At 45.9% G+C, this 288,358-nt stretch overlaps 1 protein-coding gene across 1 annotated transcript; it reads left to right on the top strand.

Annotated features, from left to right (window-relative positions):
* The first annotated feature begins 102,059 nt into the window (after nt 1–102,059).
* Nucleotides 102,060–287,544, top strand: LOC127572145 (high mobility group protein HMGI-C-like). The gene is made up of 6 exons (XM_052019099.1): nt 102,060–102,171; nt 144,371–144,663; nt 153,334–153,417; nt 161,923–161,973; nt 226,868–226,906; nt 285,008–287,544. The coding sequence occupies exons 2-6, from the start codon at nt 144,547–144,549 to the stop codon at nt 285,059–285,061; spliced, it is 345 nt and encodes a 114-aa protein (XP_051875059.1). The 5' UTR covers nt 102,060–102,171; nt 144,371–144,546; the 3' UTR covers nt 285,062–287,544.
* Nucleotides 287,545–288,358: the final 814 nt, after the last annotated feature.

Below are 288,358 nucleotides of genomic sequence, written 5' to 3'. Positions count from 1 at the left end.
TGAAGTAAGATTAAGAGGGGATGAACAGCCTGCCTTCTCTTCCTGTTGTCTGCCATGTTAATCCCCTGTCCCACTCCAATCAGTCTGTGGCCTCCTGCTCTGTTTTTACAAGGGCTGATGTCAGTTTGAGGAACAACACCTCATCTTCTGTCTGGCACATTGCAGTCTTCTAGACTCTGTCCAATTCTGCAACATCAGCTTAGAGAAAGTTTGTGTCAGAAACTGGCCAGTTCTGCTGTGATATCAGCACAGTTTTTCTCTTTTCACCAGCACGGTCTGACCTGCTGAGCGTTCCCTGCAGCTCCGCATTTTGCAGCTTTTATGTTCCTGTGTTTTCTCTCTCTCTCTAACTTCCCTCATTAACCTGTCAACCAGGTGAACATAGAACAGTACAGCTCAGAACAGGCCCTTCGGCCAACAATGTTGTGCTGACATAGCTATTCCCTCCTACCGACAGATTGCTCATATCCCTCCCATTCATGTGCCCATCCAAGCCCCTCTTAAAAAGCCCCCAATGAATTTGCCTCCACCACCCTATCAGGCAATGCATTGCAGGCATCCACCACTCTCTCAGTAAAAAAACGTACCCCTCACGTCTGTTCTGAACCTACCCCCTCTCACCTTAAATGCATGCCCTCTGGTATTGGATCTCTCAATAATGGGAAAAAGATATTGCTCGTCCACCCTATCTATACCCCTCATAGATAACTATAGATGACCTCAGCAACAGCTTATCCCAACTGCAACCTTAGCATAAACATGCTAAGAATTTTATGCTCACCTTAACATAAACATGTCCCCTCTATCCCTCCCCCACCCTCCCTGCCCTGCAACTGAAACCTACTTGTTTTATCTTCAGTTTCTGATGAACATAGAACACTACAGCACAGTACAGGCCCTTCGGCCCACAATGTTGTGCTGACATTTTATCCTGCTCTAAGATCTATCTAACCCTTCCCTCCCACATAGCCCTCCATTTCTCTATCATGCATGTGTCTATCTAAGAGTCTCTTAAATGTCCCTAATGTATCTGCCCCCACCACCTCTGCTGGCAGTGCGTTCCACGCACCCACCACTGTGTAAAAAAAAAACTTACCCCTGACATCCCCCTTATACCTTCCTCCAATCACCTTAAAATTATGTCCTCTCGTGTTAGCCATTGTCGCCCTGGGAAAAAGTCTGACTGTCCACTTGATCTATGCCTCTTATCATCTTGTACACCTCTATCAAGATTCTTCAACCTGAAACATGAACTGTTTCTCTTCCCACCAACACTCCCCAACCTGCTGAGTGTTTCTTACGCTTTCTATTTTCACTCCTGCTCCTAATTTCTTATCTTCTTCTAATCGATATCCATAGATTCTATAGATGGACATTCTATAGTACAGTGTATTCTATAGTACAGTGTCTATGGTAGTGGAGAACATTCTGACTGGTTGCATCACTGCCTGGTATGGAGGCTGTAATGCACAGGATTGAAAGAGGCTGCAGAGGGTTGTAGACTCAGCCAGCTCTATCACGGGCACAACCCTCCCCGCCATCGAGGACATCTTCAAGAGGCGGTGCCTCAAGAAGGCAGCATCCATCACTAAGGACCCTCACCATCCGGGACATGCCCTCTTCTCGTTACTACCATCAAGGTGGTGGTACAGGAGCCTGAAGACCCAAACTTAACAAGTCAGGAACAGCTTCTTCCACTCCACCATCAGATTTCTGAACGGTCTGTGAACCCATGAACACTTCTTTATTCCTCTTTTGCACTATTTATTTTTGTAACTTATAGTAATTTTATGTGTTTGCACTGTACTGCTGCTGCAAAACAACAGCCAAAGATAATAAATCTGATTCTATAAGAAGAAAGACCTTCATGTATTTTGCCAGCTACCCGGGTTCAATTCCGGTCACTGTCTGTAAGAAGTTTGTACGTTCTCCGTGTCTGCGTGGGTTTCCTCCGGGTGCTCCGGTTTCCTCCCACATTCCAAAGACGTACGGGTTAGGAAGTTGTGGCCATGCTACGTTGGCGCCGGAAGCGTGGCGACACTTGTGGGCTGCCCCCCAGAACACTACGCAAAAGATGCATTTCACTGTGTGTTTTGATATACATGTGAGAAGATATCTTATCTTATCAAGGACATATCAAAGTCTAATTTACATTTGAAGTATAGCCATTATTGTAATGCAAGAAATACTGCAATTAATTTACTATAGCAAGATCCCATCAGTAACCCATGACCACCAACAGAGTGAGTGAGAGACATATCTTGACCAGGACACAGGAACAACTTCTCTGCACTGTTTTGGAATAATACTTTATGCTCTTTAGGCTGGGACATTTTTTGCTGGAGTGAAGGAGACAGAGGGGTGATCTTATAGAGGTGTATAAAATCATGAGGAGCACAGATAGGGTGAATGGTCACATTCTTTTCCCCCCAGGGCAGGGGAGTCTAAAACTAGAGGGCATGGGTTTAAGGTGAGGGGAAAGATTTAAGGGGCAAATTTTTCCAGAGGGTGGTGGGTATAGGGAACAAGCTGCCAGAGGATAAGATAAGATTTCTTTATTAGTCACATGTACGTTGAAACACACAATTAAATGCACCTTTTTGCATAGTGTTCTGGGGAGGCAGCCTGCAAGTGTCGCCACACTTCTGGCACCAACATAGCATGCCCACAACTTCCTAACCTGTATGTCTTTGGAATGTGGGGGAAACCAGAGCACCCAGAGAAAACCCACGCAGACACAGGGAAGAATGTACAAACTCCTTACAGACAGCAGCAGGAATTGAACCCGGGTCGCTGGCGCTGTAAAACGTTATGCTAACCGCTACACTACCGTGCCTGCCCGGAGGTGGTAGAGGTGGGTACAATTGCAATGTTTAAAAGAGATTTGGGCAGGTCAAAAAGGTTTGGGTGGAAATGAGCCAAACACAGGCAAACGAGACTAGCTCAAGGAGGTAACTTGGTCAGCATAGATGAGTTGGGCCAAAGGGCCAGTTACATGCTGTATAACTCTGACCTGCCGATGGAGCCAGCACCATTGTTTCACGTTTCAGTTCCTTCGCAGTGTCGGGCGAGTGTTTTGTGCTCATGTTCCTGAGGTGGGACTTGAAGCCACAATCTCCTGCTGGGAAGTAAAGAAGCCTCACTCTGAACTGAGAGGGAGGCAGCATAGTGTAACTGTCCCCAGTCCCATCCCTACCACCCACTGCAGTCACAAAAACACGTCAACATTTACCTCTGCTTGCTGCCTCTATAGCAACTATAGCTCTGACTTGCCAGTCTCCCTTGGATCTCGTGGGCTTCCACTTCAATGACCAACCTGCAACGTGGCATGCTGTCAAAGGACCTTGCTGAGATCTAGGTACATGACATCTAACACCCTACCCTCATCAACCTTCTTAAGCCAGACACATCCTCCCCACTTATGCAGAAAGGAGGCAGAGTTTTTCTCTCAAGGAGTTTTGAGTCTTTGGAACTCCCCTCCTCGAAAGGCAGCCAATAGTTTTAAGGCAGAGGTCGATAGATTCTTGAAAAGAATGGAGGTGAAAGGTTACCACAGTTAGCCGGGAATGTGGAGTTGAGGCTGGCGTCACATCTGCCGTGGTCTTATTGAATGCCAGAGCAGGTTCCAGGGGCTGAGTGGGCAACTCCTGCTCCTAAAGCTTGTAGCCCAGCTGATAAGAGTTCTAGGACTAGCCAGCTCCCATGCAATTCAGTGCAAGAGGTATCGTGTTAGGTCAGAGCATTGGCCAATGGTGCAGGATAAAGCCTGGTTGATAACTGTACACCTCTAGCCACTTCTATAGCCTTCAATTCTACCAGCATAGAGTCATACATCACAGAAAAAGGCCCTTCAGCCCAACTGGTCTATGCTGACCAGAATTCCCATCTAAGCTAGTCGCATTTGCCTCCATTTCCCCATATCCCTCTATCCTTTCCTATCCATGTACCTGTTCAAGTGCCTTTTAAATGTTGTTAATGTACCTGCCTCAACCACTTCCTCTGGCAGCTCGTTCCATACACGGGCCACCGTCCAGGTGAAAAAGTTGCCCCTCAGGTTCCTATTAAATCTCTCACCTTAAACCTATACCCTCTAGTTCTTAATTCTCCAACCCTGGGAAAAGACTGCACATTCACCTTATGCACCTCCTGATTTTATACATCTCTATAAGATCACTCCTCATTCCCCTACACTCCAATAAGTCCCAGCCTGCTCAATGTCTCTCTGGAAAGTCAACAGTCCCTCGAATCCCAGCAACATCCTTGTAAACCTTTTCTGCATTCTTTCCAGCTTAATGGTACCTCTCCTATAGTTAGGTGATCCTCATGAAATCATGTTCAAGTCTGTATTCCAGGGATAAACCAGCATTTCTCAGCTAATAGGAGGTGAGCTAAATACTTGTAGCAAGAGTAGAATAATGGGTGGGAATTCACCTTAAAAAAGATCAAGTCCACACTCAACATTTCAGGAACAGCTTCTTCCCCCTCCGCCACCAGATTTCTGAACAGTCCATGAATATTACCTCGTTATTCCTCTTTTGCACTATTTAATTTTGTAACTTATTAATTTTTACATCTTGCACTGTACTGCTGCCGCAAAACAACAAATTTCACGACGTGTCAGTGATAATAAACCTGATTCCAGTTTAAGTCCAGGGTGACAGACCAAGTACTGACAACTGGGATTAGTGTAGATGGATGTTTGATGGTCAGCATTAACATGGTGGGCTGAAGGGCCTCTTTCCCTGCTCTCTGACCTATAACTGAGACCAGCACGTGGTTGTGAAGGCTTCCCGTAGATCACTTCTTGTTGATCAGATATAATTTCATCCTTTCAAATCTTAATCTAGCTCAGCTTTCTGAATCACTTTCCTGTGATCTCAGTTGGTTTTGACCAATGCTTCAAATGTGTTGCAATTTGGAAACCCTCAAGTAAGTCTGTGACTAATGCCTTGTCTCAGGGGATGTTATGCACACTCATTTCGTTTTGTCTTAGATCTGAAAGGACTTCTAGTGAAAAAGGCTCAGTTCAGACTGGGCAGATCTGGGCAACAATTTCACCCAAGGTCAGCTTCTGAAAACCCCAAAGCCCCACAAAAAGCTCATGGAAAACTAAAGCAACATTAAAACAAAAACAAGTCCAATTCTGTTTACCATCAGCAACACTGGTATCATCATAAGCCAACAAAATAATGTGTTTCCCACTTAAACTACTCAGTTGATCCTGATTGGACATCAATGTTAAAAATAGGTCCTGGATCAAAAAAGTGTGGTAACCCAGGATCCAGGTCGAGACTCTCAGTGCAGTAATGAGAGATTGCAGGACTGCCAAAGGTGGCATTTTTTTTTTAAGAATATTAAGTCAAGATTTGTTTGTTTTAATGAGATGTGATCTTATAGGAGTGTATAAAATCCCATGACACTATTTCAGTGTGGAACAGCAGATTCATCCTGGGCAAAGGTTATTCCTGAAATCATGTCACAAAGATCTTTAGTTTTGCATTTTGTGCAAGTTGCAACATCTCATCACACAAACATTGAGGGTTTTTTTTTTAAAAAGTGCAATAAAAATGTAAGCTTCCCCCCCCCCCAACCCCTTTTTGAAAAAATTTTTCTTCTGAAATAGGGTGCAAACTCACTACTGCCCATTAATAACTGAAAACTGAGCTTGCTCCAGTTTAAGTTTACTGTCATGGGCATAAATGCCATGAAAATCAGCTTTTGCAGCAGCAACACATTACATTACAAATTACATGAACTTGTTATTTGCAACTTACACAAAATAAACAAATAACATAACAACAACATTAGTACAAGTTGAAAGAAACATAGTCCAAGGTAGAATTAGGGTTTTTCAGGTCAATTCATAACCTGATGGCAGTTGGGAAGAAGCTGTTGTTGAACCTTGAGGTGTGGGGTCTTCAGGCTCCTGTACCTCCTGCTTGATGGCAGCAGTGAGAAGAGGGCAGGGCCTGGATGGTGGGGGCCTTTAATGATGGATGTTGCCTTCCTGAGATATCACCTCTTGTAGATGTCCTTGGTGGGGAGAGCTGTTCCTGTGATGGAACTGGCAGTGTCCACCACTCTGCAGCCTCTTGCATCCCTGTGCGTGGGAGTTTCCATCCCAGGCCATGATGGAACCAGTAAGAACATTGTGACTATCTGGGTCAGGCAGGCAAGGGTTAACTTGAATTATTGACTCAGAACTGTTACACTACAGGAGGCTTTTCACCCCATTTAGTTCATGCTAGCTCCTCACTCTTATCCAGCTATTCCCATTCACCCACTGTTTTCCCCATGATTCTGCAAACTAATTCCTTCTCTGGTGACTCCAAATCCCTTGGAAAGCCCTGACTAATTGTTTCCAGCACCTCTCTGTATAGTGAATGCAAAGCATAAAAAAAATCTCACAGCTCCCCAAAAGTACTTGGGTGTTTGTAGATTATCCAAAGATGTGGTGGAGCAGAAGGCAGATCACATGCTTGCCTTCACAGGCTGGGACACAGAATACAAGATATTTGTTAGTCACATGTACATCAAAACACAGTGGAATGCATGTTCTGCGTAGAGTGTTCTGGGAGCAGCCCGCAAGTGTCACCACTCTTCTGGCGCCAACATAGCATGCCCACAACTTCCTAACCAGTACATCTTTGGAATGTGGGAGGAAACCGGAGCACCCAGAGGAAACCCACGCAGACACGGAGAACGTACAAATTCCTTACAGAAAGCAGCAGGGATTGAACCCAGGTCACTAGCACTGTAAAGCATTACACACTGCAACTGTACAAAACACTGGTTAGACCGCACTGGCAGTATTGTGTGCAGTTCTGGTCACCACACTGTGGGAAGAAGGTGATTGCACTGGACTGAGTGCAGAGGAGATTCATCAGGATGTTTCCTGGATTGGAGGACTTCAGTTATGGACAGAAGTTGGAAAGGCTGGACTTACTTTCCCTGGAGCAAAGGAGACTGAGGAATGACCTGACAGATCTCCTGATTGAGATGTATAAAGTTATACAAGTCATAGATCGCATAGACAGTCAAAATCTTTTTACCCATGCTCAAGGTATCACGAACAAGAGGGTGTAGGTTTAAGGAAAGAAGATGTAGTTTTTAACAAGATAGCTCAGAGGAAGTTTTATTTTTAAAAACACAGTAGTTGATATCTGGAACAAGCTGACAGAGGAGGTGGAAACAGATACAATTACTCAGTTTAAGAGGCATTTAGATAGATACATAAATAGACAAGGCATGGAAGGATATGGTCCTAATGCAGGCAAGTGGTATTAGTATAGCTGGGCAGAAAGGTCAGCAACATGGGCTGAAGGGCCTGTTTCTGTGTTTGAGACTGACTTTTTCCACTAACATTATCTAAACCAGTCTCCAGTACACCAGTAGAGGTCAGTGTTGGTCACAGAATGCTTTCACTGTGGTGAAAGGTTGGGTTCGATTTAAGCGAGTTTTTGAATGGATTATCATAATTCTAAAGAAAAAAGGACTGACAAAAGTCTTTCTTAGGAAAAAGAGTTCACTCTCAAACCCTGCCTTCATTGGATGAAAACAAATGATACTTATTCCAACAACTCAAGTGGATGATCATGGATGTCTTGCTGTCTTTAATGTAGGGAAACCCTCTGACTCTCTCCCCAGCAACATCCCAGTCAATCTGTTCTGCTCTTTGTCGTCGGGGACACTTCACTCAAGTGGTGAATCAGTGTTTCTGGATGCTCAGTCTCCTCTGTATAGGCAGATGGTTAGAGAAAAGATCACGGAGTGACGAGGAGGGAATGGGACTCATTGACATCCTGCATAAGTGAGTGGATGGGAAGGAGCAAGTCACATTGGTATTACAATAAGATGGACCCTTGACCTCAATATGACCTTGCACCTTGTTGTCTACCTGCACTGCACTCTCTAACTAACACTTTATTCTGCATACTGTTATTGTTTAACCTTATACTACCTCAATGCACTGAGTAATAAAGTGATCTGTATGGATGGCATGCAAAACAAAGATTTTCACTGTACCTCAGTACATGTGACAATAATAAACCAATTCCCATACATTAGGAGTGAATGGTAAGGAACAAGTTCCATTGGGATTCTATACAATGAGGGTGAATGGGAAGGAGTGAGGTCCAATTGGATTCCAATTAATTGCACCTGATCATGGAACCTAGACTAAACTTTGCGTGCAATACTGAGGCAGTCCACATCATCTTTCAGGTAAACCTTCAAGTCAAGAGAGCAGCTATCCATTCCAGTGAATTACTGATTCATGGCCTGTATTTGTAAAACCATTGGGACTTTGTCCTTTAAAACAGTTTAACTGGTCAGTCATCATGTTTGCTGTTTGTGGAATTGTGCTGTGTATGGATTGGCCATCCTGTTTACCAAGATGACAACAGTGCTCGCACCTCTAAAGTGACCCACTGGCTGTGAAATGTGCTGTCATTTGGTTATTAGAATATAATGAACATTAACCATGGATGTTGGGCACAACTCTGCTGCCTGTTGCCTGAGCCACACTGAGTCAAAGTCGAGCTTATCATATGCACAAGTACATATCGGCACAGGTGCAATGAAAAACTTACTTGCAGCAGCATCACATATCATAAGGAACATTCACAAGAAAAATACATATTAGACAAATTATACACAAGAAAGAGAACAAGAAATAGGAACAGGAGGCAGCCATCTGGCCCGTCAAGCCTGCTCCACCATTCAATAAGCTCACGGCCGATCTGGCCGTGGACAGATCCACCTACCTGCCTTTTCCCCATAACCCTTAATTCCCCTACTATGCAAAAATCTATTTAGCTGTGACTTAAATATATTTAATGAGGTAGCCTCTACTGCTTCCCTGGGAAGAGAATTCCAGATTCACTACTCTGGGAAAAGCAGTTTCTCCTCATCTCCGTCCTAAATCTATTCCCCTGAATCTTGAGGCTATGTCCACTAGTTCTAGTCTCATCTACCAATGGAAACAACCTTCCTGCCTCTATCTTATCTATCCCTTTCATAATTTTATATGTTTCTATAAGATCCCCTCTCATTCTTCTGAATTCCAGCTAGTATAGTCCCAGGAGACTCAATCTCTCCTCATAAGCTAACCCCCTCATCTCCAGAATCAACCTGGTGAACCTCCTCTGCACCACCTCCAAAGCCAGTATATCTTTCCTCAAGTAAGGAGACCAGAACTGCACGTAGTACTCCAGGTACAGCCTCACCAGTATCCTGTATAGTTGCAACATAACCTCCCTGCTCTTAAATTCAATCCCTCCAGCAATGAAGACCAACATTCCATTTGCCTTCTTGATAACCTGTTTCACCTGCAAACCAACCTTTTGCAATTCATGCACAAGCACTACCAAATCCCACTGCACAACAGCATGCTGCAATCTTTCACCATTTAAATAATCATCTGATCTTTTTTCTTTCCAAAGTGGATGCCTCGCATTTGCCAACATTGTACTCCATCTGCCAGACCCTTGCCCACTCACTTATTTCTCTCTGCAGACTCTCCACACAATTTGCTTTTTCACTCAATTTAGCATCATCAGCAAACTTAGATACACTAACTATTTGGAAGAGTACAGCGTATATCGTTAACAGTTGCAGGCCCAGCACTGACCCCTGCAGCACCCCACTCACCACTGAATGCCAACCAGAGAAACACCCATTTATCCCAACTCTCTGCCTTCTATTGGTTAACTAATCCTCTATTCACATTAATAGATTTCCCCCCCAACTCCATGCATCCTTATCTTATGGATAAGTCTTTTATGTGGCACCTTATCAAATGCCTTCTGGAAATCCAAATATACAACATCCACCTGTTCCCCTCCATCCACTGTGCTCGTTATATCCTCAAAGAACTCCAGTAAGTTTGTCAAACAGGACCTGCCCTTCCTGTATCCACACCGTGTCTGCCTGATGGAACCACTTCTATCCAGACGTCTCACTATTTCTTCCTTAATGAAAGCTTCAAGCATTTTCCTGACTACAGACATTAAGCTAACTGGCCTGTAGTTACCTGCCTTTTGCCTACATCCTTTTTCAAAGTGGTGTGACATTTGCTGTCTTCTAATACACCGGCACCTGCCCGGAGTCCAGAGAATTTTGGTAAATTATCACAAACACCTTTACTATAACTTCTGCCATTTCCTTCAGTACCCTGGGATGCATCCCATCAGGACCAGGGGACTTGTCTACCTTTAAGCCCACTAGTTTGCTCATCACTCCCTCTTTAGTGACAGCAATTGTATCAAGGTCTTCACCTCCCATCGCATCCATAACATCTTTGGCATGTTAGACACGTCCTCCACTGTGAAGACCAACAAAAATAGTTGTTCAAGGCCTCAGCCATTTCCACATTACCCAATATTAATTCCCCCTTCTCACCTTCCAAGGGACCTACATTCACTTTAGCCACCCTTTTCCACTTCATATCTTATAATAATACTTTAAAATATAATAACTTCATGATATGTTTTGTGCTAGTTTACTTTCATAATCTATCTTCCCTTATTGCTTGGTGGTTCTTTCTTGCTTTTTAAAGTTTCCACAGTCTTCCAGTTTCCCACTACTCCTGGTGACTTTGTATGCTTGAGCTTTTAGCTTCATGCCTTCTTTTATTTCCTTAGTTATCCAAGGCTGGCTCTCCCCACCCTTACTGTCCTTGCTTTTAACCAGAATATATTTTTGTTGAGCACTGAAAAGTCTGAAAATCTTCCACTGTTCCTCAACTGTCCCACCATATAACCTATGTTTCCAGTCTACACTAGCCAAATCCTCCATCATGCCATTGTAGTCTCCCTTGTTTAAGCATAATGCACTGCTTTTAGATCAAACTATTGCACCCTCCATTTTAATGAGAAATTCAATCATACTGTAATCACTCTTTCCAAGAGGATCCTTAATTCCACCTCCCCCAGAACTGGTTCCAATGCCCCAGGAATCTGAAACCCTCCCTCCTGCACCACTGCTCAAGCCACACATTCATCCTAACTATGCTGCTATTGCTACTCTGACCAGCACATGGTACAGGTAGTAATCCTGAGATTATATCCTTTGAGGTCATACTTTTTAAATCTATCTCCTAGTTCCCTAAATTCAGTTTGTAGGACCTAATCCCACTTCTTTTCCTATATCATTGGTACCTACATGCACCATGACAACTGGCTGTTCACCCTCCCCTTCCAGAATGCCCTGCAGCCGTTCTGAGACATCCCCAACCCTTGCACCAGGGAGGCAACACACCAACTGGGAGTCCCGTCTGAGGCCACAGAAGCTCCTGTCTATTCCCCTCACCATGGAATCCCCTACCACTATAACTCTGCCACTCTTTTTCCTGCCCTCCTGTGCAGCAGAGTCACTCACAGTGCTATGATCCCAGCTACTGCTGCCTTCCCCTGATGAGCCATCTCCCCCAACAGCATCCAAAGCAGTTTATCTGTTTTGGAGGGAGATGACCACAGAGGACTCCTGCACTACCTTCCTGTTAGTCACCTGTTCCCTATCTTCCCCTAGGCCTTTAAACTACAGTGTGAGCAACTCACTAAACATGCTATCCACAACATTCTCAGCATCAAGATGCTCCAAAGTGAATCCATGCACAGCTCCATTGTCATCATGCATTCTGTCAGGAGCAGCATCTCAACACACTTCCTGCACACGTGATCCTCAGGGATACTGGCAGCCTCCCTGAGTTCCCTCATTGTGCGGGAGGAGCATGACACAGGTCAGAGCTCACCTGCCATGACTGAAAAGGGAAAATAAAGACAGAAAAAGTGAAAAAAAATTACTCACCCTTCTCACTGAAGCCTGGTGTTCACTCTCAAAATGGCCACACCACTTGATCCTAACTTCTTATTAGCTGCTGATAATCAGCTAATTAGCCAATCACCTATTGACTAACAATGAGCTGACTTACCTCTTAAATTCCTGCAAGTGAAACTCACAAGCAAGCAAGGAGACTCTCTTCTTTTCAATTCTCCCACTCTGTCACCAACTCCCCAGCCCCCCACCCCACCCCACCCCACTCTAACACTGGCACACTACCACAATGGCCACCACAAAATGGCCACTCCACTTGACCCTTACATCTTTTTATTGGCTGCTGTTAACTAGCCATTGAGCCAATCAACTATTAACAACTTGTAAATGTGCCTTTTTTAGACTCCTGCAAGGTGAAACTCCCAAGCACAAGCACAGAACCTCACCTCTTTTCAAATCTTGCTCCAAGTCCCGACTCCTGCAAGGTGAAACTCCTAAGCATAAACACAGAAACTCTTGTCTCAGAGACAAGCACAAGAACGCAATTAGAACAAAACAAAAAGTCCATTTTAGTGCAAAGTGATCAAAGTGGTCATAGCGTTGCTGTACTGAGGTAGTGATTACAGTTGTGCAGGTTGGTTCAAGAACTGAATGGTTGGAGGGAAGTAGCTTTTCTTGAACCTGGTGGTGTGGGACTTCAGGCTTCTGTACCTCCTGCCTGATGGTAGCTGTGAGAAGGTGGCATAGCCCAGATGGTCGGGATCTTTGATGATGGATGTTGCCTTCTTGACACAGCGCCTCGTGTAGATACTACCGATGGTGGGGAGGGATGTGCCCGTGATGTATTGGGCTGAGTCCACCACTCTCTGCAGCTTCTTACGTTCCTGCGCATTCGAATTGCCGTACCAGACCATGATGCAACCAGTCAGGATACTTTCAACAGGGAGTGCTTGGTGACAAGCCAAGCCTCCATAACCTCCTAAGAAAGTAACAAAAGTAAAGTTCTATTCCCCAACTTCTCGCTTACTCACACCATCTCTTGTTGCAACACCACCTCAGTTTTAGAGTCCTCACCCTTGTTTTCGAACCCCTCCATGTCTTTGTGGGTCCTTACCTCTAACCCAGTGAGAGCACTACACTCTTCTAGTTTGGTCCTCGTGCATTTCCCAACTTTAATTCCTCGGCCATTGGCAGCCATGCCTCCAACAGTCCGATTCTGGATCTCGCTTTCTCAACCCTTCTGTCCTCTTCACCTTCCTTTAAGGTGATTTTTAAATCCTCCCTCCATGGGCAAGATTTTGGTCATCTGTTACTAAAATCTCTTTATGTGGCTACATTAGAACATGGAACACTACAGCACAGTACAGGCCCTTTGGCCCACAATGTTGTTGCAACATTTTCTCCTGCTCTAAGAACTATTTAACCCTTCCACATAGCCCTCCATTTCTCTATCATTTATGTCTATCTAAGAGTCTCTTAAATGTCCCCAATGTATCTGCCTCCACAACCTCTGCAGGCAGTGAGTTCCACACACCCACCACTCTCTGTGTAAAAAAACGTACCTCTTATTACCTTCCTCCAATCACCTTGAAATTATGCCCCCTCATGTTAGCCATTGTTGCCCTGGGAAAAAGTCTCTGACTGTCCACTTGATCTATGCCTCTTATCATCTGGTACACCATTTTAAAATCTTATTTGATAACACCACTGTGGAACTCCTTGAGATGTTTTACGTTAAAGGTTCTATCCAAAAGCACTGTTGTTATTGCAGTAAATTCCACCCTCCAAACCTACTTCCCTGTATAACACATGCTCAATAAATAACTACTGAAAGGAAAGTTGTGTAAAACAGCTCTCCTTCACTGCTTTTTTCTTTCCAAAATTTCTGAGCCAAATCAAAACTGAACTCAAAGTTGTGACCTGCTGTAACCATTTTAGAGATGAGCAGCTGAAGCCAACTGCACTGAATCAGCGTCTATTGAGTGTATTTTTGTATTTAGTTTCAGCAACATCTTCCGAAGCCAACAAGCAACTCCCTTTGTCCATGAAGATGTTGGGCACTGGGGGTCTGCAGTGACAACTTGCAGTAAAGCTAAATAGGAGTAGAAGAGGGTTAAAGGGCAGGATGTGCTGATGGAGTGGGAAGGTGAATTGAAGATGGCATATTAGGAATGTTAACAGGACCATGGGACTTCTGGGTCATTTTACATGTCGGTTAACTTCCTACAGGGGAGTACAAATGTGGTGTGGTAACTGTAATGTATATACCCTGTCAGTTCCTATCTGTAGCAAAGTAATATGTAGAGTGTACAGATTAATACACAGGAAACACAGATGACACTAGAAGGTATATTCAAAGCTTTTATACGTGCTGACACTGATTCATACATGAACAGTGAGTCATACTGTGATTTCACTCTTTTTAAAATATCTGCATTGTACATCTTGTTTAAGAAAGAGTGAGACACCACCCTATCGGAGATAGTTCCTTTGTCTGATCCTCCATCCCTCTGCATCTTGAAACTAGATACTTTCCTCTCTTTCCCAATTCTGACAAAGGGTCTTCTTCCCACAGATGCTGCCTGACTATCATAGAGAGGTACAGCACAAGGACAGGCCAATTGGGCCACTGACTCCATGTCAACCACCAACCACCCATTTACACTCATAGAGTCAAAGATAGAGTAATACAACATGGAAACAGAGCCTTCGGCCCAACTCGTCCATGCCAGTGCCCACCAAGCTAGTCCCATTTGCCCGCGTTTGGCCCATATCCCTCTAAACCTTTCCTATCCATGTACTTATCCGAATGTCTTTCAAATGTTGTTATTGTACCGGCCTCAACTACTTTCTCTGGCAGCTCGTTCCATATATGCACCACCCTCTGCGTGAAGAAGTTGCCCCTCAGGTCCCTTTTAAATCTTTTCCCTCTCACCTTAAACCTATGCCGTCTTGTTTTTCGTTCCCCTTCTCTGGGAAAAAGACTGTGTGCGTTCACCCTATCTTTACAGCTCATGATTTTATACACCTCTATAAGGTCACTCCTTAATCTCCCACATTACAAGAAAGAAGGACCTAGCCTGCCCAACCTCTCCCTATAACTCAGGCCCTCGAGTCCTGGCAGCATCCTTGCAAATCTTCTCCGCACTCACTCCAGTTTAATGATGTCTCATCCTATCTTACAACTATTTTTTATTCTCCCCACATTCTCATCGACTCCCACCAGATTCTACCATCATCTATGCACTTGGAGCAATTTATCATGGCCAATTAATATCTTTGGGATGCTGGAGGAAACCACAGCACCTGGATGAAACCCATGTGGCCACAGTCTGCTTTGGACATCACTGTAATGGGTGTCAGATGATCACTCTATGAAATTTGCAGTTTCCCGTGTCGTTAGAGTTTGTTCGATTCCTCCTTCAATGCACATGTTTCAATTCGAGGTCTGCAGTGAGTTGCCTTGACATTTGGCTTAATGTACGTGGGGCATTGTGTCTCTTAACACTGGTACGAATCCTCGAATACACCCACGCATTGTCCTAGAGCTTATCCAGATGTGGTTGTGCAGTGCTCTCACTTCTTATGTTCTCCCAAACCACTTTTAATCCCTTGAGCCAACCTTTTCCTCCCAGGGTTGTACAGTCAGTGACTATGTTTTGTCCATTATGATAAACTACACATTGCATATGACTGGGGTTTTCATGGTTTAACTGAATATTTCTTCAGATCCAGCAGGCTCTTTGCTAATGCCACTTCTTAAAGAACATCTGGCAGCCCATAATTTTGAGTAGTCAACATCTGCACTAATGTTTATAGAGATTACATGAACACTAATCTTCTATTCAATTTTAAAATTTGCTGCATTTTTCTATATTGCTTTTGGTGATTGAAGTGTTCATCTAGGTACTTCTTAAATGTTCCTGAGTGTGAATGCAGCCAGCATAATCAAGGACCCCTCACACCCCTGACATTCTCTCTTCTCCATTCCTCCATCTGGCAGAAGATACAAAAGCCTGAGAACACGTATCACCAGGCTCAAGGGCAGCTTCTATCCTACTGTTATCAGTCTCTTGAACTGACCTTTCATACACTAAAAGGTAAACTCTTGATCTCCCAATCTACCTCATTGTGGCCCTTGCACTTTATTGTCTACCTGCACTGTACTTCCTCTGTAACTGCAACACTATATTCTGCATTCTGTTTCCTATCTCGATGTACTTATGTATGGAATGATCTGCCTGGATGGCATGCAAACAAAGTTTTTCACTGTATCTTGGTACATGTGACAATAATAAACCAATAACAATCCCAAAATTCTTCTTCAGGTCCTCTCTAAACCACCTGCCCCTTTGACTCCATCTATTTTTTGGGCAACTCTGTCATGGGGAATAGTTTCTTATTATCTACCCATCTTTTTATGTACCCATGCTATTCACCTCACAATTTTGCACACCACCTCAGGTCCCCACTCAACCTCCTCTGGTCCAGGGAAACAGCTTCACAGCTTGTAGCACCACTGCCTCACAGCGCCAGAGACCCGGGTTCAACCCTGTAGAGTTTGCACGTTCTCCCCGTGACTGTATGGATTTCCCCTGGGTGCTCTGGTATCTTTCCAATCCCAGTGACGTGTGGGTTGGTGAGTTAATTTGCCACTGTAAATTGCCCCTAGTGTATAACAGGTGAGTGGTAGAACCTGGAAGGGAGTGGGACTTGATGGGAACGTGGGGAAAATGTAAAAAATAGGATTAATGTAGGACTAATGTAAATAGGTGCTTGATGGTCAGCATGGACTTGATGGGTCAAAGGGCCTGTTTTCCACCTCTCTGTGAAACACATTGATGCAATCACAAAGAAAGCATGCCAGCGGCTCTACTTCATTAGGAGTTTGAGGAGATTTGGTGTGTCATCACAGACTCTTGCAAATTCCTACAGATGCATGGTGGAGAGCTCCAATCTATATCCATAGATTCTACAGATATATATTCTACAGATGTGCGGTGGAGAGCATTCTAACTGGTTGTATCACTGCCTGGTATGGAGGCTCCAATGTGCAGGATTGAAAGGGGCTGCAGACAGTTGTAGATTCAACCAGATCCATCACAGGCACAACCTTCCCCGCCAATGAGGACATCTTCAAGAGGCGGTGCCTCAAGAAGGCGGCATCCATCATTAAGGACCCTCACCACCTGGGACATGCCCTCTTCACGTTACTACCATCGGGGAGGAGGTACAGGACCCTGAAGACCCACACTCACAGTTTCTGGGACAGCTTCTTCCCCTCCACCATCAGATTTCTGAACGGTCCATGAACCCATGAACACTTCTTCTTTATTCCTCTTTTGCACTATTTATTTATTTTTGTAACTTATAGTAATTTTTATGTCTTCATGTCTTACACTGTACTGCTGCCACAAAACAACAAATTTCACAGCATAAGTCAGTGATAATAAACATAGAAAGAACATAGAAACATAGAAAAACTACAGCACAATTCAGGCCCTTCAGCTCACAAAGCTGTGCCGAACATGTCCCTACCCTAGAAATTACTAGGCTTACCCATAACCCTCTATTTTACTCAGCTCCATGTACCTATCTAACAGTCTCTTGAAAGACCCTATCGTATCCGCCTCCACCACCGTTGCCGGCAGCCCATTCCACGCACTCACCACTCTCTGAGTAAAAAACTTACCCCTGACATCTCCTCGATATCTACTGCCCAGCACCTTAAACCTATGTCCTCTTGTGGCCACCAATTCAGCCCTGGGGAAAAGCCTCTGACTATCTACCCTATCAATGCCTCTCATCATCTTATACACCTCTATCAGGTCCCCCCTCATCCTCCGTCTCTCCAAGGAGAAAAGGCCGAGTTCCCTCAACCTGCTTTCATAAGGCATGCTCCGCATTCCAGGCAGCATCCTTGTAAATCTCCTCTGCACCCTCTCTATGGCTTCCACATCTTTCCCGTAGTGAGGCAACCAGAACTGAGCACAAGGAGTATTGTGGGGTCTGACCAGGGTCCTATATAGCTGCAACAATACCTCCCGGCTCCTAAATTCAATTCCCCGATTGATGAAGGACAATACACCATATACACCATAAACCTGATTCTCATTCTGAATCTACGAAAAGAAATCCAGCCTATTCCATCTCTCCTCATAACTGAAATGTTCTATCCCAGGCAACATCCTGGTGAATCTCCTCTGCACCTTCTCTGCAGGGAGCCGGGGAGAAAGAGGAGGGCAGGGAGCAGGAAAGCCACAAAGAAGACCAAGCAATGGGGTGGAAAGAAGAGAGAAATAAAACAACATTATAGATTATAAACAACATTATAGCCATACAGGTCCCTGGTGAGGTACTGTTGCAGCTATATAGGTCCCTGGTCAGACCCCGCTTGGAGTACTGTGCTCAGTTCTGGTCGCCTCACTACAGGAAGGATGTGGAAGCCATAGAGAGGGTGCAGAGGAGATCTACAAGGATGCTGCCTGGAATGCCGAGCATGCTTTATGAAAGCAGGTTGAGGGAACTTGGCCTTTTCTCCTTGGAGAGACAGGGGATGAGGGGGACCTGATTGAGGTGTATAAGATGATGAGAGGCATTGATAGGGTAGATAGTCAGAGGCTTTTCCCCAGGGCTGAATCGGTGGCCACAAGAGGACATAGGTTTAAGGTGCTGGGGAGTAGATATAGAGGAGATGTCAGGGGTTAAGTTTTTTACTCAGAGAGTGGTGAGTGCGTGGAATGGGCTGCCGGAAACGGTGGTGGAGGCGGATACGATAGGGTCTTTCCAGAGACTGTTAGATCGGTATATGGAGCTGAGTAAAATAGAGGGCTATGGGTAAGCCTAGTAATTTCTAGGGTAGGGACATGTTTGGCACAGCTTTGTGGGCCGAAGGGCCTGAATTGTGCTGTAATTGTTCTATGTTCTATGACAGCACAAGGCAAAATGGGTTGAAATGAGGAAGGTAAGGAGACAAAAGATGTATCCAGGGTGGGGAGGATTGCTTTGAAACCAGCACTTATTATCTATTCTTTCTTCAACTGTCCCACTGTGTGGAGGAAGATATCAAGAATGGAGGCCAATGTGTTGGAAAGGACACAGACACTTAAAACAAAACCGAGCAAATATGCAATACGGGATTTGTTTAAGAGCTTTAGCAATTCAGTTCTTATGCAGAATAGTAAGCTTGGATATAAAGGTGATGGAGAGGAGGTGTTCAAAAATCCGGGGAAGCTAACAGCACAAAGGATTCTTCTTGCTATTAATTTTAATGTGGCATTTACTTTGTTCAAGTATGCGAGACAGGCAGGCTGCAGTTCAAATTAACTTTCCTTCAGAAATAATCCAGAGTCTGCAAGTTCTCGCAGGGCTACTAATAAATAACCACTGTGCTGTTTTAAAGCAAAATATTGAACAAGTTAAAATGACCAAGCTGTGAAAGGCAGGGTCGCACTGGAGACCTTCTACCCCCTAGTGTTCGAGCTGGCTGTTCCTCTGCATAAATTACCTTGCAATAGGCAGGGGCCTGGGAAAGTCCTTTAAGGAGAAAAATGGTTCTAATTTTTACCGCAAGAATTCCTTGAATTTGCAAGTTGTTTAACTGCTGTCTAAAAGCAACAAATGAGAGTGAATGGCGGGGAGGAGGCAAAGCGAGGGGGAGGGGGAGGGGGAGGACAGACGGCTGGTGTTAATAATACTGTCAACTGCACTGTGATAGGGCAATCGAGGCATTATTCCAGGTTTCAGTCGAGTTTCAATACCAGCTGGGCAATACAGGAGAAGTGACGGTCTGTCAAGTGGGACCTGTTTGCACGACCACTGTGATTCATGGCTTTCCATTGAAATTGGATTCTGAGTTAGTTCATTGATCTGAAGACTACTGCGTGACAGAGTGTGCCGTATTGATCAACAATTATTGCTACCCTCCCACTCTGGGTTTCCAGGGGTTGTAGGGACTCCATGTCCATGGCATTTTTCATGACTTCAGGTGATCCCAATGCCCCTTTTTGTAGAGCTTGATGGAAATTAGGGCAGAGAAGGAGGCCATTCAGCTCATGATGTCTGGTGGAGCCTGTAGAGAGAGATAAGCTCTGCCCCAGTCCATCACAGGCTTGTCACTTCCTTCCATCCAGTCCACCTTCACAGTGCGTTGCTTCAGGAAGGCTGACAGTGTCGTCACGGATGCCTGCCACCCTGGCCGTTCCAGAAGATAAAGGAGCTGGATGACCAGACTCACGGATAACTTCTTCCCCACTGCCGTCAGACTCCTGAACCAATCACCTCTGTCACATCCCCTTCCTGGTGGCGCTGCCACGTTCTTGGACTCTTAATTCTACCTCTTCTGTTATTGTCACTTCAGCATTTCTTTTTGCACTACCTCAGTTTGCACTGCAGTCTTTGAACCGTTCTGCTGTTTTGCACTCGTTGTCCTATTTATTGTTGTATTCATTATTGCCACGCATACTGTTCACTCTGTGAGCCTCACACAAGCAAGGAATTTCATTGCACCATGGTGTATATGACAAAAAACTAATCTGAATCTGAATTTGCTGGTCAAAATTGGACCTGCTTAATTCCACTTCCCAGTTTAAGGTCCAGAGCCCTGTGGATTACCTGCTCATCCAGGTATTTCTCCTATGTGGTGAGGGTTTCTGTCTCCACCATCCGTTCAGGTGGTGAGTTCCAGACCCCCATCACTTGTTGAGTGAAATAGTTACGTCTCAACTGCCCTCTAATCTTTCTAGTTGTCAACCTATACTCTGTAGTTATCAACTTCTTTGATGATCTGTCAAGGTCTCTCATAATTTTATGCACTCTGGTGTAATATAGGAAATGAGGCGAGCAGTTTACATACATCACTGTACAATGGGTCAGAACTACAAGCTCCCATCCAGAGGTGATGTCAGGAAGCCCTCCTGCCCTTAAGGGAAGTGGACTTCAGGAAGGCGAAGTCAGGTGAACACACACCAGTCCTCATTGAGGGGGCAGGGATGGAAAGGGTGAGCAGCTTCAAGTTCCTGGGCGTCAACATCTTGGAGGATCTATCCTGGGCCCAACGCATTGATGCAATCATGAAGAAGGCACGCCAGCGGCTCTACTTCGTTAGGAGTTTGAGGAGATTTGGTCTGTCACCAAAGACTCCTACAAATTTCTACAGATGTACGGTGGAGAGCATTCTGACTGGTTGCATCACAGCCTGGTGTGGAGGCTCCAGTGCACAGGCTCGTAAGAGGCTGCAGAGGGTTGTAGACTCAGCCAGCTCCATCACATGCACAACCCTCCCCACCATCGAGGACATCTTAAAGACACAGTGCCTCAAGAAGGTGGCGTCCATCACTAAGGACCCTCACCACCTGGGACATGCCCTCTTCATGTTACTACCATCAGGGAGGAGGTACAGGAGCCTGAAGACCCACACTCAACGATTCAGGAACAGCTTCTTCCCCTCCGCCATCAGATTTCTGAACGGTCCATGAACTCACGAACACTACCTCATTATTCCTTGTTTTGCACTATTTATTTATGTTTGTAATTTACAGTAATTTTATGTCTTTGTGCTGTAATGCTGCTGAAGAACAACAAATTTCATGTCACCTAAGTCAGTGACAATAAATTTGATTCGGAATCCAAATCTCCTCACCTTCAGTCCCCACACACAAGTAGCTACTGTGGGCATGTTTAATAGTTCAGCATTAAGTTTAGCTGGTTAACCATGTAAAGAAATACAGAATCAAGGTGGGCTAATGGAATTAAGACATAAATCATTCAAATCAAATGATAAATGGGCTCAAGTTGTTAAATGGTGGTCTTCTGTTCCTATATTCCTGAATGTACAATGGTTTGCTCTTACAGTTGGGCATCATAAGATAATATAAGAGATCTTTATTAGTCACATGTGCATCGAAACACACAGTGAAATGCATCTTTCGCATAAAGTGTTCTGGGGGCAGCCCGCAAATGTCGCCACACTTCCGGCGCCAACATAGCATGCCCACAACTTCCTAACCCGTACGTCTTTGGAATGTGGGAGGAAACCGGAGCACCCGGAGGAAACCCACGCAGACACAGGGAGAACGTACAAGCTCCTTACAGGCATGCTGATATAATAAAAGGATTCCAGTCCATGCATCTAAAACCAAAACGTTGCGATGCAAGTGACTCTTCATGAAATATTTATGAACGTTAGTGAAATTAATGAACTAATAGAACAGTCCAGATGAAGGGTCTCAACCTAAAACATCGACTGTCCATTCCCCTCCACAGATGTTGCCTGACCCACTGAGTTCCTCCAGCAGTTTGTTTTTTGAAATAAATAGTATGCTTTTTTAAAGTTTTATATAATCTCATAGTCTGTACTGACTGATGAGACATAATGCAATATACAAATTAAGAAGTTAAGAATGGAAGAAAATATCAAAAAATGTGAAGTTATCCACTTCTGGACACAAAATAGAAAAGCAGAGTACTTTTCCAATGGTGAACAATTGGGTAATGTTCAGAAAGACCTAAATGTCCTTATACAGAGGATATACAGAAAACCAACATCCAGGTACAGCAAGTGATTCGAAAGGCAAATGGTACATTAGCCTTTATTACAAGAGGATTTGAATACAGGAGTAAGGATTTCTTACTGTAGTTATACAGGCTCTTAGTGAGACAAACCTGGAATATTGTGCACAGATTTGGTCTCCTTCCCATATTTACTGATGATGTAGAAGGAGGCCATTTGGCTGATCGTCCATGCCGAGTCCCAGAGTAATTCCATCAGTCCCATTTTCCCACTCACCAGGCTCAAGGACAGCTTCTATTCCGCTGTTATCAGACTCTTGAACAGACCTCTTGTACCAATGACCTCTCAATCTACCTCATCATGGCCCTTGCACCTTATTGTCTACCTGCACTGCACTTTCTCTGTAACTGTAACACTATATTCTGCATTCTGTTATTGCTTTTCCCTTTGTACTACCTCAATGTACTTATGTTTTGAAATGATCTGAATGGATGGCTTGCAAAACTAAGTTTTTCACTGTATCTCGGTACACGTGACAGTAATAAACCAATTTCCCTAATCTCTCACACATCAGAATGAGCTATAGAGGTGTATAAATGGTTATGAAGGTATATAAAATCATGAGGGGCATAGACAGGGTCAATGCTTACAATCTTTTTCCCAAGGTTGGGGAATGAAGAACTAGAGGGCATAGGTTTAAGGTGAGAGGGGAGAGAATTAATAGGAACCTTAGGGGCAACTTTTTTACCCAGAGGGTGGGCCATATATGGAATCAGCTGCCAGAGGAAGTGGTTGAGGCAGGTATATTTAAAAGGGACTTGGACAGGTACATTGAAAGGAAAGGCTTAGAAGGATATGGGCAAAAGCAGGCAAATGGCACTAGCTCAGATGGACATCTTGGTTGGCATAGACCAGTTGGGCTGAAGAGCCTGTTTCCGTGCTGTATGACTCTATGACTCCATTAGCGTGGCCATTAACACCACTCTGATTCCCCGACCACCCACCCACCATACACACAGTGGCCAATTAACCTAACCACCAGCACATTTTTGGGATATGGAAGGAAACCCAAACAATCACTGGGGAAATGTAAAAATTCGAAATTGTGTCTTGATTCCCTTTAATCTTTCTACCAGTTGATCTGAGCTCCTTAGCTATCGACTTCTTTGATGATCTGTCAAGGTCTCTCATAATTTTACACACTCTGGTATAATAGAGGAAATGAGGCAAGCAGCTTACACCTAGCACCAGAGGTCAGAATCGAACCGGGTCATGTCTTGTCTTGTCAAGAGTTAAGAAGCTTAAGAAGAGGATGATCCACAAGGCTGAAGAGGCTGGAACATGGGGAAGAGTCTAAGAATAAGGGGTTGTCCATTTTGAACCAAGATAAGGAGAAATTTCTTCACTCAGAAGGTGGTGAACCTTTGGAATTCTCTACCCTGGAGGACTGTGGAAGCTCAGTCATTGCATTTCTTCAAAACAGAGGTCAATAGTGACGACGCAGGTAGATAGGGGGGTGAAGAAGGCGTTTGGCAGACTTGCCTTCATCAGTCAGGGCAGTGAGTACTGGAGTTGGGACATGATGTTGCAACTGTACAAGTGGTTGGTGAGACCACACTTGGAGTATTGTGAGGAGTTCTGGTTGCCCAGCTATAGGAAGGATGTCATTAAGCTAGAAAGTGCAGAGAAAAGACTCGTGAGGATGTTACCAGAACCAGAGGGCTTGAATTATAAGCAGAGGCTGGATAGGCTGGGACTTTTTCCCTGGAGCGTAGGAGGCTGAAGGGTGACCTTATAAGGGTATATCAAATCATGAGGGGCATAGATAAGGTGGATGCTCAGTCTTTTTCCCAGGGTAAAATCAGAGGACATAAGGTGAGAGGGGAAAGATTTAATGGGGACCTGAGAGACATGTTTTTCACACAGAGGGTGGTGGGTATATGGAATGAGCTGCCAGAGGAAGCTGCAGAGGAAGGTACATTTGAAATGTTTAGAAGACATCTGGACAGGTACATGGATAGGAAAGGTTTAGAGGGATAGGGGCCAAATGCAGGCAAATGGGACCAGCTTGGATATATATCTTGGTCACCATGGACAAGTAGAACCGAAGGTTCCAAATCTATGATAGATGACTCTAAGTGACTCTACGATAGATTTCTGGACATTAAGGGAATCAATGGCCAGGGGATAGAGCAGGAGAATTGTGCTGAGGTGGACGATCAACCGTGATCTTGATGAATCAAAGGGCTGAATGAGGAACTGCTCCTACTTCTTATGCCCGACCGAAATTATCCATAATCTGAAAACTGCCTGGTCCCATGTCATTTGGACCGGATCCCATTGTCACTTTCCTCTCCCTGAGATGGGGTCTGGATGTGAAGTGGGGGTAGGGCATCAGGGAGCTCTTGTTTTGCTGTTATAACCCAACATGTGCACCATGTGAATGATCGTCAGAGACTGAGTTAGGGTTTGTCAGTGCTCTGTGATGAAAAGTGGTGGTATCACTTGTCCCTCTTCCAGCACCACTGGGTCAAAGTTCTCAAAGCTCCAAACTGAGCGCTCTGTCAACCCATTCTCTGCACTGACTGCAGTGGTTAAGGAAGGTGGCGCCTCCTCAAGGGCAACAAAGGAACAGCCAATAATTGTTGGCCACACCGTTGGCAAGTGCTGAAACAGGCCCTTCAGTCTGTGTTCACTCTTAGGCTCCCATTTACACTAATCCTGTTCTTCCCAGATTCCCCTCAACTCTTTCCTAGATTCTTCCATTCGTCTACACACTGGGGTCAATTTACAGTGGCCAACTAACCTACGCGCCTGCACTTTTTGGGGGTACAGGAGGAAACGTGCAAACTCCACACAGGCAGCACCGGAAGTCAGGATTGAACTCTTGTCCTGTGAGGCAGCAGCTCTACCAGCACAACAACTCTGCGTGGTGTCCTGAGTCATCCCTAAGCTTGTGGTAAAGTATTATGTGAATGCAAACCCTTCTCGTAGTTACTAATGGATTTTCCTCATGCTTCAGATGCAACTACCAATGAACAACTTTGAAGACCACTTGCAAAGCTACGTAGCAGAGACCTTGAGTCTATTTCTCTTCACATTATTCTCAATGGTGCCACAAAAAAGTTATGTGGACCTGTATAAATCTTTCAGTGCGATACGTCTGTGCACACACATGCACGCATTTGCACATATACACTGGGACAGTTGATAATGTCCTTCAGCTGTTTGTGTTGAGTGTAACACAGTGGTTAACACCCATGCCTCTGTCTTCAGGAGTCAGGTGCACCGCAGAGACTTGAGCACATCACCTAGACACTCCAGTGTAGGAGTGCTGCACTGCCAGAGGTGCCATTGACTGTAGCGTAGAATACCTACGGAGTTTAGACTCCCCTACCCTAGGAAAAAGATTGTGTCCTCTGTAACGTCACCCCTCAGCTTCCTTCACTCCAGGGAAAAAAAGCCACAGCCTATCCTTATAACTCAAGCCCTTCATTCCCAGTAATGTCCTTAGGAATCTTTTCTGCACCCTTTCCAGCTTAATGACATCCTTTCTTTAGCCGACGACCAGAACTGCACACAGTACTCAACTTGGTCTCACCAACGTCTTATACACTTGTAACACGACGTCCCAACTCGTGTACTCAGTGCCCTGCCAGATGAAGGCAAGTGTGCCAAACGCCGCCTTCACCACCCGATCTCCCTGTGTCACCACTGAATATTAACTGAATATCCACTTATCACTGAGGTGGAGAACTCCAAAGGTTCGCAATCCTGTGTGCCAAGAAATTTCCCTTCCCTCAGTGAGAAATGACCAACTCTTTATTCTTTTCCATAAGCCCTGGTTATAGCTTGTGACGATCTAAAAGCTCCAGTCCAATGAGTCCATGATGGGACATCCACCTCCTGCAGTGTGCCGGCTACAGAATTTTGGATCATTACTTGCTCAAGATTCCACTAATCCTCCCGGCTACATGGTGGGTGGGATTTCTTGACAGTGGGCCTTTTGCCCATCCCCGTGAGAGCACCAAAAGTGATGTAAATCTCCCTCGTAACTGAAATAACTTCACTGGACTGATAGCTTGAGAAACGGTGGCCGGAACAGTGAAGGAATTGGCTCAAATATCTCCATGTGTTTGCTTCCCAGCCTTGTGTTTTTTCGCACAGCCAGGCTATCAGTCTGAGAAAGAAAAAAAAATCTGCAAGCTGCGCATTCCAGTGAGAATCGGGAGCCAGTATTCAAACTCAGTCCCTATTTCTGCCTCAGCGCTCAAGCAATTTCCCCTCTTTCCAAATTCCTCCAAATTTATGTGACAGTTTAACAGAAAGTGGTGATTACCTTACAATAATACAGTGACGGGGCAGACTAGAATTCTGGAGAGTGGGACTTTCCTTGGCAAGAATGCTTTTATCCTTTGTTCAACACCTTCAGCAGTATGAATAAGCTCGAAATAGTTCAGCACTTCATTTAATCCATTATTCACCGGAGCGCCAAGGACAGGCTGCTGAGCAAGCTTGTGCAATCTGATTGCTGCCCAGGCCCCTTCCAACACCACCTCCCTCCCCCCACCCAAATAAAGAACTCCAAGGGCATGATGCTGTATTGAAGACATTATCGGCACGGCCCCGTTAGAAACCCCGCAGAGAAGAGCTAAGTTAATGCCCTTTGACGGGGTATAAAGGCCACCCAAAAGTTAGAATGTATGTTGTAGGAGCAGCACCCAGGACATTCAACCCTCGATTCTGTTCCACCATTCAATGGCTGCTCTGATTGTAATCTCCGCTCTGCAGTCCCAACTTCCCCGGGAAGCTCGTCAAGTTAGCAGGAATCTGTTACCCCTGCCTTAAAAATATTCAGGCTCAGCTTCTGTTGCCCCATAAGGAGAGAGTTCCAAAGGACGTTCTCTCCCCCCCCCCCCCCCCCCCCCCCCGGAGAGTAGGAGGCTGAGAGGTGACTTTATAGAAGTCCATCAAATCATAAGGAGCATGGATAAGGTGAAGAGCCACAATCTTTTACCCCAGCGTAGGAGAGTCCAGAACTAGAGGGCATAGGTTTAGTGTGAGAGGTTAAAGGTTTAAAAAGGATCTGAGGGGCAACTTTTCACACAGAGGGTGGTGCACGTATGGTGGAGAAACAAAGGACTACAGATGCTGAGATCTAGATGAAAAACACTATGGTGCTGGAGGAAGTCAGCAGATCCAGGCAACATCCGTGGAGAAAAGCAAGCGGTCAACGTTTCTGGTCAGGACCCTTCTTCAGGACTTGCTTTTCGCCACGGATGCTGCCTGGCCTGCTGAGTTCCTCCAGCAACATCGTGTTTTTCATCTAGATTCCAGCATCTGCAGTCCTTTGTCTCTCTAGTATGACTGCTCCGCTGTGAAGTCTCTTCAAGGATGCCCACTTTGAAGAAGTTTTCTTCCTCTCTTCGATGAGAGCTTTGTGAGTCCCTCTCTCACTGCTCCCTCTCTGTGATCTCCTCTGCTCTCCAGCTCCTCGACAGAGTCCTGAAGAAGGGTCCTGACCCAAAACGTTGACCGCCTGCTTTTCTCCGCGGATGCTGCCTGGCCTGCTGAGTTCCTCCAGTATCATCGTGTTTTTCATGGTGCATATACGGAATGGACTGCCAGAGGAAGTGGCAGAAGTGCGTACAATTACGACATTTAAAAGATATTTGGACAGGTACATGGATAGGAAAAGTTTAGAGGGATATGGGCCAAACGTGGTCAGATGGGATGAGCTCAGATAGGTAACGAGGTCGGCATGGATGAGTTGGGCCGAAGGGCCTGTTTCCGTGCTGTATAACTCTATGACTCTGTGACTCATAGAGAGATACAGCGCTGGAAAAGTCCATTCAGCCCACAAAGTCTGTGCTCACCACTGGGTGACTATACCCATGATCCTCTTGGGAATAGAGTCAACATGGAATCACAGACACTTTACAGTGAAGGAGGCTACTTGGCCCATTGTGCCTGTACTAACCTAACTTGAGCTGCCTGAGCTCCCAACACTAGGACCATCGCCCTGTAGATCATGGCTCTTCAAGTACACATTGAAGGACAGATTAAATGAGATGAGCGGTTTCTGCATCTAACAGGCAAAGAATTCCAGATATTTATATGCAAAATTGTTACTTCATCTCCACTATAATTCCTTTACTAATTACTTTAACCTATGCTCCTTGGCTTTTGACCCTTCTGCCACGAAAACATTTCCACCCTGTTTTCTCAACCTGTGACCCTCATACTTTGGTGTGTCTCAATTAAGTCTCTCCTCAGCTCCCTCTGCTTCAAAGGGGCAGGCACGGTGGTGTAGCAGTTAGCATAACGCTACTACAGTGCCAGCGACCCGGGTTCAATTCCGGCCACTGTCTGTAAGGAGTTTGTACATTCTCCCCGTGTCTGCATGGGTTTCCTCCGGGTGCTCCGGTTTCCTCCCACATTCCAAAGATGTACGGGTTAGGAAGTTGTGGGCGTGCTGTGTTGGTGCCAGAAGCGTGGTGACACTTGCAGGCTGCCCCAGAACACTCTACACAAAAGATGCATTTCACTGTGTGTGCCTATGTACCTGTGACTAATAAAGAAATCTGATCTTATAAACAACTCCAGCCTATTAATCTGTTCTCATATCCACAATTTTCCAGACCTGGTGACATCCTTGTAAATCTCTGCAGTCTCTCCAGTACAATCACATCCTTCCTGCAGAACTTTTTCACACAGAGGGTGGTGAGTATTTGGGACGAGCTGCCAGAGGAAGTGGTTGAGACGGGTACAATAGTATCATGTAAGAAGCATTTGGAAAGTTTAGAGGGATATGGGCCCAACGCAGGAAATTGGGACTAGCTGGGTGGGCACTGTGGTCGCATAGACTCATTGAGCCGAAGGGCCTGTATCCGTGCTGTATTGCTCTATGACTCTATAACTGTACACAGTGCCCAACCTTGTGCAAGCAACGCCCGTGTTATGGTAGAGAGAAGTTGCGTTCCTGGAAAATGGTCCATATTGCAATATTCCAGAACACAAAGCTGCCTCATCTGTGTCTGCGTCAAGGAACACGAGTTGAAAAACAAAATGCTGTGTTTATTTATTTATACTTTTTTTACATAAGTTCCATGAGAGCAAATTTTATTCCATACCTTAAATTTTTGGGCAGTGATTTGTGATTCTGTAAGGGCTAATTTCCATTACCCAAACAGCCACAACACAGTGGGCACCTGTACACAGTTCTGGAGTATCTGGCTTGCTCTAATATTCAATGCCTCAGCTAATTAAGGAAAGCTTTCCACATTACTTTTATTATTACTATGTCCTGCCACCTTTAAAGAACTATGCACATGCAATCTAAAATCCAATACTCAATACCCTGCCACATCCATTCAATGCTCTTGGGACATCCATGGGATTGTCTAAGTCCATCTGACAGATTGGATGAGGCCTTGGTTTAGGGTTTCATTTGAAAGCCATCACTTCTGACAGAGCAGCGCTCCCTCGGTCCTTCACCAGCAATCTCACGCTGTACCACATACTCAAAATCTTTCCAATGGGCTTGTCCCAGCAACACTAAATGACAGTGAGTCAAGTCAAGGCGAGTTTATTGTCATGTGCGCAAGTACGGTGAGGTACAGATTCAATGAAAAACTTGCTAACAGCAGCATCACAGGCACGTAGGTACAGATGACACACAGAATATGAATTATACATAAATTATACAAGACAGTCAAGAGAGAACGAAAATAAAGACTGTGCAAAAATATTAGTGCAAAAAAAAGGCACAATCATAGACAAGTCCATGGAAGTGAAAGAAGTGGTCTGTAATGTTCCATTGCTGAGGTAGGGTTAGGTTTGTGCGGGTCACTTCAAGAACCTGATGACTGTGGGAATGTAGCTGTTCCTGAACCTCATGGTGTGGGACTTCAGGCTTCTGTACCTCCTGCCCGATGGTAGCAGCAAGAAGAGGACACGACCCGGATGGTGGGGGTCCTCGATGAGGAAGTCCCAATAACCAGTCATCCTATTGTCCTTGCTCTTAGAGACCTGGGAAATCATAAGTGCTTCTCCAGCTATATCCGGGAGCTGGAACTATTTATGCCTCTGAATTCTCAGAGAAACAGAGGGCATATTGAAAGTAATCACCACACGTGGTACAACTAAACACCCCAGTGGCCATGACAATTTGCTCAGGTCAGCTGCTTTGAAAAAAAATCCTTAGCCATCTGCATGAAAGCATTCAAACAACCCTACTAATCTGGTCTGGAGTTTCCTACCAAAGGAAGTGGCTTTGTTGTATCTACCCACTTGCCCCTTTATCATTTTGATTAGGTCACCATCGTCTAAGATCACTGTTGCCACGATGTTTAACCCTTCTGCGCTGCAACTCTTCCAAAGGCCGACGTCCCTTTCCAAAGGTTCAGCTCCCAGAACTGAACGCTGTACTCCAGATGGAGCCCGACCATGCACAAAACCACAGGCAGGCCATGGACAAGAGGCTACTTTGTGCTGTTTTCCTCAGACTGCCAAACTAATCCAGCTAAGCAACTGCCAGGTCATTAATCCAGTATTACTTTAGTTTGTGCACCTCCCACATGATGTTTCTATAATTCCTTACCATAACACTCCCTGGAGAATTTGCTGATTTGTGTCTCTACTTATTGCTGTATGGGTATTGGTATTGGTTTATTATTGTCACTTGTACCGAGATACAGTGAAAAACTTGTCTTGCATGCCGATCGTACAGATTAATTCATTAATGACACAGTGCAGTTACATTGAGTTAGTACAGAATGCATTGATGTAGTACAGGTAAAAACAATAACAGTACAGAATAAAGTGTCACAGCTACAGAGAAAGTGCAGTGCAATAAGGTGCAAGGTCACAACAAGGTAGATCGTGAGATCATAGTCCATCTCATTGTATAAACGAACCGTTCAAAAGTCTTATCACAGTGGGGTAGAAGCTGTCCTTAAGTCTGGTGGTACGTGCCCTCAAGACTTCATCCCTTGTATTAACGGAGGCCTTGAAATTACCTGAGGTTACCTGGGGTTACTACAAGTTTGTGGAGAATGAGCGAGAAGTACCTTTCATTTCTATGGGATCTTTCATGATCTCAGGGAGCTTTAGACCACTTTTTGGACAACAAAGTACTTTTTGGAGTTTCTCACTACCAAATTGTAAGAGCGCAGGAGCCAATTTAGTACTTGGCAAGGCCCATGAATAACAACGTGATAATTGACTAGATAATGGGTTTCCCCCAAGTCTTGGCTGAGGAATAAACATTAGTCAGGAGAATGCCTCAGATCTTTTTCAAGTAACACCATGAACCTTATCTAACCTCCAGTGGGGGAGTGGGTGGGAAACAGGAGATTGGTTTAACATCCCATCCAAAAGCAGCCAGTACCGCAGCTAAGAGTGCTAAGAGTGAAGAATCAGGCTAGCATCATATGCTCGTTTATAGTGGGGAACGGCAGCCATATCATTCTGACTGAGAGCTGAGAATCTCTCCCTCTGCGTCCCAATGAACTAGGTGTGCTAGTTGAAGTGCCCCCACTCCAGGGTCTGAGGTGTTACCACCGGGCCGCCATTCCCTGCTGGTGCAGTGGTGTGAATGATCCCATGGCGGAATTCCATGACCTCCATTCACCCTTCCTCCAACACCGATGGAGAACGGTTAATTCATAATTCATCTCCTTGTGGCTTGAGGTGCCTTTGCTGGTGATAAACAGCCGCTGGGTTCCATCATTTAACCCAAGGAGCTCTATGTTAATACAATTCCCTGCATGTTAAGTATAAGAGACTTGTGATAAGGTGAAAATCAAAAAGGCTGCAGACGCTGGAAATCTGAGACAAAAACAGAAACTGCTGGAAGAACTCAGCAGGTCGGGCAGCATCTGCGGAAAGAGAAACGGTCGATGTTTCAGGTCTGTGATCCTTCATCAGAACTGGGAAAGAGAGAGATGCAAGTTAGGAGAGAGGGATGCGTAGAATAAAGGGAACGTCTGTGATAGGATGAGTTAAAATGGCTTAATGGGGACCGTTATCAGCACGTTAAGCTGCTAGGTCTGTGGAATGGGTTGTTAATGGTAAATTGGGACTTGCTCAGCCAGCGAGACACGCATGGAGGAGAAGAACAAAACAAAAAAAAGGAAAATGCTGGAAGAGATAAGTAGGTCAAGCAGTGTCTGTGGGGAAGGAGAAACAGGTAATGTTTCTGATGAGGGACATTTCATCAGACCTGGGAAAGAAAGAGATAAGCTGGTCTGGGCAGCAGCGATAAATTATCCCTTGTGGTGAGGAATCACAAGAGACTGCAGATGCTGGAATCTGGAGCAACAAACAGGAGGCTGGAGGAACTCAGCAGGTCGAGCAGCATCTGTGGAGGGAAAGGCATTGTCGACATATCGCTTGCAATAAGATGTTCTGTAAGAACAAGGGAGTTATCCCCAATGTTTATGTCAATGTTCATGCCTCAGTCAACACCACTAACACAGACTATCTGGTCATTATTACTTTGCTGTTAATGGGATCTTGCTAAGTACAAATAGGCTGGTATATTTCCTCATTTCCAACAGTAATGGTACTTGCTGCTTATATGATGCTATGTGCCTGTGATGTTGCTGCGTAAGATTTTCATTGCACCGGTGCATACGTGTGCATGACAATAAACACGACTTTGACTTTGACATCATTGGTTGTAAAGGGCTTGGGGATGCTATAAATCTAATCCTAACCCTAATCCCCCATTGGTGTAACAGAAATGTGTGTTTCTACCTCCAAGTCCTTCAGATATTTCCCCTGACTGGGGAGTTCAGAACCAAGGGTCAGAGTCTCAATGTGAGGGGCCACTCATTCAGGACAGAGACACTAAGAAATCTCTTCATCCAGAGGGCAGTGAATCTTTGGAATTCCCTACCCAAGAGAATTGTGAAAGCTCAGTCGCTGAGTATATTCAAGGTACAGAATAAATTATTTGATATTAAGGGAATCCAGGGATATGGTGTTAGTTCAGGAAAATGGTGCTGAGGTTGACGATCAGCCGTGATCTTATTGAATGGCAGAACAGACATGAAGGGCTGATTGGCCTACTCCCCTTCCTATTTCTTATGCTTTTTATGTTCTTTCTTTTTCAGATCGTTCATCAAATCAGTTGGAAGATTGCACTGAATCTGCCATTTAATGAAATAATAGCTGATCTGATTGAATCCTCAGTAATCCCACCCGCCCACTGAGAGCTTTCAACTGCTTACATATCAAGAGTCTATCTACCTCTGCCTTGAAGACAATCAAAGACTCTGCTTCCTCCACCCTTTGAGGAAGAGAGCTCCAAAGACACTCAACCCTCTGAGAGAAAAAAAAATCATCTCACCTCTGTCTTAAATGAGCAATTTCTTATTTTTAAACGGAGATCACTGGTTCTAGATTCTCCCACAAGAGGAAATATCCTCCCCACATCCATCCTGTCAAGACCCCTCAGAATCTCAGATATTTCAATCAACTCCTCCCTCAATCCTCTCAACTCATTGGGCAGCTCAACCTGGAAAGTGGGCCAAGGAATGGCAGATGGAATTTAACTCGGACAAGTGAAGTGTTGCATTTTTGGTAAGACAAACACAGGATATACACAGGAAATGCCAGGGCACTGGGGAGTGTTGTAGAACAGAGGGACCTAGGGGTACAAGTACATGGTTCCCTGAAAATAATGATATAGATATAGGTAGGGTGGTAGAGAAGATGTTTCGTCATCAGTTAGGGTTTTGAGTACAGGAATTAGGACATCATGTTATAACTGTACAAGACATTGGTCAGAAACAGAATCAGGTTTATTATCATTGCCATATGTCATGAAATTTGTTGTTTTGCGGCAGCCATACAGTGCAAGACATAAAGATGTAAAAATTACTATAAATTATAAAAATAAATCAATAGTGCAAAAGAGGAATAATGAGGTAATGTTCATAGGTTCATGGACCATTCAGGAATCTGATGACAGAGGGGAAGAAACTGTTCCTGAATCATTGGGTGTGGGTCTTCAGTCACCTGTACCTCCTCCCTGATGGTAGTAACGTAAAGAGGGCATGACCCGGGTGGTGACGGTCCTTAATGATGGATGCTACCTTCTTGAGGCAGAACCTCTTGAAGATCTCCTCGATGGTGAGACCACACTTGGAATATTGTGTGCAGTTCCGGTTGTCTAGCTATTGGAAAGATGTAATTAAGCTGGAAAAGATGCAGAAAAGATCCATAAGGATGTTACCAGAACTGGAGGGCTTGAGTTATAAGGAGATATTGGATAGACTGGGACTGTTTTCCCTGGAGTGAAGGAGGCTGAGGGGTGACTTTATAGATGTTTATAAAATCAAGAGTGGCATAGATAAGGTGAATGGCTTCAGTCTAGTTCCCAGGGTAGGGGTATCTAAAACTAGAGGGCAGAAATTTAAGGTGAGAGGGGAAAAATTTAAAGGGGACCTGAGGGGCAAGTTTTTCCACACAGTGGGTGGTGGGTACATGGAACAAGCTGCCAGAGGAAGAGGCGGGCAAAATTATAAGGTTTAAAAGGCATTTAGACAGGTACATGGATAGGAAAGATTTAGAGGGAAATAAGCCACTGCCTTACAGCTCCAGTGACTCTGGCTCAATTCTGACCACAGTTCAATTCAGCACATCTGTGTGGAGTTTGCATGTTCTCCCTGTGACCGTGTGGGTTTCCCCCAGGGGCTGCATTTTCCTCCCGCATCCCAAAGACATACGGATTGGTAGGTTAATTGATCCCTGTAAATTGCCCCTAAATTAATGATATCATTGTAAGAATACGTAGGTCAGGTGCTGTCAGGATATTTCCACGTGGGAGAATCTAGAAGCAAGGATGTAGCTTCAGAACAAGAGTCGCCCATTTAAGATGGCGGCTGTGAGTCTCTGGAATTTTCCACCCCATTGACCTCTGGAGATGGAGTCCTTGAATACATTCGAGGTTGAGGTAGATTTTTGGTTAACAGGGGAGTCAAAGGTTCTGAAGAACAGGCAGGAGAGGGGAGCTGAGGCCAAAATTAGATTGGTCATGATCTTATTGAATGGCGGAACAGGCTTTAGGGGCCAGGTGGAAACTCCTGCCCCTATTTTATAACTTTTGTAAGATCTTGTACTCACGATAGGGAAACAGTTGAGAGTAATCTGGGAAAGGGGACTAATGGAATAGGTAAGTTTGAAATGTAAAGACAGAAAGGATAAAGCAGCCAAATCATGGAACCTTATATTCCGCCTGGGCAGTCTCCATCCCGACAACATGAACATCGAATTCTTAAGCTTCAGGTAACTGCTCCCCCTCTGTCCCTTTTGCCCTATTTTTCTCTTCACTGTCCTTCTGACCCAACTGGCCCCCATCACCCTCTCTAATCTTTCCCCTCCCCCACCCTCGCCATCTGCCCATCACCCACACACTCCTCCCACTGGTTCCCCTCCCCCCACCGTCCGCTCCAATCAGATTCCATCATTTTCAGTCACTTCCACCTATTACCTGCCAGCTTCTGACGTCATTCCCCCCTCACCTGGATCCACCTATTGCCCGCCAGCTCTTGTTCTACCCCTTCCCTCCACCTCTTTATACCAGCTATCTCCCCTCTTTCTTTCCAGTCGAGATAAAGGGTCTCAACCCGAAATGTCGACTGTCCAGTTCCCTCCATAGATGCTGCCTGACCCGCTGAGTTCCTCCAATAGTTTTTTGTGTTGCTCCAGGTTCCAGCATCTGCAATCTCTTGTGTGTCCAAATCATGGAATCATCGTGTTAAGGCAGAGGAAGGCCATTCAGTCTATTGAGTCAATACCAGCTCCTAGCAGAGGGCAGATTGTGGGATAATGTCAGTTCCACAGTAACCCAACAGGTAAATACTAATAACCATTTGGCATTGGACTGAATTATCGACCTCAGAATATTTTTTGACCCCCCCACCCCCCCAACTCCCCAGACTACCTCAAAGGACCAGCTTCGACAGTACAGAAGCAATCATTGATACTTCAAAGCAACCCAATTTGGGGAACACATTTTCACCCAGGGGAGAGAGGGGAAGCAGACTAGGAGATGGTGAAAGGTGCTACCAGACTTTTTATGACGACTCCTCCAAGTCATCCTGACCACAGCAATTGCAGAATCACAGAATCACACATACATTGACCTTATAGAGGTATATAAAATCAGGAGGGGTGCAGATAAGGTCCTTTTCCCGGGGTAGGGGAGTCTAAAACTAGAGGGCACAGGTTTAAGATGAGAGGGGAAAGATTTAAAGGGGACCTGAGGGGCAAGTTTTCCACACAGAGGGAGGTGGGTATGTGGAACGAGCTGCCAGAGGAAGTGGTTGAGGTGGGTACAATTACAATGTTTAAAAGACATTTGGACAGGTCCATGGATAGGAAAGGTTTAGAGGGATACGGGCCAAACGCAGGCAATGGGACTAGCTCAGGTAGGTACCTTGGTCGGCATAGACGAGTTGGGCTGAAGGGCCTGTTTCTGTGCTGCATAAATCTATGTCTCAATGACATTTGCATCAAAGGCCAGCAACAACTGACCTTTGATGCAGTAGATACAATAGAAATGTTTAAGAAGCATTTAGACAGACACAGGGAATAGAGGAATAAAGACTACAAGCAGGCAGATATGCAGTTTAAATTGGCATCATGGTTGGCACAGACATCGTGGGCCAAAGGGCCTGTTCCTGTGCTATACTGTTCTATGTTCTATGTCCTTTAATTGTTACAGCACTGAAGGAATACATTCAGTCCATCTATTCTGTACTAGCTCCTATTGGATAAATCCCCTAAATCCCTTTCATGTTAATCTCCATTTAACTTGCATTTAGCAAGGAACAGGATCCTCTCATTTATAACCGAACCTTCAGGATACCAGAAACAAGTTTAGGAGAATCTGAAACCCATTCTCAATTTTTGCACTCCTGTTGTATTACCCTCCTTTGGTGTGAACATTGAGATGGACTGGGTCAGTGAGGGTGGATGGAGAGAGGCTGTCCCCAGCAATAGAAGATTCAAGCACCTGGGGACACAGATTTAAAATGTTGGACCTAAGGGAGAAGAGAGATGTGATGAAATTACTTGGGGGAGCACACTGGCGCAGCTAGTAGAGCCACTGCCTCACAGCTCCAGAGACCTGAGTTCAACCCCGACCTCGGGCGCTGTCCATGTGGAGTTTGCACGTTCTCCCTGTGACTGTGTGGAGACATTTCTTCATGCAAAGGGTGTGAAATTCTCCACCACAGAAGGCTGTGGAAGCTCAGTAACTGTGTTCATTTAAAGCAGAGATCGATAGATTTGTGGACTTTATGGGATTTGGGGATAGTGCAGGAAAATGCTGCTGGAATGCATCATCTGTTAGGATCTTAATGAATGGCAGAGCACGTGGCCTTGTCCTGATTCTACTTCATTCATTCTTATAAGCATCTTACTCTGGGATAAACATAATCCCTATTAACGCACAGCTGTCTCTTTTGGGATGTGAGCGAAATACTTCTTTAACCTCTTAAGGGGACAGTACAGTGATAGAACTTTTGCCTCACAGTGCTAGAGACCCGGGTTCAATCCTGACCTTGGGTGTTGACTGTGCGGAGTTTGCATGCTCGCCCTGCGATCACATCCCTTTCCTCCCACATCCCAAAGATGTGCGGGTTGGTAGGTTAATTGGCCACCGCAAAATTGTGTCCAGTGGACAAAACGAGTGGTAGAGTCTGGGGGGAGTTGATGGGAGTATGGGGAGAATTTAAAAAATGGGATTAATGTAGGATTAGTGTCAATGGGCGGTTGATGGTGAGCAGAGATTTAGTGGGCAGGAGGGCCTGTTTCCCATGCTGTATCTCTCTATGACTCTGTGGCGCCGTACCTCTTCCCTGGCACTTGCTCATCCAAGAACCAAGAACCTCTGCCCTGATGATGGTTATTGAACTGAACTGAATTGGTTTATTATGATCACATGTAGAACAATATGAACAATATAGAACAATACGGCACAATACAGGCCCTGCGGCCCACCATGTTGTGCCGCCCTTCAAACCACACCTAAGACTATCTAATCCCTTCCTCCCACATATCCCTCTAACTTAAATTCCTCCATATGCTTATCTAACAATCTCTTGAACTTGTCCAATGTATCAGCCTCCACCACCACCCCAGGCAGCACATTCTATGCACCAACCACTCTCTGGGTGAAAAACCTCCCTCTGACATCACCCTTGAACTTCCCACCCATTACCTTAAAGCCATGTCCTCTTGTTTTGAGCACAGGCGCCCTGGGAAAGAGGCGCTGGCTGTCCACTCTATCTATTCCTCTCAATATCTTGTATACATCTAGCATGTCTCCACTCATCCTCCTTCTCTCCAATGAGAACAGCCCCAGCTCCTTTAGTCTCTCCTCATAATCCATACTCTCTAACCCAGGCAGCATCCTGGTAAATCTCCTCTGCACCCTTTCCAACGCCTCCACATCCTTCCTATAATGAGGCGACCAGAACTGGACAGAGTACTCTAAGTGTGGCCTAACCAGAGCTTTGTAAAGCTGCATCATCACTTCACGGCTCTTAAACTCGATCCCCCGACTTATGAAAGCTAACATCCCATAAGCTTTCTTAACAACTCTATCCACCTGCGAGGCAACTTTCAGTGATCTGTGGATATGATCCCCCAGATCCCTCTGCTCCTCTACACTGCACAGAATCCTGCCATTTACCACGTACTCTGCCTTGGAGTTTGTCTTTCCAAAGTGTACTACCTCACACTTCTCTGGATTGAACGCCATACTACCGAGGTGCAGTGAAAAACTTCGTTTTGCATGCCATCCACACAGATCCTTTCATTACAACAGTGCATTGAGGTAGTACAAGGGAAAACAATAACAGAATGCAAATAAAGAGTTACAGTTACAGAGAAAGTGCAGATCAGGCAGACAATAAGGTGCAAGGCCATGATGAGGTAGATTATGAGGTCAAGATTCCAGTTTATTGTACTAGGGGAGTGAGTTGAGTTGGTTTCAAGATATTAAATATATTGAATATTTAATATATTAAATATTGAATATTGAATGTTTAATATATTAAATATATTGAATATTTAATATATTGAATATATTATTGAATATTTAACAACCAATATAGTTACAACTGAAGCTACACAGCCCATGGGAGATAGTTCTACCAATGACTCTCAGCTAAATGTAACCAGAGCAGTGCACTCAGATGTACTGATGTGATAATGTAATCACATGCTAGTTGAACCGTGTTAGGTGTGAAAATATTTCAAAACCGTGCCCGGGTCAATCAGTAGCCAATGAATTGTAATCATGACAGCAGAGCTCTGAGAATCCTTTCTGACTCAGTCGGTTAAAGGGAAATACAATTAAGTGGAAATATAATTACAAAGTAGAGGAAGAGCTTTAAAGGGAATGTATTTATCCTTTGGGTGTGCCGCACAGCATCAGGTTTCAGTCAAGATCATCACTTTGATCCTAAGTTCGGTCAGTTGGCTGGCTCTCAAGGTGTGGAGTACTTCTGAGCAAGTGGTGCGGAGTTCAAGTAAGCCCACAGCGGCGGGCTTTGTGATTTTAAAGCAGAGAAGGGATGAGGAGAATTCTTTAAATGTGAAAGAAAATAGGACAAGGTACAATGGCACAGCTGGTAGAGCCGCTGCCTTACAACTCCAGAGACCCGGGTTCAATCCTGACCTCCGGCACTGTGTGGAGTTTGTACATTCTCCCTGTGGCCACGTGGGTTTCCTCTGGTTGCTTCGGTTTCTTCCTATATCCCAAAGCCACGTGGGTTGGTTGGTTCACTAACCATTGTAAATTGACCCTCGTGTGTGAGTAAGGGGTAGAATCTGGCGGGACTTGATGGGAAAGTGGGGAAAATAAAATGGGATCAGCATAGGATCTTGATAGTTGGCGTGGACTCGATGGGCTGAAGGGCCTGTTTCTGCGCTGTATGACTTTCTGACTATGACTTCCAATTCCAAAATCCAGCTGATAACATCCAAAAGCAGTTCACAATCAATGAAATGCTTTGAATCTTGTCTGTTTTAATGTAGGAATCACAGTAGCTAATTATCCCAAAGACTCAAGAGATTCTGCAGATGCTGGAATCTGGATCAACACACGCAAAATGCTGGAGGAACTCAGCAGGTCAAGCAGCATCTATGGGGGGAAATAAACAGTCGACATTTCAGGTCGAGATCCTTCATCAGGACTTGACCCGAAACGTCAACTGTTTATTTGCCTCCATAGATGCTGCCTGACCTGCTGAGTTCCTCCAGCATTTTGTGTGTGTAGCTAATTAACTGCCATAAATAACAACATGATACTGATCAGAAGATCTGCTGTTTAAGGATGTTGAGTAGGGAATAAATATCAGCTCGGACACCACATAGAACTCGCTCACTCCCCTTCAGAGTATCGCTTACATGAAGACATGGGATCTCATGTGAAAGACAGAACCTCAAATCTCACCAAACAGGCCATTCAGTCCATCGTCATACTATCTCCCAGGACACATCCATCACTGCCACTTATCTCCCTGAAATCTATTTTCTCTCACGTAAGGTAAGAGGGCAGAAATGTAAAGTGCACCTGAGCGACAAGCTTTTCACACAGAAGGTGGTGGTTATGTGGAACGAGCTGCCAGATGAGGCGACAGAGGGAGATATAATTACAACGCCAAAAAGGCACTTAGATAGAGACTTAGAGTCATAGAGCACTACAGGACAGAACAGGCCCTTCAGCGCAACTGGTCCATGCCAACCAATGTTCCCATCCAAGCTAGTCTATTTGCCCATGTTTGGCCCATATCCCTTCAAACCTTTCCTATCCGCGTATCTGTACAAGTACTTTTTAAATGTTGTTATTGTACCTGCCTCAACTTCTTCTCCTGGCAGCTCATTCCATATATGAACCAGCTTCTGGTTGAAAAAGTTGCCCCTCAGGTTCCTATTAAATCTCTCCCCTCTCACCCTAAACACGGTAGTGTAGTGGTTAGCATAACACTTTACAGCGCCAGTGACCTGGGTTCAATTCCCACTGCTGTCTGTAAGGAGTTTGTACGTTCTCCCTGAGTCTGTGTGGGTTTCCTCCGGGTGCTCCGGTTTCCTCCTACATTCCAAAGACATACAGGTTAGGAAGTTGTGGGCATGCTATGTTGGCGTCGGAAGCGTAGCGACACTTGCGGGCTGACCCCAGAACACTCTACACAAAAAAAGATGTATTTCACTGTGTGTTTCAATGTACATGTGTCTAATAAAGATATCTTATCGTATAAACCTATGACCTCTATGACCTCTGGGAAAAAGACTATGTGCATTCACCCAATCTATGCCCCTCATGATTTTATATACCTCTATGATATCGCCCCTCATTCTCCTATGTTCCAATGAACAAAGTCCCAGCCTGCTCAACCGCTCTCCATTACTCAGTCCGTCAAGTCCGGGCAACATCCTCGTAAATCTCCTCTGCACTCTTTCCAGGTTAATGGCATCTCTCCTGAAGCAGAGTGACTAAAACTGAACACAATATTCCAAATGCGGCCTCACCAACGTCTTGTACAACAAGGTACTTGGATGGGAAAGGAATAGAGGGATACAGGCTGAATGCAAGCAAATGAGGTTAGCATGGATTGGGCATCATGGCCAGCATGGACAAGTTGGGCTGAAGGGCCCATTTCTATGCTGTACAGCTCTATGACTCTGTACCACTCAACTGCCCCCTATTCTCCTACCATCTGCCTCCACCAGGGGCAGTTTAAAGTCACCAACTACCAGGATATCCTTGGGATGTGGGAAGAAACCAGAGCACTGAAGAGGCAAAATTCCAGACACAGGGAGAACACAGTCAGCACCCAAAGTTATGATTGATCACAGGAACTGTACAGTGTAAAGGCAGCTCAGATATTTGTACCCAAGTTCTTGGAGTGTGATTTGAAGCAAAAACCTTCTGCCTGAGAGGTGAGAGTCCTGCCCTGCTTTGATCTGGAACATGCTTCTGGAGGGTGAAGTAGATTCAATAGTAACTGGTTGCATACTTGTTAAGAATAAGATGAAAGAGCAGTCAAGACTGCAACATTGATACTTCCCTGATGACTCTCACTAATTTTTACAGATGCACCATAGAAAGCATCCTATCCATATGCATCACAGCTTGGTATGACAACTACTCTGTCCAAGACCACAAGTAATTGCAGAGACTTATGGACACAGCCCCATCCATCACGCAAACCAGCGTCCCCCACCCATTGACTCCATCTACACTTCCCGTTGCTTCAGGAAAGCAGCCAACATAAACAAGGACCCCTCCCACCCCAGTCATTCTCTCTTCTCCCCTCTCCCACTGGGCAGAAGATACAAAAGCTTGAGAACACATACCACCAGGCTTAAGGACAGCTCCTATCCCGCTGTTATCAGACTCTTGAACAGACCTCTCATTTGCTAAAAGATGAACTCATGATCTCTACCTCGTCATGGCCCTTGCACTTTGTGTCTACCTGCACTGCACTGTCTCTGTAACTATAACCTTATATTCTATATTCTGTTTTTCCTTTTTGTACTACCTCGACATACTTATGTATGGAATGATCTGTCAGGATGGCATGCAGACAAAACTTTTTCACTGTATCTCGGCACATGTGACAATAATAAACCAATTACCAATTCAGAGAGCAGACACGGGCATTTTGAACCAAATGCCATCTGATTCTATGACTAGATTTCAGCACTCCTTCACCCGGCATGAGTGGTCTGACCTGTTAGTCTTCCACAAGGGACAGAGAGACAGAGAGACCTATAAAGAGACAGTACACTGTGAACTGGTATTGATATTGATATATTATTGTGACTTGTACCGAGGTACAGTGAAAAACTTGTCTTGCATACCTGATCGTACAGGTCAATTCATTACACAGTGCAGTTACATCGAGTTAGTACAGAATGCATTGAGGTAGTACAGGTAAAAACAACAACAGTATAGAGTAAAGTGTCACAGCTACAGAGAAAGTGCAGTGCAATAAGGTGCAAGGTCACAACAAGGTAGATCGTGAGGTCAGAGTCCATCTCATCGTATAAGGGAACCGTTCAATAGTCTTATCACAGTGGGATAGAAGCTGTCCTTAAGCTTGGTGATACGTGCCCTGAGGCTCCTGTATCTTCTACCTGATGGAAGAGGAGAGAAGAGAGAATGACCCAGGTGGGTGGGGTCTTTGATTATGCTGGCTGCTTCACCCAGGCGGCGAGAAGGAAAGACAAAGTCCATGGAGGGGAGGCTGGTTTCCGTGATGTGCTGGGCTGTGTCCACAACTCTCCGCAGTTTCTTGCGGTCCTGGGCAGAGCAGTTGCCGTACCAAGCCGTGATGTATCCAGATAGGATGCTTTCTACGGTGCATCGATTAAAGTTGGTGAGTGTCAAAGGGGACATACCGAATTTCTTTAGCCTCCTGAGGAAGTAGAGGTGCTCCACGACCTTCCTCAGCCTTAATATTCTTCTTCAGTCACCTCAGCACTTGCCTTTGCAGGCACATTTGGACGAGAGCTCTGCTCTAAGTGTAAAAGATCCTGTGACATTATCATCAAAGTAGAACTAGGACACTATCCCCCAGTGTCCTGGTTAGTATCAATCCTTGTTCCAACACCCTTTAAGCAGATTGACCAACTACCTACTGGATCAGTAGCCATACTCTAGCATTCACTGCCTGTGGGATCAATCAGTGCAGAGATTGGATGAGGCGGAATAATTTGCAGGGGAAAGAGCAGGGAAATGTGACTAATGAGATTCTTCTGCTAGGAGCTGGCATAGACTCAAAGGGCTGAATGTCCACCTCCGGTGCTCTAACAATTCTATGGTATCTCTCACTGTGTCCAGACTAGAATTCAAGACATGCTTCATTGGCCATGATATCCTTTGATGAAGTGAAGGACAATCTATAAAAGCAGTTTCCCTTTACCTACAACAATAGATAAAGGACAACTGGTAGACATTGTGTATTTGCACTTCTAGAAAGCAACAAATAAGGTGCCACAAGATAAGAAATGTGATAAGAATGAATAGAGAAAGTAGCCAACTGACAGGAAACAGAGAGTCTGGATAAATGAGTCATTATCAGGTTAGCGAGCTGTAATGAGTGAGGTGCTGCAGGGATCAATGCCGGGGCCTCAAACATTTATAAGCTACAACAATAATAAGTGTACTGTAACCAGATTTACTAATGGCACAAAGATAGGTCGTGTTAGCCATTGTCGCCCTGGGAAAAAGTCTCTGACTGTCCACTCGATCTACGCCTCAATTCATCTTGTACACCTCTATCAAGTCACCTCTTATCCTCCTTCTCTCCAAGGAGAAACGCCCTAGCTCACAGCCTATCCAGCTGCAGCCACAGCCAATCCTGTGGCCCCATCCTGGTGTGAAGGGTTACCCAGACCCAGTGTGACCATCGAGGTCTGTGTATAGTCAGTGACCAAGGATGTCGCAACACTCCCTCAGCACTGCACCTCCAGGATACAGAGCTACCTCAGCACCTCTGTCCCTCATGGAACAGAGCTTCCTCGGCGCCTCCCTCCCTCAAGGTACAGAGCTCCCCCAGTGCCTCCCTCCCTTCGAGGGACAGCTCCCTCAGTTCCTCCCTCCCCTCGAGGGACAGCTCCCTCAGTTCCTCCCTCCCTTTGAGGGACAGCTCCCTTAGTACCTCCCTCCCCTCGAGGGACAGCTCCCTCAGTTCCTCCCTCCCCTCGAGGGACAGCTCCCTCAGTTCCTCCCTCCCTTTGAGGGACAGCTCCCTTAGTACCTCCCTCCCTTCGAGGGACAGCTCCCTCTGAATGTGGCCAGTTATTGTGGTCAGGGTGCCTGGCTGTCTCCAGTGCTCACTCTGATTCCAGGTCTGAGCTGTAACATTCACACAGGATCAAACCCCAACAGGGAAGTCACTGATCGTACACAAGGGAGCTGTTGCTGGACTAGAGCAGAATCAAGGGTTATGGGAATCAGGCGGAAAAGTGGTGCTGAGGCCAATGCCAGTGGAGCAGCTCTAGATGCTGTCTGTCCTTTTCTTGTCTGTGTCCCAGCAGCCTTCACAAAATCACATTCACACCAAAAAGCTCGGAACTTCAGAAAGTCAGGCAAAAAAAACTGATATACAGAAGTGGCCATAAGAAGAATGAATACATGGAACATCGAACAGTACAGCACAGGAACAGGCCCTTCGGCCCACCATGTTGTGCTGAACCAATTAAACTAGTAATTAAATGCCTAACTAAACTAATCCCTCTGCCTACACAATATCCATATCCCTCCATTCTCCGCATGTTCATGTGCCTGTCTAAGAGCCTTTTAAACACTTCTATCATATCTGCCTCCACCACCACCCCTGGCAGTGAATTCCAGGCACCCACCACTCTCTGTGTAAAAAGTTTGCCCAGCACATCTCCTTTGAAGTTACCGCCCTCTCACCTTAAATGCATGCCCTCTGGTATTAGACATTTTGGCCCTGGGGAAAAAGACACCAGCTGTCTACTCTACCTATGCCTCTCATAATCTTATAAACATTTATCTCAACCTCCGCCAGTCCATTTCACTGCACTTCCTGTGTAGCTGTGACACTTTGTACTGTTATTGTTTTTACCTGTACGACATCAATGCACTCTGTACTAACTCAATGTAACTACACTGTGTAATGAATTGACCTGTACGATCGGTATGCAAGACAAGTTTTTCACTGTACCTCGGTACAAGTGACAATAATAAACCAATACCAATACCAATACCAACCTCTCCTTATAGCTCATACCCTCTAATCCAGGCAGCATCCTGGTAAACCTCTTCTGCACCCTCTCCAAAGCCTCCACATCCTTCCTATAATGGGGTGACCAGAACTGAATGCTATAGTCCAATATTAAAGTAACTAAATCTCTCATCTCATCCCACTGAAAACAATTCCAGGGAGACCAGAACCTGCAATAAAAGCTTCTCATTTTTCCATTTAATAAGTAGGCGGGGGGATGTGTCGACAGAAATAAGTAAATATGTAAGCTCAAAACTCAATGAGTGACGCAGTGGCTGAAAAACTCTTTTGATTAAAACCTGCCAGATCAAGAAAATAACTTTGAAGGTTTTGGGAAGCAAGGTGGAGGGTGAATCAGCCTGGAGGTTGTGTGGTCGGGGTGGAGTATCTCGTGATCTCAGCGAAAAATGTCTGAAGCAACACACAGGCAAGGTTTACTTGCCTCTGAGAACCAATCCAATGTGAGTCAAGGGAGGACGTCCACTTAAGTTGAATAATGTGGTCACTTTCCTTTCGTGTATAATTTATTTGGTTGATTTTCTTTCTACTCGAAGCAGTCATTATGTTGGGTTAATAAGACGAGTGCACTCAGTGGTGCACTAAAACTGTCTTTCCCTGTTACCACCTAGTTCATTTCTGTCAGCAGCACTCTCTCACACCAAAGGGCTCTGCCCCAGTCCTACCTCCTGCAAAACTAAATGTGAGAGGATTTATCGGACTTCCAGAGTTCCGAAAAAATACCCAGCCCTCCATCCCGGAAGGGAGAATCTCCATCAAACCAGGGGACTGTAGCGGGTGCTGGCTCCATGCTATGTCAGCTCTCCCAGTGCATCCGGCTGGTCTCCCAGCACAGTGGCGCAGTTGGTTGAGCCGCTGTCTCACAGTGTCAGAGAACTGGATTCGATCCTGGCCTCAGGCGGTGTCTGTGTGGAGGAACTGCAGGAACTCAGTGGGTCGAGCTGTTTCTGCCGTGAGGGAGGGGAGGAATTGTCGCCGTTTCCAGTCGGAATCCTGCATCGGGACTATCTTCGACCAAGCTGTCTGTGTGGAGTTTGGTCACACGTTCGCTCCGTGACCACGTGGCTTTCCTCTGGTTGCTCCGGTTTCCTCCCACATCTCAAAGACATGTGGGTTGGAAGGTTAATTGGCTGCTGTAAATTGCCCCCAGTGTGGGTGGTAGAAGATGGGGCATAACTGGAGAATAAAATGGGATTAGTGCAGGATTCGTGTAAATAGGTTCCTGATTCTGGATGTAGACTCAGTGGGCCAAAGGGCCTGTTTCCGTGCTGTATGACTTCATGACTACACAGCAGGATCCCAGTAGGAGAGGATTTCCATGCCATTCACCATTTGGAAGAACAAGGATTGAAGGTACATCAACAACCCGTAAACCAAAGGCCACCCTGACCTAGAGATACATCACACTACTGTGTGGAGATCCTGGATCTTACCTGACCTGTGGGAGGACCTTCACACAGACTGCAGTGTTTCACCGTCCCTGCCACCACCTCCTCGAGGGTAACTGAGGATGATCAGTAAACAGTCAGCTTGTCAGCAACCTCGTGGGCCTAAGGTTCAGCTTTACTAAAATAAGCCCAGTCGTGGCTCCCATCTTCTCATTTGGCTGTACTCACGCACATGCACATACGTACCACACACGCACATGCACACACACGGGTGCTGAAACATGCACTCACACACACACACACACACACACACACACACACACACATGCACACACAAGTGCCTACACACACACACACGTGTATACACACATGTGCATACACACACAGGGGCACACACACATGTATGTGTGCACACACACACAAGGTGCACACACACACATGCATATACATATACACACACAGGTACACACAGACAGGTGCACACACACAGGTACACACACATACACACAGGTACACACAGGTACACACACACACACACACACACACACACACACACACACACAAACAATGCCAAACTTAAGCACAAATCTATAAACATAACCCTCCATACATACAGTGCACACAGACCTGGATGAGAAGGTTGTGAGTTCAAGTCCCACTCCAGAGATTGAAAACAAAGTGAGGACCAACCCTCTAGTCCAATAAAAATCCATTCCCAGTCAGTGACACTCAATGTACTGCATAGTTGCTTTGATGTGTAGGATCCTGTCTCTGAGATTGATTCCATTAACTTTAATGGAGGCAGCATGTGACACAGCAAGGTGACCATACAGCTCACTCTGCGGATGTATTTTCAAAGTCAAGAGGTCGAGTTTATTGTCATATGGACAAGTACATGTGTGCATAGGTGCAGTGAAAAACTTACTTGCAGCAGCATCACAGGCACATAGCAGCAGATAAGCAGCATTCACAAGAAACACATAAATTAAACATAAATTATACACAATTTTGACAAGAAAGAACATAATTAGAATAAAAAATACAACTCCATTTTAGTGCAAAATAATCAAAGTGGTCACAGTGTTGCTAAACTGCAGTGATTAGGGTTGTGCAGGTTGGTTCAAGAACCGAATGGTTGAAGGGAAGTAGCTGTTCCTGAACCTGGTGGTGTGGGACATCAGGCTTCTGTACCTCCTGCTCAACAGTAGCTATGAGAAGAGGGCGTGGCCCGGATAGTGGGGATCTTTGATGATGGATGTTGCCTTCTTGAGGTAGCATCTCATGTAGGTACTACCGGTGGTGGGGAGTGATGTGCCCGTGACGTATTGGGCTGAGTCCACTACTCTCTGTTGCAATTGTCCTGTAGATGTGTGCATGTGTTCGTGTGTTTTTTCAGTCATTCATTTCAGGGTCTTGGCATCACTGGCAATGCCAGCATTTATTGCCAATCCCTCATTGCCCTTGAGAAGGAGGCAGTGAACCATCTTCTTGAACCACTGTCAGCCTTCTGGTGAAGGTGCTCCCACACTTCTGTGGTGGAGGGAGTTCCAAGATTTCAACCCAGTGACACTGAAGGAACGGTGATATATTTCCAAGACAGTATGGTGTTATCCAAGTTTAGTGCCAAGGCCAATGTCCTGACTATAATGTTTCTGCTTTAATGTAGCACTCATGATGTATCTGAACAGGTTGCAGGCCATTTCAGAGGGTTTTTTAAGTGTGGTGGGTCATATATAGACCAGTCCAGGTAACAATAGATCTCCTCCCCGATAGGGCATCAGTGAACCAGATGGGTTTTACAACAACCCAGTCATCTGTGGTCACCAAGACTGAGCTGAGCTATTGTTTAGTTTGCTATTCCACAGCTGCAAGGGTGAGATTTGAACTCACTTCTCTGAATTGTTAGTCCATCCTCTGGGTTATTAGACTGGTGACATATTCACTGTGACACCACTGTATCCACGTGTGTTTGCACATGTGTGTTTGTGTGTGCTTATGTTTGTGTACACAGTGTGTGTGGGGAGGGGTGTTTGTGGATGTGTGATTAAATTTGGCATTGTCTTTGCCAAAATTTAAGTGTGTGTGTGTGTGTGTGTGTGTGTGTGTGTGTGTACATGCATGTGTGTGTGCACAAGTGGCATGACTGTACATGTGTGTGTGTGCACATACATTTGTATGTCAGTCATATAAGCAGCTTTCACAAGAAAAAACATAAATTAAACATAAATTAGACACAATTTTTACAAGAAAGAACACAATTAGAACAAAAAAGAGTCTATTTTAGTGCAAAGTGATCAAAGGGGTGGTGCATATGTGTGTACAGCTGAGAATCACAAAGACTTTGCAAATCATACACCCCTAGAATGTAGCACTTGGGTCAGGAGGAGAGTGTGTCAGGATTTTGGAGAGGTGTCAGTTTCTCTCTACCCCATGTGTTGAGTGTACACAGAAGTTTCAGTGTTTGATTCAGCCACTCATCTTCAGTGAACAGCCCAGTAAACACAAGACAACAAGAGCAGGAAGTCTTAAACATTTCTGTCAATTTTACAATAAAGTGTTTACATCGGGAAGCCTCTGTGCCAAAATCCAGGCTGGACAGTTAATGAACTTCACCCTGTGATAATATGTTTAGTCAATCTCATTGTGTGAAAGGATTTCTCTGATTTCCACCCAGCACTGAATTGACTGCCTGATCGTGGGAAACTGGCTTCACAATGTAGTTCAGTTTCTTTTCTGCCCTTGTTCGTCTGCAATTGACCTTACCTCATGTCGTGTGGCGGGGTAGATCAAAAGGTGAGGCCAACTCCTGGAGGTCTGAGGGACCCCTTGTGAGTGTGCAGAAAAAAAACTTAAACAGCTTCCAGAAAGGTAGGCAGCCACTGAGAGCCAGTGAGAGGGTGAGGGCAGGCAAAGAAGGAACAGAGAGAGGGAAAGAGGGAGAGTAGATGGAGAGAGCAAAGGGGAGAGAGAATTGGAGAGAGAGAGAGAGGGAGAGAAGAGTTAGCAGTCAGAGACAGAGAAATGGGAGGACTTGGTGGGACAGTTACAGAGTTGGTGGGGTAAGAGGGGTATGAGAAAGGGAAGAAAGATAGGGTTAGAAATGCTTTTTTCAAATTCCTTGCCCCCAGAAAGCTGTGGAAGTTGAATCCTTGAACTATTCAAAGCTGAGAAAGAGAGATATTTAATCAGAAAGGGAATCAAGGATGATGGGGAGTGGGCGGGAAAGTGGACAAAGTCAAAGTCAAAGTCTAGTTTCTTGTCATTTGCACAAGTACATGTATGCACAGGTGCAGTGAAAATCTCACTCACAGCAAGCATCATGGGCACATAGCATCAGGTAAGCAGCATTCACACGAAAAGTATAAATTAAACATAAATTACGCACAATTTTTACAAAAAGGAACACAATTAGAGCAAAGCATTTTAGTGCAAAGTGGTCACAGTGTTGCTAAACTGCAGTGATTAGGGATGTGCAGATTGGTTCAAGGACCGAATGGTTGAAGGGAAGTAGCTGTTCTTGAACCTGGTGGTGTGGGACTTCAGGCTTCTGTAGCCCCTGCCCGATGGTAGCCATGAGAAGATGGCATGGCCCAGATGGTGGGGATCTTTGATGATGGATGTTGCCTCCTGGATAAGATAAGATATTTATTTATTAGTCACATGTACATAGAAACACACGGTGAAATGCATCTTTTTGCTTTACAGAGAACGTGGTGGGGGCAGCCCGCAAGTGTCGCCACTCTTCGGAGGAAACACGCAGACACGGGGGGGCGGCTCCTGTAGATACAACCGATGGTAGGGAGGGATGTACTTGTGGTGTATTGGGCTGATGATTTGGAAAAGCAGAGTTGGATCAGCCATGATCTTATGGAATGCTGGAGAAGGCTTGAGGGGCTGAAGAGCCGGCTCCTGTCCCTGTTCTTTGTGGTTTTATGGAAAATAGAAATGATGAAAGGGAAGGGAATGAGCTGGGAATGGTAGAAGAAAAAAGCAGGTGGGTTGCAGAATGAGAAATGGAGGGAAGAGGTGAATGAGAAGTGAACAAGAGAAGAAGAAAGAGCAGGGAGGAGGTGAAGGAAGCTGATGGGAGAGAGAGGAAAACAAGAGAAAGGAGGAAGTGATGGTGAGAGTGGGGAGAGTGTAAAAACATCAGAGGCTGAAGGAGGTTGGAGTAGAAAGGAAGAGGAGAGAGAAGGGAAGGGAATGGAGGAAATGAGAGAGGGTGAAGAGAGAGGGAAGGAGGGAGGAGAGGGAACGAGGAGAGAGGGAGGGAGGAGAAGGAAGGAGGAGAGAGGGAGGGAGGAGAGGGAGGGAGGGAGGAGAGAGGGAGGGAGGAGAGAGGGAGGGAGAGAGAGAGGGAGGAGAGAGGGAGGGAGGAGAGAGGGAGGAGAGAGGGAGGGAGAGAGGGAGGGAGGAGAGAGGGAGGGAGGGAGGAGAGAGGGAGGGAGGAGGGAGGGAGAGAGAGATGGAGAGAGGGAGGCAGGAGAGAGGGAGGGAGGGAGGAGAGAGGGAGGCAGGAGGGAGGCAGGAGAGAGGGAGGGAGGAGAGAGGGAGGGAGGAGAGAGGGAGGGAGGAGAGAGGGAGGGAGGGAGGGAGGGAGGAGAGAGAGAGGGAGGAGAGAGGGAGGGAGGAGAGAGGGAGGGAGGGAGGAGAGAGGGAGGAAGGAGAGAGGGAGGGAGGGAGGAGAGAGGGAGGTTGCAAGTGAGATGGTAGGACTTGATCTCAATCCAATGGATATAATTTAATATTAAACATAAGCAATAGTGCCTTGGGAATGCATGGTGAGGGGATGGAAAAAGTCACACACGTATAGGTTGCTGGGAGTTTAACATAACATGGGGGGGTTGGTGGTAAAATGGGTGGGATTGCCATTGGAGTGGGTTCCCCCAAAGCTGTGAGGAAGATCAGTGTAAGGCTCGTGCTATCATCAGGGATGCCATTCCCTTCTCTCCCAACATCTGGGAGGAGATACAGGAGCTTGAAAGCCCGGATGTCCAGACTTAGGAACAGTTTCTTCCCCACTGCTCTCAGACTTCTGAACCGATCACCTCTTTCACATCCCCTTCCTGGTGGTGCTGCCACGTTCTCAGACTCTTAACTCTACCTCCCTCGGTTCATCTGTTATTGTCAATTTAACATTTCTCTCTGCACTACTTCAGACTGCACTACAGCCTTTGCACCATTCTGCTGTTTTGTGCTTATGGCTGTATTTAGTGTATTTATTATGCCAAGTACACTGTTTACTCTGTGAGCTTCATGCAAACAAGGAATTTTATTGCACCCTGGTGTATATGACAATAAACTAATCTAATCTTAGAGTCCTTTTCTCTGTGGATTTGCCCTAATCTGTCAGTTTCAATAGTACACAAATTTATAGGATGATTTCCTAAAAGGACGCCGACCTTCCACCGCCTGTCCCCTTCCGAAATCACCTGCCTCCCGGCCATTGTCATGCCATTCCTCACAGCATGGTCAAGGCCACAGTCTTCTCCATCTCATCCCCAGTCCATACCACAGGGCCTCTTCCAGACAGTGGTCAGCTGCTCTCGCAAAACGGCTTTACCAGCTGGCGATGCCCCGCCTCTCACACTCATTAGCTAATAAAACTTCACAAACATTCAAACTCACTCAAGACCTGTTAAAATTAAATTATTAAAGTTGTCATCAGAGATTAAAACTCTGGCAAATGTGCACATACAGTTAAAAACAAACAAAGTAAGTGAATTAAACAAAATATGAAGGTGTGGCGACTCACCGTCTAGTCGGGCGAACCGGCTCGGCAGTCGGGTCGCGCGGTGTCGGAGCGACGAGGCCCAAGATGGCGGCGGGCCTCGTCTTTCCGAGCGACGGGGAGAACCCGCGCGCGGGAAAGTCCTGATGACGTAGGACTTACGTCATTGCCGGTTTTTTGGGAGGGAGTTTTCTCCCTTAAAGGGCCCGCGCAAGACCGGAAAATAAACCAGTTCTGTTTGGCAATCCACCGAGTGAGTCTTGTTTTATTCCGCGGTAGCAACCGCTACAAAGGTCTCATTGTCCTTTAACCAGCAGCCATTTCCTCCTGTTGTAATGAATGTGACTTGCACCAGGTTCAACTTGGGACAGGTTCTGAGGGCAGGTGTCCCAATCTGAGAACGGGGCAGCTGTGTGGATGTCCATTGTGCCCAATTTGGACTCCATGGGGAGACCACCAGCTCAGCAGAGGGGGCTCCAGGGATGAGGGCTCATTGGGAACAGAAGACTGCCCTTCAACCTACCCTGGTTAATTTTCACCTGATTTTGGTGGTAGATTCAACTCAAAATGTTGCCTTCTCCCGTAATGGTCTGAAATATCTCAAAATTCTCAATCAAATTCAATTTGATCAAACTTTTTGTAGGTTCAAGGCATATATTTTAACAATTTTACTGCACTGTTTACTTAATCATCACCACAAAGTTATTGTTCAACCAGTTCCTGCATTTCTCCTTTTATTCTGAACTCTAATATCAACATTACCTTTCCTCCTCTCTCTTCCCAGCTTATCATTCAAGGCTTTGAACCAACTGCTGGGGTTACATGAAAAATGTGGAGTGGATCAAGACACACACACACACACACACACACACACACACACATGTATGCATGTACACAAATGCACACACACAAACACACACACACAAAAACACACACAGACGTACACATGAACACACACACAAAAACACACACAAAACACGCACACACACACACACACACACACAGATGTACACATGAAGACACGCGCGCACACACACACAAAAACACACACACACACACACACACACACACACACACACACACACACACACACACAGCAGGCACTTTGTAAAAGAGCTTTGAACGTCCATATTGTCAGTCACTAATCTCCCAATCTGTAAACTAGGCTCTGGATTCTGCCTCTGAAGATGGACCTAAGACTTCACCTCGTAACTTGATTAGGGGTTTACATCTTTCCAGACTAATCTAACAATTTTAGATCACAATCACTGTCCCCATTTATAATGGGCAGCAGCTGTTGGTAATGATTCTGCTTTTGGTACTTACACCTTCACCATTTCCATATTTCCTAATGACACGTAAGGAGGTCATTCCATCCATTGAGTCCCTGTAACCTATTCTCCCAACTTTCCCATTCCCATTCCCTCACTAATTTTCCCTGTAACCTCTTCTCCCCACATCAATTCCCTCCAGATTCTACCACTCACCTACACACTAGGGGCAATTTACAGTGTCCAGTCAGTCTACCAACAGGCAGGTCTCGTAGAGTTACTGTATACAGTACAGAAAACAGGCCCTTCGGCCCAACTCGTCCATGCCGACCAAGTTGCCTAACTGAGCTAGTTCCATTTGCCTGCATTTAGCCCATATCCCTCTAAACCTTTCCTATCCATGGACCTGTCCAAAACTCTAGTTGCAGCTTTACAAAACTCTAGTTAGGCCACATCTAGAGTACTGTGTTCAGTTCTGGTCGCCTCATTATAGGAAGGATGTGGAGGCCTTGGAGAGGGTGCAGAGGAGATTTACCAGGATGCTGCCTGGATTGGAGGGTATTAAATATGAGGAGAGGCTTAAGGTGCTAGGGCTTTATTCACTGGAAAGGAGGAGGATGAGAGGAGACATGATAGAGGTATATAAAATATTGAGAGGAATAGATAGAGTAGACAGTCAGCGCCTCCTTGCCAGGGCACCAGTGCTCAAGATAAGAGGTCATGGCTTTAAGGTTATGGGTGGGAGGTTCAGGGGGAGGTTTTTCACCCAGAGAGTGGTTGGTGCATGGAATGCACTGCCTGGGGTGGTGGTGGAGGCAGATACATTGAACAGGTTCAAGAGCTTGTTGGATAGGCATATGGAGGAACGTGAGATAGAGGGATATGCGGGAGGAAGGGGTTAGGTAGTGTGAGGGTGGTCTGATGGACGGCACGACACGGTGGGCCGAAGGGCCTGTTTTGTGCTGTATGGTTCTATGGTTTTGGTTCTTTTAACCACAGTCAAGATGTTTCCAGTCACCACAACAGATTTTTAATTCAAGCCTCTACCTCCTCTTCTTGCAGCCCGTTCCATATCCGCACTACCCTCTGTGTGAAGTTGCCCCTCAGGTCCCTTTTAAATCTTTCCCCTCTCACCTTAAACCTGTGCCCTCTGGTTTTGGACTCCTCGACCCTGGGAAAAAGACTGTGGCCATCCACCTTATCTATGCCCCTCATGACTTTATAAACCACAATAAGATCACCTCTCAGCCTCCTACACTCCAGGGAAAACAGCCCCAGCCTGTCCAGCCTCTGCTTACATCTCAAACCAGTCCCAGCAGCATACTCCTAAATCTTTTTTGTACAAGGACTTTGTGATGTAGGAGAAAAGCAGATACCCAGAGGAAGCCCACGTGATTACAGGAAGAATGCGCAGACTCCACAAAGAGAGCACCAGAGATCAGGATCGAACACGAGAGGCAGTGGTTCTACTCATTGTGTCACCGCACAATCCCAATATGTCTCACGACACATCACTAAGTAAAGGGCACTAACTAAAAGCAACACTATGATCTGAATCTAGATCCCGAATCTACGAGGTGATTGATGAACTCAATGTGCTCTCAAGTCCTAATTAAAACGGGCAATCAATTACCTGAACACTTCTTGTTGAAAAAGTAATTGAAGCCCATTTTGATCAACAGCAATCCCTGCACAATTAAACAGATCATCAAATTAGCTGCACATTGAATGAGAGATAGCAAATCTGAAATGCTTCTGGACTGGTTGTTCGGTGTAGATATAAACACAGTGTGAATTTGACTCAGGCGACTGATACTGCAAAGTTTTTGTTGTACAGAAGATCCTGTCAATATAAACATGCAGTGTAAGATCCTTAACTCTCATTAAAAAGGAGTCAATAATGGCCCATAACATTTGGAAAGGTGAGAAAATGGTGCTATTATTTACCGTGAATTGAAAAACTTCAAAAGTTCTTTTTTTTACATCAAATAAAAACACATCAAATGGGTGGAATGAAATCTTATTGGGAACTGGACCGCCAATAGTTCCTGAGGGAGTCCAAATCGAACAATTTGATGGACATGCAGCTAAGGGACAGAGCATGAGATCTGAGGCTACTTAATCCTGAACTGACTATGGGTGGAACAAGCTTCAAGGTTCCAAGCCACAGTTTTCCAGACAGGAGCTCTTTATTTTCCCTGTCAGTCTCCATACAAATGGGGGGAAAGGCAGCTATCATTACAAGTCCATGTCAGTGGTAGAGTCATTGAATTATGGAACTACTACAGCATCAAAGGAGGCCACTCAGCCCAATGAGTACATGTCAGATCCTTGCAGAACATTCTACATAGAACATAGTACAGCACTGGACAAGCCATTTGGCCCACGATGTTGTGTCGATCTTGATGCCAATTTATACTAAATGTCCTCCTCCTGTGTGTCATCCACATCCCTCCATTCCCTTCACATTCATGTGTCTATCTAAAAGCCTCTTAAACTCCACCAAACTACCAGCTTCCATTGCTACCCCTAGCAACCCATTCCAGGCACCCACCACTCTCTGCATAAAAAACTTGCCCCTCACATCTCTTTTAAACTCCTCCCCTCTAACCTTAAAAGCATGTCGTCTGGTGTTTGACATTTCTACCCTGGGGAAAAGTTTCTGACTGTCTACCTTATCTATGGCTCTCATAATTATTAAAAACCTATATCAGGTCTCCCCTCAGTGTCCGACGATCTAGGGAGAACAACCCAAGTTTGTCCAACCTTTCCTTATAGCTCATACCCTCTAATCCAGGCAGCATCCTGTAAACCCCTTCTGTCCAATCTAATTCCTTGATTCCTCACAGCCCTGTCCGATCGCCTCCAATTTTTTTATGAAAGCTCTGATTGACTCAGGGAGAGACTAAGGGAGCTATGGCTTTACCCTTTGGAGAGAAGGAGGATGAGAGGAGACATGATAGAGGTGTACAAAGTATTGAGAGGAATAGATAGAGTGGACAGCCAGCACCTCTTTTCCCAGGGCCCCAATGCTCAATACAAGAGGGCATGGCTTTAAAGTAATGGGTGGGAAGTTCAAGGGAGATATCAGCAAAAGGTTTTTTACCCAGAGAGTGGTTGGGGCATGTAATGCGCTGCCTGGGGTAGTGGTGGAGGCAGGTACATTGGTCAAATTCAAGAGATTACTCGATAAGCATACTGTATGGAGGAATTTAAAATAGAGGGATATGTGGGAGGAAGGGGTTAGATAGTCTTTCGCGAGGTTTAAAGGTCGGAGCAACATTGTGGGCCAAAGGGCTTGTATTGTGCTGTACTGTTCTATGTTCTATGAGTCAATTCCCACCTCTGTTCCCAATGTTCGGGATGGATCAGAATGAGAATAACCAATAAGCAAGTCAGAACCAAAATGATTTATTCAAATGGATTAGTAAGTTGAAGGAAGAACTTGGACTTCTGCATCTTTAGGACATCATGAAGCACTTTATTGAAGTACAACAGTTGTTGCTGTTGTGATGTAGGAAATGCAAAGCAGATTCTCTGAGTTCCACAGGCAGCAGATGCTGTGATAGTGACCAGGTACTCTGTATCAGTGAGGTGAGGGGAATAAATATTGGTATGAGGGATATTTGGCTTGTTCTTCTCCAAAGCAGAATATCTTTTACGTGCATCTGAGAAAATGTTCAAGCCCATGAGAATGAACAGAACACTCTGCAAAGAGTTAACATGCACTCAATGGGCTGAATGGCCTCCTTCTGTACGGTAAAGCTTCTTTGATTCAACAATTCTACCACTGACATGGACTTTCAATGGTAGATGGTTTACCTGCACCTTTCTAGAAACTGATTTGGAAAATATCATTGATTCGGCAGAAAGATAGCACCCACCAATAGAACTGCACTCCCTTGGCGCTGGACTAAACCAAAAGAAAGAATGCAACTCACAGAGACACAGCTGACCAAACACGTAAAATATTTTCAACCTACGGTTATCCATTTTAAAATGGAACTCTCACAAAAGACACAGTTTTGACTCATAAAATTGAGTCTGTTTTGCTTCCTTCACTGGAGTTTGGGTGGCACTTCTACAGCCAGTATATGTTACCCATCCCTGATTCTTTCTGAATGAAATGTCTCGCTGAGTTGTTTCAGAGACAACCACAATTCTGTGGGTCTGGAGTCACCAGATAATGGCATTAGATTGTTTTTAACCATAGTTTAGATGTTTCCAGTAACCACTACTGACAGCAGCTTTTTAATTCGAGTTGCTTGATTTAATTTAAATTCCCCAGTTGCTGTGGTGGGATTTGAACTCATGTCTCCAAAGTCAAAGTCAAAGTCAGTTTATTTTCATATGCACAAGTACATGTATGCACAGGTGCAATGAAAAACTTACTTACATCACAGGCACATAGCATCAGATAGGCAACATTCACAAGAAAAGCATAAATTAAACAAATTATACACTATTTTTACAAGAAAGAACACAATACATCATGGGCATATCCCTCCCCACCATCGGCAGTATCTACAGGAGGAGCTGCCTCAAAAAGGCAACATCCATCATCAAAGATCCCCACCATCCGGGCCATGCTATCTTTTCACAGCTGCCATCAGGCAGGAGGTACAGAAGCCTGAAGTCCCACACCACCAGGTTCAGGAACAGCTACTTCCCTTCAACCATTCGGTTCTTGAACCAACCAGCAAAACCCTAATCACTACAGTTTAGCAACATTGTGGCCACCTTGATCACTTTGCACTAAAATGGACATTTTTTGTTCTAATTGTGTAAAAATTGTATATAATTCATGTTTCATTTATGATTTTCTTGTGAATGCTGCTTATCTGATGCTATGTGCCTGTGATGCTGCTGCAAGTAAGTTTTTCATTGCACCTGTGCATACATGTATGACAATAAACTTGACTTTGACTTTGAATTAGAACAAAAAAAACGACATCCATTGTAGTGAAAAGTGTTGCTGTACTGAGGTAGTGATTAGGGTTGTACAGGGCATTTTCACCATCTGCAAGACACATACTGGAAGGCACTCACTGGATGGATGATGTATCAAAATCTTGAAAGCATCCAAGACAAAGCAGAACTCTTGACTGCACTCATCCTCCACTCTTAGTATTGATTCCCACCACCGCCAGTACAATGTCACCACTGTGTACACCATCTGCAAAACGCACTGCAGTTATTGGCCCAGTCTACTCAGACAGCACCTCCCAAACACTTGACCTCTGTCACCAAGAACACCAGGGTCTACTCGTGCAGTACACCACCACCTGCAGGTTCCCCTCAATCCTGACTTAGAAATACATCGGCAGTCACTGGGTCTGAATCCTGAAACTCCCTGCTCAACGGCACAGTAGAATCTACTGCACCAGAAGGACTACAGCGGTTCAGAATAGTAGCTCACCATCACCTTCTCAAGGGCAATTAGGAGGTGAATAAACACCAATCTTGCCAGCAATTAGCCAGATCCTGAAAATTAATTTTTGTAAGTGTTTCAACAGAAATATTGGCAGAAAACTTATGGTTGGAAAATGGACCCTTATCAATAACCTCCAATCCTTTTAACTCAAGAATCACTGCTAGGACTCCGAAGACCTATTAGCAGATCCCCTTTCCCTGATATGGTGCACATACCATAACAAACCAAGGACTGACATGGGATGTAACAAGGTTCAAGTTCCTAGTCTAGATTTTTAATTAGTTGCCTCAAGAAAGACTTTACACCTCCTTGGAGTATTGTGTGAGGTTTTGGTCACCACACTATAGGAAGGATGTGGTTGCACTGGAGAGAGTGCAGAGGAGATTCACCAGGGTGTTGCCTGGATTGGAGGATGTTAGTTATGGGAAGAGATCGGACAGGCTGGGCTTGTTTTCCCAGGAACGAAGGAGGCTAAGGGGTGAGCTGATAGAGATATATATGATTATCAGAGGCATAGATAGGGTAGATCATCAAAATCCTTTTCCTTCGGTGGGAGTATCGAAAACAAAAGGGCATAGTTTTAAGATGAGAGGTAAGAGTTTTAAAGAGGCAAGTTTTTTTTTCCACAAAGAGTGGTTGATATCCGGAACAGGCTGCCAGAGGAGGTGGTGGAGTCAGTTACAATTACTTGGTTTGAGAGGCTTTTAGACAGACAGTTAAATAGGTAAGGCGTAGAAGGATGCACTCCTAATGTGGGCAAATGGGATCGGTGTAGATGGGCAAAGAGGTCGTCATGAACATAATGGGCTGAAGAGCCCACTTCTGTGCTGTAAAACTCCATGACTCTGTGATTCCTACACAAAAAAAGAGTAAAACAAAAAGGTAAGTGGATGTTATATTCCATATGACCATAAGACAAAGGAGCAGAAGTCGGCCATTCGGCCCATCGTGTCTGCTCCGCCATTCTATCATGAGCTGATCCATTCTCCCATTTAGCCCCACTCCCCCACCTTCTCACCATAACCTTTGATGCCCTGGCTACTCAGATACCTATCAATCTCTGCCTTAAATACACCCAATGACTTTGCCTCTACAGCCGCCCGTGGCAACAAATTCCACAGATTTACCGCTCTCTGCATAAGAAATTTCTCCGCTCCTCTGTTCTGAATGGGTGCCCTTCAATCCTGAAGTCGTGCCCTCTTGTACTAGACTCCCCTATCATGGGAAACAACTTTGACTCATCTACTCTGGCCAGGCCTTTTAACATTCGAAATGTTTCTTTGAGGTCCCCCCTCATTCTTCTGAACTCCAAGGAGTACAGCCCAAGAGCCGTCAAACGTTCCTCATATGTTAACCATCTCATTCCTGGAATCATTCTAGTGAATCTTCTCTGAATTCTTTTGAGAGTTGCCAAGAAATACATTCCCATCAGCAGTCTAAAACACATGTTAGTGACTCTCCATTGTACTGTGCCTTCAAAGTTCATTTCATTGCCTTCACTTGAAACTCAGAGACAAAGTACCAGCCACTGACACTGCTGTGTCGCTCATTTAGTGCTACTGACAGGGTTGAATTTTTAGGCAAATTTTATTTCCCAGGGAAAACATAGTTGAAAGGCTGGAGTAAGTTGGAGGAAAGGTAAAATAAAGCATCAAAAGTAAAAATAACATGGGGAAAAGGACATGAAAACGGGGGAAAGAAGGGAAAGCAAATAGAAAATGGGAAAGAGCAAAACAGCGGGCAGGTTTAAAGTGTTTCACGGGCAAAATTCTGCAGATGCTGGAAATCTGAAATAAAAAGTGCTGGGAATACTCGGTCAGTCAGGCAGCGACCACGTGGAGAGGAAATAAGGATACAACAGTGCAGTTACAAGATTAGCAAGGATGTGAGTTCAAATCCCATCACGGCAACAGGAGAATTTAATTTGAAGTGATGAGGTAAATCTGGAGTTTAAAAATTACGATATTTTCTGTAACCATAAAACTGCTGGCTTGTTGTTGGAAACCCCATTTAGTTGACTAATATCTCTCAGGGAAGGAGGGATGCCACACTTATCCACTCTAGTCTATATGTGACTCCAGCCCCTTAATGTTAACTGCCTTCAGGGGCATTTATGGATGGACAGTAAATGCTAGCCTGGCCAGTGATATCCACACCTTGTAAATACAGCATAGGAACAAGCCATTCAGCCCAACTCATCCATGCCGACCAGTGGGCTCCCTTCCATATTAATCCACTCACCCAGCACTTGGTCCATAGCCCTCAAGTGTGCATCAACACACTTCTTTCACCATCTTCCATCATCGAGGACACCTTCAAGAAGTGCTGCCTCAAGAAGGCGGCATCCATCACTAAGGACCCTCACCATCCGGGACATGCCCACTTCTCGTTACTACCATCGGGGAGGAGGCACAGGAGCCTGAAGACCCACACTCAAAAATGTTTCAGGAACAGCTTCTTCCCCTTCGCCATCAGATTTCTGAACAGTCCATGAACCCATGAACACTACCTCGTTATTCCTCATTTTTCCACTACTTTTTTTGGTAATTTATAGTAATTTTATGCCCTTGCACTGTACTGCTACCACAAAACAACAAATTTCATGACATATAAGTCAGTGATAATAAATCTGATTCTGATTCTGAAATGCTGTCAGTGACCCTGCTTCAACAACTTTCTCAGGAAGGGTGAATGTATTAAAAGAAGGCTTCTCTTTACACTTACACTGCCTAAGCCATGGGGTATTTCCAGTGATTATCTTGTTTCCATGTTAATGTTTTACATTGCACATCAAAGCCCACCAAACAAGTGTTACTGTAATATATTCAGCTTCTGTAATAAAGCACGAGGTGAAAACCAGACAAACAAAGGACTGCAGATGCTGGAATCTAGATGAAAAACACGATGACGCTGGAGGAACTCAGCAGGCCAGGCAGCATCCGTGGAGAAAAGCAAGTCCTGAAGAAGGGTCCTGACCTGAAACATTGACCACCTGAGTCCTGAAGAAGGGTTTGATTGCATATGCAAAATTCCTGCCAAGGGAGTTAGTTGAGATCCTCAATGTACCAGCAATCCAAGGGTTAACCTGTACATGACTAGCCCTGGCCTTCAAACATACACTAAAAAAGCTACGGTAGATCTAACTTGTACAATGGACAATTCTAAAGTTAATTTTGAATTAGGCAAGGATATATTACAGAAAGAATTCTCTGTGAAATTCACAGTGAACACGGAAACACAATTTCCAGGATTTACTCCTGTTTAATCTACTGTTGGCAAGGTTCATGAGCAGGAAGAGGGGCCACAGTGAACAGCATAAATACCAGGAGAATGAAAGACTCAGTTTTTCCGCTTCACGGTAGTGGAAAGATCTCTGTCCGGTGGAGACAACAATAATGTGCTTGGGGTTGTTCATCGGCTCTCTGGTGAGAGGACTCAACTCGGTTGGACGCATGGTGAGCTGATGCTGATGGAAACACAAGAGTTGGGTAAATTTCCGAACCATTGTGGAGGTCAGGAACACAAAGAACTTGGTGATAACATTTCCCAATGTTATCTTCCTTATTTAGACCATGAGACCATAATATATAGGAGCAAAATTAGGGCATTCAGCCCATTGAGTCTGCTGTACCATTCAATCATGGCTGATTTTTTTTCAATCCCATTCTCCCACCTTCTCCCCATAGCCCTTAACACCCCTTACCAATCAAGAACCTATCAATCTCTGCCTTGAGTACGCCCGATGACTTCACCCTTCCCTCCCTCCACCTGTCTGCATCTGCCTCTTTTTTTTTCCTTGTCTACTTCCACCTATCACCTCCCTCCTCGATCCACCTATCACCTACCGGCCCCTGGCTCACCTCTCCCCTCTTTATACCAGCTACCTTCCCTCTCCACTCTCAGACCTAATGCAGCGTCTCGACCCTAAACATCGACAACTCCTCTCGCCCCACAGATGCTGCTCGACCTTCTGAGCTCCCCCAGCATGCTTTTGTTTATCAGTTCAGGTCCTCCACAACATGTTCAGTGGCATAGATCTGTCATCCTGAATTAAGCTGGCAGTTTAGCTCCACAGTAATCCTGAGTCAGAATGTTGTGAGTTCAAGTCCTTGAACTTGAACCCAGAATTTATTTTTAATACCAGCATGGTGGTGAAGAGAGGAACTGGAAGGTTTATGGACAGACAGGTGAATGGGGAAGAAGGAGAAAATCGGAACTTGCTACGGAATTCATTAGGATGCTTCATAAAACTTTGGTTAGGCTGCACTTGGAGTACTGTGGGCAATTCTGGCTGTACATTACAGGAGGGATGTGGAGGCCTTGGAGAGGGTGCAGAAGAGGTTTACCAGGATACTGCCCGGTATTACCTATCAAGAGAGGTTGGAAAAACTTGGATTGCTTTTTCTGGAGCATCGGAGGCTAGGGGGAGACCTGATAGATACGATAGTGGTGTTTAAGAGGCTGTTAGATAGACACATGAATATGCAGGAGGGAATGGAGAGATATGGATCATGTGCAGGCAGAAGGGATTTACTTTAATTAGATATTTGTTCGGCACAGCCACTATTGTATCTGCCTCCACCACTCTCCCTGGCAGCCCAGTCCAGGCACCCACCACTCTCTGTGTAAAAAACGTGCCCCGCACATCTCCTTTAAACATTCTCCCTCTCACCTTAAATGCATGTCCTCTAGTACTTGACATTTCTACACTGGGAAAAACGATTCTGATTGCCTACCCTACCTATGTCTCTCATAATCTTATAAACTTCCATCAGGCCTCCCCTCAGCCTCCAACACTCCAGAGAAAACAACCCAAGTTTGTCCAACCTCTCCTTGTAGCTCATGACCTCTACACAACACAGCATCCTGGTAAACCTCTTCTGTACCCTTTCCGAAGTCTCCACAACATTCATGCAAAGGAGACACCAGAACTGCAGACAATACTCTAAATGCCGCCTAACCAGAGTTTTGTATAACTGCAATGTGATTTCTTGACCCTTATACTCAATGCCCCAACCAATGAGGGCACGTATGCCATATGCCTTCAGTTAACATTTCAGTTTGAAGACGCTCAGTTAGGTGACGTATGCCTGGAGTGTGTCAGTGGAAGGAAGGCACCAGATGATGTGCCCACAGCAAGATCCCACAAACAGCAATGACTCACTATAAGACCAAAGTTCAGGAAGAACTCAGCAAGTCAGGCCGCACCCTGTGGAAAGAGAAGTAGGGTGAATGATTCGGGTTGAATGCCTACATAAGAACAGCGAATGATAGATAAACAAAGGTAATTTTAAGTAATGACCAGGTAGTTTGAGCTCAATAAAGGTCAAACTAATGAAAAGTCCCACAATGCCTCTCAACTGAACTATTGACAGTAAATGACAGCCAATCAGTGAAGTCCTCACTCACTGTTCTGTCACGTGACCGGGCAGTTCAGAAGCAGCATCGGCATTCCTGATGCTTATCCCTGACGGCGGAATCGTGGGATAGCACAGCACAGAAGAGAGGTCACTATCCCATCAAACCATCTACCGGAGGAGCTCAGCGGATTGAGCAGCAGTCTCTTGTGCTTCCATTATCCCATTGTAGAACATAGATAGAACGTAGAACAGTGCAGCACAGAATAAGCCCTTCAGCCCACAATGTTGTGCCAACACAGCTAATCCCTCCTACCTACAGATTGCCCATATCCCTCCATTTTCCTCTCATTCATGTGCCCATCCAAGCCCCTTTTAAAAGCCCCCAGTGAGTTTGCCTGCACCACCCTATCAGGCAACGCATTCCAGGCATCCACCATTCTCTGAGTGAAAAACGTACCCCTGACGTCTCTTCTGCAACTACCCCCTCTCACCTTAAATGCATGCCCTACACGCCTTCAGTTAACATTTCCGTCTGAAGACCCTTGGTTGGGTGAAGTATGTCTGGAGTGTATCAGTGGAAGGCAGGCACCAGATGATATGCCCACAGCAAGATCCCACAAACAGCAATGACAGGTCTTTAAAAAAAAATATCCATTCAACGAAGAGAAGCAGGGGTAAAATTTGACCTGGAATGTTAACTCTGTTTCTCTCTCCACGGATGCTGTCTGACTTGTTGAGCATCTGCAGCATTTTCTGATTTTTGGATTTTTTGATGTTAGTGGATATAAAACACAAGAAAGTTAACATGTAGATACAGCAGAGGAGTGTCAGCCTTTATTTCAACTGGGTTGGAATACAAAAGGAAGGAAGCTTTTGCTCAGTGGCGTAGGGTTTTGATGGAATGTTATACATAAATTGATTCGTCTTATCTGAAGGAGATATTTGCCTTGGAGAACATTCAGTGAAGATTCACCAGACTGATCCATGGGATGAGGAAGTTGTCCTGGTCCAACATTCTCTGGAGGTTTAAAAGAATGAGATTTTATTTAAAACATACGAGGTTTTGAGAAGGACTGACACGGTAGGTGCTGACAAGCTGCTTCCTCAGGCTGTGAGAGTTTAGAACCGTGGGCATTGTGTCAAGTTAGGAAGATGGCCATTGAGGACTGAAACAAGGAGAAGTTTCTTAATGCAGAGAGTAGTAAATCATTAGAATCCTCTAGCCCAGGGGGTTGTGGGTGGTTGGAGCAGATATCAATATATTTTTTGAAATCAGATACACTTAAAAACCATTAAATATGAAATAAGGAATTAAAAAAGTAAAGACAGGAGACTCAAGAGACGGCTGGAACCTGGAACTAAAAAAACAAACTGCTGGAGAAATGTTGTTTTCCCTGGAGCATCAGAGGCTAAGGGGAGACCTGATAGAGGTTTATAAAATTATGAGAGGCATAGATAGAGTAGACAGCCGGTATCTTTTTCTCAAAGTCAAGATATCTAATACTGGAGGGCATGCATTTAAGGTGAGAGGGGGATAGTCCAAAGGAGATGTGTGGGGCAAGTTTTTTACACCAAGAGTGGTGGGTGCCTGGAATGTGCTGCCAGGGGTGGTGGTGGAGGCAGATACGATAGTGGGGTTTAAGAGGCTCTTAGATAGGCACATGGGTGTGTAGAGAATGGAGGGATATGGACAGGCAGGTGGGATTAGATGTCATTATCTTAATTAGTTCTGCACAACATTGTGGGCTGAAGGGCCTGTTCCTGTGCTGTACTGTTCTATTGGTACTGGTATTGGTTTATTATTGCCACTTGTACTGAGGAACAGTGAAAAACTTGTCTTGCATACCGATCATACAAATGAAGTCATTATACAGTGCAGTTACATTGAGTTAGTACAGAATGCATTGAGGTAGTACAGGCAAAAACAATAACAGTAGAGAGTAAAGTGTCACAGCTACAGAGAAAGTACAGTGTAAGGTCACAACAAGGTAGATCGTGAGGTCAGAGTCCATCTCATCATCTAAGGGAACTGTTCAATAGTCTTATCACAGTGGGATAGAAGCTCTCCTTAAGCTTGGTGGTACGTGCCCTCAAGCTCCTGTATCTTCTGCCTGATGGAGGAGGAGAGAAGAGAGAATGACCCAGGTGGGTGGGGTCTTTGATTATGCTGACTGCTTCGCCAAGGCAACGAGAGGTAAAGACAGAGTCCAAGGAGGGGACGCTGGTTTCTGTGACGCGCTGGGCTGTGTCCACAACTCTCTGCAGTTCTTTGCAATCCTGGGCAGAGCAGTTGCGTACCAAGACATGATACATCCAGATAGGATTCTTTCTATGTTCTATGTTAATAGAAACCATAGAACAATACAGCACAACAAGGCCCTTCGGCCCACCATGTTGTGTCGACCTTCAAATCACTCCTAAGACTATCTAACCCCTTCCTCCCACATATCCCTCTATCTTAAATTCCTCCATATGCTTATCAAACAATCTCTTGAACTTGACCAACATATCAGCCTCCACCACCACCCCAGGCAGTACATTCCATGCACCAACCGCTCTCTGGGTGAAAAACCTCCCTCTGACGTCTCCCTTGAACTTCCCACCCATTACCTTAAAGCCATGCCCTCTTGTATTAAGCATTGGTGCCCTGGGAAAGAGGCGCTGGCTGTCCACTCTATCTATTCCTCTTAATATTTTGTATACCTCATGTCCCCCCTCATCCTCCTTCTCTCCAATGAGTAAAGCCCCAGCTCCTTTAGTCTTTCCTCATAATCCATACCCTCTAATCCAGGCAGCATCCTGGTAAATCTCTTCTGCACCCTCTCCAACGCTTCCACATCCTTCCTATAATGAGGCGACCAGAACTGGACGCAGTACTCTAAGTGTGGTCTAACCAGAGTTTTGTAAAGCTGCATCATTACTTTGTGGCTGTTAAACTCTATCCCACGATTTATGAAAGCTAACATCCCATAAGATTTCTTAACTACCCTATAAATCTGTGTGGCAACTTTCAGTGATCTGTGGATGTGAACCCCCAGATCCCTCTGCTCCTCTGCACTGCCCAGAATCCTGCCATTTACCTTGTATTCCTCCTTGGAGTTTGTTCTTCCAAAGTGTACCACTTCATACTTCTCTGGATTGAACTCCATCTGCCACTTATCAGCCCAGCTCTGCATCCTATCAATATCCCTCTGTAAGCTTCGACAGCCCTCCACACTATCCACAACACCACCGATCTTTGTGTCATCTGCAAACTTGCTAACCCACCCTTCCACCCCCTCATCTAAGTCATTAATAAATATCACAAAAAGTAGAGGTCCCAGAACCGATCCTAGTGGGACACCACTAGTCACAGCCCTCCAATCCAAATGCACTCCCTCCACCACAACCCTCTGCTTTCTACAGGCAAGCCAATTCTGAATCCATACAGCCAAGCTTCCCTGGATCCCTTGGCCTCTGACCTTCTGAAGAAGCCTACCATGCGGAATCTTGTCAAACACCTTACTGAAATCCATGTAGACCACATCCACTACACTACCCTCATCAATCTTCCTGGTCACCTCCTCAAAGAACCCTATCAGGCCAGTGAGGCAAGATCTTCCCTTCACAAATCCATGCTGGCTGTCCCTAATCAGTCCATGATTCTCTAAACGATCATAGATTCTACCTCTTAGAATCCTTTCTAGCAGCTTACCCACCATAGACGTAAGGCTACTGGTCTGTAATTCCCTGGACTATGCCTACTACCTTTTTTGAATAAGGGGACAACATTCGCCACGCTCCAATCCTCCGGTACCATCCCCGTGGATAACGAGGACTCAAAGATCCTAGCCAATGATTCAGCAATCTCCTCCCAAGCCTCATGAAGCAGCCTGGGGAATATTCAGTCAGGCCCCGGGGACTTATCTGTCCTAATATTTTCTAACAGCTCCAACACATCATCTCTCTTGATATCTACTTACTCTAGAACATTACCCTTACCAACACTGTCCTCAGCGTCATCAAGACCCCGCTCCTTGGTGAATACTGAAGAGAAGTATTCATTGAGAACGTCACCCACTTCCACAGCTTCCAGGCACAGCTTCCCACCTTTGTCTTTAATCGGACCTACCTTTACCCTAGCCATCCTTCTGCTCTTCACGTACAAGTAAAAAGCCTTTGGATTCTCCTTAACCCTACTTGCCAAAACCTTTTCATGTCCCCTTCTCACTCTCCTCAGCCCCTTCTTAAGTTCCCTCCTTGCTACTCGATATTCCTCCCGAGCCCTGTCCGATCCTTGCTGCTTACACCTTATGTATGCTGCCTTCTTCTTCCTAACTAGTTGTTCCACCTCTCTTGTCACCCATGGTTCCTTCACCCTGCCATTCCTTCTCTGCCTCACCGGGACAAATTTTATCCCTAACATCCTGCAAGAGATCCCTGAACATCAACCACATCTCCACAGTACATTTCCCTTCAAAAATGTCATCCCAATTCACACTCTCAAGCTCTCGCCTTATAGCCTAATAATTCGCCTTTCCCCAATTAAATATCTTCCCATCCTCTTTGCTCCTATCCCTGTCCATGACAATTCTAAAGGTTATGGAGCAGTGGTCACTGTCCCCCAAATGCTCACCCACCAATAGATCTGTCACCTGACCCGGTTCACTACCTAAAACTAGATCTAATATGGCATTTCCTCTAGTCAGCCTGTCAACATACTGTGACAGGAATCCATCCTGGACACACTTAACAAACTCCGCCCCATCTAAACCTCTGGCACTAAGCAGGTGCCAATCAATATTTGGGAAGTTGAAGTCTCCCACGATAATAACTCCTGTTATTTTTGCATCTTTCCAAAATCTGCCTCCCAGTCTGCTCCTCAGTATCCCTACAGCTACCAGGGGGCCTATAGAATACTCCCAGTAGAGTAACTGCTCCTTTCTTGTTCCTAACTTCCACCCATACTGACTCTAGAGAGGATCCTTTTAAATTATCCACCCTTTCTGCAGCTGTAATAGTGTCCCTGACCAGTATCACCACTCCTCCTCCTCTTCTCCCCCCCTCCCTACCCCTTTTAAAACACTGAAAACCAGGAATATTCAATATCCATTCCTGCCCTGACGTCAGCCATGTCTCTGTGATAGCCACAATATCGTAGTCCCATGTACTTATCCAAGCTCTGAGATCATCTCCATTATTCCTAATGCTTCTTGCATTTCAGTAGATACACTTTAGCCCATCTGCCTTACTACTTTTATAGCCTGTACTCTGCTTCTCCTTCCTCAAAGCCTCTCTACCTGTAAGATCTGACTTTTCCCCATCCTCTCCTTCCTCTGACCTACTCCTCCATTTCCAATCCCGTCACAAACTAGTTTAAACCCTCCTGAACCACCCTAGCAAACCTAGCTGCAAGGATATTGGCCCCCCCCCTCAGGTTCAGGTGTAACCCGTCCTCTCTGTACAGGTCCCACCTTCCCCAGAAGAGATCCCAATGATCCAAAAATCTAAAACCCTCCCTCCTGCACCAACTTCTCAGCCACGCATTTATCTGCCATCTCCTCCTATTCCTACCTTCACTATCACGTGGCACTGGCAGCAATCCGGAGATTGCTACCCTCGAGGTCCTGTTCTTCAACGTTCTACCTAGCTCCCTAAACTCACTTTTCAGGACCTCATGCCTCTTCCTACCTATGTCGTTGGTACCAACATGAATCACAACTTCTGGCTGTTCTCCCTCCCTCTCAAGAATGCTGTGGACCCGATCAGAGACATCCCGGACCCTGACACCTGGGAGGCAACATACCATCCAGGATTCATGCTCACTGCCACAGAACCTCCTATCTGTTTCCCTGACTATCGAGTCCCCTATCACTACTGCCTTCCTCTTCTCCTCCCTTCTCTTCTGAGCAGCAGGACTGGTCCCAGTGCCAGAGACCTGGCTACTGCTGCTAGGCCCCTGCAGGTCATCCCCCTCAACAGCTTCCAAAGTGGAAAACCTGTTATTGAGAGGAACAGCCTCCAGGGTCCTCTGCTCTATCTGCCTGTTCGTTTTCTTTTTCCTTTTCCCTACCCTGACAGTCACCCTTCTATCTACTTCCTGGACCCTAGAAGTACCTGCTCTAAGGTGGGTGACTGTCTCCTGATGTACAGTATCTCCATAACTCTCCCCCTCCCTGATGCTCCACAGCGTTTGAAGCTGCAACTCCAGCTCATCCATTTTGAGCTGAAGTTGCTCCAACCTCATGCACTTACTGCAGATGTGGCCATCGTGGACCGCAGCAAGGTCCACAATGTCCCACATCAAGCAGCTGCAGCACACCACCCTGTCCTCCATCTGAACTAATTCCTTTTCTTCCCCCTACCTAGTTTTTTCCTACATAAAAATTTATAACAGATAACAGGTAAACCTTACCTTTACTTACCAGCTACTCACCTGCCTCACCTCTTTAAGCTGAAGCCCCTTGATCCATAGCCCAAATCACTCTGCTCCCTCTCACTCAGCTGCTCGCTCCGACACTGCCCGCTGGATATGGCAATTTTCTTTTTAAACTGCCCGTGCTTTACCTACTGACGCCACGCGCCTGCGCAGTCCTGCCCCCACTATTCCCGATGAGAACATATATAAAACACTTATAAAAAAGAACCTTATAAAACAAAACCTTATAATGAAAGTTCTAATGAACTCGGCATGTCAAGCAGCATCTGTGCAGGCAAAAGCATGGTCAACATTTTCATTCGAGGCACTGCATCAGGACTGAGAGTGTGGAGGGGAGGTGGTCAGTATAAAGAGGTGAAAAGGAGGGGTGAGGCAGGGGCTGGCAGGTGATAGGTGGATTCAGGTGAGGAGGGAGATGATGGGCAGATAGAAAGGTGGAGTCAGGAGACAGTAGCTGGTGGGTGAAAGGTAGAGACAGACAGGAGAGAGAACAAAAGGAGGCAGATGGAGCCAGGTAGGGGGCAGGGGAGGGTGGAGGTAGAGATAGAGGCTGGAAGATAATGTGGAGACACAAGAGGCTACAAGTGCTGGAATCTGATAAGAAAGGAAGGTGATCAGATAAGGGCGAGAACCAGTTGAAGGAGGGGATAGATCCAATTGGTATGGTGAGTGGGTGATGGGCATTTGGAACTTGGTGGGGGATCTTTTTTAAAAAATAGCCTCGTGATTTTAAATAATTAAAAGCGTCCCTACAAGCATACCTAATTAAAAGTTATAATTTGCAATATTCTTGGATTTCTTCCTTCCAGCTCTCACTGAGTGCAGAATAGAGAGCTCTTGACCCAAGAAGGGACTTCTGTGTGGAACGTGGCTGGGAGACCAACAGGGGAGCTTGCGATGGAAGTTCAGGACTTCCATATACATGCCTGTAGTTCTGCAGGGAACTGCCAGCAAAACCCAGCAACATCTGGGCCAGTGTAAACTGCAATTCATGATGTGTAAAATTCACTAGATTCTGCAGTAGTCTGTTATATCTCAACATATAAAAATGGTGGAGACTGTGTTTCATTCTTCAGGACATTTATTTTCTTCAAGCCTGCTGAGTGCCCATGTCTACAAACATAAACCTTACAAAGCTCAACCCATCACAGATGAAAACAATGTCACAAGATAAGCCCCCAAAAGCACCATGACTCCTGCTAGCTTGGAGCATAACTATCAATTAGGCATGAACTTTATATGTTACTACATCAACACCCACCCCCTTCCCCAAACCACCCCAAGATAATTCAACACGATTTAACAAAATGTTTCTACTGCACTGGAGGTGTCTCCCCACTCTCTCTGGTAGGGTATCTGAACTTCTCTTGAGACAGCACTTCTACTGTCCGCTGGAGACACAAGAGACTGTAGATGCTGGAATCTGGAGCAAAAGACAAACTGCTGGAGGAACTCAGCGGGTCAGGCAGCATCTGTGGAGGGAAATGGACAGTCGACGTTTCAGCTCAAGACCCTTCATCTGGACTGAAAGGGTAGAGGAGGAATAGCCAATCTAAAGAGGTGAAGGGGAGGAGTGGGGCACTTTCCTCTCCTATCAGATTCCATCATCTGCAGCCCTTCACTGCCTCCACCTGTCACCTCCCGTCGTTATTCCCACCCTCCCCCCCTCCATCTGCCAATCACCCCTCCTCACCTGGATCCACCTATTGCCCGCCAGCTCCTGCTCCACCCCTTCCCCTCACCTCTATATACCCGCTATCTCCTCTCCATTCTTTGTCCAAATGAAGGGTCTCTACCAGAAATGTCGTCTGTCCATTTCCCTCCACAGATGCTGCCTGATCTGCTGAGTTCCTCCAGCAGCTCTTTCACTGTTCACTCTCTGATTTACACTGTACTCACAGGCACGGTGTCTCGGTGCTCCGTCACCAATATTTGACCCTGTCATCATCAGTCACCACCTCTGGCACTGGAACATTTGTATTTCCTTGGTATTTACTTGCTTGTAAAACAACAGTATATTCTTATTTACTCAAGGTCAAATCCCGTTTCTGAACGCATGGGGAAAGCATCTGAGGCTTTACTTCAAGGAACAGGGAAATCAGTGATTTGTGATCAGTATAAATAGTGAAGCAGTGTCCATAATGGAAACACTGGACTACAAGCATGAAGATTTAATCTTCTTTATCCAGCTGAGTGTACCCACCCTCCTCCTCAATCCACCACCTCCCCCTCTCCTCCTTATTCCAGCCATCACCCCCCTCCACTCTCAGTCCTGATGCAGGGTTTCGACCTGAAACATTGACAATTCCTTTCCTCCCACAGATGCTGCTCGACCCGCTGGGTCCTTGAGTGACAATGATAAACCAATTCCAATTCCAGCAGATTGTTTGTTGCTCCAGATTCCAGCATCTGAAGTCTCTTGTGTCTCCTGAGCATACCTTTTCTCTGTTTTGTCAGTATATTGGACAAAAACCCTTGTCAGAACTATCTTGCCTTCAAAGGGCCGACAACTCCATATAGTCATACGTCACAAGATAATGTTAACTCTGTCCGTGGAGTAGTGGACCCAGCGTATTAGCAGACAGTAACAATACACAGAAGTCTTTCCTCAAACTTCTGTCTGCCTCCACTTCACAACCTTTCCCAGCAACCGGTGCAATGGAGCCAAGAGCATTGCTAGGGTTGTTGTGGAGGCTCGATCTCTGGAGGAATTTGGTATTGGTTTATTATTGTCCACATGTACCGAAATACAGTGAAAAGCTTTTATTTGTGCGCCATCCAGACAGATCATTCCATGCATAAGTACACTAAGGTAGTAAAAAGGAAAACAGAATGCAGAATATGGTGTTACAGTTACAGAGAAAGTGCAGTGCAGGTAGACCAATAAAGTGCAAGGGCCACGGCGAGGTAGATTGGGAGATCATCTTTTAGCATATGAGAGGTCCATTCAAGAGTCTGATAACAGCGGGATAGAAGTTGTCCTTGAGCCTGGTGGTACATGCTCTCAAGCTTTTGTATCTTCTGCCTGATGGGAGGGGGGGGAGAAGAGAGAATGACCAGGGTGAGAGGGGTCTACTTAAAGAGAAAATAGATAAATATTTGGAAGATCGCAGGACTGAAGGCTACAGGGAACTGGCATCGAAGAGGAGATGAGGTTTGGGGCAGATCATTCATAATCATATTGAATGGAAGGGCAGACTTGAGGGACGGAGTGGCCTACTCCATACTGCCAGTGTTAGAGTATGGTGGATCCATTAGGATTTGTGGAAGTATTTTCTGGTCTTGATATGACAGGAATTTGTTCTAATATTTCAGCAACCCAAGCTACGCCTTCATCTCAGTTACATTAGTTGGGGTGGGAACATTGGTAATGGCCTTCACCTCCTTCTGAACTGGGTGTAGTCCTTCAACGTTCAAACGGTGCCCCAGGCACTGTATTTAATTCACCAAGGAGGTGCACTTCTCCTTAGACGTAAGCCTGCCCTTTTCAGTCTGCTCAGGACTTCTTCCACATTCCGCAGGTGTTCATCCCTCCCGGCTCCCATAACCAGGATATCATCCAAGTATACAGTGACTCTAGAATGCCCTGAAGCAATCCCGCCATAGTTCTCTGAAAGATAACAGGTGCAGACAAAACTCTGAAGAGTAGTCAGCAAGAGGTGCATGTGAACAAGTCCCTCTGTGTGTTGACAGTCAAGAACGTCTTAGACTGTTCCTCAGATACTACCTGTTGGTATGCATGACTCACAAACTACTGACCTCCAGGCAAAACCACAAATAAATCTTATATTTTAGGAATGGGATATAGTTCCAGGGTTGAGACTTGATTAACAAGCAACTTATGACTTCCACAAATCCTAATGGATCTATCATATTTTGACAGCACTACCCATTTGGATTATTCGATTATTTCCTCTCTGAGAAGCCTGCCAATATCTACCTCCCATTTTGGCTTCACTGCATACAACTCCAAGAACCAAGATGGGGCATTGGGATCGGCACAAGTCTTGGCTTGGGTGGTCTTCAAAATACCAGCTCATCTTCATGTCTTCCTTGCACCTCCTGTAATGTTCCGCCTCACCCATCTTAATCTTCCTTCAATTCAGGGGAATCTGCTTTGACCAGCCACTTCCCGACAGGTTTGGTCTGGAGAGTACAACAACTAGTAGTGACAGTGATCTAACCTGTACTTTGGTATTTCACTGTTACTTCAGTTCTTGCACTGCAAAGGTTTTATGCATTTAGCTGTGCCTTCTTAAGTTTTGACCATCTAAGTGCATATTCACAGTGAATGGAAATACAAGAGACTGCAGATGCTGGAACAGAACATAGAACATAGAACAGTACAGCACAGAACAGGCCCTTTGGCCCACAATGTTGTGCCGACATAGCTATTCCCTCTTACCTACAGAACACCCATATCCCTCCATTTTCCTCTCATTCATGTGCCTATCCAAGCCGCTCTTAAAAGCCCCCAATGAGTTTGCCTCCACCACCCTATCAAGGCAACGCATTTCAGGCATCCACCACTCTCTCAGTAAAAAATATACCCCTCACATCTGTTCTGAACATACCCCCCTCACCTTAAATGCATGCCCTCTAGTATTGGATCTCTCAATAATGGGAAAAAGATATTGCTTGTCCAATCTATCTATGCCCCTCATAATTTTATATAATCTGGAGCAACAAACAAGACACTGGAGAAACTCAGCAGATCAGGCAGCATCTGTGGAGGGAAATGGACAGATGACATTTTGGGTCAAGACCCTTCATTTGGACCGCTATATAATTGTATATTCAATCTGGTTCATCAGTGAGACACTGGACCCAGTCAATCTCTGTTATTCACTTTTATGACAATAAAAAATAGTTCGACTTTTGTTAAATCAACCCTATTTTCATTAAACTCTGTGAACAGTTCCCCTGTATTGCAGTCAGCACGTTTCCTTTAGATGGAGGGAACGGTGGAAACTGTGGAAATTTTGATGGCCTTCTTTTAATTTCTTACTTTCATTTGGTTTATTCAACTTTATTTTATACTGATTCTTACAAGCCCTGGTGATGTGGCCTTTTAAGTCACACGTTGCACTTTTCTTGCCTGAACCAATATTCAGACGGTATGTGTTTCCCTCCACACATCTTTGCTCATCTTCTTAAAGTTTGCTGTGGAAGAGTGTGTTTTGCCACACGTCCGCCGTGCACACTGTTACACAGAACAGCTGCTCTCACATCCAAGTCCTGCATGTCCTTACTTTCTTATTCCACTTCTTGGGCAACCTTCAGTGTGCCTTCGAGGGTCAGATTCACCTCTGTTAACAACCGCCTCTGAATCCAGTCACCATTGATTCTGCTCATTAACTTGTCCCTTAGAATCTGAGAGAGCGTGTTGTCATCTTCATTTTGACTACAGTTTGGTTTTGTTAACTTAAACTTAAACCTTTTCATGACCTCACTTGTTGGGTTAAAGCAAGTCTTCAACAAACCCATTAATTCCTTAAATTTCTTAAATAACAAGAACCGCTACCACTCTTTGACCATATTCATACTAAGACTCTACTTCCAGCACAGGTAACTTCTATTTTCCTGCTTATCACCCACCTAGCTGTCTCTGTCTCCACCCTCCCCTCCCCTAACTAGCTCCAGCTGCCTTTTTTTGTCTGTGTCCACCTGCCTCTTTCTCTCAACTTCATCCCAACCCCTCCCCTAACTGGCTCAATCTACTCATCATCCCCCACTGTCCCCTGTCTCACCACCTCCCCCTCTCCTTTCTATACCAGCTCTCCTTCCCTCTCCACTCAGTCCTGATGCAGGGTTTCAACCCGAAATGTTGACAACTCCTTACCCTCCGCAGACGCTGCTCGACCCGCTAAGTTCCTCCAGCAGATTGTTTGTTGTTCCAGGTTCCAGTGTCTGCCGTCTCTTGTCGCCCCTCAGGTCTGTCGCACCATTCAGTGAGATCAAGGGTCGTTGCTATCTTAACATCTATCTTGTTTCCATAACTTAACACCCTGCACCAACAAAAATCAATGGCAGTTTCAAAATTTTTGGTTGGCCCTGGAAAAGACTGGTCATAAAAAAATTTAAGAAATTGGTGGATTTGTTAAGGAATTGCTTTAACCCAAAGTCAAGTGAGATCATGAAAAGGTTTAATCTTGAGGAGGAAGCTTTAGATTTCCACTCCCTTTTTTGCAAAGAGTCATTGCCTAACAGCCTGACTCTAAATTTAAGCTTCCCTTGTAAATCTTAACTTCCTGCACTGACAGAGAAAATGACTTATCACTTCCTTCAATCGTCTTAAGCGCCTCAATCAGATTAGACCTTAATCATCTTAGCGTCAGAGACCAGCCTTCATCACCATTCGGTGAGGTCAGTGGGTTGAGTTTTAGTTAGTTCCCCTCCCCATTCCCACACTGACCTGTCTGTCCTCGGCCTCCTCTATGCTAGGGTGAGACTAAATGCAAACTAGAGGAACAACACCTCTTATTCCGCCTAGGGAGTCTACAACCTGATGGCAAGAATGTTGAATTCTCCAACTTCCGGTAAACTGCTCCCACCTCTGCCCCTTTTCTCTCTCCTCCTGATGTACCCAGTTCCTCCTACACCCATCCCAGCCTCCCCCCACCCAATCTTTTCCCTCCTCCACCCACTCCAACTGCCCGTCACCCACAGACTCCTCCCATTCGGTCCCCTCCCCCCACCGTTCCCATCTGCCCTTCCCACCTCCCTTATTTGGTTCCATGATCCGCCTTCCTCTCCTATCAGGTTCCATCATCTTCAGCCCTCTGCTGCCTCCGACCATCCCCTCCCAGCCTCTGTCCTATTTCCACCCTTCCCTCCTCCATCTGCCGATCCCCCCTCCACCTGCATCTGGATCCACCTATTGCCACCAGCTCCCGTTGCACCCCTTCCCCCCACCTCTTTATACTGGCGATCTTCCCTCTATCTTTCAGTCCAGATGAAAGGTCTCGACATGAAACGTCGACTGTCCATTTCCCTCCATTGATGCTGCCTGACCTGCTGAATTCCTCCACCTTTTTGTCTGCTGTGGTTGATTTTCATTGTCAACCTCAAGTTACAGTTTCTTCCAAGTGTCAGAATCCATCCCCATTGCAGGCACTCAGGGCAAGTGCAAAGGAAACACAACTACATCATGGACCCACCAGGAGGTCCAGAAACCTGCGTCTGGACTGCTGAGGAAAGGAAAGACATCCCAGAGTGTTTTATGCACAGTGAAGTATGTCTGAACTGCATCAATGGAAGGAAGGCACCAGATGAGGTGCCCGCAGCAAGGTCTCACAAACAGCAATGACCCAATATAAAACCAAAGTGCTGGAAGAGCTCAGCGGGTCAGGCAGCATCTGTGGAAAGAGAAGCAGAGTTAACGATTCGGGTTGAATCGCTACATCAGAACAGGGAATGAGAGATAAAAAATATTATTTGTTATTTATATAAATGATTTGGATGTGAATCATTTGCCACAATGGGAGGACTGTGTACAGTTTAGGTCACCTTGTTACAGGAAAGACGTGGTTAAACTGGAAAGGGTGCAGAAAAGATTTACGAGGATGTTGCCAGGACTGGAGGGCCTGAGTTATAGGAAGATGTTGGCCAGGCTGGGTCTTTATCCCTTGGAACGTAGGAGAATGGGAGGTGACCTTACAGAAATGTTTAAAATTCTGAGAGGCAGAGACAAGGTGGGTGGTAACAGTCTTTTCCCTAGGGTAGGGGAGTCCAAAACTAGGGGGCATAGATTTAGGGTGAGAGGGGAAAGATTTAAAAGGGACTTGAGGGGCAACTTTTTCATGCAGAAGGTGGTGAGTATATGGAACGAGCTGCCAGAGGAAGTGGTTGAGGCAGGTAAAATAGTTTCATTTAAGAAGCACTTGGATAGGTACATGGAGGGGCGGGGCTTAGAGGGATATGGGCCGAACGCAGGAAATTGGGACTAGCTGGGTGGGCACCGTGGTCGGCATGGACTTGTTGGGCCGAAGGGCCTGTATCCGTGCTGTACTGCTCTGTGACTCCAATAAGAAAAGATAATTTTAAGTAATGACTGGATAGCCTGCTCAATAAAGGTCAAGCTAATGAAAAGTCCCACAATGCCTCTCAACTGAACTATTGACAGTAAATGACAGCCAATCAGTGAAGTCCTCACTCACCGTTCTGCCACGTGACCGGGCAGTTCAGAAGCAGCATCGGCATTCCTGATGCTTTTCCCTGACGGCGGAATCGTGGGATAGCACAGCATAGAAGAGAGGTCACTATCCCATCAAACCATCTGCCGGAGGAGATCAGCGGATTGAGCAGCAGTCTCTTGTGCTTCCATTATCTCATCAGGTCTTTTAGAGTCACAGAGCCATAGAGCAATACAGCACGGATACAGGTCCTTCAGCCCAACCAGTCCATGCCGACCATGGTGCCCACCCAGCTAGTCCCAACTTCCTGAGTTTGGCCCATATCCCTTCAAGCCCCGCCCCGCCATGTATCTTAAATGAAACTATTGTACCTGCCTCAACCACTTCCTCTGATTTAAATATTTTTAAAAAAATAGGTGGTCAAGATGATGAGGCATAGATCGAGTGGACAGTCAGAGACTTTTTCCCAGGGCAACAATGGCTAACATGAGGGGACATAATTTTAAGGTGATTGGAGGAAGGTATAAGGAGGATGTCAGGGGTAAGTTTTTTACAGAGTGGTGGGTGCGTGGAACGCATGCTGGCAGAGGTTGTGGGGGCAGATACATTATGCATATTTAAGAAACTCTTAGTCACATGAATGATAGAGAAATAGGGGGCTATGTGGGAGGGAAGGGTTAGATAGACCTTAGAGTAGGATAAAATGTCGGCACAACATTGTGGGCCGAAGGGCCTGTACTGTGCTGTAGTGTTCTATGTTCTCTGTTCTATCCAACAATCAGTGGAAAGAGAAGCAGAGTTAATGTTTGCCCTGAAATGTTAACTCTGTTTCCTTCCCCACAGATGCTGCCTGACCTGCTGAGTGTTTCCAGCATTTTCTGTTTTACTTTCAGATTTCCAACATCTGCAGTTTTTTTGGGATATTCAGTTCCACTCCCCCCCCCCCCCCCCACTCTTTCCTGCAACTCCTCCAAAATTAGTTCATTTTCCCACTAGAATATCTCATTGAAACTGCTCCCACTAATCCTTGCAGGTAGCTCGTTCCAGATGGCCGCTTAATGAGGTTTCTCCTCATTTACTCTTCTTGTTCTATTGCTGGGGAGGCTGTCAGCTTTTCAGCTTTTCAGCTTTGCCACTTTTGTACAAAGAGATGTTAATCTGTACAATCAGCTCCTTAAAGCCACACTCCATCTGTTACTAGCTGCTCAGGGCCGAGAGATATTATTACACTTTGCAGGATATCTTGTCTGAGCATTGTTCTACCTTCAAACTGTTGGGCAGGATCAGAGGATGTAGGTAGGGCAGATTCATTGGTACTTTAATGTACTCACTTCGAAATTATAGTCATAGAGCTATACAGTAGGGAAACAGGCCCTTTGGCCCAACTTGTCCATGCCGACCAACTTTCTTAACTGAGCTAGTCCCATTTGCCCATATTCCTCTAAACCTTTCCTATCCATGTACCTGTCCAAATGTCTTTTAAACATCATAATTGTACCTGCTGCTACCACTTCCTCTGGCAGCTCGTTCTACATACCCACCACTCTGTGTGAAAAAGACGCCCCTCTTAAATCTTTCCCTCCCACTTTAAACTTATGCCCTCTAGTTTAGGACTCACCTACCCTGGGGAAAAGACTGTAGAAAAGCCGTAGAATCTGGGGGCCGTTGGTGGGAATATGGGAACAATAAAATGGGGATTAGTGCAAGTGGTTGGCAAGGACGATGGGCTGAAGGACCTGTTCCTGAACCGAATGACTCTATGATCTACAGTTCATGCTCAGTGTTATGGTGGGTGCAAGGGATCAGTATCAGGCCATCAGCTCTTCACAGTTTACCTTAAATGCTTTGATAAGGAGATGGAGTGTAACAGCTGGGTGAGAGAATGAGATGTGAGAGGAAGAGAAAGAGCCAGCAAAGGAGCAAAGCCTTATAGACACTCTATGTGAGTAGGCAAGAAGGTGGCAGAATGGGAGACAATGTTAGATGATTCACTTTGGTAGAAAATATATAAAAACAGAAAACAAACAGTAAGAAACTGGTAATGGCTGATGTACAGAGGGACCTTGGTTCATGAGGTGCTGAAAGGACTCAAGCAATCAGGTGGCAAATGTGTTTATTGTAAGAGGTTTCAGTACAAAGGAAAGGAAATCTTCCTGAGATTGTACAGAACCTTGGTGAGATTTCACCTGAACCCAAAACAAGAGGGCAGAAGTTTAAGGTGAGAAGAGTCAGTCTTCAAAAGGGACCTGAGGGGTAAGTTTTATTACACAGAGAGTGGTTGATATCTAGAACACTGCCAGAGGAGGAGGTGGAATCAGATACAATCACCATAGTTGAGGCAGTTAGGCAGACACTTGAATGGGCGAGGCATGGAAAGATATGTCGACCAATGGGATTAGTGTGGATGGGCAAAGCGGTCGTCATGGATACTTTGGGTTGAAGGCCCCATTTCTGTGCCGACACTGTGACTGTATCACAGGTGTCTACGGTTTCTGTAACAAAAGGAGCATTGGAGCAAGTGCAGTGTAACTTCACCGGACTGAATCCTAGATGGAGTCAATCACAATCCTACTCAATAGCAAGTTCCAGGGTCACGAGGCCTACTTCTGCTTCTGGTTCATGTGTTCATTGGTGACGAAGCTATTGCATGCTCAAGATTGAAGGGAGTCTCACTGCGTGAAGATAATAGTGGGAGTCAGTGCCACTTCCCATTTCTACTGCCAGCAGCCTAGCATACCGTATGCACGCAGTATATTATAAAGTCTCCTTTCTTCCTTTTTCAATATTTTTACTAGTTTCCAAATTAATACAGATTAATATATAACATCAATGATTGTACATGTAATACAAAGAGATCAAGAGAGCAATCATGACATAGACAATCATAAAAAAGTAATAATATATAAAAAAATCTTTAGATACAATCTCTTAGTAGATGAATATAATATAAAAGAGAAGAAAGAAAAAGATTTATTGTATATGTTAAAAAAAATCCACAAATCAATAAAAAAAATTGTAAATAATGTAATAAACTAAACTATAAAGAAAATTTCAAAAAAAAAGAAATGAAAAAAAAGAAAGAAAAAACTGGACTGAAATTTCTCAATTAAAACAGAGCAGTATTATGTCATCAACTCTGTTCCTTTAAATTGAAAAGTTATTGAAGAGGGATCTATATCAACATATTGAATAAACAGACTCCAAATGTCTTCAAAATTTAAGCGAAGGATCAACAGTACCACTCCTAATTTTTTCCAAGTTTAGACATGATATAGTTTGAGAGAACCATTGAAAAGCAGTAGGGGGTATTGGATCCTTCCATTTAAGCAAAATGGATCGTTTGGCCATTAATGTGACAAAGGCAATCATACGGTAAACAGAAGCAGATAAATGGCGAGACTCTATCGTTGGTAGTCTAAAAATTGCAGTGATAGGGTGAGGTTCTAAATCAATATTCAATACAGTTGAGATAATGTTAAAAATGTCTTTCCAATAGTTTTCCAAAAGAGGACAGAACCAAAACATATGTGTCAGAGAAGCCACGTTCGATTTACATCTGTCCATATAGGATTAAAATGGTGATAAAAACGGGCTAGCTTATCCTTTGACATATGGGTCCTGTGCACTACCTTAAACTGTATCAAAGAGTGTCCGGCACACATTGAAGATGTATTAACTCATTGAAGAATTTTCTTCCATGTCTCTGTAGGTAACGGTGTCTGGAGTTCATTTTCGCATTCATTCTTAATTTTGTCCAGTGATTCTGGACGTATTTTCATAATTAAATCATAGATTATTGCTATCAGCCCTTCTGATAAGGATTAAGACCTAAATTTTTTTCCATAATTTTCAGTTTTATATGGTGTTGGAAAAGAGGGTATAGTAGCTTCTAAAAAATTTCTAATCTGCAAATATCAAAAAAAGTGTAATCTAGACAAATTGTATTTATTAGACAATTGTTCAAAAGATGAAAAACAGTTATCAAGGAATAGATCACGAGAAGATATTATTCCCTTACTTTTCCATATAGAAAAAGCTGAGTCAACTCTGAATGGTTGAAAGAAAAAGTTAGATTGAATAGGACTTGACAAGTCTTCTGTTCCCTCTCCCTTTCCCTACAGCTGCTGCCTAGCTGTACAGGAGAGGATGAGGTAACAACAAGGGATTTAGTAGTTTGGGGAAAAGACAAGAGGTCCTGTGGTTATAGATGTGAATCCCGGATGTTACATTTCCTCCCTGGTGCCAGGGTGAATGGTACAGAACACTTTGAATGGGGAGGGTAAGCAGCCAGAGGTTTGTGGTCCATAGTGGTATGAAGGTCATCAGTGGAAAGAGTGATGAGGACTGGTAGACAAATTTAGAGGGCTCGGAGGTTAAAAAGCCATACGTCAAAGGTAGAAATTTCCAGATTATAAGCAGTGTTATGCATTAGTGAGTACAGAAATAGGAAAAGAAAGGAGATGAATATTATAGAGGTTGTACAGCAAGGAAACAGGCCAGTGCCAGTATCAAACCTGAGCCTCCTTCATTCTCAGCCACAGTGCTTGGTGCCTCTGAATGTTGGTGGACCCTAGAATCCTACCACCATCTGCTGCCATGGCAGCCAGAGGATTGGAGGTCAAGGTTCTCCAAGATCCTTCAATGTTTCTTTGTGTTGCTTAACGAGGTCTTTCATTATCCTGATTAAACCAGGATAGCAATAATTTTAAGGGTAGAGAAGGTGAAGGGTTGTTAAAATGGGAGCAAGATAATTTTCTAGAGCAGATTGTTGAAATAGGAGGCATCGTTGGGTCTGGTTCTGGAGAAGGAGCTGAGTCAAATGCAACAAGTTTCGGTAGAGAACGTTTAGAAGATAGTGATCATCATTTTGCAAGTTTTAGGCTAGCTGTAGGTAAGAAGAGGAAGTGGTCTAAACTAACAGTAAATCATTGGAGAGGGGTCAAGTTCAATGGGATGAGAGTGGATCTGGCCCAGGTAAATTGAAACCAAAAGTTGATAGGCAAAGTGATAGCAATGGGCTGCCTTTAAGAAAGGATGGTTCAGGTATAGTTGGGCACTTTCACATGAGGGACGAAGGAAGAACAAACAAATCCACTGCTCCCTGGATAAAGCATGAAAAAACATTGTGTATGACAAGTATCAGGTTGTAAGTACCAATGAGAATCAAACTTTGAAAGTAACAGGACGGGTTGAGAAAATAAGTAATGATACAAGGTTCTGAGCTTTATCAATGTGGAGTACAAAGGCAGGGAAGTTATGCTGATTCTTTATAACGTACTGGTCCAATCTCAACTGGAGCATTGTGTTCAATATTTAGTTGTCACATTACAGGAGGGAGGGGGATGCATTAGAGAAAAGATTTACAAGTATAATTCCTGGAATGAGGGACTACAATTTCAAGGATAGTTTGAATAGGCTGGGGCTGTTTTCTTTGGAGAAGGCAAGGCTGAGGGGAGATCTGACAGATTTATAAAATGTTGAGGGGCCTGAGGAGACCTGTTCTCACTCATGAGGAGACCAAGGACCAGAGGTCACAAGTATAAAGAGAGAATCAAGAGTAACAAGAGGAAAAACTTTATTACCCAGTGTATGGTTGAAATCTAGAGTGCACTGCCTACAAATGTGATGGAGGCAGGTTCCACTGCAGTCTTCAGGAGGGAATTGGACAAATGTATGTTGTGGAAAAATTGGCAAGGTTGCAGAAAAGGGGACAGTGGGTGGAAGTAGAGAGTTGATTTGTAAGAGAGACAGCATTGACATGATGGGCCAAATGGCCTCCTTTGCTGTAGCCATCCTGTGGTTCTGTGACCTTATAAATTTCTAGGTGGGATGAAGCTGGCAACAGGCCATTCCACCACTCAAGTTCGTTCTGCATTTCATGGTTGTCAGTATTTAAACCGTGGTCCTTTGACCTACAAAACATGCATAAGAACAATATTGAAAGGTGCTTTTGAGGGATAATGATTGCATATTTATTCTGTGAATAAACCTTCTACTTTGGTTTTTGTGGAAAAGAGTGATAGAACAAGTGTGTGGGAGAGAGTTTGAATGCACAGGTTGGCTGTGGGTGTCTACAAGGGAAATGCAATACACTGCTTGACATAGTAGTGTGTGGGAGAGCAGGTTGTCTGAGAAAAGATTAAAGGTGTGTGGGATCAAAGGTCCATTAAGTCTGCAAAAGATGTGTGGGAGTGAGAAGGTGTTTGGGACAAAGATCGCAAGAGAAAGATTTTGTCAGGTGCATGAATTTTGTGGCATTGTCCAGAAAGGAACTGTATGAATGTTAGTTACTACATCTTGTGTTCTTATAATCTCATTAGCTCCGGAATTACTCAGACACTCTTCTTTAAGTATACTACAGGTTTATATATCGACAGGCAACCTTTTGACCTGCTTAAACAAGGTTTCTACCATACTGCTGCCCAGATTTCAGTGGGGTGGTGGGAGAAAGTCTGTGTGACTTCGGGACCTAAGTTAGTTTGGTTCTGTATATTGGAGAATATGTGGTACATTGAAGGTTACATTAATGGCTGTATTAGAAGGATAGGTAGCATGTTCTGAGGAAGAGAAGGAGGAATTATCCCTAATGTTCCGTCCACTTATATATACCAATATATTAGAGTGTAATAGGGGATATTAAATTACATTAAGATACATTAATGAGAGCATTGTAACATAGTTATTAGGTTAGAGAGTTAGTACTTAGATACCTGGGCACTGAACTTAAAGACAAGTTAAAATCCCCCCATAGTTGCTAGGGAATTTGAATTTAAATAGGTCGAGGTTGAGGTGGTTGAGAACTCAAGCTCCTATGGTTAAACATCACCGATTGCCTATCCTGGTCCTACCATGTCGATGCCATGGCCAAGAAAGCTCACCAGTGCCTCTACTTTCTCAGGAAGCTATAGAAATTCAGCATGTCCCCGTTGACCCTCACCAATTTTTATAGATGCACCATAGAAAGCATCCTATCTGGATGCATCACAGGTTGGTATGGCAACTGCTCCACCAAAAGATGGCAAGAAACTGCAGAGAGTTGCGGACATAGCTCAGCACATCACAAAAACCAACCTCCTTTCCACAGACTCTGTCTACACTTCTCGCTATCTTGGTAAAACAGCCAATGTAATCAAAGACCCCACCCACCCCGGACATTCTTTCTTCTCCTGCCTCCCATCAGGGAGAAGATACAAAGCCACCAGGCTCAAGAACAGCTTCTGCTGTTATAAGACTACTGAACAGACGTCTTGTATGATAAGATGGACTCTTGACCTCACAATCTACTTCATTATGGCCTTGCACCTTATTGTCTGCCTGCACTGCACTTTCTCTGTAACTGTAACTCTATATTCTGCACTCTGTTATTGTTTTCCCTTGTACTACCTCAATGCACTGATGTGATGAAATGATCTGTACGGATGGCATGCAAAACAGTTTTTCACTGTACCTCAGTACATGTGACAATAATAAACCAATTTATCATTTACCAACTTACCAAGTAATAAAACAAAGTTGTGATAAAAAGCTGCTACCATGGAGGCAACAAACTTCTAATTGTTGCACAATCCATTCTTACTGGAGTCTATGCCAATATAACACACCAGTACAATTGGTTCATCACTGTTCTCTAAAGTGGCCCAGAAGGACACTCAGTTCAGTGGGATAAAGGGATGGACAATAATTAGTGGACTTGTCCGCGATCCACATCCTATGAGTAAATAATAAATGGGTTGGATATATCAGATTATATGGTTGTTATAAGTTTCACTATTTATATAATTAGGCTTCCATTAGTCCTGTATGCATTGGCCCCACCATGTGCCAGCTCCACTGGAATGAAACTAAAGAGTGAGAAGACCGAGCAGAAGTGAGGAGGCGGTAGGTCTGGGAAATGGGTTCATATCTTACATTGATGAGAAGCATTTGGAGAAATGAGAGAGTAATAAGATACGCACGTAAGATTTGGGAAGTGTTAGATAAGAAAAATGCATAGTCTGTCTAGTTTACAGTCTGCAGTCCTGTTAGTCACCCGTGGCAATGAGAAAAGAGTTGCTGACCAATTACAGCAATCAATCTCTTATCAATGAGTGTATAACCCATTGAGATATGAGACTAGGAAAACCCCTCTGGTGAAGAACTTTGGTAACCACAGGTCCAATGTTATCTGCTCTCAAGCATGCTACACTTACCACATGTCACGTCAAATTTGTAAAACTGGTCATCTCTGAAAGAAATGGTTATGAAGTAAAACACTGCAAAAAAACTATGCTTTAGCTGGTTTAGATAAGATTAACCAGGAGCATTGCTTTGCAATGCACTGGGAGACAAAAACAAGGGACAAAGCAAAGACTGGTGAAGAACAACTTTGGGTAAACTCCACACAAAGCTCAAACGATAATTAAAAGACCACTTTGATCACTTCGCACTGAAATAGACTTTTTTTTGTTCTAATTGTGTTCTTTCTTGTAAAAGTTGTGTGTAATTTACGTACAATTTATGTTTAATTTATGTTTTTTTTGTAAATGCTGCTTATCTGATGCTATGTGCCTGTGATGCTGCTGCAAGTAAGTTTTTCACTGCACCTGTGCAGACATGTACTTGTGCATATGACAATAAACTCGACATTGACTTTGACTTTGATTCATTGAGGGAGCACTTGGCTGATGAGAACAGGCAGGTTTGGCCTGAGGAGGAGCAGGTTAAGTGGACAGAAAATCACCAAGCAGAGGTGGTGAGTGACTCCAAGGAGATTGCCAGCAAGGTACATAAATGTAATAAGTGAGGACTGGCATGATGACAGGTTTTGTGCATGAGTGTGGGTACGGATATGGGAGGTAGTACAGGCAGTGGAATGGAAAGAGCAGTGATGAAGGTAACAGTTAGGAAAGGCAATAGAGTACAATATTGAAAGCAAGAGAGAAATAACAAAACAAGTGTGAGTGGTACAGGAGCCTGAAGACCCACACCTCAAGGTTGAACAACAGCTACTTGCCCACTGCCGTCAGGTTCTTGAACCCACCTGAAAAACCCTAATTCTACCTCGGACTCTATTTCCCTCAACTTGCACTAATGTCCTTATGTTATTTTTATTTTGTCATGTACGTTATGTATAATTTATGTTAAGTTTCTGTAATTTATGTGTGTCATGTTTGTAACGTACTGTGCTGCTGCTGTAAAAAGCTAATTTTCATGGCATTTATACCCTGGGTACGTATGCTCATGACAGTAAACATGAACTTGAACTTCATGGAATAAAGAAATAGGCAAACGAAAATGGTTCAATGAGAAAATAATAAGAAAATAATGGGGAGAGAGGTGGAAATGGGAGCATGTTGGAAAGGACTAGAAGGTTATGGGCCAAATGCTGGCAAATGGGACTAGCTTGGATGGGGCATCTTGGTCAGCATGGACCAGTTGGGCCGAAGGGCCTGTTTCCATGCTGTGTGACTCTATGACACTATGTTGACGAGAATGACAATGAACGGTAAAAAGATGAAGAGCAAGAGAACTGATGGAGGAAAATGGCTCAACATGACTAGTTAATGTTCAAAGATGTATCCCTCTCATTCTATCTGGGTTTTGCCCCATTGAAATGACAATAGAGGAAAATTAGATCAATATGCCAGTCATCCTTGCTCCAATATTGAAAATAGATACTTCTGGGCCATAGTTAAGTGAGAGCAAAATGAGGAAGATGAATCTGAATTTTCAAGAGCCGAAGCTTGTTGGGGCTTGATCTCATTCCAGCTTCTTTCCCATAAAATTCCAGTTCACATTTCATTGCTTTGTCGCTGGGTTCAAGTTCCAAGCTGTTCTGTCTTGTCCTGTTTTCCAAATATGGGACATCTGCACCTTCAGGTTTTCAGTAACTTGATACATGGGTCTCCACGATTTGAGCTGTTGCATCCCGGCAGAGGGGAATAAAGATTTACTGCGATAACTTGAAAGGAAACTTCTTGAGGATTTTCTTGGGCCAGCAAAGGGAGCAGCCTTTGTAATTATTGTTGTAAATCTCTCCGTCTGTCAGTGTCAAGGCTGGGACCATCACGCGGCCAAAAAAGCAGACTTCATAAATAACAGTTCAGTGGAAAAGACTACTGCAATAATTCTCGGATTTTCATCACCTACATTAATCATTGAAAATTGAATACATGAACATATGAACCAGGAGCAGAAGTAGACCATTCAGCCCCCGACCCTGCTCTTCCAATTAACAACCGTAACACTTCATTCTGCATTCTGCTATTGCTTTCCCTTGTACTACCTCGACGCACTGTTGTAATGAAATGATCTGAGTATGGATGGCATGCAAAACAAAGTTTTTCTCTGTACCTCAGTACATGTGACAATAATAAACCAATTTACCAATTTAATGAGATCATGGCATTGGATTGTGTCCAAGAATGTGTCCAACTCTGCCTTAAAAAGACACTGGCCTTTGAGGAAGGTGTTTTCAAGGAGGTTCAGGGACCTTGGGTCAGGTCCATCAGCGAAGAACCTTCTCCCACAGTGGCTTCAGGGACCTCACATCCTACCTGATGAAGGGTCTCAACCCGAAACGTCGACTGTTTATTTCCCTCCATAGAGGGAGTTCCTCCAGCATTTTGTGTCTGAGATAGAATGGAAAGCTTTTGTTTGCGTGCCATCCAGACAGATCATGCCATACGTAACTACATCAAGGATGTAAAAAAGAACGGAATGCAGAATATAGTGTTGCAGTTACAGAGAAAGTGCAATGCAGGCAGGCAAATAAAGTGCAAGAGCCTAGATGACATAGATTGGGAGATTAAGAGTTGAAGAGTTCATCTTTTAATGTATGAGAGGTTCATTCAAGAGTCTGATAACAGTCCCATTTGCCTACATTTGCCCATATCCATCTAGAACCCAAGAATATTTTTAAAATAACTACCAATCAGTCGGGGTATTGAGTTCAAGAGCCATGAGGTAATGTTGCAGCTTTATAGAACTCTGGTTAGAGCACACTTGGAGTATTTTGTTCAGTTCTAGTCGCCTCATTGTAGGAAGGATGTGGAAGCTTTAGAGAGGGTGGGGAGGAGATTTACCAGGATGTTGCCTGGATTGGAGAGCATATCTTATGAGGATAGGTTGAGTGAGCTCGGGCTTTTCTCTTTGGAGAGAAGGAGGATGAGAGGTGACTTGATAGAGGTGTACAAGATGATAAGAGGCATAGATCGAGTGGACAGTCAGAGACTTTTTCCCAGTGTGACAAAGGCTAACACGAGGGGACATAATTTTAAGGTGATTGGAGGAAGGTATGAGGGGGATGTCAGGGGTAAGTTTTTTACACAGAGAGTGGTGGGTGCGTAGAACGCACTGCTGGCAGAGGTTGTGGAGGCAGATACATAGGGACATTTAAGAGGCTCTTAGATAGACACATGAATGATAGCGAAATAGGGGGATATGTGGGAGGGAAGGGTTAGATAGATCTTAGAGCAAGATAAGATGTCGGCACAACATTGTGGGCTGAAGGGCCTGTACTGTACTGTAGTGTTCTATGTTCAGTGTAAGTTTTCCATCAAAACTACACTTATAACCAGGTGCTAGCTATCAGTCAAGGCTAAAATCAATGATTTATCCATTCCTTCACTGTTGCTGGCTCAAGATCCTGGAACTCTCTCCCTAACAGCATTGTGGGCATATCCACACCTCAGTGACAGCTAGAAGGACAAGGGCAGCAAAAGCACGGAGAACACCACCCCCTGGAAGTTGCCCTCCAAGCCCCACACTGCCCTGACTTGGAAATATATCACTGTTCCTTCACCATCGCTGGGTCAAAACCCTGGAACTCTTTCCTTAACAGCAATGTGGGTATATCCACGCCTCAAGGACTGCAGTGGCTCAAGATGGGCAGCTCACCACCTCCTTCTCAAGGGCAATTAGGGATTGGCAATTAAATGCTGGCTCCGCCTGTGACGCACACATCCCTTGAATGAATATATGTATTATATATAAAAATTGATGTACTATTTCTCCATTGAGTGTTAGAAGGCCGAGTCCTCTCTACAGTTGTCATTCAACCCTATTTGCTGTATTACTGATGATTCACTGAAGCTCTCAATGTAAAGGTTATTTTATAAAGCGGCCAATACCTACAATGTGATTCTTCCAATAAGTCACGTTCTGTGCCAGGCTCAAAGCCTTAGCACGTGGAAAATAAATAATTTCTGATCAAATTCACATTTCTTAACATCAATGACTTAATATTGTTCGCCCTGGCAGAGATTTCCAAATGAGGATTGTGTTGGGATCCATTAAGTGAAAAGAGTTTGAAATCCCCAGCAATAAAAATAGCCATTTTACCAGGTAAGAGAACATCAACCAAAAATAAGAATTTAATTATAAAATATTTAATATTGAAAGTCCTCAACCCTAAACCAGCAGGGAAAGAACACAAAATAGGAGCAGGAGTAAGCCACTCGGCCCCTCAAAGCCTGTGCCATCTTTCAATATGATCATGGCTGATTTGCCCCAACCCTCAATTACCTGATCTGCCTCCTATTTAAGTACCTCCAGTGATCTAGCTTCCATAACCCTCTGAGGTAGAGAATTCCAGAGATTCCTCCTCCAAGGAGCCAATGTGGTGAAATAAGGCAATGCGACAATAACCATAACCTCCGTGGTGGAAGGGAGACTCTGCGATGCTTTTTGGTCTGCTCTCTGCTCAGGGACAGGCCACACCTGGTTTGGGATCTTGCCAAGGCCAATTTATAATCTCTGCAGCACCCTGCCAATGGAAGAATCAGAGACCTTGGTGAATGCACATGAGGAGAAGAACTTTACATCAAGATCCTGCAGATCCAATCTCCTCAGGGTAGGTAATCCATTACATACACCACGTTTTCATTAAACAGGCAACGTGAATCACATTTCCTTTAGTCCTGTGTTTCCCAGCAACCATCTCTGACAGCAGTCGAGCCCACCCGCAACGGACTGTTGGTTTTCCTGATCGTAACTCCCCTCCTCTCCGATGGAACTCCCACATCGCCTTCATTGTTAAAGCTGCCTCAAAGAAGCTCGATTCCGAGTTTTTTGCCAAACACTTCTTTTCCACTCAATGACTCTTAATATTCTAAAAAAAAACATGCCTGTCCAAAACTTGAATATTTGGCAGTTCCTCCAACACCTCTCTTGTACTCCTGGATGGGAGACAAGAAAAACGTTGTGATTTGATCATTGCTCTTTCTTTAGCTTAAGCTTCCAGTCTTTTTTTTGTTCCATCTTGACCTTTCCTGTGTGTGCTTCTCTTTCTCGAGCTTTATCTATGAGGTGGGTAAGTGGTCCACTGAGCTTTATTTTATACATGCATCCTCTAGTTAGTGTTGGTAATGGAGACTGCATTGGTGAAAAAACACAGCTGATTCACCTCTGTCCTTTAGTAAAGAAAATCTGCTGTTCTTGCCCAATCAGACATAGTGGGCAGGTAGTACAGGGATTGTCCACCAACTCCAGTGACCCAGGTTCAATCCCGACCTCCTGCATGGAGTTTGCACGTTCTCCCTGTGGCTAGTCCCTGGGCAAGCACGGTAGTGTAGCGGTTAGCATAATGCTATTACAGCGCCAGCGACCAGGGTTCAATTCCGGCAGCTGTCTGTAAGGAGTTTGTACATTCTCCTCGTGTCTGCGTGGATTTCCTCCGGGTGCTCCGGTTTCCTCCCACATTCCAAAGACGTACGGGTTAGGAAGTTGTAGGCATGTTACATTGGCACTGGAAGCATGGCGACACTTGCGGGCTGCCCCCAGAACACTACGCAAAAGATGCATTTCACTGTGTGTTTCGATGTACATGAGACTAATAAAGATACTTTACCTTATCTTACATGGATTGGCATGCTACGTTAGCGCCGGAAGAGTGGCGACACTTGCGGGCTGCCCCCAGCACATTCGCAGTAATGCAAAAAGATGCATTTCACTGTGTGTTTCGATGTACGTGTCTAATAAATAAATATCTTAATTGTAATTGATTTATTATTGTCATATGTACCGAGATACAGTGCAAAGCTTTGTTTTGCACGCCATCCAGACATATCATTCCAAACATAAGTACGTCAAGGTAGTACAGATGAAAAGCAATAACAGAATGTAGGATATAGTGTTACAGTTACAGAGGAAGTGCAGTGCAGGTAGACAATAAGGTGCAAGGGCCGTGAAGATTTCCTCTGAGTCCTCTGGTTTCCTCCCACATGCCAGAGGCGTGCAGGTCGTAGGCTGGCCACGTGAATTGCCCCTCGTGTGTAGGTGAGTGGTAGAATCTGGAGGGAGCTGATGGGAACGTGGAGAGAATAAAGTGAGATTAGTGTAAAATGGGTGCTGATGGTCAGCATGAACCTAGTAGATTGAAGGGCCTGTTTCCATGCTGTATAACTCTACGATAGCAATGTTGTTGGCTTTTAACTGCTCCCCATGACCGGCTAAGTCCAAGAGCAATTAGGAATGGGCAATAAATGCCAGCCTTGTCCATGAAGCCTGTGCCACTTGAATAAATAAAGGAAGTTCTTGGCATCATATTGTAGGAAGGGTATATTGGCCCTTGGGCAAAGTTCTGGGTAGGTTTACCATTATGCAGCCTGGATTAAATTTCGAGCAGAGTTTCCATTATCTAAGGTTGTGTTTTCTGGAAATTAGAAAGATATTGGCTGATTTGATTGAATTTTTCGGGACACTAAAGCAAACCAACGGAAGTTTTGTCCACTCATTGGGAGATTCAGGATCAGGATCAGAAGCTAAAAATCTCTGAGTAAACCCTAACCCTAACCCACATATTTTATCCTCAAACTTGTACAACTCTCTCACCTCCTTTCATGTATCACATTCCCCCAATAGCCTAGAGAATTACTAAATCCAAGCTCGACTTTGCTGTGTTCTGCTTCATGGCATTTTTTTGTCATCCTGCTGTGGACCTGGAATTTCTCCAGATAGTTTCCAGCTTCCCACCCCCCCCCCCCCCGTCACCTGACTCTTCATTAGATATAGGAGAAGAGGATAGAGGCAAGGCTTGGAGCACTGGGGAAGCCAGGCAATTAAAAGAAAATCCCAAACAAGCTGCAGATGCTGAAGACACAGGAGACTGCAGATGCTGGAATCTGGACCATTAAACAATCTGTTGGAGGAACTCAGTGGGTCGAGCAGCATCTGTCGGGGTGGGGGGGAGAGCAATTGTCAATGTTTAGGGTCAAAACCCGGCATCAGGACGCAGATGCTGAAAACCTGAAACAAAAAGTGAAAATACAGGAAACACTCAGCAGGTCAGGCAGCATCTGTGGAAAGAGAAACAGAATTACTGCTTTGGGCTGAGGACCGTTTGTTAGAACATCTGATGAAGAATCTTCATCCAGAAATGTTAACTCTTATTCTCTTTCCACAGATGCTGCCTGGCCTGTTGCGTGTTTACTGTATTTTCATCTTTAGTTTAGGCTGTGGAAGTAGCCCAGTGGTTGTAGACTCCAGATGAAAGGGAACCACCTGATTCAGGAACAGCAACTTTCCTACACCCATAAGGTTCTTGAACCAACCTGCACAACCCTAACCCTACCTCAGCAACAGAACACTACGGACCACCTTTTGCACTACTGTAGACTTGTCTCTGATTGTGTTTTTTTTTGCACCAATATCTTGCTTTGCTGTTTTCTTCACTGTTTTGTATACTTTATGTATAACTTATGTTCTGTGTGTTGTCTGAATCTATGTGCCTGTGAGGCTGGTACAAGCAACTTTTTCATTGTACCTGTACCTCACTGCACTTATGCATATGGCAATAAACTTGACTTAAATGGGAGGGATAAAGAGTCTATGTAAGTTTGGAGATAATGGATACTGCCTGTGGGGTACAAGGATGTAATTATTTTAATGCCATATAAGAAGAAATAGTCTTCACTTACCTCTGTATTAACAACATCATAAACCTTTGCCAGAATAAGCTAACAGAAAATCTTTCATTGACACTAGCCTTCAAGAATAAATCCACCACCACAAGCTCTTGGTAGGAACCATACATGTCAAGTAAATTAGCATTAAGGGTTGCAAATCTGGTTCTGTTCCACACTCCGCTCAATTGCAGCTCTCTCCTGGAAATATCTCTGAATTTATCTTAATGCTGGTGAGAGCAAAACCTCCCCGGGGTGGAGTGCTGAGCAGACGACGTTTCATTTCTTTAGAAAAAGGAGTGGGTGAAGTGAGAGAGGACTTTAAAGCTATGCAAGCTTTGATATGGATGATGTAGATAAGATGTTTCCGCTTGCAGGGGAGACCAAAGAAACTTCCCGAAATATGACAACCGCCAATAAACCCAACAGGGAATTCAGGAGAAACTGCTCTGCCGGTCAGGATAAAGAGCTCATTGGAGGAGCTGAAATGAATTTCAGTTATATGTTTAGACTGTAGAAGCTGGGGCCATCCTCCTTGGGGAAGAGAAGATTGAGAGGAGATTGGATAAAGGGGTACAGGATAATAATGAGTTTCACATGGGGTAGATAGAAAGAAGCCATTCTCCTTGACAGCTGTAACCAGGGAAACTGGTTTAAAAGTCGGGGCAAACAAGGGGGATGGGAGGAAAAGATTTTTTTTTAAAACTCAGAAGGTGGTGATAACCTGGCACTCAAGGCCTTTAGGGGTGCAGGGCACAGAAGCAATCAGTGACATCAGGAGAGAATTGGGGAGCCACTGCAGAGAAAATACTTTGCAGAGCTGTTGGGGAAGAGACCAGAGAACAAGAATGATGGGATTTGTTCTACTGGCAACTGCATGGGCTCAATGGGCAAAATGCTCTACTTCTCAAAGTCTATAATTCAATGAATGGGATCCTTAAAATTTATTCTATCCTTAAAAATTATTCTACTCCCTCCAGTGTGACCACATCCTTCCTATAGCATGGCAACCAGAACTGCACATAGTGCGGTCTAACCAGTGTTTTGTAAAGTTGCAACATAACATCCTAACTGTTATGTTCTATGCCCCGACCTCTGAAGGCAAGCATGCCATCTGCCTCCTTCACCACCCTACCTACCTGTGTTGCCACTTTTAGGGAACTCTGGACTTGGACCCTAAGGTCTCTTTTGTTTATTGACATTCCTTAGTTCCCTATATGTCCTACTCCTATTTGATTTCCCAAAATGCATCACCTCACACTTGTCAGGATTAAATTCCACCTGCCAAGTCTTTGCTCAGCTTTCCATCTGATCCATATCCTGTTGTAGCCTTAGACAACCTTTACCACTATTCACAACTCCACTAGCTTTCATATCATCTGCAAACTTACTGACTGTGTTCAAAAAACCGAGCTGCTGGAGGAACTCAGCGGGTCAGGCAGCATCTGTGGAGGGAAACGGACAGTCGACGCTTCAGGTCGAGACCCTGCATCTGGACTGAAAGAGTTGAGGGGAGATCGCCAATATAAAGAGGGGAGAGGAGGGGGGGGGGAGGGGAAGAGCTGACAAGCAATAGGTGGACCCAGGTAAGGAGGGATTGATTGGCAGATGGAATCAGGTGGAGGGAGGGTGGAGATAGCGACAGAGGCTGGGAGGTGACAGGTGGAGGCAACAAAGGGCTGCAGATGATGGGATCTGATAGGAGAGGAAGGTGGAGCACGGGACCAGACATGGGAAGGATGGTAGGCATATGGGACGAGTGGGGAGGAGGATAGGGGACCCAGTGGGAAGAAGGTGTGGGTGATGGGGAGATGGAGTAGGCAGGAGAGAGGACAGAAACTGGGTGATGGGGGACTGGAGGCGAGGGGTGTATGTGAGAGAACCTGGTGGATAAGAAGGTGGGAGGAAGGGACAGAGGGGAGACGGTCCTTCTGCTGAAGTCCTGTTAGTGAAGTGTCCCCACAGTGTTGATAGAGAAGGCAGCTACATTCTTTAGACCAGGCAATGGTTGAGGAATGGTCAGCACAGTCTGAAACCTGGAAGCAAGCTGAGAGGAAAAGGAATAGAAGGATACCATACAAAGAGTTTGACAAAGAGAAGCAGGAGGGAGCTCGTGTGCACCATACACAATCACTTAAGTTAATGTGCCTGTTTCTTTACTGTACATTCAATCTCCCAAAACAAAATATTATCAAAATGTAACAACCATCTCATTTCCATCCTCATTTCAACAGTGAAATGAACTTTAACCCTGAGAACTGTTTATTCTTGCCTGGAAACTCCTAACTCCCCTGAATCAGTCTTTGAGTGTAAGTCAAAGTCAAAGTCCAGTGTTTGATTGCATCTGTGCCATCATGTACTGGTGTATATGACAATAGTCAATTGCATAAGTACATGTCTGCACAGGTGCAGTAAAAAACTTACTTGCAGCAGCATCACAGGCACATAGCATCACATAAGCAGCATTCACAAGAAAGGCATAAATTAGACATAAATTATACACAATTTTTACAAGAAAGAACACAATAAGACCAAAAAATAACGAAGTCCATTTTAGTGCAAAGTGGTCAAAGTGGTCATAGTGTTGCTGTACAGAGGTAGTGTTCAGGTTGTGCTGGTTGGTTCAAGAACCGAATGGTTGTAGGGAAGTAGCTGTTCCTGAACCTGGTGGTGTGGGACTTCAGGCTTCTGTACCTCCGCCCAATGGTAGCTGCGAGAAGATGGCATGGCCCGGATGGTGGGGATCTTTGATGATGGATGTTGCCTTCTTGAGGCAACACCTCCTGTAGATACTACTGATGGTGGGGAGGAACGTGCTGTGATCACTATGGCACAATCTCCTCTACAGGACATACACTTGTTTCTTTTGAAGAAATATTAAAAGATCAGCCTCTAATAGTGAGAACAGACATTTAGACACCAAAGATACGAATCCTATAATTACCCATTAAAAAAAAGATTAGTGTATTGGTCCCTATCAGAGGCAATATAACCTGATAGATTATAGACCCATAAGTTTGTTGCAGCAGAGCTGGAGGCTATTCAACCGATACTGGCTCCTGACAGAACAATCCCAAAAGTGTTCTTTCTCCATAGCCCTGCAAGTAACTTTCTCTCATGTGGCTAGATAATTATTCTAATTATTAGATAATTACCTCTTCTCCCCCTCCCATTGGGCAGAAGCTACAAAAGCCTGAAAGCACATATCACCAGGCTCAAGGACAATTTCTATCCCGCTGTTATAAGACTATTGAATGGTTCCCAAGTACAATAAGATAGACTCTTGACCTCACAATCTACCTCGTTATGACCTTGCTCCTGCACTGCACTTTCTCTGTAACCGTAACACTTTATTCTGCATTCTGTTATTGTTTTCCCGTGTACTACCTCAATGCACTGATGTGATGAAATGATCTGTATGGATGGCATGCAAAACAAAGTTTTTCAGTGTACCTTGCTACATGCAACGATAAATAAACCAATTTACCAATTAATTTACCTGTTGAAGGCACTGATTGATTCTGTTTCCACCAACTTCACAGCCTAGAAATACCAGATGAAAACCCACCCGCTAAGTCAAAAGATGCCAGGAAGGTCTTTTGACTTCGCAGGTGGGTTTTCATCTGGTATTTAAAAAAAAATCTGTGCCCTGACCCTTGAACCAGCTGCTAATGGGGACAGCTTCCCTTTATTCCCCTCCCTAAACTCATCATAATCTCATATGCCTCTAGAAAATCTCCTCTCAGCCTTGACTCCATGGAGGACAACCCCAGATTCTCCAGTCTAACCTTGCAGTTGAAACCTGGAGCCATTTTGGTAAATCTTCTTCAATGGAATCATTTAAATCTTTTGGGAACTTTGCATTTTTATAATCAAATGCTGGAATGTTTTTTTTTGTTTTTACTTTATAGACTTGTGGACTTCATTCACACTTTTATTCAGACATGAAATCTTGGGGACAAGTTGCAAGGCAGAAAATTAATTGGACAGTTCCTACAAGGACATCGTTCTGTATGTTCACCACAGTGTTCTTGTTTTCAGGATCTTTGGAAGTCAGTTTGCTAGGTATTTTATTTTTCATCCACTTATTAATGCATTTATAATCATGTTTACTTCACCTGAGTTTAGATATGTTGATCCTTCCTGCACCATACCATGCACTTAAAGATGGTCTCTCTTACCCTCTAAATATAGTTTACTAACTTGCTAGATTTATTCTCTTGCTTCTTCTGAAATTTGCCTGTTTTGAAGTCACTTACTGAATCCTGGACTTTATGTCTAAATTGTGAAGACAGTGTATTTTTTCAAAAGCAATCTATCAAGGTGCACCTAAAAGAATTGACCTCACAATATCTCTGACCAGTGGGATAAACAAATGAAAACATGGGTAAGCAATCCAAGAGGAGAAATTGGAAATTTAAAAAAACTGTGGATGGGATCTGAGGGGTAAGTATTTCACACACGGAATAGTTGGTATCTGGAAAGATCTGCCAGAGGAGGAGGTGGAGGCTTTTTTTTGTTTGGGTTGTTTTACTATTAATGTCACATGTACCAAGATACAGTGAAAAGCTTTTGTCTGTGTGCCATCCAGACAGATCATTACCATACATAAGTACATCGAGGTAGTAAAAAGAATGCAGAATATGGTGTTGCAGTTACAGAGAAAGTGTAGACAAATAAGGTGCAAGGACCACAACAAGGTAGACTGTGAGATCGGGAATTCATCTTTAGTGTATGGGAGGACTACTCAAGAATCTGATAACAGTGGGATAGAAGGTGTCCTTGAGTCTGGTGGTACGTGCTCTCAGGCTTTTGTATCTTCTGCCCAACAGGATAAGGGAGAAGAGAAGATGTCCAGGGTTGGGTTATGGCCTTATTGTCTACCTGCACTGCACTTTCTCTGTAACTGTAACACTTCATTCTGCATTCTGCTCTTGTTTTCCCTTGTACTACCTCAATGCACTTGATGTAATGAAATGATCGGTATGGATGGCATGCAAAACAAAGTTTTTCACTGTACCTTGGTACATGTGACAATAATAAACCAATTTACCAATTAATTTACCTAGCCAAGATACTGATTGATTCTGTTTCCACCAACCTTACAGCCTATAAATACCAGGAAAACCACCAGTCGAAAGATTTTCCCCAAATCCTTCTGACGTCTTTTGCCCATTTTAAAAACAAATCTGTGATCTGTATGGATGGCATGTAAAACAAAGTTTTTCTCTGTACCTCGGTATACATGACAATAATAAACCAAGTTACCAATTTAAAATTATGTTGGCTGGTCTCCCGGGGCAGTGGGAAGTGCAGACGGAGTTAATGGAAGGAACAGTAACAACATTGAAGAGGCATCTGGACAGGTACTTGAATGAGCAGGGCACAGAGGGATATGGAATTAATGGAGGCAAGTGGGAATAGTATTGATAGGCATGGTGGTCAGCATAGATGGTGGGTCCGAAGGGCCAGTTTCTATGCTGTACGTCTCTATGACTCTATGCTGGGAGCTTTTAATAAAAGCAGAAAATGCTGGAAACACTCAGCAGGTCAGGCAGCATCCGTGGGAAGAGAAACAGAGTGAATGTTTCAGGTCAGAGGGAGACCAGTCTGAATGAAGTGGGTATTGTTCAGTCGCATTGTCTCAGAGAAGTTTTGGGAATGTCAAAAGGGAGCGGGCAGCTCAATTATTTGCAAAGAGCAAAGGTTACTGCTGCAAAACCCCCAGCCAAAAACTTGTGTCAGCTAGTGTCGCGACACTACCTTTGATTTTCTCTGTTCGATGGGGTGGGGCTTGACAGATAGTGGGATGGCAAATTTAGTTTTCTGAGCAAACAATAACTTTAGTGACAAATGCACCATCACACACCAGTTTAAGAATTAAAAAAAAGCTCCCTGCACAGCTTTTGAACCAGGCGATTTTTGAATCACTTTTTTTAAAAATGATCTTCCTTGGGCATTGCCATTTTAAAAAAAGGTCAAAAGTGTGTTTCCCCTTTAAGGGCCTCGGTCAGTGACTTCCAAATACCAATTTGAATCCAGATCTCTATTTTTGCCCACTATATGTCAATCAGGGGCGGTGCAGGGGGCGGGGAACCTCTTGTACAACTGCTTTTCAGAGTATGGTTTAATACCATAACTATGTTATACATTTGGCAGAGAGTGTGTGAGTGCGGATAGAACGACTTGAACGTCTCTGCTCCCCCTCCCCTCTTATGATGACCGCAGTACAGTGAATTGAACACAGCGATCATCGAGTGAGGAACTGATTCATATTTTCTGCATTTATTCGGAGATCCCCACCGCTCCCCCCCCCCACCTCACCTTCTGCCAACACCACCCCCTCCTCCTCCTCCTCCCCTCCCTCTCTCTCTCTCTCTCACTCACTCACTTGAAGCTGCGCGCCCCTGCTTGTTGGCTGGTTTAGTGGAATTTTTTCCAGACTCCGTAAACTTAAGGACAAATCGGTGCGTTGTTTAACTTAGTTGTGGTGGTAAATTTAATTTTGGAAGAAAATAGGGAGGGTGGGGGGGAGGGGAATGACTTTTAATCGGTTGTAGTTCCAAGTCTTGTGTGTTTTAAATGGGAGATTCAACTATTAAAATTGAAGCTTATACCCGCTCTCATCATAAGCTGATTTTGTATGTATGTGTGTGTCAGATTCAGTGAAACAAGCCAATCAATTAAGAGGATTTTAGTCAACTTCATATTTAGGTCATTTCAATTTCATTTTTAAGATGTTTTATAGTTGTTTGACTTATTTTCTTAGTATTGTGATTTCGTTTGGGTGAGTTAATTCCAAATGCACCATTGAATGAAAATGTTTCATTCTAATGAGATTATTTAGTGTTCAGTGTGACCTGTTCGTTTGTATCACCTCTCGGTAATTGCTAAGGCATTCTTTATTAATATAATACAACGGTAGCGTTGGTCACTGTGCGTATAATCTAGAATAATACACTTATATTGTAACTTCAATACTTGATTAACACATTTTCAATGCACGATTTATTGGACATAAATTTTAATACTTTTTTTTCTAACTGCTTTTTTAAAAGAGTTTTGAAAGAGGGTTCTTTCTGGGAAGCTTTATTTTGGGAGGGGGTGTTTGAAATGTTGTTTCCCACTTCTCTGTCTCTGATACGTGACAGGTCATTCCTGTCTTGCTGTTTATCATTGATGTTTACAAGGCGATTTCAGGGGCAAGTAGTCAGCATGAGGAAATGTTTCAACTTGGCACAAAATGAATGTCATTTTTTTTGTGAAAGCCTGCATGATTCATAATGAGTCTTGTTTGCACGGAACTCTCGCCCTCTCGTAGAAATGAACGGGATTTTATTTTAGCAATTTAATTACTCGTGGCGCAGGATTGTGTGTGTTTTCACTGTTGGTTTTCGACCGGAGTCAAAACCAGCCGACAAGACAAGCGTCTCTACCAGACAGGGGCTGACTGCTGAATTTTAAACCTTGTATTTCATTTACAAGTTTGTGTTTATTTGCAAACCAGCCGCTCGCGTGTTTATATTTATTTGCGAAGTTTTCCCGAATGCTGTTTGTTTTTACTGGGTCTGCATTAGTTTTTTTTAAAAAAAACTAAAAAAAAAACATTTAGTATTTGTCAGTCCGCGAATGCTAAATCGTGAGCAAAATGCAGTGTGTGCGAGTGAAATCGTTCAATTGAAACTATCAGCGCGATTTGGGATGGGTTAGGGTTCTGTTTCCGAAGAGGGAGAGCAGTTAGTAAACATACTGCAGTCTGTACTGAGTCAGAACATGTTTCTAGGAGAGTCTAGGGCCACGTGCATAGATGGCCACCTTAACTAAAACTCGGGAAGCTGTTCCAAGGATTCATTTTACCAGTATTTGGGATGGGGGGAACAGTTTATAGTTCCCCCTCTCTCTCTCTTCCAAACCAAGTCACTGGGCTTTGTAGTAGCCTTGGAGGTCTGAATGGTGTTGATACTATGCTGCAGAATACAAAGTTAGTGTCACCTCAGGCATGTCTATGTAACCCTGTTTATAAGTTCTTGCCACTTAGCAGTTGCACACTGGGCTAGGTTGCGTGCTGTGACTCATTCTGAATCTTGATGATAACTGATTTTCGAACTACAAACCTTTGAGTAGGCAGTTAGGAAATGCATCTCTGGGTCACTCTTATTGGAGACTCAGTTGATTTCCAAGAACCCTATTTCTTGTGTGTGGGGTAAAAAAAACCTAAGGGACACCTCTCAGTAGAAAATTCTTGCTGTGGTTTTTCTGACGTCTTGGATTGTAGATGATCACTTTACTGGCTTCCCCTTCAAATCCCCACCTCACCTCCCGACCTGACCAAAAATAGTGTTTGGATTTAATGTGATTTCCCCCCCCCCCCCCCCATGACATACTTGAGATTCCAGAGACTATAATACTGGAGATGGGAGATATTGCTAATAAAAAGTACATCCCAATTTAATTGATTGTAATTGGGCCTTTTAAGATCCCCCATGAACGTGTGTGCTAGGAGTGTCTACATTCCAAGGAAGTATATCCATCCAATGTTGTTTGAATTGATGATTAATATGTGTCAAGACTTCCAAAACACTTGTACAGAAAGCTTTCTGCATGTAGCTTAGGGTTATTTTTGTTTTAAACACTACCCCTGAGTTGCATTAGTTCCCTTCAGACTAGGACGCATCTGTGAGAATGGTGTGTGTAAAGTACAAGGGTTTCCTTAATTTATTTTCACAAACTTTCCTGAAATCTTAATGTTTCCAAGTCGGGAAGTTGGGTGTGGATGGGACTTGAGGGAAAAACTTGCCCAATGAAGGGATAAGGGTCTGAATTCACTGCCTGAAAGGTTGTTGGAGGCAGAAATTCTGTCCATGTTATTTTAACAAGCAGCTGGGTGTGAACCTGTGGGACAACACTCCAAAAACTGGGATTAGTCTAAAATCCATTTATGACAAGCTTTATACAAATGGGCTGAATGGTCTCCCTCCTGAGCTGTACGTTTATGAGATTCCGCCGTGATTGGATGCATTGTTGTGTTAAAATTAATCACTTAATGTTTTCCACTGAAGATCGCAACAACAATTTTTTGTGTTTTATGTATATTTAGAGCATATACTTAAGTGTTGGTGTTTTGTCTTGATTACACCGGTCCAGCTCGTACAATACGATGTACATCTTGTGGTATTCACCAAGTACAGAACATGTTGTATTGAGATTTCCTTTTTACAAAATAAAAATCTCCAGTAAAGAGAGCAGGGCACGGCTGCATTTGAACTAATTTATATAAGGAACATAATGCTTTTGAAATGAATATTTCACATTCCTGCTGCCAGGTCCAATTTTCTCATTGTTTTTTTTTCGTATTTGATCATGTACAGAAATCAAGGAATCTGTTTAAAAGAGTAATGTAAACCTTAAACTTGAGGCTCTGAGTGCATTTTCTACAGAGCTCCAGCAGAGGGCAGAGTCATTCAGAATTGACCTCATTGAATGGCGGAGAGTGAGCTTCAATTGTTGGTGTCAAGAAACGTGTTTTTTGCCTGTGTTTCTGGAAGTTTAAATGGCTTCCTGAGAAGACTTAATGGTTAAAATATCCTCTGTGCTCTTTTCCATGATGATAAGGAATCATTGCATTGTTGGCGATATTGGAAGGGGTTGGAATGTCTGTGACTAGGATACTGTACATCAGGGCAGGTGGCACTAGAATTCCTGGTTATTTTCACTTGTTATTTTTGGCCAGAATCAGTCAATGTGGGATAGAAGATTGGAGAATCTTGTATCTGAGTGAGAGATCACCACATTCACCCCCACCCCAACCAAAATCAATCACGTATCGTGTTTTCTGCAACCTTTACAATGTAATTGGTAACTGGTTTATTATTGCTACACGTACTGAGGTACAATGAAAAGGTTTCATTTGCATGCCATCCAGACAGATCATTCCATGCATAAGTACGTGAAGGTAGTACAAAAGGAAAAAAAAAACAGAATGCAGGACATACTGTCACCTACTGGGGTAGGTTCAGAACAGACGTGAGGGGTACGTTTTTTTACTGAGAGAGTGGTGGATGCCTGGAATGCGTTGCCTGATAGGGTGGTGGAGGCAAACTCATTGGGGGCTTTTAAGAGGGGCTTGGATGAGCACATGAATAAGAGGAAAATAGAGGGATATGGGCATCCCGTAGGTAAGAGGGAATAGCTATGTCGGCACAACATTGTGGGCCAAAAGGCCTGTTCTGTGCTGTACTGTTCTATGCTACAGAGAAAGTGCAGTGGAGGTAGACAAGGTGCAAGCGGTCATGGCAAGGCAGATTGAGAGATCAGGAGTTCATCTTTATGGTATAAGAGCTATCAAGAAATACTTAATTTACTGAGTTAGTGGATGTGAGTAAAACTAATATATCATTCCTTTCGCCGCTGCTATACAGCGATATCCATTTTAAATAGGTCATCGTTAATGTGGCAAATACTTCACAGGAGTATTGGCAAAGAGGGATTAGGGCAGGGGACCAGACATTTGGACAGAGAGGCAGGTTTTAATGGAGAGGAGAGACTCGGTGAGGTTGAAGGTACAGTCCCCAGTGGTAGAACAATGGAACGCGGGCAAGGAGTAGGAATTGGAGGTGTGCTTAAAGGTCTCAAATGTTACACAAACCATGAATTCTCTGACATCAAGTCACCGTCAATAAGAGGAATGAGAGGAAATTTCATGCGATTAAATGTTCAACATTAGTGGGACGAAGGACATGGGATCTTCAACTCATCCATCGTGTCCTGCCATTAGTTGGCCTTGACCCACCTTTATTCCTGCTGATGTTCCAATCCCCTAAATCCTTCCTTCACAATGCAACTATCTTTCTTCTTTTTAAACACCCCAGGTGGGAATTGATCCATGTCTCTCTGAAGCACCACATCTCAAATTCATTCATCCTGTGAATAATTGACCTGGGCTGCTTTTAGCTCCAGTCCCAGCCTATCCAGTCTCTCCTTGTAACTCATTCCCTCCAGTCCTGGTAACAGCCTCATAAATCTTTTTGGCACCCTTTCTAACATAATGACATCCTGTCAATGCTCAGGTGACCAGAACTGCACATAGTATTTCCAAGTGTGGTGGGACATTACTGAGATATATAAAATCATGAAAGGTATAGATAGGGTGGACTGCAGGAAACTTCCCCCATATCAGAGGAAAATAGAACTAGAGGACATATGTCCCCCTCGTATCCCCTCTGAATCACTTTCCCCCTGACCATAAACCTCTCTCACCCAGAGATTGGAATGCACTGCCTGATAAAGTGGTTGAAGCTGGGTCACTGACAGCATGTAATTGTCTAGATGAACGCTTGGGTCACCGGCATAAAGGGCTATGGACTAAGAGCTGGGTGATGGGGTTACTACAGAAGGACGCCCACTGGTTGGTGTGGACAAGTTGGGCCGAATGGCCTGTGTCCATGCAGTACCTTTCCATGGTGCTACGATCTTGCATTGGTGGAGAAAAATACATGATGTGGTGATCTTGAGCGATCTCCTTCCCTGCCCATTGAAAATTCTATCTCTTATTTCCTATCCTGAGGACATTGAGTCCTTATTGGAGAAGAGTCCTGGGCCTTAACTAAGGAACAGTCCCACTGCTCTTGGGCTTCCACCATTGCTCGCCCAACGCAGTCCTCAAATTTCTAACATTGAGTAATACAGCATGGAAACAGACCCTTCGGCACACCAAGCCCACACCATTCACACTAATTCCATTTTATTCTCCTGTCAGCTGCCTCCAATGTCTATTACTCACAAGCACACTAGTCAGTGAGTAGTAGACACACGATGGAAAGAGTGCAGAGGAGATTTACAAGGCTGTTGCCGGGACTAAGTTATGGAGAGAGGTTAACCAGGTTGGGACTCTTTACATTGGAGCATAGGAGAGCGAGGGCTGATCTTATAGAGGTGTATAAAATCATGAGGGGCATAGATACAGTCAATGCACTCAGTCTTTTTCCTAGGGTTGGGGAATCAAGAACTAGAGGATATGGGTTTAAGGTGAGAGAGGAGAAATTCAATAGGAACCTGAGGGGCAACTTTTTCACCCAGAGGGTGGTCAGTATATGGAATGAGCTGCCAGAGAATGGTTGAGGCAGGTACATTAACAACATTTAAAAGACACTTAGACAGGTACATGGATAGGAAAGGTTTAGAGGGAGACGGGCCAAACGTGGGCAAATGGGACTCGCTTAGATGAGGATTTTGATCAGCATGGAGCAGTTGGGCCGAAGGGTCCATTTTCGTGCTGTATGACTCTATGACCATTTACAGTGGCTAATTAACCTGGTTGCATGCATGTTTTTTGTGACGTGGGAGGAAACCCACACAGTCACAGGAAGAACGTGCAAACTCCACATGGACAGCACCAAAGGTCAGGATCGAACCAGCTTCACGGGAGCTGTGAGGCAGCAGCTCTACTGGCTGCACTACTGTGACAGCAGACCTCAATGTTACCAAAGCATGTGTTGAGCAGGGAGAAAATAGCAGGCAAATTTTATCCCAGTCACCGTCCAAATTAATTTGTTCAGTGGGCATCTTTGGCAAGGTACAAAAAAAATGAACTCTGAGCAGAACTCAGCAGGTCAGGCAGCATCTGTGGAGGCAAAGGGACAGTCGACGTTTCAGGTCAAGACCCTGCATCAGGACTGATGTTGCTTGTCACACTGAGTTCTTCTAGCAGTTCATTTGTTGCTCCAAATTCCTGCATCTGCAGCCTCTTGCTACAGATAGTGGACAGATCCTGCTGATGGCTAGCTGGTGGTGTCTTGAGTCAAGAGGCCCACAGTAGAGACCTGAGCTGAGAGTTGGACACACATCTCATCCGACGCCTCAGCTCTACATCAACCATGGCTGCTGCATCTAAAGCAGCAACCTTCATTCAAAATGGTGGCAAGTGGTTTGCTTTCTGTAACTTTTGACTTGATAGTGTACAAGATAATAAGAAGTATAGATCGAGTGGACAGTCAGAGACTTTTTCCCAGGGCGAAAATGGCTAACACGAGGGGGCATAATTTTAAGGTGATTGGAGGAAGGTATAAGGGGGATGTCAGTGGGTAAGTTTTTTTACACGGAGAGTGGTGGGTGCCGGCAGAGGTTGTAGGGGCAGATACATTAGGGACATTTAAGAGACTCTTAGGTAGACGCATGAATGATAAAGAAATGGAGGGCTATGTGGGAGAGGAAGGTTAGGGTAGCTATCAGTGCAGGATAAAATGTCGGCACAACATCGTGGGCCGAAGGGCCTGTACTGCGATGTAATGTTCTATAACTTTAATTAACATTAACAGGAGATCAGTGGCTCAGGAGCGCGGCAGCTCATTGCAAGCTGCTCACTACAGATCTATTCATTATTTCTATTATAATCGTTTTACTATTTTAAATCTAACTTTTATGACTCAAAGATGTCCTTGCACCTTATTGTCTGCCTGTACTGCACTTTCTCTGTAACACTTTATTCTGCATTCTGTTATTGTTTTCCCTTGTACTACCTCAATGCACTGTTGCAACGATCTGTATGGATGGCATGCAAAACAGGTTTTTCACTGTACCTCAGTACATGCGACAATAATAAACTAATTTGCTCTTGTGTGAGAAGAGGTTTACCCTGTGGGAACTCTGGAACTGGGGTTCGGCAAGGTTTCAGAGTAGGACTTGGATGAGGAGGGATTTCTTCTGTGTCCTTGGCGTTCTCTACCCCGGAGAACTGTGGAAGTTGAGTCATAGAGTCATACAGCCCAGAAACAGGCCCTTCAGCCCATTGCGTCTGTGTGACCATCACGCACCCATTTACAATAAATTATTACAAATCCCATTTTATACACCCATTCCCATCAATTTGCCCTGGATTCTCCCACTTACCTACATCCTGAGGAGAATTTACACTGGCCAATTAACAGACCATCCACGTGTCTTTGGGATGTGAGAGGAAACCAAACACCTGGAGGAATCCCATGAGGTCGCGGGGGTGGGGGGCGTACCTACTCCACACAGACGGTGCTGTGAGGCAGACCAGCCGTACTGCTGTCGCTGAATATATTCAGGACAGAAATAGGTTATTGGTCCGAAGGTGAGTCAAGGGTTGTGGGGAATAAGAAGGAAAGTGAAGTTCAGGCAAAATTAAGATAAGCCACAATCACAGCTGCCAGATGACCAAATTTTCTAGACCTGCTCTTACTTATTGGATTAGCAAAGTTAAACAACTTTAAATCTGATGTTAATGGAGAAATAACCAATCATAGGATTGTACAACATCATCCCACTGTGTCTCTGCTGACCATCGTGTCTATCTACACCAATCCCACTTGCCTGCACCCTGCTCATTCAAGTACCTGTCCAGATGCCTCTTAAAAGTTGCTACTGTTCCTGCCTCTACCACCTCCTCTGGCAGCTCATTCCAGATACAACAAACGATCTGCTGGAGGAACTCAGTGGGTCGAGCAGCATCTGTGGTGGGGGAAAGGAATTGCCGACGTTTCGGGTCGAGTGGCCTGTTTCTCCATAGCCCTGCTTGTGCTAAGCCCAGCAAGAGTTTCTCCAGTTCCTTTCTGAAACTTCCACTCTCAGTCCTGATGCAGGGTTTCGAACTGGAACGTTGACAATTCCCGCCCCCCCCCCCCCCCACCCCCTCCCCAGACACCAACTCCTCTTTGTGTGGAAAAACTTATCCCTCAGATCCCTTTTTAAATCTCCACCCTTTCACCTTAAACCTATGCCCTCCAGTTCTATCCTGGGGAATGGACACTGGCTATCCAGCATATCTATCAAAATATTGTTAACATTTTTTAATAGCAGAAGGGATTACTGAAATAATTTCAGAAACTATGCTGGGGAGATTTTATCTTGGATATAATGTAGTGTTAAAATGGGACTTGAGCCAAAATCTAATTGTATGACAGAACAAGGTTGGAGTCAAGTGGCTGCTTCCCGTTCCCAGCTATAGTCTTGATTCCCTGGATTTAGAGAGAACTTAGACTTGTGAGGTAATGTCTCCATTTGACTAACATTAGATTGCACTGGTTTGTGAGGACTGCACATTTAATTTGGGTGGTGGAGGAGCTGGGGGTGGGGGTATGGGAGAGGGAGGGCTAAATTTCCTCCGTAAGCAAGAAAACCTTTGCTTAGGCACGTTCAACTTGTACCACCCAAAGATCACTTTCTCTCCAGGGAGGCTGAGCGGATGATGGGACACATTTTCAAATCGGTGAGCAGTATGTGATGAAAGGAACTGTCCAAGCTAATTCTAGCCTTCATTACCCCAGGGGATCCTTGTCTTGTGAACATTAGACAAGGTTTCCTGGCTCGAATTTTCTGTGTTGTACCCCAATGTTCTGACGATTCACCAAGCTCTTATGAAGCACCAATTGACAGGGCTACGTAAAATCAGCCTTGCGGTCTCTCCAAGAAATGCTGTCAGCTACCGTGGAATTTTGGCAACTTTGCACCCTGGTTAGACCACACCTGGAGTACTGTGGGCTGCTCTTAATTTTGAGTAATTAAATAAATCTGGAATAAAAAGCTAGTCTCCCAAAAGGTGACTGTGAAACTACTAGAACCCGTCGAGTTAGCTTGTCCTTCAGGGAGAAAATCTGGTATGTACGTGACTTCTGACCCAAGTAATATGGTTGACTCTTAACCACCTTCTGTAACAATTGGACAAGCCAATTGGTTTGGGAGCAAGTCGGGATCACAATCAAAGTCAAAGTCGAGTTTATTGTCATATGCACAAGTACATGTCTACACAGTTGCAATGAAAAACTTACTTGCAGCAGCATCACAGGCACATAGCATCAGATAAGCAGCATTCACAAGAAAGGATGGGCAATGCCTGCTCTCCATGCCACTGGTACCCACACCTTGGGGGAAGATCTAGTGGTCTGGAGGAAGTCTAGAATTGGGAACATCATCTAAAAAGTTTTGGAACCTTTCCTTCAGCAGTGAAGTTCTTAGAGTTGCATTTCATGGAAACCCAGCCTACTAAGTCTGCATCAATCACCCACCTGGATGAATCTGGTAATGTTCTCCACACATTCCCATCAGGCTGTACACTCTCAAGGGCAAGACCCTTAACAGTGTTGAAGAGCAGAGAGACCTTGGGGTGCAAGTCTATGACTCATTGAAAGTGGCTACGCAGGTAGACAGGGTGGTTAAGAAGGCTTATGGAATGCGTGAATTTATTAATCGGGGTATTAAGTACAGGAGTCAAGAAGTTATGATGCATCTGGAGAGAACTCTGGTTAGGCCGCATTTAGAGTATTGCGTGCAATTCTGGTCACCTCACTATAGGAAGGATGTCGAAGCTTTAGAGAGGATGCAGAGGAGGTTTACCAGGATGCTGCCTGGATTAGAGGGCATGTGCTATAAGAAGAGGCTGGACAACTTGGGCTCTTTTCTCTGGAGCGGCAGAGGCTGAGGGGTGATCTGTTGGAAGTGTGTAAAATTATGAGAGGCATAGATAGGGTGGACAAGCAATATCTTTTTCCCATTATTGAGCGATCCAATACCAAAGGGCATGCATTTAAGGTGAGGGGGTTAGGTTCAGAACAGACGTGAGGGGTACGTTTTTTTTTACTGAGAGTTGTGGATGCCTGGAATGTGTTGCCTGATAGGGTAGTGGAGGCAAATTCACTGGGGGCTTTTAAGAGGGGCTTGGATGAGCAAATGAATGAGAGGAAAATAGAAGGATATGGGCATTCTGTAGGTAGGAGGGAATAGCTATGTCAGCACAACATTGTGGGCCGAAGGGCCTGTATTGTTCTATGTTCATATACATTCTAACTCCCACCAGATCCTACCCCTAACCCACACAACTAGGGGCAAGTTACAGCGGCCAGTTAACCGACCAAACCACACGTCTTTGGAATGTGGGAGGAAACCGGGGGCAACCCACGTGGTCATAGGGAGAACGTGCAAACTCCGCACAGACATCACTGGCAGTCAGGATTGAGCCCAAGTAGCTGGAGCCATGAGGTGGATAGATAGGGTAGATAGTAATAATATTTTTCTTGCGGTGAGGGTGTCTAAAACAAGAGGGAATAGGTTTAAGGTAAGAGGGAGGAGGTTTGGAGGGGATCTGAGGGGGTGTTTTCTTCACTTGGGGAGTGGTTGAAATCTAAAATGCGCTGTCGAGGGAAGTGGAGGATGCAAAGGTTCGAACAACATTTAAGAAACATCTAGAGAGGCACCTGAATCGCCAAGGCATAGGAGGCTATGGACCTAATTCGGGTAAATGGGATTACCATAGATAGGTGTAACAGTCAGCCTAGATGGGATGGGCTGAAGGGCCTGTTTCTGTGCTGTACTTGCTGTGCCACTGTGCCGCCCCAAGGTAGGAATCTGCTCCGCACACAGAGGATGCTAATAATTTGGAAATCCCTTGTGCAGGCACCAGTTGATGCTTGATCAATTGTTAACTTTCTAAATCTTTAATTAATAATATTTTAAGCAGAGTTATTTAGGGATATGATGAAAAGTGTGTACGGAGTTGTGAGTCATTTGCAACCTGATCTCATTGAATGGCAGAACAAGCTTGTGAGGTTCAATGCTACAAGCTTGTAGAACCAAACTTAATTCATCTCCTTTGAAGGCTGGGCGAGAACTTTATCAGCACATCTCTCTGGAGTGGGTTGGACCCTGGGATCTCAGAGATAGAAGCATATCGTAACCAACTATGCCACTAAATGATTTTCTTTTCCCTTTTCATTTCAATTAATACTGGGCCACAGGCCAAGCGGTTTCCGTAGCGATGTGTATCCAGGTGAACAGAGCAATTGAAAAATAATGAGAAGCTGCTAAATTAATCATCTAAAAGGAGGGCAGTTTTTTCCATTGGGCGGTGTTTGACTTAAGGCTGATGTTTGACGCGTAGCAAGGTTGGGGGGAGGGAGGATTCGGCTGTTGCTTAATGGGCTCGGTTCAGGTTTATCCATTGGTTTCTGGGATCCAGGTGTTGCCAGTGAGACAGGTGAGCTGCTTACCTGAATGACTCCAGTTTCTGCGGTGAAGCTGCTTCCACAATGCTCTTGGCTTGGGAGTTCCAGGATTTGGGCCAACAATGGTGCCACGTTTCCAAATCTGGCTGGAGGAGAAACTGAAGGTGGTGGTGTTCCCATGTGCCTGCTGCTCTTGTCCTTCTTGCTGGTAGATGGCACAGGTTTGGAAGGTGTTGTCGGAGTAACCGAGGTGAGTAACTGCAGTGAATTTTGTGCATGGTGTACACTACAGCCACTGTGTACCAATGGAGCAGGGAATGAATGTTTAGAATGGTGGATGGTATACAATTAATCAGGCTGCTTTTCCTGGTTGGTATAAACTTGAGTGATTTTTGGAGCTCTACTCATCCAGTCAAGTGGAGAGTATTCTATTATACCCCTGAGCTGTGCCTTGTAAATGGTGGAAAGGTCTTGGGGTGTCGGGAGGTATGTCACACCCTGCAGGATTCTCACCTCTGACTTGCTCTTGTAGCCTCGATACCTAAGTGGCTGGTCCAGTTGAGTGTCCTGGTCAATGGTGACTCCCAAGAGGTTGATGACGGGGACTCAATGATAGTACGGTCAAGGGGAGATGATCCCTCATGGGGATAGGTAGGGTTTGAGATTACTGTGGTGCCAAGTTGCCGCAGTGCATTTTGTAGACAATATAGTGACAATGCCACAGTTTCATCTCTTCTTACAGGCTTTTTTTTTTAATGGTTTTTGGACCTATAAACATGTCAGTGGTTATTGCAGGTAGTATTGGAAGGCAGGGTTAGATCAGATTGTTATGAGGCAGGTGTCTATGTGCGAGGCAGACTTCCTCACAGGTGGTTGTTCCTCCTTTGACAAGTCTTTGTCAGACCTCCTTGTTCAGGGCTGTGTGATGTTGACATCCCATGTCTTGATCTTTGATCTGACATGCCTTTAAAGCCTTTTCTTTTGGCCTTTGTATTTCCATTCCCCATTGGAGAGCTGGGTGTACACCAGTTGATTTGGCAGGCATGTATCAAGCATCCACACACTGCCCGTTCCACCTCTGTTGGTGGTTAATGGTCAAAGTCTCGATGCGACGGGGAGACGCAGATCGCGGTCACGGACGGAGCGCAGGTGTGCTGCGAAATGGTCACCAAGTCTGCGTTTGGTCTCGCCAATGTAGAGGAGGTACTTGTACTTGGAGGTACTGGTTCTTGTAGAGGAGGTACCTCCTCTACGTTGGTGACACCAAACACAGACTAGGTGACCGTTTCGCAGAACGCCTGCGCTCTGTCCGTAACCGCGATCTGCATCTCCCCGGTTGCCGGTCACTTCAACTCCCCCTCCCCCTCCCCCTCCCACTCCATCACGGATATGTCAATCCTCGGCCTCCTCCACTGCCAGGAGAATTCCAAGCACAAACTGGAGGAAAAGCACCTCATTTTCCATCTTGGAACCTTGCAGCCTAACGGCATGGACATTGAATTCTCCCACTTTAGGTAATCCCCTCAACCCCCCTTCCCCCCCCCCCCCCCCAACTATGCCTTTTTTCTTCCTTTTCCTACCCTTTCTTTCTACCATTTTCTCCTTACCTTTGACCCGTCCCTCGGTGGATCTGCTCTCTCCTCCTCCCCACACCTGTCTATCACTATCTCTTACCTGCATCTACCTATCACCACCCTGTGCCCACCCCGCCTCCCCTCTTTTGTCCACCTATCACTGCTCTGCTTTTCCCTCCTATACATTGGGCTTCCCCTTTTCCTATCTTCAGTCCTGAAGAAGGGTCCTGACCCGAAACGTTGACCGCCTGCTTTTCTCCACGGATGCTGCCTGGCCTGCTGAGTTCCTCCAGCATCATCGTGTTTTTCATTTATCTATCTCTGACTCTAACAAGTGATGCAGCATGCTATATATCTCCGTCCTTTTTCACATTGTGGTTTGGTCTGGGCAATGAGGCAGAGAGAGAGGAATTAAAGATCTCGAAGGATATAAAGCAAACCTTTTAAAATATATTACTTTAGAATATTGCTTTTGGTTTATTATTGCCACTTGTACCGAGGTACAGTGAAAAGCTTGTCTTGCATACCGATCGTACAGGTCAATTCATTACACGGTGCAGTTACATTGAGTCAGTACAGAGTGCATTGAGGTAGTACAGGTAAAAACAATAACAGTACAGAGTAAAGTGTCACAGCTACAGAGAAAGTGCAGTGCAATAAGGTGCAATGTCACAACAAGGTAGATCGTGAGGTCGTAGTCCATCTCATTGTATAAGAAACCATTCAATAGTCTTGTCACAGTGGGATAGAAGCTGTCCTTAAGCCTGGTGGTACGTGCCCTCAGGCTCCTATATCTTCCACCCGATGGAAGAGGAGAGAAGAGAGAATGTCCTGGGTGGGTGGGGTCTTTGATTATGCTGGCTGCTTCGCCAAGGCAGCAAGAGGTAAAGACAGAGTCCAAGTAGGGGAGGCTGGTTTCCATGACGTGCTGGGCTGTGTCCACAACTCTCTGCAGTTTCTTGTGGTCCTGGGCAGAGCAGTTGCTGTGCCAAGCCATGATGCATCCAGATAGGATGCTTTCTATGGTGCATCGATAAAAATTGGTGAGTGTCAAAGGGGACATGCTGAATTTCTTTAGCCTCCTGAGCAAGTAGAGGCACTGGTGAGCTTTCTTGGCCATGGCATCTATGTGATTTGACCAGGACAAGCTGTTGGTGATGTTCAATCCCAGGAACTTGAAGCTCTCAACCCTCTCGACCTCAGCACCATTGATGTAGACAGGTGCATGTACACCGCCCCTTTCCTGAAGTCAATGACCAGCTCTTTTGTTTTGTTGACATTGAGGGAAAGGTTGTTGTCGTGACACCATGCCACTAAGCTCTCTATCTCCTTCCTGTACTCCGACTCATCGTTGTTTGAGATACAGCCTTCAACAGCGGTATCATCTGCAAACTTGTAAATGGAGTTAGAGCAGAATCTGGCCATACAGTCATGAGTGTATAGGGAGTAGAGTAGAGGGCTGAGGATGCAGCCTTGTGGGGCACCAGGGTTGAGAATAATCGTGCCGGAGGTATTGCTGCCTATCCTCACTGATTGCGGTCTGTTGGTGAGAAAGTCAAGGATCCAGTTACAGAGGGAGGTGTTTTTTTTCTAACAGCTTGGTTTAAATTAACTAAGGTTTAGCTTTTGTCCTTTGCAACCAATCTTCTCCATGAGAGGTGGCTCAGGGTAAACAAGCCATTCACGTTGACTCCCCCGTGTAAGTGCTGGGTTAAGACAGGTGCTACCTGCTCCTTTCTGGCTCCATGAGGAACATCATCACAGAATTGCAGGCGAAGAGCTGATGGCATTCGGGATTTCTGCATTTGTGCGCGGGTAAATGCGGGTAAGTTTGCTAAACCTTCTCCGTGGATAACACCACAGTGGTGGCATTAACACGGTGCGAAGTCCAAGATGGGACAAAGTACGATACTAAAGCACAACCAAAATCTTTTGAAGCAGGAAGATTTAGGAAGGGAAACCATTGCTTGTGTATCAGGGACAACAGGAGGCCAGAACTGGAGGCACATTGAGATGGTTGTGGGGCTGGGGAAGGTTTTGTGACTAGCTAATTCACAAAGGGGACAATGCAGCTTCACTGTAAGTTGTTGTTGCTCCTGGTCAATAGTCGTCTTTTAATCAACAACACCACAAGCAGATAATCCAGTCGTTATCACTTTGTGCTCCTGCTCCATGGCAACACCTTATTTAAAACCACCGAGCTTGTTTTAAAATCCCTTTTGTACCATTGGTCCCATTCTCCCTCTGTAAACCTCAGCAACATTTCCCTGTAATATTTCCACACTCCTCTAGCTCTGTCCTCTGATTTCTCTCAGCTGCCAAGGCCCTGACCCCTGGGATTCCCTCCCTAAATTCCTCTCTCCTTTACTGTGCTCCTTAAAACTTTGTTGAACCTTTTGTTCACCTGTCCTCGTGTGAGCGGGCTCAGATTTTTGCACGTGACAGGGGCATCATCACTAATAATGCGGAAGGTCTCTGTTGGAGACACAAGAGCATGCGGATGATGGAATCTGGAGCCAAAGGAAATGAGCTGCTGGAGGAACTCAGCAGGTCAGGCAGCATCTGTGGAGGGAAATGGGTAGTTAACCTTTCAGGTCGAGACCTTCCATCGGGACTGAAAGAGCAGAGGGGAGATAGTCAGTATAAAGAGGTGAGGGGGAGGGGTTGGGCAAGACCTGTCAAGTGACAGGCGCGGTAGTGTAGCGGTTCGCGTAACGCTTTACAGCGCCAGTGACCTGGGTTCAATTCCGGCCGCCGTCTGTCAGGAGTTTATACGTTCTCCCCATGTCTGCGTGGGTTTCCTCCGGGTGCTCCGGTTTCCTCCCACATTCCAAAGACGTACGGGTTAGGAAGTCGCGGGCATGCTACGTTGGCGCCGGAAGCGCGGCGACACTTGCGGGCTGCCCCCGGAACACTCTACGCAATAGATGCATCTCACTGTGTGTTTCGATGTACGTGTGACTAATAAAAATATCTCATCTCATAGGTGGATCCAGGTGAGGAGGGGGGATCGGCAGATGGAGGGTGGAAATAGGGGCAGAGGCCGGGAGGTGATAGGTGGAGGTGATAAAGGGCCGCAGATGATGGAGTCTGATGGGAGAGGAAGGTGGAGCACGGGACCAGATGAGGGAGGTGGGGAGGGCAGATGGGAGCAATGGGGGGAAGGTGGGGAAGGGGACCCAGTGGGAGGAGAGTGATGGACAGATGGTATAGGCCACTCAACTCTTAAGCCTGCTCCACCATTTAACAAGAGCATCATGACCTCCACTCCATTCCTGTCTCACCCCTGTAACCTTTCATCCCTTTGCTTTGTCAAATACCTGTCTACCTCCACCTTAAGCGTATTCAAAGTCTTTACAATTAGTAGACGGTGGAAGCTTAGCACAGAAAGAGGCAACAAAGTCCGAGCCAGCTCATTGGGTGAGCTAGCCAGACAGTTCCCTCATAAGCATACGAATTAGGAACAGGAGTAGGACTCTTGTACCTGGGGTGTGTTTGCCACGCAGTTGATCTGATCGTAACCTCCATTCCATAATCTCATCTATCTGTGGTTACCTTTTATCCTTTATTGATCAAGAATGTATTAACCTTGGCATTAAAATAAATGTTTTTCCAAAGACTCTGCTTCTACTGGCCTTTGGGAAAGAGGGATCCAAAGACTCAATCTCCTGAGAGGGATTTCATCCCCATCCCTGTCCTAAGTGGATGATGACCCCTCGTTTTTAAACAGTGATTCCTAAAGGAGGAAACATCTTTTCTACTTTCACCCTGTCAAGAACCTTCCGAATCTTGTGTGTTTCAATCAAGTCCCCTCTTACTCTTCTAAACTCTAGGGGTACAAGCCTAGTCTGTCCAACCTCCCATCATAAGATAATCCACCCACTGAAGTCTAGTAAACCTTCTCCGCAGATGTCACCACTGTAGCGGTGTTAACATGGTGAGAAGACCAAACTGGGACAAAGTTTGATACTAAAGCACAACTAAAATATTTTTGAGGCAGAAAGATTTAGGAAAGGAATCCATTGCTTGTGTATCAGGGGCTTAACAGACCATAAGACAAAGGAGCAGAAGTCGGCCATTTGGCCCATCGAGTCTGCTCCGCCATTCTATCATGAGCTGATCCATTTTCCAATTTAGCCCCACTCCCCCGCCTTCTCACCATAACCTTTGATGCCCTGGCTAGTCAGATACCTATCAATCTCTGCCTTAAGCACACCCAATGACTTTGCCTCCACAGCTGCCCACGGCAACAAATTCCACAGATTCACCGCTAAAGCCAGAACTGGAGGCACACAGATCTCTGAGATGGTTGTGGGGCTGGGGGTGGTGTTTGTGACTGGTGAATTCACAAAGGGGACAATGCAACCTCACTCTCCGTCCAGATGAAGGATTTGAACCGGAAATGTCGACTGTCCATTTCCCTCCACAGATGCTGCCGAGTTCCTCCAGCATTTGTTTTTTTTTGCTCCAACTTCACTGTAAGTTGGTGCTGCTCCTGGTTAGTGATCATCACTTAATCAACATCACCACAAGCAGGTTATCCAGTTATCACTTTGTGGGAGGTTGCTGTCTGCAAGTTGCTGCATTTCCTACTTTACGAAAAGTACATCACTGACTATAAAGTGTTTTGAAAAGCAAAGTATTTGCACTTCTATAGCACCTTTCATGTCCCTATCAGGGTGTCCCAAAGTGCCAGAGAAGTACCCCTGATGTGAGGTCACTATTGCAATGACAGTAAATGGTTTGTGATGGAAATCTCCTGAGGGCAAAATTTCAGCCCATTCAGAGACATGAGGAGGGTTTTAAAAACTCAACCACTCCCTCCTCATTTTCTCTTTTAAACTAGTGGCCAGTCAGGGCTGCCCATCTTCTTGCCACCAGTTGTATGTCTTGAGAGCGATTGTTTTTTAAATTTCTGGGTTCATCAATTGACTGGTGACTTAAACCATTCTCGTGTGAGCATGAATTAGTTCTAGAGTCGAGGTGTTAACTTCATTTGGGTAGGTGACTGTTGTTTAGATGTCCATGGGGGTGTGTTAGTGTTGGCGTAGGATAGTTCTGGGTGTCTCTGGGAAGGTGCCATTGTGAGGATGTTTCAAGAGGCATTTAGACAAGACAGGGAATAAAGGGATACAGACCATGTGCAGGCAGAAGGGATTAGTTAGATTGCCATATTGTGATTTATAAAATTATGAGAGGCAGAGGGTAGAAATATCAAATACTAGAGGACATGCACTTAAGGTGAGAGGGGGAAAGTTTAAAGGAGATATGTGGGGTAAGTTTTTTTACACAGAGTGGTGGGTGCCTGGAACGAGCTGTCGGGGGAGGTGGTGGGAGCAGGTACAACAGTGGTGTTTAAGAGGCTTTTAGATAGACACATGAACATGCAGGGAATGGAGGGATGTGGATCATGTGCAGGCAGAAGAGATTTAGTTTAATTTGGCATCACGGTCAGCACGGGCATTGTGGGCCGAAGGGCCTGTTCTACGTTGGTGCTTATGGGGTGAGGGTTTCTGGGAATGTTGGGTGAAGTGGAGGGTTTGCGAGGGTTTTTACTCGGTGGTGAACTCTGGGAGAGGGTGGTCTGTGAGTATATATGGGGGCTTGGAGTACATAAGCTTTTAAGGGGAGGTGGTCTTTGTGAATGAGTAGGTGTCAGGAGTCACAAGGAGTGGTAGATATTTAGTATTGGTTTATTATTGTCACATATACAGAAATACAGTGAAAAACTTTTGTTTGTCTGCCATTCAAATAGATCACTCATTACATCAGTACGTTGAGGTAGTACAAAGGAAAATAAAACACAATGCAGAATAAGGTCTTACACTTACAGGAAATGCAGTGCAAGTAGACAAATAAAGTGAAAGGGCCATAATGAGGGAGACTGGGAGATCAAGAGTTCATCTTTTTGCATACAAGAGATCCGTTCAAGAGTCTCATAACAGTGGGATAGAAGCTGTCCTTGAGCCTGGTGGTACATGCTCTCATGCTTTTGCATCTTCTGCCCACCGGGAGAGGGGAGAAGAGAGAATGACTGGGGTGGGGGGGGGGGTCCTTGATTATGTTGGCTGCTTTCCCGAGGCAGTGGGAAGTGTAGACGGAGTCAATGGAGGGGAGGCTGGTTTGTGTGATGGACTGGGCTGTGTCCACAACTCTGCAATCTCTTGCGGTCTTAGGCAGAGCAGTTGCTGTGCCAAGCTGTGATGCATCGGGATAGGATTCTTTTCACGGGGGGGATGGGAAGATTTTGCATGAGGGTGGTCACTATTTACTGAGGGGATGCTCTGGGATTATCTTTGGGTGTGGGGAAGCTCTCTGGAGAGTTGGTATTTACAGGAGGGCTCAGGCGGGATATCTCCTTTACACAGGGGTGCCTCCCTGGGATGCTCTCAATATCCGCAGGGTGTCTCGATCCCAGGTCGTTTGTACACCATTGCAATCAGCAAGTTGCCTGGTTATGCAGAGAGAGAGCTGGGCTGCCTGCTTCTGAGGTGGCTGTGCAGACGGCCCATTCAGGATGTTCCTCAGGCCGGTGTAGCTGGGACTCGGCAACGGTTGCATTGAGCTAATTGGCCTTAGCAGGGCTGATTGACAGGCATTCCAGACTGCCGGGAGCTCGGGGAAGGTTGGAAATGTCTCCCCAGCTCACGTGACCATACCAATGAGTCAATGAATTCCATCTGCTCGCTTAGTCTTCCCTCCCCCACAGCGACCCCCTGCCTTGTTTCTCCTTCCTGCCTTTTGCTGACCGCTCTGCCAACGTTTCTGGGTTGTCAGGTGTTGCGATTTTATATACACACACAGACACACACACACACAAAAAAAAAATCTGTTCATTCACAAATTCACCCGCTCATTCTCTTGCACTTTCAGCTTTCTCTAGGGTGCAGCACTGTAGGATGGGAGGGCTCCTTTAAGACCCCACAGTTGGGCACGTCTCTGAACTTGACCTCCTTTACTCCAGGAGTAAAGTCCCGAGCTGTGAAAACAACTTGGGTACATCCTGGTTGTGTGCAGAGTTTTGTTATGGTGTTTGGAAGGACTATGAGCTGTGGCCCAGGGCGAGGTATCCCTGATCCAACGTTGCGTGTGTTTGAGTGCACACTCAACACAGGAGGGCAGGTCTAATCTGTCACCTCGTGGGAGGGACTGCTTCATCACCTGAGATACTGTCTGCACCATGGTATATTAAACAGAGGCCCTTTTTATCCTCTGGGGAGAATGTACATCCCTTTTCGCCCTGCTTAAGGCCTGGATAGAGTAGACGTGGAGAGGATGTTCCCTTTGGTAGGAGAGTCTAGCACAGCCTCAGAATAAAGGGACATCCCTTTAAAAATGAGATGACGGGGAATTTCTTCAGCCAGAGGGCAGTGAATCTGTGGAATTCGTTGCCACAGAGGGATATGGAGGGCAAGTCATTGGGAGATTGATAGGTTCTTGATTTGTTAAGGGTTATGGGGAGACAATGGGCTGAATGGCCTAATTCTGCTCCTATATCTTATGGTCCTCATAAGAATAGGGGTGTTCTCAGTGTGTCACAGTCAACTTTAGTTATTCCAAAAGCAGCAGTGGCATTTTCTATTTTGTAGAGACATCCCTAGGGCACGGGAGTGAGATCAGACACAAAAATGAGCTGCCGTGATGCAGAGTCGAGACAAGTGATCAGAAGCTTTGACAGGGGTAAGTTTTAAGGAGTTTGAAGAAGCTTTTGAGGAAAGGGAGGAGGAGAGGGAGGAGGTTTCAAGAGGAAAATCTAGACCTCGGGGCCTTGGCTGCCAGTGGTGAAGGGATTGAAATCAGTAGTGTACAAGGGAGGGTTACAGAGCTGGAGGGGACGACAGAATTGAGGGCCTGGAAGGATTGGAAAATGAGGACATGAAGACTGAGCCTTCTCATTGACTAACACCAAGAGATCAAATTGTTTGCTTTCTACTTCTGGGAACTTGGCCAAATTGGATGCTGCCTTTCCCTTTAAAACAATGGTCACACTTCCAAAGGACTTCATCGGCTGAAAATTTCTTTGGAATATCCTCCAGAGGTGAAAGGTACTTTAAAGGTGCTGGGATTTTCATTAATGAACATGCCACCTCCTCTCTCATCAGACCTGTGTGCCATTTGTTCACTTGTAAGAACATCGTTCATGCTTTTGTGGGCAAGTGGGATCAGTGTAGATAGGCAGAAGGGTCAGCATGGACATGATGGGCCAAATGGCCCGTTTTTGTGCTGTATGACTCTGTGATGAAGATTGTCCATCCCCATGGTCATGGAGTTATACAGCACAGAAACGCCCTTCAGCCCAACTCGTCCATGGAGACCAAGGTGTCTTTGGTACTATTTGCTTACATTTGTCCATGTTCTCCTAACCTTTCCTATCTATGTACCTGTGCAAATATCTTTTAAATATTGTAATAGTACCCGCCTCTACCACTTCCTCTGGCAGCTCGTTCCATAAACCCACCATTCTCTGTGTGTAAATCTTGTGTCCCCTTTAAACCTTTCCCCTCTCACCTTAAATCTATGCTCTCTAGCTTTAGAATCCCCTCTCCTGGGAAGACTGACCATTCACTTTATTTATGCCCCTCTACAAGGTCACCGCTCAGCCTCCTTCACTCAGAAAAAATTAATCCCACCCTATTCAATCTCTCTTTATAACTCAAGTCCTCCAGTCCCGGCAACATCCTTGCGAATCTTTTCCGCACCCTCTCCAGCTTAATCACCAGAACTGCACACAATATTCCAAGTGTGATCTCACCAACGTTTTGTACAGTAATATGACATCACAACTCTTGAACTCAGTGCCCTGACCAATAAAGAAAAGTGTACGAAACACCTTCTTCAACCACCCCCCCCCCCCACCCCCGTGTTGTCCCTTTCGGGGAACTATGTACTTGTATCCCTTGGTCTCTCTATTAAACAACACTCCCCAGGGACCTGTCATTCACTGTGTATATCATGCCCTGGTTTGACTTACCAAAATGTACATACTGAGACCAATGAAATTGGATGTTTTTTTCTTAGAGATCTCCTGAGAACAATTTTTTAAAAAAATCAAAAATGGATATGAATTTCTTTTTACAATATCATGATACATTCTGAATTTATCTTGCGATCAGCTGAAGTCGTGCAGCAAGGACACTGCCCATCAACCACCCTTTTACACTACTCCCACGTTAATCCCAAGTTTTATTCTTCCCACATTCCCATCAAATTCTGCACCCCCAGATTCTACCGCTCACCTACACACAAGGACCAAATTACAGCGGCCAATTTACCTACCAACCCACACATCTTTGGGTTTCCTCCCACATCCCACGGGGTCACAGGGAGAATGTTATAAAAACTCCACACAGCAGCCGAGGTCAGGATTGAACCTGGGTCTCTGGCGATGTGAGGCAGCGGCTCTGCCAGCTGTGCCCAGGTCAGAGCTTGCCATCGGACATAATTGTATTTGATGTCTTTGGGGTGCAGATGAAGGTTTAGTGTTAGCTAGAACTTCAGTAGAGCTCCCCATTTGAATTTGCCAACATACAGTGGGATCTTTTAATGTTAAACAGGTGGGTGGAAGCCTCGGTTTAACAGATTGTAAAACAGATAGCACCTCCATCAATGTAGCAGCCCCACCTTGCACCCCAGTGGAGTCCTGGTCAAGACAGTATGAAGCATGGCTGTCCATGTTAACATACAAGTTACCAACTCCATTTGTATGTGTTCCAAGAGCTTTTCTCAGGACTGCTTGCTTTTGTTATGGTGGAAATTTTGAGCCACCATATCCAACAGGAAGATTAAGTAGGCTGCGGTTCTTTAGAAAGGGCTGGGTGTGGCATGGGTGACCTGCTGGAAGTCCCTTCAGCTTGGGAAAGGGAACATGGAAGGAATGATATTTCCATGTGGGTGAGACCAGGAGAGACTGCTGGGAGAGTAGTCCTGCAGTTACTGGTTACAATGATGTACAAAAAGTGAAAATGAAATGTGGGGGGGGGGGGGGGGGGGGGGAATGAATTAGAGGTTGCGTTGATGGGGTTGGATGACTTGGGAGGAGAGGAGGCAAAGACCTGATGGGCTGAATGGCCTCTCTGGCAACACTACATGCCACGGGCAGTTGGAAGTGATGCATGGGAAAGGGAAGGGATTGGATCATATGTCCATTTAAATCTCCCTCTTCCACCCCACCAATCTAACACCAATGGAAAACAAAATGGTGGTTGGAGGGGGTATTGAATAGTCTCCCAACCTGACCCCGTCTGTCTTGAGTCGAGGTGGATGGAAGGTGGTGAAGCTGGTTGAACCAGCAGATTTCTCTCTGCCAGGCAAGTGGCAACAGTCAGGAGAGCTGAACTGGTTTTAACTGATTGCCTTTAATCTCCAACAAAGGTGGTGTAAGGCTAATGACGGTTCCTCAGAGGAGGTTGGGCAAGTTAGGACTTTATTCATTGGAACGAAGGAGAATGAGGGGGTGATCTTTTAGAGGTGTATCAAATCCTGAGGAGCATAGATAGGGTGAACGCACACAGCCTTTTTCCCAGGGTTGGGGAATCAAGAACTAGAGGGCGTAGGTTTAAGGTGAGGGGGGGAGAGGTTTAATAGGAATCTGAGGGCAACTTTTTCAGCCAGAGGGATGTGGAATAAGGAAGTGGTTGAGGCAGGTACAATAACAACATTTACAAGACACCTGGACAGGTCCATGGGTAGATGTGGGCCAAATGCAGGCAAATGTGACTAACTTAGATGGGTGTTGGTATTGGTTTATTATTGTCACTTGTACTGAGGTACAGTGAAAAACTTGTCTTGCATACCGATTGTACAGATCAATTCATCACACACTGCCGTTATGTTGAGTTAGTACAAAGTGCATTGAGGTAGTACAGTTAAAAACAATAACAGTACAGAGTAAGGTGTCTCAGCTACAGAGAAAGTGCAGTGCATTAAGGTGTAAGGTCACAACAAGGTAGATCGTGAGGTCATAGTCCATCTCATCGTATAAGGGAACCGTTCAATAGTCTTATCACAGTGGGGTAGAAGCTGTCCTTAAGTCTGGTGGTACGTGCCCTCAGGCTCCTGTATCTTCCACCTGATGGAAGAGGAGAGAAGAGTGAATGTCCCAGGTGGGTGGGGTCTTTGATTATGCTGGCTGCTTTACCAAGGCAGTGAGAGGTGAAGACATAGTCCAAGGAGGGGAGGCTGGTGTCCGTGATGCGCTGGGCTGTGTCCACAACTCTCTGCAGTTTCTTGCGGTCCTGGACAGAGCAGTTGCCGTAGCAAGCCATGATACATCCAGATAGGGTGCTTTCTATGGTGCATCGATAAAAGTTGGTGAGTGTCAAAGGGGACAAACCGAATTTCTTTAGCCTCCTGAGGAAGTAGAGGCGCTGGTGAGCTTTCTTGGCCATGGCATCTATGTGATTTGACCAGGACAGGCTATTGGTGATGTTCACTCCCAGGAACTTGAAGCTCTCAATCCTTGGTCAGCATGTGCAAGTTGTGCCGAAGGGTCTGTTTCCATGCTGTATGATTCTGACTTTAGGACGCCCCATCTGAGAGTGCCTTGTCACAGGACACACCAGCTCAGACACTTTCAGTGAATGGTCGGGGTGTCGCCTACTGAGCCTTGCGTTGTAAGTGAGCAAGAGCTCACTATTGGAGACAGAGCCAGGAACGGTGCCGCAGTTGAAGGCTACAGGTTGCTCCCACCTCAACTGGATACCTGTTGGGGGGGATGGAGACGGCGGGTGTCAGAAGCAGAATTGACACACAATAACCCCCCTGCCCCACCCCATCACTCCACCTGTCTCTCCTTTTTTATTGTCTGCCTCCATCCATCACCCACCTGCCTCTGTCTCCCAACTCCATCCCTCCCCCTCCCCTAACTGGCTCGACTTGCCCATCATCCTTCACCCCTCCTTGGTTAACCAATCACCTTGGGCCCCTGTCTCATCCCTCCCCCTCTCCTCTTTATACTGGCCATATCCCCTTTCTACTCTCAGTCCTGGTGCAGGGTTTAGACCCAAAATGTCAACAGTTCCTCCCCCCTCCCCGCTCAGATGCTTCTTGACCCACTGAGTTCCTCCAGCAGATTGCTTGTTGCTGCAGATTCCAGAATCTGCAGTCTCTTGTGTCTCCAACATAACTGTACCTGATTATTCTTAAAATCAGGAATGTATCTCAGCTTTGATTACGTGCAATTCCATCTCCTCTTCTCTCTAGGATAGAGAATTCCAAAGTTTCATAACCCGAGAGAAGAAACTCATCCCTCATTTCCATCTTGAGTAGGGGACCCCCCTGTTCTGAAACTAGCCTCCCCTCCCATTCTCGATTACCCATTGTGTCAGCATCTACCCCATCAAACACCCCCTCCCAATAAGTTGGGAGAAGGTTTACTGCATTGTTCAAGTGAAGAGGAACGTCACTTGAGTGGAGAGATGGAGATTTGTTCTCTGAGCAAAAAGGGTTGAGGGCTGATGTGATAGGATCTCAAAATATATTTCGTAATGATGGAAAGAAAATGTTTTCTCCCCAACAGGGCTGTCAAGTAAATGGTTTTAAGGTTACTGAGGAGAAGCTAGTAACAAATACACTTACAGAGTGGCCTGCAATGATCTGTAATACACTGCCTGTATGGATGGTGAAAGCAGAGATAATGGTACCTTTTAAACTGGAATTGGATAAGTAATTGAAATCCAGAATGTTGCCTGGTTTAGAGGGTATGAGCTACGTATAAGGAGAGATTGGACAAACTTCAGTTGTTTTTCTCTGGAGCTTCAAGAGGCTGAGGGGAGACCTGATAGAAGATTATAGAGACATAGGGTAGCCAGTCAGAATCTTTCTCCCAGGATTGAAATGTCAAGAGCATTTAAATTGAGAGGGGGAAAATTTAAGGGAAATGCGCTGGGCAATTTTTTTTTTACGCAGAGGGGTGTAAAAGCCTGTCAGGGGTAGTGGTGGAAGCAGATGTGATAGTGGCATTTAAGAGGCTGTTAGATAGACACATGAATATGGAGGGATATGGATCATGTGCAGGCAGAAGAGATTTAGTTTAATTCGGCATTATGTTCAGCACAGACATTGTGGGCTGAAGGTCCTGTTGCTGTGCTGTACTGTTCTATGTTCTGTGAAGAGTATGCAAGGGGGGGTGGGAGCAAGCATGGCTCTTCACTACAAGGCCCCATTGGGCCAAATGGCCTCATACTGCCTGTTTCTGCTTGTAGGTGAAAGGTGATTTTTTGTAAAGCATGCACCGATTGGCTTGTGGTCTTGCATTCAGCTTGGAGAGCGCGCAGCAGCCAGGCCGTAGACATCAGGACCAGGCTTTTACTGCTGACTTTACATTTATTTAATTAACTGGGAAGCTGAGCACCGCTGATTGTTCCTGGGCCTCCCTGTCACTATCCACGTACTGCTGTGATACTTGGGATGTCCCGGCAGCTTTCCCTGAGCCATCAGCATTTCTTATATATTTCTGTACCCGCCTGTGTATGTTTTTGGGATGTGAACATCACTGGCAAGATTGATAGTTTATTGCCCTTGAAAATGTGGTGGCCAGTCAGTCTGCGTGGTGAAGGTACTCCCACAGTGGGTAGGAAGTTCCAGGATTTAGACCTAGTGACAATAAAGGACCAGCAATGTGTTGCAAATCGGGATAGTGAGCGACTTGGAAGGAACCTGAGGGTGGTGGTGTCTCCATGAGCTTGCTAGTCCTGTCCTCAACAGTAGACATCACTGGTTTGCGAGGTGCTGTCAGACACAATGCATTTTGCAGATAGTAGCATCAGTATAGGGGGAATGACTGCTTAAGGTAGTGGGTGGGGTACTATAGGGTAGTGGGTGGGCTGCTACCCGTACCTTAGTAGTGGGTGGGCTGCTTTGATTTAGTTGATGTTGAGTATTTTGAGTGTTACTGAAGCTGCACTCACCCAGGCAAATGGGGAGTTTTCCTTCACATTCCTGTCTTGAGCCTTGTAGATGGTGGAATCAGTTTGGGGAGTCAGGAGGTGAGTTGCCCACCTACAAGATACCCAGCCACTGACCTACTCTTGTAGCCCCATATTTATGTAACTGGTCCAGTGGAGTTTCTTGTCAATGGTGTTCCCCTCAGGTGTTGATGGTGGGGATCTTGGTAAGTGTAGTATCATTGAGTGTCTAGGATACCTGGTTCACCTCTTGGAGATGATCATTACCTGACATCTTTGCTAATTATCAGCCCGTGCCTGAATGTTGCCCAAGTTTTGCAGTACGCAGTTGTGTACTGTTTCATTATCTGAGGAGGTGAGAGGTTTCATATTCTGAGTGTCTTCTAGCCCCTCTATAACCTCTCCTTACAAGAATTGGCAACTGCTGCAACTGTGGACTATTTAACTCTTTACGAAAAGCATAACTTTACGAAAAGCAAGAAGATCCACTGTCAACCTTTTGCTTTCAATCACTAATTAAGATAATCCATCTCTTTATCACTTTGCTGTTCGTGGAAACTGGTTGTGCTTCCTAATTGTCACACGTCAGAAATACTTTGGTTATAAAACACCATGGGCTGTCCTGAGGTTGTGAAAGTCACTATAGAGATGCAAGTCTTTCTTTCTGTACCCCCTTCAGTCTCAGTATCTCCCTTATTCACTCTCTCTAAGGTACTGGAAGTAACTCCTTCCACATTTGGTGAATGCATTTTGCCTTGTCATTCTTTCATAGCCTGGGAACAATAAAGATCCGGATCCCGCAAGTGTTCAGTTCATCTCTTGTGAGGGTGTGCAGTCTGAGGACAGGTTCGACCTTCCATGTTGTGTTTCTTTCCACCCTGTCTGAATTACTTCAGACACAGCAGCGCATCTCATTATCTGGTCACCTCCACGATTTCCTGCCTTGATACCTGGGCGATTGGAATATGTGATAGAGAAGGGACGTGTTAAGACAGGCTTGAGATGTGTCTATTTTAACACAAGGACTGTTGTGAATGAGGTGGATGAGGTTAGAGCTTGGATCGATACTTGGAGCTATGATGTGGTGGCCATTATGGAGACTTGGATGGCTCCGGGGCTGGAATGGTTGATTCAAGTGCTGGGCTTTAGATGTTTCAGGACGGACAGGGATGGAGGCAAGAGAGGTGGGGGAGTGGCACTGTTGATCAGAGATAGTGTCACGGCTGCGGAAAAGGTGGACGTTGTGGAGGGATTGTCTACGGAGTCTCTGTGGGTGGAAGGGGTCGATAACGGTGCTGGGTGTTTTTTATAGGCCGCCCAATAGTGACAGGGTTATTGAGGAGCAGATAGGGAAGCAGATCCTGGAAAGGTGTGAGAATAACAGTTGTTGAGATGGGGGATTTTAATTTCCCAAACATCGATTGGCATCTCCAGACAGTGAGGGGTTTAGATGGGGTGGAGTTTGTTAGGTGTGTTCAGGAAGGGTTCTTCCTGTAGACAGATAGACCTACAAGAGGAGAGGCTGTGCTTGATTTGATATTGGGAAATGAACCTGGTCAGGTGTCAGATCTCTCAGTGGGTGAACATTTTGGTGATAGTGATCATAATTCTATCTCCTTTACGTTAGCACTAGAGAGGGATAGGAACAGACAGGCTAGAAAGGTGTTTACTTGGAGTAAAGGGAATTATAAGGCTCTCAGGCAGGAAATTGGAAGATTAAATTGGGAACAGATGTTCTCTGGGAAAAGTACGGAAGATATGTGGCAAATATTCAGGGGATATTTGTGTGGAGCTCTGAACAGACATGTTCCGATGAGACGGAGTCATGATAGGATACAGGAACCGTGGTGTACTAAGGCTGTAATAAATCTAGTCAAAAGGAAAAGAAAAGCATACAAAAGGTACAGAGAGCCAGGTAATGTTAGAGATCTGGAGGAGTACAAGGCTAAAAGGAAGGAACTTAAAGAGATTAGGAGAGCCAGAAGGGGACATGAGAAGGCCTTGGTGGGCAGGATCAAGGAAAACCCCAAGGCGTTCTACAAGTATGTGAAGAGTAAGAGGATGAGATGTGAAAGGATAGGGCCTATCGAGTGCAGCAGTGGGAAAGTGTGTATGGATCCGGAAGAAATAGCGGAGGTACTTAATGAATACTTTACGTCAGTATTCACCACGGAAAAAGATTGGGTGATTATAGTGGCGACTTGCAGTGGCCTGAAAAGCTTGAGCATGTAGATATTAGAATAGAAGTGGTGCTGAAACTTTTGGAAAGCATCAAGTTAGATAAGTTGCCAGGACCGGATGAGATGTACCCCAGGTTGCTGTGGGAGGTGAGGGAGGAGATTGCGGAACCTCTGACGATGATCTTTGTGTCGTCCATGGGGACGGGAGAGGTTCCGGAAGATTGGAGAGTTGTGGATGTTGTTCCCTTATTCAAGAAAGGGAGTAGGGATAGCCCAGGAAATTATAGACCAGTGAGTCTTACCTCAGTGGTTGGTAAGCTGATGGAGAAGATCCTGAGAGGCAGGATTTATGAACATTTAGAGAGGTATAATATGATTAGGAATAGTCAGCATGGCTTTGTTAAAGGCAGGTCCTGCCTTACGAGCTTGATTGAATTTTTTGAGGACGTGACTAAGCACATCGATGAAGGGAGAGCAGTGGATGTAGTGTATATGGATTTCAGCAAGGCGTTTGATAAGGTACCCCATGCGAGGCTTATGGAGAAGGTGAGGAGGCATGGGATCCAAGGGGACATTGCAATGTAGATCCAGAACTGGCTGGCCCACAGAAGGCAAAGAGTGGTTGTTGAGGGGTCGTATTCTGAGTGGAGGTCAGTGACCGGTGGTGTACCTCAGGGACCCTTACTATTTGTGATTTTTATAAATGACCTGGATGAGGAAGTGGAGGGGTGGGTTAGTAAGTTTGTGGATGACACTAAGGTTGGGGGTGTTGTGGATAGTTTGAAGGACTGTCAGAGGTTACAGACAGATATAGATAGGATGCAGAGTTGGGCTGAAAAGTGGCAGATGCAGTTTAACCCAGATAAGCGTGAAGTGGTTCATTTTGGTAGGTCAAATATGTTGGCGGAATATAGTCTTAATGGCAGGACTCTTGGCAGTGTGGAGGATCAGAGGGATCTTGGGGTTCGAGTCCATAGGACGCTCAAAGTGGCAGCACAGGTCGACTCTGTGGTTGAGAAGGCATATGGTGTATTGTCCTTCATCAATCGGGGAATTGAATTTAGGAGCCGGGAGGTATTGTTGCAGCTATATAGGTCCCTGGTCAGACCCCACTTGGAGTACTGTGCTCAGTTCTGGTCGCCTCTCCACAGGAAAGATGTGGAAGCTATAGAGAGGGTGCAGAGGAGATTTACAAGGATGCTGCCTGGGATGCGGAGCATGCCTTATGAAAACAGGTTGAGGGAACTCGGCCTTTTCTCTTTGGAGAGACGGAGGATGAGGGGGGACCTGATAGAGGTGTATAAGATGATGAGAGGTATTAATAGGGTAGATAGTCAGAGGCTTTTCCCTAGGCCTGAATTGGTGGCCACAAGAGGACATAGGTTTAAGGTGCTGGGGAGTAGATATAGAGGAGATGTCAGGGGTAAGTTTTTTACTCAGAGAGTGGTGAGTGTGTGGAATGGGCTGCCGGAACCGGTGGTGGAGGCTGATATGACAGGGTCTTTCAAGAGACTGTTAGATCGGTATATGGAGCTGAGTAAAATAGAGGGCTATGGGTAAGCCTAGTAATTTCTAGGGTAGGGACATGTTCGGCACAGCTTTGTGGGCCGAAGGGCCTGAATTGTGCTGTAATTGTTCCATGTTGCTCACCATGTCAATCATCTCAAGTCTGGTGTCCTCTGCACCTCTTGCGTCCTTGAGATAGGCTGGACTAAGCATAACCACCAGATGCATGTCCTTGTCTGGACAGCACTGAATCTTAATGGCTGAAATGACTGCTTGCATTGAATCAGTCTTTTCTAGGTATAGGTATGACATCTTTCTGGCCTAATACACTGGAATCCACATTGTATCTTTCTTGATTTTTGGAATCCACCATTCTCGAGGCACCTCCCCAGCTTTGGTGTAACAACACATGACTCATTGCTTTCAACTGCACCATGTCAAGCTCAATGGTTTGCTCAGGGACGACATTACAAGTTGCTCCAAAGTTAAGATGAAATGTCGCTGATTGCTCTTTACACCAACATCTTGGTATAGATGCATCTAAAGGGTGTTGCTTCCACAGTTGACCTCATTTGGTCAGTCACGTTGTTGACAGCTGGTGCTCTGAATCTGTCCACGTCCTTGTACAGCTCATCTTGTTCACTCTAGGACTTTTCTTTGCACGTTATCTATCAAAGTGAGATTTTTGCCATCCACCACACTCACACACACACACACTAACATTCGTGGGTCATTTCTTTTCCAAGTATTTTAAGATAAGATATCTTTATTAGTCGCATGTACATCGAAACACACAGTGCAATAAATCTTTTGCGTAGAGTGTTCTGGGGGGGCAGCCCACAAGTGTCGCCACGCTTCCGACGCTAACATAGCACACCCACAACTTCCTAACCCGTACATCTTTGGAATGTGGGAGGAAACCGGAGCACCCGGAGGAAACCCACGCAGACACGGGGAGAATGTATAAGCTCCTTACAGACAGCGGCTGGAATTGAACCTGGGTTTCTGGCGCTGTAAAGCGTTACGCTAACCACTACACTACCAGGATTTCTGTTGCCTTCTGCAATACTTGTCACCTCTTAGCTGCTTGTCATTAGCTTCTCAGTTCCGCCTTTTGTCTTGTCCGTCACTGCATGTGCTTCCTGCACTTGGTTGTCTAACATTTCCAGCCTGCCTTTGGAGAGCACGTGCATGCGCACTTTTCCATGAAGAACTCTGTCTTGAGAAGAAGTTGTTCACTTGTTAGGTCTCAAGTAATCGCAGAGGAACGGGTCCTTCAAACCTGCAAAATTATAGTTACCTGCGAGCAATTTTAACTCCATTTAAGGAGATATTAAAGGATTCTCCCTGCTCCTGTTGCCTGTAACAAATTGGTGATTGCTTTCTGCTTCCACTGAAAACTGTTAACAGTGCTTCTGATGCATTCTCCCTGGTCTCATTCGAGGGCCTTGTGGTGTGGTGCAATTCTCTCCTCTTGTGTCCAATGCATTACAACAACTGGTTTATCTGTCATAGGAGGTTCACAGTGTAAACCCTTCCTCCCACCTTCCTTTTTGAGATGGGTTGTTTGCCTGGAGATCCAGCAACTCAGACACCTTTATTTGATCCATTGCGTGTGCTCTCAATTGAACTGCGGAGTCTGCTGTCCCTCAGAGTACTCCCACAATTGGCAGAGATCAGGCCCAGCATTCAGTATCTTAATTCAGACACTGTCGACATTTCACCAGCTTGGTATTGGTTTGAATTGGTTTATTATTGTCACATGTACTGAGATACAGTGAAAAGCTTTTGTTTGTGTGCCATCCAGGCAGATCATTCCATACGCAAGTATATTGAAGTAGTAAAAAGGAAAACAGAATGCAGAATGTAGTGTTACAGTTACAGGGAAAGTGCAGTGCAGGTAGACAAAATGTAAGGGCACGATGAGGTAGATTGGGGGATCAGGAGTTGGTATTGGTTTATTATTGTCACTTGTACTGAGGTACAGTGAAAAACTTGTCTTGCATACCGATCGTACAGGTCAATTCATTACACAGTGCAATTACATTGAGTTAGTACAGAGTGCATTGAGGTAGTACAGGTAAAAACAATAACAGTACAGAGTAAAGTGTCACAGCTACAGAGAAAGTGCAGTGCAATAAGGTGCAAGGTCACAACAAGGTAGATTGTGAGGTCAGAGTCCATCTCATTGTATAAGGAAACCATTCAATAGTCTTATCACAGTGGGATAGAATCTGTCCTTGAGCCTGGTGGTACATGCCCTCAGGCTCCTGTATCTTCTGCCTGATAGAAAAGGAGAGAAGAGAGAATGACCCGGGTGGCTGGGGTCTTTGATTATGCTGGCTGCTTCACCAAGACAGCAAGAGGTAGTGTTCATGGACCGTTCAGAAACCTGATGGCGGAGGGGAAGAAGCTGTTCCCGAAACATTGAGTGTGGGTCTTCAGGCTCCTGTACCTCCTCCCTGACGGTAGTAACGTGAAGGAGGCATGTCCTGGGTGGTGAGGGTCCTTAGTGATGGATGCCGTCTCCTTGAGGCACCACCTCTTGAAAATGTCCTCAATGGCAGGGAGGGTTGTGCCCGTGATGGAGCTGGCTGAGTCTACAACCCTCTGCAGCCTCTTTCGATCCTGCGCATTGAAACCTCCACACCAGGCAGTGATGCAACCAGTCAGAATGCGCTCCACTGCACATCTGTAGAAATTTGCAAGACATATCAAATCTCCTCAAACTTAATGATAAGCAAAGGTGTGAAAGGTTATCAGGGGTAGGTGGGATGGTGAAGTTGCAGTGTCAGTCGGACAAAATATGATCTTATTGAATGACCAGGCTGGCTCAAGGAGCAAGAGTAGGCCATTTGGCCCGTCACTTGTATTGTTCGTGTGAGTGAACTGCTTAGACCGCTCTCCCTTAGAGCTGGTACGAGCCATGTGGGCCTGTAGCCTCTTTTCTGTACTGTGGTTTGATTGTCTGGCAATTGTTCCCCACCAAATGAACAGTAAACCAGCGAGGAGTCCAAGAGTTAGTGTGTGTTTTGTACGTGTGCGCCCACTGCTGTATACAATTATGCAAGGTGCTTTGTACAATAGAACTGCCCTTGCACCCATGGGTTCAACAAAAGCATTTCCTCTGTTCGCACCTCCATTCCAAGACTAGCCATGGAAGATCAGAGTTTGTAGGGGTGTTTGGGGGAAGGAGAGGGTGTGGGAAGGTGTAGGGGGTGGGCGGCAGGAGAAAGTGAGGGGTGGTGAAGAGCGCTCCAGAGATTTGGTTGATGCAGGAGGATAAGATATCTTAGTCACATGTACATCGAAACACACAGTGAAATGCATCTTTTTGCGTAGAATGTTCTGGGGGCAGCCCGCAAGTGTCGCTACACTTCCGGCACCGACATTAGCATGCCCACAACTTCCTAACCTGTATGTCTTTGGAATGTGGGAGGAAACCGGATCACCTGGAGGAAACCCATGCAGACATGGGGAAAACATACAAACTCCTTACAGACAGTGGCTGGATTTGAACCTGGGCCGCTGGCGCTGTAAAGTGTTACGTTAACCGCTACACTACCGTGCCTGCAAGATTAGGGCAAAGGGTGTGGAGAGGGGGCAAAGGTTATACTCGGATCAAAGCTGGGATGGAAGAGCAGATGGGGACCCAGATTGGGAAATCATGATCAACTGCTGGTTGGGTTAGGATCACAGGTGAGCAAGAGTTGGGTTGTGGGAGGCCCGTGATGAAGAGTGTGGGTTGATAGTGAAGGAAAAGCAACTAACAATGCACCATCCTGAACTTAAATAGAGTCATACTGCACTGAAACAGGCCCTTCGGCCCAACCTGTCCATGCTGACCAAATGCCCATCCAGTCTCATCCCAATTGACTGCATTTGGCCCATATCCTTCTTAACCTTTCCAATTCATGTAAATGCTAAAGTCCACTCCCATGGACCCACTCAACCAGGTCCTATTTATTACACTGAAGCAGGCCTTCTTCTGTGTGCCCATGACGGCTTGTTTCTACAGGAGTGACTCTTTCTATTCAGCACTACCACACAAACTCGGGTGCCCCTGTGTGTTAGTGTGGCTTGTGCATCGAGGACCTGGAAGCAATCTGGTAACCTCAGCAACCCATGGAGTAAGTACATTAACACCCTTAGTTATCTTTTCACAGATAGCATTGAAACCACTGACTACTCCAGCTTTACCCAACCAAGCATGGGCATTTCCCAAACCAGTTGACAATCATCAGATCTCATTGAATGGCTGAGCAGGCTTGAGTGGCCTTGTGGCCTACTCCTGCTTCTGTTTCGTACGTTCAACATTCTCTGGCTGATGTACACCTAATATCAGATTTGGGCTCTGCCAATTGACTATTATAACTTTCTGGGTGGAATGGAGGAGTTTGATTTTCTTTGCCTTGCATTTTCCAGCAATAAAACTGCAAAGTGATGAAAACAAGAGGGGAGCCAAGGGTAGCATGGTCTGGCCAACAGTGCAAAGTGGGCACACACTTCAACCATGAATATTTCCGTACCCCTTCCGTCATTCAGAGTGCAGTCGATAAAACTAGAGAGGAGGGTAACCACACACAATTCCTTCCTCAGTGCCGACTACAAATGTTAATTGATGGCCCCGGCCTTTTGGTGTAAGTATACAATGCAAACCTGCGCGCGTATTGCAGGAGGGGAATGAATGACACCAGAGGACTTTGCAAGGACATTCGGGTTCTAAGCAGGAGGGGTAATACAGAACACGGAGCAAGAATGGATCGATTCCTCATTACTGATACTCCTTCACCCTAAGGAGAATGAAGCGTCTAAATGAAGCATTTGATGCATGGACTAGCATTGGTGTCAGAATGAGTCAGCATTTAATGACTCTTAATTAACGTTTATCACTCTGTTGTTTCCTCACTTCTTGGTCCCATAGAGCTGCAACTAAAACCGAACCCAAACTTGTGTAGACAAGTTATTTATCGATCCAACATCTCAAGAGGAACATTCATAATGTTCAGCACACAGGAAAGGTGTACACAATCTGCGTAGTTCAGAATGAGATGTGTGGGAAGGGGAAATTGGTGTACAATCGATCAGTCTGATTTTGTTGGTTTTGTAATGTGTCAACTGGCGTTTTGGTTCTCATTCAGCAGAAGTAGGATGGTTAGGTTTCTGGTCAGATCTGACGTGATTTCTAGCCTTGTAATCTGTTGTAAAAATCTCTCCACTACTACTGCTGAGGCCCAAACTGGCATTAAAATGTTTGCTTGATGCATGTATTGGTTGAACTAGAAAAGTGTGTGGAGCGGGTCAGAGGCTGGGTATTTGCAACCTGATTCACCTCTTGACACCACAAGGCCTTACTGCCAACTACATGCGTGTCCGGAGCACTGTAGAATACTGTCCACTTTGCCACTTCCCAGAGTAGGGGAATCTAAAATTAGAGGACATAGGTTTAAGGTGAGAGGTGAAAGGTTTAAAGGGGCAGGTTTTCCACACAGAGGGTGGTGTGTATATGGAACAAACTGCCAGAGGGGATGGTAGAGGCATGTACAGTTACATTTTAAAAATTTGGCCCATCAAGTCTGCTCCGCCATTCAACCATAGCTGAATTTTTTTTTTCAACCCCATTTTGGGCAGGCACGGCAGTGTAACGGTAAGCGTGACGTTATTACAGTGCCAGCGACCCGGGTTCAATTCCGGCAGCTGTCTGTAAGGAGTTTGTATGTTCTCCATGTGATTGCGTGGGTTTCCTCTGGGTGCTCCGGTTTCCTCCCACATTCCAAAGACGTACAGTTTAGGAAGTTGTGGGCACGCTATGTTGGTGCCAGAAGTGTGGCGACACTTGCGGGCTGCCCCCAGAACACTCTATGCAAAAGATGTATTTCACTGTGTGTTTCGATGTACATGTGACTAATAAAGAAATCTTATCCCGCCTTCTCCCCATAACCCTTAAACCCTTTACCAATCAAGAACCTATCAATCTCTGCCTTAAATACACCCAATGACTTGGCCTCCACAGTCCTCAGTGGCAACAAATTCCATAGATTCACCACCCTCTGGCTGAAGAAATTTCTCCTCATTCTCAGTTTTAAAGGGATTTCCCTTTTATTCCGAGGATGCCAGACTCTCCTACTGCTGGAAACATCCTCTCCACATCCACCTTCAGTATCCAGTAGGTTTCAATGAGATTCCCACATCTCAGAGGGATAGGGGCCAAATGCAGGCAAATGGGACGAGCTCAGGTAGGCACCCAGATCAACATAGACAAGTTGAGCTGAAGGGCCTGTTTCCATGCTGTATAACTCTTTGTCTCCATGCCTGGATGAGTGCAAGCCCAAGACTCTGGGGGGGATAAAAACTTGCCACCTTCTAGAACAAAGCAGCCTGCTTAGTTGGCACCCACCCCCTCAACCGCCCTAAATGCTCCCTCCACCACTGATACACAGGGACTACAGTGTGCACCATCTACAGAATGCATTGCAGATACCCACTCAGACTACTTTGATAGCACCTCCCTCTACCATTGTGCAGGATTGGTAGTGAGTATATGGGAACACCACCACCAGCAGGTTCACCTCCAAATCTCACACCATCCTGATTTGTAAATTTATTGTTAGAACTGGGCATTGAGTACAGGTGTTGGGATGTTATGTTGAAGCTGTACAAGATATTGGTGAGGCTGAATTTGGAGTATTGTGTGCAGTTCTGGTCGCCTACCTACAGGAAAGATATCAATAAGCTTGAAAAAGTGCAGAGAAAATTTACATGGATGTTGCCAGGACTTGAGGACCTGAGTTGTAGGGGAAGGTTGAATAGGTTAGGACTTTATTCCCTGGAGCACAGGAGAATGAGGGGAGATCTTATAGAAGTGTACAACATTATGAGGGGTATAGATAGGGTGAATGCATGCAGGCTTTTTCCCCTCCGGTTGGGTGAGACTAGAACTAGAGGACATTGGTTTAGGGTGAAAGGTGAAATATTTAAGGGGAATCTGAGGGGGAGCTTCTTCACTCAGAGGCTGGTGCGAGTGTGGAACGAGCTGCCAGTGGAAGTGGTGGATGTGGGTTCAATTGTAACTTTTAAGAGAGGTTTGGATAGGTGCATGGATGGGAGGGGTTTGGAGGGATATGGTCTGGCTACAGGTAGATGGGACTAGGCAGAAGATCAGGTTGGCATGGACTAGATGGGCTGAAGGGCCTGTTTCTGTGCTGTAGTGCTCTATGACTCTAACTTCAACATCACTCATTCTAAATCCTGGAACTCCCCACCCAGCGGTACTAAGCGAGTGAGGATACTACCTTCACCAGAAAGACTGTATCAGTTCAAGAACATGGCTTATCGCCACCTTCTGAAGGGCAATTAGGGCTAGTGACAATAATAAACCAATACCAATACCAAATGCTGGCCTTGCCAGCAATGGCCAGATCCCAAAAATGAATTAATTTTAAAAAAAAATCAGGCGGACTGACCTGTAGTCCAATGATGAAGAACTTGTGGTCAACAATGTACTCTGTGATGTGATGTCTTTACTTATTTTTCTACATCGTAATTGAAACTTCATATTAGAAATTGATAATATTTTTAAAAATATGTTGATTTTCCCCTTAGCGAAATCGGGGGATAAAGGGTTAATGTGGGGAAGTGGCCCTGATCAGCCATGATCTTAGTCACACAGCACAGAAACAGGACCTTCAGCCCACCAGATTCGTGCTGACTGTCCAGTATCGATCTGCACTATTCCTATTTTGGAGCACTTGGTCCATAACCTACTATGCCTTGGTGATTCAAGTATCATCATCCATATATTTAAATACTGTGAGTGGCAACAGGTTCGAGAAGCCAGGTGGATCACACCTATTTCTCTCTCTTGTGCTCCTACCATTGGCAAGTGTCCTTTACCTGGATACTCAGGGTGTCAAAGTCAAGGTTATTGTCATGTGCACAAGTACATGTGTGCACAGGTGCAATGAAAAACTTGCAGCAGCATCACAGGCACGTAGCATCAGATAAGCAGCGGTCACAAGAAAAACATAAATAAAGCCTAAAATAAAAACAATTTTTGCAAGAAAGAACACAATTAGAACAAAAAAATTACATTTTAGTGCAAAGTGGTCAGGGTGTTGCTAAATTGAGGTAATGATTAGGGATGTGCAGGTTAGTTCAAGAACTGAATGGCTGAAGGGAAGTAACTGTTCTTGAACCTGGTGGTGTGGGACTTCAGGCTTCTGTACCTCCTGCCCGATGGTAGCTGTGAGAAGATGGCACGGCCTGGATGGTGGGGATCTTTGCTGGTGGACACTGCCTTCTTGAGGCAGCGCCTCCTGTAGATGAGATGGTGGGGAGGGATGTGCCCGTGATATATTGGACTGAGTCCACTACTCTCTGCAGCTTCCTGCATCCCTGCGCATTCAAATTGCCATGCCAGACCATGATGCAACCAGTCAGGATACTTTCAACAGTACATCTGTAGAAGTTTGTTGGAGTGCTCGGTGAGAAGCCAAACCCACTTAACCTCCTAAGAAAGTAAAGATGCTGGCGTGCCTTCCTCGTGATTGTATCCTATCCCGACAACAGACTTCCCTTTCAGTGTCCATGCAGCGGCATCCCAGGTGTGTACCTATTAAACCCATTTACAATTGGAATGCGTTTGTCCAGAGCCCCCCGTGGCTCGGAGGAGTCACTGCTCTCTGAATCAAATTGTTGTGGGTTTAAGTCCCATTCTAGTGACATGAGCACACCACCAAGCTTGTACTCCAGGGCGGTACTGAGGGATTGCTTTACGACAGGAGGTCCCACCTTTCTGATGGGGTGTGAGGCTGACACCTTGCCTTCATTCCCAGGTGAATGTCAAAGAATCCTGAAGAGAAGGGGAGATCTCCTCAATGTACTGGCCAGTATTTTTTCTCTCTCTATCTCTCTCTATCTCTCTCTATCTCTCTCTATCTCTCTCTATCTCTCTCTATCTCTCTCTTGTGTTCATCATATTGCTATTTGTGGGAACTTGCTGTGCATCAAATGGCTTCCATTGTAGTGGTGACTATGCTTAAATACAGGTCCTCTCCAGCTTATGACGTGGTTCCATTATGTGAACTGTTTGTATCCCAAACAGTAGAGGGCAGGCACGGTAGTGTAGCAGTTAGCGTAACGCTTTACAGCGCCAGCGACCCGGGTTCAATTCCAGCTGCTCTCTGTAAGGAGTTTGTACGTTCTTCCCGTGTCTGCGTGGGTTTCCTCCCACATTCCAAAGACGTACAGGTTAGGAAGTTGTGGTCATGCTATGTTGGCGCCGGAAGCATGGTGACACTTGCGGGCTGCCCCCAGAACACTCTACACAAAAGATGCGTTTCGGTGTACGTGTGACTAATAAAGATATCTTATCTTAAGTTGGGAATGAGGCCGTGATCTGAGTTCCCACCCGGCAGAAGATACCTGCTGTCCCACAGGAGCCGGCATGTCCATCCTGCCGGTCTTCCAAACGCTCGTTCATGTACGGGCTGTACATAAGTCGGGCGTAACCTGGAGAGGACCTGTATTATCGGCTATGAGGAATGTAAAAGATTCAAGACAAATTTCTAATCTGCAGGATATACTGACTGTTAAATTCCAGGTTCACAGAGCAGAGTATTCCAAGAATGAACTGTTTCAGTCACCTCTCCAACCATAATCAAAGAAATGTTCCTCTTGAATGCATTTCCAATGTTGCTAAGCAGCCAACTCAAAATTCCCAAATCTTTCTTTTTCCTCCAAACACTCCCTCAGAATGCAGAGCCAGCACTACAACCATATTGCTTTTTCTCCTTGCTGTCCATAGACTTCTTACCACCAAGTTCCTCACCTCTTGCTTCTTGTCTTCAAGTTGTTTCCATTGCTCTCAGTTACTCCTGTCTCACATCCCAAGTTTCCAGCTTCACTTGGCTCACCTCTTGTTGAACCGTTCTGCTACTGTACTCCTGAGCTCTGGGACGCACTTCCTCTACTTGGCACCTTTTTTTTTTGACCACCTTTAACTCTGGTGAGGGGGGTGGTGGGGGTGAGGTAACTACCTCCTTAGAACATTGATCACCCATCATGACTTCCGTTCCGTGGAGACACAAGAGACTGCAGGTGCTGGGATCAGGAACAACACACAATTTGCTGGAGGAACTCAGTATTGAGCAGCATCTTTGAGGGGAGGGGGGAGTGGAAAAGAATTGTCCACTCATAGAACGTAGAACGATACAACTCGGGAACAGGCCCTTCGGCCCACAATGTCTGTACCTACCATGATGCCTAATTAAACTAATCCCTTCTGCCTGCACATGATCCATATATATCCCTCCATTCCCTGCATAAGGCAGGCACAGTAGTGTAGCAGTTAGCATAACGCTATTACAGCACCAGCGACCCAGGTTCAATTCCAGCCGCTGTCTGTAAGGAGCTTGTATGTTCTCCCCGTGTCTGCGTGGGTTTCCTCCGGGTGCTCCGGTTTCCTCCCATATTCCAAAAACGTATGGGTTAGGAAGTTGTGGGCATGCTATGTCGGCCCCGGAAGTGTGGCGACCCGTGCAGGCTGCCCCCAGAACACACTATGCACAAGGTGCATTTCACTATGTGTTTCTATGTACATGTGACTAATAAAGATATCTTATCTTATTCATATGTCCATCTAGAAGCCTCTAGAATGCGACTATTGTATCTGCTTTCATTAACACCCCTGGTAACCCATTCCAGGCACCCACCACTCTCTGTGTGCAAAAAAAAACTTGCCGCACACATCTCCTTCAAACTCCTCCCACCACCCCACCCCCCCACAATCCCAAAATTATGCCCTCGCGTATTTGATATTTCTATCCTGGGGAAAAGATTCTGGCTATCCACCCTATCTATGCCTCTCATAATTTTATAAACCTCCCCTCAAGTCTCTGACGCTCCAGAGAAAGCAATCCAAGTTTGTCCAACTTCTCCTTATAGCCCATACCCTCTAATCCAGGCAGCATCCTGGTGAACCTCCTCTGCACCCTCTCCAAAGCCTCCACGTCCTTCCTGTAATGGGATGACCAGAACTGCACACAATACTCCAAGTGCGGCCTATCAAAGTGTTGCACACCTGCAGGAAGGGTCCTGACCCGAAACGTTGACCACCTGCTTTTCTCCACAGGTGCTGCCTGGTCTACTGAGTTCCCCCAGTATCATCGTGTTTTTCATCTAGACTCCAGCATCTGCAGTCCTTTGTTTCCCTGTTACACACCTGCAACATGACTTCCTGACTCTTGAACTCTATGCCCCAACCAATGAAGGCAAGCATATCATACGCCTTCTTTACCACCCTATCTACTTGCATTGCCACTTTCAGGGAGGTATGTACTTAGACCCCAAGATGCCTCTGTATATCAGTGCTGTTAAGAGTCCTGCCATTAACTATATTACCGTCCAAAACCCTCATGACTGTTGTTCATTCCTACTTCATGACCTCCAATCTCTCATTAGGTTGCTGAGGATCATTTGCTCCTTGAAATATCCCAGGAATGTGCCAGGACTTGGGTCTGACCTGCTCTTTCATTCTTTTGTTTTGCAGGTGACGTGACTTTATTTTTCTGAATTGAACAGTTGACCTTCAACGGGGTCCCAACACACTGGGGAAAACATTGGTCGTTGCAATATCAGCACCTGCCGTCTTTGTTCTGAAGATCTCAGGAAGTTTCACGCCCTCCCCCCAACTCCCCACCCCACCCTCCCCACCCAGAAGGAGCAATGAGCAACAGCGGGGCGAGAGAGGGACCAGCCAGGCAGGGCGCTGCAGCTCCCAAGCAGCCTGCTCCAGCCGAACCAGTGAGGAGAGGTCGCGGAAGGCCAAAGAAGCAGCCTCAAGTAAGCTAAAGCAGTCTTGTGTTTCCATGGCAATTCGTAATAGCTTGCAATTCAGCATCTGTCGCGTTCTGGGCTTCTCATAGAGCCGCACAGCGTAGAAACAGGCCCTTCAGCCCAACTCGTCCATGCCGACTGTTTTCCCCAGTGAGCTAGTCCCATTTGCCTGCATTTGGCCCCTAGCCCTCTAAACCTCTCCTATCCATGTACTTGTCTAGGTGGCTTTTAAATGTTGCTAATGTGTCCATCTCAACCACTATTTCTAGCAGCTCATTCCAAAAACACACCACCTTTTGTGTGAAGAAGCTGCCCCTGATGTCCCTTTTAAATCTCTAGCCTCTTGATCTTAAACCAATGCTCTCTTGGTTTTAGCACCCCCTCACTGGGGGAAAAGACTATGTGCTTTCACCCTGTATGTGCCCCTCATGATCTTATATACCTCTATCAAGTCACCTCTCAATCTCCTATGTTCCAGTGAATAACTTCCTAGTCTACGCAACCTCTCCTTGTAACTCAGGTCCTCAAGTCCAGGCAACATCCTGGTAAATCTTTTCTCCACTCTTTCTAGTTTAACAACATCTTTCTTAAAACAGGATGACCAAAACTGTACACAATACTCTAAGTGCAGCTTCACCAACGTCTGGTATAACTGCAACATAACTTCCCAACTCCTCTACTCGATGCCCTGACCGATGAAGGCCAGCATGCCAAATGCCACCTTCACCACCCTGTCTGCCTGTGACGCCACTTTCAGGGAACTATGTACTTGTACTCTGAGGTCCCTCCGTTCCTTAACTCCCCAGGGCCCTACCATTCATTGTACAAGTCCTCCTTGGTTTGATGTCCTAGTCAGAGGGAGATACAGCACGGAAACAGGCCCTTCGGTCCATTGAGTCCATGCTGACCATCAACCACCCATGCACACCAATCCTACACTAATCCCATTTTTATTCTCCCCACATTCCCATCAACTCCAATTCAGATTAATTTATACACCAAATTCCTTGTCCGCACGAAGCTCCCAGAGCAAACTATACACGGTAATAATAAATACAGCAATAAATGTAATGACAAGCACAAAACAGCAGACTGGTGCAAAGATTGTAGTGTAAAAAGAAATGCTAAAGTGACAATAATGGAATAACCAAAAAAGGTAGAGTTGAGAGTCCGAGAATGTGTCAGCACCACCGAGAAGAGGATGTGAAAGAGGTGATTGGTTCAGGAGTGTGACAGCAGTGGGGGAAAAAGCTGTTCTTAAGTCTGCTTGTCCGAGCTTTCAAGTTCCTGTGTCTTCTCCCAGAAGGTAGGGGAGAGAAAATGTAATGGCCCAGGGTGGCAGGCAGGTCCTACCACTCGTCCTCACACTAGGGGCAATTTACAGTGGCCAGTTAACTCACCAAACCACAGCTGTTCGAGATGTGGGAGGAAACCGGAACACCCGGAGGAAACCCACAGGGAGAACATGCAAACTCCACACGGACAGTGCCAGAGGTCAGGATTGAACCTGGGTCTCGGGCACCGCGAGGCAGCGGCTATACCCGCTGCACCACTCTGCCGCCTCTCCTGTTTTCTGTCAGTTCAGCGGGATCCCTGTCACCCTGCAGCTGTGATATCATTAAGCCTGGCTGATTGGCCAGTCAGGTTGGGCCACATCCAGAGTATCACTTCCAACTCTGGTCGCCACCAGAATTCTGGTCACCACCGAAAGATGTGAAGGTCCCAGAGAGGGTGCAGAAAGAGTTTACGAGAAGGGTTCCAAGGTTGAGGGGTCTTTTTAAAGGTAGGTCAGATAAGGTGCAATGTTCTTGTGGGAGACTAGAAGGTCAAGGGGGGATTTGACAAGGGTGTAGAACTTCATGAAAATCCTCGGCAGGTCAGTGAGAGACCATAGTTAACATCTCAGGCCTATGACCTTTAAGCAGAAGTTAATTAAAACCGGTGTCACAAGTAGACAGGGTGGTGAAGAAGGCATTTGGCACTCTGGCCTTTATCAGTCAGTGCACTGAGTGTAGGAGTTGGGACATTTTGTTGTAGTTGTACAAAGTGTTGGTGAGATTGCACCTGGAGTATTGTGGACAGTTTTGGCTGCCCTGCTATGGGAAAGACTGGAAAAAGTGCAGGGAAATTTACAAGGATGCTGCCAGGGCTTGAGGGACTGAGTTAAAAGGAGAGGTTGGACAAGCTCGGAGTCTATTCCTTGGAACACAGGAGATTGAGGGGTGACCCTATAGTGGTGTATAAAATCATGAGGGGCACAGACAGGGTAAACGCACAGTCTTTTTCCCAGGGAAGGGGAACTAAAAACTAAAGGGCATAAGTTTGTGAGAGGTTAAAGATTTAAAAGGTACCCAAGGAGCAACTTCCCCACACAGAGGGTGGGGCGTATATAGCATGATCTGCCAGAGAAAGTGGTTGAAGCAGGGGCAATAATGACATTCAAAAGACATTTGGATAAGTACGTGGATAGGAAATGTTTAGAGGGATATGGGCCAAATGCGGGCAAGTGGGACTAGCTTGGTGGGCATCATGGACCAGTTGGGCCAAAGGGCCTGTTTCCATGCTGTGTAACTCTAAATTGCTCTGAATGTTGCTAGGCTCTGTCAGAAGACAATTTGGAGTCAGCCACAGCGCTGGGGGTCTGAAGTTGCATGTGGACCAGAACAGGTGAGAGTGGTGGCTTCTTCTCCCTGAAGACCGTGGGTCAGCTGGACTTCAATAACAATACAACAGTCCTTAGTGGAAGCTCATAGCAAAGAGCCTGTGTTAGGGTGGAGGGCAGGCAATTTAAATTATGGAGGGATTGTAGATGGAGAGCAGAGTAGGACAGCCAGAGGAGGTTGAGCTGGCTGCAGTAGCTGCTGCCCTCGGGGAATGGAGCAGTGTTCATCCTCTGCAAGTATTGGCCTGGAGTGTGGAAGACCCAACACGTCTTCTGGATTAAAAGATGAATTGTGGTTCTTCAAGTTCAAGTTGAGTTTCTTCTTAGTGTGTATGTCGGCTGGTAGTGCAGGGGACCAGAAATGTTGGTGGAAAGCCATCACCATGGGGCATCACGCTTTCTTACTCCCTTGAAGCTCATGGCGTGGCCTGTTACTCCAGTAGGGTACAGCAGGAATCATTTGGGTTTTTACCAGCAGCTCTGTTGCTTTTGTGGTTGTTTTATCTGATGCCATTGCATTTTACAATGCCCCAGCTCGTCACGGTGGGATTTGGCAGTTTTGTTGATGAGTTCCCTTCTTTGGTTCCTGAATGTCAACTTGGATTGGCCCACTGTTAATCAGAGCAGCAGTGAGAGATGTACATAGGGACATGTCTCTTCCCAGACCTGCACAAAATGTGTATGTAGATCCTCCCCAGCTTATGGCTGTCTGACTTGCGTATAGCCTGTACATACGAATGAGTATTTGGGAGACCGACAGGATGGATTTGCCTGCTGCCGCGGGGCTGCAGGCATCTTCTACTGCTGGGGAACTGTGTTCATAGCCACACTTCCAACTTGCAAACCGTTCAGGTTACAAACAGTTCACAGGAACGGAAATACGAGAGACTGCAGATGCTGGAATCTGGAGCAAAAAACAAACTGCTGGAGGAACTCAGCAGGTTAGGGAGCATCTGTAGAGGGAAATGGACAGTTGACATTTTGGGTCAAGACCCTACATCGGGACTGGAACAGAACCCTGTCATACCCTGGGGTACAACCTGCAAGGTGCATTTGTTTAATGCACTGGTCCAAAGCAAAGTATTTAATTACAGACACACCGGTTGTAAGTCTCACGTCTGCGGCACAGTGCAAACATGCATGCACTCACGTGGTGTGCTCAGGGGAAGCTAGTGTACGAAAACAATAAAAGCCACAAACTCCTTTAGCTGAGACTCTTGACAATTAAAACCAGTGGAAAGACCAAGAATGGAAACTGGAATGAAAGCACTTTCTGATTCGGCCCTGCTTCAGCCGTATTGGGGTACCAATGGACAGCCATACACTTGTAATATTTAAGCTTATTGCTGCCTACAGTTTAATCGTAAAGTCCCTATTTATAAACTGCTCATGTTTTAGTTAGATGTGTGAAACCTGTTGTTTTTGAGGTTAGTTCCTTTTTGGTGCTGAGCATTGACTAGTTATCTTGTAACGTATTTTTATAAAATCTTTTCTCTATCATCTTTTTCCACTGTAAGTAATGGTGTCCACATGTCTAATGGAAACTGCCTCTTGAAACCTAACTGGCTGCACTTCCACCCTGCACCAACAGAGGCAGTGCAGCACTGCCACTGGCCAGAGGGTATAATTGCAACATGCGTGGTTAACCTGGGTTGCAAAGAAACTGCAGATGCTGGAAATCTGAGATAAAAGCAGGGAATGTTAGAAATGTTCAGTGGGTCAGACAGCACTTGTGGAGACTGTGAGAGAGAAGTAGTTAATATTTCAATTCATCAGAACTAACGCAGTACATTAGCGTCATAGAGTAATACAGCTCAATTGATCAATGGCAACCAAGATGCCCATCTAACCTAGTCCAACCTGCCTGCATTTGGCCCATATCCCTCTAAACCTTTCCTATCCATGTACCTGTCCAAGTGCCTCTTAAATGTTCTTATCTCAAATAACGATGAGTCAGAGTACAGGAAGGAGATAGAGAGCTTAGTGACGTGGTGTCATGACAACAACCTTTCCCTCAAAGTCAGCAAAACAAAAGAGCTGGTCATTGGTTTCAGGAAAGGGGGCAGTGTACATGCTCCTGTCTACATCAATGGTGCTGAGGTCAAGAGGGTTGGGAGTTTCAAGTTCCTAGGAGTGAACGTCACCAATAGCCTGTCCTGGTCCAACCACTAAGATGCCACAGCCAAGAAAGCTCACCAGCACCTCTACTTCTTCAGGAGGCTAAAGAAATTTGGCACATCCCCTTTGACACTCACCAACTTTTATCGATGCACCATAGAAAGCATTCTATCTGAATGCATCATGGCTTGGTACGGCAACTGCTCTTCCCAGGACTGCACGAAACTGCAGAGAGTTGTGGACGCAGCCCAGCACGTCATGGGAACCAGCCTCCCCTCCACAGACTGTCTGTACCTCTCACTGCCTTGGTGAAGCAGCCAGCATAATCAAAGACGCCACCCACCCGGGTCATTCTCTCTTCTCTCCTCTCCCATCAGGCAGGAGCCTGAGGGCACATATCACCAAGCTCAAAGGCAGCTTCTATCCCACTGTGATAAGACTATTGAATGGTTCCCTTATATGATCAGATGGACTCTTGACCTCACAATCTACCTTGTTTGACCTTGCACCTTATTGTCTACCTGCAATGCATTTCCCTGTGGCTGTGACACTTTACTCTGTATTCTGTTATTGTTTTTACCCTGTACTACCTCAATGCATTATGTAATGAATTGATCTGTACAAAAAGTGTACAAGTGAAAAGTCTGTCCCTCTGTTCCCTGACCTGCTGAGTATTCCTCAAGATCTACCTTGTTGTGACCTTGCACCTTACTGCACTGCACTTTCTCTGTAGATGTGACATTTTACTCTGTACTGTTATTGTTTTTACCTGTACTACATCAATGGACTCTGTACTAACCCAGTGTAACTGCACTGTGTAATGAATTTACCTGTACGATCGGTATGCAAGACAAGTTTTTCACTGTACCTCGGTACAAGTGACAATAATATACCAATACCAACTTTCTTGCCCATTATGTGGGCATTTACCATTATAATTAAAGAACCTCAAAAGAAAATTGATAAAGTCGTTTAAGCTTTCACTGGGAGCTGAAATCTATCTTCGCTGTGCTCTGTCTCTGATCAATTTTTAAGTTGTTTAAGATTTTAGCTTTTAGCATAGTTGGTTGAAAGCAGCGTCACAGGTAGACAGGGTGGTGAAAAGGGCGTTTAGTACGCTGGCCTTCATTAGTCAGGGCATTGAGTATAGGGATATTATGTTGCAGTTGTATAAGTCGTTGGTGAGGTTGCACTTGGAGTACAGTGTACAGATTTGGTCACCCTGTTACAGGAAAGACGAGGTTAAACTAGAAAGAGTGCAGAAAAGATTTACCAGAATGTTGCCAGGACTAGAGGCCTGAGTTATAGGGAGAGGTTGGCCAGGCAGAGATAAAAGTGGACGGTAACAGTCTTTTCCCCAGGGTAGGGAAGTACAAAACCAGAGGGCATGGATTTGGGTGAGAGGGGAAAGATTTAAAAGGGACCTGAGGGGCAACTTTTCCCACACAGAGGGTGGTGAGTGTATGGAACGAGCTGCCAGAGCAAGTGGTTTAGGCAGGTACAGTAGTATTTAAGAAGCACTTGGATAGGTACATGGAAGGACGGGGCTAAGAGGGATATGGGCCGAACGCAGGAAATTAGGACTAGCTGGGTGGGCGTCATGGTTGACATGGACAAGTTGGGCCGAAGGGCCTGTATCCGTGCTGTTTTGCTCTGTGACTCTCTGGTTCTATGACTCTATCCTGTGCATAGTCAGAAGTTTCTTTTTACAAATTCCCTGTTGAGCATTGTAGACCACCTTTCAAGTGATGCACCTCCCACTCTTACACGATGAGCAGTGCTCCTGGGGGAGCGCAGGAGGCAGTGAGAGGAAATGGGACTGTATGTGGTCTGTGTTAGCCTTGGCTGCTGCTCACAGAGTTTCTCGTTGTAAGAAGGCAGCGATAATGAACCGTCAGAATGATGTTCATGTATTGTGGGAAAGAGGTCAGTTATAGAGTCATGGTCACACAGCATGAGAGCAGGCCCTTCGGCCCATTGAGTTCATGCCCACCATCTGCGGGAGAGTGAATCATCATGAAAATGTTACCAAAAAGGTGGCCATTCAGCTCATTGTCTCCTAGCTGACTGATTAAAGACCCATTGAGATAAAATTTAACCTTTCACTGAGAGCTGAATTCTGTCTTCACTGTACTGCCAAATTAAACATGTATTGGTTTATTATTGTCACTTGTACCGAGGTACAGTGAAAAACTTGTCTTGCATACCGTTCATACAGATCAAGTCATTACACAGTGCATTGAGGTAGGACAGGGTAAAAACAATAACAGAATACAAAGTGTCACAGCTACAGGGAAGTGCATTGCCAGTAGACAATAAAGTGCAAGGTCAAACAAGGTAGATTGTGAGGTCAAGAGTCCATCTCATTGCATAAGGGAACTGTTCAATAGTCTCATCACCGTGGGATAGAAGCTGTCCTTGAGCCTGGTGGTATATGCCCTCAGGCTCCTCAATCTTCTGCCTGATGGGAGAGGAGAGAATGACCCGGGTGGGTGGGGTCTTTGATTATGCTGGTCCTGACTCTCTCCAAGAAATTTGTAAATTGTTGAATAGTTTAGACCCACTTCCACTAATCCCATTTTAGTCACCCCATCTCCCCTCAGATTCTACCAGTATGCCACATTCATGCACTAGGGGCAATTTACAGTAGTCAGTTAACCTACCAACATGCATGTCTTTGGGGGCGTGTCAGGAATCAGGAGCACCTGGAGGAAACCCACACGGTCACCGGGAAAACGTGCAAACTCCGCACAGACAGCACCGGAGGGCAGGATTGAATCCGGGTCTCTGCAGCTGTGAGGCAGTGGCTCTACTCACTGTGCTACCCAAAGATTGAAGGGCAGAAAGCATTTTGGGCAAGTTGCGCTGCACTATAACTGCAAATGCAGGGCGATCCACCCCCTCATTGGGTCTGATTTCTCTGTGGCTTGGTGAATGGCAAGTTCTCCTGAGTCAAAAGGTCAACGGTTCATGCCCCACTCCAGAGAGCTGAGCGCAAAAGTTTGTGCAGATGAGACAATGTCCGAATTGTAGCGCCATTTGGATGAGAAGTTAAACCAAGGTCCTCTCTGCTCCCTCAGGTGGGCGTAAAGCAAACCAAGACATCACAATGAAGAGCAGAATCCGATTTATTATCACTGACTTGTATGAGGTGAAATTTGTTGTTTTGCGGCAGCAGTACAGTGCAAAGGCGTAAAATTACTATAAATTACAAAAGTAAATAGTGCAGAAAAATAGGAATAATGACGTGTGTTCATCAATTCGTGGACCGTTCAGAAATCTGATGGCGGAGGGGAAGAAGCTGTTTCTGAATTGTTGAGTGTGGGTCTTTGGGCTCCTGTACCTCCTCCCTGAATGCAGCAAAGAGAAGGGGGCACATCCCAGATGGTGAGGGTCCTTGGCGATCGATGCCGCCTTCTTGAGGTACTGCCTCTTGAAGATGTCGTCGATGGTGGGGAGGGTTGTGCCCGTGATGGAGCTGGCTGAGTCTACAACCCTCTGCAGCCCCTTGCGACCCTGTGCATTGGAGCCTCCAATCCAGGTTGTGATGCAACCAGAGAGAATGCACTCCACCGTACATCCATAGAAATTTGCCAGAGTATTTGGTGACATATCGGATCTCCTCAAACTCCTTACAAAGCAGAGCTGCTGGCATCCCGACTTCATGATTGCAGGAAGGGATCCCACAACACAGGAGTAGACCATTTGGCCCCTCGTACCTGCTCTGCCACTTAGTAGGATCGAGGCTGACCTTTTGCCTCCGCACTACTTTCCTGGAAAATCGATAGCAGTTGTGTTTCCCAAATTGCAGCAGCGACACATTTTGTATTCATGGCTTGTTTTACTGTTAAGTTTTTTCCTCCCTTATTTTAACCCTTTGTGTTTCTGTCCTTCAGGAGCCTGCTGGTCCTCCCACACCCAAAAGACCTCGAGGAAGACCAATAGGCAGCAAGAACAAGGAACCTCGAGCTGTGCAGAAGGTACCTGAAAGCAAAGGAATGTCTTGTTTTGTTCTGCCATTCCGATCCATCCTCATTATTCATGTAAACAGTGTTGCTGAGTCTGCTTGGAAGTAATTCTGCAAGCTCATTCAACACATGATAAGATACCTTTATTAGTCACATGTACATCGATACACACAGTGAAATGCACCTTTTGCCTAGTGTTCTGGGGGCAGCCCGCAAGTGTCGTCACGCTTCCAGCACCAACGTAGCATGCCCACAACTTCCTAACCCATACTCCACCAGTAACCAGTTCACCCTTCCTTGCGCTCCTCTCAGAGTGAAAAAAGAGAGGGAAAATCAAAGTATCTCATATCAAAGATGGGTGACTGATACAGACAAAAACATCAAGTTCCTGTTGAATTCAATATTACATCCAGAGGACTGCCCTGATGGAAGATGAGATGCTTTTCCTCAAGCTTGTGTTGGGTCTCATTGTAATGGGGTAGGATACCACACACTGATGGATCAGAGTGGGATAGGGAATTAAAGTGGCAGGCAGCAGAAATCTCAGGGTCGCTCCTGCTGACTGAACACAGGTACTTTGCAAAGCAGTCACCCAATCTGCGTTTGGCTTCTCCATTGTAAAGGAAACCACATTGTGAACACCAAATAGAGTTGTAAAGCACGGAAACGGGCCCTTCGGCCCAACTGGTCCATGCTGACCAAGATACCCATCTAAGCTAGTGCCCGCATTTGGCCCATATCCTCTGAATCTTTCCTGTCCGTTTACCTGTCCAAGTATTTTTTTAAATGTTGTTAATGTACCTGCCTCAACCACTTCCTCTGGCAGCTCATTCCATATACTGGATGGAAAAAGTTGCTCCTTAGGTCACAATGAAATCTTTCCCCTTTCTCACCTTAAACCTATGCCCTCTAGTTCTTGATTCCCTCCCCCCCGGGAAAATGCAGTGCACATTGATCCTATCTATGCCCCTTATGATTTTATACACCTCTTTAAGCTCATGCTTCATTCTCCTACGGTCCAATGAAATCAGTCTCAACCTGCTCAACCTCTCTCCATAACTCAGTCCCTTTGAGGAGGTGACAAAGCACATTGATGAAGGTAGAGCAGTAGATATGGTGTACATGGATTTTAGTAAGGTGTTTGATAAGGTTCGTCATGGAAGGCTCATTCAGAAAGTCAGGAGACATGGGATCCAGGGAAACTTGGCTGTGTGGATTCAGAATTGGCTCTCCCACAGAAGACAGAGGGTGGTGGTAGATGGAGCATATTCTGCCTGGAGGTCGGTGACCAGTGGTGTTCCACAGGGATCTATTCTGGGACCCCTGCTCTTTGTGATTTTTATAAATGACTTGGATGAGGATGTGGAAGGGTGGGTTAGTAAGTTTACTGATTATGCAAAGGTTGATGGTGTTGTGGATAGTGTAGAAGGTTGCTGTAGATTACAACAGGATATTGATAGAATGCAGAACTGGACTGAGAAGTGGCAGTGGAGTTCAACCCGGAAAAGTGTGAAGTGATACACTTCGGGAGATTGAATTTGAAGGAGAATACATGGTAGGACTCTTAGCAGAGAGGAGGAACAGAGGGATCTTGGGGTCCACATCTATAGATCCGTCAAGGTTGCCGCGCAGGTCCATAGGGTTGTTGAGAAAGCGTATGGTGTGTTGGCCTTCATACAGCTTTATGGAACTCTGGTTTGACTACACTTGGAGTATTGTGTTCAGTTCTGGTCGCCTCATTATAGGAAGGATGTGGAAGCTCTAAGGAGGGTACAGAGGAGATTTACCAGGATGCTGCCTGGATTGGAGAGCATGTCTTATGAGGATAGGTTGAGTGAGCTAGGGCTTTTCTCTTTGGAGAGAGAGAGGATGAGAGGTGACTTGATAGAGGTGTACAAGATGGTAAGAGGCATAGATCGAGTGGACAGTCAGAGACTTTTTCCCAGGGTGACAATGGCTAACATGAGGGGGCATAATTTTAAGATGATTGGAGGAAGGTATAAGGGGGATGTCAGGGGTAAGTTTTTTTACACAGAGAGTGGTGACTGCGTGTAACGCACTATGGCAGAGGTTGTGGGGGCGGATACATTCGGGACATTTGGGAGACTCTTAGATAGCCACATGAATGATAGAGAAATGGAGGGCTATGTGGGAGGGAAGGGTTAGATAGATATTAGAGCAGGATAAAATGCCGGCATAATATTGTGGGCCAAAGGGCTTGTACTGTGCTGTAGTGTTCTATGTTCATGTCCCGGCAACATCCTGTCCAGCTGAATGACATCTTTCCCATAGCAGGTTGACCAAAACTGAACACAATGTTCCATATGCACTCTCACTTGCATCTGGTACAATTGCAACATAACATCCCAACTTCTATATTCAGTGCCCTGACTGATAAAGGCTAGCATGCCAAACGCTGCCTTCACCACCCTGTCTACTTGCAGTGCCACTTTCAGGGAACCATGTACTTGTACTCCTAGGTCCCTCTGTTGTACAACACTCCCCGTTGACTATGAATGTCCTACCCTGATTTGCCTTCCCAAAACGCAACACCTGGTAGACTAGATTGGAAGAAGTGCAAGTAAATCACTGGTTCACCTGGAAAGACTATTTAGGTCCCTGGATGGTGGGAAGGGAAGAGGTAAAAGGACGGGTGTTGCATCACCTGCCAGTTGCAAGAGAAAGTACCGTCGAAAGAGTGTACCAGCGAGTAGCCAAGGGAACAATCTCAGTGAAATGCAGAAAGAGGTGTAGAGGGGAAGATGTGTGTGGTTAGTGGAACCTTCCTTTTATGTAATGAAGTAGCAAGTGTGAGATGGAGGTTGTGCTCAACTGGAACCTTGACCTTCAGCCACCAGTATTGTGGTCAATTCCACATGTTGGACCAGGGTCACTATTTAAACACTCCTAGTCAATGTGATGTACTATTAATATGGACATGCTGTGGGGTCTCCGTAATATTGTGATGACTCTATTCTGTCTCTGGATGGGATCCGATGACTTCAGTTGCACTCTTTCAACCTGAGGTTTGTACTTCAAGTAGCATTTGCAGCTGGTAGAGCCGCTGCCTCACAGTTCCAAAGACCCAGGTTCGATCCTGAGCTGTCTATGTGGAGTCTCTCTGTGACCGTGTGGGTTTCTTCTGGGCTGTCCCGTACTTCCCTGCATCCCAAAAGCGTGCGGGTTGATAGGTTAATTGGCCACCATAAATAGCCTCGAGTGTGTTAATGAATGGTAGAATTTGAGAGGCATGGGGTGAATGTGGGGAGAATAAATGGGTGCTTGAGAGCCAGCATGGTCTCGGTGAGCCAAAGGGCCTGCTTCTGTACTGTGTCTCTCCATGACAACACATAGACTAATGCAGCCCATGTGTTTTCTCCTCAATTCCTGCAAGATGTCTTTCCCACAAATTTATTTTTTTCTCCCGATTGAGCTATTACGAAGCCGGCCCTTCTGCTGGCTTTGTAGTTGTTCAATTTGACCATTTGAGGACTGCCACTGGGAAAACAGAGTCATAGAGTCATACAGCACAGAAACAAGCCCTTTGGCCCAACTTGTCCATGCTGACCAAAATGCCCATCTGAGCTAGTCCCATTTGCCTGTGTTTGGCTCATATCCCTCTAAACCTTTTCTATCCATGTGCCTGTCCAAATGTCTTTTTAAATGTTGTTATTGTACCCAGCTTTATCACTTTCTCTGGCAACTCATTCCATATACGCACCATCCTCTGCATGAAGGAGTTGCTCCTTGGGTCCCCTTTAAATCTTTCCGCTCTCACCTTAAACCTTTGCCATCTAGTTCTTAGTTCCTTTCCCTGGGGGGGGAAAAAGACTTGTGTACACTCACCCTCTCTATATTCCTCATGATTTTATACACCTCTATAACGTCACCCCTCAGTCTCCTACACACCAAGGAATAAAGTCCGAGCCTGCCCAATGTCTCCCTTGAGTCCTGGCAACATCCTCGTGAATCTTCTCCGCACTCTTTTCAGTTTAATGATGTCTTTCCTATAACAGGGTAACCAAAACCATACACAGTACTCCAGGTGCAGCCTCGCCAATGTCTTGTATATCTGCAACATAATGATCAGGAAAACTACGTTTCCAAAAGAGCTTTAACACTTTGAATCATATGATAACCATGTGGGGTGCTGATGCAGTGACTGTGCAGTGAACTAATAACACAAAGGTATTAAGAAGTGACTATGTTGGTGAACGATTAACATAGTGGTATGAAGTATGAGGGGGGATCTCATTGAAACCTACTGGATACCGAAAGGCCTGGAGAGAGTGGACGTGGAGAGGATGTTTCCATTAGGAGGAGAGTCTAGGATATGAGGGCACAGCCTCAGAATAAAGGGGACGTCCCTTTAAAACTGAGAGGAGGAGGACTCTCTTCAGCCAGAGGATGAATCTGTGGAATTCGTTGCCACAGAGGGCTGTGGAGGCCAAGTCATTGGCAGAGATTGATAGGTTCTTGATTTCTAAGGTGGTTATGGGGAGAAGGTAGTAGAATGGGGTTGGGAAAAAAAAAGCCATGACTGAATGGCAGACCAGACTCGGGGCTGAATGGCCTAATTCTGCTCCTGTATCTTATGTTTATGTGGTATGTTGTTTGTAGTTATATTATAGAACTTCTAACCACCATACCAAATGTAACCCTGGGTTACGTTAGTGAATTCGTAAAATAGAGGCATATTGAAACCACAATTATATTAGTAAATTAGTAATCCAATGGTATGGTAGTGTGGTGGTTATATTGGTGAACTAAAAATCCAGGGGTGTGTTAGTGTAGTAATTATATTAGCCAACTGGTAACCCAATGGTAAAGTTGTGTAGTGGTTATATTGGTGAAGTTGTGATCCAGAGTGACTTAAACCTATTGTGGAAAGTTAAGAACTTGAGTTCGGTTTGAGGAAATCCTGGAAATAAAAATCTGGCATTGTGATAAGTGACCCAAAGCTGTCTGATGTAGCAAGTACTCAAGTGGCTCACCAGTTAATGCCTTTTCAAGGAAGGAAGCCCACTTCCTGGCTTAGGAGTGACTGCCGTGCCAATAAACATATAAAGTAGAAGTAAGAGTAGGCCATTTGGCCCTTGAGGTCTGCAAGCCGTTCATCCAGATCCTGGCTGATGTTCTAACTTAGCACCATTTTCCAGCACTATCCAACGTTCCTCAATTCCATCAATGCCCAAAAAATTATCAACTCGGTTTCAAATGAGTATGACTGAGCTTCCACAGGCACCTGGGGTAGTGACTTCCAAAGGTTCACCACCTCCTGAATGAAGACATTTCTCCTCATCCCAATCCAAAACAACCCACCTCTTATCCTGAACCATGCCCTGGTCAGGGGAAGCATCCTCCTTGTATTCCTGCCCAGAGTGTTCCCCAACACCTCTTTTCTCCCTCGAGTTGGTGAGTGATGGTACTTCGGGTTCCAGCACTGATGACAGCAGCTCTCATTTGTTCAACACACTTGTAACATGCAAGCAAAATATCCCAGGGCACTCTACAAAATTAATGGTAAAAGGCATCTGGAAACACTGGGAGGAGAGGGTGGCCAAAGTCTAGGAGACACAGGATAAGTTTTCAGATAATTTATGTGTAATTGGAAATTGGTTTATTGTCACGTGTACCGAGGTACAGTGGGAAAACTTTGTTTTGCATGCCATCCATACAGATCATTTCATCACATCAGTGCATTGAGGTAGTACAAGGGAAAACAATAACAGATTGCAGAATAAAGTGTTACGGTTACAGAGTAAGTGCAGTGCAGGTAGACAATAAGGTGCAATGTCATAACGAAGTAGATTGTGAGGTCAATAGACCATCTTATCGTACTCGGGGACTGTTCAATAGTCTTATAACAGTGGGATCGAAGCTATCATTGTGGAAATTACCATGGAATGCTGATTATGTTGGTGGTTTATCCTTCAATAACATTTGCCAGTTTGTGTCCTGTTGCACAGCCATGCCATTGATTTTTTTTTATACTGTGGTAGGTGATGAGAACCTCCTCCAATTTAATCCACTTAATAAATCAGAAATTGGAGATTTATTTTCCTTTCCCCTCCCTCCTCCTCTCCTGGGACAAGGAGCTCCCTGGGACCTTTTAAACCTGTTGCCTGTGTGTGAACCTGCATTGTGAATGAGGGAAGGCTCTTCAGCCATGTAGGGCATCACAGAGGAGCTTAAACTGGTCACCACTCGAGTAGCCAACCAACTGCTTCTGCCTGGAGTCACTGTAGAACCATACTAATGTATAGCCTGGACAGAATTACTGTGGTGGTTCAGAACAGGGGTTGATCCCATTGTGCTATGGTCTGATTGCGAGGCAGCGCAGGGAAGGCACATTGTGACCCTGCACCCTCACCTTGTCAATATTTGAAGAGGGAGCTACTATTCTCCTGCTTCTATTTCGCCTTCTGATGAATGGACACCCAGCTTGGAAAATAATGGCAGCAGTGAGCCAGGTATCCCAATACCTTGTACAGGACACCATAAGCACACGTAGTGACAGAAGTTTGAAATAAAAGCCGAATGTGCTGGAAATGCTCAGCAGGTCGGGCAGCATCTTTGGAGAGAGAAACAGGACTAATATTTCAGGTGGAAGACCCTTCACCAGAACTGGGAAGGAGACAAAAGTTTAAGTTGCAGGGAGGGTTGGGGAGGAGGGTATGTCTAATGGATCGATGACATCCGTCAGAACTGGGAAAGAGAGGGAAAAATGTTAGCCTTAGGTTCCAGATAAAGAGGAGAAAGGGGTGGATAGGACAAAGGGAATATCTACTATAGGGCGAGGTCGGGGTTCTATGGGGATAAGTTGTAAGTTTGGTTGATAGAAGATGACAAAGAAGTGTGTTTGGTTGTAAATAGCAGGTGAGGATCTGCTAATGGAGAGGGGAAAAAAACTGAGCCAAGATCACAGACTTGCTACAGCAATGGTCAGTTTTGACATGGATAGTGAAAGCAAGTTATCAGAAGTTGGATAATCCAATGTTGAGTGCAGAAGCCCGCAACGTGCCCAGACGGAAGATGGGGTGCTGTTTCTCAAGCCTGCATTGGGCCTTATTATAGCAATGCAGAGACCACAGACCGATAGATCAGTGTGGGAGTGGGACGAGGCATTAAGATGTGTGGGATGAGGCAATGGGAAGCTCAGGGTCACGCTTGCAGTCTGAACACAGGCGCTGTACAAAGCAGTTACCCAATCTACATTTGATTGTAAATTGTAAGTTAAGTATAATTTAGGTTTGTAATGTTCTGTGCTGCTGCTCCAAAAAGCTAATTTTCATGGCATTTATCCCCGGGAATGTATGCCTATGACAATAAACTTGATTTCTTCAGTGTAGAGGAGACCACATTATGAACACTGAATGTGCCAGTGAAGTATGTTCAGTCCTTCTCTACGATTCAAGTTGCTGGCTCATGACCCAGTGATATCTTTCATTTCTCCTTCCCTTATCCAAGGTTGCTGAGGCCAAAAGCTTGAGCTTATCCGCTGCTTGGCTGAGCAGACATAAACAAATGCATTGAGATCCACTCACAGTGATGTGAATAAAGGGCATTTTCCACAGCGATTGTGTTGAGATTGATCATCCATAATGAATATGTAATAAAGACAGACACCACTGCAGATACTCAGCAGCTCAGACAGCACCTGTGGAGCATGAAGCAGTTAATGTTTTGGATTAACACCATCGATCTGAAACCCTGCTTCCCTCACCACAGGTGTTGCCTGACCTGCTGAGTATCCGTGACACTTTTGTTTCAGATTTCCAGCACGCGCATCTATTTCAAGTTTATTGTCATAGGCCTACATACCCAGGGTATAAATGCCATGAAAAGTAGCTTTTTTGCAGCAGCAACACAATATGTTACAAACATAAATTAAATAAACTTAAATTAACATAAATTCCACATAATGGATTGCATTTAAGGTGAGAGGGGGTAGGTTCAGAACAGACATGAGGGGTATGTTTTTTACTGAGAGAGTGGTGGATGCCTGGAATGCGTTGCCTGATAGGGTGGTGGAGGCAAACTCAATGGTGGCTTTTAAGACGGGCTTGGATGGGCACATGAATGAGAGGAAGATAGAGGGATATGGGCATTCTGTAGGTAGGAGGGAATAGATATGTCAGTACAACATTGTGGGCTGAAGGGCCTGTTCTGTGCTGCACTGTTCTATGTTCTATATTTATAACTTGCACAGCAAAATTACATAACAACATTGGTGCAAGTTGAGGGAAACATAGTCCGAGGTAGAATTAGAGTCTTTCAGGTCAGTTTAAGGACTTGATGGCAGTGAGGAAGAAGCTGTTGTTGAACCTTGAGGTGTGGGTCTTCAGGCTTCTGTACCTCCTGTCTGATGGCAGCAATGAGAAGAGGGCGTGGCCCGGGTGGTGGGGGTCCTTAATGATGGATGTCGCTTTCCTGAGACATCGCCTCCTGTAGATCTAGTTAATTCTTGTTAACAGAGTTGAACTAATGTCCTGTTGTTTGGATCTCCGCTTGCAGAAAGCAGAGCCACCGAGAGTCAAGCGGCCTAGAGGAAGACCAAGGAAATGGGTGAGTGACAAAATGGTATCAAGACTCGTTTAACAAAATGGCTCCCTTGTTGTTATGACGCTGTGCCACTGGAAGTCATGACTGTGTTGTGCTGCTTGCTTTCATTTACTTGTGGGCTACTGGTGACCAGAACGGCAATGCAAAAGTACTTTCAGCTACCTGGGCCTTTGAGTGCGTCAGAGACGAGGGGAGCGTCTGCCCCTTCACCCACCTGGCTCCATCTGCCCATCGTTCCCCCCACCTCGCCTGATTCCAGGCCCTGCCTCAACCCTCCCCGCAAACCTCTTTATACGGGCTATCTCCCCTTTACCCTCTCAGTCCTGGTGCAGGATCTTGAACCAAAACGTCGATCATTGCTCTGCCTCCTCAGATGCTGCCTGACCCACTGAGTTCTTTCAGACTTTTTTTGGATCTGGTTAATATTGTTGCCCCAGAAAACAGCATGTTAAAGTGATCTTGCAATAACTTGACTAGCAAAGTATCAGTTGCCACGAGGCAATCATAGCCACAGATAGAAATACCAGCAAGGGTTACTTCAACGAGGAGTATCATTACTGCTATTTTGCTTAAAGAATTGGTGCCATTGCGTTTCCAAAAGAGCTTTAACACTTTGAATCATATGGCACCTAAACAGGCCCTTCGGCCTGTCAAATCCATTCTGACACATCCATACCAATCCCATTTACCAGCACTTGGGCCATAGCCCTCTTTGCTGTGGGCCAAATGTTAATTGTCCGTGCCCCTCCTGCTGTGAACCAGATACTTGTTACCATGGGAACACTGGGACCTGCTTTAGGGGGAAGTGTTGACACTGTCTTGTTCCTGCCTTTGTTGGAAATGTACAGCATCACGCAGCACACAAACAGGGCCCACTGAGCCCACACTGACCACTTTATTCTCCCCACATTCGCGTCATCTCCCCCCCACCCCCCCCCAGGTTCCATCACGCACCAGGGGCTACTTATAGCAGCCAATGAGCCCACCAACCCGCACTTCTTTGGGAAGTGGGAGGAAACAGAAGCATCAGGGGGTAACCCAAAAACGTAGGGAGAACGTGCAAACTCCACACAGACCGCATCGGAAGTCGGGATTGAACCCGGAATTCCAACGCTTCAGGGCAGCAACTTCACTGGCAGTTCCACCATGCCAATATGCAGCCTACTTTGTCATGGGGATGGAGGATCAGGAATACCAGTTGTTATTTGGTGGTTTGGGTCATGTACATTGATGTCTGCTCGGTCCAGGTGTAGCCCTTCTTTATATAGAGGGCTGGATGTGTGGAGACTGCTGAACACATGGTTGGTTAATCAGGGCTGGTTTTGGTTAATTGGGACTCCCGGTTAACAAAGGCTGGGTTGACCAGGACTGTACTTTCAGGAAAGTTTAAGTAAAAGTTGAACTTCTCAGAATGAGAGAAATGGTTTGGGCTATCGGAAAGGAATGCAAAATTAGGAAAAGAATATTAATGCAGGGCACTGCGCGATACGACAAGTGGGGGAATGGGTCAAACTCACAATCTGAAGGATTGGAATCAGTGGCAAATGAACCTCAATATCTCTTCTGTTCTATCAAGTTCACCAACTGCAAACCTGGATGTTGTGTGATGCAATGGGCTGGGTGCAAGTGGGTAAGGGAGGATAACGATCTACCAGTCAACATGCACTCCTATCATTTACTGGTTCTCAATCACGGACTGCCCCATGCTTGTGCCCCTGAAACCGTTGAACCTTCAGTGCAATGCCGACGTCTGTGTAGAGCCTGGTGTGCAGGTTCGAGTTCATCACTCTTGTTGTGGCCCTGATAAAACACAAACCAGCCCACAACCCATCCAGAGCACATTATCAATGTGCAGAGAGGGGAAAGGATTCAGGATGGTTCTAAAATCGAGGCATTGAGAAGGTCCAATAAATGGCTCCACTTTGTACAAGTTGATTCCTTTGATCACATTGTGGTTTATAACTCCCAGTATTCATTATTCTGCATGTAAACCTAATCCTGTTAATTAGATCAGCCTCATCATATATTCCCAGATTTTTATAATCTGGTTATATAAACCATCTGAAGCTCTCCATTAGATTGTTTTCTTCATTAATGAGATGTGAGCATTACTGACAAGTTAAAATTTATTGCCTATTTGTTGTTGTGCCACTTTTTATGAACCTTTTAAGTTTCTCGATCCCAGCCTGTGCTATACTTCCAGTTATCCATTACTCCTCCAGGTAAACCATCTGATCCCATGGATTAGGTTGTAACATGCTTGCAACCTAATCCATGGATTAAGGTATCGCACAGTCTTGGACAATATCTGGACCTCTCTGTGTCTGGTATTACAATCTTTGGACGTGTTGCCATCGTTCCCTGCAGGAGGGGAATGGTCCAAGGTCAGAGGTACTGCTCTGAGGGACCGCCAGACCGAGAGTGATGCTTTGAAGTGATTCCTCTCAAACCAAATGCCCTGTTCTCAAAACAGATGGGAATAAGGGAAATTTATGGGGAATTCTTGATGTGTTTTTAATTAATTGTAAGAAGGGCACTGAATGCAATGTTGCGGATACCGATGGCAGTAATTGGTGTGCTTTGGAATGCAATTAAAACATCACAACAATTTCCCCCATAAACAACTGAAACTTATTTCCCATCTGGGCTTTTACAGTTAGTGATTTCTGACATTTATTGTGCTTCAGCAGGTAGTGTGCTTTCAATTAGCCCAGTTGAAGCTTTTTAACAAGTTTATGTGTGTGCGTGGAGGCAGGAATCCATTTTAGAGGATAGAATCATTGAATTGTTACAACACCGAAGGAGGCCATTCGTCCCTGAGTCTGTGCTTGCCCTGAGTTGAGCAATCCTATCGATCCTATTCCCCTGCTCCTTTGTTACAGCCCTGCAAGTTATTCTCAAGTGCCTGTACAACTCCCCTGAAGGCACTGATTCTGCTTCCAGCACCTGCACAGACAGTAAATGGCAGATCATATTTCTCTGCCAATATTAAAAAAAATTATTCTCCTCCCACCCTGCCCCCTTCTATTTTTGCCCAAGATATAGAATCTGTCTACCCTTGCCCTCGAACCATCCCTCAACTCCCTCTCTTTACCCAGGTTTAAACTGGTCAAAGTTTTGTACTCCCCCATTAAATATTGGTAGTAGTTTATTATTGTCACGTGTACCAAGGTGCAGTGAAAAACTTGTCTTGCGTACCGATCGTACGGGTCAATTCATCACACAGTGCAGTTACATTGGGTTAGTACAGAGTACATTGAGGTAGTACAGGTAAAAACAACAGTACAGAGTAAAGTGTCACAGCTACAGAGAAAGTGCAGTGCAATAAGGTGCAAGGTCACAACAAGGTAGATCGTGAGGTCATAGCCCATCTCATCGTATAAGGGAGACATTCAATAGTCTTATCACAGTGGGGTAGAAGCTGTCCTTAAGTCTGGTGGTACGTGCCCTCAGGCTCCTGTATCTTCTACCCAATGGAAGAGGAAAGAAGAGAGAATGTCCTGGGTGGTTGGGGTCTTTGATTATGCTGGCAATCTCCTCTAACCTACGGAAAAGAGCCCGAGCTTCTCTTGGAGCTGAAATCCCTTAATCATAGAAACGTAGAAAACCTACAGCACAATACAGGCCCTTCGGCCCACAAAATTATGCTGAACATGTCCCTACCTTAGAAATTACTAGGCTTGCCCATAGCCCTCTATTTTTCTAAGCTCCCTGTACCTATCCAAAAGTCTCTTAAAAGACCCTATCGTATCTGCCTCCACCACCATTGCCAGCAGCCAATTCCATGCACTCACCACTCTCTGAGTAAAAAAACTTACCCCTAACATCTCCTCTGCACCTGCTCCCCAGCACCGTAAGTATGTGTCCTCTTGTGGCAACCATTTCAGCCCTGGGAAAAAGCCTCCGACTATCCACACGATCAATGCCTCTTATCATCTTATACACCTCTATCAGGTCACCTCTCATCCTCCGTCGCTCCAAGGAATAAAGGCGGAGTTCACTCAACCTGTTTTCATAAGGCATGCTCCCCAAACCAGGCAACATCCTTGTAAATCTGTTCTGCACCCTTTCAATGGCTTCCACATCCTTCCTGTAGTGAGGTGACCAGAACTGAGCACAGAACTCCAAGTGGGGTAGAATCCTGGAACCATTCTAGTAAACATTAATGAAAATCAACAAAACTACAGATGCTGGATTTCTGAAATCTTAAAAAGAGCATAAAAAAAACAGTGCTGGAATCATTCGGAAGGTCAGGCAACATGTGTGGGAAGAGAAACAGTATTAACGTTTTAGATTAGAAGTGGGGAAAACAAGTTAGTTTTAAGTTGCCGGGAGGCTGTGGGTGGGATGGAGGGAACAAGGGGAATATTTCTGATGGAGCTGGGTCGTGGTGAGGATAAGCTATAAACTGGGTCATTCAGTGGAAGGTTTAACGGGAGTGGATAGAGAAGCAAATTTATTATCACTGACATATGACGTGAAATGTGTTGTTTTGCGGCAGCAGTACAGTGCAAGGACATAAAAATCTATAAATTACAAAACTAAATAGTGCAAATAAAAGGAATAATGAGGTGCGTTCATGGGTTCATGGACCGTTCAGAAATCTGATGGTGGAGGGGAAGAAGCTGTTTCGGAATTGTTGAGTGTGGGTCTTCAGGCTCCTGTACCTCCTCCCCGATGGTAGTAACGAGAAGAGGGCATGTCCCGGATAGTGAGGGTCCTTAATTACAGATGCCAGCTTCTTGAGGTGCCACTTCTTGAAGCTGTTCTCGATGGTGGGGAGGGTTGTGCCCGTGATGGAGCTGGCTGAGTCTACAGGCCTTTGGAGCCTCCATATCAGGCAGTGATGCAACCAGTTAGAATGGTCTCCACCGTACACCTGTAGAAATTTGTAAGAGTCTTTGGTGACAGACCAAATCTCCTCAAACTCCTAATGAAGTAGAGTTGCTGGCCTGCCACCTTCATGATTGCATCAATGTATTGGGCCCAGGATACAATAGATCCTCTGAGATGTTGATGCCCAGGAACTTGAAGCTGCTCACCCTTTCCACCGCTGACCCCTCAGTGAGGACTGGTGTGTGTTCGCTCGACTTCCCCTTCCTGAAGTCCACAATCAGTTCCTTGGTCTTACTGACGCTGAGTGCGAGGTTGTTGTTGCAACACGACCCAAGCAGCTGATCTATCTCACTCCTGCAGGCCTCCTCGTCGCCGTCTGAGATTCTACCAACAACAGTGGTGTCATTGGTGAATTTATAGATGGTGTTTGAGCTGTGCCTAGCCACACAGTCATGAGAGTAGAGCAGTGGGCTAAGCACACATCCTTGAGGTGCACCTATGTTGATAGTCAGCGAGGAGGAGATGTTATCACCGATCCGCACTGACTGTGGTCTCCCTGTAAGCAAGTCGAGGATTCCCTATAAGGAAGAGAGTAAGAATACAAAGGAGTGGTACAGTGACTCTCAGCTCCAGTGAGACCAATTTTAAACCAAAAAATGGGAGCAGAAGAAGGCCATTTGGTCCCTCGAGGCTGTTGTGCCAGTCAGTAAGATCATGAGTGATCTGATTTTGGCCCTGGCTCTACTTTGCAGCCTTTCAGTATAAAAAGTCTGTCCATCTCTAGGGATTGAGATTCTCGGTGATTCATCCTCTACAGCTCTCTGGGGTGAAGAACTGAAAATTCACCACCTGAGAAGAAATTCCTCCTCATCTCCATCTTAAATTTTTTTTGTACTACCTCCCCCACCCCCGCAAGGCCCTTGTACACAGCAGAGGAAAGCAATTGTGCAGTTGGCTAGTCTGTTTCCTGTCCAAGGAAGAGTTCCTAGCAGTGAAACTGGGGTCTGTCCCTGTCCCCTTTCTTGGTCTTTGGGGTGTAAGTGGGGCTACCCCCCCTTGTTGCTCGCCAGGTTGTATGTATGTTACTGTGTGTGTGGGGGTATTGCGATACCAATGATACCTTCTGGCCTTGCCTGTATGATAAGAGCAATCATGTCTGTGTGTGGTATTACTGCAGTCCAAGTATTTACAAGTCAGAAGAGATCAAATCAAAGTCAAAAGTCAAAGTCGAGTTTATTGTCATATGCACAAGTACACGTATGCACAGGTGCAATGAAAAACTTACTTGCAGCAGCATCACAGGCACACAGCATCATATAGGCAGCATTCACAAGAAAAACAAAAAATTAACATAAATTATACACCTTTTGCAAGAAAGAACACAATTAGGACAAAAAAAAGGTCCACTGTAGTGCAAAGTGGTCACAGTATTACTATACTGAGGTAGTGACTAGGGTTGTGCAGGTTGGTTCAAGAACCGAATGGTTGAAGGGAATTAGCTGTTCCTGAACCTGGTGGTGTGGGACTTCAGGTTTCTGTACCTCCTGCCCAATGGTAGCTGCGAGAAGATGGCATGGCCCGGATGGTGGGGATCTTTGATAGTGGATGTTGCCTTCTTGAGGCAGCGCCTCCTGTAGATACTACCAATGGTGGGGTGATGTATTGGGCTGAGACCGCTACTCTCTGCAGCTTCGTATGTTCCTGTGTATTCAAATTACTGTCCCAGACCATGATGCAACCAGTCAGGACTTGCTCCTTAATTCCAGGTGGGACTGCCCTAGGTTGTGTATCGGTTACAGTCACATAGTGGTTACATTGCAGGGCCAGTATCCAGAGACCTGGGCTTTGGTCTGGAGGTGAGTTCGAATCCCACTATGCCACATGGAATTTAAATACAAGGAACTAAATCTGAAATGTTTTTTAAAAAAATAAAGCCAGCAACAACAATGGAGATCATTAAGCTGCCATTTTAAAAAGGACCTTTATTAGAACAGAGAAGGAGAGAGGCAACTAAAAGTAAAAAAAAACAACCTTCTGGAAGAACTCTGTGGATTAGGCAGCATCTGTGGAGGCAAAGGGATGGTCGACGTTTTGGGTCAGGACCCTGCATCAGAGATAAGACCTCTTTATTAGTCACACGTACATCAAAACACACAGTGAAATGCATCTTTTACGTAGAGTGTTCTGGGGGTCAGCCCGTAAGTGTCGCCACGCTTCTGGCACCCACATAGCATGCCCACAACTTCCTAACCTGTACATCTTTGGAATGTGGGAGGAAACTGGAGCACCCGGAGGAAACTCATGAAGACACGGGGAGAATGTACAAACTCCTTACGGACCATGGTCAGAATTGAACCTGGGTCGCCGGTGCTGTAAAGCATTATGCTAACCACTACACTACCGTGCCTGCCCAGGAGGGAATTCCACCATCTGCAATCTCTTGTGTATCCAGGGAACAAAAGTAGTTTCATTTATTTTTACTCTTTCCCAATTCTGATTAAGGGTCTTCACCCTGAAGTGTGAACTGTGTTTCTCTTTCCACAGATGCTGCCTGACCTGCTGAGTGTTCTTCAGCATTTTTTTGTGATTGTCATTTAAAAAAACAAATGCCCATCTGATTCACTAACGTCCTTCAGAGAAATCTACCTCTCTTAGCCTGTCTGGCCTAAATGTGACCCCAGACCATCCAATGTTGTTGACTTATAACTGCTGTCCGAAGTGGAAGTCAATTTGGGCAATTAATCCCACCCTTGTCAAGGAGGTCCCTCTGTCGTGAAGGAATAATGTTAGCTCAGAGTCTAGGTCGAATCTCCGCTGCACTCCCTTTAACATCAATGTATCCTTCTGAAGGAGGTGGTGCTCATAATAGACGTAGAACATAGAACAGTACAGCACAGGAACAGGCCCTTCGGTCCAAACTGTCTGTGCTGAACACAATGCTGAATTAAACTAGAGAAGAGACACAAGAGAATGCAGATGCTGGTAGCTGGAGCAACACACAATCAGCTGGAAGAACTCAGCGGGTCAGGCAGCATCTGTGGGAGGAAAGGAACTGTCGACGTTTCAGGTCGAAATCTTGCATCTGTACATTTCCTGCATATTTATGTGTCTATCTAACAGCCTCTTAAACGCCACTATCATATCTGCTTCCACTACACCCCCAGCAGCGCATTCCAGGCACCCACCACTCTGTGTAAAACAAAACTTGCCCTGTACATCTCCTTTAAACCTTCCCCTCTCACCTTAAATGCATGTCCTCTGGTACTTGACATTCCTACCCTGGGAAAAAGATTCTGAGTGTCTACCTGATCTATGCCTCTCATAATTTTATAAACCTCTATCAGGTCTCCCCTCAGCCCCCGCTCCAGAGAAAACAACCCAAGTTTGTGCAACCTCTCTTTATAACTCATTCCCTCTAATCCAGGCAGAATCCTGATAAAATACTCCAGATGTGGTCAGTAACGATCCACGTAAAGGATGCTCGATCAAAGACGCAGGTTTTGGTGTATTATTATTGTCACATGTACCAAGATACAGTGGAAAAACTTAGTTTTGCAAGCCGTCCATTTCAAAACATAAGTACTGTACATCGAGGTAGTACAAGGGAAAAGCAATAACAGAATGCAAGGGACAGAGAGGTTTAGGGTGGAGATCCCACAGTTTTGGACCTCGACAGCTGCAGGCACAGCTGCCACTAGTGAAGGGGTTAAAAACCGAGAGGCCTGAACTTAAGCAGCAATCTCCAAGGGTCTGACTGGGTGGAGTACAAAAATGGAGAATCGGGGGTTGGGAAGAATTTGCAAAGACGGATGATGTTTTAAAGCCGACGTATTCCCATTTGGAGTCGGCTCAGCAGAGGTTCCGAAGATCCTTCACCAGAGTGTAGTCAGATACAAAGGAGAAGGTGTGCTCTCCCAGCCCAGAGGTACAGACTGAGGTCAGGAGCTTAACATTTCTGCAGTCACTTCCGAGGCTTAACCTGTCTCTTCGTGTCAAGAGTATCGGGCCGAATGTCTGAACAAACTGGGTGGCCTGTTTGTCTTTCATTTAATCACTGCTACCTCCCTCACTCTTTTTGACTTGTGCATTACTTAGGAGCTCCCTAGTGAAGGATAGCTCACGGTGAGCTTTAACCTCAGGGTGGGGTTTGTAGCTGGGTGGTGCAGGGTGTGGGGAGGACTATCCCCAGCCTGTGAGTTAACCCCCACCCCTCTACAGTTTGGAAACTTTGCATGGAATCAACTGACACACACCCTCGCCTCTCGCTTAAAACCCCAAGCACCTTTTAACAGCAAGTTCTCACTCCATGACTTCTGACCTTCAGTCCTGCCCTGTGAAAGGTCAAAGAAGGGAGAAAAGCTTAGGAATACGTGTTTCCCCAAGAAGGATTCGCCATAAGCCGGCGGGAAACAAGGAAGGTTTTTGTGGAATCTCTCTGGGCTCTGTGCAGTCAGCTCGCAGAGGTTATGAGCAGCGGCTGTGCGCTGAGAAGGCAGTGAGAAAGAGGAAATGTGTTCTATTAGTGGAGGAAGTGCTCAGCCAGGGCTCGCATTCCAGGGATACCACACATGGGGAACAACAGCTGCCAGTTCCCTCTCGCCTTCCAGTCGTACTTTCTTGGCCCAGATTTGAACGTGCTGGCATTCCCAGCAGAACAATAGACAGAATGCCAAAGGTGTAGGGACATCTGCCGCCAGCGCTTGTGCTGAAGAAACTGTCCCCCACGCCTTCGCCACGCGTGACCTTCACCGTGCCCCTTGCACCGTAACTTGGATTGGGTCATGGAAGGCGGATGATCAAAATGGTGGCCTTGTTGGCTTCTGCAACTTGTGGGATAGCAAGGCGTATCCTCCTTGTGTGCTGTGGACCTCCGGTGCAGAGCAGCGCGTGTCTGCGCGGAGCATGGTTCCGTTCTCCATCGTTGGCCCTGCCTGTTTATACCCAGTGCTCTGCTTTACCCAGGAGCTCTCTTGTACCTGCACAGAAAAGAATCACAGCCCAGCTCTGCTTATGGCCCTTCCCACCTCCCCTCCCCCCCCACCGTAAAGTAAAAGCTCGTGTTTCTGTCACAGAAAGGACAAGGTTTCTGTCACATAAAGGCCACATGAACTGACGCACTCTGCAGCCTCGGCTCCCTGTACCTCCGACACCATCCACAGACCTACGCAGTCCCCAGCCCCCACAGCCCCCTCTTCCTCCAATAAATTTGGTAGGTTGGTTCATTATTGTCACGTGTACCGATGTACAGTGAAAAACTTTGTTTTGCATGCCATCCATACAGATCATTTCATTACATCAGTGCTTTGAGGTAGTACAAGGGAAAACAATAACAGAGTGCAGAATAAAGTGTTACAGTTACAGAGAAAGTGCAGTGCAGGCAGCCAATAGGTGCAAGGCCATAACAAGGTAGACTGTGAGGTCAAGAGTCCATCTTATTGTACTAGGGAATCATTCAGGAGTCTTATAACAGTGGGATAGAAGCTGTCCTTGAGCCTGGTGGTACGTGCTTTCAGGCTTTTGTATCTTCTGCCCGATGAGAGGGGGAAGAAGAGAGAATGTCCGGGGTGGGTGGGGTCTTTGATTATGTTGGCTGCTTTACCAAGGCAGAGGAAAGTGTAGACAGAGACAGACAACATCACACAGTCCCCTGTACCCGCTAAACAGTCCCCAGCCCTTCATACCTCTTACACAGCCCACAGATCTCCGTACTTCCGACAGAGCCCCACAGTCCTCTGTACTTCCTACACACTGGTGGGGCAGAATGTGGGTTTCTCAGGAGCTGGTTTGAGGTGATGGGTTTCTGCATGTGACTCCCACTCTGTCACCCTGCTAAAGCAGCAGGAACACTCTCGGGAGGCGGCGCGACACAACCCAAGCCATCTGGCGGACACGTCGGCGGTGCCATTCCGCGACGCGCCGAGGCATTTCTTGTACGGGCTGCTGCTGCACACCTTTCACTTCCACCCTGGTCTGCCGGCCGGACACACCGTGGCAGTCCGTCTTGCTGTCGGGCGGTGAGGGGGGTCACCAGTGGAGGTCTCTCTAAGCGGGAGTCCTCCCTCTTTACATGGGGGACCTGGGGTGGAGGGTGCTGCACTGGGCGGTGCCCTGCAACCGTTTCCTGAGCCGGTTCACTGACACCCCGGCCGCCTGTCACTTCTGCGGCCAGGAGGAGACGGTGTACCACGTGAATGTGGAGTGCGAGAGGTTGCAGCCCCTCTTCGCGTATCTGAAGGGGCTGCTGCTCAGGTTCTGGCTGCACTTCAGCCCGACGCTGCTGATCTACGGTCACCCGGTGCGGCGGGGGGCAGGGCATGTGGGGGATCTCCTGGTGGATCTTCTCCTGGGCCTAGCCAAGCCAGCCATCTGTGGGTCCTGGCGGCAGGCGACTGAGGGTTCCGGCTGGTCCACCTGCCAGCCCGTCTTACCTCTGCACTTGGACGTCCTTGGAGAGGGAGCACGCGGTATCTGCAGGCACCCTGGTTCGGTTCCGCGATCGGTGGGCCCCTCAGGGGATCGCGTGTGTCATGGGCGGTGAAAATGCTATTCTTCTCTGAAATGTTGCGTGTGTGTTTAGCGGGTGTTAGTTAGCATTATTGCTGTAGTTATGTAGATGCTTAGTTTGTTTCCTTCTCTTTCTGTATTCGTTGTAGTATTTTGACACTGGTTGTCCTTTTGTAGTGCTTTTAGCTAATAAACGTTTAAAATACAAAAAAAAAGCAGCAGGAACACACGGTTCACCATTGTTTGCAAGGCTTTGTCTGACTGGGCAAGGAGGGGAGCTGTAGGATGGATCAGACCTGGAGTGTAATAGGCATCTATTGGCATAGTGTTGGAAGGGTACAGGTTCAAATCCAAAAATCCCTTGGAATTCAATGGTGTTGAATTGCGCGGGGCAATCACAGTCTCCCGCAGTGGAACCTGGTGCCAACGGTTCCAGGGTCGGATCGTGCCATTCTGAAAACTGGAAGCTGGGTTCCCATTCAAGAGCTGTGCTTGCGTGGTTTGCAGCCTCGGGTGCACATACAGTGATCTCATTTCTGCGCCCCCTTGTGAGTTACCCGTGGTAATTGGGTTACGTTGTCTGGGAAGGCGCCTGTTCTTGGGCAGAGAGCTGGGAAGAGGGAGTCAGCAAAATAGCTTTGCTTTGCCAGCAAGGGCATGGCTGGCTAGTTGCCTCCTGATCCGTGTTTCTGTGATACGACCAGCAGGAGGCTATCCAATGAGATCCTGACTAATCAGCAGCTCAAATCCATTTTACCCTCCTTCCCCCCCCCCCTCCCCCATATCCCATGGTTTCCCTCGGGAAGCAAATCTCCCCTCAGTCCCAGACTGGTTAATTCCTATGACTCCTTTTGTTGGAAGGCTCCTGATATCCACTACCCTGTGTGAAGGGATACTTCCTGATTTCACTCGTAAATGGCTTGGCTCTAACTTTTAAGACCTTGGCTCTGAATCTACCCCATGAAATCCATTACCAGTTTAGACCTACTGAGCGTACTCTCTCTTCTGGAGATGTTTTCTATTGTCTCCAAAAAATATTGTATCTTTTTTCTCTCAATCCCCTTTCTCCAGGCACGGTATGGTAGAAGGACAGCATGGTAATGTAGCGGTTAGCGCAATGCTATTACAGCACCAGCGACCCAGGTTCAATTCCGGCCGCTGTCTGTAAGGAGTTTGTATGTTCTCCCCCCATCTGCGTGGGTTTCCTCCGGGTGCTCCGGCTTCCACATTCCAAAGACGTACGGGTTAGGAAGTTGTGGGCATGCTATGTTGGCGCTGGAAGCGGTCCCAATTAATAGTCCTATAACAGCGGGATAGAAGCTGTCCTTGAGCCTGGTGGTACGTGCTTTCAGGCTTTTGTATCTTCTGCCTGACAGGAGGGGGAAGAAGAGAGAATGACCAAGATGGGAGGGGTCTTTGATTATGCTGGCTGCTTTGCTGAGGCAGCGAGAAGTATAGGCAGAGTCCATGGAGGGGAGGCTGGCTTCTGTGATGTGCTGAGCTGTGTCCACAATTCTCTGAAATTTCGTGAAGTCCCAGACAGACCAATTGCCATACCAAGCCGTGATGCATAATCCGGACCGGATGCTTGCTATGGTGTATCATCCTATCTGGTCTTGTCTGTGATGCCTCGCTCCCAGGAAGACATGAATAAACAAATTCAAATTCACCACTCTCTGCATGAAAAACTTACCCCGGATCTGCTTTAAATCTCTCCCCTCTCACCCTAAACCTGTGTCCTCTAGTTCTGGATTCCCCTGCCCTGCAAAAAAGATTCTGACTATCTATCTATCTATGCACCTCATAGTTTTATAAGTCACCCTTCGACTTACTATCTTACAGTAAGAATAAGCGTAGCCTATCCAATCTCTCCTTATAACCACAGCCCTCCATTCCAGGCAACACCCCGGTGAATCCCTTCTACACTCTCTCTGTTGCTACCACATCCTTCCTGTAGTGTGCTGACCAGAACTGTACACAATACTAAGTACTGTCTAACCAATGTTTTGTATAATTACAAAGTCAAGTTTATTGTTATATGCACAAGTACATGTGTGCACAGGTGCAATGAAAAACTTACTTGCATCAACATCACAGGCACATAGCATCAGATAAGCAGTGTTCACAAGAAAAACATAAATTAAGCATAAATTATGCATAGTTTTTACAAGAAAGAACACAATTAGAACAAGAAAAGGTCAATTTTAGTACAAAGCGGTCAGGGTGTTGCTAAACTATAGTGATAAGGGTTGTGCTGGTTGGTTCAAGAACCGAATGGTTGAAGGGATGTAGTTGTTCTTGAACCCAGTGGTGTGAGACTTCAGGCTTCTGTACTTCCTGCCCGACGATAGCTGCGAGAAGATGGCATGGCCCAGATGGTGGGGATCTTTGATGGTGGACGTTGCCTTCTTGAGACAGCACCTCCTGTAGATGAAATGGTGGGGAGGGATGTGCTCGTGATGTATTGGACTGAGTCCACTACTCTCTGCGGCTTCTTGCGCATTCAAATACAGGTGCAACTACAACATAATGTCCCTGCGATGATACTTGCCTGCAAAAGTTCTAATGGTGCTGTATGAAGAGAAGTTGTTGTGAAAAGATTACCTATCTTCTGAAGATTCTTTGCCTTCTCCCTATTCGAATTGTTGCTTTAACTCGAACATCCTGATCCTTTCCTCTTGATAACACTTTTCATTTGAATGCATTTTATCTGAAGACGTTGTCTGCTTTTCTTCTGAAATTCCTTTCTTGTGTCTGCCCACTTTGGATACAGCAGCATATCAGTCAAATGGCAGGACCCGAAGCCAGAATTCTTAGCCATTGATCCTGAGTTCAAATCCCACCATTTCATCTGAGAAGTTTAGATTAAAATAGTTAAACATGGAATTTAAAAGAGAAAATTATTCTTAGTGACAGTAACCATGAAACAACTAGGTTGTCATAAATCTCCATCTGGTTCACCAATGTCTCCCATGGGGCTGTTGTCTTTCGGAAAGATCGCAAATGAGTAGAATAAAGAGAGATCTAGGTGTTCTTGTTAATGAATCACGAAAAGCTAGCAGATAGGTGCAGCAAGTAGTTAAGAAGGCAAGTGACATGTTGACATTTATTGCAAGGGGGTAGACGTTTAAAAATAGGAAAGTATTGTCACAATTGTGAGGCCACATCTGAAGAACTGTGCATAGTTTCTGTCTCCTTATTTGAGAAAACATATTCTAGCATTGCAGTCAGTCCAAAATAGATTCACTGGGCTAACTTCTGGGATGAGGGGGTCGTCTTACGATAAGAGGTTAAGGAAGTTGGACCTGCACTCTTTAGAGGTTAGAAGAATGATAAGTGATCTAAGTAAAACATACTTAGATCCTGAGGGGAAACAACAGGGCAGATGGAGACACAAGAGACTGCAGATGCTGGAATCTGGAGCAAAAAATAAACTGCTGGAGGAACTCAGCGGGTCGAGGAGCATCTGTGGGGGGGGGGGGGTGGAGGAATTGTCAATATTTCGGGTCAAAACCCTGCATCAGGACTGAGAGTGGAGAGGGGAAGATAGCTGGTATATAGAGGAGAGGGGGAGGCAGGGTAGGTGATAGGTGGACCGAGGAGGGGTGAGGGATGATGGGCAGGTGGAGGGGGAGGTGTGGAGTTGGGAGGCAGGTGGTTGATGAGTAAAAAACAGGGGAGAGATGCTGAGATGCTTCCACCAGTGGGAGAGCCTCAAGCGAGGAGCCATGAATGCAGGACAAGGGACAGACATTTAAAACAGTGGTGCGCAGGACTTTCTCGCAGAAGGTGGTGAATCTCTGTAATTCTCTACCTCACAGAGTTGTGGAGTCTTGATCATTGGTCGTATTTAAAGTGGAGGTGGATAATTCTTTGAAAGTTTGGGGAATTGAGGGCTAGAAGTTGAAATCTGGGTGGGGGGTGCAGAACAGTTGTTATCAGATTGAATGGTAGTATAGGATTGAGGGGCCGAGTGGCCTACTCCTGCTCCTATTACCTTATGCTCTTACATTGGGTAGAGCGCTTCTGGATTTAGACGTTGTAATGAAAGATCGACAATGTGTTTCCAAATCAGGAGGGTGTGCGGACTGGACAAGGGGTGCACTGTCTGGAAATGATGGGACAGCTGGGATTGTTCAGCCGGGTGCTGGAGTGCCCTCGATGGACTGAATTGCCTTGTCTGCTGTAACAATTCTAAAATAGAAATCAGAAGGCTATAACTCTGTGATGCTTTCAAAGTGTTTATTTAAGTCACCAACCATCACGTCCCCAACTTCTGAGTGTATGCTGATGTCCCCTTGCTTTAACCTTGGAGCAGGTAACCTCAGAGACTCCCCCGTCCTGAGACGAAACCAAGGAGATAGCTTGCATTCTCTGAGATTACCTGCTCTGCGGTTAAAGCAAGCAACTTGGCAGACACCCAAGGCAAAAATATTACAAAGCAAACATCAGTCGCCAGAACATATTGTGCTTAAATACTTTTGCTTAAATCCAAAACTCTGGGCTGTTTTTACGTTCTGATATTCTGCTGTGGGGAGATTGTGTGGATTTCATGTGGTCACGGCTGCTTAATTTGACAAGGTCATTGCCTGTTTAAGAAGTGGGAGTGCTCTGAGTTTGATGATTTTGGCCTGCTTGGTGAGGGAATATAAACCGTGCACTGACAGCCCGGAGCCAGACAGCACAGATTGTTGCTGGCGAGAGAGTGAGAGCACCAAATATTATGAATTTTCACTTGAAAAGCTGCCACTCGCTCCAATGCATTGCCCGCATTGCTCTCGCTGCCTTCCACATTCTTTGTGCAATGGGTGATTGAGTTCAGCGGCGGTGAGCGTTCCTGCGGCGGAATAGGGTGCACTTAGCACCGGGGTCTGTAGAGCAGCTCCTCCCCGACCCCGTCCCCCTGCTCAGACTGAGCAACACTGGGGAAAGGGGGGCAGTGAGGACGGAGCACAGTGCGGCGGCAGGGAGCGGTTGCATTTTGTGCCCCGGGTGTTTGCAGGAGCAGGGCTCCCCCCACTTCCCCCCCGCCCCTCTCTCTCTGCCCCCCCCAACAAGGAAAGCGGGAGGGAGGGGGGGAAACTCCAGCTGAAGTTCGTCAGCTGCATCACCGCTGCACAGCAAGACCCCGCAAAGCTCCAGCTGTGTCCGCCCTCTCAGGGCTTCAGTGGCAAGAGAGTGCCAGGGCGTGGCTGCCGACAAGTGGATTTATTGTTTAATTCATGTATGGGCCCTGGGCAAGGCCAGCATTTGTTGCCCATCCCATGAAGGCCGTCAAAGGACGCAGCAGGATATAGATCAGTTGCAGATCTAGGCGGAGAGACGGTCGATGGAGTTTAATCCGGGCAAGTGCGAGGTGTTGCACCTTGGGAGGTCAAATGTAAGGGGAACACACACAATAAATGGCAGGACCCTCAGGAGTATTAATGTACGGAGGAATCTTGGGGAGCAAGTCAATGGCTCCCTGAAAGTGGCAACGCAAGTAGATAGGGTGGTAAAGAAGGCGTACGGCATGCTTGCCTTCATCAGTCAGGGCATTGAGTATAAGAGTCAGGAAGTCATATAGTAGCTGTATAAAACTTTGGTTAGGCCGCACTTGGAGTATTGTGGGTGGTTCTGGTTGCCCCCTTAGAGGAAGGATGTGGAGGCTTTGGAGAGGGTGCAGAAGAGGTTCACCAGGCTGCTGCCTGGATTAGAGAGTATCAGCTGTAAGGTTGGACAGACTCGGATTGTTATCTCTGGAACGCCAGAGGCTGAGGGATAGAACGGAAATGTAAAATACTAGAAGGCATAAGTTTAAGGTGAGGGGGGGGGGGAGTTTAAAGGAGACATGTGGGGTAAGAGTGGTTGGTGACGGGAATGCAATGCCAGGGGTGGTGGTGGAAGCTGCCACAATAATGGTGTTTAGGAGGCATTTAGACAGGCACATGAACAGGCGGGAAATGGAGGGATATAGATCATGTGCAGGCAGATGGGATTGGTTGACTTTGGCATCATGGTCGGCACACACATCGTGGGCTGAAGGGCCTGTTCCTGTGCTGTGCTGTTCTGTGTTCTATCCCCAATTAACCTTGAGAAGGTGGTGGTGAGCTGCCTTCTTGAACCACTGCAGTCCTTCTGCAGAAGGCGCTCCCACCCTAGTGTTGGGTGGGGGTCCAGGATTTAGACCCAGTGACAATGAAAGGCCAGTGATCTATTTCCAAGTCAGGGTGTTGTGTGACTTGGAGGGGAACCTGCAGGTGGTGGTGTCCCATGTGGCTGCAGTCCTTGTCCTTGGTGATAGCGGGGGCAGATCTGGACACGGGTGTGGGAGGAGGTGGGGGGCAGTTGTCTCCCTGCTGGTGACAGCTAACGAGCGTCAAGGTCAGGATGGTGATTCAAGACGCAGGCACCTGGGCACCTTGCTGGTGAGGGGGAATCTTGGCTGCTCACTCGAATGGAAAGGTGTGTGTGTCTGTGTGTGTGAGGTGTGTGTGTGTGCACAGATCCTCTGCAGTATGTGTATGTGTGCGCGTATATGGACCCTCTCCCAGTGTGTGCGCGCATGCTGACCCTCTCTCGTGCGTTTGTTTGTGTACACGGACCCTCTGCCATGTGTGTGCGCGAGCGGATCCTCTCCTATGTGTATGTGTGTGGATCCTCTCCACATGTGTGTGTGGACCCTCTGTGTGTGTGTGTGTGTGTGTGCGCGCGTGTGCGCGCACGCCCCACAGATCCTCTCCCACGTGTGTGTGTGGACCCTTTCCCAGTGTGTGTGTTTGAGCCACGGATCCTCTCACATGTGCGTGTGTGTGTGTGTGTGTGTGTGTGTGTGTGCGCGTGCACGTGCGCCATGGATCTTCTCCCACGTGTGCATGTGTGTGTGTGGACCCTCTCCCGGTGTGTGAGCGCACGCATGTGTGTGTGCACATGTGCACCACGGATCCTCTCCTCTGTGTGTGTGGGTGTGTGCGTGCGCACGTGCATGCCATGGATCCTCTCCCACATGCGCGTGTGTGTGGATCCTCTCCCTCTGTGTGCGTGTGTGTGTGTGTGCGCTTCTGACTCTCGGTCTCCCGCTGTGGTCCCTGCTCTGGTTACAGGTGGGCGTGAGCCAGGAGACGGGACAATGAGGAGGGGTGCACAGGTTGGGACAGAAAGAGAGAACTGAGTTATATTTGGAGCACATTCCAGCCCCACATTGGTGACAGGTTTGTGGAGAAAGCGAGAAGCCGGATCTGGCTGGGATGGAGATTCCTCGCCGTGTTACCAGCACCAGGAACACACAGGATTTTTATTTTGTGTGATGCCAGAATTCCTTTGCACTGAAGTCACTGGGTTTGGAGGAGATTTACAGCAGTGTTTTGGCAGTGGGGTGTCCAGTGAGGGTGGCTCCATGCTTGGAGAAAGCTCCAGCATTCTGTGGTCACTCGATCTGAGGCAAGGGGTGTGTCTTTGTCCCTGGAGCTGTCTCGGAGATCCGGAAGCTGGAAACTATTTATTTTTGAAGCTAACTGGGGAATCATTGGGGTTTTTTTTAAACTTTTAATTTTATGCCATATATGTACGAAACTGAGGAACAGCTCCTGGAAATTAACCCTTCGGCTGCCAGATTGACAGACATCAGAATCAGTGCCTGAATTCTTTAGTTTAAGCAGCTCGGTAGCGGTTAGCGCAACGCTATTACAGCGCCAATGATCAGGGTTCGATTCCCGTCGCTGCCTGTAAGGAGTTTGTACGTTCTTCCGTGTCTGCGTGGGTTTCCTCTGGGTGCTCCGGTTTCCTCCCACATTCCAAAAAGGCGTACGGGTAGGTTAATTTGGGTTTTAAAAAATGGGCGGCGCGGACTCATTGGGCCGGAAGGGCCTGTTACCACGCTGTAAATAAAATTTTTAAAAAAATCTAAGAATTACCTAAGGGTCTACGTAGAAAAATCATTCTGTGTTTTCTCTAATAGAACTCGAGGCCGGCAATAAATGTCAATTGTAAAAATTTCCACATCCATTCGCTTTTACTTATGGCCTTAAGACCATAAGATATGGGAGCAGAATTAGGCCATTCGGCCCATTGAGTCTGCTCCGCCATTCGATTATGGCTGATTTTTTTTCAATCCTGTTCTCTTTCTGTAACCCTTAACCCCCTTACCAATCAAGAACTTATCAATCTCTGCCTTAAGTACACCCAGTGACCTGCTTGCACAGCCCTCTGCGGCAATGAATTCCATAGATTCACCACACTCTGGCTGAAGAAATTCCTCCTCATCTCAGTTCTAAAGGGACGTCCCTTTATTCTGAAGCTGTGCCCTCGGATCCTAGACTGCCCCCTGATGGAAAAATCCTCTCCACATCCACACTGTCCAGACCTTTCTGTTTCAGTAGACTTCAATGATATCTCTGCTCATCCTTCTGAACTCCATCGAGTAAAGATCACTAAGAACCCTCACCATCCGGGACATGCCCTCTTCTTGTTACTACCATCGAGGAGGAGGTACAGAAGCCTGAAGACCCACACTCAGTGACTTAGGAACAGCTACTTTCCCTCCGCTGCCATCAGTTTTCTGAACTGTATATAAACACAACCTCATTCTTTCTTTTGCACTACTTTTTTTTTGTCATTTATAGTAATTTTTATGTCTTTGCACTGTACTGCAACTGTAAGACAACTAATTTCACATCATATGTCAGTGATAATAAGCCTGATTCTGAGTATAGGCCCAGTGCCATCAAACACTCCTCATATGTATGGCCTCTTCCTGTGTCATAATTTAGCCGCTCGGGTTCATTTCTGTTCCCAGCACAGTGATCACACAAGCCCTATTCCCTCCTTGGAGTTAAAGAATCATACAGCACAGAAACAGGCCCTTCGGCCCACTGAGTCTGTGCTGACCACCAACCTCCCATTTACACTAATCCTACGCTGATCCCATTTTATTCCCAGCACCTCCCCCCAGATTCTACCATTCACCTACACATGAGGGGTGATTTACAGCAGCCAATTAATCTTACCAACCTGCGCATTTTTGGGATGTGGGAGGAAACCAGGGCAAATAGCATCATCACGGAGAACGTGCAAACTCCACATAGCACCAGAGGTCAGCTTTGAACTGAGATGGCTGAATCTGTGAAGAAGCAGCTCTACTACCTGTGTCACTGTGCCACCTCTATCCTTTCAACTTATTTTCACAGAACGTAGGATAATACAGCACAGGAACAGGCCCTTCGGCCCATAATGTCTGTGCTAAATTTGATGCCAGATTAAACTAAATCTCTCTCTTCCCACATCCCTATCAATTTCCCTTTTGATTCTTTTCCCACCCTCCTACATGAAGGGTTGATTTACAGTGGCCAATTAACTTACCCGGAAGAAACCTAAGCGGTCACATGGAGAACGTGCAAACTCCACACAGACAGCAGCCGAAGTCAGGATTGAACTGGAGCCGCGGGCATCAGCACTAACTGCTGCTTTGCTTTGAGAATGACAGGCATAACCTTCAAAGTGTTCCCATACACAACTAACCAATCCTGTTTGTCTGCGGGATCAACTGGTCCTTGGTATGATATCGGTGAAAGAAAAGGCCATGTCAGGAATGTGGGTGGAAAGGGGCAAGAAACTAAAAGTGTTTGCAATTCATGAAATGAAGTCAAACCTTCCTGAAAGAAGTATTTGCGATAAATCTGAAATTGTTGTTATTACTGGTGTTGGTTTGTGGAGACTGAAAGCTCATGCATCTCTTGCCTGAAGACTTATTTTTAATCACCAAAATTTCCCAAGATTTGCCGAACAGTGTTTTATAAACTGAAAGAAAGTCCCTAAGGTTAACCAAAAACAAAATCCAAAACATACTGACTGTAGCTTTACAACAGCACCTGGTTTTGTAAAGTGTCTTGAGGTAGTAAAATATATCCTAAGGTAGGAGAATTATCAAACACTGACCCACTTCAGGAGTTACTTTGTACTGTTATTGTTTTTACCTGTACTACCTCAATGCACTCTGTACTAACTCAATGTAACTGCACTGTGTAATGAATTGATCTGTACGATCGGTATGCAAGACAAATTTTTCACTGTACCTCAAAACATTGAATGTATCCAATACCTGAGCACCCATCGAATAAAGAATTACAAAAACTGACGAACTCTGTGTGGGGAAAAAAGTCCTGAATGCCCGATCCCTAATCCAAAGCCTGTGCTTTCCCCAGTGGTAGATTCTCCACCTGAGAAAACAGCATCTCAGTTCCAACCCCTCCCAGAGTCTTAAACGTGTCCGTGAGATCACCTCCCATTCTAATAAATTCTGATGAGTTGAGACTAAACTTCCTCTGCTTCTACTCAAAAAAGCAACTGCAGGGAATGATCTGACGGTCGGTAAACCGTGCTGATGTACACAAAGCTAGCATGCAGGTGGGAAAGGAAAATGTATGTTGGCCATTTAAGAAGAAAGAATTCTACTGCAGCTGGCGAGACCAAACCACGAGAGCTGTGTAAAATTCTCCCTTCCTTACCCAAGGAAGGATGTAGTTGCCTTGGGGAACAGCAAAGGTTCACTGGACTGAGGGCTGGGGTGAGAAGGCAGTCCGGTAAGGAATGATCAGCAGGGCTTGGATCCCCATGACTTCAGAAGACATGGGAAGATTCCAATGAAACCTGCAATATACGGCTGTTACTTACTGTGCATGAACGGGGGGTGGCGGAGGGGGGGAGATTGCACCATAGTTTCCAAAGCGTGTGCTCAAACAGAGTTGCACAACCCCTGCTGCCCTCCCACATAACTCTGACCTCAGACCCTGTGGTCAGCCTGCAGTCTCTCGCGTGGCTACTTTTATTTTCCACTCACTCACGGGTTGTGGTGAGCTGACAAGGTTAGCACCTAATACCCCCATTTCTTGGTGGCCGTGAATTGTCGCCATTCTTCCGGTGAAGGTGCTCCCACAGCTGCTGGGGTGGACGTTCCAGGATTTGGACCCAAGGGAACAGGATTGTATTTCGGGTGTGTGACTTGGAGGGGAACCTGAAGGCGGTGGTGCGCCTGCTGCCTTGCCCCTCTTTGTGGTTGAGCTGTGGGTGTGGGTGCTGTTGGAGTCGCCTGGGCAAGTAATGGCTGTGTGTTTTGAAGACCCCAGTGTTCTGCCGCTGGTTAGAATAACTGCTTCGAATAGCGACTGGCTCCCAATTGAGTTCGATGTTTCGTTCTGGAATGTCGGTGCTACCCTCATCCGTCAAGTGAATATTCTACCATGCCCCTGACTTGTGCCGTGTACATGGTGGAAAGGCTTTGGGATGTTAGGAGTGAATGTTAGGAGATACATGGAGCTTAGAAAAATAGAGGGCTATAGGTAAGCCTAGTAATTTCTAAGATAGGGACATGTTCGGCACAACTTCGTGCGCTGAAGGGCCTGTATTGTGCTGTAGGTTTTCTATGTTTCTATGAATCACTTATTGCGGGATATCCCGTCTCTGACTTTCTCTGGTAGCCACAGTACAGCTGCTGCTGGCCCAGTTGAGTCGGAAATCAATGGGGACCCCCAAGCTCTCGACGACACGGGACTCCGCAATGATGATGCCATTGAATGGACAGGGTGGGCGGTTCTGTTGGAGATGGCCGTCGCCTGGAACTTGTGAGGGACAAGTGTTTATTTGCCACTTATCAGCCCATGGCCGAGTGTTGTCAGGTTATCGCTGCCTGCAGACGTGAGCTACTTCACCTGCTGTGGAATCGTCAATGCGTCAGGCAGTCATCAGCGGACATTGATGAGGCAGCTTCCCTTCCTGCTGGTATTGTTGTTATCTCGGCCTTTCCAGTGGCAGTTGATCTGGGACCTACAAGGTGCACCCACACCGTCTCACCATCCAAATCAGTCCAGGGCTAAGATTCCGGGGTTTCTGTTTCTTCACTGTGAGCAACACACAAAATGCCGGAGGAACTCAGCGGGTTAGGCTGGGCAGTTGGCATTTCGGGTCGAGACCCTTCTGTCTCTTGTGTTTCTCTCTACTGTGTGTGCCTGCCCGGAAGGGAAGAGAGACAAAGTACAGTAAACAGGAGGAAGGCAGCAAGAGTGAACGAGGCACAGCGCATTCTATGGCCATTTGGTCCTTTTCCAAAACACACAAGTGAGAGCATACTCGGAAAACCACTAAACTGTTTCATTCACTCTGCAATCTTTCGTGTGGGTGGAAGAAAATATACAAGAGGAACGAAAATCTGGGTGAGATGGGCAAAGCAGTGTTGAGGTGTGGGAGTGTGTGACAGTTTAAGACTGTAGTGTTAGTTTCAAGTTCATTTTGACTGGGCAGTTTCACTTGTAACTGACAACTCTCCCGGAACTGCAGATGTGTGACTTGCATGTGTGTCAGTGGAGGTTCTGGTACATGTACAGAACACACTGTCCTAAGGCTGACATCTGAATTGGGGCCAGTGTTGTGTGACTCGTGCATGGCTCACTCGAGGCACACTGTACACAGGAATTAAAGCTGCCAGCTCAGACCTCATCTGGCACCATCTCAGTGTCAGTTCCTGGAAAGTGTGCCTGTGTTTGTGTGTACGACACACTTGGCCTGAAATTATATCTCTCAGTGCGGGTCCTTTTGATCCTTTGTTGTTCTGAATGAATCGTGCTAGCAATCATTTTTTGCGTTCCTGACCCTCACTCTACCAGCCCAAACTCCAGATCGCCGGCTCAGACTCCGGACTAATGTATGAACCAGATGCTGAACCGTTGGGATTTCTGAAAAATCGAATACTGGATAATCAGAGTTTATCTGTATATCAATCAGATTGGCATGCAGTGTGTGGTGGGGTGTTTGGAAGGCATAACCTTTCAAGGCAATGCATGCCACAGTCACTGAGTGATGAGAAGTCTCTTATACGTCCTAGTGAGGTTTCTTTCAAGAGAGTGCACCAACTGACCATTTCAAGGTACACAGTGGGATAGAAATGATGACATCTCAGTGACAGAAGCATCACACTTCACTCCGATCACAGCAGCTGGCTGTGATCGCTCTGGTGTCACTCTTCCCTGCAATATGCACTCACTTTTGACTAATTGGTATTGGTATTGGTTTATTATTGTCACTTGTACTGAGGTACAGTGAAAAACTTGTCCTGCATACCGATCATACAGGTCAATTCATTACACAGTGCAGTTACATTGAGTTAGTACAGAGTGCATTGAGGTAGTACAGGTAAAAACAATAACAGTACAGAGTAAAGTGTCACAGCTACAGAGAAAGTGCATTGCAATAAGATGCAAGGTCACAACAAGGTAGATCGTGAGGTCAGAGTCCATCTCATTGTATAAGGGAACAGTTCAATAGCCTTATTACAGTGGTGTAGAAACTGTCCTTAAGTCTAGTGGTACGTGCCCTCAGGCTCCTGTATCTTCTACCTGATGGAAGAGGAGAGAAGAGAGAATGACCTGGATGGATGGGGTCTATGATTATGCTGGCTGCTTTACCGAGCCAGTGAAAAGTATAGACAGAGTCCACAGAGGGGAGGCTGGTTTCCATGACATGCTGGGCTGTGTCCACAACTCTCTGCAGTTTCTTGCGGTCCTGGGCAGAGCAGTTGCCATACCAAGCCATGATGCATGCAGATAGGATGCTTTCTATGGTGCATCGACATTGGTGAGTGTCAAAGGGGACATGCCAAATTTCTTTAGCCTCCTGAGGAAGTAGAGGCGCTGGTGAGCTTTCTTGGCTGTGGCATCTATGTGGTTGGACCAGGATAGGCTATTGGTAATGTTCGCCTATTAACCTACCAATCCGCACATCTTTGTGATGTGGGAGGAAGTCAGAGAACCCACAGGGAGAATGTGCAAACTTCACACAGACAGCAGCCGAGGTCAGGATCGAACCCAGGTTTCAGGTGCTGTGAGGCAGCAGCTCCACTGTGCTGCCCCTCAATTGCCCACCTCTATCGAATCTTCTGTCTCCAAAAACCTGCATGATTAGATGCCGATTAAAAATGTTCTGAGTTTTTGTTATGAGACCGATTTTAAGAGTTATGGAACCAAGGTGAATAAATGGAGTTGAATTGGTGAATGGAGCCTTGCTCTTATTGAATGCGAGGACAACCTTGAATTGCCTCATCTTACCTTTCTTATAACTTGCCTCCTTTTCTATATTTGTAAAGCTAACGATCAAGGTGATTTATTTGGATAATTGTGTAATTTCACCCCTACAGATACTCCAGGGTACATAAAACAAAGAACAGTACAGCACAGTGCTGAAATAAACCTCCTCCATGATCAATCTAACCCTTCCCTCCTACACAGCCCATAACCCTCCATTTTTCTTACATCCACGTGCCTGTCTAAGAGCCTTTTAAATGTCCCCATTGTATCAGCCTCTTTTTTCTTTTCTTTAAATTCCTTTATTACAAAATACAAACTACAATACTACATAACTACAACAAACAGACAATAACAGTGACTAAACGCAGTCACTAACACAAACTAAATTAAATTAAAATATCCCCATCTCTACCAAGAATGGCGCTTATCCCCTGTGGTGCCCAACGGTCCCGGAATGCCTTCATGGTACCCGTGGACACCGCATGTTCCCTCTCCACAGTTATCCGGGCATGGACATAACCCCGTAACATCTCGAGGTAGACCGCCTGGGCAGCACCTTCTGCTACCCACTTCCAGGACCCACGGGTAGCCACCTTAGCTAGCCTCAGGAGCAAGTTCACCAAGATATCCTCAGGCCTCCTTGCCCCCCTCCTTACTGGATGACCACAAATTAACAGGGTGGGGCTAAAGTGCAACCAGAAGGCGAGGAGCATCCCCTGCAGATATGCAAAAAGGGGCCGCAACCTCGCAAGCTCCAGATATCAGCTTCTACCGCCACCCCCGGCAGTGCATTCCAGGCATCCACCACTCTCCATGTAAAAAACCCACCTCTGACATCTCCCCTAGTCCTTCCTCCACTCACCTTCACCTCTGGTATTGGCCATTGCCGCCCTGGGGAAAAGGTGCTGGCTGTCCACTCTATCTATGCCCCTCATAATCTTATACACCTCCATCAAGTCGCCTCTCATCCTGCGTCGCTCCAAGTATAAGTGGGTCCAAGTGTAAGTGGTCCAAGGGTACAGTAAGTGGGTCCAGTGTAAGTGGTCCAAGGGTAAGTGGGTCCAAGGGTAAGTGGGTACAGGTTGCTGTAGGAGCCAACATCAAGGTTGGCAGGACAAGGTCGGGTTTGAAGAGCTGGTGGATTGTGAGAAGGAGTGAGGGTGGCAGAACATACAACAGTACAGGACAGAAAGAGGCCCTTCAGCCCACGATGTCTGTGCCGACCATGATGCCAATTTAAACTAATCCCATCTGCCCGCACTTGGTCGATATCCTTCCATTCCCTGCCTGTTCATGTGTCTGTCTAAATGCCTCTTAAACGTTTCTATCACATCTGCTTCTACCTCCACTCCTTGAAGTGCGTTCCAGGCACCCACCACTCTCTGTGTAAAAAAACTTGCCTTGTAAATCTCCTTGAAACTTTCCCCCTCTCACTTTAAACCTGTGCCCACTAGTATTTGACATTTCCACCCAGGGAAGAAGACCAACTAATTTTACACACTTCTATCAAGTCGCCCCTCAGCCTCTGACACGCCAGTGAAAACTATCCAAGTCTGTCTAACCTCTCCTTATAACTAACGCTCTCTAATCCAGGCAATGTCCTGGTGAACCTCTTCTGCACTCTCTCCAAAGCCTCCACAGTTGACCAGAACTGCACACAATACTCCAAATGTGGCAGAAGCAAAGGTTTATACAGCTGCAACGTGACTTGCCAATTTTTGTACTTAATGCCTCAATCGACGAAAGTAAGAATGCTGTACACTTTCTTTATCACCCTACCTACTTGCGTTGCTACCTTCAAGGAGCTACAGACTTGCACCCCTCCATACGTCAATGCTCCGTAGGGTCCTGCCATTTACTGAGTACTTTCCTCGTACATTTGACTTCCCAAAGTATAACACCTCACACTTGTCCAGATTAAACTCCATCTGCCGTTTCTCTGCCCACATTTCCAACTGGTCTCTATCCTGCTGCATCTTTTGACCACCTTCCTCACTATCCACAATGCTGCCAATTTTTCGCTGGGATCTTATTGGTGGAAATTTTTTTATTTCAAAAATAAGCTTTATTCATAATTTTAAAAATATGCAAAGGAAGAAACAGTGAAACAAAAAAACTTTAACATTCATGGTTGTTACATAAAGTAGTGTAAACTTTAAAGAGAAAAAAAAACAACAAACATAGCGCCATTGTCACTTACTGTACAGTATGTGGCTCCCTGAGGTAATACCCCTTTCATTGTTTGAGGGGCTTCCCCACCTGACTCAGCCCCTCTGTATGCAGTAGCAGAAGGAGCCCCGACTGGGGTCCTTCCCAACAGAGCCTTAGCGTTGGTTGCATCGAGCTTCAGTGCATCCCTCAGCACGTACTCCTGCAGCCTGGAATGTGCCAGTGGGCAGCATTCCCCTACGGACATCTCGCTGTGCTGGGAGACCAGCAAGTTTCGGGCAGACCAAAGGGCATCCTTCACCCAGCTGATGACCTTCCAGCAACTTATGATGTCTGTCTCGGTGTGTGTCCCCGGGAACAGCCCGTAGATCAGAGAGTCCTCTGTCACACAGCTGCTGGGGAATGAACCGGGACACGGACCCTTTCATCTTTCTCGACACCCTCTGAGCAAATCCACAGTCTACAAAGAGGTGGGTGACCATCTCCTCCCCACTGCAGCCATCCCGAGGGCAGTGTACATTAGGGGTGATGAGCTGGGATAGGAGAAGCGGAGAGGAACTCGATCACTGTACAATGATGTGGAGGAAGCCAAGGTACAGTAATATCAAAGTAGTATATCTCATGTCGAGGTATAAATCAATTGGCTGGATGTTAATCATTCACCAACAGATCACATTGTAGCTGACCTCTTAATGCAGTAATCAATTAATGTGCAGATGGTCTGCCCACCTTCTGACCAATGCTGTTCAATGTTACAACACTATCCTCTAACCAATGGTGTGGAGGATTTGCAGTACCATTCTCTAACCAATGGAGACACAGGAGACTGCAGATGCTGTACTTTGGAGCAAAAAATAAACTGCTGGAGGAACTCAGTGGGTCAAGCAGCATCTGTCAACCCTTCTCCACCTTCTGACAGTGGTATGGATCGTTACACCATTCTCTGACCAATGGTGTGGAGGTTGGCAGTACATCGTCTTACGGGTGCTGTGAGGAATGTAGAGTTAGGAATCTCTATTCAAAAATAAGGGGTCACCTCAGTTAAGAACGATGAGGCAAAGCTTTTTTTTCTATTGGTATTGGTATTGGTTTATTATTGTCACTTGTACCGAGGTACAGTGAAAAACTTGTCTTGCATACCAATCGTACAGGTCAATTCATTACACAGTGCAGTTACATTGAGTTAGTACAGAGTGCATTGATGTGGTACAGGTAAAAACAATAATAGTACAGAATAAAGTGTCACAGCTACAGAGAAAGTACAGTGCAATAAGGTGCAAGGTTGCAACAAGGTAGATCATGAGGCTGTCCTTGAGCCTGGTGGTACGTACCCTCAGGCTCCTGTATCTTCTATCTGATGGAAGAGGAGAGAAGAAAGAATGACCCAGGTGGGTGGGGTCTTTGATTATGCTGGCTGCTTCACCAAGGCAGCAAGAGGTAAAGACAGAGTCCAAGGAGGGGAGGCTGGTTTCCATGACGCGCTGGGCTGTGTCCACAACTCTCTGCAGTTTCTTGCGGTCCTGGGCAGAGCAGTTGCCGTACCAAGCTGTGATGCATCCAGATAGGATGCTTTCCATGGTGCATTGATAAAAGTTGGTGAGTGTCAAAGGGGATGTGCCAAATTTCTTTAGCCTCCTGAAGAAGTAGAGGTGCTGATGAGCTTTCTTGACCATGGCATCTACATGATTTGACCAGGACAGGCTGTTGGTGATGTTCAATCCAAGGAACTTGAAGATCACTGAGGGCCTTTGCAGCTTTCTTCCTCAAAGGGCAGTGGATACAAGAGACCAGCCGTGTGAGGCCGACCTTTCAGCTGGAGGCCGACCTCTCCGATCACAAGCCCTCTAGCTGACCCCGCTCCTTTCTGCAGTAATGTGTAGCTCATGCTCGGGAGACGCCCTTGTTCTGCCTGGTCACAGGAGCCCCTTGGATTAGCGTGGGACGAGCAGGCAATCCGTGGAAAAACCACCTGAAAGTCATGGCTGCCAGAGTGATCCCATCAACTGGGGTCCATGCAGACTCGTGCAAAGGGGGAATACTCCACAGTAAGCTGGGGGTGGGGGTGGGGTGGTGGTTACTGTGGACGTGTGAAATATTGGGCTGACTTAATCACAAGAATCTTGTTCAAAAACAAAGGTGTCTGATTCACATGGAGCACTGAGTCTCACGATTACACTGGTTATAGTGACACTAACTTACAAAGGCTCTTTCCCTCTACACAGGAAGTTGTGTCTGTTATAGTGTCTGAGTACACAGTTCAAAGTGTTGCCAACTCAAACATCCTCTCTGGGAAATTCAGGGCCTGACTTATGTAAGATTTTCAGCTCTATTCTGTTTCCTTTCAGTTAAAGAGACAGTGTATTGATTTTATCCACTCTTCCCTCAACTCCAAGTCATTGGTGGAGGTCAGTTGTTGCTCCATTACTTGCTGTGAACGCCAAGCCTTGGCATGGTCAGAGTCTTGGCGAGGAGGGCCATGTGATCTGGTGCATTATCCGGTCAAATCTGGGGAAAGTAGACCCCAAGCAGGTTCAGATCCCAATCCCTTGAGCCCACAGCATCTCGCAGATTGGCCACAGAAAGAACTTTCTTGGCCATAACTAAGTCAGTAGAACTCTCACTTCTGAATCTGTTCTGCTCCATGTCCAGGGATTCAAGCCCAAAAATCTTTGTTGATGCTGCTAATATGACAATGAGTGGGTGTCACATTAATGCAAGTTGTGTCCTTCAGACGAGCTGTTCAGCCAAGGGCTTTCTGTCCCCTCAGGTAAACCATAAGGATCCCATTGCATCGAGACATACAGCACCGAAACAGACCCAATGGCCTATTTTGTCCACACCAACCATTGAGTGCCCATCTATACTATTCCCATTTACCAACACTTCTATGGATTGGTGATTAGCCACATTTGGAGTATCGTGTGCAGTTCTGGTCACCACATTACAGGAAGGATGCTCCAGAGAAAACAATATATCATTGGATATACTCAAAGCTATGACCTTTGCTCAGTTGGAACTTGAGGCTTACAGGGAACAGGGAAGAAAATTGGAGCTGGGGCCAAGATCAGACTGACCATGATCTTACTGAACAGTGGAGCAGGATCAAGGGACTGTGTGACTGACTCTTGCCCTGATTTCTCCTGTTCTTATGGTTCAGTGAGCTAATTCCTCCAATTAGATCGGAAAGCTTCTCATAAACCCTGTGCAGGTCTAGACTCTATCCACAAATAGGTCCAGACCTACTTGAATAGAAAATGTGCAGCTGCCTGGACGTCCACAGTGTGGAATCAGAGGAACACAGTGCTCATCACCACTTTCACTCTTACTCAGGCACCCAGCACCAACCTGAACACTAAAGACCTCCTGAATGCTGAAGGGCTGCAGGAGAAGCTATGTGTTCCACTCGCACTGAGCCTGCTTATGTTTGTCACTGATAGAACATAGAACATAGCAAACCTACAGCACAATTCAGGCCCTTCAGCCCACAAAGCTGTGCCGAACATGTCCCTACCTTAGAAATTACTAGGCTTACCCATAGCCCTCTATTATCCTAAGCTCCATGTACCTATCCAACAGTCTCTTAAAAGATCCTATCGTATCCGCCTCCACCACCATTGCCGGCAGCCCATTCCACACACTCACCACTGTCTGAGTGAAAAAACTTACCCCTGACATCTCCTCTATACCTACTCCCCAGCACCTTAAACCTATGTCCTCCTGTGGCCACCATTTCAGCCCTGGGAAAAAGCCTCTGACTATCTACCCTATCAATGCCTCTCATCATCTTATACACCTCTATCAGGTCCCCCCTCATCCTCCGTCACTCCAAGGAGAAAAGGCCGAGTTCCCCCAACCTGCTTTCATCAGTCATGCTCCGCAATCCAGGCAGCATCCTTGATGTTTAGGATCCAAACGGTTCACAAGTTTCAGGGTTTTCGAGACTGTTGCTGGTCAGTTATTGGTGTTGTCTGCAGCAGGCAAGTTTTGTGACAGTTGAAAATTAAGAAAAATTGCAGCAGCTGGAAATCTGAGTTTGGGATAACTATCGGTTTGATAACCAAACGGTGGGCGAGGAGGTGGAGAGGATGCAAATTCTCCTGCACAACCTGTAGCTGCTCACACACTCTCCAGTAAGAAGAGACCATAGGACGTTAAAGTATGGCCACTGCCTGCCCATAGAACGTAACCTGAGCTTCTGACAGGTTTAATCAGTTAGGGCTAAGTGTTTTGACCCTGGAAGGTAAATTTAGGGAATAACCAATAATGATTCAGCAGGAGGGAAGAGAGAAAGAGGCATGAACCTTCAAAAACTTGCTCATTTATTGCTTCAATTTTCATTTTGCTTGCATGTTTCTCCTTTGAATTTTTTTTTCCTGGCGTGTTGTAGATTGCACATAGATATAGCGCTGAGTTAGGTTGCTGCCATTTTATTGGTGTTGGCTTATTGTTACATATACCGAGATGTGGTGTAAAACTTTTGTTTGTGTGCCATCCAGACAGATCATTCCATACATAGAACATAGAACATAGAACATTACAGCACAGTACAGGCCCTTTGGCCCACAATGTTGTGCCAACATCTTATGCTGCTCTAAGATCTATCTAACCCTTCTCTCCCACATAGCCCCCTATTTTTCTATCATTCATGTGGCTATCTAAGAGTTTCTTAAATGTCCCTAATGTATCTGCCCCCACAACCTCTGCCAGCAATGCCTTCCACACACCCACCACTCTTTGTGTAAAAAACTTACTCCTGACATCCCCCTTATATCTTCCTCCAATTACCTTAAAATTATGCCCCCTCGTGTTAGCCATTGTCACCCTGGAAAAAGTCTCTGACTGTCCACTCGATCTATGCCTCATATCATCTTGTACACCTCTATCAAGTCCCCTCTCATCCTCCTTCTCTCCAAAGAGAAAAACCCGAGCTCACTCAACCTATCCTCATGCTCTCCAATCCAGGCAGCATCCTGATAAATCTCCTCTGCACCCTCTTTAAAACTTCCACATCCTTCCTATAATGAGGCAACCAGAATTGAACACAACACTCCAAGTGTGGTCCAACCAGAATTCTATAGAGCTGCAACATTACCTCGCGGCTCTTGAACTCAATACCCCAACTAATGAAGGCTAACGCACCATACACCTTCTTAACAACTCTATCAACCTGCACGGCAACCTTGAGGGATCTATGGACGTGGACCCCAAGATCCCTCTGTTCCTCCACACTGCTAAGAGTCCTGCCATTAACCTTGTATTCTCCTTCAAATTCGATCTCCCGAAGTGTATCACTTCACAATTTTCCAGGTTGAACTTCATCTGCTACTTCTCAGCCCAGGTCTGAGTACATTGAGGTAGTAAAAAGAAAACGGAATGCAGAATATGGCGTTGCAGTTACAGAGAAAGTGCAGTGCAGGTAAACCAATAAAGTGCAAGGGCCATGATGAGATAGATTGCAAGATCTTTAGTGTATGGGAGGTCCGTTCAAGAGTCATGTCTTGGAAAGAAATGCTCCACTGTATCAGGCACCTCCTTCAATTCTTGCTGCATTTGATAAACTGAAGTATTAGGAGAAATTCTGCAAACTGCTAAACATTTAGGCGGTTCTTCTAACTTTCAAGGATGATTTGTTTTCAATCCAGTTCTGTGGTTTCTGAGGTTAAATGTGGGATCGGTAGACCCTGCTAGAAGTGGGGCTGGAGCTATTTGAAGGGGGGGTGGGTTGGTTGTGTGTGGAAGTTGAAACGGGCCTTCCAGGCACTTTCCTGACCTTCGTGTACTCCAGACGAGAGACTCGAGGAGCTCACTTACTTCCAGATGGACCTTCACTAAGAGCATTACTGACCAGTATTTCCCATGAGTCGATGATCTTATAATTTGTTTCACGAAGATTTAAGAACATCTTTGGAGCTTTTTTCTCTTTCTTTTGGAATCCGTTTACCTGGCACAGCTCATGGTAAAATGCCTGCTTTAGACAGAGGCACAAGAGACTGGAATCCAGATGAAGGGTCTCGACCTGAAACGTCGACTGTTCATTTCCCTCCATATATGCTGCCTGACCCACTGACTTCTTACAGCATCTTGTTTAATGCCTGCTGTAGATGTCTGATGTCGGGCAGATCTCCAGACTAACTGAGTCAGCCATGTGTAATTGGAAGCTTGATGCCAAGGAATGGGTCCAGGAGAGCACACTTATCCTAACAACAGAGTTGGAGGATTTTAGAACATAGAACAGTACAGCAGAGGAACAGGCCCTTCGGCCCATGATGTTGTGCTGAACTAATTAAGCTAATGAAATCTAATCCCTTCTGCCTGCACATATTCCTCCATTCTCTGCATATTTACATGCCTATCTAAGAGCCTCTTAAACACACCTATCTGACTCCACCACCACCACCCCCAGCAGCGCATTCCAGACACCCAGCGCTCTCTGTGTGAAAGAACTTGCCCCGCACATCTCCTTTGAACTTACCCCCTCTCGCCTTAAATGCATGCCCTGTAGAATTAGACATTTTGACTCTGGGAGGAAGATACCAGCTGTCTACCCTATCTGTGCCTTTCATAATCTTATAAACTTCTGTCAGGTCTCCCCTCAGCCTCCGCGGCTTCCAAGAAAACAACCTCTCCTTATAGCACCTGTCCTCTAAACCAGGCAGCATCCTGGGAAACCTTTTGTAAGGACAGCATTGGTAGGAACTCCCCAGTGCTTCGAGGTGCCTGTCGAATGTAGGTAGTTAATGTCTCTGAAGGCAGGGATGACTGCCTTCCTGAAGACAATGCTGGATGAAGGTCTTGTCCTTCGAGCTGTCCTGATGTATGAACGATATGCGTCATGGCTTGGTGTGGCAACTGCTCTGCCCGTGACTACAAGAAACTGCAGAGAGTTGTGGACGCAGGTCAGCACATCATGGAAACCAGCCTCCCCTCCATGGACTGTCTACGCTTCTCGCTACCTCGGTAAAGCAGCCAGCATAATCAAAGACCCCACCCACCCCCAGCATTCTCTTCTCCCCTCTCCCATTGGGCAGAAGATACAAAAGCCCTAAAGCACGTACCACCAGGCTCAAGGACAGCTTCTATCCTGCTGTTATAAGACTATTGAATGGTTCCCAAGTACAATAAGAGGGACTCTTGACCTCACAATCTACCTCGTTATGACCTTGCACCTTATTGTCTATGTGCACTGCACTGTCTCTGTAGCTGTGACACTTTACTCTGTATTCTGTTATTGTTTTTACCCTGTACTACCTCAATGCACTGTGTGATGAATTGATCTGTATGAAAGGTATGCAAGACAAGTTTTTCACTGTACCTCGGTACAAGTGACAATAATAAACCAATTCCAATCCCAATTTCCTTGCAAGAATGGTGACAATTGTCCATCATTACCCATCTCTCTTATTTCTTCCTCCTTTCTCCCCTCATTGCCTCTGTCTCAAAGCTGCCGGGCTCTCTGCTTCTGCTCACCCATTCACCACACTGATGGGGCAAAAACTACCCTAACCTTTGATCATATTATCTCTCCTGCTTCCCCCCCCTTCACCCTTCATTCTTTCCCTTAATCTCCTTGTCACTCTATTTAACCCTTTTTATTCCAGATGTCCTTCTGGTTCTCGTTCACGCCCCCTGACCTGGGTTCAATTCTGGCCGCTGTCTGTAAGGAGTTTGTACGTTCTCCCCGTGTCTGCGTGGGTTTCCTCCGGGTGCTCTGGTTTCCTCCCACATTCCAAAGACGTACGGGTTAGGAAGTTGTGGGCATGCTATGTTGGCGTCGGAAGTGTGGCGACACTTGCGGGCTGCCCCCAGAACATTCTACGCAAAAAAAGATGCATTTCACTGTGCGTTTCGATGTACATGTGACTAATAAAGAAATCTTATCTTGTCCCTGTGCCCTGCCTCGCTCACAGATTTATTATATCAGTCCCTGAGTGACTCTGTCAATGACTCTCTGTCACTGTGTCTTTGTTTCTCTTCTTGTTGGCTTCTTCACTCTTTGCCTTCCTCTTCACTGCCACCTTTGTCTATCTCACATGGAATCACACTTGTGACAATGTGAAGCAAGGCCATTCAGCCCATGCCGACTGAGCAAGAACATTGCACTCAGACCCTCTCACCCGCCCCCACAGAACTCTCCCCATAGTCCTGCAATGATTTTTCCTTCCCTGAATGTTAGTTGGCCTCTCTAAGTGTTGAGGTGAGCGGTGGAATTGACGGGAATGTGGGGAAAATATAAAAATGGGTTGAGTGTAGATGCTGTTTGACGGTCAGCATGAACTCGATGGGCTGAGGGGCCTGTTTCTCTGTGGGGCAACTCTATGACACTTATCCAGTACCTTTTTCTTTCTGTTTCACCTCTCATTCTTTCTAATCCCCTATCTTTGACGGCCTTTTCCTCTCTTCTCTTCTGCTGTTTACACTCTTTTGATTTTTTTTCTCATTTCCATCTTTTTTACTTCTCCCTTTGGCTTTACAATGCGTTGGTCAGACGGCATTTGGAATATTGTGAGCAGTTTTGGGCCCCGTACCTGAGGAAGGATGTGCTGGCCCTGGAGAGGTTCATAAGAATGATCCCAGGAACGAAAGGGTTAATGTATAAGGAGCATTTGATGTCTCTGGGTCAGTTCTTGAGTTCAGAAGGATGAGGGGAGATCTCATTGAAACCTACCGAATACTGAAAGGCCTGGATAGAGTGGATGTGGAGAGGATGTTTCCATTAGTAGGAGAGTCTAGGATCTGAGGGCACAGCCTCAGAATAAAGGGACGTCCCTTTAGAACTGAGATGAGGAGGAATTTCTTCAGTCAGAGGGTGGTGAATCTGTGGAACATGTTGCCATGGAGGGCTGTGGAGGCTAAGTCATTGGGTGTATTTAAGGCAGAGATTGATCACTTCTTGATTGGTAAAGGGTTTAAGGGCTACAGCGAGAAGACAGGAGAATGGGGTTGAAAATAAATCAGCCACGATTGAATGGCAGAGCAGACTCGATGGGCTGAATGGCCAAATTCTGCTCTTGTACCTTATGGTCTTTCTTTTTCTCCCCTCCTGCACTCTTTTCCTTCGTCACTTGTGGCTGTCTGGAATTCTCTGGGGGAATGGTGACTTACGACAGGCACAGCAGGCAGGCTGAGATGGCGGAAAAGGGTTGGAGAAATTGCCCTTCAACAGACAATGTAACGGGGAAGGACCCGGCACTGAGTTTGAGGAGACATGTTCTGTTGTCCTGAACATGGAATTCATCCTGCAGTAAGGAAGGAACAAATAACCCACACGCTCTTTGAACAAGCATTTAATTTTCTGCTGCCAAGGACACTCTGACTAATGGTCGGCACAGCCCCATTTCTGGCTTGTTTCAACCTATATTGACGGCCAGTTGGGCAGGGTAGCCAACCCCAGGATTTCCTTGGAATCTCCTGTAATTAAGGATTAAATTCCTGGCCAATGATGTGAGCAAACCTGGGGAGAAGAAATCACAGGGTCTTAAAAATTGTTTATAAAAACTTTTCCTTGGATGCTGTCAGGTCTGTACACTCAGTGAGCTTTGAACCTCTAATGAAGTCCATTGCAGAGTGTACAGACTGGAACGTGAGATACGAGGAGCTTGCATTGGGTTTGTTTGGTTCAAATTAAACTAAGTTGGTAAATTGGTTTATTATTGTCACATGTACTGAGGTACAGTGAAAAACTTTGATTTGCAAACCATCCATACAGATCATTTCACCACGTCAGTACATCGAGGTAGTACAAGGGAAAAGCAATAACAGAATGCAGAATATAGTTTTACAGTTACAGAGGAAGTACAGTTCAGGTAGCCGGTAAGGTGCCAGGCCATAACAAGGTAGATTCTCTGTAGCTGTGACATTTACTCTGTACTGTTTTTACCTGTACTACCTCAATGCACTCTGTACTAACTCAACGTAACTGCACTGTGTAATGAATTGACCTGTATGATCTGTCTGCAAGACAAGTTTTTCACTGTACCTTGGTACAAGTGACAATAATAAACCGATACCAATAGATTGTGAGGTCAAGAGTCCAAGTTATTGTCTAAGGTGACTGTTTAAGAGTCTTATAACAGCAGGATAGAAGCTGTCCTTGAGCCTGGTGGTACCCGCTTTCAGGCTTCTGTATCTCCTGCCTGATGGGAGAGGGGAGAAGAGAGAATGTCCAGGGGGGGAGGGGTTTTTGATTATGCTGGCTGCTTTACTGAGGCAGCGAGAAGTGTAGACAGAGTCCATTCAAGGGCTCTTCACTGACTGCCCATACATTTGAGTCACTGCTATAATTAACATCACACATACTTATGTTTACTACACTCCTTCCCCATTTTATTTTTTTCTTTTATATGAAGAAGCTGATATGATACATTTATACATTTTACGTTTATTCAGGTCCCAGTTTCTTGCTCTGTCTGTGATCCTAGGGTGTTACTTGTATTCAACTTGCAGATTCAACAAGTGCTGTTGGAGTTCAATCCTTCGATGGACTCAGTGATGTTGTCTTGTTGTCTTGTCTTGTCTTGTCTTGGCTGGAGGTCTGTGACCAGTGGGGTTCTGCAGGGATTGGTGTTGGGGCTTCTGTTATTTGTGATATATATAAATGACTTGGATGAAAATGTCAATGGGTGGGTTAGTAACTTTGCAGATGATACAAAGATTGTGTGGACGGTGTAGAGGGCCATCAAAGGATACAGCAGAATATAGATCAGTTACAGACATGGGCAGAGAAATGGCAGATGGAGTTTAATCTGAGAAGGTGTTTTACACAGTGAGTGGTGGGTGCCTGGAACAGCTGCCAGGGGAATGGTGGAAGCAGGTACAATAGTGGCGTTTAAGAGGCTATTAGACAGACACATGAATGTACAGGGAATGGAGGAGTATGGATCATGTGCAGGCAGAAGAGATTTAGTTTATTTCTGCGTTGTGTTTGGCACAGACATTGTGGGCCAAGAGCCTGTTCCTGTGCTGTACAATGTTCAATGTTCTGTTTTGTGTCCTATCTCTCACCAGTAGTTCTAAGATAATTCTTAGTACGGCTCGGTAGCGTAATGGTTAGCGCGACGCTATTGCAGCGCCAGCGATCGGGGTTCGATTCCCGTCGCTGTCTGTAAGGAGTTTGTACGTTCTCCCGTGTCTGCGTGGGTTTCCTCCGGGTGCTCCGGTTTCCTCCTACGTTTCAAAGACGTACGGGTAGGTTAATATGGGGGTTTAAAATGGGCGGCGCGGACTCGTTGGGCCGGAAGGGCCTGTTACCACGCTGTAAATAAAATTAAAATTAAAAAAAATTAAAAACCACGTGCATCCACTGTTTCCCTGATATCTCATCTTTGACCTACCACAAGGTCTCAGTACACAAATTCTTATTCTGCAGTAAACCCTTTTTTCCTTGCAGCTTGTCTTGTCTTACTTACTCTGCCTTTTCTCCAACATTTCTTCCAAATCGGGCTGAACAGGAACCAGCCATTTCCTGGGTCTCCTGTGCCTCTCCTTCTCCGTAGGAGTGCGTCCAGTGCTGGTGTTCTATAGAAACGTTGAGTTGATATTTCATGGTGATATCTGATCGCCCTTTCATAACCAGTTTCCTCAATGCTTCCTTTACTGTATAAATGGGCTTTTTCACTTCCCCGTTTGAAGCTGGGCGGTGAGGAGAAGTGAAATGGTGCTTTATTCCACTGTACTTCATAAGTTATTCCAACTGAAACGATTAAACCTGTAGACCACCATCTGGTCCAACGTCTTCTAGAAGCCCCCGTGGCAAAGATAGATCTTAGTTCCTCTACTGGGTGTCATTGGTGATTCATGCCCCTACATGTTTTTTTCTCTATCCATTTCAAACTGTTAATGAATATTAAAAGGTCGTCCACACATTTTACATTTTATCTAAATGTAGTCACTGGAATGTTTATGTGTGTTCGGAAGTTGTGTGGACAACCATGCATCTACTGGCAAAGTCTTCAGTATCTTTCATCATGCCAGGGTAATAGACTAAACCTCTGACCACTGCTTTCCTGTTCACCATACTGTCGTATTCTGCATGGAGTTCTTCCAAACTTGCTTTGTAGATCCTTCAGTATCATTATCCTGCCTCTCCCTTTTATGCAGCTTTGCTTGAAAGAGAGTTCATCGCGGCTTCATGTCTGCGTTCAGACCAGTGCCTGGAGTAGTCCCACTGATATATGGTGTTGAAACACATTAAAAATATGGTCTTTTGCTTATCTCCAGCTCGCTCCACATTGCATTCTGCCCACCTGCAGAGAATAAATTTCACTATTCTTGCTGTGTTTTCCTTCTAAGGTAGTCTGAAAAAGGCTCATCGACATTAATGGGTAATTTACAGTGGCCAATTAACCCCTGTCTTTGGTATTGGTATTGGTTTATTGTCACATCTACAGAGATACAGTGAAAAGCTTTGTGTGCGTGCCATCCAGACAGATCGTGCCGTACATAAGTACATTGAGGTGCTACAAAGAGAAAGCAGAATGCAGAATACCATGTTTCAGCTGCAGGGAGACAAATGGTGCAACAGCCACGAAGAGGTAGATTGGGAGATCAAGAGTTCACCTGCAGTATAAGAGAGGCCCGTTCCAGTGGGATAGAAGCTGTCCTTGAGTCTGGTGGTACGTGCTTTCAAGCTTCTACCCGATGGGAGAGTGGAGAAGAGAATGACCAGAGTGGGAGGGGGAATTTAGTTATGTTGGCTGCTTTTCCGAGGCAGCAGGAAGTGTTGACGGAGTCAATGGAGGGGAGGCTGGTTTGCGTGATGGACTGGGCTGTGTTCACAACTCTCTGCAATTTCTTGCAACCATGGACAGAGCAGTTGCCATACCAAGCTGTAATGCATCCAGATAGGATGCTTTCTATGGTGCATCTGTAAAGATTGATGAGGGTAATCGGGGACATGCCAAATTTCCTTCTCCTGAGAAAGTAGAGGCATTGGTCTGCTTTCTTGGCTGTAGCATCAATGTGGTTGGATCAGGACAAATTGTTGGTGATATTTACACCTTAGAACTTGAAGCTCTCAACCATCTCAGCTTCAGTACCGTTGATACATACAGGGGCACGTACTTTGCCCCACTTCCTGACTTCGGTGACCTGCTCCTTCATTCTGCTGACATTGAGAGAAAGGTCGTTGTCATGACACCATGCCACTAGGCTCCTTATATTGTTGTTGTTTGAGATTCAACTCACTACAGGAGTTAGAGCAGAACTTGGCCACACAGGGAGTACAGGGAGTATAGTGAGGGGCTGAGGATGGAGCCTCATGAGGCACCGGTGTTGAGGATAGTTATTGTCAATTCTACAGAGATACAGTGAAAAGCTTTGTGTGCGTGCCATCCAGACAGATCATGCCGTACATAAGTACATTGAGGTGGTACAAAGAGAAAGCAGAATGCAGAATACCACGTTTCAGCTGCAGAGAAACAAATAAAGTGCAAGGGCCACAAAGAGGTAGATTGGGAGATCAAGAGTTCACCTGCAGAATAAGAGAGGCCCGTTCCAGCAGGATAGAAGCTGTCCTTGAGTCTGGTGGTATGTGCTTTCAAGCTTCTGCCCGATGGGAGGAGGTGTTGCTGTCTGTCCTTACTGATTGCGGTCTGTTGGTCAGGAAGTCAAGGATCCAGTTGCAGAGGGGCGTGCACAGTCCTAGATCCAGGAGTTTGGAGATGAGTTTGTTTGGAATTCTGTAGTCAATAAATAGGAATCTGACGTAGGTGTCTTCGTTACCCAGATGCTCCAGAGATGAGCGTAGGGCCAGGGAGATGGCGTCCACTGTGGACCTGTAGACAAATTGCAGTAGGTTGAGGTTAACTGGTCGGCTGAAGTTGATGTGTACCATGACCAGCCTCTCAAAGCATTTCATGATGGTGGACGTCAGAGCCACTGGGCGGAAGTTGTTAAGGCACGTTACCTTGATTTTCTTTGGCACCGGGATGATAGTGGTCTTCTTTGTGCTGTAGGGAGAAAAAAACCGAGCACCTGGGGGAAGCCCCCATGGTCTCAAGGGGAACATGCAAACTCCACACAAGGTGGCAACACCAGCTGCTGTGCAACCTTCATTTCATTTTCATTGCCAGTGTAATGTGTGAGTGCTCAGTGTGTTGTTAATCTCTAAAGAAGTCCATTGCAGAGTGCACAGTCTGATCCACAGGGACACCAGGAGCTCAAATAAGGTGTATGTAGCTCATCGAAAGGTATTTGTGCACACTGCCCCTGACATATGGCAGCACATCTAACTAATATGCAAGTGTTTGTTGTGTTAAACCATCGGAGAGGCAGAATGGAAAATTTGGAGCTTGTTCAGTTTTCTATTGGTGTGGCTACAAGGATAGGCCTGCCAGTGGGGAGAGAATTGGTGGGTGGGGTTTCATGCTGAAGGACATCTACTATAACCAATAGTGAGAGTTTGGGGGCGGGGTGCAATGGAGTTAGATATGACAAATAACTAATGACCATATAGGGTAATGAGGCAACATGAGCTTGGATGTCAAGTGACCAACGGAGGGCAGTGATAGGTGCAGAATGAGATTAGACATGTTGTTCGGCCAATGGGGAGTGTACGGGGGTAATATGCAATGAGGACTGATGCGCTGAATGGCCATTGGTCATTTTCTGACAAGTTCTGACATCCCTTCTGGACAAGGGCTGGGAACCAGCGCACCAGGTCAGAAAGCAGAGGATGTCATCACCAGAAAGTCTGTAAGGAAGAACAGGCAGGAGCAAGGTAATAGATGCAATGGGATGGACGGGTTGAAGTGTGTTTATTATAATGCCAGGAATATTAGGGGTAAGGGTGATGAGCTTTAGAGTGTGGATGAGTACGTGGTGTTGTGCTGTTGCGGCCAGTACAGAGACTGTTGAGAGAGAGACAGGGCTGGATGCTTAACGTTCCAGGGTTTTGATGTTTTAGAAAAGGGAGGTTAAAGAGGAGGGAAGGGAGGCGGGGGAGTTGCACTATTAATCAGGGGCAATATCACAGCTGCACTCAGAGGGGACATCATGGAGCGCCCATCCACTGGTTTAGTTCCCTATAGGTCTTGACCCTTGAATTCCCAAATTTATTGAATCTTGCTCTTGCGTTGGAGGAGCTTATGGGGGGGTCCCCATTCCAACCTCTCCCACCCCCTACAACCCTGCTACCCACAACACCCAATTCCCTGCAACCAAGCTTGGGTTGACTCGCCCACATCTCGAGAACAACTGCACAAGACTTCCCCAATCAGCACCCTGCACTGAGATGTGAAAGAAGAATAGCAACCTGCAGTCATCCGTTATGATTGTAAAACAAGTAAGAAGTTGTTCCCTTAATTGCAGCAGGCCTCAGTGGGCTTACTTGGAAGTGGAAGTGGTTGAACTGTGGTTGGACCATTGCTACAGGTTTCAAACTGGGTGTTAGGTCAGATCGCACCTCTCCCCATAAGGCCAAATAGAAAACTTGGGTCGCCCCCACAACCAAAACAAAAAGTTGTCAGTCAAAACTTTCAATAGTAAAATTGATAAGGTGTTCATTGCTTAAGGCGTATGGTCCCTGATCTGTTGAGTACTTTCTGTATTCTCAGTTTTTATATTGGTGTAAAGTTGGACCAGCACAACGGCACAGCGGGTAGAGATGCTGCCTATCCTGACCTGCAGTGCTGTCTGCGTGGAGTTTGCACGTTCTCGCTGTGACCGTGTGGGTTTGCCCCGGGTGCTCCAGTTTCCCCCCACATTTGTTCGATTAATAGGCTGCTGTAAACTGACACTAGTGGGCGGATGAGTGCTACAATCTGGGGGCTGTCAGCGGGAACAAAATAAGATTAGTACAGGATTAGTGTAACTGGGTGGTTGATGGTCAGCACAGACTCAGTGGGGCGAAGGGCCTGTTTCTGTGCTGTATTGACTCCATGGATGCCAAAAGCATAGACGGGATCAAATTCGAGACTAATGGTAGGATACTCTTGAAGAGGCTAAGTGGCCGTATCCCCTTTGAAAGCTAGTTGTAGTCCCACGGGATGGTACAGTCTCCAGTGGACTTGCGGGAAATGACTGCCCTCTGTCCAGATTAAAAGTAACTTCGTCAGAAGTGATGGGCACTGCGCAAGGATCTCCAGATCCTCCCCACTCACCCTACCCATCCCATAAAGAGAGCTGTGAGAGCACAGGATCGCTGGGATTTGGGCCCAACAGAAGGAACCTCCATGCCCCTGTGGATTTTTGGGCATGCTGGCGTATTGTTGTCCCACAGTAGCCTCCAGTGGAGGAAGAGGCCAAGCTTCAGGGCGACCTTCCCAGAAGTGAAGGTTCCGTGTGCAGGAGTGTTATATCAGGAGTGCTATATCAGTTTAATTGGCCAATAAGTGCACAGCAAGCTCCCAGAATCAGCAACATGATCATCTGGGATTCTGATTGAGATAAGTTCAGTGCCTTCCTTAAGGTGCTGGGCTTTGAATCCGGTTCCCCTGCGCGCTCTTACGATGGAGGAGACGTCGTGCAGTGCCCCGGTGATAACTCCCCTTCGCACCTTTGGAACGCTGCATCATTACGTGGTAAACAGTTCCTGTCTGCAATAGGCACTCATGACGGTTCTGTGCCCCCTCAGTTCTGCACCACTTCTGTGCTATACTCTGTGCATTAGCCTGGAGTGTGGTGCTCAGGTCTCGGGAGTGAGAGTTCGACCCAGTCACTTCTGAATCCAAGCCGTGGGTGATAATTGGCAAATTGCTGATCCTTGTTTGATGCTGACAATGGATGGGGTTCCCAGTGGGAGTGATTGAGGGCAGAGAATGCCCCTGATCAGCAATGGATGGGATTCCCAGTGGGAGTGATCGAGGGCAGGGAACATCCCTGATCGGCAATGGATAGGATTCCTAGTGGGAGTGATCAAGGACAGGGAACGTCCCTGATCAGCAATGGATGGGATTCCCAGTCGGAGTGATCGAGGGCAGGGAATGTCCCTGATCGGCAATAATGGGATTCCGAATGGGAATGACAAAGCAGGAAAAGTCCCTAACCAGCAATGGATGGAGTCACAGAGAGATGCAGCATGGAAACAGGCCCTTCGGCCCACCAAATCCATGCTGACCATCAATCACCCATTTACACTAATCCTATATTCATCCCACTTTTTCATTCTTCCCAGATCCCCAGCACCTCCCCTCAGATTCTGCCACTTACCTACAAGCTGGAGACAATTTACAGCGGCCAATTAACCTACCGACCCGCATGTCTTTAGGATGTGAGAGGAAACCGGAGCACCTGGTGGAAACCACACAGCCACAGGGAGAATGTGCAAACTCCACACAGACAGCACCGGAGGTCGGAATTGAACCTGGGTCTCTGGCGCTGTGAGGCAGTGGCTCTAACGGCTGCGCCACTGTGCCAGGGATAGTCCCTGACCAGCAGTGGATGGTCACAATGACTTCTGCACCTCTCGTGACCAACAGTGGAGTGAGTGGTACTGAGGCACATTACTGAGGGGCCAGAGGTGGCATATCCTAGATACAGGATCCAGGGCCTTAAAAATGAGGCTTTGACTCCCAAATTGCTAAATGTTCATATTCCTCATATTCATATTCATATTCAATGTTCATATTCATTCGAATGAAGGGAGAGGAAAATCCAATCTCTTCCAGAAGGCATTCCTTTCGGATTCTCCTACACAGAGCTGGCCTGCTTAAGTTTTTAATCCCTTGTGTTATAGGGATTGAAGCAAACCGTGACTTCTTGGTGACTGCGTCCAATTTGATTATGGAAACAGCTGTCAGAATCTCGGAATCCCATTTCTAAAAATGAATCTGCTCTTTCTCTCTCACTCTCTCTCTCCCTTGGCTAATTCCCACATAACATCCAATCTCAAAACACATTACTTAAGTGACAGTGTATTTTCACAATGCGTCAATCACTAAGCCATTGTAAAAATTTTTGATCTTCCCAGGGCATTTTCTAAAATTATTTTTTTCTCTACATATGAAGCTCTCCATCGCTCCCCAGCGAGCAACACATGGCAACAGGGGCAGCAGGTGAACCAACAGCTGCAGGAAATAAATTCATTATCCATCACGTGGCCAAGGGTTTATCTTTGAGCACTGAATTTGTGGCACGTTGCACACTCCCTCTCATATTGCCGTGACCTCTTTTTCCTCTTTTAACAAAAACAGAAGGAATACCATGATATGGCTTCTTGATCATCTCTGAATTTAATCATTTCACCATGTGCCTTCAGCTGCCACAGTCTGAAAGCCTTGGAATTCCCTCCCTAAAGCTCCACTTTTCTCTTTCCCTCTCTCTCTTTTAAGGTGGTCCTTAAGATCTATAACTTTTACCAAGCTCTTCGTCATCCATCTTAATCTCTCGCAGGAGATTAGCCACCATATTACTGTATGGGGAAGAGGATTGGTATTGGTATTGGTTTATTATTGTCACTTGTACCGAGGTACAGTGAAAAACTTGTCTTGCATACCGATCGTACAGGTCAATTCATTACACAGTGCAGTTACATTGAGTCAGTACAGAGTGCATTGAGGTAGTACAGGTAGTACAGAGTAAAGTGTCACAGCTACAGAGAAAGTGCTTTGCAATAAGGTGCAAGGTCACAACAAGGTAGATCGTGAAGTCATAGCCCATCTCATCATATAAGGGAACCGTTCAATAGTCTTATCGCAGTGGGGTAGAAGCTTTCCTTAAGTCTGGTGGTACGTGCCCTCAGGCTCCTGTACTTTCTACCCGTTGGAAGAGGAGAGAACAGAGAACGACCTGGGGGGGTGGGGTCTTTTGGTTTATTATTAACACATATACCAAGGTACAGTTAAAAAACCTTTGCGTGCCATCCATACAGATCATTTCAGTGCATCAGTACTACATTGAGGTAGTACCAGGGAAAAGCAATAACAGAATGCAGAATAAAGTGTTACAGTTACAGAGAAAGTGCAGTGCAGACAGACAATAAGGTGCAAGGTCATAACAAGATAGATTGTGAGGTCAAAAGTCCTTATCATACAATGGATTTGTTCAATAGTCTTGTAACAGCGGGATAGAAGCTGTCCTTGAGCCTGGTGGTACGTGCTTTCAGGCTTTTATATCTTCTGCCCAATAGGAGGGGGGAGGAGAGAATGTCTGGCGTGGGTGGGGTCTTTGATTATGTTGGCTGCTTTACCGAGGCAGTGAGAAGTATAGAGAGAATCCATGGAGGGGAGGCTGGTTTCCGTGATGTGCTGAGCTGTGTCCACAACTCTCTGCAGTTTCTTGCGGTCTTGGCAGAGCAGTTGCCGTACTAAGCCCTGATGATAACAGTAGCAACTTTTGTTTATATAACATAAATTTCTCTTCACCTCGGTCCTGAATGGCCGATCTCTTTTGAGACTATGGCCCCTGGTTCTGGAAACCTCAGCCATGGGAAACATCATCCCTGCACCTATCCTGATTTAAAAAGTAATCTTAAGTTTCAATGAGGTCACGTTGAACCCAATGTTCTCCAAAGTCACAGATTCCATGGCACTATATTGAAGAGAAGCATGGGTATTTATCACTGGAGCCCTGCCTGATATTCATCATCGAAACAACATGTGCTTTGCACGCCAAACTGCTCTTTGCAACAAAATTATTTTCATCAGAGTTCGTGATCACGTTGCTCTTTGTGGGAGCTTGCTGTGTGCAAGTTGGCTATTGCACTTCCCACATTGCAATGCATGGGTGAGGGAGAAGGGTCCATTGTTAACAGTAATCGGGGCATGAAAAGCACCATAAAAATGCTATTGCTCCTTCCTCACTCCATACACGCAAATCGATCACCACTTAAACTTACACTCCAGCACGTGAGACAAGACCAGTGACCTTTGGCAAGTATTTTAGTTGCAACTTCCCACCACAGGCAGCAAGGTTGGAACTCCAGTTCAACTTTTTTAGTTTGGGAGTGTTGGAGCGAGGATTATTGGGCTGGACACCAGGAGAATTCCACAATTTTTCGATGATCCCTTAGGATTTTACGGATGCACTTAAACAGGCAGGTACCTGTTTAAAATGGAGAATGGGTGGGGATTCTTGTCACTTCCATCTTGCCTTGGAACATGCTACGATAGGGAGGGGGGAGTTTTCAACAGGCCACGAAGGAAATTATGCTTGCTTCCGTTTAAGTTGTCCTCTCATTTTCCTTGAGATGCAGTTCATCAACTAACTCAGCGTTGAAGCCAGACTTACACTAGAGAGCTCAATGTGGTGACATCACCGTTCCCAGACAGAAGGAAAGTGATTGGTTAACTCCCCACCAATGACGGCTTGAGATCACACTGCACTGAGTGACATTGATTTGCTGCACAAAATCTGTATTATCTAACTATTCTCTAGTGCTGCATTTCACTGAAGAAATCAGTCTGCTTTCACTGGGAGACTATGTTGTAGTTTTGGTTGTGAGTCCAGTTTATTTGGAGTTCATGATGGCATATATTTAAATCAACACCACAGACTACTTACTATGTTGTGGTCTTAAAATAAACTCTGTAGACTGTTTGCTGCAGAATATTTAAATAGACTATCTTAAGCTGCGTAAATAGACCTCACAGTGACCCCAGCCACATGTTCCCATCCAGTATCCATTTCATTGGCTGACTCCATGCATTTGATTTGCTGACATCGCAATTAACAATCACTGAGCATCCATATCTGTGTACCTGGTAACATTCTGAGATAATTGCTGGATTGGTTCTGTATCCTAGAACCTGGGGCAAATTGCCTTAAAATTGAGAACCTCTGAAGATCAGATTCTGTGAGACAGAAAGGTTCTCTGTCTCCCTTCATTAGACCAGATGTGGGAGGTGATCCTTTAATCAATGGTTGACCTCATTCAGATGGTTATCTTCGTGCAAGACCCGAAATGAGCGCTGGGAATGTATTTGACCATGAGGTGCAAACCTAATCCCACATGTCCCCCAGCAAGGCAAAGCTGAACTATTAGTCCCAACCACCTATAAGTAGCCAATGAAGAGAACCGGCTGCCTCTTTAAGCAGGGTTGAAAAGTCGGCTGGGATAGGCTTGCGTTGCTAAATGTGCAACCAATGGGAGGCTGTGTCATTTGAAGCAAGCAGTGTGATTGGCTTGTGGTCTGATCAGCATGTGCTGCAGCAGATGTAGTACGTCGAATGCCTTGTATATAGGTTGAGTGAGCTGGGGCTTTTCTCTTTGGAGAGAAGGAGGATGAGAGGTGACTTATAGAGGTGTACAAGATGATAAGAGGCATAGATCGAGTGGACAGTCAGAGACATTTTTCCCAGGGCGACAATGGCTGACACGAGGGGACATAATTTTAAGGTGATTGGAAGAAGGTATAGGACAGGATGTCAGGGGTAAGATCTTTACAGAGTGGTGGGTGCGTGGAACGCACTGCCGGCAGAGGTTGTGGGGGCAGATACATTAGGGACATCGAAGAGACTCTTAGATAGACACATGAATGATAGAGAAATGAGGGGCTATGTGGGAGGGAAGGGTGAGATAGATTTTAGAGCAGGATAAAATGTCGGCACAACATTGTGGGCAGAAGGGCCTGTACTGTGCTGCAGTGTTCTATCTTCTATGAATGTCAGTTGTAAACAATAGGTCTTGCTTTAAAGCTGTCATCCCTTTAAGGATTGTGACAAATTGCTCCCTATCTATTAATAGTTCCAGAATCAGTCTGTGAAGAGCCCTTGAATAAACTGCAGACACCTTGTGTCTCACACGTATCAGTCTGTACAATCTGCCGTGGAGGTTTTGCAGGAGGTTAAAAACGGACGGAACATACCTACCTTACACTGGCAACGAGGATGGCGTGGTGAACAACCTCAGCCGTGGCTGAGGACAATGACTGACTTAGGTAGGGTGGGTCTGAGCAGCTTGTGATTGATCGCAGCATGTCTGAGATGCAGCTTTGAGGACAGGGGAGAAAACGTGGTGCTGGCAAAGGTTTCAGTGAATGTAAGGTCAACCCAGTGATCATTGAGGTGGAGGACAGCACAAAATAGCAGTCCAGTCCAATCCTAGGCTGCTACATTAGTGATTTGAACACAGGGGCATGCATGTAAGGTGAGAGAGAGAAAGTTCAAAGGAGATGTGTTTTACACATAGAGTGGTGGATGCCTGGAATGCACTGTCAGGGGAGGCAGATACGATAAAGGCATTTAAAAGGCTCTTAGACAGGCACGTGAATATCCAGAGAATGGAGGGATATGGACCATGTGCAGGCAGAAGGGATTAGGTGTCATTAGCTTAATTAGTTCAGCACAACATCCTGGGCCGAAGGGCCTGTTCCTGTGCTGTACTGATCTATGTACTGTGTAACTTCAGGAGTTAGGAACAGTGGTGGGAGTTCCAGCATTGAGTCACATGAATGGAAAGGGTGCAGCGAATGTATCTGTCCAGATTCCCTGCCTCTGTGGCAGTGGGAATCATTCAGAGTGTGTGTGGGTTCGGAGCAGCAAGGTGGTTTAATTGTAGAAAACAAGGGGGCACATCGCCACTGGACACAGAGCCGAACAGTGCTGCAAGTGAAAGTAATGACGTTTAAGCAGTGTCGCTACAGAAGGGGAAGGAGTCACGAGGAAAGTACAAAGAAGGACAAGGTCATAGGGAGAAAGAGAAACAAAGGACAGCAGATGCTGAAATCTAGATGAAAAACTCAGCGGGTCAGGCAGCGTCCGCGGGGAAAAGCAGGCAGTCAACATTTCGGGTCAGGACCCTCCTTCAGGACTGAAGGTAGGAAAAGGGGAAGCCCAATGTATAGGAGGGAAAAGCAGGGCAGTGATAGGTGGACAAAAGAGGGGAGGCGGGGTGGGCACAGGGTGGCGATAGGTAGATGCAGGTAAGAGATAGTGATAGGCAGGTGCGGGGGAGGAGGGGAGAGCAGATCCTCCGGGGGATGGGTCAAAGGGAGATGCAGCACATAAACAAGTCCATTGGCCCTCTGAGTCCCCACCGACTATTATCCACCCATTAACACTAATCCCACATTCTCCCCAACTCCCCCTGATTCTACACTCACCCACACACCAGGGACAACTTAGAGCGGGCAATTAACCTACCAATCCGCACATCGGTAACCTACCACCAGAGCACCCAGGGGAAACCCACACAGTCACAGGGTGAGCGTGCAAACTCCACACAGACAGCGCCCGAGGTCAAGGTTGAACCCGGGTCTCTGACGTTGAGAGCCAGCAGCTCTATTAGCTGCGCCACTGTGGCACCCTAAAGTTCAGCTAACATTGAAGAGAATGAGCAATGTGAAGAGCATAATTTACATGGTCCACTTGATAAAAGCATTCAGTTCTGGTCACCCCATTATAGGGAGGATGTGGAGGCTTTGGAGAAGGTGCAGAAGAGGTTTACCAGGATGCTGCCTGGATTAGAGGGTATGAGCTATAAGGAGAGGCTGGACAAACTTGGGTTGTTTTCTCTGAAGCAGCAAAGGCTGAGGGGAGACCTGATAGACATTATAAGATTATGAGAGGCATAAATAGCTTGTATCTTTCTCCCAGGGTCAAAATATCTAATACTAGAGGGCGTGCATTTAAGATGAGAGGGGGAAAGTTCAAAGGAGATGTGCAGGGCAAGTTTTTTACACAAACAGTGGTGGGTGCCTGGAATGTGCTGCCTGGGGTGGTGGTGGAGGCAGATACGATAGAGGCATTTAAGAGGCTTAGCTTAGATAGGCACATGAATGTGCAGGAAATGGAGGGACATGGACATGCAGAAGGGACTAGTTTAGTCAGGCGTTTAATTACCAGTTTAATTAGTTCGGCACAATGCTGTGGGCCAAAGGGCCTGTTCCTGTGCTGCACTGTTCTATATTCTAAAACAAAAAGCAGTGAGTTCAAAATGAATGTTTAGATTAATCATCAAGAAATCAATATGTACGGTAACAGGGCTGCTGACTGCTCCATCAGGGTAAGGGATACAGAGGACGAGAGGTTTAGGAAGTGCCGTAAGCAAGAAACACAATCAGACTGAGATCATACCCTGAGAATGTAAGAACAAATAGAGTGCGTAGCAAGAGGCAAGGCTGTGATTATAGTGGCTGATTGTGTGAACTGATTCTGCTAGGGAGGGGTTGGCTTGAAAGTTGAGGGTGGATTGGAAAATGCATTTCGCATGAACATGTTTAAAGAAACCTCTGAAACAATATGAAGATGTGCTTAAGGATTCAAGCACAGTTGTTAATGAGCGTCAAGCTAATATATACCTAATCAAATTCCAAACTGGTCTATTCTAACCCTAGAATACTTCAGTATTTACTGCACTTAAATCTCAGGTGGAAGGAGAGCTAAATAGACTAAATAAATAGGGTATTTATGGAAGTGCCTTACAGTGAATGGTGACACCCATCATGGTGGTGCCTAAAGGTGATTATAAAGTAACCTTTAATGCTGTGGTGGGTGATGAACGATCCCCTCAGCTTACTTCTCAAGATTTGTGTTCTGAATTGTTAAGGGGAAGGTTGTCATCAAATTAGGCCAATCTCATATCTACACCCAATTTAACGTAGAGGAAGAAAGCCAACACTATACCCATATACCAAGCAACTGTAGGGGGTGAAATCCCAACCAAAAATATGCCAGGTAACTATGGGGAAGATGCTTCAAGGGGTCCAGCAATGTTTGTACAATCAGGATGACTTTTTTATTGGTATTGGTTTATTATTGTCACTTGTACCGAGGTACAGTGAAAAACTTGTCTTGCGTACTGATCATACAGGTCAATTCATTACACAGTGCAGTTACGTCAGGTTAGTACAGAGTGCATTGAGGTAGTACAGGTAAAAACAATAACAGTACAGAGTAAAGTGACTCCGCTACAGAGAAAGTGCATTGCAGTAAGGTGCAAGGTCACAACAAGGTAGATCATGACGTCAGAGTCCATCTCATCATATAAGGGAACCGTTCAATATTCTTATCACAGTGGGATAGAAGCTGTCCTTAAGCCTGCTGGTATGTGCCCTCAGGCTCCTGTATCTTCTGCCTGATGGGAGAGGAGAGAAGAGGGAATGACCCGGGTGGGTGGGGTCTTTGATTATGCTGGCTGCTTCACCAAGACAGTGAGAGGTAAAGACAGAGTCCAAGGAGGGGAGGCTGGCTTCCGTGATGTGCCGGGATGTGTCCACAACTCTCTGCAGTTTCTTGCGGTCCTGGGCAGAGCAGTTGCCGTACCAAGCCGTGATGCATCCAGATAGGATGCCTTCTATGGTACATCAATAAAAGTTGGTGAGTTCAGTATTTATTTTCAAGACCTGTACATCACCGGCTCGGCCAGCATTTATTGCCCATCCCTAATTACCCTTGAGTTAATGGTGATGGTGAAGTCACCGTGGACCATATATGGAACGAGCTGCCAGGGGAAGTTGTTGAGGCAGGTACAATAACAACATTTAAAAGACAATTGGACAGGTACGTGGATAGGAAAGGGTTAGAGGGATATGGGCCAAACGCAGGCAAAAGAGATTAGCTCAAGATGGGCATCTTGGTCGGCATGGATGAGTTGGGCTGAAGGGTGTGTTTCCGTGCTGTATTGCTCTATGACTCTAAGTACTCGCACAGAGCTCTGTAGGGAGTTCTAGGATTTAGACCCAACAACAATAAAATGCTGATGATTATGTCCGACTTGAAGGGGAATGTGCACGTGGTGGTGTTCCCCTGTGCCAGCAGCACTTGCCTCTGGTGATAGGGCGGGCGGGTTTGGAACATGTTGTCGGAGTAGCCTGGGTGACTAACTGCAGAGCCTGTTATAGATGGTGCACTCTGTATTCACTATGTGCTGGCGGTAAAAGGAATGAATGTGTAAGCTGGCCGATGGCTACCAATCAACTGGGCTACTTTGTCCTCAACTGTGCTGAGTTCCTTCAGAGTTGTTAGTACTGCACTCATACAGACAAGAGGAGAATATACCACCAAGCTTCTGGCATACCCTGTAGATGGTGGAAATGTCTTGGGATTCCAATAGGTAAGTCACTTACTGCAGGACACCCAGCTTCTGACATTCTCTGGTAGCCACAGTATTTATGTGACTGGTCCAGTTGTGTTTCTGGTCAATGGTGACCCCAGGATATTCACGGTGGGGAACTTGGTGATGGTAATACCGTTGGATGTCGAGGATAAGTAGTTGGATTCTCTCCTGTTGGAGGTAGTCATTGTCTGGCACTTTCGTGGTGCTAAATTTTAATTGCCACTTGTCAGCCTGTTCCTGTCTCGCTGCCTGGGAACATGGGCTGCTTCATTTGCTGAGGAATTGCAAATGGAATTGAGAATTCTGAGTGCAATCAACATAGAGCGAGAAAATCTTCAGATACTGGAGGAAGCGTCAAAGAGAACTTATCAAAATAATGATAAAGATGAACTCTTGATGTTTCAGTCTACTCTCGATCTCCCAGTCTACCTCGTCATGGCTCTTGAACCTTATTTGTCTACCTGCCCTCTATCTGTAACTGTAACACAATATCCCGTATTCTGCGATTGTTTTCCTTTTGTCTGACCTCAATATACTTATATATGGAATGATCAGTCTGGATGGCACGCACACAGAGCTTTTCACTGTACCTCAGTACATGTGACAATAATAAATCAATTACCACATTCATGTCAACCGGTTGGAACTCATTTATGATGCCTGAGAGAATATTGAAGTGGACTGAGAAGGAGATGAATCACACAAGGGCCAACATGTAATATTTGTGATTTGAGTCAAAATGAGACAACATCACAGAGTCCAGATACAGATGATATCCTGAGAACAGATGGTGAATTGGCAAGCTCAGCAAAAGTATCAGTCTGACTTATTTACAACTTTAATAAATGTTATCAAGTTATACCAGCTCGCTCATTCAAAGGGAATTGGTGTAGTATATATAAGATAACTTCTTTATTAGTCACATGTACATCGAAACACACAGTGAAATGCAACTTTTTGTGTAGAATGTTCTGCGAGCAGCCCACAAGTGTTGCCACGCTTCTGGCGCCAACATAGCATGCCCACAACTTCCTAACCTATACGTCTTTGGAATGTGGGAGGAAACCGGAGCACCCAGAGGAAACCCACGCAGACACATGGAGAACGTACAAACTCCTTACAGACAGTGACCAGAATTGAACCCTGAACAATGATTATTTTAAGGCTGTCACCTCTCTTTAGAATTGTGTCAAGTGACTAACCTTTCTGGACTGCACCACTGGATGGAGATAGTTCCAGAATCTCTCTGTGAGGGGCTCTTGTTTGAGCCCTTCACGTCTCACATATATCTGCCCGTGGCCTCTACAATGAACTTTGTTGAACAAGCAAGGTCCATGCACCTAGACAACAATGAGCAAGCAAAGTCAAATCTAGAGAGATGTCTGGTCCGTCAGTGACTTCAGGGAGAGGAGAGAAACGGGAGGAGGTGCTGGTGAACGACTGGGGAAGGCATAGGAGAAAACTTGGCTTCTTTTCCACCAGGCAATCCTCTCACAAGTAGAGAATAAACAATAACAGGTGTTTTGGGGCCTAATGTAGGGGCTGATTTATGTTTGAGGAAGAAACCTTTCATGTTCCTTTTTCCTAAAGAGTTTGAAAATCCGTAGCTTTGAGCGTCTCCAGTCTGTCAGTGACTATCACTTTCCTGACACAGGCTAGTTCTGACCGCCATTTCTTTGAAAAACTAAAGCTGGCTTGCTTTTCTTTTGTTTTTTTTTGTCCCCGAGATTTTTTACTCCGCGTATGAGCGAGCCTGGGAAAATCTGCTGCTCACAACGAGTGGTGTTTGTAGATGAAGCAACGCTAGGCCAGGCCATTCATAAAACAGAAAACAGCCTGCCAAAAACAGCTTGTGCATGTTTGTAACCTCTCCTGATAGTCGGGGGAGTGGAAGGAATTGGCGGGGTGTTGGGGAGGGGGGGAGGGGGAGGGGGAGGGGGACACTGGTGGCAGGCAGGTTGTTGTACATGAAACTAAAGGCCTGGACTGTTGCCAAGCCTGGACTGGAACAGGATTCCATCTGGTAAACGTTTATTAGCTTAAGCAAAACAGCGCTATTGCAGTTATTGGCAGCAAACGAGCAGTAGTTTTACACAGGCGTGTCCCAAATAAAAAGTATTCCTGCCCAGAGTGTTCCCCAGCACCTCTTTTCTTCCTCGAGTTGGTGGGTGATGGTACTCTGGGTTCCAACACTGACAACAGCAGCTCTCATTTGTTTAACACACTTTTAACATGCAAGCAAAATATCCCGGGGCACTCTACAAAATTAATGGTAAAAGGCATCTGGAAACACTGGGAGGAGAGGGTGGCCAAACTCTAGGACACACAGGATAAGTTTTTGGATAATTTAAGTATAATTGGTAGTTGGTTTATTATTGTCACATGTACCAAGGTACAGTGAAAAACTTTGTTTTGCATGCCATCCATACAGATCATTTCATAACAACAGTGCATTGAGGCAGTACAAGCGAAAACAATAACAGAATGTAGAATAAAGTGTTACAGAGAAAGTGCGGTGTCAGCAGATAATAAGTGCAAGGCCATAGTGAGGTAGATTGTAAGATAAGATATCTTTATTAGTCACATGTACATTGAAACACACAGTGAAATGCGTCTTTTGCATAGAGTGTTCTGGGAGCAGCCCGCAAGTGTCGCCACGCTTCTGACGCCAACATAGCATCCCCACAACTTCCTAATCTGTACGCCTTTGGAAGGGTCAAGAGTCCATTTTATCGCACAAGGGGACCGTTCAATAGTCTTATAACAGCGGGATAGAAGCTGTATATTCTGTATGTTGTCTGTACCCATGTGCCTGTGATGCTGCTGCAAGTTTTTCATTGTACCTGCACCTCACCGTACTTGTGCACATGACAATAAACTCGACTTGACTTGAGCAGAAAGGAAGAACTAGTGCTTCTTTCATAACCTCCAAGGCCAAGAGCACTTTACAACCTGCTAAATGACGGTCACTATCATAGACTGTACACGGCACAATCCCACAAAGAGCAATCATGCTAGTGATCAGATTTTAGCCACATTGGTCGAGAGATAACTTCCGGCCACAGCACCAGGGAGAGTGTCTGTGGGGTAGTGCCAATAACCAGGGCTTGGTTTAAGAAATCCTCTGCTGGACAGACCTCGCTCACTGCTGCAATGTGTGTCAGCCAAAATTTTGTGCTAAATCTTTGGAGTGCCTTCATGATTGAGATGTTCACCAGCAGATTTATGTCTCTCGGGCTGTTTCTGTTCCAAGTGAACCAAAGTCAGCAGTGAGCAATTTCATTTGTGTCTCTTTTCCTGAACTATCCCCTGAAATTCTTGCAGCCTTTGCAGTGGTCAACTACATACAGCTCAGAAACACGCCCCTTCTCCTTCCAAATCCATGCCAACCGTTGAGCACCCAATTGCATTAATCCCATTTTATTCTCCCCACCTTCCCATCTACTCCCCCCACACTCTGCCACTCACCAATACACTAGGCACAGTTCCCAGTGGCCAATTAACCTACCAACCCACACATCTTTGGGATGTGGGAGGAAACCGGAGCACTATGTGACATTATTTTCACATCTATCATGGAAACCTCTGTTAATCAATATCCAAGGTCAGGAGTGTGTACCCTGGGGGAGGGAACATACACCACACATTGAGCACAAAGGAACTTTCATGTTGAGCTCCCAGTTGTATGATTTGGAGAAACAAAGGACCGCAGATGCTGGAATCTAGATGAAAAACACAACGATGCTGGAGGAACTCAGCAGGCCAGGCAGCATCCATGGAGAAAAGCAGGCGGTCAACGTTTTGGGTCAGGACCCTGAAAAAAGCCTGCTTTTCTCCACAGAGGCTGCCTGGCCTGCTGAGTTCCTCCAGCATCATCGTGTTTTTCATGTGTGACTTGGAAACCGGTGGTCACAGGGAGAATGTGCAAACTCCCATTCAGAAATCCCCTTGCAACTTTCCCAGCTGTTTTAAGGCATTGTGAAGGAGCCATTGTCAGATCATTATCATAGCCATTATCATGATCAGATCGTAAGTGAGATGCAGAGTGTTTGGGTGTATCCTGAAGTTAGGCACGGTACTACTCAATTCTGTTGCAAGCGAAAATCAAGCTGCTGGAAGAACCCAATGGGTCAGGCAGCACCTATGGAGGGAAATGGACAGTCGATGTTTCGACCCTTGACTGAGTTCCTCCAGCAGTTTATTTCTTGCTCCAGATTCCAGCATCTGCAGTCTCTTGTGGCTGAATTCTTTAGCAGTCTGCCTCCACCAGTGGGCGCTTCTGCTGGGAGTAAGGAGACAGGTCTCACCGGTTTCCAAGTCACACATGAAAAACACGATGCTGCTGGAGGAACTCAGCAGGCCAGGCAGCCTCTGTGGAGAAAAGCAGGCGTTTTCCAGGGTCCTGACCCAAAACGTTGACCACCTGCTTTTCTCCATGGATGCTGCCTGGCCTGCTGAGTTCCTCCAGCATCATTGTGTTTTTCATCTAGATTCCAGCATCTGCGGTCCTTTGTTTCTCCAAATCATACAACTGGGAGCTCAACATGAAAGTTCCTTTGTGCTCAATGTGTGGTGTATGTTCCCTCCCCCAGGGTACACACTCCTGACCTTGGATACAGATTAACAGAGGTTTCCATGATAGATGTGAAAATAATGTCACATAGTCATTATGATCTGGAGCAGTATTGCCTGATGGGTTGGAGAAAATAGAAGTGAGGGGAATATTTGGCAACTACTTGAGCAGATGAAAGTTAAAAACTACAGGAAAAGATCAGGGGACTGAGATGAATAGGATGGTTCTTCCAAAAAAGACATGACAAGACAGAGAAGCCTCTGGACCAAGTGCTGGTAAATGGGATTAGCATAGATGGGCGCCATAGACAGACACAACACAGAAACAGCTTCTTCGGCCCATCAATTCCGCACTGACCATCAACCACCCAGTTTACACTGATCCTACATTATTCTTTATTCTCTCCAGTATTCTCTTCAACTTCACCCAGATTCCATAACTCACCTCAATTTGGGACAACTTACAGTGGCCAATTCATCTACCAGCACATTCTTGGGATGTGGGAAGAAACCGGAGCACCTGGGGGAAACCCACGGGGTCACAAGGAGAAGATGCAAACTCCACACAGACAGCACCCGAGTTCAGGGTTGAACCTGGGTCTAGCAGCTGTGCCAAGGTGCCACATGGGTGCTTCATGGTTGCCATGGAGACTATGGGCAGTATGACTCCACCACGCGATGAGTAGAATGCCCTTGTCCTATGTTGTATGGTTCCGGATACGTTGGGACAGAAATCGGCCACAGTCTGTGGGATTGTAATGGGTGTCAGTCCTTCCCTGAGATCTGATTGTGAGGATCCAGAATCAGGAACCATTGGGTGGGTGGAAATCGGGATTGGGAATGACGGCTGCTGCTTCCCTCCCCTGCTACAGGCCGAGGTGCTGCGGGTAGTGCCACTGCCTCACAGCTCCAGCGACCCCGGTTCAATCCTGACCTCCAGAGCTGTTGGATATGGAGTTTTCACATTCTCCCTGTAACCGTCTGGGTGATCCCCCACAGCCTCTGGCCTCCTCCCGACTCCCAAATCCATGCTGGTTGATAGGTGAATTGGCCTCTAGAAATTCCCTCCTGTGCAGCTGGGTGGTAGGGGAATCAGGATGGGGCTGATGGGTATGTGAGTGAGAATGGGTTACAGAGAAATAAGCGGAGGAAATAAGATATCTTTATTAGTCACATGTACATTGAAACACACAGTGAAATGCATCTTTTGCGTAGAGTGACCTGGGGGCAGCCCGCAAGTGTCGCCACTCTTCCAGCGCCAACATAGCACGCCCACAACTTCCTAACCCATATGTCTTTGGACTGTGGGAGGAAACTAGAGGACCCGGTGGAAACCCACACAGACACGGGGAGAACGTACGAACTCCTTACAGACAGTAGCCGGAATTGAACCCAGGTTGCTGGAGCTTTAATATGCTAACTGCGACACTACCGTGCCAGTGGGATTGCTCTGAGAGCTGGCACAGACTAGATAAGCTGAATATCTCTCTAGGTCATGAGAACGCAGAACAGTACAGCACAGGAACAGGCCCTTCAGCCCACAATGTCTGTGCTGACTATAATGCCAATCTAACTAATCCTATCTGCCGGCGCAAGGTATCCCTCACTTCCCTGCCTGTTCATGTGCTTGTCTAAATGCCTCTTAAACATGAAAAGAAACATGAAAATATAAAAAGAATAGGAAATATGAAATACATTTCTCTGGAGTTTAGAACCATAGTGACTCCTCATTCCCTGGAAAATGGGTAACAAAACACAAGTGGAACTTGAGACCTTCCTGCAACATGGTACAACACAGGGCTAGTTTAGATTTTAGCTTAGTGGTTAAGTTACTGGACTTGTGTGCAGAGTGTTGGACTATTGATTTGGGGAAGTAGAAGGGCAGGCAAGGTAGTGTAGCGGTTAGCGTAACGCTATTACAGCGCCAGCGACTCGGGTTCAATTCCCGCCGCTGTCTGTAAGGAGTTTGTACGTTCTCCCCGTGACTGCGTGGGTTTCCTCTGGATGCTCCCACATTCCAAAGATGTACAGGTTAGGAGCTGTGGGCATGCTACGTTGGCGCCAGAAGCGTGGCGACACTTGCGGGCTGCCCCCCAGAACACTCCACGCAAAAGATGCATTTCACTGTGTGTTTCAATGTACATGTGACCAATAAAGATATCTTACCTTAAATAAATCTGGGGGAAAAAATATCTGGTGTCAGTTAATGGCAGCCATTGGAATTCCAGACCCATATGGAAAAGCCCTTCTGGCTCACAAACACCCTCTGGGGAAGGAAATCTGCCATCCTTATCTGGTTGGCAATTAACTCAACCTTGTTTGGAGGTGATTAGGGAAGGCCAGAAATGTATCCTTTGGATGAACAAGTGAAGAAGCAGGCACTGTCTGCTGTGGGGAAAAGTGCTGGAATATACAATGAAAAATGTAGTAGCAAAACACCTTCACATGATACACAGGATTGAGTGGAGCCAACTCAGATTTAGAGTCATAGAGGGAAAAAGACCATTCGGCCCACCTTGTCCATGCCAACCAGTTGGCACCCATCTGCAGTAATCCCATCTTCCAGTACTTGGCCCTATGTCTAGGCAATTCAAGTGCTCATCTGGACACTTCTTATCTGCTGTCAGCAACTCTGCTTCCACCACTCTCTCGGGCAGTGTGTTCCAGGTACTCACCACTCTCTGGGTGATAAAGGTCCCCCTCAGATCCCCTCCAAATCTCTTCCCCCCTTACCCTGAATCTGTGTCTTCTAGTTTTATTCACCTCTGATAGGGGGTAAGGTTTCCTGCAGTCTACCCTATCCATACCCTGAATAATTTTATACACCTCAGTCATGTCCCCTCTTAATCTCCTACGCTCCAGACAAAACAGACCTAGCCTCTCCAGTGTCTCCTCGTAACTGAAACACCCCATTAACAAAAAAACACTTCACTATTCTGCTGGAATTCTTTGAGGATATGACTACCAGAACAAAGAAAGGGCAGCCGGTCGACGTGGTGCATTTGGACTTTTGCAAGGCTTTCTATAAGGTCCAACGCAGGCATTGGTATTGGTTTATTATTGTCACTTGTAGCGAGGTACAGCGAAAAACTTGTCTTGCATCCCGATCGTACAGGTCAATTCATTACACAGTGCATTGTTCGGCAATAATGGGATTGGGGTATTATATGGGCGTGGATTGAGAATTGGTTATCGGACAGAGAGAGAGGGGGAACAACTGTGACTAGTGGGGTACCTCAGGGATTGGTGCTGGGGTCCTAGCTATTCTCAATCCATATTAACCATTTAGTTAAGGGGATCAAATGTCATGTTTCCAAGTTTGCTGATGATACTGGACTAGGTGGGATTGTGAGTGTAGAGGCGGGTGCAAACAATCTTCTGCGGAATAGGAACAAGCTGAGTGAGTGGGAGAGAACATGGCCAATGGAATATAACGTAGAAAAATGGGATGTTATCCACTTTGGTGCTTAACAGAAAAGTGGAGTTTTTGTTAGATCGTGAGAACATAGGACGTAGGACAGTACAGCACAAGGACAGGCCTTTTGGCCCACAGTATCTGAGGCAAATAAACTAATGGAGACACAAGAGAATGCAGATGCTGGAATCTGGAGCAACAAACAATCTGCTGGAGGAACTCAACAGGTTAGGCAGCATCTGTGGCTGGAAAGGAATTGTCGATGTTTCGGGTCGAAACCCTGCATCAGGACTGATCCACACACGCAAAGTGCTGGAGAAACTCAGCAGGTCAGGCAGCATCTACGGAGGGAAATAAACAGTCAACGTTTTGGGTCGAGACCCTTCACCAGGACTGACTGCAGGGTTTCGACCCCGAGACGTCGACAATTCCTTTCCCCCCACGGATGCTGCTCGACTCGCTGAGTTCCTCCAGCAGATTGCTTGTTGCGCCATATTAAACTAATCCTTTTGCCTGCACATGATCCATGTCCTTCCATTCCCTGCACATTCCTGTGCCTACCTGAAAGCTTCTTAAATGCCACTGTTGTATGTGCTTCCAGCACTACCCCAACAGCGCGAGATTGAGTACTGTTGATATGCGTCGGGCCGAGGTGTACTTAACCACACATCACTGAAGGCCAGCATTCAGGTACAGAGCCAATTAAGAGGGCAAATGGTATGTTAGTTTTTATTACAAGTACAGGAGTAAGGAAGTCTTATTTCAATCTTATTGGGCCTTGAAAAGACTACACTTGGAGTATTATGTACAGCTTTGGTCTCCTTAAGAAAGAAAGTATTTGCCATACGGTGAAGATTGACCAGACTGGTTTCAGGGAAGGTGGGTTTGAGCTATTTAGGATTTAGCAGACTGCAACTGTATTCTTTAGAAGAATGAGAGGAAATCCCATACAAGAGCTTATGATTTGGGGTCAGGGAGGATATTTCCTCTGGCCAAAGAGTCTCTGACCAGGGGGACCAATCTAAGGATAGTTGCTTACAACTTAGAGGAGGAGAAATTTCTTCACTCATAAGGTGGTGAACATTTGGAATTCTCTACCCAGAGGACAAAGGAAGGTCAGTTGTTGCACTCACTGAAAGCAGAGATCGATAGATTTATAGGTATCGAGGGATAGGGGGACAGTGCTTGTTCATGGCTCTCAGCCAGAAGATCAGCCGTGACCTTGATGAATGGTGGCAAGGCCGGATGGCCTGCTCCTGTTTCCTACATTCCTACATCCTATCGTCTGGAGGGGACACAAGGTCCCACCCCCGGCGTTCTCTGGTGGCTCAATCCTGCTTTAGGGAGGCAGCAGATATGCTCTCCCACAGTCCGAGGGTAGATGCTGAGACACGCGGCTCCCAATTCTGGATTCCACCATAGGAGGTATAATTTCAGATTAAGGTCTTACGTATTTAAGATGGAGATGAGGAAGAATTTCTTCTCTGAGGCATGTGAATCTCTGAAATTCTTCACACCAGAGGTTGGAGCTGAGTCATTATATACAGTATATACAGTATATTCAAGGTTAAGTCGACCAGAGCTTTGGTCAATTGGAAAGTTCAGTGTACGAGAAGCAGGTAGGAAAGAGGATTTGAGGCCAAGGTCAGATTAGTCATGAAAGTCAAAAAAACTGCAGACAGGTTTGATAACTTTCACTGTCAGTGATACCACCTATTTTAGCGTCATCTGCAAACTTACTAACCATGTCTTGTACATTCCTGTCTAAACTGTTGCCATTGGTGACAAGCAACAATGGGCCCAGCACCGACCCATGAGGGACACCACTAGTCACGGGCCTCCAGTCTGAGAAACAACCTTCCGCCATCACTCTCTGCCTCCTACCATCAAGCCCAACTGTGCATCTAATTAGCCAGCTCTCCCTGTCCCTGTCTTTTGTGTTCTAACACTCCTCCCACGAGTAACGTTGGTCATTTCATTCAACTGAATTGAATTGAATCTGTTTATTATTGTCATGTGTACCGAGATACAGCGAAAAGCTTTTGTCTGCGTGCCATCCAGACCAATCATTCTATACATAAGTAAAGAGGAAAGCAGAATGCAGAAAATAGTAAATTGGTAATTTTGTTTTTAATTGGTAAATTGGTTTATTATTGTGACATGTAGGGAGGTACAGTGAAAAACTTGTCTTGCGGACTGTTCATACAGATCAATTCATCACATCAGTGCATTGAGGTAGTACAAGGGAAAACAATAACAGAATGCAGAATAAAGTATAACAGAGAAAGAGCAGTGTAGGTAGACAATAAGGTGCAAGGTCATAATGGAGTAGATTGTAAGGACAAGGGTCCATCTTATCGTACTAAGGAACTGTTCAACAGTCTTATAACAGCGGGATAGAAGCTGTCCTTGAGCCTGGTGGTACGTGCTTTCAGGTTTTTGTACCTTCTGCCTGATGTGAGAGGGGGGTCGGGGGAGGGAAAGAGAGAATGTCCGACATTTCCCCCACTTCCTCACGTCCAAATCAACATGCTCTTTGGTCTCATTTACTTCTTATTTTTACCGATGCACCATAGAAAGCATCCTGTCATCCAAAACGGAAACCAGCCTCCCCTCCACGGACTCTGTCTATACCTCTCGCTGCCTTGGTGAAGCAGCCAGCATAATCAAAGACCCCACTCACCTGGGTTATTCTCTCTCCTCTCGCATCAGGCAGAAGATACAGGAGCCTGAGGGCATGTACCACCAGGCTCAAGGACCGGGTGGGTGGGGTCTTTGATTATGCTGGCTGTTTCACCAAAGCAAAAAGAAGTATAGACAGAGTCCATGGAGGGGAGGCTGGTTTCCGTTTCGCACTGGGCTGTGTCCACAACTCTCTGCAGTTTCTTGCATTCCTGGGCAGAGCAGTTGCCGTACCAAGCCGTGATGCATCCAGCTTCTATCCCACTGTGATAAGACTATTGAATGATGAGATGGACTCTTGAGCTCACAATCTACCTTGTTATGACCTTGCACCTTATTGTCTACCTGCAATGCACTTCCCTGTAGCTGTGACACTTTACTCTGTATTCTGTTATTGTTTTTACCCTGTACTACCTCAATACACTGTGTAATGAATTGACCTGTACGATCAGTTTGCAAGACAAGCTTTTCACTGTACCTCGGTACAAGTGACAATAATAAACCAATACCAATACCAATGGTGTATGCAAGGCATGCACCACAATGACTGCTTAACAACATTAACACCTCCATTGTGATCTGTTACGTCCGAATGTCTTAAGTGTTGCAGAATGGTGCTGTTGGATTTTGCCTGCTCCCTGCTCTTGTCTTTGCTGCCACTATTCCAGGGATGATGGGAGCCAATCAAATGTCGTGTTGTCTGGACCATTTCTTAACTGTGACTTCTCTTTCTTTTGTCAGCCTCAACGGACACAACAGGAAGAGCAGGAAGGAACTCAGGTAGGGCCTCTATGGAGATGATCTTTAAAAGCACTGTACCCTAACACCATTGGAGAGTAATGGTGCACTGACATACCTTAAGATTAACATAGGATGACCATACAGTCCCACGTTCCGGGAACAATCCCTGGCTGAGATACACAGCAAGTACGACTCTGTTCACAGAACCTATCTGCTGACATTTGAGCACACATCCCTGCAAGCTGTCAGTGTCCACCCTATTTCATGAATTATTTGCCACTCACACAGTTGCAGTGGAATAGGCAGGAAGATAAGAATCCACGAAATGTTCTGGGAAAAAAAACGAAGCAATTCCTGAAAAGATACGTTCAGCATCTGCCGTGCTCACAGCAGAGAGTCGTACAGCACGGAAGCAGGCCCTTCGGCCCTACTCATCCATGCTGACCAAGGTGCCCAGCTGAGCTAGTCCCACTTTCCTACATTTGGCCCATATCCCTCTAAACCTTTCCTATCCATGCACCTGTCCAAATGCCTTTTAAATGCATGGAATGCGCTGCCTGGGGCGGTGGTGGAGGCAGGTACATTGGTCAAATTCAAGAGATCGCTAGATAAGCATATGGAGGAATTTAAAATAGAGGGATATGTGGGAGGAAGGGGTTAGATCGTCTTAGGCGAGGTTTAAAGGTCGGCGCAACATTGTGGGCTGAAGGGCCTGTATTGTGCTGTACTGTTCTATGTTCTATGTAATTGTACCCACCTCTACCACTTCCTCTGGCAGCTCGTTCCATATACTCACCATGTTCTCTGTGGAAAGAGTTGCCCCTCCAAGGCCTCATTTTAAACCTATTCCCTGTAGTTTTGGACTCCTCTGCCCTGAGAAAAGGACTGTGACCGTTCACCTTATCTACGTCCCTCATGCTTTTATAAACATCTAAAAGGTCACCCGTCAGCCTCCTACGCCCCGGGGAAAAACCCCTAGCCTATCCAACCTCTCCTTATAACCCAAGCCTCCAGTCTCAGTAACATCTATTTTGCACCATCTCCTGTTTGATGACATCCTTCCTACAGCAGGGCTGCCAGAACTGCATCCGGTACCCAAAATGTGGCCTTACCAACTGCTTGCACAGCTGTAACATGATGTCCCAACTCCTGCACTTCTATCTTGGTGGTGTCAGCTAACCTTAACCACGACAAGGTCTTAACAGTGTTCATGTATTTATAAAAATGTCCTAATGATCTTCTACAGTGCGATGTTACTTCTTTGGCAATGGCACATGTTGCATTTTGCAACTGTGATGCATTGTTGCCTGACTTGCTGAGTGTTTTTATTTCAGACTTACAGCAAATGCAGATTTTTGATTTCCATTTGGCTGAGTGTTTAAAATAGAGTTTGCTGAGTTGCTCTGCCTTGTATGGTGTACATTTTCCAATAATTAGCTGTTCTTCCACGTGATGTGACTCCAGATTCTTTCAGGAAACTGTGGCCACCCTAAATTAATGTTAATTCCAGATTGCGTTTGCTCCTTCCTTTATCCTGGTGGTATTGTTATAAATTAAAGTGGTTTAGGATCATTAACTTGTCACTGAAGATACAACTCAATCTTTCTTAAAGGGGCCAGTTCCTCCAAACTATGTTTTGCCTACCACTGCCTACGTGTAGTGTGGATTGCCGGAAAGTTCATTCATAGATTTGCAGAAGTCTTTGTCGGATAGGTGGGTGGGGAGGGAGATGTAGGTGTGTGTGGTTGGGAGGGAGGTGTAGGTGTGTGTGGGTGAGGTGGTGTGCGTGGGTGAGGTGTAGGTGTGTGTGGGTGGGTGTGGTGTGCGTGGGTGAGGTGTAGGTGAGGTGGTGTGAGTGGGGAGGGAGGTGTAGGTGTGTGTGGGTGAGGTGGTGTGGGTGGGGAGGGAGGTGTAGGTGTGTGTGGGTGAGGTGTAGGTGAGGTGGTGTGGGTGGGGAGGGAGGTGTAGGTGTGTGTGGGTGAGGTGTAGGTGCGTGTGGGTGAGGTGGTGTGTGGGTGGGGAGGGAGGTGTAGGTGTGAGTGGGTGAGGTGGTGTATTCGGAGGGTAATTTTGTAAGATGGTAGAGAAGAAGTTAAAGCAGCCTTCAAAAAATAATGCAAATATATGTGAAGGAATTAATGTTTGTCAACGTAATCAGAACAGAATATATTCAAGAAAGAGACCAAGGAATATGGGGTTAGTAGCACTGAGGTAAAAGATTAACCATGATGTTATTGTATGGTAGCACAGGATTGAAGGGCCAAATGGCCTACTCCTGTGTCTATTTTGTATGTTCTTACCTATAAATCAGAACAAGAAACCATTTTGCCTCATCCGGAACCTGGTTACTGATATCCCAATGGTCCCCGCCACATTTCCCATCCTGTCGCATGTTATTGAGAGGAGGAAGTTGGGGTTGCCCAGCTGCCACTGATGAACCCCAGCTTCCAGTCATTATCATGAGCCCTTTGGGGCTGTGGCCCAACGGCAGAAGGGATCACCTTTTTGTGTGGAAAAACATGATGATGCTGGAGGAACTCAGCAGGCCAGGCATCATCCGTGGAGAAAAGCAGGCGGTCAACATTTCAGGTCAGGACTGAAGATAGGAAAAGGAGAAGCCCAATATATAGGAGGGAAAAGCAGAGCAGTGATAGGTGGACAAAAGAGGGGAGGCGGGGTGGGCACTTGTGGTGATAGGTCGACGTAGGTAAGAGATAGTGATAGAGAGGTGCGGAGGAGAGCAGGTCCACTGGGGGATGGGTCAAAGGTAAGAGAGAGGAAAATGGGGTAGAAAAAAGAGAGATAGGCTAGGAAGGGGAAGAAAAGACATGGTTGGGGGGGGGGGGTTGGTGGGGATTACTTAAAGTGGGAGAATTCAATGTTCACGCCGTTAGGCTGCAAGGTTCCAAGACGGAAAATGAGGTGTTGTTCCTCCAGTTTGCGCTTGGAATTCTCCTGGCGGTGGAGGAGGCCGAGGACTGACATATCAGTGATAGTGTGGGAGGGGGAGCTGAAGTGACCGGCAACGGGGAGATGCAGATCGCGGTTACGGACAGAGCGCAGGTGTTTTGTGAAATGGTCGCCTAGTCTGCGTTTGGTCTCCCCAATGTTTCTTGCTCTCTTTGACGGGAGCTTCATGAGTCCCTCTCTCACTGCGCCTCCCCCCCCCCCCCCCCGTGATCTCCCTCCGCTCTCCGGCTCCTCAATTATGTGCTCACTCAGACTCAGTTCCACAGCCATGTGGACCTTCCTCGCTCTGCTCCTCGTCATTGGTGAGACCAAATGCCCGAAGCTTGTTCCATAGCTTCCAAGCTTCCTCTGGCAGCTTGTTCCATACACCCATCACCCATGAGATGGAGCCACTTCAGAGCTGCTCCCTTAAGGAGCGGTGTTGTCCAGATGGTTATTCATTGAGGGGTGGGTCCTGCAGGTTGCTTGCACACTGGGAGAGAGCACAGTAGTGGGGCTGGTGGAGCCACTGCTTCACAAGTCCGATGACCCAGGATCAGTCCTGATCTTGGGTTGCTGTCTGTGTGGAGTTTGCACGTTCTCCCTGTGAATGTGAGGATTTCCTCAGGGTGCTCCGGTTTCCTCCTACATCCCAAAAATGTGCCGGTTGGTAGGTTAATTGGCCGCTGTAAACTGCTCCTAGTGTGTAGGCGAGTGGCAGAACCTTTGATGGGAATGTGGGGAGAATAAGAAGGGATTGGTTAATGGGTGCTTCATGGTTGGCAGGGCCTCGATGGGCTGAAGGGCCTGTTTCCATTTGACTCTGTCTCAGTATGGTTGCCTTTCTCCTTGCAGTGAGCATTTGTACCATCTACAGGATGCACTGCAGCAACTCACTGAGACTTCCAAACCCACCACCTCTACCAGCTAGAAGGACAAGGGCAACAGAAGCACGGGGAACACCACCACCGGGAAGTTGCCCTCCAAGCCACCTACCATCCATGACTTGGGAGTATATTGCCGTTCCTTCACCATCACTGGGTTGAGTCTAGTACAAGAGGGCACAACTTCAGGATTGAAGGGAACCCATTCAGAACAGAGATGCGGAGAAATTTCTTTCGCCAGAGAGTGGTGAATCTGTGGAATTTGTTGCGGCTGTGGAGGCAAAGTCATTGGGTGTATTTAAGGCAGAGATTTATAGGTACCTGAGTCACCAGGGCATCAAAGGTTATGGTGAGAAGGCGGGGGAGTGGGGCTAAATGGGAGAATGGATCGGCTCATGATAGAATGGCGGAGCAGAGTTGATGGGCTGAATGGCCGACTTCTGCTCCTTTGTCTTATGGTCTTATGGTCAAAACCCTGGAACTCCCTCCCTAACAGCATTGTGGGTGTACCCACACCTCAAGGACAGTAGCGGTTCAAGAAGGCAGCTCACCACCACCTTCTCAAGGGCAACTGGGGACGGGCAATTAAATGCTGGCTCCGCCCACAAGGACCAACAAAACGAAAATTAGTCTTTAAATAATAAATAATTATCTATTACAAAAATTATTAATAAATAAATGTCAGCAAAATCCACGTCCCACGAATGAATCGCTATAATAAAAAACTCACCCTCATTCCTGCAAGAGTGCAAATGGTTACAGATACCATTTGCACAGTAATGTAGTGGTTAGCGTAACGCTTTACAGCGCCAGCGACCCGGGTTCAATTCCCGCCGCTGTCTGTAAGGAGTTTGTATGTTCTCCCCGTGTCTGTGTGGGTTTCCTCCGGGCGCTCCGGTTTCCTCCCACATTCCAAAGGCGTACAGGTTAGGAAGTTGTAGGCATGCTATGTTGGCGCCGGAAGCGTGGCGACACTTGCGGGCTGACCCCCAGAACACTACACAAAAAAAAATACATTTCACTATGTGCTTCGATGTACATGTGACTAATAAAGATCTTATCTTAGATCAGGAGTGGGGGCTAGGGATTAGTGGATAGCATAAGAATGGTAAAAAAAAAGCCAGGAGGACATTTTGAGTATTGAGCTCATAGCCTTTAAAAACCACTTTGGTGTTCTGGATGACCTCTTTTTTTAATAAATCATTTTCGCGAAGGCTTCCTTGAACTCTGTATGTTTCATGTGGCCTTCATTTTGATTAATTCAACACAGATGGGAAATTCCATTGAAAACAGTAAGAGAGGTGGGTGGATGGGCAAGGATTGTAGGGGCAGTTATCATCATATAACCTCAGTGATCTGACCCCCTCCTCCTATCCCCAGGTCTCCAAATTGTCACTGGGTGATAGTGGTGGGGGATACTGTTGCCCCTCAATATTGTTGAAGGAATGTGGTTGGGTGTTGGGAGTTAATGGAGAAAGTTGGAGGCTCTCTCTCTTAATCCCACCCATTCCCTGAGGAAAACTCTAGAGAATCTGCTCTTTCTCGTTGTTATTTAAGGCCTGCTGGTTCTCTGGGCAACTCCCAAGGAAAGGGGAGGGTTGGGGGTGACCCGTCAGAAGTCTTCAAGATGATGAAAGACTTTGACTGGGGAGAAGTAGGGGAGATGGTCCCACCGTTGGCTGAAAGTAGGTGGAAACTGAAAAAAACAGACACCATAAATTTAAGGCATACTCCGCTAAATCCTGTATGCATTGCAGGGGTTTATGCTCTTGAAATTGTGCCCACCAACATGAGCTGAATAGTATGCATACATTTAAGCAACAGATACAGCTGGATGTAACTTTTTTTGCAGAGAGAATGGGAAACACAGTCTGTTAGGGCTTTGTAAATGAATAGACAATTGAGGAAGAGAATTAGCAGGGTGACTGTAAAAGGAAATGGACTGCTAAGATTGCTCTATAACTGGAATTGGAATTGGTTTATTATTGTCACTTGTACCGAGGTACAGTGAAAAACTTGTTTTGCATAGCATTCATATAGGTCAATTCATTACACAGTGCACTGAGGTAATACAAGGTAAAACAATACAGAATGCAGAGTAAAGTGTCACAGCTACAGAGAAGGTGCAGTGCAGGTAGACAATAAGGTGCAAGGTCATAACGAGGTACATTGTGAGCTAAAGAGTCCATCTTATCGTACTAGGGAACCGTTCAATATCTTATAACAGTGGGACAGAGGCTGTCCTTGAGCCTGGTGGTCCGTACTTTTAGGCTTTTGTATCTTCTACCTGATGGGAGAGGGCAGAAGAGAGAATGTTCTGGGTGGGTGGGGTCTTTGATTATGCTGGCTGCTTCACCAAGGCAGCAAGAAGTATAGACAGAGTCTGTGGAGGGGAGGCTGGTTTCCGTGATGCGCTGGGCTGTGTTCACAACTCTCTGCTGTTTCTTGCAGTCCCGGGCAGAGCAGTTGCCATACCAAGCTGTGATGCATCCAGATAGGATGTTTTCTATGGTGCATCGATAAAAGTTGGTGAGTTTCAAGGGGGACATGCCAAATTTCTTTAGCGTCCTGAGGAAATAGAGGCACTGGGGAGATTTCTTGGCCTTCGCATCTACGGGTTGGACCAGGACAGGCTATTGGTGATGTTCACTGCTTGGAACTTGAGGCTGTCAACCCTCCTGACCTCAGCAACATTGACATAGATAGGTGTATGTGCACTGCCCCCCTTCCTGAAGTCAATGACCAGCTCTTTTGTTTTGCTGATATTGAGGGAAAGGTTGTTGTCATGACACCAAGTCACTAAGCTCTCTGTCTCCTTCCTGTACTCCAACTCATCGTTATTTGAGAGACTGCCCACTACGGTGGTATCACCTGCAAACTTGTAGATGGAGTTAGAGCAGAATTTGGCCACACAGTCGTGAGTGTATAGGGAGTAGAGTAGGGGGCTGAGGATGCAGCCTTGTGGGGCACCAGTGTGGAGAATAACCATGCCGGAGGTGTTGCTGTCTGTCCTTACTGATTGCAGTCTGTTGGTCAGGAAGTCAAGGATCCAGTTGCATAGGGAGGTGTTGAGTCCCAGGTTTCAGAGTTTGGTAATGAGTTAGCTCTATAAGGAGCTAGCAGGAGATCAGTGGGCCAAATGGCCACCATACTTGCTATCTTAATTCTATGAATTCCCAAGAGGGGGAATGGAATAGAACGTTACACGGGTGGGGTTACACAAGGAAGGATTAGCACAGGCCAAATGTCCTATTTCTTTAGTGTAAAGAGTCATTTCCTAGTCATGGAGTTATACAGCACGGAAATAGGCTCTTTGGCCCAACTACTCCATGCCGATCAAGGTGCCCCATGCAGGCTAAACCCATTTTCAAGTGTGTGGCACAGAAACAGGCCCTTTGGCTCACTGAGTCCTCGCCGACCATCAACCACCCATTTACACTGATCCTATTTTACTCTCCCCAAATGACCATCCACTCCCCCCCCCACATTCTGCCACTCAACTCCACACTAGGGGCAATTTACAGCAGCCAGTTAACCCACCAACCCACATGTCTTTTGGGATATGGGAGGAAACCGGAGCACCCAGAGGAAACCCACGCAGTCACAGGGAGAATGCGCAAACTCCACACAGACAGCACCCAAAGTCAGCACCCATCCAGTCTTGCTTCAATTCGACCCAAACTGGCATAATGGAGTCACAGGAAACTGCAGATGTTGGAACAGAGGAAAACCTCTCTGAAGGCGGCAAACTTTGAAGAGACTTCGAGAGGAGAACTTCTTCAAAGTCAGCCCACTGAGTTCCTCCAGCTTTTTGTGTGTTGCTCCAAATTAGGATAGGTTGAAAACTTGGCAAATGGAGTTTAAAGCAGGAAAGTGTAAGGTTGTCCACTTCAGGAAAAGGAATCTAAATGGAGGAAGATTGCAGGGGAGTGACATACAGAGGGATATAGGTGATCTTGTGAACAAATAGCAAAAATTTACCAGGGGTTTAGAAACACAGAGATATTGTTACATTTGTACGGGTAGTGGTGAGGGCGCACTTGGACTACTGTAAATAGATCCCTTAAAGTCGCCGCTCAAGTTGATAGGGTTGTTAAGAAGGCGTATGGCGTGTTGGCCTTCATTAGTCGGGGTATTGAGTTCAAGAGCCGCGAGGTAATGTTGCAGCTCGATAAAACCCTGGTTAGACCAAACTTAGAATATTGTGTTCAGCTCTGGTCGCCTCATTATGGGAAGGATGTGGAATCTTTAGAGAGGGTGCAGAGGATATTTACCAGGATGCTGCCTGGATCGGAGAGCATGTCTTATGAGGATAGGTTGATTGAGCTGGGGCTTTTCTCTTTGGAGTGAAGGAGAATGAGAGGTGACCTGATAGAGGTGTACAAGATGATTAGAGGCATAGATCGAGTGGACAGCCAGAGACTTTTTCCCAGGGCGGAAACACGAGGGGGCATAATTTTAAGGTGACTGGAGGAAAGTAAAAGGAGTATATCAGAGATAAGATTTTTACACAAAGAGTGGTGGGTGCGTGGAACACTCTGCCAGGGGTGCTGGTAAAGGCAGATACATTAGGGACATCTAAGAGACTCTTAGATAAGCACATGGATGACAGAAAAATGGAGAGCTATGTGGCAGCGAATGGTTAGATTGATCTTAGAGTAGGTTAAAAGGTCAGCACAACATTGTGGGCTGAAGGGCCTGTACTGTGCTGTAATGTTCTATGTTCTAAACAGTTTTGGTCCTCTTATTTAAGAAAGGATAAACTGGCACTGGAGGCAGTCCAAGAGAGATTTGCAAGGCTAATTCTTCGGATAAGAGGGTTGTCCTATCACAAGAGAATAAAGCAATTAAATCTATATTCTTTGGAGTTTAGAAGAGTGAAGAGTGATTGTATTGAAGCATATGAGATCCTGAGGAGGTATGACAGGCTAGATGTTGAGATATCTCCACTAGTAGGAGAATGTTGAGCAAGGGGATATAGAACTATAACAGATATAGGGAATGTCGAACTTTGGTCTGTTGGAACTTCTCACAGACTCTCTGTAATTCTCTTGCCCGGGGGATTGTCGAGGCTAGATCAATGGATGTATTTAAAGAGGAGGTAGATACCTTTTATGAAAAATCAGGGAATTGAGGGCTATGTGGTACTGACACAGAGGAGATGAGACCTGGGGCATTTCAGCCATATTGAATTGTGGGGCAGGCTTGAGGGACTGAGTGACCTACTCCTGCTTGTATTTTCTTAAGTTCTTATATTCAAACACCTTCCTTGGCTCTGACAGAGCAGGACCTTGCAATCACACAAGACTGAAGGTCAAACAACAATAGATACTCTTGGACTAAAACGATTTCAGTTCCCCATCCCCTCACCAAAAATCCTGCCTCTAATCTAGAAAGGATTTCCTGAAAGAGAGATGACTTAATTATCCAGCCTTAGGATTAGTTTGGCCAAGGATCTTACCAATTGCAGCAATATTTCGTGCCACATTATCTGCCAGCAAGTAGTTGCCTTCCGATGAGAGAGTACATTTTGCACACATCAGCTTTTGTTGATTGCACAATTAAGAAGTGCCTTGGTATATTTCCCTTTGGACGAATCAGTACATTGAGGAAACAATGAAGGATAGGCTATCTTAGATCTAATATTCTACAGTGAAAGAGAGTTAATTAATGATCTACAGTTAAGAGGCGTTTGGGGAATGGTGGACCACAATATGATAGTATTTTATATTAATATTGAAAGTGATTTAGTTCAATATGAAACCAGGGTCTTACGTCAGAATAAAGCAAACCAGCAAAGCGTGAGGCAGGAGTTGGCTACAGTGGAGTGGAAAACTGCATTTGAACGTACAGGTAAAAACCAAGCATTGGTTAACCTAAAGAATTAATATATCGTTTACAAGTCATATATCTCCCCTTTAAGACAAGAACACGAGGAAAATTGTGCTATGAAGAGGAATCAAAGATGGTTTATGATCAAAGGAAAAGGTTCATCAAAATAAGCAGCAGAGTTGAGGACTGAGCAAGTTTCCAAATTCAGCCCAGAATGACCGGGGACATTGATAAGGGGAAGGGGAAAGCAGGATACAAGAGGGGGTGCAGCAAGAAGCACGAAAGCAGGCTGTAAAAGCTTCTGGAGACATGTTAAAAGGAAAGTTAATGTGGGTCTCTCTCTTTCCTTACTTACACAATGGACTAGTCATCTGCCAATCTGTGAGAACCATTTTAGAACCTCTGTAACTTCGGAAGATGACAGCCAACACAATTACTTCTCCATAACCATCTCCTTTAAAACCCTAAGATGCAAGTCATCAGGTTCTGGGGATTTGTTTTTCCCTTCAGTCCCATTAATTTCTACAACACTATGAATGAGGCAGGAGAAATAATGTTCGGAAATGTTATAGGAGTGTCATGGAACAGAGGGACCTTGGAGCGTAAGTGCATGGTTCGCTGAAAGCGGCATCACAGGTAGATAGGGTGGTGAAGAAGGCGTTTTCCACGCTGGCCTTCACTGGTCGGGGCATTGAGTATAGGAGTTGGGAAGTTATGTTGCAGTTATATAAGACATTGGTGAGGCCTCACTTGGAGTACTGTGTACAGTTCTGGTCGCCCTGTTATAGGAAAGATGTTATTAAACTAGAAAGAGTGCAGTAAAGATTTACCAGGATGTTTCCTGGACTTGGGGGCCTGAGTTGCAAGGAGAGATTGCATAGACGAGGACGTTATTCCCTGGAATGTAGAAGATTGGGGGGGGGGGTGACCTGATAGAGGTATATAGGATCATGAGGGGCATAGACAGGGTGAAAGCACATCGTCTTTTACCCAGGGAGGGGGTGCTAAAAACAAGAGGGCCTAGGTTTAAGATCAGAGGCGAGAGATTTAAAAGGAAAATCAGGAGCAGCTTCTTCACACAAAGGGTGGTGCGTATTTGGAATGAGCTGCCAGAAATAGTGGTTGAGGCGGGCACATTAGCAACATTTAAAAGCCATCTACATAAGTCCATGGATAGGAGAGGTTTAGAGGGCTATGGACCAAACATGGGCAGATGGGCCTAGCTCTTTTGGCAACACAGTCAGCACGGATGAGTTGGGCCGAAGGGCCTGTTTCCATGCTGTAAGACTCTATGACTCCATAAATAAAGGAATAGCAGAGAAATCAAACACACAACTTGTCTGCCTTCACCGAAGAAGGTGTGGGAAACCTCCTGGAATAGTGGGAAGCAACAGGTCTAGAGTGAGTAAGGAGCACAAAGTAATTGACATTTGCAAAAAAAATTAGTGTTGTAGAAATTAATGGGACTGAAGGGAAAAACAAATCCCCAGAACCTGATGACTTGCGTCTTAGGGTTTTAAAGGAGATGGTTATGGAGAAGTAATTGTGTTGGCTGTCATCTTCCGAAGTTCCAGAGGTTCTAAAATGGTTCTCACAGATTGGCAGATGACTAGTCCATTGTGTAAGTAGGGAAGGAGAGAGATAACAGGGAAGTCTAGGCCAGATAATCTGTTGTCAGTAGCAGGGAAAACGCCGGGATCTGTCATTAAGAATGTGGTAATAGGATTGGGTAGTCAAAGTAGAACTAAGAAAGGGAAGTCATGCTTGACAAAACTTCCAGTCCAGATGAAGGGTCTCGACCCAAAATGTTGACTGTCCTTCCACAGATGCTGCCTGACCTGCTGAGTTCCTCCAGCAATTTGTTTGTTGACAAGTCTATTGGTACTGGTTTATTATTGTCACTTGTATCAAGGTACAGTGAAAAACTTGTATTGCATACTGTTTGTACCGATCGATTCATTACACAGTGCATTGAGGCAGTTCAGGGTAAAAACAATAACAGAATACAGAGTAAAGTGTCATAGCCAAAGGGAAGTGTAGTGCAGGTAGACAGTAAGGTGCAAGGTCATAACAAGGTAGATCATGAGGTCAAGAGTGCAACTCATCAAAAAAGGGAACTGTTCAATAGTCTTATCACTGTGGGATAGAAGCTGTCCTTAAGCCTGGTGGTATGTGCCCTCAGGCTCCTGTATCTTCTGCTTGATGGGAGGGGGGAAAAGAGAGAATGACCCGGTTGGGTGGGGTCTTTGATTATGCTGGCTGCTTCACCAAGACAGCGAGAGGTATAATCTGTTGGTCTTTTGAGGTTATAATGCGGAGATCAGATAAGGGCCAATGAGTTGATGTGGTGTCTTCAGACTTACAGAAGCCTTCAATAACATCTCAACACCTGAATTCCGCTGGGTAGTCTACAACCCAATGGCATGAACATAGAGTTTTCTAATTTGAGGTAATCCTTCCCGCTGATGTGCTCTCCCCCTTCAGCCTCTGCCCCCTTTTCCATTTTTGTTCTGTTTCCCACGCCCCAGCTCCCCATCATCCATCTTCGTCCCACTCCTGGTCCTGTCCACCCACAGGCACTCCATCCCCTTCCCATCTGCTTTACACCTCCCCCCAATGGTTCCCATTATCACCTCCCTTATTTCTCAGATTCCAGCACTGGTAGCCTTTGCGTTCCTGCTTATCTCCGTCTGGCAGCTGTCTCCAACCTTCGCCTTCCCTTCTCCACACTTTGCTCCATCTGTCTTTTATTTTATCTGCCTTCATCTATCACCCACCTTCCTCCCAACTCCACCCCTCCCCTTCCCCTACCTGGCCTCATCTGGCCGTCATTCTTCACCCCTCCTTGGTCCACCAATCACCTCGGGCCCCTGTCTCACCACTCACCTTTGCCTCTTTATACCGGCCATCTCCCGTCTCCTCTCTCAGTCCTGATGCAGGGTTTCGACCCCAAATGTCGACAATTCCTTTCCCCTTACAGATGCTGCTCGACCCGCTGAGCTCCCCCGGCAGATTGTTTGTTGCACCAGATTCCATTATCTGCAGTCTCTTGTGAATCCGCCTTCAATAATATGCCAAGCGAGCGATTATCACTCACTAATATCGGGATAATATACTGGTGTGGATTAAGGATTGAACTGAACAGCAAGAATAAATGGGCCATTTTTGGATCGGGAAGCTGTGACTTGTGGGGTGTGACGGGAGCCGATGCTGTTCATAATCTCTTAACAATGACTTGTATGGGGGATAAAATGGAATGTGACATATATCACATGTAAGATGTAACTTGCTCCTGATGCGGAATTGGGTAGCAATGGGGGTTGTGAGGAGAATGCAGAGTTGTCACACAGACTAAATGAACAGGCAAAGACCTAGCAAATGGAATAAAATGCAGAAAAATTGGAAGTTGTTTACTCTGTTGTAAAAATAGAAAATCAGGGCATTTGGTAAATTGGTTTTTTATTGTCACATGTACCGAGGTACAGTGAAAAACTGTTTTGCATGCCATCCATACAGATCATTTCATTACATCAGTGCGTTGAGGTAGTACAAGGGAAAACAGTAACAGAATGCAGAATAAAGTGTTACAGTTACAGAGAAAGTGCAGTGCAGGCAGACAATAAGGTGCAAGGCCATCTTTATTATGTTTGATGCTTTACCAGGGCAGTGAGAAGTGTAGACAGAGTTTATAAATGGTGAGTGAAAGTTGTTGCTGTTGAGAGGGACCCGAGTGTCATTGTACACAAATCACTGAAAATTAACAAGCAGATACAACAACCAATAAGGAAGGCAAATGGTATGTTGGCCTTTATTGTAAGAGGAGTTGAGTACTAGAGCATCTTTTCAATTACATAGGTGCCTGCTGAGACAATACATAGTATATCATAAACTGATCTGGTCTCCCTCTTTAAGGAAAGATATACTTGCAGCAAAAATTAACCATATTAATTCCTGGCATACCACGTTCGTTATATGAGGAGAGATTAGGCAAGATACTCTCTTATGTTTAGACGAATGAGAGGTGCACTTATTTAACTGTACAAAATTCTTACGGAATGAGAGTAGATGCAGGGTTGATGCTTCCCCAGGCTGGGAACCAATGGCCACAATCTCAATTTAAGAGGTTGACTGTTCAGGATAGAGGCAAGAAGAAATTTCTTCATCAGGAATTTGGAATTCTGTACCCAAGAAGGCCATAGGAGGCTCGGTCAAAGTGTATTCAAGACGGGGATTGGTAGAAAGTGGCACTGAGGTAAAATTCTGGCCACAATCTCATCAAATGTTGGGGACAAATGGCGTTCTGCTTCTATGTCTTACATGTTCTTGTGTCCAGAGCCCTGTATTACATGAGGATCAAAGGGTAGTGATGTGTTTGATTGGAATCGCATTGGCTATAGGATTGGTTGAGGATTTTGTTTTGCCCTCTGATGGTCGGAATCAATTCAGTAATAACTACGAAAATTCACTGCTAACAACATGATAACTTTGAAAAGAGAATTGAGTAAAATACCTGCAACAGCATTTAGAAGCAGCAGAGACAAGGGATTGAAGGAGTAACCCTTTCTCAAGAGCAGCCACTGGCGAGATGTTTTTAAGACAATTTTTATTTATTCATTCGTAAGATGTGGACATTGTTGACATTGCCAGTATTATTGCCCATTTATATTTGTCCCTGAACTAAGGAGGAAATACAGTCAACCACAGTGGTGGGTTTGGAGTTGCCAATGCCCTAGACAGGATAGATTTCCTTCCCTGCAGTTAAAACCAGAAAGGTTTCAGAAATAATCCAGTAGTTCATTGTTTCTAAGACTAACATTCTAACTTCCACATTTATTTAATTACTTAAATTTAAATTCCCCAGCTGCTGTGGTGGGATTCGAACTCATATCTCTGCATCTACACTCCAGAATTCTCACTGCTGGTGCAGTAACTTAACCAACACCCTGCCACACTGCACCTCAACACATTGTACATGCTGTCTCCCAGGCTGCTACATGTCTCTTGGTGTATTGTTATCTGTGTTGCCAAACAAGGAACTACAAATATATTTGCTTTCTCACAAGCCAAAGTGACCTGTGGTGGGATGTTTTGGATTTGTGCTTGGCTGTTGCCGTAAAGACTACGGATTTCTTTAAACCAGCGGGCAGTACTCTTGCTCCCCAGACTTGGAAGCTTGTGGGCTCACAGTCCCACCCTAGAAATCTGAGCATCAGTTGATCTTTCCATGGCTGCCAATCAGCCAAGCTGCTTTGTCCTGTGTCATAGAGAAAGATACAGCACAAAACAGGCCCTTCGGCCCATTTAGTTTGTGTTGATCAACCACCAATCCTTCATTGATCCCTTTTTTGTTGTCCCCCCCCCCCCCACCCATTTCTCATCAATTCCTCTCCGGATTCTACCACTCATCTACACACTCGGGGCAATGTACAGTGGCTGATTAACCCACCAACCCGCACATCTTTGGGATGTGGGAGGAAACCGGAGCATCCGGAAGAAACCCATGCGGTCAGAGGGAGAACGTGCAAACTCCATGCAGACAGCAGCAGAGGTCGGGATTGAACCCAGGTCTCTGGCACTGAGAGGCAGCAGCTCTACCAGCTGTGCCACTGTGCCGACATAGAAGGTGATGAACTGCTCGAGCACTGTTGCAGCTGCACTCATCCAGCAGAATAGTGAAGATTCCATCATTCTCCTGACTTCCAGACAGTGCAGAGGCTTTGAGAATTTGGGAAGTGAACCACTTGCCACGGATTCCATCCCCTCTTCCTCTTGGAGATTGTCAATGGCTCGCTCTGCCATGGCACAAGCCGCTTATCAGCCCACATCTGAGGTGGTCACCTTCAATCTGTAGCTGACGTTATTGGAAGTGTTGTCAAATTGACAGAGAGTAGCTGTGATGCTTCCACAAAAGGTGGCACGGTAGTATAGCGGTTAGCGTAGCGCTTTATAGTACCAGCGACCCAGGTTCAATTCCGGCCACCGTCTGCAAGGAGTTTGTACGTTCTCCCCGTGTCTCCGTGGGTTTCCTCCGGGTGCTCCGGTTTCCTCCCACATTCCAAAGACGTACAGGTTAGGAAGTTGTGGGCATGCTATGTTGGTGCTGGAAGCATGGCGACATTTGCGGGCTGCCCCCCAGAACACTCTACTCAAAAGATGCATTTCACTGTGTGTTTCGATGTACATGTGACAAGTAAAGATATCTTATCTTATTATTGTCACATGTACCGAGGTACAGTGAAAAACTTTGTTTTACGTGCCATCCAGACAGATCATCACATTAGTACGTAGATGTAGTATGAGGAAAAAGCAATAACGGAATGCAGAACATCGTGTCACAGTTACAGAGAAAGTGCTGTGCAGGTAGACAATAAGGTGCAAGGGCCATGACGAGGTAGATTGTGAGGTCAAGAGTTCATCTTTATTGTACAAGAGATCCATTCAATAGTCTTATGACAGTAGACAGAAGCTGTCCATGAGCCTGGTGGTACATGCTTTCAGGCTTTTGTATCTTCTGCCCGATGGAAGAGGGGAGAAGAAAAAATGACCAGGCTGGGAGGGGTCCTTGATTATGCTAGCTGCTTTTCCAAGGCAGCGAGAGGTATAGACAGAGTCTATGGAGGGGAGGCTGGTTTCTGTGATGTGCTGGGCTGTGTCTGCAACCCTCTGCAATTTCTTGCAGTCCTGGGCAGAGCAGTTGCCGTACCAAGCTGTGATGCATCCAGCTAGGATGCTTTCAATGGTGCATTTATAAAATTTGGTGAGGGTCAACGGGGACATGCAGAATTTCCTTAGCCTTCTGAGGAAGTAGAGGCGCTGGTGTGGGAGATCTGTGGACTTTTATGTCCAAGGGCACCACCTCAAGTAACTTCAGCAATGATGTCCTGTGGCTGTGACATTTAGGTTCAGGGCAAACTAGTTTGTCAGCAGTTTCCAGGTTTATGTGTACAATGATCCCTCAGCCAGATTTCATTGTCACTCTTCTGAAATATAAAGAAAAAGTTTTGTGTTCATGTAACTCAGAAGGTCCCAAAACCCTACAGCTAGTGAAGTATTTATTGAAGTGTAGTCACTGTTGCAATGTAGGAATTGTGGCAGTCAATTTGTGCGCTTCAAGCTCCCACAAACATTGATCTGATAATCAGCAGATAGAATGATTTTCAGTGGCATTGGTGGGGAGCTGTATGTTGGTGGGTCAGTGGAAATAATGCTCCTTCAAAATGATGCCTTGTGATCAACTACATCGCGTTCGTGCCTTGCTCGTGTTCAGCACAGACATCATGGGCCGAAGGGCCTGTTCCTTTGCTGTACTGTTCAATGTTCTATCCACCAGACTGCACCTTGGTCAGCTCTGAGAGTGCTGCATTCCCTTAGTGCCGTACTGGGCTTCTGATGGCTGATGTCAGTAGGTTGTAGGTGGCAAAATGGCGTTGAGGTAAAGGAACATGGTAACGAGGCAGGAGATCAGCCATCTCATCTTCATGAATGTTGGAGAGGGCTTGATGGGCCAAATGGCCTACCCCTATTACTTATGTTCTTATGTTCTGCTCTACACTTTAGAGCACATAATCCAAGCTAACACCGCTATGTAGTATTGAGCAAGTACTGCACTCTCAGAGGAGCCATCTGAGATCTTGAACTGAGGGCCTGTTGGTTGCTTATGATGTATAGAGTCACGGAGAGATACCGCACGAAAACAGGCCCTTTGGCCCACTGACTCCATGCTGACCATCCATCCATTTTTTACCCTAGTCCTGCCTTAACCTATTTGTATTTTCCCCACATTCCTATCGACTACCCCTAACATTCTACCACTCACCCTGCACACTAGGGTCAATCTAATTAACCTACCAACCCTCACATCTTTGGGATGTGGGAGGAAGCCAGAGCATCAGGGGGAAACCCACCCAGTCACAGTGAGAACGTGCAAACCCCACACAAACCGCACACCGGGTCAGGATTGAAGCCAAGTTACTGGGGCTGTGAGACAGCAGTTCTACTAGCTGCACTACTGTGCGACTGTAATGTATGATATCCCTCAACCACCACTGAGAAGAGCAAGGGAGCTCTCCCCAGTCACCTTGCCAACATTTCTCCCTTAATGGGCGTCCATAGCACCTGGTCACTATCACATTACTATTTGTGGAAGCTGTGTGCAAAATGGTTCCGGCTCTCCACAGTAACTAAAAGGTACATAATTAGCAGTAAAGTGCTTCAGAACACTGAGGTAGGGACTGATATTTGGTAAAAGAGCAAGTCCCTTCCACTGCGGCACTCTTATGAATAAGAAATTTAGAAGGAAGCTCCAACAGGACCCTGTCCTGGCAAAAGAAAGTGAAATGCCCATAGAGTCACACAGCACAGACACAGACCCTTCAGCCCACCATGTCCATGCTGACCCATCAAGTACCTATCTATTACTAATCCCATTTTCCAACATCTGGTTTGTAGCCTTCTGCGCCTTGGTGATTCAAGTGTTCATCCAGATGCTTCCCAGATGTTGTGGGAGTCCCTGCCTCCGCCACCTTCTCAGGCACTGTGTTCCAACTTCAGCCACCTTCTGGGTGAGAAGATTCTTCCTCAGATCCCCTCGAACCCTCTTACTTCCCAATCAACAACTCAAAAAGTGATCCTCCACTAGACCAAGGGCCCATGTCAGGTGACTCCACCCACGGAGAGAAAAGTTCTTGCATTTCAACAATGTCTTTCTCAAACTCTGGCCAACCCAACACACTTTGTCAGTGGTGACTTCAAAGTGTTTTATGTCAGCAAGATCCAAAGTGATAATGGACAGATACTCTGTTTTTTTTTCAGTATAAAGCAAAATGTTGGAGGAACTCAGCAGGTCAGGCAGCATCTGTAGAGGGAAATGGACAGTTGGGGTTTCGGGTCAAGAGCCTGTCCACATGAACGGTCTCGACCTAAAATGTCGAACATAGAACAGTACAACACAGAATAGACCCTTGAGCCCATGATATCTGTGCCGAACACAATGCCAAATTAAACTAAATCTCTTCAGCCTGCACTTGATCCATACCATCCATTCCTTGTACATTCATGTGTCTATCTAACAGCCTCTTAAATACCACTATTGTGTCTGCTTCCACCAACCACCCCTGGCAGTGCGTTCTAGTCACCTTCCACCAACCACCCCTGGCAGTGTGTTCTAGTCACCTTCCACCAACCACCCCTGGCAGTGCGTTCTAGTCACCTTCCACCAAACACCCCTGGCAGTGCGTTCTAGTCACCTACCACGCTCTGTATAAAAAACTTACCCCGCACATCTCCTTTAAACTTTCCCTCTCTCACCTTAAATGTATGTCCTTTAGTATTTGACATTTCTAACCTGGGAGAAAGATTCTGACTGTCTGCCCTATCTGTGCCTCTCTTAATTTTATAAACTTCTATCAGGTCTCCCCTCAGCCTCCGATACTCTAGAGAAAACAACCCAAGTTTGTCCAACCTCTCCTTATAGCTAATCCAGCAGCGTCCTGGTAAACCTCCTCCGCACCCTCTCCAAAGCCTCCGCATCCTTCTTGTAATGCGATGAATAACCCTCAGAATTTCTACCCTCTTGTCTCTCTATCCTGTTTCCTTTCCTCTGTCCCATCCTTTATTCCATGGTCCACCGCCCACTCCTACCGGATTCCTCCTTCTTCAGCCCTTTGCCCCTTCTACCCATCACCTCTCAGCTTATTAAATCTCCTCCCCTCCCCCACCCACCTACCTTCCTCCCTCTCACCTGAACTCGCCTCTCCCCTACCTGCGTGTGCTCCTCCCCTTCCCCCACCTTCTTATTCTGGCTTCTGCCCTCTTCCTTTCCAGTCCTGGTGAAGGGTCTCGGCCTAAAACGTCGACTGTTTATTTCCCTCCATAGATGCTGCCTGACCTGCTGAGTTCCTCCAGCACTTTTTGTGTACTGCTGTTTTTTTCAGTTGGTTTGAAGACAAATGTTCTTCTTCGAGAGGGTGCGTTGCACCTACTGGGGCCAGGTTAATGTCTCACCTGAGAGGTGGCATCTTTGAACAATAGTACACTGGGAGCATTGGACTGGGTGCCAGGGACTCATTGTTCTTCTTCGAGAGGGTGCGTTGCACCTACTGGGGCCAGGTTAACGTCTCACCTGAGAGGTGGCATCTTTGAACAATAGTACGCTGGGAGCATTGGACTGGGTGCCAGGGACTCCATGGGACTCGAACCCTCGACCTGACAAACCCTTTACGGGCTTGCATCTTTTTCAGGTTTATTGCGTGTGGAGTGGGAGTGGAGGGACGGCAATGGTTCTGGCTGCCTTCTTATCACAGCTGCTGCTGTTTACCGTGGAGAACCTGATGGCCGTCTTGAGCACCCATATTTCCACGGGCTCTTTAGACACCAGTGTGCAGCCAATGGAAAGAGAACAGACCCGTGCAGCCAGGAACTACACTGTTAGGGTGCAAAATCATCTGAACTGCTGAAGCTGGCAATCAGAGTTCGAAACAAAAAAACAAAGGACGCCAAACTGAATGAGGGAGATAACTGGCCTCTTTTGCTAACGGACATTTCTTTGCCACTTCCTTTATCACATCCCACCCAACAGCCTGCACCAGGCACACAGAAGAAATCATTTAAAGGTTCCTTTACTCAAACTGCACTGGCCAGTTGGCAGATAGAATTCCTCACCAGAAGACCTTCAACTCCTAGATTAAACAAGTAATAACACTGTGGAGCCTCTGGTTTCAATCAGCCTGCTATAAAATGAATACAATTTCCTCCAGGCTCCATTTCTTTGAATTGCTTCCCATACTGACAGGAAGTTAATTGTTTGGTGGAGTTAAGGCAGAGAACAAGAGCCTCCTGTTACTAATAGACGACTTCAGTGTGTACAAGGGCAGTTGCTTTTGCCTGTAGCTCACCGTCAAAACCAACACGGTGGGCTTGCTTAACAATTGGGTTTTGATTTTTCTTTCACTGTCATTACTTTACAAAGATGAGAACAGAGAGAGAGAGAGAGAGAGAAGCAAAAAATAATCCAAGAATTGGTGTCCGGAAGCCTTTTTAGTATTTAGGAAGGCTTGAGATAGCAAGACGAGCTCTTTCAGTGTGAGGCTGTGGGTCCGTAAAGGGGGGTTTGAGATAGGAGATGGAGGGGTGGTAATACTAGTTAATTTCTTGCCCTTTTTTTTATACCCCTTCATTTTTTTTCCATCTAGCTTCAACATTTTGACTTGCATGTTGAAGTGAACTCTTTCAAATGATTATCCGTCTCCCAAGTCACCAAGAGGGGATTCACAGGGATGTTGCCCAGATTGGATGGCTTGTAGGGAGAGATTGGATAGGCTGGGTCTGTTTTCCCTGAAGCGAAGGAGGCTGAGAAATGACACGATAGAGATATAGAACATAGAACAGAACCGCACAGTACAGGCCCTTCGGCCCCCAATGTTGTGCTGACATTTTATCCTGCTCTAAGATCTATCTAACCCTTCCCTCCCACATAGCCCTCCATTTCTCTATCATTCATGTGTCTATCTAAGAGTCTCTTAAATGTCCCTAATGTATCTGCCCCCACAACCTCTGCTGGCAGTGCATTCCATGCACCCACCACTTTCTGTGTAAAAAAACTTACCCCTGACATCCACCTTATACCTTCCTCCAATCACCTTAAAATTATGCCCCGTTCTGTTAGCCATTGTCACCCTGGGAAAAAGTCTCTCAATCTATGCCTCTTACCATCTTGTACACCTTTATCAAGTCACCTCTCATTCTCCTTCGCTGCAAAGAGAAAAGCTATGTGGAATTATGAGGGATATAGATAGGGTGGAGAGCCAGAGTCTGTTCCCCTTGGTGAGGGTGTCAAAAGCTGGAGGGTGTGAGTTTAAGGTGAGAGGGGAGAGGTTTGGGGTGGATCTGAGGGATATGTTTTTCACACGGCAATGGCTGGTGTCTGCAGTGAGGAGCTGGTGGAGGCAAGAACAGTAACATCATTTAAGAGGCATCAGGACGGATACTTGAATGAGCAGGGCACAAAGGCATATGGAATTAATACAGGCAAGTGGGATTAGTTTAGATAGTCATAGTGGTCGGCATAGAGGTGTTGGGCCGAAGGGCCTGTTTCTATGCTGAACAACTATATGCCTCTATGGTTGGTCACTATTTCCATTGTTTTTGTCCATTGCAGGGCCTTCCCATGTTACGGGACTTCAGAAGTACTTTGTTGGACATGTGTCGGGCCATGCTGAAGTTGAAGAAGGCTGTCTGACCTTCTGGGTACTATTTAGTCATAGAGTCATACAGCACAGACGCAGGTCCTATAGGCCACCATCACCATGCTGACCATGAGTTAAACTACTGCTGCTCAGTCCTGATGCAGGGTTTTGACCCGAAATGTAGACAATTCCTTTCCCTCCCACAGATGCTGCTCGACCCGCTGAGTTCCTCCAGCAGATTGTTCGTTGCTCCAGATTCCAGCATCTGTTGTCTCTTGTTATACTCATCCCTTCTAGGCCTTGGCGACTAAAGTGCTCATTTAGATACTTAAATCTTGCGAGGATGCTCACTTCCACCGCTGACTGAGGCAGTGTATTTCAAGTTCCAACCCCTCTCTGGGTGAAAATGTCCCACCTCAGATCCCCTCTCAGCCTCTTGCCCCTTACCCTAAACCTGCGCTCTCTACTTCTTGACGTCTCTGGTCTCCGCAATGGGGAAAAATTTCCTATTCTATGCCCTGTCTATGCCCCTCATAATTTTGTATTCCTCTGTCAGGTCCCATTCCTCAGCCTACTCTGAAAATAAACCCAGCCCATCCATTCTCTTTATAAGTGAGTCACTCCATCCCAGGCAACATCCTGATGGATTTCCTCTGCACCCTCTCCCGTGCAATCTCATCCTTTTAGCTACTAACTTACAGAATCAGAAATTGGTCAATTGTAAATTGGTTTATTATTCTCACATGTACTGAGGCACAGTGAAAAACTTTGTTTTGCAAGCCATCTTCTATCCCACTGTGATAAGACTATTGAACGGTTCCCTTATACGATGAGATGGACTCTTGACCTCACAATCTACCTTGTTGTGACCTTGCACCTTATTGTCTGCCTGCACTGCACTTTCTCTGTAGCTGTGACACTTTACTCTGTACTGTTACTGCTTTTACCTGTACTACCTCAATGCATTCTGTACTAACTCAATGTAACTGCACTTAATGAATTGACCCGTACGATCAGTAGGCAAGATAAGTTTTTCACTGTACCTCAGTACAAGTGACAATAATAAACCAATACCACTCTATACAGATAATTTCATTACAACAGTGCATTGAGGTAGTACAAGGGAAAACAATAACAGAATGCAGAATAAAGTGTTACAGTTACAGAGAAAGTGCAGTGCAGGCAGACAATAAGTTGCAAGGGCCATGACGAGGTAGATTGTGAGGTCAAGAGTCCATCTTAACGCACTCGGGGACCGTTCAATGGTCTGATAGCAGTGGGATAGAAGCTATCCTTGAGCCTGGTGGTACATGCTTTCAGGCTTTTGTGTCTTCTGCCCGATGGGAGGTGGAGAAGAATGTCCAGGGTGGGTGGGGACTTTGATTATGTTGGCTGCTTTACCAACAACCACCAGGAGATTGTCAGGAGAGTCATTAATGTTTATGTATGCATGGTGTGACTTTTGTCTCTTTGGTTTATTGCTGTATCAACAGTTGGGGAAGCTTCACTTTGTTGGGATTACCAATGCCATCCGTAAAACCAAAGACTTGTTTCTAATAATGCAGTGTGGCTTTTTAGACACATCGCAAAGTCCACATCTCCAGGGAGCAGATCATTGGTTAACCACTGCCCTGAAACTGCTTCACTAGCCAGAGACCTGAAGTGCAAGATAATAAGAAACATGTTTGGGCCTCCAGTGAGTTTCTGGGAATGATCATGTATCTTGTAAGCACCTAGGATTCACCACAGACTTTCACCGTTAGGCCCCTTCAGTTTGGGTTAGTTGACAGGGTTTTGAAACATCTGCTGGTAATGCTGGTAACATACAAAGATTCTGGCTGGCAGTTTCTTTTATGTTAAAGGGTTTTGTTTAATATTTTCTGTCCCTGGACAAATCCATTCCACAGTCTGCTCCCAGTCAGTGTGTCGGGATGACTGCTTCTGAGTCACCCTGTAGCCCCAGAGATGGGTACCTGGGCTAATCCCACAAACAGGTTTGAGAAGCAAGCCAGGTTTGGGGTGTTATATTTACTCACAACATAGAAGGAGGCCATTCAACCCATCGAGTTATTGCTGGCTCATAGAACAATCCCATCAATCTCCTTCCACTTTTTATTTTCCTGCAGCCTATTCTGTCACCACATTAACACGGCCCCACGCCCTACTATCACCTAATTCTCCAACCTCCACTTACAGGGGCCGGTTAACTCAACGACCAGCAGCTCTTTGGGATGCAGGAGCATGCAGAGGAAACCCACACAGTCACAGGAACATGCAAACCCCACATAGACGGCAGCCGAGATCAGGATTGAACCTGGGTCACTGGAGATGTGTTACAGCTGCACTAATTACAACACAGTTGTGTTGCCCAGATGAGGAGTGAATCCCAAATTTCCAGAAGATGCAGCAGTTAGCGTAACGCTATTACAGCGCCAGTGACCCGGGTTCAGTTCTGGCCGCTGTCTGTAAGGAGTTTGTACGTTCTCCCCGTGTCTGCGTGGGTATCCTCCGGGTGCTCTGGTTTCCTCCCACATTCCAAAGGCATACGGATTAGGTAGTTGTGGGCACGCTATGTTGGCGCCGGTGTGCGACACTTGAGGGATGCCCACAGAACACTCTACGCCAATGATGTATTTCACTGTGTTTTTCGATGTACATGTGACTAATAAAGATATCTTATCTTATAATTATCCAACTCAACAAGATTGCATTATAACACCTCATCCAAAAGACTTTGGATAGAATCACAGAGTAATGCAGCATGAAATCAGGCTCCATGGCACAACCCGTCCATGCTGACAAAGATGTCCATTTCAGCTAGTCCCATTTCCCAACGTTGGACCGATTTCCCTCTAAATCGTTCCTGTCCAAATGTCTTTGAAATGTTACCATTCTACAATTTCCTCTGGCAGCTCAATCCATATACGTATCACCCTCTGTGTGGAAAAATGTTGTGCCTCAGGTTGCTGTTACTTTGTTCCCCTCTCACCTTAAACCTGTGCCCTCTAGTTCTTGACTCCCCAGCCCTGGGAAAAAGACGGAGCGCATTCACCCTATCTATGCCCCTCATGATTTTATACACCTCTTTTAGATGACCCTTCAGCCTCCTATGCCCCAAGGAATAGTCCTAGCCTTCCCAACCTCTCCCTATAACCCAGTCCCACGAGTCCTGGTAACATCCTCATAAATCTTTTCTACACTTTTTCCAGCTTAATGGCATTTTTCCTATAGCAGGGTGACAAAAACTGAACACAATATTCCAAATATGAGGGGCAGGTATGGTAGTGTAGTGGTCAGCACAACGCTATTACAGCGCCAGTGACCTGGTTTCAATTCCGTCCACTGTCTGTAAGGAGCTTGTACGTTCTCCCCGTGTCTGCATGGGTTTCCTCCGGGGGCTCTGGTTTCCTCCCACATTCCAAAGACGTACGGGTTAGGAAGTTGTGGGCATACTATGTTGGTGCCAGAAGCGTGGCAACCCTTCGGGCTGCCCCCAGAACACTCTATGCCAAAGATGCATTTCACTGTGTGTTTCGATGTACATATGACCAATAAAGGTATCTTATCAATATCCCAACTTCTATACTCAGTGCCCTGACTGATGAAGGCCAACGGGCCAAACACCTCCTTTACCACCCTGTCTACCTGTGACACAACTGTCAGGGAACCATGTACTTTGGTAGTATATAGTTCCTCTGATAGTCCAGCACTCTCCCAGTGAGACTTGAAAGTGTCAGCTTGGACCTTGTACTTGGGACCCAGGGTGAAGCATGGATCCAACCTGATGTGACACGCTTTTAAGGAGAACCATCTTTAGACTGAGATGAAGATCGGGAAGAGACAGAGTTTCCTGCAACCACGGGAGTTCAGCCTGTGAGCATCCAAGCAGTGATGCTCGAAGACATCACTCAGATTCTGACAACACCAAATGTGTCCTCTTGAACCTTTGCTCCAGCTGGTTAGTATATCCAAGCAAAAGCATAAACTTCCTCCCAGGGAGATTGTCAAGAGCTCCAGATTGCATTCTCTAGCTGCCAGTCTCCTCCCTTGCAATGGTTACCAAATGAAACTCGCCTTCCTCTTTGACCCTAGGCTGGGTCTATGATCCTGCATCCTCTCCACTGCCAAGACTTACACCTCCATGACATCTCCTGTCTCGTCTCTGTCTACTGTTGAAACTCTCAGCACTGCTGCCGATCCTCTGGACCCAACAACTATAATGCCCTCCTGGCCTGTCTCCCACCCGGTTCTATCCAAATGCACATCTTCTCTATGATGACCGGCTCCTCACTTACACCAGATCTTATTCTCCTGCCATTGCCTGGCCTCTGGTCCAGCAATGCCTTGAACTTAAACAAAAATCAAAATATTGCAGATGCTGGAAATCCAAAACAAAAACAGAAGATGCTGGAAACACTCAGCAGGTCAGGTAGCATCTGTGGAGGGAGGAACAGAGTTTACATTTCAGGTCGGAGACCCTTTGCCAGAATCAGAGAGGGAACGTTTATTTTAAGTTGCAGGGAAGATAGGAGACAGATGGACAGGATTCTTGCCCTATCAGAGACGTTCCCTTTGTCCTACCCATCGTTCTGTTGGACAACTTCAGGACATCCCAAGATGCCTTACAACCATTGACATGCTTCTGTTTGAAGCTTGAGCACAGCAAGCTCCCATAAACAGAAATGCACAACGATGATGTTAATCACCATTGCATTCAGTTGCCTGCTCTCTGCCCTGTGGCCCACCTCTCTCTCCTGCCTTAAGATGCCCCTTAAACACCCAATATTTTGACCAGGCTGTCAGTCACCTGCCTCAGTATCTCCTACCGTGGCTCGTATTTGAGCTTTGGGAGGTTTCCTTGGGAGGGGGGTCAGTGTTTACGCACAGCCTCTTGTCACCCCTGTGTGCAGGAGGCTTGGAAGCTTGCTCAGCATCCTGTGTGTGACACACTCTGGCTTGTGTGTGGCCTGTGTATGACACGGATCACCTGCGCTTTCTCAAAGAATCAATATTGTGAATGAGTAATTTCAGAATTTGGCTGGTTTTGACAAGCGGGGGGCCCATCTTCAAGGCGTGTGAAAGAGGCACATGTTACTTGAAAGAATCTGCCATGTGGAAGTGACTTCAGGCAATCAGTGTGCTTAGTGTTGGCAGGGTGTTATAATGGCAGTTTAATTTGGCTTTACATTGTTCGACCTCCCCCGCTGCCTTCTGGGACCCTTCACCCGACAATTGCTTCAATCCCTCTCCAAAAAGGGATTGCACAGAATCTGATCTCTGCTTCCTCTTGTGACTCACTTTCTGACTCACCCCTTGATCTCCAATTGTGCTGGAATGCTGACTCATGAGGCTGCTGTCTGCCACACTTCTCAAAGTGCAGTGTGATGTTTATCAAACCTTTGCACGGTTCTCAATGGCAACAGATGGCAGAGAGCTGAGAAGGAATTAAAAACAGTGCAGCTCAGGCTGACAGTCCTGTGCAGCACCTTTGGGTGCCACACCGTCTGAGGTGTTCCCCTTCGGATGTGAGGCCCTGCCTGTCCCGTAGGGTGGATGTTCAATGCAGACCAACACTCTCTCCTTGTGTTCTGGTCAGTGTTCATCACTCAATAAACTTCATTGAGACACATCATCCGGTCTGTTTGTGGGAGCTTGCTGTGCCCAAATTATCTATTATCTTTCGAACATTTCATTGGCTCTGTCCTTGAGTTGTAAAAGATTCTATAAAAAACAGTCTACTTGTTTTTCTCTTTCCCGCAACTTCCTGCCCTCTTCTCTCTATCCTCTTCGTTCTTCCTTTCTGTCTCCCTTTGTCTCTTTCCCTAGCTTTTTATTTTCTCTCTTTCATATTCCTTTTCTGTCTCCCTCTCTCTCCCTCTCCCTCTCTCTCCCTCTCTCTCTCTCCCTCTCCCTCTCTCTCCCTCTCTCTCCCTCTCTCTCCCTCTCTCTCCCTCTCCCTCCCTCTCCCTCTCTCTCCCTCTCTCCCTCTCTCTCCCTCTCCCTCTCTCCCTCTCTCTCTCCCTCTCTCTCAATCTTTTCCTTCCTCTGTCCCTCGGAGGGGTCGAAGATGTAACTGCAGAAGAGACATCTACCAAGGCCGTAGCAATTCAGCGTGACCTTGATGAGCCGTGACCTGCAGGCTGTGACCTGCTGATAGAAGCTGAAATTCAGTTGGAGAGCTCTTTTTCTGACCAGCACAGAAACAATGGTCTTTCCTCCGTTATAAATAGTCTGAGATTCGATGAGTGTGGAGCTGATAGGTGAATGGCTTAGGCAGACATAAGACCATAAGCAGAGGACAGTACAGCTAGGGTGGACAGTAGCAAATTTTTCCCTTCAGCAGAGGTATCTACAACCAGAGGGCATAGGTTTAAGGTAAGATAGGTGTAGAGGGCACGTAAGGAGGGTGTAGCCTGGTAAGATAGTGAAGAGATTGAGGAGGTCATGAAGCATGGATAACGATTCCAACAGTGATGGAAATGAGCCAAGGGTCAAAGGATGGGACGGGGTCAGTGTTGGGAAAATGTAAAGAACTAGCAGGTTTACCCCAGCTCAGTCTCAGTGAGTGCCCACGAAAGAGGGTGAATGTGCAGTTGGGTTTGGGCAATCCAGTGTTGATTTTGCAAAGTTCAAGCCCCTGAGCTGTCATGGAATCATGTGGTCATCGTACCGAGGCCGATGGGTTGAAAAGCTGCAACGAGGGGTTAGAACAAAGGAAATGAGCAGAAAGATTGACAGTAAAAATACATAGGCCTAGTGCTTGCAATGTGTGGCTGCAGTGAACGGATTGTGTTCCCTTTTCATGTTGTAGAATCCCGGGACTTGCACTGAGTTCTGCTGGTGACATACGTGGACACACATCGATTCTGGCACACTGCAGCCAGTATTGCCAATTTGAATGCAATCAAAGTGGTGTAGATGAAGGGTCTTGACCTGAAACGTCGACTGTCCGTTTCCCTCCACAGATGCTGCCTGACCTGCTGAGTTCCTCCAGCATCTTGTGTGTCATCTCTGACGAAATTCTCACCAAGTCCCTGTCAGAACTTCCCTCCTCAGTCACCGATCACCCACTGGCCCCTGTCTCACCACCTGCCCCTCTCCTCCTTATACCGGCTATCTTCCCTCTCCACTCTCAGTCCTCATGCAGGGTTTTGACCCGAAACATCGACAAATCCTCTCCCCCCACAGATGCTGCTCGAACCGCTGGGTTCCTCCAGCAGTTTGTTTTTTGCTCCACATTCCAGCATCTGCAGTATCTTGTGTCTCAATGCAGTCAGTGATCCAAATGTAAAATGGACTCAATGTAAAACCCTGTGATTTTGTTGGAGGCATTCCTGATCCAACTGTTGTACATGCGTAAAATCTATCAGGGACGTGTAATCGGGGTGGGGGAGGATTGAAAGGCCTGGATAGGGTGGACATGGAGAGGATGTTTCCAGTAGTGGGAATGTCTAGGACCAGCGGGCATAGCCTCAGAATAGAAGGACGTCCCTTTAGAACATAGAACATTACAGCACAGTACAAGCCCTTTGGCCCACAATGTTGTGCCGACATTTTATCCTGCTCTATTATCTAACCTTTCCCTCCCACATAGCCCTCAATTTTTCTATTGTTCATTTGGCTATCTAAAAATCTCTAAAATGTCCTTAATGTATCTGCCCCCACAACCTCTGCCGGCAGTGCGTTCCACGCACCCACCACTCTCTGTGTAAAAAACTTACCTCTGACATCCCCCTTATACCTTCAACAGAGATGAGGAGGAATTTCTTTGGCTTTGGGTGGTGAAACTGTGGAATTCATTGCCACAGACGGCTGTGGAGGCCAAGTCATTGGGTATATTTAGAGCGGAGGTTGATAGGTTCTTGGTTAGTAAGGGTGTCAAAGGTTATGGGGAGAAGGCAGGAGAATGGGGTTGAGAGGGAAAAATAAATCAGCCATGATCGGATGGCGGAGCAGACTCGATGGACTGGATGGCCGAATTCTGTTTCTATGTCTTATGGTTTTACGGACAGCTTTCTGTGTGTGCTTTGAAACAACTCAAAATTCATCCTGTACGCAACAAAGTCTGGGCTTGAAAGTTTGTGAAGTTCTGCATTAGTTTGGCCATGACTTTTGTCTTCATTGACAGGACGTCGGTATCACTGGGGAGCCAGCATTTATTGCCCTCTCACAGTTGCCCCTTGAACTGGGTGGCTTTTCATAGGGCTGTTGAGAATTGACCACATTGTTGCCGAGCCTGGTGTCACACTGAGGCCACACTGGATAAGGACGGCAGATTTCCTTCCCTGAAGCACATTAGTGAGCCAGATGGTTTCTCACAACATGATCCCCATTACTAGGATTAGCTTTCAAATTCCAGGTTTATTTAATTATTTTAATTTAAATTCCCCTGGGCTGTGGCAGGATTCAAACTCATGCCTTTACTTCAGGTCTCATTACAAGTCCAGTAACATAGTTCATTGAAAGCGGCATCACAGGTAGCCAGGGTGGTGAAGAAAGCATTTGGCACTCTGGCCTTCATGACTCGTTGAGTATAAGAGTTGGGACATTATGTTACAGTTGTATAAGTCATTGGTGAGGCCGCACTTGAAGTATTGTGCACAGTTTTGGTCACCCTGATATAGGAGAGACATAATTAAACTGGAAGGAGTGCAGTGAAGATTTACTAGGATGCTGCCAGGACTCAAAGGCCTGAGTTGCAGGGAGAGATTGGGCAGGTGAGAACTTTATTCCATGAACGTAGGAGATTGAGGGGTGACCTTGCAGAGGTGTATGAAATCACGAGGGGTGTCGATAGGATGGGCGTACATGGTCTTTTTCTCAGGGAAGGGGAAACAAAAATAAGGGGGCACAGGTGTAAGCTGAGAGGTGAACTATGTAACAGGGACCTGAGGGGCAACTTCTTCATGCAGAGGGTGGTGCCTACATGGAACATTGACCAGAGGAAGTGGTTGAGGCAAGTACAATAACAACATTTAAAAGGCATTTAGATAAGTACATGGATAGGAGGGGTTTAGAGGGATATAGGCCAAATGTAGGCAAGTGTGACTAGCTTGGTGGGCACCATGGTCGGCATGAACGAGTTAGGCCGAAGGGCCTGTTTCCGTGCTGTATTACACTATGGCTTCCTGTAAAGTCTTTTGGATGAAGTCTTAAAATGAAGTCTTGTTGAGTTGGATGATTAAGATAAGATATGATATCTTTATTAGTCACATGTACATCGAAATACACAGTGAAATGCATCTTTTTGTGTAGAGTGTTCTGGGGGCAGCCCACAAGTGTTGCCATGCATCCGGCGCCAACATAGCATGCCCACAACTTCCTAACCCGTACTCCTTTGGAATATGGGAGGAAACCGGAGCACCCCGAAGAAACCTACGCAGACGCAGGGAGAACACACAAACTCCTTACAGACAGCGGCCGGGATTGAACCCGACTCTCTGGCGCTGTAATAACGTTACACTAACCCCTACACTACCGTGCCAACAGACCTTTTTTTATTCATCTGTGGGATGTGGATATCTCCAACAAGACCACCATTTGGTTCCCACCCCTACTTCCCTTCTGTTGGATATCTTGAATTTTGTTACTGCTTGTATATGTGACAACTTTCATTTTCAACAGATGTATTTTTCCCCCAAATGATCATACACTTGGGTACTTTGTGAACGCACCTTTGGGCTCCAGCTATCTTTGTGGACTGGCTTGGATAATGGAATTTATTTCTCAGTTGTGTCGATTTAACTTGATGTAGATTTAATTAAAAGTAATTTGAGTGAAGGGTAAACTGAAAATTAAAGTGCTTGTACTGATCTCATGGTACATGGATAGGAAAGATTTAGAGGGATATGGGCCAAACATGGGCAAATGCAACTAGCTTAGATGGACATCTTGATCGGCATGGATGAGTTAGTCCGAAGGGCCTGTTTCTGTGCTGTATGACTCTGTGACTCTGCTGTGAATACATCAGAGTCAACAGGCCAAATAAGTGGTTACCATGTCTCTGAACTGTGACGGTGAGCAGGGAGACAGATAATTGTGGCCCTGATGCAGGGTCTCGACTCGAATCGTCGACAATTCCTGTCCCCCACAGATGCTGCTTATCCTGCTGAGTTCCTCCAGAAGATTGTTTGTCGCTTGAGACCAATAATTGCCTTTTGGTCTCCAGAATGGTGGCATTGGTTTCTAAGGACAAGAGGGGATCCAGGGATAAGGGGAGAAAGCTGGATTTGGATGGCCGTATTGAATGGCGGAGCAGGCTCAAACGGCCAACTCCTGCTGTTGTTTTCTATGTTCCCACAAGAGTGCTCTGCAATTCAACCAGTGTTTTATTGGTATTGGTTTACTATTGTCACTTGTACCGAGATACAGTGAAAAACTTGTCCTACAAATGGATCTTACAGGTCGATTCATTACACAGTGCAGTTACATTGGGTTAGTACAGAGTGCATTGATATAGTACAGGTAAAAACAATAACAGTACAGAGTAAAGTGTCACAGCTACAGAGAAAATGCAGTGCAATAAGGTGCAAGGTCACAACAAGGTAGATCGTGAGGTCATGAGGTCATAGGTCATAGTCCATCTCATCATATAAGGGAACTGTTCAATAGTCTTATCACAGTGGGATAGAAGCTGTCCTTAAGCCTGGTGATACGTGCCCTCAGGCTCCTGTATCTTCTACCCGATGGAAGAGGAGAGAAGAGAGAATGTCCCGGGTGGGTGGGGTCTTTGATTATGCTGGCTGCTTCACCAAGACAACAAGAGGTAAAGACAAGAGTCCAAGGAGGGGAGGCTGGTGTCCGTGATGCGCTGGGCTATGTCCACAACTCTCTGCAGCTTCTTGCAGTCTTGGGTAGTGCAGTTGCCATACCAAGCCGTGATACATCCTGATAGGATGTTTTGTATGGTGCATCGGTAAAAGTTGGTGAGAGTCAAAGGGGACAAACCAAATTTCTTTAGCCTCCTGAGGAAGTAGAGGCACTGGTGAGCTTTCTTGGCCATGGCATCCACGTGGTTTGTCCAGGACAGGTTGTTGGTGATGTTCACTCCCAGGAACTTGAAGCTGTCAACCCTCTCGACCTCAGCACCATTGATGTAGACAGGTGCATGTACACCGCCCCCTTTCCTGAAGTCAATGACCAGCTCTTTAGTTTTGTTGACATTGAGGGAAAGGTTGTTGTCATGACACCATTCCACTAAGCTCCCTATCTCCTTCCTGTACTCCGATTCATCACTGTTTGAGATACGGCCTACAACGGTGGTATCATCTGCAAACTTGTAGATGGAGTTAGAGCAGAATCTGGCCACACAGTCATGAGTGTATAGGGAGTAGAGTAGAGGGCTGAGGACGCAGCCTTGTGGGGCACCAGTGTTGAGAATAATCGTGCCGGAGGAATTGCTGCCTAACAGGGAGGATCATGTGTAGGCTGTTTATTCCACCCCAACCGGCAGACGGAGAGAAGGCCATGATTCAGGAGGCAAGCTATGGGTAATGCTCTACCAAGAGCCAGTACAGACCGATTGGGCTGACTGGCAGCTGTTCTACAACCACAGAGCCAAGGACTGAGATCCTGGGCATCTCTCTCCAGCAGAAGTACAGGCTTGCCATTAGACAACCCCCACTGGATCGGGAGCCCCAGATGCAAATGTGGTGGAGAAATATTGCCGTTCCACGGAATTTTGGGCAATCTCCTTGCACCAGGAGTCCGCGAGTCATCACCGGATGCTGTGAAATGGCACTCGGAACATGTAAAAAGAATTTAGAGTCATTGCAAGTCGTAGAATCGTAAAGAACAGAAAAAGTCATTCAGTCTACTAAGTCTGTCGACCATCAGACACCCACTTATGCTAATCCAACATGAATCCCATTTTATTCTCCCCACCTTCTCATCAAATCCCCCAGATTCTACCACCCACCTACACAATCCCAGGTGACAGGTCACCGCCTATCAAATCCATACCAGGGACAATTTACAGCAGCCAATTAACCTACCAACCACACACCATTGGGATGTGGGCGGCGTTGAAGGCATTGATGTACAGAGGGATCTTGGGGTCCAAGTCCATAGCTTCCTGAAGGTGGCTGCACACAGTTTGACAGGGTGGTAAAGAAGGCATATGGCATGCTTGCCTTTATTAGTCGAGGCATTGAGTTCAAGAGTCAGGAAGTTATGTTGCAGCTTTATAAAACTCTCATTGGGCCTCAGCTAGAGTTTTGCATTCAATTCTGGTTTCCCCATTATAGGAAGGATGTGGAGGCTTTGGACAGGGTGCAGAAGTGGTTTACCAGGATGCTGTCTGGATTAGAGGGCATGTGCTATAGGGAGAGGTTGGATGAACTTGGGTTGTTTGCTCTGGAGCGGCGGAGGCTGAGGGGAGATCTTGTAAAGGTTTATAAGATTATGAGAGGCAAAGATAGAGTATTCAGCCGGTATCTTTTTCTCAGGGTCGAAATGACTAATACTAGAGGGCATGCATTTAAGGTGAGGGGGGCAAGTTCAAAGGAGATGTGTGGGGCAAGTTCTCGTACACAGAGAGCGGTGGGTGCCTAGAATGTGCTGCCAGGGGTGGTGGTGGAGGCAGATATGATAGTGGCGTTTAAGAGGCTCCTAGATAGGCACGTGCATCTGCAGAGAATGGAGGGATGTGGGCATTATACAGGCAGAAGGGGCTAGTTTAGTTAGGCAGTTAATTACTAGTTTAATTAGTTCCACACAACATCGTGGGCTGAAGGGCCTGTTCCTGTGCTGTACTGTTCTATGTTCTACGGTCCCTCAGAGGAAACCCATGTGGTCACAGGGAGAACATGCAAATTCCACACAGCACCAGGGGTCAGGATCGAACCTGGTGGTGTGAGGCAGTGGCTCCACTGGCTACACCACAGACTGTAGGAGACTCAGAAGTTGTGACTGGGAGCTGGAGGCAGATCCAGCGGGAGAGGGTTTCGGGGAAACGTTGCCACCTTTAAGCCCGTGCACCGAGCTCCTTGGAGAAGGATGGGCAAAGTCTCTCACTTTGTCCAAACTTCCACGGTAACCCTCTGATGTTTCCACGGGAGCTGCTCAAAGGAAAGGGATAAGCGTGGTTGCCGTGACCTCCAACTCTGCCTCATGATTGCAGCCTTCACTTTGATCAGTTGGGAAAATGGGGCAGGTTGTGACCTCCCGAACCAATCAAATCCACACACAGCCTCAGCAACCCTGCCACCCCCAGCCCTGCCCTTTGAACTTGAGAGGGGTCAGGGGAGGCAGAAAGCTGGGGGCAAGTCCCAGGACACAGTTTGCTCTGTGCTTCACGGTGAACGAGCGTAATTTACATTTAATTCTTCCCCTTCGGGAATAATATACCCTCACCCCAGTTTACTTAACCAAAGCAAACCTCCCCTCCCCCACCACCCTAGCGATTACAAGCAAGACCCGGTTGTCAATGAACTGAGGAAAAATCAGAAGTTGTAAAAGTTAGGACGCAGGAGACATTTTTATGGGGTCTGGGCTAAAGAAAATAGAGGAAACTGGAATCTTTAATAATGTACAGTTGTTGTGGAGCACCCCCCGCTGTGGAAGGAAGACTCTTAGAGCCCCCTCCTCTGCTTGTCACATCTCTGGGTTGTTAAGGTGGTTGTGGCTTTGCAAAGCCCTCGGCAAGTACGTTAGCAGATAAGGGGTTGATTTTTGACAGTGCCTCCAGTTTGATTATAAAACCAGTCAGCACTTAACCACAGTCCTGATGCGACTGGCGGGGAAACGAAGGTGGGCTTGGCGTGGGTGGCGGGAGGAGGGGGCGCGGGATGGTTTGAACTGTCTGCAACCCCCGGACTCCACCCACGGCTTGCATGGAACCTTTGTAAGAAGTTAACGTCTACACCCACGCTGGTACTGAGGCCAACATTAGCATTTACCGCCTTGTAAGTGAAGAACTCTCGGTCGTTGCCCCTTGATCTAAATTAGGATTACGGAGTGCAGAAACAGACATTCGGCCCAACTCCCACCATAGAACAGTACAGCAGGGGAATGGGCCCTTCAGCCCACAATGTTTGTTGTGCTGAACAAATTAAACTAATGATACGTAATCCTTTCTGTCTGCACGTGGTCTTCTCCCTCCATCTCTGAATATTCATGAGCTTATCTAAGAGCCTCTTAAGTACCTCTATCCACCACTACCCCTGACATTCCAGGCACCCACAACTCTCTGTGTAAAAAAAAACTTGCCCCGCACACCTCTTTTGATTTTCTGCCCTCACCTTAAATGCATGCCCTCTAGTATTAGACATTTCGACCCTGGGGAAAAGATATCACTATTTCTAGATATTATAGATATTTATTTATTAGTCACATGTACATCAAAACACACAGTGAAATGCGTCTTTTGCATAGAGTGTTCCGGGGGCAGCCCGCAAGTGTCGCCACGCTTCTGACGCCAACATAGCATGCCCACAACTTCCTAACCCGTACGTCTTTGGAATGTGGGAGGAAACCCGAGCATCCGGAGGAAACCCACGCAGACACAGGGAGAACGTGCAAACTCCTTACAAACAGTGACGGGAATTGAACCCGGGTCACTGGAACTGTAATAGCGTTACCCTAACCACTACACTACCGAGCCACCCTAATCTTATAAACTTCTATCAGGTCTCCCCTCAGCCTCTGCCGCCCCAGAGAAAACAACCCAAGTTTGTCCAACATCTCCACATAGCACCTGCCCTCTGATCCAGGCAGCATCCTGGTAAACCTCTTTTGAATGCTCTCCAAAGCTTCCACATCCTTCCTATAATGATGAGACCAAGACACCCATCTAGCCTAGTCCCATTTGCCTGCAAATTATTGCAGTGTGACAACATGGTCAGGTTTATTCATTAACTTAAGTAGTGCCGTTTATGCCGGGATTTTGTGTAACAAAACTTATCATTTACTTTTCTTCAGAATAGTTGGATGTCAGTCTCTCGCAGCATGACTGAGTTGTAAAATGGTACCTAGTCAACCTTCTCATCCATTCTCAGTAAAGTAGTCAGTGCATGAAGCCTTTTAATGTCCCTAGACTAGGAAGTCACATTCAATTTAATCCTGACACCAGCCATCTAAAAAACTGGCCCTTAGAGCTATATGAAGGATGTCGAGGATTTAGAGAGGGCGCAGAGGAGGTTTACCAGGATGCTGCCTGGATTAGAGGGCATGTGCTATCAGGAGAGGCTGGACAAACAGCCTCTTCTCTCTGGAGCAGCGGAGGCTGAGAGGTGATCTGTTGGCAGTGTATAAAATTATGAGGGGTATAGATAGGATGGACAAACAATATCTTTTTCCCATTATTGAGCGATCCAATACCAGAGGGCATGCATTTAAGGTGAGGGAGGTAGGTTCAGAACAGACGTGAGGGGTACGTTTTTTACTGAGAGAGTGGTGGATGCCTGGAATGTGTTACCTGATAGGGTGATGGAGGCAAACTCATTGAGGGCTTTTAAGAGGGGCTTGGATGGGCACATGAATGAGAGGAAAATAGAGGGACATGGGCATTCTGTAGGTAGGAGGGAATAGCTATGTCGGCACAACATTGTGGGCCAAAGGGCCTGTTACGATCTATGTTTAAGTTTGTTCAGGATTTTGGTAAAGAGAGACCTTCTCTGCTGCTGAGAGAGTCCAGAACAAAAGGACAACCAAAACTAGGGCTGGACGTTCAAGAGAGGTTTCATTTTTTATATCATATTCTCTCATGACAGAAGAGGAGGCCATTCAGCCCATCGAATCTCCACCAGCTCTCACAACAGTCCCATTCTCCCACTTTTTTCCCCATCACCTTTCTCACATTTACCCATTCATTCCCCCCTGATTTTCCCATCGCTCACCTACACCCTTTGGGTAATTTACAGCGATCAGCTAACCTACCAACCAGCACATCTTTGGGATGTGGGAGGAAACCTGAAGCACCCGGGAGAAACCTACACGGTCACAGGGAGAACGTGAAAACTCCATACACACACAGCACTGGAGGTCAGGATTGAACCTGGGTCCCTGGAGCTGTGAGGCAGCGTCTTTACCCGCTGCACCACTGTGCTGCCCAGTAGGAAAGTTAAGAACATAGAACAGCACAGCACAGAACAGGCCCTTTGGCCCACAGTGTTGTGCCGACATAGCTATTCCCTCCTACCTACAGATTGCCCATATCCCTCCATTTTCCTCTCATTCATGTGCCCATCCAACTACTTCTTAAAAGCCCCCAATGAATTTGCCTCCACCACCCTATCAGGCAACGCATTCCAGGCATCCACCACTCTCTCAGTAAAAAACATGCCCTCATGTCTGTTCTGAACCTACCCCCTTCTTCAGAGTGTAGATCCTTCTCCCACCAGAAGGGAATTGGCACTGGTACCAATCATTTCAAGCCTGCAGTTCACAGATTTATGGCGCTGTTTAAAGGCTTCTGTATTTTAATTTAATCCTTATGTGGGATGTGGGCACCACCAGAATGGCCAGCATTTATGACCTATCCCTCATCATCCTCAATGCTGTGGAGTTGCTTGAGGGATTGAGACCAGGAGGATGGCGGGGTTAGATAACGAATTAACTGGAGCGCATTAGATGGCAGAACAGATTCAAAGGGTTGAATGATCTCCCATCTACGATCCAGGAGGCTCAACTTTCCCCTACTGGCTAAAGTTGACCCAAGTTGGAGGAAAGGTCTTTGCACAGAGGAGCAATCTTTCCAGCTGTTTACATTTGGCACGCTGTCACTTATTAAAACAAAATAGCGGGAAGCAAGGCAGCAAACTGAAGGGAAACAAACCCAAGATGGCCATCGACACAAGGACGAGGGTCTTATTTTTACTGGTTGCGTCACATCGATCAACACACTGGAAGTAGTGAGCACAGGGCACGGGCCGTGACCAGGCCTTGACCCTTCACACACCAACCTCCAGCTGTTACCCAGCACATGACTGGGAGCAGATCCACAAGCAGTGGAGTGTTTGGCCGCACAAGGAGTAGCTTTCACCTTCTGGCCATGCTCTGGTGACCCGTGACAATCCCTGCGATGGCCGGGTGAAGAGGCATTCGGTGACGCTCCACAGAACTTGGACGGTGCAAGTTCTGTGTGTGTGTGTGTGTGTGTGTGTGTGTGTGTGTGTGTGTGTGTGTGTGTGTGTGTGTGCATCAATGCATGTGTGACAGTGTGCACAAGCATGTGTGCAGGTCTGTGTATGTGTTTCTGTCTATTCGCTCTTTTACATGTTTCATTGTGTGTGTGCATGTGTGCATGTTTCTCTGTGTGCTCATTGGTGTGCATGTGTTTCTGTGCACGCGCCTGTGGAGGATCGGTATGTGTGTTTCTGTGTGTGCATGTTATCCCCGTGTCTGTGTGGGTGGGTGGAGGTGGGGTCTGTGAGAGTGTCTTTCAAATGACATCTCTTAAAGGTATAACATCCCTTTACATGGACTTCTAAAAGGTTTTCTTGGAAGAAAGCACAGATCTCTATCTTAGCACTTTGCATCTGCTCCAGTTTTAGATTCACATCTCGTAATGTTAACCCCTGAAGTGCAATCTTCGGTTTATAACCCTCCTATTTACTTCCAGCACTGTTTAGTACTTTCATCCACGCAGTGACGTTTTCTGCGGGTTCCCAGCAGGGATCGAGATCCTGAGAGGGGTTGGCAGCGTGTTTCTGAGAGGCTGTTTGCCCCGGTTGGAGGGTGCAAAACCGTGGGATTATCTCAGATAAACATTTCAAAGAGAGAGCAGCTTCAATTTCCTTGCGCAGTGAGTGGTAAATCTTTGGAGTTTCTACAGCAGAGGAGATTTGAGCAGATTTTTGGACTAAGGGAATCTGAGGATACGGGGAGTGGGATATAAGGACGTACACAATACCAACAACAACTGTACTGGTGTGCATTTGTCTATCTATCTTTCACTGGTTTTATCTCACGCCCTCTCCTCGCACTGTCCTTCCCTCATAGTCTCTCTCTCTCTTGTTCCCTTTCTTTCTCCCTGTCTCTCCTTCTCTTTCTCCCTGCTACCGACTTTGATGTTCATTTAACTCTTGACATACTCTCTCTGCTGACCTACTCCAGTCCAAATCAAGACCCTGATTTCTTGGACAACCTTCCACCCTCTCCCCCCCCCCCCCCCCCGCCCCATTACACTCTTAATCTTTCTCTTCCTCTTTGTCTCTGTATATTGTCTGCCATCAATCCAACTCTCATTCCATCCCCTCTCTCTATCCAGCCCTTACCCAAAGTATAATATTTGTTTACTGTCTTCATTGGCCATTATCTTGGGCCTCAGCTACTCACAGTCAGAATAGGCTAAGGGAACCAAATGTCATGATTCCTAGTTTACATCAACGGTGCTGAGGTCGAGAAGGTTGAGAGCTTCAAGTTCCTAGGAGTGAACATCACCAATAGCCTGTCCTGGTCCAACCATGTAAACGCCATGGCCGAGAAAGCTCACAGGTGCCTCCGCTTTTTCAGGAGGCTAAAGAAATTTGGCATGTCCCCGTCAACCCTTACCAATTTTTATTGATGCACCATAGAAAGCATCCTGTCCAGATGCATCACGGCTTGGTATGGCAACTGCTCTGCCCGTGACCGCAAGAAACTGCGGAGAGTTGTGGACACAGCTCAGCACATCACAGAAACCAGCCTCCCCTCCATGGACTCTGTCTACACTTCCTGCTGCCTTGGTAAAGCAGCCAGTATAATCAAAGACCCCACCCACTCTGGACATTCTCTCTTCTCCCCTCTCCCATCAGGCAGAAGATACAAAAGCCTGAAAGCACGTACCACCAGGCTCGAGGACAGCTTCTACCCCACTGTTATGAGACTATTGAACAATTCTTTAGTACGATAAGATGGACTCTTGATCTGACAATCTACCTTGTTTGACCTTGCACCTTATTGTCTACCTGCAATGCATTTCCCTGTAGCTGTGACACTTTACTCTGTATTCTGTTATTGTTTTACCTTGTACTACCTCAATGCACTGTGTAATGAATTGATCTGTATGCAAGACAGGCTTTCCACTGTACCTTGGTACAAGTGACAATAATAAACTAATTCAATTCAATTCAATTCAATTAAGAGTCATACAGTAATACAGCATGGAAATGGGCCCTTCAGCCCAACTGGTCCATGCCAACCAAGATGCCCATCTAAGCTGGTCCCATTTGATGTGTTTGAACCTTTCCTATCCATGTTCCTGTCCAAATATCTTTTAAATGTTGTTATTGTACCTGCCTCAACCACATCCTCTGGCAGCTCGTTCCATATACGGACCACCCTCTGTGCGAAGAGCTTGCCCCTCGGGTCCCTTTTAAATCTTTCCCCAAAGTTTGTTGATGGAGCAAAATGTAGTGGGATTGTGAGTGGGAGGGAGGAGGTAAGTGGATGCAGATGGGTGAAGGGAGTGTGCAAGGACATGGCAGACACAATATAATGCGGAAAAATGCGAGGTCGTACCTTTTAGTGCACAGAACAAAAAGGCAAATTGTTTTCTAAAATGGTGACAGATTGCAAGGTGTTGATGTCCTCCTGCACCAGTCATTAAAAGCTGACGTGCAGGTCCAGCAAGTAATCAAGAAGGCAAATGGAACGTTGGGTTTTAGAGTCATGGAGTCCTAAAGCACAGAAATAGGCCCTTCAGCCCATCATGGCCATGCCGACCTTTTTGCCCATCTATACTATCCACTTGCCTGCATTAGGACCGTATCCTTTGATGCCTTGCCTGTTGAAGTGGCTCTCTGAATTCCTCTCAAAAGTATCGATCGTATCTGATTTCACCACCTCCTCTGGCAGCGAGTTCCAGATATCAGCCACTCTCTGTGGAAAAAAAAACCTTGCCCTCAGATCTCCTTTAAATTTCCTTCCTTTCATCTTAAACCTATGCCCTCTTGTTTCTGATACCTGCTACCATGGGAAAGGATTTTGACCATCTACCCTGTCCATGGCTCTCATTATCTAATCTACCTCTATCAGGATCCCCCCTCATCGTCCTACACTCCAGGGAAAAGCTCAGCCTATTCAATCTCTCCCCATAGCTAAAGTCCCCCAATCCAGGCGACATCCAGCTGAATCCCTTCTGCCCTCTCTCCAGCGTAAAAAGGATATCAGTGCAGGGTTGAAGAGGTCTTACTGAATTAGTTGGGCCTTGATGACACCAGACATGGAGTATTGTGTTCAGTTTTGGTGCTCTTATCATAATAAAAGCATACACTTGCCATAGACTGAGTGCACTGAAGATTCACTAGCAAGATTGCCATTGGAGGAGAGGTTGACTAGGCTAGGCCTGTCTTCTCCAGTGTTTAGAAGAATAAGTGATCCCATTGAAACTTACAAAATGTTCGCACAGGGCTCCACAGGATAGATTCAGGGAAAATGCCTCCCTAGCTGAGAAGGCCAGGACCAGGGGTCCACCAGCTCTCCTCCCTACCTCCCTTCCTTTATTCCATGCTCCGCTGTCCTCTCCTATGATATTCTATCATCTTCAGCCCTTTTTCACTTCCACCTGTCACCTCCCAGCTTCTGACGTCATTCCCGCCCTCATCTGCCTATTACCCCCCCTCACCTGGATCCACCTATCACCTGCCGGCTCTTGCTCCACCCCTTCCCTCCAACTTTTTGTACTGGCCATCTCTTCTTTATCTTTCCAGTCCAGATGAAAGGACTCGACCCAAAATGTCAACTGTCCATTTCTCTCCATAGATGCTGCCTGACTTGCTGAGTTCCTCCAGCACACTATGTGTTGCTCCAGATTCCAGCATCTGCAATGTCTTGTATAGGACCAGGAGTCACAGTTTTGGAGTAAGCAGCAGACCATTTTAGGACTGAGAGAAGGAGAGATTTCTTCCTTCAGAGAGTGGTGAATCATTGGAATTCTCTACCTTGAAGTATTGTCAATGGGTTCAAAACAGAGATCGATAGATATCTTGGCATTAAGGGAATTAAGGGGTATAGGGTAGGTGCAGGAAAGTGAATGTGAGGTTGTAGATCATGGCAGAGCAGGCTTGAAGGGCCAAATAGCCTATTCCTAATTTTATTCTTCCCTCAAAAAAAAATTGTTCTTTACATCTTGAACCTCTTGAATGTGGGCTGAAACAAGGAATGAAGCTCCCAAGTATAGTTTGGACCAAGTCTGTACTTACTGAGCTGTTGGCTGAATTAAACTATCTTCTGAGAGAAAAGTCCACAGTAAAAATGGAAGTGGCAGATATGTGCATCGAGGTGGAGATTGTTTTATGCCAAGTCATTGATGAAAGATAACCAAATGGAATCCTTCTTCTCTGTTGCCATTTCTTTTGCACTTGGTGCACTCTGAATACTCCACGCTCAGTGTCAAAGAGTCATATAGCAAGGAAACAGGCCCTTTGGCCCAGCCGACCAAAATTCCCATCTAAGTTAGTCCCATTTGCCCCACGTTTGACTCATATCCCTCTAAACCTTTCCGATCCACGTACCTGTCCAAGTAGCTTTTAAATATTGCTAATGTACCTGCTTCAACCACTTCCTCTGGCAGCTCGTTCCATATACAGACCACCCTCTGGGTGAAAATGTTGCTCCTCAGGTTCCTTTTAAATCTCTCCCCTCTCATCTTAAACCTATGCCCTTGGTTCTTAATTCCCCAAGCCTGGGTAAAAGACTGTGCATTCACCCTATCTACGCCCCTCATGATTTTTTCTTCTTTTCAATCTTTTTATTAATTTTCAAATTAGTACAAACTAATATAAATAACATTCGTAATTATACACATGGTGCAAAAAGATCAGGATAACAATCATAACAGTTAATATATATAATCACAAGGAGTAAAAAAAAGTAATCTAGACCTCCTGTTCTCTTATTAAGTGAACATAATACAAAAGGAAAATTGAAAAGAGATTTACTTATATGAAAAAAGAACCCCAAAATAAAAAAAAATTAATAATAAACCAAAAGAAACCAAAAACTTCCAAAAAAAAATGGACTGATATTTCTTCAATTAAAAAAACATTGTTATGTTGTTAACTCCGCTCCTCTGCATTCAAGGGTTATTGAGAGGGATCTGAAAGGTCAGCTTATATCATATGGAATATTGAATAAATGGACTCCAAACTTCCTCAAATTTAAGCAAAGGATCAACAGTACCACTCCTAATTTTTTCTAAGTTTAAATATGCTATAGTTTGAGAGAACCGCAGAAAAGTGGTGGGAGGTATTGGGTCCTTCCATTTAAACAAAATGGATCGCCTCATGATTTTATACACCTCCATAAGATTAGCCCTCATTCTCCTACACTCTAGTGAATAAAGTCCTAGCTAGCTCAACCACTATTTTTTACTCGACCCCTCAAGTCTTGGCCACGTGCTCGTAAATCTTTTCTGCATTCCTTCCAGCGGAATGACATCTTTCCTATCGCAGGGTGGCTAAAGCTGCACAGGATATTCCAAATGCGGCCTCGGCAACGTCTTGTACTGTCACTGAGCATGAATGTCACTGCAGTTCACACGTCTTCCTGAATGGTTGCTCCACAAGAAGCAGCCCAGGCTCTTCACCTCTCCTGCAAGGTTCTGTTCACAGGGACTCTGCAGAAAGAAAGGCTTCATCTTTTACTTTTTGTGCACTTGGACACCTTTACAACCTCTGAAGTTCTGTCTGACGATTAATCAGTGCAATACTGCAGGAAATGTCACAACTAATTCGTGCAGAGCAAAATAAATGGTTTTAGTGATGTTGATTGAGGAACATGTATTGGTCAGGGCACCATGAGATTTCTTACACCATCCGAGACAGATGGCAGGACCTGGGTTTAACATTTAATCTGATAGGGTGGTGGGGCTTTTAAGAGGGGCTTGGATGGGCACATGAATGAGAGGAAAATGGAGGGATATGGGCGTTCTGTAGGTAGGAGGGATTAGCTACGTCGGCACAACATTGTGGGCCGAAGGGCCTGTTCTGTGCTGCACTGTTCTATGTTTAACATGCACAGATTGGGAAGACAAGAGATGAGTTCACCCATGAAAAGGGTTTCACCAGCAGTTTGCTGTAGAACTGCCAGAAAAAGCTGTTTGATACAGGGCTTATTTTATTCATATATGGGATGTGGATATCTCTGGCAAACCCAGCATTTATTTCCCATCCCCACTTGTGTTCCATGGATGTCTTGAATTTTGTTACTGCTTGTACATGTGATGACTTTCATTTATGGCAGATGTATTTTTTCCCCCCAAATGAGCATACACTTGGGTACCTCGTGAATGCACCACTGGCCACCACTGTGGACTGGCTTGGATAATGGAATTTAATTCTCAGTTGTGTCAATTTAACTCGATGTAGATTTAATTAAAAGTAAGTTGAGTGAAGGGTAAACTGAAAGTTGAAATCCTTGTACTGATCTCATGGTACATAGGGTCATGATACATGATACGATAGGGTCTTTCAAGAGACTGTTAGATAGGTACATGGAGCTGAGTAAAATAGAGGGCTATTTCTAGGGTAGGGACATGTTCGGCACAGCTTTGTGGGCCGAAGGGCCTGAATTGCGCTGTAGTTTTTCTATGTTTCTATGGACAGGAAAGGTTTAGAGGGATATGGGCCAAACGTGGGCAAATGGGACTAGCTTAGATGGACATCTTGGTCGGCATGGACCAGTTGGGCCGAAGGGCCTGTTTCCGTGCTGTATAAAGATTTTAAAAAATTGCTGACAGTGCAGCACTGGAGAACCAGTCCAGGTTTAGTTTTTGCTTGTATCTGAAGCAGGGCTTAGAGTCACAGAATTAAACAGCACAGAAACAGGCCCTTCGGCCTAACTCATTCATGCCGACCAAGTTCTCTACCTGAGCTAGTCTCATTTGTCTGCATTTGGCCCATATCCCTCTAAACCCTTCTTATCCATGAACCTGTCCAAATGTATATTAAACAATGTAAGTGTACCCGCCTCTTACCACTTCCTCTGGCAGCTTGTTCCATACCCATCACCCTCTGTGTGAAGTCTTACCCTTCAGGTCCCATTTAAATCTTTCCCCTCTCGCCTTAAACCTGTGCCCTCTAGTTTTGGACTCCCCCTACCCCGGGAAAAGGACTGTGACCATCCACCTTATCTCCACCCCTCATGATTTTATAAACCTCTATAAGATCACCCCTCGGCCTCTTTCACTCCAGGGAAAACAGTCCCGGCTGATCCAGTCTCTCCTTATAACTCAAGCCCTCCAGTCCCAGTAACATCCTTCTGAATCTTTTCTGCACCTTTTCTAGCTTAATGACATCTTTCCAATAGCTGGGTGACCAGAATACTGTACAGAGATAGCAGAACACTATGCAACACTCTTCCAACCTGCTTCACCATGAGCTGAGATTATGGCCAATCAGAGTTTTCTGTTGTGTTACTCGGGCCAAGAAATTTCAAAAAACGCGGTATCCCCCCATTCCCTCATGTTCATGGGAGCTTGCTGTGCACCCAGGAATTGTCAGCCATGTTCCCTGCACTACGACGGTGACCAGACTTCACAAAACACTTTTCAGGTGACCTGCTCCCCCTCTGTCCCTTCCTCTCTCCTCCTGGTCCACCCGTTTGCTCCTACACACACCCAACTCCCAGCTCCCTGATCATCCTGTTTCTTTCCCCTCCTCCACTCACTCCATCTGTCCGTCCCCCACACACCCCTCTCGCTGTGGCCCCTCCTGTTCCCATCTGCCCTCCCCACCTCCCTTATTTGGTTTCAGGCTCTGCCTTCCTCTCCCACCAGATCCCATCATCTGCAGCCCTTTGTTGCCTCCACCTGTCACCTCCCAGCCTGTCACTATCTCCACTCTCCCCTCCTCCATCTATCAACCGTCCTCACCTGGATCCACCCATCACCTGCCAGCTCTTGCTCCACCTCTTCCGCTCACCTCTTTACACTATCTCCCCTCTACTCTTTCAGTCCAGATGGAAGGTCTCAGCCCAAAATGTCGACCGTCCGGTTCCCTCCACGGATGCTACCCGACCCGCTGAGTTCCTCCAGCAGTTTGTTTTTTGTTTTACAAAGCACTTCACTGACAATAAAAAAAAACCTTGGCACATTCTGAAGTAGTGGAAGTCCATGTTTGGCAATATTTGGAACCTCTCTCCTTCAATGGTTGTTTAAATTATCCCAATCTTGCTGTCATCTAGTTAACAAGGATGACACAAAATTGGATTTATAACTTACATTTATGTCGTAAAATCCCCGAGTGTCTTCCAGTGACATATTAAACCAGCGCACTGTCCACTCTCTTGGGCAGACATAGAAAATTCACTTGGAACTTGCACAAGAGGTTCAGAGAAATGATTCCCATTGTCCTGACCAATATTCATCCTTCAACTACCATTCAGTGACGCTGATTGTAGAGTCGTACAGAGACACAGTACAAACAGGCCCTTCAGCCCATCGAGTCCATGCCCACCATCAACCACCCACTTATACTAATCCTACATTAACCCCATTTTTTTTAATGCTCACTAACTTCACCCCCTCCCCCACCCCTCAGATCCTACCACCCACCTACACACTACGGGCAATTTCCAGTGAACAGTTAACCTACCCACAATTATCTGCTCATTATCACATTGCTGTGTGTGGGAGCTTGCTGTGTACAAATCAACCCTGTTTTTCTCACATTACAACAGTGACTGCACGTCATGGGGCGTAGGGCACTTTGGGAGCCACTGAGGTCATAAAAGAATCGCACGATCTTACTTTCCTTTGCTTAAGCTTGAGGCTGTAACTTTGGTACTGATAAGCCGTCAGTACTTCCAAATGAACAAAATAACATTGTTTTATCTCTGGAACGTTTCATTGGTTTTTAATGTCTCTATTATCTGTACGTATGGGATTAGAGTCACACAGATCCTCTTCAATGCCATTAGCATGCAGCTGGCATCAGTCACTTGCCTTGGAACTCTCCCTGCTGAGCTGGCAGACAGTGTGGGAATTCTGCGTGAAGTATTACAGAAATGCAGGACTGCCGCACTTGCGTTGCCTTGTCACAAGTGTTGATGCACAGCGTGCTTGGGGCTCCTGCCAGAAAAAAAGGAGTGTGTCAGAGGGACGGGGCACAGTGCAATCCATTCACCAGGTTGACAATTATCTTTGAAGGGAAGTGGTAAATAAGCTGGTAGACTGAAGGCAGAATGATTAACGGAGAGTTGAGGGGACACTTTTTCTGCAGCTAAAAAGGGGGTGTGGAAGCCGCTGGCAGGGAAGGTGCAGAGGAAATTGGGAGCACTACAATTGTAAGGAGAGGCCGGATAGGACCATAAGATATAGGAGCAGAATTAGGTTGAGTACTGACCCAGAGACATCAAACGCTCCTCATATGTTAAGCCTTTCATCCCTGGGATCATTCTTGTGAACCTCTTCTGGACCCTCCCCAGGGCCAACACATCTTTCCTTATACGGGGCCCAAAATTGCTCTGGATATTCCAAATGTGGTCTGACCAGCACCTTATAAAGCCTCAGCAGAAAATCCTTGCTATAGGCTGCGTTTGTTTGCCCTAGAATGAAGGAGGCTGAGGGCTGACCCCACAGAGGGTATAAAATGATGAGGGGGTAGATAGTAAGAGTCTTTTTCCCCTGGTGGGAGTATCTAAGGGGGCATAGGTTTGAGGAGGTTTAGAGGGAATCTGAAGATTTTTCTTCATGCAGAGAGTTCATCAGAGTTTAGAATGCGGTGCCTGAAGAGGTGGTGGAGGGAGGTACTATCACAAGCATTTAAGAAGCATACCGACAAGTACTTTAATTGCCAAAGTATAAAAGGTTACAGACCTAATACAAGTAAATGGGATTAGTGTAGGTAGAACATTGAACATAAAACAGTGCAGCACAGGAACGTGCCCTATGACCCACGATATTGTGCCAAACTAATTAACTTTATTGTCGTATGCACAAGTCCACATATGCACAGGTGCAATGAAAATCTTACTTGCAGCAGCATCACAGGCACATATTGGTATTGGTATTGGTTTATTCTTGTCACTTGTACCAAGGTACAGTGAAAAACTTGTCTTGCAAGCCGATCGTACGGGTCAATTCATTACACAGTGCAGTTACATTGAGTTAGTACAGAGTGCATTGATGTAGTACAGCTAAAAACAATTACAGTACAGAGTAAAGTGTCACAGCTACAGAGAAAGTACAGTGCAATAAGGTGCAAGGTCACAACAAGGTAGATCGTGAGGTCATAGTCCATTCATTGTATAAGGGAACCATTCAATAGTCTTATCACAGCGGGGTAGAAGCTGTCCTGGTGATACGTGCCCTCAGGCTCCTGTATCTTCTACCTGATGGAAGAGTAGAGAAGAGAGAATGTCCCGGGTGGGAGGGGTCTTTGATTATGCTCGCTGCTTCACCAAGACAACGAGAGGTAAAGGCAGAGTCCAAGGAGGGGAGGCTGGTGTCCGTGATGCACTGGGCTGTGTCCACAACTCTCTGCAGTTTCTTGCGGTCCTGGGCAGAGCAGTTGCCATACCAAGCCGTGATACATCCGGATAGGATGCTTTCAGTGGTGCATCAGTAAAAGTTGGTGAGAATCAAAGGGAACAAACCAAATTTCTTTAGCCTCATGAGGAAGTAGAGGCACTGGTGAGCTTTCTTGGCCGTGGCATCTACGTGACTTGACCAGGACAGGCTCTTGGTGATTTCACTCCCAGGAACTTGAAGCTTTCAACCCTCTCGACCTCAGCACCATTGATGTAGACAGGTACATGTACACCGCCCCCTCTCCTGAAGTCAATGACCAGCTCTTTTGTTTTGTTGACATTGAGGGAAAGGTTGTTTTCATGACACCATGCCACTAAGTTCTCTATCTCCTTCCTGTACTCCGACACATCGCTGTTTGAGATACGGCCTACAAAGGTGCATCAGATAAGCAGCATTCACAAGAAAAACATAAATTAAACATAATCCATTTTAATCCAAAGTGATCAAAGTGGCCATAGTGTTGCTGAACTGTTTGAAGGGAAGTAGCTGTTCCTGAACCTGGTGGTGTGGGACTTCAGGCTCCTGTACCTCCTGCCCAATGGTAGCTGCGAGAAGGTGACATGGCCTGGATGGTGGGGGTCTTTGATAATGGATGTTGCCTTCTTGAGGCAGCTCCTCCTGTAGATACTACCGACGGTGAGGAGGGATGTGCCCGTGATGTATTGGGCTGAGTTCACTACCCTCTGCAGCTTCTTGCATTCCTGTGCATTCGAATTGCCGTACCAGACCATGATGCAACCAGTCAGGACACTTTCAACAGTACATCGCAATCCAGGTGCAATGGATGGTATGGACAGAATGGGAGTTGTACGTTTCTATATCTCTCTGAAACCCTCATTGTGTTTGAATAGTGCCTGAATGAGCACCCCATGTCACAAGCTACAAGGCTTCACACTTGGAGTTGGGAAGTGGATTTGGCCTGGTGGGCAGCAGAGTTCAGCTGGTAGAGCCACTGCTTCATAGCTCCCAAGACGGTGGTTCAATCCTGACCTGTGTGGAGTTTGCACATTCTCCCTGTGACCACGTGGGTTTCCCCCCAGGTGCTCCAGTTTCTTCCCACATCCCAAAGACCTGGGGTTGGTAGGTTAATTAGCCACTGTAAATTGGTGTGTAAGTGAGTGGTAGATCCTAGGGGGAGTTGATGAGACTGTGGGGCAAATATAAACAAATTAACTTAATGTAGGATTAGTGTAAGTGGATGGTTGATGGTCAGCATCCTGTCAGTGGGCTGAAGGGCCTCGTTCTGTGCTGTAGCTCTCTGTGATTCTATCCCTCGCTGTCTATCATTAGAAGGTGATGGTGAGCTTCCCTCAGGACTCACCAAAGTCTGAATAATAATGGTGCTCCCACCATGTGGTTGGGTCCAGAGTTCCAGGACTTCAACCCAGCAATAATGCCAGATTGGAATGGTGTCTGACTTGGACCATCGGCTGGGTTGATCCAATGGGGGGGGTGGGGGGAGCGAGGAGTCCAACCTGAGGTGGCGAGACCCCCTCCAACATCCCATCACATCAGGGTGTGGACATCACGTTTCCCATCTCTGTGGTACCGATTCCATTCACATCGATCTCCAGAAAAATGCATCTTCTTGCATTGACCTACTTCTCAGTCTGGCAGTTGCCAAAATCACACAATCTGGCCGTTATCTCATTGTTGTGTATGGGTTCTTGTGCAGCCAGAAGTTGTCAGCAATGTTTCCTGCGCTACTGTAAGACCATAAGACATAGAAGCAGAATGAGGCCATTTGGCCCTTCGAGTCTGCTTCGCTACTTGATCGTGGCTGATTTATTTCTCCCTCTCAACCCCATTCTCCTGCCTTCTCCCCATAACCTTTGATGCCCTTACTAATCAAGAACCTATCAACCTCCACTTTAAATATACCCAATGACTTGGCCTCCACAGCCATCCGTTCAATGAATTCCACAGGTTCACCACCCTCTGGCTAAAGAAATTCCTCCTCATCTCTGTTCTAAAGGGATATCCTTCTATTCTGAGGCTGTGCCCTCTGGTCCTAGACTCTGCCACTACTGGAAACATCCTCTCCACGTCCACTCTATCCAGGCCTTTCTATATTCGGTAGGTTTCAATGAAATCCCCCCCTCATCCTAACCTCCAGCGAGTACAGGCCCAGAGCCATCAAACACTCCTCACACATTAACTCTTTCATTCCCGGGATCATTTTCGTAAACCTCCTATGGACCCTCTCCAATGACAGCACATCCTTCCTTAGATGTGGGCCCAAAACTGCTCACAATACTCTAAATGTGGTCAAACCAACGCCTTATAAAGCCTCAGCATTACATCCTTGCTTTTATATCCTAGTCCTCTTGAAATGAATGCTAACATTGCATTTGCCTTCCTTACTACCGACTCAGCCTGCAAGTTAACCTTCAGGGAATCCTGCACAAGGACTCCCAAGTCCCTTTGCACCTCTGATATCTGAATTCACTCCCAGTTTAGAAAAGAGTCTACCCCTTTATTCCTTCTATCGAAGTGCATGACCGTACACTTCCCTACACTGTATTCCGTCCGCCACTTCTTTGCCCATTCTCCCAACCTGCCCAAGTCCTTCTGCAGACTCCCTGCTTCCTCAACACCACCTGCCCCTCCACCTATCTTTGTATCATCCACAAGCTTGGCCACAAAGCCCTCAATTCTGTCATCCAGATCATTAACATATAACGTGAAAAGTAGCGGACCCAACACCGACCCCTGCAGAACACCACTAGTCACTGGCAGCCAACCAGAAAAGGCCCCCTTTATTCCCACTCTTTGCCTTCTGCCAGTCAGCCAATCTTCTATCCATGCAAGTATCTTTCCTGTAATACCATAGGCTTCTGTCTTGTTTAGCGGCTGCATGTGCGGCACCTTGTCATAGGCCTTCTGAAAATCCAAGTAAACAACATCGACTGACTCTCCTTTGTCTATCCTGCCTGTTACTTCCTCAAAGAATTCCAACAGATCTGTCAGGCAAGGTCTCCCCTTCAGCAAACCATGCTGACTTTGGCTTATTTTATCATGAGCTTCCAAGTACCCTGAAACCTCATCCTTAATAATGGACTCCAACATCTTACCAACCACTGAAGTCAGGCTAACTGACCTATAATATCCTGTCTTTTGCCTCCCTCCCTTCTTAAAGAGTGGAGTGACATTTGCAATCTTCCATTCCTCTGGAACCATTCCTGCCTCGAGTGATCATTGAAAGATCACTACTAATGCCTCCACAATCTCTTCAGCTACCTCTTTCAGAACCCTGGGGTGTAGTCCATCCGGTCCAGGTGACTTATCTACCTTCGGACCTATCAGTTTTCCAAGCACCTTCTCCTTAGTAATAGCGACTACACTCACTTCTGCCCCCTGACTCTCTCGAATTTCTGGCATGTTGCTGGTGTCTTCCACAGTGAAGACTGACGCAAAATACTTATTCAGTTCGTCCACCATTTCTTTGTTCCCCAGTGTCATTTTCCAGTGGTCTGATGTCCATTCTTGCCTCTCTTTTTGTATATCTGAAAAAACTTTTGGTATCCTCTTTTATATTATTGGCAAGCTTACCTTCATATTTCACCTTTTTTCCCCTTATTGCTTTTTTAGTTGCCTTCTGTTGGTTTTTAAAAGCTTCCCAATCCTCTGGCTTCCCACTAACTTTTGCAATATTGTATGCCCTCTCTTTTGCTTTTATGCTGTCTTTGACTTCCCTTGTCAGCCACAGTTGCCTCATCCTCTCTTTAGAATGCTTCTTCTTTGGGATGAACTGATCCTGTGTCTTCCGAATTACTCGCAGAAGCTCCTGCCATTGCTGCTCTACCGTCATGCCTGCCAGGGTCCCCTTCCAGTCAACCTTGGCCGATCCTCTCTCATGCCTCTGTAGTTACCTTTACTCAACTGTAATACTGATACATCCGATTTCAGCTTCTCCCTCTCAAACTGCAGGGTGAATTCTACGATAGCGACCTGACTTCACAAAGCACTTGACTGGCAGTACTCAGGCCATGAGTGTATTCACGTATGTGTATAATGTGTATCTGTGTTGGGTGTCCCTCCAGAAATGGTCAAACTTAAGTCCCTTTACTACCCCCAAGAGGGACTTAAAGGTGCATTGCATGGCAGGATCACTGGTTAATGAAGTGCTTGTCGAGAAGTTCTGCTGCAGAAACCTGTGTCTGCCACAATACATCTCGAGTTTTTGCTTGAAAATGCTGAGGTTCAGAAGCAGAGATGTGCTTGGAGGACCTCTCTTAATATCCATGTCTGCATTGTTAGGTTTGGGAGTTTGACTCCCATTGTTCCAAGACTGATCTACTGTTAAGCAGCTGTTTGCTTTTGCTCAATCATTTCCCAGTGGAGTAGAATTTTTCCTTGCTCTAATTCAAAACCAATTTTATCTTCGACCTTTTCAGTAACAATACTAAATCAAACTGAATTGTGATCATTCCCGTTACTCAGCCTTCCACCAAGCCCAACTTCATTCCCTTAAACTAACTCCACAATTACCGCCCCTCATTGGCTTGCCACATACGGGAGAAATAAAACGTCGTCCTGAGTCCGTGCTGACCATCAACCACCCATTTACACTAATCCTACACTCATCCCATTTTACTCTCCCCACACCAACTACCCCCAGATTCTACCATTCACCTACACACAGTAGCCAATTAGCCTACCAACCCTCACGTGTTTGGGACCGGAGAACCCGGTGGAAACCCACGCGATCACAGGGAGAACACAGACAGCGCCCGAGGTCAGGATTGAACCCGGGACTCTGGAGCTGTGAGGCAGTGGCTTTACCAGCTGCACCACTGAGCTGGCTCCTTCTTTGGAGCAGAGCCACAGGATTATTTAGAATGGCCTGAGAGAGGGGAGTTGCAGTGTCCATCGACAGGGCCACACTAGGGGGCTGAATGTGCTCAGGTTTATGAAGTGGGATGTGAATATTTGATGTTACGGATTCTGTAGCAAAAGCTCCAATTGAAAATCACTGTAACCCAACCACTTTGCAGTGTGGAAGAGGGTTTATAACTTCCCCGTCCAACCATCTGTTACTCTCTGTATGACCGTACTTTATCGCAACAGTGATACCACTGGCCTCTCTGATAAGCCATATCTATTCCTAAGAGGGAATTGTTAGTGGAAAAATATTAGTGTTTGAAAAAAAAGTGTCTCAGCCTCCTCCAGAGAGATAACAGAAGAGCTGACTTTTGGATCTTGCAGATGTTCATCACCTCGCCTCCCACAGAGGCAGCCAAATCGAAGAAAGACCTGAATTTCTATAGTGCCTTTCAGGATATTTCCAAAAACTTTACAGGCAATGAGATGGAGCGTGGTTATGTTGTAGTATAGGAAACACGGCAGTCAATTAATGCACAGTAAGTCCCACAAGCAACAGCCAGGGAATCTGCTTTCGTGATGAACATTGACTTCATTATCTCCCCGGATAAAATATGGGATCTTTCACATCAGCCTGTGATGGCAAAAGAGGTCCTGAATCCATGCTTCATGTGAAAGGCAGCACCTGAGACAAGGTGGCAACCCTTCAGTGCTCGAATAGGGTCTCAGGCAAGATTTCTGTTCTCAAAGTACACAGGACAGGCCTTGCCTCACAACCTCCTGACCACGAGGCCGCTGAACCAAACTGGGTGAGATGAGCCTCAGAAGATGCTATGAGATGAACAAGCGGCTTATCTGCTGTCTGTGGCCTGAGGCAGAGCTGTGATCAGGCACATTGTGAGACCTCCCCGCTCTCCAGTTAGAACAGAGGGACCTGAAGGTCCATCGGAAGGAAGACCAGCTTATAACTTAGCAAGTCATCCACTGTGACAAACCCTCCTTGTGTCCTGTAATTCTGGAACTACACAAGTGCTCCAGAACTTGGAATGTTCAATTAAGATTTGTATTTTGAGGAGAGGGGGTGGTGTTCCTAAACCACAATGCTCAGCGTCAGGATCATAAGAGCATGGTGGCATCGTGGTTATGTCACTGGACTAGCAACCATGATTTTGGTCCATCGATCCAGGGACATGACTTCAAATACTTCCATGGCAGCTGGGAAATTTAAACTCAAGTAATTAGATCAATCCCGATTTAATCGCTCCTCTACCCCAGCTAAATTCGTGCCTTTCAAGTAGTAATTGACCATCCAACAAAATACAGAAGCCGCTGGAAACATTCAACAGGCCAGGCAGCATCTGTGGAGAGGGACCGGTTCCAGGTCCAAGACCCTTTGTCAGAACTGGGAAAGATAAGATAAGATAAGATAAGACTTCTTTATTAGTCTTATCTTATGTATATTGAAACACACAGTGAAATACATCTTTTTCGTAGAGTGTTCTGGGGGCAGTGTCGCCACGCTTCCGACGCCAACATAGCATGCCCACAACTTCCTAACCTGTACATTTTTGGAATGTGGGAGGAAACCCACGCAGACATGGGAAGAACGTACAAACTCCTTACAGACAGCGGCTGGAATTGAACCCTGGTCGCTGGCGCTGTAATAGCGTTACGCTAAATAGTTTTAAGCTGGAGGGAAAGTTGAGGAAGAATGGAGAGGACAAGGTAGGGTGAGACCAAATGGTTAATGTGGCCAGTCAGTAGCACTTCATGCTTCTTTGTTTGTGTAATGTGTTGAAAATAACAGGGCTGTGGGACATTCCAACAGGTCAGGCTGTGCTTATGGGGAGAGAAGAACTGAGCCAACACCACAAACTGACCTTCCCATTCTTTTCCTACCAAAATATACCACCTTGCATTTATTTTTGTTGGATCCCGTCCAGAACAGAGAACTGTACGGCACAGGAACATGATGTCACAGGAACATGACGTCACTTCAGCACATGATGTCTGTACCGACCATGACGGCGGATGAAGCTAATCCCATCTGCCTGCACTTGATCCATATCCCTCTATCCCCTTCATGTTCAATTGTCCTCCTAACTGCCTCTTAAATGCTGCTATCATTTCTGTTTCCACCACCAGCACAGGCAACCCATTCCAGGCACCTACCAAAAAACTTGCCCTGTACATCCCCCTTAAACTTTCCCCCTCTCACAAAGCTATGCTCTTTAGTATTTGACATTTATACCCTGAAAAGACGTCCTGACTGTCTACCTTATCCATGCCTCTCATAATTTTATAAACTTATCTCAGGTCTCCCCCAGCCTCTGATGCTCAAGAGAAAAACAATCCAAGTCTACCCAACCTCTCCTTATAGATGATACTCTCCAATCCAGGCAGCGTAGGCAGCAATACCTCCGGCACGATTATTCTCAACACTGGTGCCCCACAAGGCTGCGTCCTCAGCCCTCTACTCTACTCCCTACACACTCATGACTGTGTGGCCAGATTCTGCTCTAACTCCATCTACAAGTTTGCAGATGATACCACCGTTGTAGGCCGTATCTCAAACAGTGATGAGTCGGAGTACAGGAAAGAGATAGAGAGCTTAGTGGAATGGTGTCATGACAACAACCTTTCCCTCAATGTCAACAAAACAAAAGAGCTGGTCATTGACTTCAGGAAAGGGGCGGTGTACATACACCTGTCTACATCAATGGTGCTGAGGTCGAGAGGGTTGAGAGCTTCAAGTTCCTGGGAGTGAACATCACCAACAGCCTGTCCCGGTCAAATCACATGGATGCCACGGCCAAGAAAGCTCATCAGCGCCTCTGCTTCCTCAGGAGGCTAAAGAAATTTGGTTTGTCCCCTTTGACTCTCACCAGCTTTTACAGATGCACCATAGAAAGCATCCTATCTGGATGTATCACGGCTTGGTATGGCAACTGCTCTGCCCAGGACAGCAAGAAACTGCAGAGAGTTGTGGACACAGCCCAGCGCATTACGGACACCAGCCTCCCCTCCTTGGACTCTGTCTTTACCTCTCGCTGTCTTGGTGAAGCAGCCAGCATAATCAAAGACCCCACCCACCCGGGACATTCTCTCTTCTCTCCTCTTCCATTGGGTAGAAGATACAGGAGCCTGAGGGCACGTACCACCAGACTTAAGGACAGCTTCTACCCCACTGTGATAAGACTACTGAACAGTTATTGTATGAGATGGACTCTGACCTCGTGATCTACCTTGTTGTGACCTCGCACCTTATTGCACTGCACTTTCTCTGTAGCTGTGACACTTTACTCTGTACTGTTATTGTTTTTACCTGTACTACATCAATACACTCTGTACTGACTCAATGTAACTGCACTGTGTTATGAATTGACCTGTACGATCAGTTTGTAAGACAAGCTTTTCACTGTACCTCGGTACAAGTGACAATAATAAACTGATACCAATACCAATACCAATCCTGGTGAACCTCTTCTGCACCCTCTCCAAAGCCTCCCTTCCTGTAAGGGGGCAACCAGAACAGCACATAATACTCCAAATGCGGCCTAACCAAAGTTTTATACAGCTGCAACATGACTTTGCGGCTCTTGTACTCAATGCTCCAACCAATGAAGGCAAGCATGCCATACACCTTCTTTACCACCCTATCTACTTGTATTGCCACTTTCAGGGAGCTATGTACTTGGACCCCAAAATCCCTCTGCTCATCAATGCTGTTAATGCCTCCCACATCCCAAAGATGTGCAGGTTGATAGGTGTCCTTGTGTTGCCACTTTCAGGGAGCTATGGACTTGGACCTCAAGATCTCTCCGTACATCAATGCTGTTAAGGGTCCTGCCATTTACTGTGTATGTTGCCCTTATACTTGACCTCCCAAGGTGCAACACCTCACACCTGCCTAATATTTGCCCAATTCATCAATATTGGTGACAGATATGTGTCTTCCACTGAGGCAGGGGCAGGAACAGACCACGGCAATAACCCCATTCTCTTGTTTCTTAACCAGCAGGAGGAGGCTGGAGAGGGAGCAGAGGCACCATCGACTTCAGGAGGCAACTGAGCACCTCACAGTAATATCCTACCTCATTGGCTGGGCAACCGTTGCCTAGCAAGCCATGAAGATTGCAACAACAAGAAAACTTCTTTTTTCTTTATTTTTTGTTTTTTTTTAATTATAAACCTCCTTCTGCCACACTGTGCCACTGCCATGTTGGACAGCAGATTTCAGAAACTGGCATGAAACCTTTTTCACAGGGAAAGGTCTTAATGGGTTCCTATTCTTAAGAAAATTAATAAGCATCAGTTTACAAATTCAGTCATGTGGGCACAGGGTTTTTTTTCTCCTTTAAGAAATATATTTAAAATGGTTACTGGACAACCTGACTTAGCTGTGTTTGGCAGGTGTCATTGCGATGTCCATTCCTTTGGTGGCTTTTTTCCCAGTTAAATTTTTTTCCACACAAAGCAAAATATTGGAACTGTTTTCAAAAATCCTGTTCTTCCTCTTGGAAGGGAATAGGGAATGGCTTAAACACAGGAAGAGGGAAAGTGGTAAACCCCCCCCCCCCCCCCCCCCCCCCCCACCGTCACAGAGTAGGTTTGGCCACAGGTGAAAATAGGCCCCAGTTCTGAATCTACATCATTGTCCGATCTTGCCAGCAATGTGGAATTTTCACCCCATTTAAGACTAATCCCTTCTTTCCCCATGATGAGGTGGAAGGGCAGGTTTTATTCTCCATCTCCTTGTAACGTATCCCCATTTTTAATCTGTCATGATATGCCAAGCAGAGGCAAGAACTGCAGTCACCGGGGTGACCTTCGCTGTGAGGATGGCGGCCATTGTCCAGCCAACTCTCCCCTGGCCCAACACATTCCAACTCTGAGGTGGCGGCAGTGAGGGAGGCCGTCTTCCTTGCATCCTCTTCTGCAGGTGTGGCCCCTCCAATCACCACTAACTCCACAAAATCCAAAGCTCAGGGTCTTTAAAAAGGGAACCCTTCTGTTTCTTAACGCTTGGAATTTACCGCCATCTCTCCTTCCTGTTTTTCTTCATCCTGCTAAAAGTCTTTAAAAAAATTCTCAAGGAAATAGCAATTCTCAATTTTAACCGTATCCAGAAAAGCTCTAACCATTCTCCGATTGGTAGTGTGATGAGGTGGGTGCTGTTAAAAAGATGGGGGGGCAAACAACTCAACCCAAAACCAGACATGGTTGAATCACCAGGGGATTTTAAATCTCCTTCTGAGCCAACCTGTTGTTGGGTAGGAGCCTGTGGTGATTCACTCGATTGAGGTCCAGGCTTTAAAATCACCAGGGCCTCTTGGGTACCAAGGCTTTGTAGTTCTTCCCCATCCCCACCCTCTGTACCTACTCCCTTGGCACAGTTGTGTTCAGGGGTGGGATGCAGGCTTCAAGTGTCCAACATCCAAGTTGTGGAATTATTTACAGGAACCTTGAGCTTCAGGAGATTTTGTTTCCCTTAGACACCCAGGTAGGTGAGGTTTTTCGATTGAAAATCAATCTGCTGCACATGCCTTAAATACTTCACTAATGTGCAGAATCGTACTAAATTCTCGCCACAAGCAAACGCAAGTAAAATAGCCAATCGTAATGTTGGCCTTTGTGTTCACCAAGATGATTGGGCTCTGCCTGACCCTGAGCAGGTATGCTGCCCAAGGTTCTTCCAGCAATAGGAGGAACCAGTATGGAAAGCCCATGAGGTTCTCTGGCATTCTCTACAATGTCTAGAAGGCCAGCGGGTCAAAGTGACTATTGGGCAATGATTCCATCAAAGAGGGATCTCCACCCATTCCACCCCCCGTCATCTAGTCCATCATTCCCTGTGTACGTCAGCATATTGGTATCTCATCCCAGATATCTAGCCACCACAGACCTACCTGCTATGGAGTACTGATCCCACCTTGGTTAATTACATGGCATTGGAACAGAGGAGGTGAGTAGAGGGGTGGAATATATTGGAGAATATCTGGTTAATATAGATGAAGAAACAGTGTTTAAATTGGGATACTAACCCAGAGAGAGAGACGACCTCTTTGGAAGATTTACCCAAGGTAGTGTGTATATGATTAAGTTCGCATGGGAATGACACCTGACAAACCAGCTGAGAGATATTGGGCTGTAACTAGTTAAGAACATTGTTTTTTTTTTCATTTCAATGGCTTTTTTAAGAGACTAACTGGTCCCTTCCCCCCCTCGTGTTTTGCTTTGGGGAAAGGGCGCTCTGGTATATATTTTTTTCTTCTGTTTTTGTATTGTTTTGCTTTAACCGGTTGTGCGCGACGATGTGTTTGGCGGCCTTGCATAAGCTGCAGTTCGAAATGTGTGCTCAGTCCAAACCGCGGCCAGTTTCTTGACCATAGACTCTGTTGGCATTGTGCCTGGGTTTGGGGAAGAGGATGGTCCCCAGCGGGCCACCCTCATTCGTTTCAGGTGACCTGTTGTCAGGATTCGAAACCGATCTAACACTGTAATATTTGCAGTCTGGTTGATTTGAGGCTTAAAACTAAGGCCTCCATTTTTGGAGAGAAATACATTGTCCTCTCCACCCCTAATTTTCTCTGGAGGGAGGGAGCAACAAATTGCTCTGTGTTTTGGGGGGAGGGTGGGTGGCCATTTTGTTGTCATGACAACAAGTACTATATGCTGACATGATTGGAATAGCCCCAACTTATTAACGTGCCAGTGGTCACTTGAAACCAATGTGAGATGGCTTCGCTGAATTGCCCTATTTTGCCTCGCGTTGGCAACCCCTCAACCACTTGTTAGAGGTCATCAGAAAGATCTGGGCTTCCAAAATCTAGGTGTGGCTTGGCACTTATGTCAGGCCTGTGTTATATTCACTAGGGACTCCAATAGCCTTGTGCCCACTGCGAATTCCTATCATGCCACAGACTGTTTTAAAGCTGATGTATTTTGAAATAAGGTTTGTTGTTTTATGTGTGAGCGTGTCTGTGCTTGAGTATAGGGTACCTTGCTAAAAAGTAGCTAGTGAATAGGCCTCCTCTTTCTAAAAAAAATATTATAGCCACACAAATTAGCTACTGTATACTCTCAGCAGTCCTAGATAAGTATGTTTGGGAAGCCAAAGATTGGGGTTGAGATGAGGATAGTTGTTAGATGTTTCATTAACTTTGTGTATATAAGTGGTCAACTTCGGAAATGTTAATACCACAGCTTACTGCAGTTTACCACTTGAGGCCTTCAAACTTCAAAGAGAACTGAGATTCAGCAGCATGAAGGGGATAATTGAACAATTTGAGAGCCACTGATAAGTTGTGCAATGCTAAAGTGGGTTTAAAGTTTCCCTCGACCACAGCAGAACCTCAGTTTGTAAATG

The sequence above is a fragment of the Pristis pectinata genome, chromosome 6 (genome assembly GCF_009764475.1).
Source record: "Pristis pectinata isolate sPriPec2 chromosome 6, sPriPec2.1.pri, whole genome shotgun sequence".
In the NCBI taxonomy this organism is placed as follows: Eukaryota; Metazoa; Chordata; class Chondrichthyes; order Rhinopristiformes; family Pristidae; genus Pristis; species Pristis pectinata.
Note: the sequence above shows the minus strand (reverse complement) of the source record. Positions and strands in the feature narration are given on the sequence as shown.

Coding starts and splice junctions, on each gene's coding strand:
- LOC127572145 (XM_052019099.1), top strand. CDS start 144,547: ATGAGCAACAGCGGGGCGAGAGAGGGACCAGCCAGGCAGGGCGCTGCA. Junction 144,664..153,333: donor GGCCAAAGAAGCAGCCTCAA/GTAAGCTAAAGC, acceptor TCTGTCCTTCAG/GAGCCTGCTGGTCCTCCCAC. Junction 226,907..285,007: donor AAGAGCAGGAAGGAACTCAG/GTAGGGCCTCTA, acceptor TTTCTTAACCAG/CAGGAGGAGGCTGGAGAGGG.